Source organism: Dunckerocampus dactyliophorus, chromosome 8 (genome assembly GCF_027744805.1).
Source record: "Dunckerocampus dactyliophorus isolate RoL2022-P2 chromosome 8, RoL_Ddac_1.1, whole genome shotgun sequence".
Classification (NCBI taxonomy): domain Eukaryota; kingdom Metazoa; phylum Chordata; class Actinopteri; order Syngnathiformes; family Syngnathidae; genus Dunckerocampus; species Dunckerocampus dactyliophorus.
This window is the reverse complement of record NC_072826.1, coordinates 6,028,647-6,263,083: the sequence shown is the minus strand read 5'-3', so window position 1 is coordinate 6,263,083 and position 234,437 is coordinate 6,028,647. Positions and strand designations below refer to the sequence as shown.

Here is a 234,437-nt window from a genome sequence, read left to right as displayed (position 1 = left end):
AATTACAGCACACAGATTCCCACAATGCCATTCTTCTTAAAGGGCCAGGCTAGGCCCGTAACACTTGTGTAACATATTGAAGTAACATATATGATGTAAGGGCCGCACGGCCTGGTGGTTAGCATGTTAGCCACACAGTCAAGAAATCTTGAAGATCTGCGTTCGAATCTATGTCTGGAGTTTGCATGTTCTCCCGTGCATGAGTAGGTGCATGTTAGGTTAATCGGCCACACAGTCAGGAGATCGGGAAGATCTGGGCTCGAATCTTCAATACGATTGGTTGAGACATTAATCCAACATTATAAAATAAAGAAGCCAATCCAATAAAAGTGGCTTTCTTACAGTATTTTCAAATGTGTAAAAGAGCCCACCATATCACCAAGCATCCTGGAAGGCTGGGGTCCCTAACTGCCGGGCAAACTTTCAGGCGCAATGATTAAAAAAAACCTTCAAAAATAAGAATAATTTGCAAATAACTATATATAATTTGATGTAAATTTAAATCAATTTTGAAAATATGGGCCATTATTTTATTTAAAAAGATAATATACAGATAGGCACCCCAGTTTTGCATGTTTATTTAATTTGTCGAAAGCAGTTTGACAGTCCTTGAACGCACCATCTAACTTTCTCCCATGCTGCACTGACAGACTACTATACTGTAATTTTCCCATTTTTAATTTCACCTCATGTTTGGTCCCAAATGCTGATACAATGTGGGAATGCATAAAGGTAAGATTTGATGACATTACTGAGTGATAATGTGCACATTTTTTTTGTCGGATTTGTGCACAGCTTCAAGTTAATTCACGCTAGCAAACAGTGCCGTCTAATCTTCTTTCTGAAAAACAAAGTCCAGCTTGGAATGGTGGATGGTGGGTCTGTATTCACTTTGTTCTTTTGATGTTCTTTCTGTCTCCAGTTATGCATTACATAATAAGATAAATTAATGCTATAATGTACGCACTGCTACTATTTACATCCATTCTCTGCTTCGGTCACGGTAAGCTATGGCGCATGCACGGCATTCACGGCAATGGCCAAGAGCTACTCATTTTTGTAACATTTATTTTCAGAGCTTATTTTAAACCCAAACAAAGCGAATATGCTTGTTTTACCAGAACATGAACAAAATGCTGGTGTCCACAACTCACATTTGGTATTTCAGAATGCATTTCTTTCTACTGTTCTTTCATTATTAACTGAAAACCTGAATGAAAAGCAGGCTTGCGGGCACCTCATGTGGTCGTGGGGGGCTACCTGGTGCCCGTGGGCACCACGTTGGTGACCCCTGATGTAGATGCTTGTACCTTTCAGCTTCTTTCCCTGTTTCAGCAGTGCGGTTTTGAATTGCGTATTGTCAACTTAACGATAACGGCATGACATTTTGAACCCGGGTTTCCAGGACTGGTATTGTTTTGCTTTCTTTTTGCCATTGTTGCTCGACAAGCAGTCGGTTAGCTTGGCCTGCGAGCAGCTTTCAGCACTTGTAACTCGTTTATTTAAAAGAATCTGTACCAAAATAGTTCAAAACTGCAGTATCCACAGCATATATCTTGCTATGTATGTCCTTCCCAGTCCAAAAAAAATACAACAACAATAAAATACAAAAAACGAGACATATTTTTTTGCAATAATTTTTGTCAAAAAATGAATCCTATGAAAACCAGGGAACACGAAATGTACTATATATATCATTTTTAGACATACAGTATTTATCTATCAACTTTACTTATTTATTCCTGGTGAACAACAAAGCGGACAAGGTTTCCCCTCTTTTTGTCACGTTTATGCGTCCACCACGAGAACGCAGGCTGTTTCATATCAAACAGTCCAGAAGAAGCTACATTCAAGCTACATATTTTCCGTAAAACGTGATAAAAAGCGCCCCATCAGTCATTAATTCCACTGAGATTTTACAGACTTTGTTTTTTTAATTGTCACAGTGACGCAGGTTCTAAATATGGGACAATTCTGTTTTTCAAGGCACGGCTGGCAACCCTCCAGTCAAATGTGCTCATGTGAACACAGTGAGGCTCAGAAAAACACATTATCCATACCAAATTTAATTGTATTCACACCTTTTATCATCACTCAGCTCACTCAAGAGCACAATTCAGTCGGTCCCCTTTATTCGGCATTCAAGTGCAGTGTAATAGAATAGCGGTCATGTGCATCTATTGGCTTCAGCAGTAAGTAGAAGTGAAGGTGAAGGTGTGAGGATTAATTGCATTAGCTCCACTCTCTTACACCACACTGAATATGTGACAAAACACCACAACGCGGCCTATTAAAATTCGATGAAACCAAGCGCAAAAAAGAGAGAAAACAATCAAAAGTGCCGTTAATATTAATTTTGCAGGAGGCCTGCGACAGGCTGATATTGATGGTGGAGTGAAAAGGGATTCATTAACGTCTTCCTCCTAGCTGCTTCCTCTCACTGAGTCTCTCGCTGCTGTGTCGTCAAACTCACTTATCTCTCCCAAGCAATTAGCCACTGGAGGCTCTATTGACCGGAGTCTTTGTTAGACTAACTGGCTACATTAGCATGGCCGTAGCCTGGCAGTCTTGGCAATGCATGTGTCAGTGCCAATGTGAGCAGCGCTGATAAAGAGGAGCCCCGCAGTGCACGTGCACGTGTGTGTGCACGTGCATGCGTGTGTGGAGAATACAGGCGCTACACCGATGCATATTCACAAGTTTGCTATCGTTGTTTGGATTGGACACCGATATACGTATTCTAAATATCCTATGTGTGTATGTGTGGTGAAGGGGCGCTAAAAGAACTGCAAGCAATTCACGCAAATGTGTATACTCGTAAAAATTCAAGTGCTGAATGCACAGGAGCATGGATAACAGTCATGCATTACATTACAATATGCATGCACTCATCATGTAATGTATGGTATGTATGTGGTGTATGCGATTACACACAATCCCTCGACAATATTTGTGCTTGCAGCTGAGTCTGCTTCTCTCTGTGCTTCTTGTGCATACATATAAATATGTACACACAGTATATATGGACAAATAGCAAGAGCATTGTATGATGCATGTGGTAATCATAGTACAGCACACAATTGTCTAATTTGCATTCCCTTGAACGTCACACTGTGCTGGCACACAAACATAAATCAACATGTGACAGAACAAAATCACATAAATATACACATGAGAAAGATGTGGCGGAGCCTTGCACCTGTTGAAGCAATAACAGCTTAGACAAGATGCTGGAGTGTGTGTGTGTATGTGGGGGAGGATGTCCATTCATCCAGACGAACATTTGTGAATGCAGAGGTCACTGATGTTGGACAAGACATCCTGACTCAAAATCGCTGAATATAGTTCTAGTCCAAAGCTGTTCGATGGGTTTGACGTCAGGTCTTTGGCACTAAACTCATCCAAGCATGGCGTTGTTTACCTTGCTTTGTGCACCGGGGCACAGTCATTGTAGAAGAGAAAGGGACCATCCTACATGCACAGCACCTCTGCAGATTTGGTAAAAATCTGGTAAAAATCTATCTTATATTTTTGTTGTTGATATTGCCAGTCTGCCCACCATTCCTAGGACACACTGGAGAATAGAAAAATGTACTGCATGTCATATTTCATCTTTGGCCCATGCTACTGGAGAGCAGGGCATCTGCTTGCCCAGGCAACCAGATTCCAAGTCCACATGTAGTCAGACTTTAGACCAGACATCGACCCCCACAGTCCCTCCAGGTCTCTCTAACACTTCTCTCCTGCATCCGTCCTCAGCTATCAGGGCCGTCGGCCTCTGTGGTTGCCTTCTCGCCAGCCTGACAGATACCCCATCAGACAAGATGTGAACGGTGCTGAGGCGGCGGGGGATGATAGAATGGAGCTAAATCGTTCTGTAATCAACGTGTTGTGATGGGGGCTCAGCAGGCTTGCTAACAGTTACAATTGGCCAGGCAGTCCTTGTAAACAGGAATGGTTGTACAAAAGAGGCAGGCTGAATAATTGATGGGCTGTAAGAGGATCTGGCTTTGGGGGATTTTGGAGCATCGATTCTGGCTGAGAGGGAGTGAGAAAATGACTTTTTTGGCCCCATCCCTTGTAAATGCATTTTTCTTTAAGGCCCCACTTTGTCCAGCCCTAATGATTTCATGCTCACAGGTAAGGCATTTCCTGTCTGCCCTGATTCCTTCCTCAGTGTGTTTTCTTTTACTTTTATGGTCAGTGTTTGACGAGCTATCAAGCCAATACCAGTCAACAGCAGGGAAGTGAGACAACGCACTGCAAGAAACCGCAGTCCTTTTAGTCTATGGAAGAATATACAGTATATTAACGTGTGAATATTCTCATTCATCCAGGTCATTGTTCTCAGGGCATCCAATTGATCGCAACTGGTTTAGGTTGTCTCAGAAGACGCTTCGCCTCTCATCCGAGCAGGCTTCATCAATTCATTCTCAAAGACTAGGTGGGACACACACCAGTCAGACTAGAAGCCTGCTCGGATGAGAGGCGAAACATCTTCTAAGACAACCTGAACAGTCCAGTTGGGATCAACTGAATCAAAAGATGCACTGTTCTAACTCCCTCACACAAACATAACGTTCACGTACAGTAGACTTTGTGTACTTTCATCCTGGGCTCTTCTTCAATCTTTCTCATTGATGATAAGAGTAAAGCACTGCAACCAAATATATTGCTCTTATTTTTTAATACAGTTTGAAAACCTTTTAAATTGCGCAATTGTTGATTACTCCTCTGATAGCAATGTGGTCCCAAGAACCGTTAATAAAAGTTAAGGAAAAGAAATAGCTTTTACACATGCTACACAATCACATTGTGGCAGCAAATTGAGAGGCAACCGTACATATATTTATTCCACTGCACTTTGAAGAACAATGGATAAATCATGAAGAGGCGACGGTATTGATATGTAGCTTTTCTAGTGACCAGTGCGGGGTCACTCGTTAAAAAGCTGCAGTCTTGTTATTGTTGTGCAAACCTGCTCCATTCAAATGCAAATCTGTCTTTGAGGAGCCAACACAAACATGTCACCTGCACAATGTACGCTACAGCTGGAGAATAATCTCAGTTTCACACATTCATGAGTCCCTCCTCATTGCACTGGCTCCGGCTATTCAAAGTTGTGGGTTTGCCTTCGATATTGCTTTGGAATTAATTGATGGAGCTGTGGCTTTGCAAATACTTTCCTTTTTTTGCCAACTCTGTTTGGTTTCCTACTGAGCTTATGTTTTTGAACACAGATGAGAATTTTTTTTACTTTAAACTTGCGCTCGGATTTGCTTTTCTAAGGCTCATTTTGTGCCTGAAGTAAGGGAGAACAGTGGGTGGCCTTTCCCCGACAAGAGACATGTGTTTGTTTGGCATTGGGTGGGTGGGTTACATCATCTAGTTGTCCGCCTCATGGCTGTGCACTCCTTTGTGCTGACACGAGGACAACGCGCTAAGACCATCATCAGAGGAAATTAGCTCAGTAGCATTGAAAGCGCTCGCTTCTCATAATAGCCAGTGGCCATGCTAAATCATTAGCCCTTCACTTCGCTGGGATTGACTCCAATTATTCTCTCAATCCGCCTCCAAACCAAATTGCATTATTGCAATTATATCCATTGCATGACATATTGTCTATTGCATGAGACAGGCAAAGAAGGAGCGAGAACAAAAAATGTGTCAGATAGAAGGGGGATTCTTTTGGTGGCAATATCAAACCGTAGAGTTTTATCCTTGCTGTCTCTGTAAAATGGCATATTGATTGTTTTCTACTACAAATGTATTGCATCATTTTCTCCAGTCCACCCACTTGAATGATCTCACAACAGGCACAATACAGTCGTCCCTCATTTATTGCGGTTAATTGGTTCCAGCTCCTACCGTGATAGGTGAATTTCCGCAAAGTAGGATTTAGGGATGAGCCGAATACTCGTTGTCGTTATTCGTTACGGATCATGCATTTTTGCGAGCATGAAACGAGTACATCTCGTCATTATGCTTATCGTGATGAAGGAAAATTTTTTCCGCTCTGTGATTGGACAGGCACACACAACGACCGCCCCTCCCGAGACACACTGTGCAGGCTGGAGCTGAGCGGTGCCTCCTTCACGTACACAGTGCAATTGGCCAGTTGAAAATGGCTCGTGTGGCGTTGCCCCAGCTTTATTAGGTTTTCCTCAGCTCGCCTCTGTTTCGGTTTGTATCGAAAGTTACTTGGTAAACTTGTCTGGTAAAGTACGCGGTGCATTTGACAAGACAGCGCTGTGCAAGCTTGTGTTGCGTCAGTCACTCATGCAACTCAATTGGGGTAGCATGACCATTTATTTTTGCCTTATTCCATGAAGTCACCATAAAACGGGCGTGCTACCTACAATATATGAATTTTGTTCATTTTCAGTTGGAAGTACGCAGACAGTGGCAACAGTAACATGCACTGGCTGGACACAACACTAGGTACACCTGCACAGCTGCATCAAACATTCTGCCTGCATGGCTATCATACGACATTTTATACATAATCGTGGTCAAATATTACACGTCACAATCTTTAAACTTGTTTCGTAATGTATGCGGTGCATTTCACAAGACAGCTCGTGCATCCGTCTGCTTGCTTATAGTTTGGCTGGTGATATAAAGATGGAAAATGTTGCTTGTACTACTGAACGCGCTGATTTTGAGAAAGCTACAGTGAACGAGGCTGACCGATTATTTCTCTCTTTGCCCTCAATGGATGTTTGCATGAATCACCAACTTCATTACACTTCATAAAAAAAATAACTCAATAATAAAGTCTTAAAAATCACTTACACACATACTGTACACAGTACACACATAGCTGCATAATAAAAAATAAATATAGCAGCTTCTCATCAATCCATGTCAATTTCAGACTTAAAATAATGTACAGATTTAAGCCCCGCCCATTTCCGGTTTATGCCCCGCCCGCTCCGAGTACAGATGCGGATATGGATCAATTAGATGGGTGAACAGATACAGATACAGAGAGTGGTGTACTCGCTCATCCCTAGTAGGATTCAATATTAATAAATGGAATATTTTCATAGTTAGTGCATAGAAAACCTGTTTATGACCTTCTAAAAAGATTAGATTAATATTATTAGAGCCCTGTAGACACCCCTATAGTTACCTTTACGCTCGTATTACCTAATGTAGTAGACATGGTAAGCAATGACAAGACATAATAACTCACCGTTAGCATTGGGAAAGTTCCTTGTTGTTGTAGTATCTCAAACGTAATGTGGGTCCATCACATGGCATTAAAAAAAAGATCAGCCTATCGTCCATCGTCACTATGACGTTTGCCAACTGATTGATACAGTATACAGGACAGCCAATCTAACATTAATCTGCGATACAAAGATGCATCCTACAGCACTGCTAGCTTTGTTTACACCACATTGCGCACCACTTTTGCACAGGCTACGGGATCTCTGAAGCGACAAAACAGACGGCCGCCGCTTTAGCAATCTTCAATAGCAATTTACCAAGCTAAATAACTAGCCTCCAATTTATTTATTCTAAACTTAAGAAGAGGTTTGAAACTGAGTGGGGAAGAAGGACGTAGAAGTAAGAAGCCAAAAATGTACCACCTCCGAACTTTTTTTCAGTATGTCATGTCGAGCTGCAAGGATCCATGGCTGCAAGCTAAGGTACTGTAATGGAAAGAAACATGACTGACACCAAGTGAACAGAATACCACGTGTTTTTTGTCATTTTTCTGGACTAATAATAGGCCAAAGTGAACCACTAAACAGCGATCATACAGTCATGGGAAAAATTATGAGGCCACCCGTGTTTCTTCAGCTCAATTTTAATGCCTGGTACAACTAAAGGTACACTTGTTTGAACAAATATAATTATGATAACAAATCTAATTCATAAGAGTTTAATTTAAGAGCTGATATCTACCAACTTCCGTGGTTTTCTTGATGATAACCACAATCATTTAGGTTCTTACATGAATAACTATAGCATTGTACGGCCAAAAAATTTAACTCTTCCGAGCTATTTTTGTTGTCATTGTTATATTTGTACAAACAAAGGTACCTTTAGTTGTATCAGGCATTAAAATGAACAAGAAACTGAAGAAACAAGGGTGGTCTAATCATTTTTTCCATGACTGTATATTAATTAATACATTTTAGAAAAAGCGCAATGGAGCCAGGGTGTGTTGTTCGAACCGCGGTGTAGCAAGGGATGACTGTAATCCCTAATAAAAATCTCTCATAAAAACACAGGCTGCTGTTGCAGCCGTAACCCACGGCATGCTGAAATAGCAACACACACGAGTCTTGTTTACAGTATGTCTTAAATGGCTGACTTACTTACATGTAAAGATGACTATGAGGTGTTAGTTCATGTTTAGAGGGCTGTAATCATGTTAAAAACATATTTAGAAGGTTGTAAAAAGGTTTTTGCTGCTCTAACTACAAAAATATTCTATTTATAAATAAGGAACTTCAGTCGGGTCTGGAACCAGTTAACCACGATAAACAAGTAGTTACTGTAATGGGTTTTAACCTGACTTTTGTATGCTTCCACTACACTACCAATTTACGCTTTTGGGTCTATTAGTCTCCACAAGTCATTTTCCTGTCGGCCAGTCTTTCTTTCCCAGTCCCTCGCCATGGCTTTCGCTGTCACAGCACTCATGTCAACAGGCTGTCAGCACTTACTGGGACATGCTACTGCTTATCAACTGTGCATCAGATCATTTTCCAGGCATTCCTCTCTGATGAAGTCCAAGGTATAAAGCAGCCAAGTCCTGTCAAAGCCACTGGCTGTTTCCACACCAGCACCTGCTCGACCTGATAGATCTGACTTCCTGCTAAGAGAGTCAGCACTGCCGCTGGGATGTAAGAGCATCACACTGAGATGTTCATCAGTCACAGCAGCAGGCTTCATTGTGCTATATTTCGACCTGCTGCTTGATCCAGGTTAGGTACGTTACATATGCTGTCATTTGCAAGGCTGAGAAAGTGCATCATTCATAACTGGAACATGACACTAATTGCCTCATTACCAGTCACCATGATACTACCTTAGGTGTACATTTACATGACACTGACCTTGTAAGATTAGTAGCTGGTGAAAACAAAACAAAAAAAACATTACAACGCTTACTAGCTACACCAGCCGCTTAACCTCACGGCTCTTAAAGGGTCCCTGACATGATTCATCAACTTTGCTTAAATATGTTATATTTTGTTTGTAATTATGTTTCGTGTCGTCAAACCAATGTGAGCTTTTCCCTTTTAAGAGTTAATAGTAATAACTAGTTTTAATACAATTGTATTAAAGGTGACTTTTTTTTTCTATATTTTTGGTGCCTCCCAGAATCCTCCTCCTTAGAATCTGCCTATATTGCCTAATGGGCCAGCTGGCTTTGCACTGTTGTGTAAACAGAACTGAGATGTCTTTATTTTTATTTTTAACAAACAGTCTTTTAACATACACTATTTTAACATTCAGTACTGTCGTCAATTTTTATACGGTGGAGCATTTGCATTGCCGCCCTGTTATTTACACTGAGAAACAATGTGTGCTTATTTGCAAGTATGCCCTTGTGTATGCACTAAAGAGCCTGTCTGAAGTGAGACCTTGGACCCAATTAGACTTGGTAATGATGTGGCCTGTTTACAGCTTAAGCCCTCCGCTAATGATGAATGCAGTTGACGTATGCGGTGGTCCAGGGAACAGTTCAAAAAGAGATTTTGGGCCTTACTTCATGTCAGCTTGTCAGCCAGAATGATGTATCTTTCATTTAGAACTCAACAAATGCTTTTACAACTGAGTAATCACTTTCAAGGCTTGACTTTGGTAAAGCACCTGTCTTAATGATTTGTCTTTAAGACATGCATTCACAGCTGTTGCTCCCGTTTGGTGCATTGGACTTACCTTTTGGTATCTAACATGAATACATACTTTTTTTTTTTTTTTTTTAAAGGTACCAGCTTTATTAATGTCTGCTGTCACAGAGAAAATAATAAATAAGAATGGGGGATATCCAGCATTTAGTTCTTTCTTCTTGGTATATTGTTTTATGTTTTGAGAAGAAAGCAGGCTTTTTTATTTAAAATTGTTTTTTACATTTTTGCATTCTCTTTTGTCATGCTGACCAATCTGCAGCGTGTCCAGCTTCATCCTTTTGGTTCTTTGACGTGACACAGTGGTTGATACCCCAATCGGAAGGGTAGAAAAATGACAACAAAAAGTTCTTCAATGAGGGGCACCGTTCACTCTGACAGACAATCAACCAGCACGTTTGCAAAGAGATCCTGCAGCGTGTTCTTCATTGAATTCGCGAGAAAAGGTGAGAGCGGTGGCAGCATAACTTGTGGCTGCTTCACCATGACAACGCGTCTTCTCGCAATGCCCTGAGCATGCGACGGTTCCTGGCCAAGAAGACCCTCGCTGTGCTGGAGCAACCTCCCTACTCACTGGACCTGGCTCCGTGTGATTTTTTTTCTCTCTTTCCTAAGCTCAAAGGAATCATCAAGGGGACCCGTTTAGAAGACGTGGACGACATCAAGATGGCCGTGACAACAGCGCTGTGGAGGATCCTGGAAGAATACTTTCAGGAGTGCATGAAGGCGTGACGGAGAAGGCTGGTTTTTTTCATGCTAAGACATGAAATACACAACTTTACCAGACACGTTAGGTGCATTTGCGCAAAGTATCGCCATTGCCGATACCAGCCTGAATCTTACTGAGTATCGGATCGGAAATGAAATCAGTGGCATCACACATCACTAACGTTTACACTTCTGTTAACGCGTTAATAACTAAAATAATAACTAAACTGAAATACATTTGTTGACGCACAATTAACGTGCGCACGTCCTGTTGAAGCCTCTGCCCACACCTTATTTTGAGGAATCGCAGCGGCGGAGCGGTGGACTGTGGAGCCAGAAATTGACGAAGAAAAGGCTATTTTGATTGGTAAATTTAGCTTCAAAGCCCTGGCACATGGCTCTCGCAACAAGACCAAAGTCATGTGTATTTACTGTCGCTGTGATTTGAGTTGTCACGGAGTACGTCGCCTGCCAGAGAGAAGCGAGAAGTTACTGAAGCACTCCTGGTATTTTTTGAATTGTCATTTATGCAGTGGTACCTTGGCATGCGAGTGTCCCAACTAACGAGTGTTTTTTAGTTGCCGTCTCTCGGCTGATTTTTTGCTTTGAACTGCGAGCTAAAATTTGGGTTACTACTTACTGGCAGGCATAGCCGAGGCAGCTATTTGGGGGCTTTTGTGACCATGTGACAATGTGACCACGGCTGAAGGTGAGAATGGATGTAAATAGCATTAGCAACGCTAGCATCAGCAGCGCACTAGCTCGCCACCGGGAAAGATTTTCAACAAATCAGCAAAACATACGTACATTATAGCGATCTGATGTATCTTATTCGTATGTGTTGTGTAAAGCTATGACAGGAACAACATCAAATTAAAAGGACAAGAGAGAAATGTGAGAACATGTTCATGCTTGTCTGAGAAAAGTGTATCAAATTTATGTTGAGGGCTTTTACAGCCTTAAAACATATATAATCATTGTTGAAAAAAAAAAAAGTTGGCCACTTTGCGGATTTCACTTATTGCGGGCTATTCTGGGCAAGTATCCCCCGCAATAAACAAGGGAACACTGTTCCATTCATTGAACTCTGGCATGTGTAATTTAACAGGTCATTTTGTTGCCTTTTTCAGTGTACAGTATATCGCCATATAAGAAATGTGTGACTAGCATGAGATAATGTGCCTTCAGGACTATGTGTGGGGAGCGCATGTCCTTGTGCACATGTGAAATAGCTGCTCTGGCCCCCTCCAGGGGGTGAGATGATGGCGTGATTGGGGCTAGTTGCACGGCTATTGTGACAGTGCTCAGAGCCAAGCCGGTACAGTTGCTGCAGCTCCATCTGTGGCCCTTCTGTTCCTGTACTACCTGACCTTTGACTGTCTTTAGGTGTTACATGACAAGGATATCTGAGTCAAGGCCCTACAGGGCAGTTACTGCTGCAGAGGTTAGTCTTCCGCATCCCGAGAAGGCACCGGAATAATATCACATCGCAGAACACAGAACGAGTTGGCTGTAGATGTGATGCAGGGGGATTTTGTGGAAGTATTTGTCAGCTGGACCCTGCTAATGAAGTAAAACAACATAGCTGCCCCCCATATGCTCTAATTTAGGTGTAATATCCCAGACAGTGAAAGCACAGACGAGTGAATAAAGAAAAAAACAAAGCATCTTTTGCAGTTCCCGAAGTGACTGTTGCCAGTCTTATTAAGAACGCTCATAAAGCCCGACTGGAAGCAGCGCAGGTAGCTTAGCATTTGGCCCGCATCCCAGTCACCTCCATTTTTTGAGTCAAGGAATAAGATTGACACATTTCAAGGTTAATCAAACCAAGACAGTGACTGGGAAAAACAACCACATTAACTTGAAATAACTCAACGGAACATCAGAGATTTCCCAGCCATTGCTCCTGCCGTATGCTCACCGTGTCTGGGAGCATCCCTCATTACCATCGATGGTCATCATGGGAAGCTCCAAGGTTAGCTGCCTATCGAGATGTTTCACTGCTTGGCAACATTTGGATCTGTGAATTTGACACACTAAAGTTAGCATGTAGTCACTGAGTGAGGCGGTTCATAGCCACATGGCCACATTTTCACTACGGAAGGACATTATAAGGCACTATTCCTGATAGCCTAATTTCATCCACAACAATGCTGCACTGAAACAACTGAGAAGCCAAGTATAGAACCGCTATTGTACTGTTCCGACAAGCCATTCCCAAACTTTGTTACTTTCGGTACTGGGTTGCTTTTTATTGGGTTTCAGTTTGTTTCAATATATCTTGTCTGTTCTGGGCGTCGCCATTGATTTCAGTGTACATGTTGGTGTCATGGTACGATAGACAAAAGAACCTTCACATGCCAAAGGCCCATCAGTCGAACAATTCAAACAAGAATGTGACTATGATGAAAGATTTTTGGCTAGTTTCTTTTTACATTTGTTTGACAAGAATGTAAAAAAAAATGAAATAATGTGTGATGCACATCGTCATTGTTTTACGCCTTTGTCATTCAATCAGAATGCTAAGACTTGAGGGTGTTATGGTTTTTCCTTGATATTAGCAGTGGCTAACTTACTTTTACACTTGTATGACAGAGGTTCCACTGTAATTTAGTACGTTTTGGTCATGAGGTGGGGCTAAATTTGAGCTTTGGGAGTTTAGAAAACTGGTTTATTTGGTGTTTAAGTGAACCCAATGAACTCGTTGGTGAGTGAAGCCAACATACATACATAAAAAAATAAATATCACAAGAAAAATTACATGCTGGCTTTACTTGGAATGGTTATGTCAAATGGTTCCATGCCATTGGGTTCATTAGTGACACAAAAAGTTAGAAAACATGAATCATGAAACACATTTTTTTTTTTTTTTTACACAATGTATCACTACGTTCAATCAGTAGAAGCTTTCACGTTTTTATAACCTGCAGTTATTTCATGAATTATGTATGGAATACAACCAAATCAGCCTAATTTATAACATTGGCATCTTTGGCATGCCAACATTTTTGGCCATGACTGTATTAGTCATGTAGTTGCATGCTAACATATAATACACTTAATAAAACTAACATATATACATCTTTTTCACCATGTTTCTGCTTTCTTATTATTACTTATTACTCTTGTAGGATACAATAGTATAGTTGTAAATCAGGGTACTTGTTTGGCCTGCTGAAGAAACAGAGGCACAAGGCCAGGCACAGGGACCAGAAAGTGAGTTCATTCAGTCTAGTCAGGTTATTGCAGAAAGCGTTTCAACGAGAAAATGCCAGATGCCAAGGACGAGGTCCAGACACAACCCAAAACAGGCCGTGATGCCGTGGGAACCCGAGCCAAATGGGGAGATCAAAGGAAGACTCCCACCTCTCCAACGTGGCAAGAACTATATCTGTTGGCTCGCACCAGAGCTTTTTGTGCATACCTGGAGGCTGCTACTCTGAGAAAGTCTCCTTTCTGTCTTCTTGAGATCGTATTTTCACTCCTTTGCTTCAATCAGATTGTTAAATAAATCTAAGACAGTGAATCTGAAATTGACATCACTTTCAGGATTGTTTTCACTCCTTTCAGGATCACCTAAATCTGATACGGACTGCCAATTTGTTTCGATTTTGAATCAGTTTTTCCTCTAGGAACTAATTTAAATAGTATGAATCAACTCTTACCATAATAAAGTATTTTTACAGACAAATTTGGAGACAAACATTTACCTTTGTTACCAATAAATATAATTATACAGTCATTCCGCATATATAGCGGTTACTTGGTACCAGACCCGACCGCAAGATTCATTGTTAATACATTGAATATTTCCATAGTTATAGCATAGAAAACCTGTTCATGACTTTCTAAATACAGTTTTTAACATTATTAGAGCCCTGCAGACATGAAATAACACACCTATAGTTACCTTTAGACTCCTATTATTCTTTGTTTACACCACATTGCAACCCTGGTGCTGCAGGGACTCGAGACAGCCACTAGCTAGCAAGCTAGCGAGCTAACCAGTTAGCCTTGGATTTATTCTTCTAAACTTAAAGGAAAGCTGCACTGTTTTGAAAATGTTGCCCATCATCCAAAATCCTTACGTGAGAGATGAACACACGTCTTTCTATTTTCTGTGCGTTCTAAAGTTATAAAAATAGATAAAAAGAGACAGCTAATTACTGCACGTAATGGGACACACCTATGCCGCCTACAAAGAACCGCTATTAAAACACCCCCAAAAACCTCCAACACGGTTTTATGGTTTTATATAAATGCTATAACTACGTACTAACAGGTACATTCATGTAATATTTACAATATTTTGCCGTATTTTGGTCCTTTTAAGCATTACCGGAACTTCCTTCCTGGGCACATTGATTTCACATAGCAACATAGAAACTTTTCCAAACTCAAAAATAAAAACACAACAGCAGCGGCGGCAGCTCCAATATGTAGCCTTACGTTTTTTGGTAGTGGTTTGAGGCTTGTGAGCGCGACGCTGACGCGCTGCGGGCGAGTGCGTGGTAAAGCCAGTCGCTAGTCGGCTAGTAGCCATCCAGTGTGGTGTGGCAAAGTATCAATACGCCAGTAACGTAGTTCAAGTAGTTTTTTTTCCAGAAGGCTTTACAAGCGGAATAAGTGTTTCTATTTCGAGCATTCTTAGCAGCGTCTTTTTAGCTGTTTTTATATCTTTAGAACGTACAGAAAAGAGAAAGACATACAGTATGTCTCATATATGTCTCACATAAGGATTGTGGATGATAGGGAAAAATAAAAAAAAAAAAAGTTTTCCTTTAAGAAGCCTAAACTTACCACTTCCACATGGAATGGGAGAATAATTTTTTTTCAGTCTATCATGTTGGACATGCTATGGCTGACTTAATGACTTCTTGCAGTGTTAAGGTAATGCAATGCAAGGTAATGTCTCATCCATATTTTGTGTCATTACTGCCGCCTAGTAACCAAAATACTACATATCTCTTGTATTTCAATATGTTTTGACTAATAATAGACCGTAGCCTACACTCTGACACTTTGCACATTACTTATTTTTATGTTCTTAAATGTCCCAAAGTAAAACATAAAAACAATACAACACAAAATGACGACAAGCGTGGTCCTGCTTTGAAAGCTTTCATGCTGAAGTCCGCTGATATGTCGAGTAAGGTCTTCAAGCATGCTTGTGCCAGGATGACACAGGATATTACCGATTCGGATTTCTCTTTTCAAGTATTAATCACTCGTGTCAACATTGTCATTGCAGTCCTTCTCCTTGAAATCAGTCACACAGCTATCTATCCAGAGACCTGTTTAATTTTACAGCTTCACGTGGATTGCAAGGGGATGTTTGTTCCTCCGGACCTCCACTCTTCATGTTTTATTAATGTCATATGCTGTCGAGTTGGACTCTCCTAACTGACTTAGCAAGTCATCCGTTTTTTCCTTGTCACAAATCAAATTAACCCAGGCTGTGATTAATCATCAGAAGGGGCACCCTGTGAAAGGGGTCTGACACCTTATTAATTTCCTTAATTACATCTTGTATGAGGTTTCAAAATCGTGCCGTCTAATTATGCACCCTTTGACTCTCAACTCTTTCAACCTGGCTACACAAATTATTTGTGCAACCGGGGGTGTTTAAATGGGTTTTATTTAGTATCATCAATTGTGATTAATGCAATACAGCCCGAGGTGGGCATTCAGGTAAGCTTGTATACCGACTGAGTTTTAGCTGCACACCTCCGTTAAAAGACACTAATATTATACATCAGCTTGGTTAGGATTCAGTTTGAGCTGATTCATTGGGTGTAATTAAAAACTAACCTGTTGTCCTAATACTTTTTCTCTCTTTAAAGAGATGCAGCAGAGCCCCTCATGAACAACCCTCATGGCCACTGCTGTCAAGGAAGTATTTTGTTAAGCAAGAAAGCTTGAACTGAACCAAGGCTCAGTGTGGGGTGATAGTCTGCTTCTGGTTGCACTGATTCAAAAGTTTTGTTGATTGGAGAATGAGGGAGTGGAATAAATGGAAAAAGCACACTGCAGCGTCAGGATACATGTTTAGGAATACAGTAATCCCTCGTTGATCGCGGTTAATTGGTTCCAGACTGTGATCATTTCCGTGACGTAGGATACCATATTTATAAATGAAATATTTTAGAAAACCTGTTCACGACCTTCTAAATACGTTTTTTTAAACATTATTAGAGCCCTCTAGACATTAAGTAATACCCCTATAGCTGCCTTTACAGTTGTCCCTCGTTTATTGCGGTGAATTGGTTCCAGACCCGACTGCGGTAAGGGAATTCCCGCGGTAAGGATTCAATATTAATAAATTGATTATTTTTGTAGTTAGAGCATCGAAAACCTGTTCAAGACTTTCTAAATAAGTTTGTTACCATTATTAGAGCCATGTAGACATGAAATAACACCCTTACAGTCACCTTTACACTCCTATTGTTCTTTGTTTACACCACATTGCTCATGCGCAGGCTACGGGATCACTGCAGGATCATGAGACAGCCAAGGCTGCATAGCAGGCTAGCGAGCTAAGCCTCCAATTTATTTATTCTAAACTTAAAAAAGGGTTTCAAACAGCGTGGGGAAGAAAGAAAAAGGTCTGAGGCTTGTAAGCGCAAGAGTGTGGTGAAGCTAGTTGCTAGCCAGCTAGTAGCTAGCAAGGTGTCAATATGCCAGTAACGTAGTTTGAATCAATGTTAATAATAAAAAATAATAATAATGTCGCTGTAGCCAGAATACTAGTGGCCAGAATACTACACATAACTTGTGTTTCAATATTTTTGGACTAATAATAGGCCATAGTCAACCACGAAACAAGCAATCATTTATTAATTAATACATTTTTGAAAAACTACGATACTCAAATCGCGATGTGGCGAGGGACGACTCATGTTACCCAATATAGTTTACATAATAAGAGTAAATAAGTCATAAAGACATAAATAAGACTCATACTGTGTTGCTAGAAATATGTTCCCTCGCGGAGCAGAGTGGCGGGTGGACAGGAAGTGACGTCGGGGTTCAGAGTTGAGTTTTATCTTGACATGGATTACTGCCTCAACAGTAGTTTGTGTTTTTATTAGGGATCATTGTGCCTGTTGTGAGATCATTCGAAACCTGCAATAAAAGCGGCTGTTGTTGTGGTGATCTGTCTGATGCTTGTGTGCCTCACCAAACATTACAGTAACATTACTGACACCTAGTGTCCAGTGTAGAATACTACACATCACAGCGTCTTCGAATGCGTCCTCTGCATGCCTTATATTTGTATTTTTGTTTATTTAGACATTTTTATGCTTGAAAATGCTTAATTTAGGGAAATAATACATAACATTTGCCTAAATATGCAATTTTATTGACAAATAATGAAACAGCATGATTTATTAATTAATATATTTTTGAAAAACCTTGATATAGTGAAGCCATTAAGGGATAACCATGCAAACATCATGAATATATTTTTAAACAGTGACTGCACCCCTGAGCTGAGGTTTGGTTCGGTCACCAGCATCTCTCAAACAACTAGTTTCAGTTTCTTCTTCAGCAGGATTCAATTGTCTGGTCTGGCTCAAGTCCTTACAGACTGAAATGCTGGCACCGCAAAAAGTTCATGAATCTGCTGGGTTTTTTTTTTTATAATTTGCTAAAAATCACAACTTTTATGCAGCTTTATGGTTTTCAAAGCTGTGTGGTTTTTGCAGTTAGCGTTATATGATTCATTGACATGAACAAACAAAGGGAGTGGGTGGATGCTTATGTTTAACTTTGGGTCGTAATAACTTCCCAACTACAGAGTTGCAACGCGTCCTCCTCCCCTACCACTTCACACGCTTCTCCTCTATACTTGCTTCGTCCACTTTCATGCCCGTAGCCAATGATGAGGTCTCTGAGGCAATTGTTTTACTTCCCCGACAAATGTTTGGAATGACTCAAAACTTTAAGGAAAAAGACATGGGTCCACAAGTTATGGTAAGAAATACTCGACTGGCAACTCACGCTACGCTGCTGGGTGACGTCTTGTTCACCAATGGCCACCGTGCTACATGATGTTTAAGGCTGATTGTTAATGTTGAGTTTTGGAGCAGGAGAGAGGGTTTGTTTGATCCCTCTTTGGTGCAATCGCCTTCCAACTTTTCCATCCGAGCTTGTGGACACACTGAAAGACTCATTATACAGCACGTATGTTTTGTGAAGGCAATTCTGTAGGTGCTGAAATGAAAGAGATAGATTATGTGGCTGAGTGCACGCACCCTGCTTATGAATCATAGAAGAAGGTCTCTGCTGTTTAATCGATGACACAGTCCAGACATTCATTTACTAGGGGTTTCACATGAAGAGTGAGTTTAAATAGTTTTGCTGTGAGCACTTGAGGAAAATGCACTGCCAGTGTTTTGTGAAATGAGAGCAGTGGCAGGGGACCTGTCCCCTGCATGAGTCTGCTGCTGGTTGTATTGGAGCGTCACAATTTCTTACTTCGAGAACCTTTCAAATAAAAGCCTTTCTATTTCAAATTCATCCGATACCCCGCACAAAGAACTGCTTTCAAGCGTACTACATGGCTTTATCAAATATAGTTGTTCAATGTTCCACTGCAGGTGCATTTTATATTTTATATGCACACCCTGAGGGGTGTTTGTATTCATACAAAAATATGGAGTTACTCAGTCAGAGTTGAAAGATATACACTGACCTTTACTGAAATTGACAGTGTGCAACTTTTATGTGACATATACAAAGCACACAATGTTACACTATGCAAGTGTATGACTCAAGTCCAGAAACCTCATTCAGATGTTGGATTGACGTCAAGAAATATGTAATCAGTGAATGTTGGACATACTTAACCCGAGTTACCATATTTTCCGGATGAGTTGCTCCAGAATATAAGTTGCATCAGTCAAAAAATGGAAAACGAAAAAAACATATACAGTCATCCTGCGTTTATTTCCGTGAATTGGTTCCAGAACCAACGTGAATTTCCGCAAAGTAGGATTCAATATTAATAAATGGAACATTTTCATAGTTAGATCATAGCAAGCCTGTTCATAACTTCTAAGTTTAAGTTTTACCATTATTAAAACCCTGTATACGTGAAATAGCACCCCCTATAGTCACATTCACACTCCTATTATTCTTTGTTTACACCACAACTGTTTGAAAAATCGCGATAGAGTGAGGGAGCAATAATTGAACCGTGATTTCGCGAGAGACGACTGTAGTCACATTTACCAATGTGTCATAGTGCTACAAGAGAAGAAGATGCAGCCAGAGGGAGGGGACAAAGTTTACACAAACAAGGAGATGACGTAAAGCTACAGAAGCTGAAGTAAGCCAATTTTATAAGTATATGGATATAATAAGAACATACCTGTTTAATAAATGTCATGTCGGTCATGTTTTCGAAGAAGACACTTTTAATACGTGACAGGATGCATGGACGCATCCTGTATTGTAACACCAAAACTTAATTTTTGTATGCACTAATGAATAAAAATAGACTGAAAGTTATACGTGTGTATTTAGTTCGTCTGTGGCTGACACAGCAGCTACAGTCCCAAAGCTAGACATAATTAGTGTCCTAATTAACTCATTCAATCCCAGCCATTCTTCAAAAGACAACCCCTTCAGTACCTGCCATTTTAGACCATTTTGACTGATCTTTCAAGGCACACAGAATATTGTGTTCTATGGCTACATAAGCATGGAACACCTACCAAAAGAAAGATTAGATTTCTGTCTTTCATCAGAAAAAAAGTTTGTTTCTACCTTTTTCCGTTCTTTTGTACTCAGCAGTACAACATAGGTAAGTTTCAGGAAAATATCACCTCCCGACTAGAAAAGGGAGAAAACCTTTTGTGAAAAGATACATTTCAAGCATAACTTTCACTTTGACACAAATATTTTTGCTTTTGTGACAGCTCAAATAAAAACAACTTTACCACAACATAAACAACACAAAATGAGTTTTCTTTTTCTTTTTTTTTTTTTTTACACCAAAATAATGTATTTAGAAATATAACACCATAAACTATTTACAGTTTTCACATTTGGAACTGAACTATGTGACTTGGAACTGAACTATGTGAGTGCACGTGCGTGCGCATGGGTTAAAATTTCCTTACAATGCGTAACCTTCCCCACACTACAGTCCTCCACACTCTCCCACTTCCTCCTTCCTGTCATGTGTGTTTCTTCCGTCCTATCAAGATCAAGTGAACTTCTGCCATCTTGTGGACGCTTTTATGGCATTAAAATTGCTCTGAAGCCTAATCCATTGGTGGGGAGTTGCATCATCACCTTCTTTAGCCTCTCACTCAAAAAAACTTAAAAGACGTATAAATACGTTGTTGGGATTGGGCGTTCTGGTTTATAAAAACGTATAACTACGTCTTTGGTGTTGAATGACTTAAACAACACTATTGTCTAATATACCACATTTCTCAATACACACTAGCATCATATATTTATAGTTGCACATTACTTACATAGGTCAAAGCATATCAGAAAGTATTCTATTACAAAAAGCATTCGTATGCTCTCTGTCATTCAATTTGTGTGTCAAACTGTCTCACAAGGTCAACTCAGTGAATTACTGTGGCCACTAGGTGTCGCCAAAAATCACCCACCACCCCACTTTACTTAAAGGTAGTTCATGTAAAATTATATAGACAGTATATTTTTATATAGAAGTCACACTTGACTATAAGTCGTAAGACCAGACAAACTATGAAAACAAGTGTGATTTATGCTCTGGAAATCAGATATTTTTGAAATAAATAGGGTTCCTCTCATCTTTGAACGTTTGAGGACAATTAGTGGAGAACTGGTACAGCACTGATAATTGTTGAGATATTAAAATTTTGGTTGGAAATTAAAACTTTCAGAGGACTTCTGGGTTCTGGGTAGTGGTGATCTAAGACTCTTGAATAATACTGTATGAAATGAAAACACATTTAAATACACAAATGACATTGGAACTTGCCTTGGAGAGAATCTAGGCCATGTGTCATAACTAACACAACTTGAACCGTTCGTGTCATCCTCCTGTTTGGGGGCATTGTGTGTTGGTGTGCCATGACAAATAAATACATTGTGTTGATGGCTCAGGCAGAAGTATCTCACTGCCAATGTGAATCAATGAGCAACGTCTTGAGAAAGAGACACCATTCTATTGGGATAATAGCTTTGGGAAAAACAAGGTGAGGAAGGTAATACAAAACAGAAATGCTCTGGACAGTCATACCCTGGTGCTGTCGTGGGAATAACATCTAAATTGGTTTCTGCTCTGTGGTCATGTTGACATTGTATTCTAGCAGCAGGGATGACTGCACCACCTACTGAGATAAAGGAATGTTTTCTGCCCTTTTGTGTGCATCTGTGCTTGTTGCTACTCTATGGTGATTTGTTAACCAAACACGATTGTACTTTAGGACCTGTGTGGCAGATTATGGTAATCTGTATAAAATATCACTTTGACGGTCTCAACATGATTCAGCCCGGTACACCTGTGAGTGTTTTTGGCACAGTGGCGAGGTCAAGCACGGAACTTAGATTTCAACTGTCTTGGTCAAGCAATGGTGCTGAATCCAGATGAGATTTGCTTTCTATGGCTCTGGCTCCTCAGATTTCTTACGTCTTCTCCTGGTCCAAAGATGTCAGCCTTCATGAATGCTGTTGTCCTTGCAACTCTCGTATGGACCAAGAAAAAAAGAAAGAGAAAAAGCCAGACAGGGGTTGCACGTCTGCCTGACAGTCAGGGATTCTGGGTTTGAATCTAAGTTGGAACATCTCTGTGTGGAGTTTGCATGTTCTGCCTGTGCTTGTGTGAGTTTTCTCCAGGTACTCAGGCATCTTACCATATCCCAAAAGCGTAACTCACATAACTCAACATGTGACAGAACCCACCCACAGCAGAGGGCACACTCTTGGTTTGGTCATTACTGAGGGTGTTGCTATTTGAAATGTGAATGCTGTGGATGTTGCTTTGTCTGCTCACTTTTATATTTTCTTTAACCTGTCTGTTACACCCAAACCAGCAGTTGATTCTACAGTTGTTCAGGAAAGACTCATTAATAACAGCACAAGGACGCAGTTTATAGCAAGGATTAGGTGAGCCGAACGAAAATGACGCAAGTCAAAGCTCGAGATTCATTATGCGGTTAACAAAGAAAAGGTATGTGTTTTCAACCAAACCTTGCGTAGAGCATGGGAAAATTATTTTTCTGAAATCATCTCCAACTGTGGTAACAACTCTCGTGTACTGTTCGCTACATTGAACAAATTAACAAACCCGCCAGTTTCACTGCCCTTACAACTCATTTCTATATCTAAGTGCAACGAGTTTGCAACATTCTTTCATGTCTGAGTTCAAGGTATAAAAAATGTAATCATTTCCACAACACAAATACTGTAACTATTCTGCAGCCAGCTAGACATCTTGAGCTGACACATTTCACACCTGTCATTGACAAAACAGTCAGAGAGATCATCTGCAGTCTGGGTCCATCAACGTGCTGCCTTGATGAGTTACCCACTAGAGTTCTGAAGTCTGTGCTAGGCAGTTTGCTACCACAACTCACGCATCTACAGTAGTTAACATCTCACTTCAGACTGGAACATTTCCAAAGGCCCTAAAAACTGCTGTAATTAAGCCTCTTCTGAAGAAGACCAGTCTTGATGCCACAGTACTGAACAACTATCGGCCCATATCAAATCTGCCATTCTTGGGAAAAGTCTTACAAAAGGTTGTATACCAACAGCTTACTAACGTTCTCCTCTCTAACAATGTGTTTGATACTTTCCAATCAGGAAAGGCCCACCACGGGACTGAAACAGCTCTGATCAAGGTGACAAATGATATCCGTCTGAACACAGATGCAGGCAAAGTCTCATTTTTATTTCTGCTGCACCTGAGGGCTGCCTTTGACACAGTTGACCATGTGATCTTATTACAGAGGCTAGAAAACTGGGTGGGAATCTCTGGTACTGATCTAGACTGGTTCAAGTCCTATCTGGAGGACAGGAAGTACTTTGTTGGAATTGGTAACTGTGTCTCAGACCAAATGGCTCTGACCTCTATTGTTCAAGCTGTACACAGTTCCTTTAGGCCAGCTAATAGGCAGCTGCAATGTGTCTTACACAACTATGCAGACAACACCCAGATCTACGTGTCACTGTACGGCCGGTGAACATGGTCCTGCAGATTTACTTTGTCACTGCATCAAACAGATCAGCGTGTGGATGCAAAACAACTTTCTGCAGCTAAACTCAGACAAAACTGATATTCATTGTCTTTGGCCCACAGAAACAAATATAAAGTGTTATCAGTCACCTTGGGACTCCTTCTCTAAAACCTAATCATCAGGTAAGAAATCTGGGGGTAATAATGGACTCAGACATGAATTTTAACAGCCACATTAAATCAATAACATCCTGAGCTTTTTACCACCTAAAAAACATTGCCAAAATCAAGGGAATAGTGTCTAAGACAAAGTGACTAATCCATGCCTTTGTCACCAGCAGGCTGGACTACTTTAACAGCCTTCTAGCGGGCTCTCTAAATGAGCAGTAAAACAGTTGCAGCACAACCAGAATGCTGCTGCTCGAGTCCTGACTAGAACCAGGAAATACGACCATATTAGTCCAGTACTTAGGTCTCTGCACTGGCTTCCTGTTGCTCAGAGAATACACTTTAAAACAGCTCTGCTTGTGTACAAGTCTATTCATGTTGTTGCACCAAAGTACATCTCTGACATGTTAGAGCCACATAAACCATCTCAAGCTCTGAGAAGCTCAGAGAGTGATCACCCGCAGACTTAAACACGGTGAGGCTGCGTTTCAATTTTATGCTGGCAAAATGTGGAACAATCTTCCAGAAGATGTGCGACAATCCTCAACTTTGGTAATGTTCAAATCCAGGCTGAAAACACTTCTATTCAACTTTGCATTTGACAACTGAAAGTATTTGATCTGCACTCTTCATTTTTTATCTTTTTTGTTTTATGGAATTATTTTTGGAATTTTATGTAATGATTTTAAAATGATTTTATGTTTTTATGGAATGATTTTATGAAGTGATTTTTCCCTTCATTTCTGTAAAGCACTTTGAATTACCTTGTAGGAATTGTGCTCTATCAATAAATTTGCCTTGCCTATTTTGGGAACCTATACCCTACGATAAACGAGGGAGCACTGTCAACTTTAAACCCTGCGGCTTATACAGCGGTGTGGCTAATTTATGTTCTAATTTCATGACATCTCTTTTACTTCAGAATTACGACTAATCATTTAAATACTGTGCCGCTCGTGAGTCAATGGGAAAACGACAGCTCTTTTGTTGGCATGAGCCAATCACGGGCAATAAGAAAAATGACTCAACATAACAGTCTGACTCACGTTGTCATATTTACAAAGAACGCTAAACTCATCACACAGCAACTTAACACTCAAAAGAAGTTGGAGGCCAGAGACTGCTCTGGCTGGTGGACAGAGGCAGCTGAATGAATTAGCGTTGGATTTGCTGGGATGAAATGAAATTGTTTTTATTTGAATTTTTTTATATTTATATTTATTGATATTACATATTGCAAACAAGTGCTTGAAACATTTTAAAATGAAGATGCCGAGAGTAGCAGTATTGAGAAAAAGTAAAGAAAAGTAAGTTTCAAAGTTGAATTTTGTTTAAAAGGGTTATTATTGAATTGCATAGAAAGGAAAATAAGTTAAATGGCCAAATCTCATAAACCCAGTCCTATGATAAAAACTTGCAGTTAGTGCGTAGGCAAGGCCAGTGCTTTTTTGTACATTGTCAAAACTTTCGTTTGACAATATGTTTACTGTGGCATGGTGTGTGGGCGGGTTCGACTGACATCAGTCTGCAGAAAGCCTGAAGGTCAGCCCGTTGTTGTGGACTTTTCATGCAAACTTGGCTCAGCAACACATATGCAATGTTCTGACCTCCACGCAAAGCACAAAGTCTCTGTATTTTGTACTTGACATTCCAAGGTATCCAGGCTGTACACTAAATTAGAACATGTAGGACTTGTAATGAAGATTGATAAGAACAGAAATGAGCAGAAAGACACAGCCACATAGACAGTATATTTGGTCATATACAGTATATGTAGTGTCAGTTTGTGGGACAACAAACATTTCAAAACGCACGTAAATAGAAAAGTGTGCTTGTCCAGTCATTTTCTTCACTTTACTTAAAATTTATGTTAAAATCTCTTCCCGTTGTTGTGGACCAAATGCCGTGCATCGTCTCGTCCCATGAATTGGGTGTCTGGTGACACCCCGAGTATCAAAACTGTGCAGTCTTGTATGACATTTTCATCCCAAGCAGTCCTCTGTCGCAGGGTAATCAATCATCGCCTCCAATGCGCCTACTGCGGATATGATCAATTCATCATTTTGTTATCACTACCTTTAAAATACTTCAGAAGATCCATTCATTTTCTATGCCGCTTGTCCTCACTAGGGTATGCTGGAACCTATCCCAGCTGACTTTGGGCGAGAGGCGGGTTACACCCAATCGCAGAGCACATGTAGTCAAACAGTCATTCACACTCACATTCATACCTATGGACAATTTAGAGTCGCCAATTAGCCTCACCTGCATGTTTTTTGGGAATGTGGGAGGAAGCCGGAGTACCCGGAGAAAACCCACGTGCACACGGGGAGAACATGCAAACTCCACACAGAAATGCCCAAGGGAGAATTGAACCCAGGTCTTCCCGATCTCCAGGCTGTTCCTGTGTTGGCCAACATGCTAACCACTAGCCCACCGTGCAGCCTCCTCCTACTATAAATAGAGAAAATATATATACAGTATTTACTGACCAGTCCAGGGTGTACCGATATCCAAGAAATGAAAATGGTTATGCAAAAGACAATGCAGCCGAAGTCAAAGCAACATATTAAAAAGGTTTCAGCAATGGGAACATTTTCCATTTGATCATGAAATAATAGTTTAAGAAGCGGACATGTAGAAAACACTGATTTCTGTAGTGGAGTACAGGACACGGAGCAAAGCCATCAAACGATACACTAAACCACGCAGGGAGAACATGCAAACGCCCAAATTGAGATTCGAACCCATATTTGAATCTTTTCTGATCTTTTCTGATCTCCTGACTGTGTGTCCAACATGCTAACTACTAGGCCATCGTGTGACCTACTTCAGAAGATGTATAAGAAATAGCAGAGTATGACTATAATAATAATATTCATCTAGATGGATGGATGGATGGATGGATGGATGGATGGATGGATAGATGGATAGATAGATAGATAGATAGATAGATAGATAGATAGATAGATAGATAGATAGATAGATAGATAGATAGAAAAAACTTTACTGTGCATCCATTTCTGTTGTTGTCATGGCGATGACAGGAGTTCAGTCTGCATGGACGTATTGATGCCAGGAGACCAAGGGTTGGAATCTTCGTTTGAGCTTCTCTGAGTAGAGTTTATGTGTTCTCTCCGTGTGTGCGTGGGTTTTCTCCGGGTACACCAACTTCCTCCCACATTCCAAAAATACATGTGAGGTTAATTGCAGACTCTAAAACAGGGGTCTCCAAGCTTTTTCTTTTTTTTTACGAAATGAAAATGGCACAGTTACTCCTTTTTTTGTTACATTTGTTTTCATCGCCTATTTCAACTCGAACATACTGAATTAGCTTGTTTTGCCAGAACATTAACAAAATGTTGGTATCCACCACTCACATTTTGTCGGAAAACATCAACAAAAACTTCCTTCTAAATTGTCCGCAGGTGTGAATGTGAGTGTGAATGATTGTTGTCTGTATGTGCCCTATGATTGGCTGGTGACCAGTCCTAGGTGTGCCCCGCCCCTCGCCCGAAGTCAGACAAGAGGTATAGAAAATGGATGGATGGAATGATAAGAATAAAAATAAAAATTAAAGCAAATATCAAAATGGTTGAATGAAGGAACACATTTGTATAATAACTGGTTGCACAATACTCATCATGCAGCGATAATGGGTATAAAAAATGGGAACTCTCCATGTAACAGCATGTAATAATAGCCTTAGAGAAAAATGTTGTCTTTGTGAGACGATTTTAGCAGCCACAGTTACCTTCCATGCATTTCCACAGTGTGGTTGTAAGGTATTGGTCTAACTAATCTGACTGTACCCCACTAAAATGTAACCAAGACAACCATTACTCCACCTAAAGCTTTGTGCACATCTTCAAACTCCAGACTACAACACACACTGACAACTATTATAACACAAAGACTTTCAATCATTTTGTTTTGCCATGGAAGTGCAATATTTTTCCATAATTATTGCATGATTAGCATATTTTGATAAGATTCATAAATAAGATAAGAGAACATTTGTATGTGATGGTGCTACTCGTGAGTACAGGCCTGTTGTTCTGCTCAGATTGAGAGTTTTCAATTGGCCTGAGGAAGGGATGCAGAATTGGAGTGGGTCGAAATGAGATTACTTGTTCCAAGACAAGATTTCACAGCTGAGTAGCTTGAACTTAAAATGAAGAGTTAGCTTTGTGTATTTGACATGAAGTTAAAGTGCAACAATATTTAATGAATGTTGGAACACTCAGTGGAATGACTACTGTGACTCTACTGTGGCTCTTTGGAATTTCGGCTCTTTTAAGGGAGCTGGGTCATTTGGCTTGGCTCCCTAAAAAGAGTCGGCTCTTTTGACTACCATGGGGCTCCTCAGATTTTGTTCGTGCTTTATTGATTTCTAACCAAAATAAGGTGTACAATGAATTCTAATGTACAAATATAATTACATCAAATGTTTATGGTTTATATGGCTTCATTTACCGCAATTTTCATTGTATAATCCATTACTTTTCCTTAAACTCTGAACCCTGCGTCTTATTCAGTGGTGCGGTTAATTTATGGCCATGTTTTAATCTTGTGACATCTCCCATACAGTAGTTGTTGCTTTTTTACTTTTAGTTGGTGCTTTTTATATTTTTTTTATTATGTATTGGTGCTTGTCTTGTATATTTCTTAAGTACATTTTGAGTGTTAAGTTGCTGTGTGATGAATTTAGCCCTCTATCTAAGATGACACCGTGAGTTAGACTGTTATATTGAGTGATGACCTGCAATTTCCGATGGGTTGATAAGCTCCTTGTGAGTTTGATTGGCTCCTGTCAAATAAAGAGCTGCCTGGTCCTCACGGACTCATGCGCATCACAATATGTCTTTTTATGACGCTGACATGTGCGGCTTATAGTCCGGTGCGGCTTATGTGTGTACAAATCAATTTTTCTCTCTAAATTTAGTGGGTGCAACTTAAATGCCAGTGCATCTTATACACCGGAAATTACGGTGTATGCTCAACATGGAACAGATTGCACGGAGCAGACTGCGGATCGATACTGAAATATCGATACCTCTGATACCAGATCTCAAATCAAAATATATAGACACTTTGGTAATTTGAGGTCATGTGTATCACTAACAGGAAGACAGCGGAGAGTAATGAAATTGAGATTTTGTCTAAATGATATGCGGTTGGTAGGAACTACTTTTTCTACCGCCAGGGTAAGTGCGTGTGTAAGCGCAGCAACACACTGCTCGGACAGTCAGTCTCAGTCTATTGAAACGATGGCTGATTGTAAATGGAGCCGTGTGTGAATTGTGAATTAGCTGTCACTTATAGTAGTTCGGAATAATAAATAATATATTTTGATGTTTTTATTATTTTACTTATTTTCTTTTTTATTTATTTATTTTTTCTGTTGATGGATATTAGCTTGGCTATATTGTATATCACAGCACCACCTCAATACACATCAGAGTTCAAAATGATAAATACATGACTCTAATATCTTGTATTATTTAATGTTAGGACTTGAAACTACTTTTAAAAATATACCAGACACATGAGGCATATTTGCACAAAGTATCGGTCTTGGATCGGTATCGCTGATACCAGCCTGAATTTTACTCAGTATCAGATCAAAGAGAAAATCTTAGGTATCATACGTCACTAAAGATCAGCATTCAGAAAAACTAGTGGCTCAGCTTTTGTTTCCTGCTCCTCATTTTCCTCTCATCTTTCCAGCTAGCTTGTGTGTGTAACTCCTTTCCTCTGCCCGACACTTTAAAGAGTCAGCTTTAAGAGCCGTTTGTTTGCAGTTAAGCCCATAATGATTCATACGTGGGCCAGTTTGCCACAAAGCCAGGTGGTTCTGGGTTCAAATCTTGGCTAAGATTGCTTGCGTGGGCTCACTCCTTGTACTCCGGCTACTAAAGACAGCATCTTAGTTTAAATTGCCCATAGGTGAGTGAGGAATGTGTGTGAATGGTTGTTTATTTATGTGTCCTGCTATTGACAGGCAACCAGGCCAGGGTGCATCCTGCCTCTCACCCCAACGTAAACTGGAATCGGTACCAGTTCACCTGTGACCCTGTCCAAAATAATGGTAGTGACCAAATGTGACTAAAGAGTGACTAGGAAATCATATGGCTTAAAAGTATATTCATATTTGGTGAGTGATGTGACATCAAAGTAAAATTATGGCGTTATTATGGAGTCAGTGTGTCCATATTTTAGGGTATTTGTAGTCCGGTACTCTGATCTGCACCAAAGATGAAAAAAAGATACTGTAAGTGCACTCTAGTGGGCTATTTTTGTCAGTGGACCAAAAAATGCTTAGTTAAGCATTTGCATAAAGTTGGACCTTGTGATGTGTACATTCTCCCATGGAACTCATGCATCCAACACAATGTGACAACTTCTGGGTTCCATATGCTTGTAGGACTTTTTTTTTTCCCTATGGGGCAATTTTTACCAGCTGAAATGCAACAAAGAGGATATAAATTGCATAAACATGTCAAAAAGGTTCCCGCAGATGTGCTGTAAAGAGACAGCTTTCCGACAACTTTACCAAACTGTAATGAACAACATGACCCCTTTGTTGACATCATTTCAGGTGTTTTGCTGTGTTGATGCTGTCGGCGTTTACACTTGCCTCACCCAGTACTAGAATCCAATTGCAAGAGGACTGTGGCCAATCTCTCAGGCGGTCTGAGTCCGCCTGTTTGGTCGACTGCGTTCACGCTTGACCAAATGAACCGGCAGACGAATAAAGTTGATTTGTGTGCGAATGCACCCTGACTGTAACTAGTAAAGTATAAAGTTTAAAAACTTAACAGTAGTGGCGTTAATGAAGAACAAGCCATGAACAGTACATTTGGCCTTGATTACATTAAACTTAAAACTTAAACTGTTATTAAATGACATAGCCGAAGGTTCTCAAGTAATAATCTAAATTACTATCATTGAGAACATATTTGCTGTCATTAATAGAGATGATTTGCCTCGCCAGGTCGTGCAAATGTTCTTTATAAAAGCACAGTGACTCGTGCCCATAATGACTGTAATTACGGAGCAGCACATCGCCAACGGTGTGCTCCCATAAATTACAGGTACGTGAAATGATTAAGAAATATGAACAAGATAACAAAGTGCAGGCAAGAAGAGTGGTCAAAGAGCAGGCCACTAAAATCTCCTAAAGCCAACCAGGCATTTAATATCTGCATGGGACAAGATTTACTTGAGATGCCCTTGAAAGTTAGGAACACAACAATCAACACACTTTGGGATCTTCATGCTAAAAGGGTCGTCCTTGCTGTCAGTCGCTGATTAGCCATCCAGAGAGATGAGGACACAGATGCCTCAGTGGGAGGTCAGTGGGCCTTGATGGATGTCTCTCTTTTGAGATTGCTCTGCAGTGTACAGAGATGCAGGAGGAGCCAGCTACTGTTATCTATTCATGCTGTGTTCCTGTCGTCTCTACCTAAAATGGAAAAGGACCTCCCTACACAGCAGGACTCCATCACTCGTGCATCCAGCTTAGAAGCGCATTAAGGAGAATTTACAAAAGACACCCTATTCCACCTTTTAAGCAAAAAACTCTCTACAGTAGTATTCCTTACAGTGAGACCCATTATGCCACATTACGTCAACCGGTCGATTGGAAGGTAGTGTGGGTCGATCGAATGTGTTGCCCACGTCATAAACGTCAATTTGGAGATGTCATATGACATCGGTTAGCTGACATTTAGCTCCCCTTTTGGTTCGCTATTGCTCCTCCGCAGCAAAGATTAAGTGGTGAACAGAGAGGCGGCACACCGAAATGCAACTTTCATCTTTATTATTCTGATTATGGATCAACTAACTCAGCGGTAAGATGCCTATATCCATAACGAAAGTCATCTGTTCACTTGCAGCATGTACAAAAAAAGTGTTTGATGGCTCTGCTACACTATAGAAATGCGCGTTTTCTACACTTTTGCTTGTTACGTTATTATTTCACGATTGTCTTGACTTTGGCTGCATTGTCTTTTGCATAATCCTTTTCATTTCTTGTATATCTGGAATGTTTGATAGCGAATACTAACTGGACATAATGCATGAGCTGTCTGTATAATGAACACTACGTAGCTAACTGAGAATCTGAAACAAATGATTAGTATTTAGTATAATAGTTACAAATTTTACCGGTTAGATTTGTTATATGTTACATCTTTTCCTGTTTTATAGTAAGAGGTAGATCATTTTGACTTGTAACGTGAGCACCTTTGATATACATGTACAATGTATATAAGTACTCATATTTACAAATGGACTGTCAAATGATTACAATTTTTAAACAGATTAATTACGGTTTTCAAATTAATTAATCATAATTAATCACCATTTGCAACTATGTCTGAAATATGTCCATTTTTACAGTATTTTATTGAAAGAAAGATAAATGACAGGGCAGATTACATATAGTTGTATATATTAACAGCTCTAAATTACCATAGTTTCCGGTGTATAAACCAGTACTTTTTTCTTAAACTTTGAGCCCTGCGGCTTATACAGTGGTGCGGATAATTTATGGATACTGTAAGTTCTAATCTGGTGACATCTCCTTTACTTCAAACAGGAGCTCTCTGTTTGGCAGGAGTCAATCACGAGCTATCAGTGAATTCATGACAAGCTTGTCAACCCACTGGAAATCGCAGAAGGTCATTACTCAATATAACAGTCTGACTCATCATCTTACAAAGAAGGCTTAACTCATCACACAGCAACTTAAAAACTCAAAAGGTAAACCTAAGAAATATACAATATAAGTACCAATACGAGTTTAACATTTTAAAAAACTGTTTTAACATTTCCCCATAATGCATTGCGTCCAAGCAAAGCATTAACTGGTTCCTGCCTGGGTGTTGCAATGGCGTTAGCGTCCCTCTGGGCTCTGGGATCCTCTGGCTCCCTCTGGTGGACATGGGCAGAATTGCAGTGCCATCCATCCATCCATCCATCCATCCATTTATCCATCCATCCATCCATCCATCCATCCATCCATCCATCCATCCATCCATCCATCCATCCATCCATCCATCCATCCATCCATCCATCCATCCATCCATTTTCTATGCCACTTGTCCTCCAATGAATTCTTTTCTTGGATGCAATGTATTAAACGTTAAAATTATTTTTTACATTTTAAACTTGTATTGGTACTATATGTATATATTTCTTAGGTATACCTTTTGAGCGTTAAGTTGCTGTGTGATGAATTTAGCGTTCTTTGTGAGTGGGCATCGTGAGTCAGACTGTTATCTTGATGTGGCTTATACACAATTTACGGTAACTAAACATTTTAATCAAGGCAAAAAGATAGCACACATGTCTGAAAATGTATTTACCTAACACGAGTTTCTTTAACAGTAACAGAACATTTGAACCGCACTTTAACACACGCGTTATTATGAGCAACGAAGAGGCGCGTTATGATGAGCAATTGTCTTCAAAGACACCACGTCATTTAAGTTGAATTCATGAATTAAGTGTATTTTCAGGGATTTACGAGCATACTTAAATGCAGCAAATTGTACTTCCACATTAAAAGTTATTGGAGTGATATTCGCTTGTGTTTTTTTTCTTTTGTATTTCTGTTCAGACCACACACACACGCATAATAAATACGTTGTTGTGATGTTCGGAGGGTCCGTGAATGCATCTCGTGGTCGGCTACTGACGATAAGGACTGGACATGTGTTTGTGAGTTGGAGATACACACAGTATATGGTGTTGGAGTCAGTTCCGAATAAAGTTATAAAAGAGTGTCAGACTCTGTGTGACTCTGTGGTGATGCTACACCGTTCCTCCGTCTGTCGTAATAACAGAGAGGCGTGGCTTGCCATGATGAGTATGTGTTGAAATGTAAAAAAAAAACCATAATTAATTAAATAAATGAGTTACCATTGTTAGCTCATTTTTTTTGACAGCCCTAATTTATGAATATACTAAATCTATTTATTCTCAATGTTTACAGTAGGAGGTAGGTCTTTGGGACTTGATCATTTAAAATGTAGCTTGCAGGCTGAAAAAGTGTGGGCACCCCGTGGTAGTCCATACTCACACGTTGTTTGCACACAGATTATTATGCATGCTGTTATGAGTCTTTCTGCGGAGAACACAAAGAACAAAAAGCACTTTTTGCATATTTACTCATAATTTTGGCAGGTCCATAGTGCAACTGATGCATCTGTCTTTTGCATAGCTTCTACAACTGTTTATTGTGGCTCTGCACTCCATGAAACTTGACAATTTCTGCAATGAAAAATGTATACAAGCTCATCCCCTGGGAATCCCAAATGAGCTGAGAAGAGCTTGATATTGAAAATCATCTCAATGTTGGCCCGGCACAATATTGGAAACCTTTATTCTAATTGCCCGAATGAATTAAATGTGCTGTCCTGATAAATCCAGCCTACCACCAAGGGACTAGTATAAATGAAGCATTGCTGAATCGTTTGTGTGTTTACTACATGTGTTTGTTTGCCTGGAAGTCACATTTCATATTCGCCTTGTGTTGTTCTTGATTGCCTATTCACTCAAGCAAAAAGTCTCTTCACAATGTTAAGTGACAAGATTGTGTGGCAAGATATTACAACACATCAACTAGTCATTTTCTACCAAAAGAAGGAACTGCAGGCAGCAAATCAGTATAGAAAACCACTTTTATTTCTCATAAGGCTCTGCTGTAATGTACTTATATCTACTTGGGGGATAACAGTATTTTTGTTCACTTTGCCAATATTTAGTGTTTTCCAATATGTATCCTAAATATTCACTGTTTGGTTTATGAAAAGTACATCTGTTCAACAAACAGTCAAATGGTTTCTCAAGACCACTTTCTGCAGCAGAGACAGAGAATAAGGGCGTACTCACAGTAAACCAATCTCACTGTGTGAGTGCTATGATCCTTGCTCAAGTTTGGCACACTTCCCCGCCTTTGGCACACTTGAAATAGGTGGGTGCAGGCACGGCGCAACTGCATGCACGCATGCAATGTAGCCGATCGCGACCGTTCGTTGCAAGTTCTTAATGATAACCGTCACAATTCATAATACAAATAAAATACAAACACTCAAAATAATCCAACCCATGGCACTCACCAGTGAATTCAATTGTGTCTGGAATAACGACTCTGGCAAGTAATAAATAACAGCCGCCACCTTTCACAATAGAAATAATCAGAACAACTGAAGACTTGGAATAAGCCACAATGTCAGGAAACAGAGCAGGTCGTACAGCAGTATAGAAGCGATGGGAGAAGCAAACGGCCCGAAGCACGAATGTTTAGTGAGAGCACAGGCAAGTGGGGGCCAGAAGAGGGAGTGGGAATCTCGCCCAAGTCCAGCACAGTACGAATGGCCTAGTGTGAGTACGCCCTATGTTTTCCTGCGTTCGTTTAGCAACAGTGGACAATCTGAGTGGAAACCTCAGGCATTGTTGGTTTATGAGGCAGTCCTATACAGTGTTTTTCCTCATCTTGACAAGCATGTTCTGGCTCTACCAGCAACACTGCAGAATGACCAAGGTGACAGATACTTATTGTTACAGTTATCAAGTAAAGCAGTCCTTTACACAACAAAGCTGGGCTCTGCACAAGTATGAATCGCACTTTTACTCAGAGGAGGAAAAAAAACAATATTCCACTGTGGGGGTTAAGCTCCTAGGAGAGTCTTAAATATACTTTGCAGCTTTTTGGTTCTGCCGTTGTATATGTCTTTTATTTATATAATTATATACACACAGGTGGTCTTACATGGAAAGAAACATAGCACTGCTGAATGTACATGCCTTTGAGGTCAAGAAGTCAAATTAAATGTTCATTATTGACCACAAAGGTGAGGCCATAAGGGATGACCTTCAAGCCTCACAAAAAAAAAAAAAAATCTTGATTATCTCCTTAAAAAGGGCTCAATTTTTCTCACTCCCACGTAGTCCTTGCAAAGCCATCTTGTAATCTTGTAACACAAAGGCAGCAAGCCACACAGAAATAAAAGGATATCAGGCCAATTCCCCGCTTTTATGCTCTTCGTTCCATGTTCAGGTCCTCTTCAGTGGCTTTACCTTTTGGACTGGCAGGGTGAAGATCTTCACAAAATGTTCAAATGACCTCAAAATGCCCCCTACTGTGCTGCTTCTGTTTTTGAGGGACACACCGAGTGAGGGCAGACTGGGAGAGAGTTGGACGGAAACTGGCCACGGTTGTGTGGAAGAGATCACCAACATCCAACATCCTTGATCAAACAGGGGATTAGTGTGGTTTTAAATCCTTGGCACCACACGAGCAAAGCTGTTTTATCTAGGTGGATATCCTTTCCGTGGTCCCAGGTAATCCAGTCAGCAGCCGTGGATGTAATAGTTTTACACCGTTCATTGGGAAGGGAAAGGGTAGATGAGGGGAAGAGGCCCGCGTGAGGCTGGTCCTGTGATGAGAGCTCGCTGTTAGGTCCTGGGATTAATCTGTAACACAGAGGAGGAAGAGGAAAGGACAGAAAACACACATGTGGTTAGACAGAACAAAAGAGATATAAGTGTACACGGATTAGACCCAGAGGAATTGCTCGGTATGTGAGTCTCAAAAACACTAGGAGTCTTTTGAACTGTTTTGTTCTTACGGCAGGCCTATTTCACCTCCTAGATCCTGCTGTTACTAAAAACAGACAGCTTAGACAAGGAGAAACAATGCCGTCGGAAAACACACCTCCACTTTCAGCCAGAGCTATACCATGTGATCTATTCTCACCAATCTTCGTGTCTCCATGTGGGGTACTGTACTGAAAATTTGCAACATCAAAGCAAAGATAATGTTTTAATATATAGCACAAGGCGTTCATTTTGACCCTACCTTAACTTGCTTGCCCAGTAACAAACCACCCAATCTCAGCTAAGGATTTTCTCCAATCCGGTAAAACGACTTTGGATTTACTAAATGGGATCAATGCCTCTGCTGTGGAATCTGAGCTGTCTGTCCATGACTCTGGTTCAGGGACTCTTATTCAGCCCAGATTGCAGACTCGGACACATTTCAATGGTATATTGTGAAACCTTCAGGCTGCTATTGAAGGGTCTGCTTTCTAGCATCTCCCTCAAGCCACAGCTCAGTTTAAACTGAGTGGATGTTGTCTAGTGCAGCTGAGGTTTTTGACTTGCTTTGCTGTCTAATGAACATCTATGCTGAGATCAGAATGGCAATACAATGGAACCTCTAAAGTTGAAGACAAAATTAAAGTTTGGGGACAGCTAGGATTTGTTTGGTTTTTGAAACGTCTTCCTATAGAAAGTATCACAGCTACAAACTAGAAATGCATGCTTATAACTAGGAATGTGCACAGGAACTCTGCTTCATAATGGCGGTAGAAACCGGACCGTGCCTCATTTCGGTGCTAAATTAATGCAGACTCAGCCACCTGCAACAAGTGCTTGAAGATGATATTGGTAAAGTAACATCTTGGAAGTAATGTAGCATCCTGACAGACGCACACAAGAATCTGACTCAATTTTTCAACTTTACCGCTGACCTTAACACGCCAACATCAGTGCTCAGTTCCAACACCGCATACACATTTTTCCGTCGCTGTCTAAAACAGCAACACAACATTATCTACCAATCACGGACAACATAATTCTGAACATCAACATAAGCAAGTCATTTTTTTCACACATTCTATGTATTTTGTATTGATGCTGTGAAAGTTATGAAAATTTGTTGTGGATTTTATTTTATATTGGATAATGTATTAGTTATTAATGTAAATTCCGGACTAGAAGACTCTATAAGACTTTTTTCACACTTTTTTTTAACTCTGTGGCTTAAACAATGATGCGGTTAATTCATGACTAAAAGAACTACTAAGTTCCCAGGAAATTTAGAGTACAGATTCAGGAAGTAGTGAAATGGAGTAACGAAGTGGACCCTAATATCACATTTTGAAGTCTTCGTTTGGAAGCGATAGTGTTTTGATCTGACAAATCTTAATGAAGTTTGATCCAGTGTAGAATTATTACAGTCTCTGCTTGGACCACAGCAGCTGTTGAACTCCGATGAAAAAAAGCGTCTCTCATCGCATCGGCTCTAACGAGTGGTGTGTAGGTAGGATTACAAGGTTTATAGTGTGTCTTTCTCTGCTGTGTCTTATATTCAGTTGCGCTCCATAGTCTGGAATTTATGGTGTTATTGTTTTATTCATATCATTGAAGTATATAAATTACTTCTGTTCAACTTGCATGTTGCAACTTGCAACGGTTGGGCACTATTTAAGCACTGCGTTAGAATCATATTCTTAATTTTTGTGCTCTTAAATTGAACTGTTATAAATGACAACCTAATTGAGGAACTAAGTGATGATAACTGATTGGTTATGAGTCCAAACATTGCGTTTATTATATTCATGACATGACATTTTCTTAGGTTAATCATGAATTATACAGTAATAACCATATACTAATCACAGCTAGGGTGAAACTAGATCATTTTAATAGTTTTGTTGCAATGGAAAAACCAAGTTGTTAATAGGAAGACTGCGGAGGTATCAAACAGGAACACCATGAACTCACTTAGATACACATCCTGGATACAACATCCACACAATGTTTATTACAGTATAACATCAAGCCCTTTGTCAACAGGATGGAGTTAGCAGAGACTTTTATGGCACATTACATGTAAGTTTTAGGTCCATCCGACTTTGTAGGAGAAGATCTTGCATCTGTATTTGTAAATTGAGACTAGTGCTATTAGCCTTCTATGTGACATTGGTCAGTAAATTCTGTAAACTGTATCATCGCCTCATCACCTGTGCCTTGGAGCTGTTCAACCAAAACTATCGGGCCACAACAGAATATTGGGTCACAGCAGAACCACCCTCTTTCAACTGGCAGCGTTTCAAAACTACCAATTTGGCACCAGTATCAGATAATATGTAAACGATACCCAACCTAAATTGTAACTGCATTGTATCTCACCTGGCGTCCTCCCATTGTTTACGATGTATACGTATGGTAAATGTCCCATAGTGGTTGTTCAACAAAACAATGAGGTTAACTGTTGCTGACATTATTATTACTATCCATTCATCAATTCACGGGTGAGCTGGAGCCTATCCCAGCTGACTTTTGGCAAGAAGCAGGGTACACGCTAGACTGATTGCCAGCCAATCACAGAGCACAGACAGAACAGACAAACAACCATTCACATTCACATTCACACCTCTGGACAATTTAGTGTCTCCAGTTAAGACTGCATGTTTTTGGAATGTGAACTCATGCAAATTCCACACGAGATGCCCAAACGGAAATTCAAACCTCAAATCTCCTGACTTTGAGGCCAACATACTAACCTCTGCGCTACCGTGCAGCCTGATTTCATTGTTTAGTTTTTGCTTTCATTTTATATATACAGTACATGGACTGGCCACAACGACACCTAAGCTATCTAATACTGAGTGAGTTGCATTGTTGTACTGTTGCTGCTACTAAAGAACTTGAATGTGATCAAAATGTGATGTTGTGACATTACGGACTGACGGCTACTTCTCCTGTATTTCCATTCTTCTATTCTTACTGTAACACCTCTTTGCTGAGGCTGTTCCTTCTGACAGAGTAAAACACAAAGAACATTTTTGTCAAATTCCAAAATTGTATGACCTCTGTGGCGTTTGACTTGAAAGGTTCCACTGTTTCCACTACTTTTTTCTCATTAACCAGGTATTTTACATTTAGATTGTATTATGAACACACCTGGGGCCCAAGCAAACAAACTGAACCACTTAGAAATCCCATAATCCTGATCAGCAACAATACAGCTGTGACATTTTGAGCAGGCTTGGCAGGTGTTTGGACCTGATTGTGAGAGGTGATATTTGGCATATTGGGCTGTATCACGTTGCGAGTCACACTTACTAAATACCATACTGCCAGTTTATATTCAGGGGGAGATTCAATACCTGAAAAACTACACTTGTACATACATGACACACCACAACACATTCTATTTGAGGAACGAGCTTATTTCTTTTACATACATGACTCACTTTGCTGCTAATCTTGTGGAGTGGGTAAATATACAACTACCTTAGGAGGTTGCCTACAGACACAGCTGCTAGTGGCAGTTGTTAAGGACACCATGCTACTTAGAGACCATCCAGCCATCTTCTTCCACTTATCCAAGGTCGCGTCGCGGGGGCAGTGGCCTAAGCAGGAAAGCCCAGACCTTGCTACTTCATCCAGCTCTCCCCGGTGGATCCCGAGGCATTCTCAGGCCAGTTGAGAAACATAGTCTTACCAACGTGTCTCCCGAGGCTTCCCACTGTTACCTGAATACCTCCACAGGGAGGCATCCTAACCAGATGCCTACTCCGACTTTCTCCCGGATGACTGCTTCTCACCCTAACTCTAAGGGAGAGCCCAGTAGCACTATGGAGAAAACTCATTTCGGCCGCTTGTACCCACCATCTTGTCCTTTCGGTCGCTACCCAAAGCTCATGACCATAGGTGAGGGTAGGAACGTAGATCGACCTGTAAATTGAGAGCTTTGCCTTTCGGCTCAGCTCCCTCTTCACCACAACGGACCGATGCACAGTCTGCATCACTGCAGACGCAGCACCAATCAGTGTGTCAATCACACGTTCTATCCTTCCCGCACTCGTGAACAAGACCCGAAGGTACTTTAACGCCTCCACTTGGGGCAGGATCTCATCCCCGACCCTGATCCCGAGGCATTCCCAGTGCAGTTGAGAGACATAGTCAGTCCAATGTGTCCTGGGTCTTCCCCGAGGCCTCCTACCGGTCGGGCGTGACCCGAAAACCTCCCCGGGGAGGTGCCCAGGAGACATCCTGGCCAGATGCCCGAGCCACCTCATCTGGCTGTTCTCAATGTGGAGAAGCAGCGGTTCTACTCCGAGCTTCTCCCGGATGACAGTGCTTCTCACCCTATCTCTAAGGGAGAGCCCAGCCACCCTACAGAGAAAACTTATTTCGGCTGCTTGTACCCACAATTTTGTCCTTTCAGCCACTACCCAAAACTCATGACCGTAGGTGAGGGTAGGAACGTAGATCGACCTGTAAATTGAGAGCTTTGTCTTTCGGCTCAGCTCCCTCTTCACCACAACGGACCAATGCAGAGTCCGCATCACTGCAGATGCCACACCAATCCACCTGTCCGTCTCATGTTCCATCCTTCCCTCACTTGTGAACAAAACCCCGAGGTACTTAAACTCTTCCACTTGGGGCGGGAGCTCACTCCCGCCTGATGGCACTCCACCCTTTTCCGGGCGAGAACCATGGACTCGTACTTGGAGGTGCTGATTCTCATTGCAGCTGCTTCACATTCAGCTGTTGAAGGTCACAATGAAGAGAGACCACTTAGTGACCACCACGGTTATTTTCTATTGACTATTGGAGACTCACAATTAACTGAATGGAGGTGTTATTTTGAGCATTTACAGTACATACTTACATACATTCAACATTTACTGCTGTACATTTATTGTTATTATATATTGTATATTTTTGAAGAAAACTATTTCAGCTGCAGAACACCCTCAATACCACATTTGTCACATCCCTTACTGGTTCTTTAAAGACCTTGTTTCTTTTCTAAGTCTTGTCACATTTGCTGTCTGTACAATTTGCTCATCTCTCCAATGACCGCTTAATAAGCAGTCTTGTGAGCTTGTGTGTTCAACATTTGCATCAAAAGGTTGTATTGGAAAATGACCTCTGCCGGAACAGTAGTTGTAACACGTTGGGTGTTACAGCTCAGTTTCCACGTCAGATATGATACACCAGAGGTTTGTTAGCATAGAAGAGTTTATATGCTAATGCTGTCACTTCAACGTACAAGCACAAGGGTGTGTGTGCGTATGTGTGTTTGACAAAGGTGTCCTTTGTTCCTTTTTGTCATCTGCCTCTTTAAATGAGCCATTTCCACCATATCCCATCCTTGCTAAGAGCAAAGCTGAATGTATTCTAATTTGGCAGATGCATTAAATTGCAATTTACTCAGGTTTGAGTTTGTGAGGAGCTGGGCACAATTACCTCAACAAAAGATTTTAAAGCAAACACTGACGTGCCCTCGCCGTCATTGTTGTTTAACAAATCAGTCCATCCACCTGCCATCAGCACCCTTTAAAAATACTGTAGAAGACTCCTTGCAACAATATGCATTAAGGTCCATTTAATGGGATTTTATGTAAAATGTGAAAAAAAGCAGCAATGAATTTCACACCAGAAAAGAAATATCATGACGATGCCTTGTACAGCATTTGAAAATGTACACCTTCATATTTTTTTATTATATATTTATTGTTTTAAGTCTCAAACTTGATTTGTTTATGTTTTGATAGATGGTTGCTTTGTGGAATGAGGTGCGCTCCCAATTTGACAAACTATATCAGCCATCCCCAAGTGGCGGACCTCGGCCCGGACACGGACCCAGTGATGGCCTTTACAGACCCATGACCAATCAAATTGAATGGGATCTATAATATAATAATATTAACATATAATCATGCTAGCAGATCGATCGCAGCAGCATAATGTGAAGTTCAGTTATTCAGTTACGTGACGGCAAACGCAGTGACATCACTCAAAATGAACCAATGAAATTGATTGTGTACTTGACAAGAAGTGAATGACAGAACCATGGCTTGCTTCAAAGTAACACAAGTTGACAGAGAAGACCAATGTTCATTCTCCAGAATCTAAATATGTTTTTTAACATTATTAGAGCCCTGTAGACATGAAACAACACCCCTATTGTGACCATTACACTCCTATAATTCATTGTTTACACTGGACTGCACAACTGTTATGCTACAGGGACTCTAGACAGCCACTAGCTAGCAAGCTAGCGAGCTAACCAGTTAGCCTTGAATTTATTTCTTCTAAACTTAAAGGGTTTCAAACGGAGTGGGGAAAAAAGGACAACATAAGAAGCCAGAAACTTACCACACAGAACGGGAGAACCTTTTTCACTCTGCATCCACGGCTGGCTACATCGAGTGCAAGGTAGGGTAATATAATAATGGAAGTCTCATCCATGTAACATTACTGCTGCCTAGTGGCCAGAATATTACATATAATTTGCATTTCAATGTGACTTGACTAATAGTAGACCATGGTCTGCCACAAAACAGCATTTTAATTAATAAAATAATTAATTCATTTCTGAAAAAACGCAATGTAGCGAGGAAGTGATAATCGACACTGTGATATTGTGAGGACGACTGTATGGGAAATTTCCAGGAAAAATAGGAGAAAATAAGAGATTTTCATTCCCTTCCGGGGGCGGAAGTAGTAAAATGGACTGCCAACCCAACCAACGATGTCAACATGCCATGTCAGTCGATATGACTGAATCACATGACATGCGACTGTCGCTAGTCCCGCCCCCCGTGTCACCATTGTTCCGTCGATGTTTACAGGCTGTCGCCGAAGCCGAGGCAAGCAGACCGGAAGCTGTGCTGCTCCAGCTGTCGGCAGGACCAGAGAGATTTTTTTTTTCATGGAAGGTAAAAATTTGGGCAAAGGACGACAAACATATGGGAGGAGTCATGTGGTGGCGCACGCATCTGCCGCTATTATTATTCGAAGCTTAGTAATAACTGAACAGTTAATAGAAACTTCTGTTGAGCCAAACCTAGAAAGTAGAAAACTACCTTACAGAAGCAGCCTTTTTGCATGAGAATTTGATGGCACTAGTTGATTATTAAATCTCTCACTCCATCATAGGAACGTTCCTTTTTCTATGTCATTCCATCTCTGTTAAGGTGTATAATTGTTTGGAAGCACAAGGAATTGACTGATCTGTTTAGCCAGTGAAGCGGATAATGCAGATCTATAGTGGGCAATAATTTTGGAAGGTGGTCCCCAACGTTTCTGTGACTTGCACTAAACAAACGGGTCTGCTGCTACAGAAAAATGTAGCCCCTCTCTGAAAGACATAAAGAAAAGAAGCATGGATGTCAGGCAATGTCTTTGCGCAGTTTCTTAGTATCCATGCCAATTTCTTTGAGACACGAAGTGGGTGCGAACACGTGTATGTGCGTGCCAGCAGCATTGTGCTTTTTCTGAGCAAAATGCAAACCTGCTGGTATTTTTTTCTTTTTAAACAAACAAATGTGGTGTTGTGGGCTTTTGAGCTTATTATGAAGGAACAAATACAAAACATGAAGCAATTTGGCCCGAGAAGAGGGTGAATGAGGAATGCTGATCAAAGGAGAGCAGAGTGCAGGATAAAAGGCCTTTCATGGAGCCAGCGGCCTATGTTGTGTGCTGATAGCTGCTTCAACAAGACCTGCAGAGGACGATCGGGATATCAAGTGGCCTTTAACAAAAGCCAGAAAGCTAAAAGTAAAGATGCATGTCTGGTGATCTTGTGCACGCATTTTGCGCATACATGCCCATCAAACAGGAGTGTGTCTCCATAACCAGGAGTACACACAGTGAACAGTAAGTAGCATGTCACAGATTAGTGCCAAATAGGATTGGCACAGCAGTGCGAGGAACTGTTAGTGGACCTGCACAGCAGCCAAAAACAAGAACAGGACATGGAACAAAAGGGAAAATAAATAACCGTTGTATGACACACTCAAGAGAGTGAAAGCAGGCGTTTCTGCAATGAGGTTTTGCGGTGTGTGTTTCAAATGCTCATACAGCTGCGTCCATGCATTCACTTTCCTTCGATCCACTGCTGGTGCTCAGTGATAAATATTTACTGTGGGTGGTGGCGCATTCAGCATTTGTGTCACGCCTGCCTAATCATGCGCAGCATGTAAACACACACTTGATTATTTTGCACTGAGTATTTGGGTTAATGAGACATTATTGAACATGACTCGGTCCCACTTCTGCTGCCTGACGCTGCTCACGTGACAGCGACCGGAAAAACAAAAAGGAAGAACAGCTGGAGAAAGACTAACCTTTACAGAAGCAAGAATGCAGCTCAATTTCGGTTGACGTTTCCTCTGCATTTTGCTTCCGGAAGCTAAAAAGGGGAGTATGGCTGGGTGTTCTGCAAAGAGAGGGTCAAGAGAAAAGTACATGTGTGTATTGGATAGAAAAGCAGCCTCATGCGTCACTAATTTGAGGATTTGATTGACCCATAGAATTTTGAATGATGCAAAGGGGAGTTGAGATTAAGATGCATTCTTTGGAGAGAACAAAGCACTGCACCTACCGTACATGCTGAAAAGACCCCAGTGTGGCGGCCTGCTAAAAGTCTACATTCTGCTGTATAAATCTGAAGGACAACCTTGGCTAGCCCCATGTGGTCTAACCTTCACTGGGTACCCCCCTACCGTCACATTAGGCTCTACTTCTATTCAAAGTCATTGTCGCCGAGCATTAAGAAAAGACGCTGATCGAGCTTAGGTGGGGGGTGAGTCAGTTAAACGAATACAAATCGGGTGATCAACCTGTCACGGTGTACTGAACTGCTGGCTTGGTGGACTTAACTGCCTTCATTATTTTTGTATGCGGCGCTCAGCGTCAGCTTAGAGAGCCGAAGGGCAGTGGAGAGGAAGAGTGGCTGTTAACTTTATCTGAGTGAGGAGTGTGGTCAGAGGCACTGCCCACTCTTCCTTGCCTGCTTTATGATTGTTTTTTTTACTGCAATGGCCTCTTAGATAGGTTGCGTACACTGAGTAGAGTCCGCCTTGTTATGAATAAGACCACAGATGTGCTGTGGTTTAAGTTAGGGATGTCCCGATCCACATTTTTGGGCTTTCTCACTTTTTTTATACTCTTGCCGATCCCATCCGGTACTGATTTTTTTTTTTTTTTTTAATACTAAGCGTTTGTTACAAACATTAATTTGTGGAATCGAATATGGTTATGAAAATGGCTCTTCAAAGCATTCAGAATAATACAACCAAAGCTTTGCTGAATTTAGTTTTTATTACACAGCATGACCATCACTATTGTTTGGCTTTTGTAACAAACCCCTGTGAGTCAGCTCCCTAATCCAATAAAAGATCCAATAAAAGTCCATCCAATAAAAGATTCAATTGTAAAAAATGGGTGTGCAAAAATACTTTTAGGGTGGGACTAATCAGTGGACAATTTCTACCGTGATTTAGAATATATATGACATTTTTTTTAACAAACTCATGTAAGCTATTTTTTGTGCCCCCCCCTATTTTGTACCCCCTGCAGGATGTGCTGTTATTTTGAAGGCCAAAAGTGTTGTGTGTGTTGAGGTCACTAGACGGGAGTCAGTGGAGAGACGAGTGGGCTAAGAATAAAGTGCCTCCTGCAGCTCCGGCTCCTGTCCTTTTGTTCATTCAGCACTCCCACAACATTAGAGGGAACCCTCACCCGCTCAGTTACGCTCTCTTTGACGTTCAATAGTACAAACAATCAGTGGCTAGAGCAGCACTTTCCGTACGAGCTCCCTGCACATTGACACAGCAGTTTGGGCACAGTGATGGGGAAGTACCGCTGTAGCTACGGTGCCGAATATCCAACGTCCAAAGTGACACTAGCTTCATCACGGTACACCGCAAACATGTCTGCATGGTGGTGTTGCGTTTTCTCGTTCTCGCGGGTGGCGGGAGTCGAGTGGCAACCAGCTTTGAGACGCATTACCGCACCGACCATGTTGGAGTGTGGCCCAGTGTTACGAACGTGATACGGCAACCGGACAGGCCCGATCTCGTGGCGGAAGCCGATTTTTTCCAATTTTCAAAATACAGCGGATCGGCAGCCGATCACGATCCTGAAGATTGCTTCGGGACATCCCTAGTTTAAGTGCATTCTTGGTGAGGAATGTATGCATTCTTACATGCTTCCTTTATACCTTTAAAATAGCCATTGTCATTTGGAGAAAATATACTATAGTTTAGGCCAAAATGATTCATACACTGCCCACAGCTAAAGTAAATTTATATTTGCTGAATTTCTTTAGCTGGTGGGGAAAGATTACAGGATATTTTGTTGTAGACTAAAGGCACATTTGTGTACGATGTGTATGCACACAGCTGTGAATTGTGCGATCTTGTGCAGAGACACGTTTGCGTGAGGTCTCACCCTCGTGGTCTTGACTTTATTTCCAGAGGAGCACATCCATCCAGAATTGTCAGGCAGAGTCTTGCACTCTTCCCCCTCCAGACATGGCTCCATCTCACACCACCATTTCCCAATTACGATGGATGCTGGGGAAGGTGAGCAAAGACATAAAAGAGCAGGTTAGATCATAAACAGCAACGGGAACATTTAACAACATAAGGCGTGTCTTGAGACAGTGTTTGAAAGGGACGATTATTCCAGCAATAGTGGAGAAAGTCATTGAAAGAGTGATATACAGGCGTCCTTTGCCACATTGCAGTTTGAATTTCTCGGCTTCACTCGATCACAGTTTTTCAAAAATAGATTAATAAATTACATTATTTCGTGGTTGAATATGGCCAGTAAACAAAAAGTGCAAATGTTATGTATGTTTGTTGCCTAAAATAAGCATTTTCAAGCATAAAAATGGCTAAATGAGCTCAAATACAGATACATATTTGTATATTAGTTGATGATATGTAGTATTTGGTACTGTTCACTAGGTGTCTGTGGTGTCAGTAATGTTACTGTAATCTTCGGTGAGACACACAAACACGAGACCTGATCGCCAGAACAACAGGCTTTTATTGCAAGTTTGACTTATCTCACAACAGGCACAATAATAACGACATAATACTCGTAATAATAATAACAACACAGTCTACTGCTGTGACCGTAATCCAGCTGTGAACCCCCAACGTTATTTCGGGTCCTCCACATGTCTGGAACACATTTATTTCAACATACACGAGCGTGAGTCTTATTTATGTCTTAAATGGCTTATTTTCTGTGATTATATCTACTATATTAGGTAACACAAGCAAAGGTGACTACAGGGTGTCGTTTCATGTCTAGAGGGCTCTACTAATGTTAAAAAGTGTATTATGAAGGCTGTAAACAGGTTAGGTTTTCTATGCTGTAGCTACGAAAATATTTAAAATAAGGATTCTTGCTTAGCGAAAATTGACTTATCATGGACAGGTCTGGAACCAATTAATTGTGATAAGTGAGGGATCACTGTACTTTAAGATTAAGAAAGAAAAGAAAGAAAAATAATACCACAAACGCTTATAACCCATAGTTCGTCTAACATTTGGGAGACTCATCAGAAAATGCTGAGAATCGCACTGCCGGACAAACTGCATATTCTGATATGTAAATATGTTTCCAGTAGGGGTGCGCCGATAGATCGGCCACCGATCGGTACCGGAGGATTTCCGTGAAAAAGCACGGTATCTGCATATCCCGATACTTGCTTTTAAATGCTCTGCCCCCATTGCTGCAGCCAGCCTATAGGGACCATCTCTCGCCTACTTTCCCTTCACAAAGCCAAAACAGGTGTGGGACTTCCTGTTGCTGTGAGAGGGAAAGAAGTTTTTGCACACTGCAAAACACGCCTTAAAAAAAGCTTTAGTTTGGCGCGACATTTGGGGGCGGGCACTTGGCAGGGTGTGATGAGTTTTCACGGCTCGCGATGTGATCGTCGGTCGGGCGCCGGCTAATTAGCCAAAACGCACACGTGAAAGCCCGAACAGCGGTTAGACTCGTCGGGCTTCGGCGGCGGCGGAGGAAACCGGGTTTGCCGACTGCCTGGGGTCCTGCTGGATGCTCTTGCATCCAAAGTCTCCTTAAAGAAGGCGCCTGATCCTCTAAGTTTCACCAGTGATTTTGAAAAAGTAAGTGAAATATGTCAAAATTTTATGGTTGCCCTTTCATATACAAGTAATAGCCCACGAGCACGAGGCGCCTGCAAGGCTGCTTTTCATTCAGGTTTGCAGTCAATACTGTGACAATACGAGAAAGAAATACATTCTGAAATACACAATGTGAGTTGAGGATACCAGCGTTTTGTTAATGTTCTGGTAAAACAAACATATTTCCTTTGCTCGCGTTGAAATAAGTTATGAAAATAAATGCTTTTTTAAAATGTTTGTTATTTAAAAATTAGGGTAAAACTTTACAATAAGGTACACAAAATTCGGTAGTTAATGAGGAAGGAACCTACCTAACCTCAACCCTAACCACTACTCATTAGTTCCTCAGTAATTAATTCTTCATTAGTTCCTCAGTAACTAGTCTAAATTTATCTGGCTTAGTAATTAGTTCCTCATTAGTTCTGCATTAATTCCTCAGTAACTACTGTACTTTTGTGTACCTTATTGTAAAGCATGACCAAAATTTGCACTTCATCTATGTGATTGGCATTGGACGATTTCACTTGTGGATGATCTGTATCAGCAGCTTAAAAACCTGATCAAAGCATCCTTAGTTTCTAGTCATTCAGTTCCTGCTGTTTCTTTTATCCATAGAATTAATCATTTAGTTTTGGGGCTTGGGGATGGGCAGTCAAATTTTTTATGTAATCTAATTGCTTTTTGTTGACATCAACATCTACTTCCTCTGGCCATTTGATGAGAAAATATTTGTTTTCATCTTCAGATCACAATTTTGCACTTCCGTCCTCTCTGTGGGTGTGTTTGTGTGTGATGTATTCAAGTACAACACTAATTTCTTGTGCTTGGTATGGGCGGCGTGTTCTCTTTATTTTCTTCAGGCTATGTATGTGAAGGTCACACGACTAGATGGAAGCCATGACATTCATTTTCTCATTTGTAGAAGCCTTTCACAAAATGTACAGTATATCCCCTCAATGTTGCTCACCTTACAAGTTACAATTCAATCAACCTTGGGGAATGAGGAAACATGCTGCCAGCAGCCATGATGTAAAAGTACAGTTCCATACAACCCATTTTCCTTCCCTGAGTGCGAGAAGATATTTGATGGCAAAACAAGAGTTTCCACTAAATAGATGTGAATGAGACCCCAAGGATGTTTATCTTATTCACTGCTTACCACATGTTGGCAATAGACTTAACTGACCTAATGCACCTTTTAATACCACCACTATCACGTCGCAATTATACAAACCATCAATAATATACAAAAATACAATATTACAAGGCACGGCATTACAGAGAAAGAAACATTAAGCATCTCGTATTATTACTAAAGCACTGTAGTGTCTGCTTCGTTCAGCTAAGCAGATGACTTCCATGTCCTGGTCATTCAGATTTTACAGTGTCAGCTCATGACGGGTTGGTATAGCCTGAGGTCCAGTTTCTGTAATGCACGCACACACATGTAACTATAGGTTAGGCCATATAGGATGATCCCAAAGGACAATGGAAAAGCCCTTTGGGATGAGTAGGAGAACAAGGTAATGTCTTCTACTGTATTTAGGAACATTCACCTATAAAGTCTCCCAAAATGTTGAAACTGAATGGCATCAGTAGCATGTGAGAGCTTAACTTTTGGGGACACATGGTGGAGAGAATAGCGTGGCTCTAAGGTTTGACTAAAAAACTGGGAATTGGGCTGCTGATTCGATTCGGGCTTCTCACAGGGCAGCTGGCCCGTTACGATGCTTGCTGGTTGTCATAAAGTTCGCTTTGTTCAACTGGTCTGCCTCATCGGATCTGCTTCGTCATGTCAACATCTCCATCCTCTCACTTGGGAAGATGGAAGGCCTGAATACACCTCAGCACAAAACCCCGTTAACCCTTTATCCTTGAATACATCATCGCCGATACGCCTGACTTACATTTCTGCAAGCATTATGTAAAATCGTAGCGGCTATAACATTTGGCACTTGGCCAAATGTAACACACGTTAGACAGCTCCAAACCTCTACACTGCAACATCATCTGGAACAATTCAGAATCATACTGAGAGAGCGTTTGCTATCACTAATCATGGCAGACTTTGTGACAGCCGACAGCTATTACTTTTTACTTTTACTCCCCCCAGGCAGAGAATAATGTTGCTAGTTGCTCTATAATGAAACACTAAGCCATGCTCATAGCGTTAGCATGTAGCACTAGTGCTAAAAGATCCACTGACAAAATAAAACAATAATGAAACAGTCACTTACAAGGTCCTCTCTCACTGGGATGCCCACTGATGGGATGGCTGTATCTTTCAGCACAAGACTTGTGCGCCCCATTGAGCAAATTCAAGTAAATTGAGCAAATTGGTAAATTCAAGTCACACTCACAAACTCTGAAGGCCCTGGGCAGATTAGATGGCAACATGGCAACACAGAGACACTGAAATCTGATGGGACAAACAAATCTGTCATACATACCGACCTACTGGAAGCAGTGCAGCCAAGACACACACTACAAAATGAAGACAATAGACTGTTGGGAATGTAGTACCGGCAATGGAATTTCATGGAACAAATACTTGAATTCAAGCTGCAAATGTAGGTAAGTGCTTCTGATCGTGTTTTTGCTGTCCTGGTGGCACAACACCAGACAGCAGTACTCATTCACCTGTTTAGGTGCTGCAAAAAAAAAAAAAAATAGAAAGCACCATATGCAATCTGAAAACAAAATAGAACAAGGCTTGAGCAGAAGTGTTCCATCAGGTGCATCAACTGATGGTGATACAGTGAATTTGGGCGCTGCTCCAGAGAGAACATGAGCACAGGGAACTTTGTTAGTCATTATACCACCAAGTGCGAAGGCTTTGTATTCAAAAACGTGAATGCTTAGTCGACTTGAAATTGAAAAGAGCTCTAACAGCTGCAAATATCATTTTCCTCACATGGCACCGAGGCAAAACAAGGAAGCAGATATGAAGCAGGGGACTGTGAGTGTGCCTCATTTGAGCTTCTAAAACAGAGTTACTCTCCATAAAAATGTAATTATGTTACAGGGTTTCATAAGGCTTAATTCAACTCATAATAAGTCCCATGAAAAGCGTGTGAAATACAACTGATAAAAGAGTGACTGCTCAAAATCATACATGCGTCATCATACACTGTATGGCGTGAATTTACGTGATAGAGTTATTTGAAATTTGCCAATTAGACGTGGGACGACGACAGCCTCTAATTCATCAAATTTGCACTCACATTGTTGACTTGACACTCAGCAATGTCACTTTCCTGTGGTAAGTTAATCGTATTTTAGTTACTATCTTAATTGAAATCTGTAATTACAGTAGGCTCCGATTAATGGGAGTTCGAGGACGGTTTACCGAATCAACATGTTGTTAAAACATTGCTCGCCACTGAATTAATCTGTGCGATGCGGAGTCACTATTATCCGGCCTGAGTGAATAAGACATTTATGATGGCCAATTAGTAAATGGATTATGAACTCTTATTTGTTTTGCAATTGACTGAGTCTTTAATTATATATACTGACATTTAAAGGTATTGTCTGCCTCGGTTAGGGACTGCATGGGCTTTTTCTATATTCCGCCCTCCCTTTTCCTGCCCCGTCCTTGCAAGCCAATAATTATTTTTATTTGGCCAAGTTTAGCTACTAACGCTAGCTATCGTTGACTTTATAGCCTACCATAACCACAGAATGACTTTCTGCTTTGTGAAGTGCACTTCACATGTATGTGAGTACCAGACTGCCATCACTGCCATCATTTTATTACGGTCCAAAAAATTGTGACCATTACAGACATTTATTTGTTCAGTCTGTTCTTTTCAACCACTACTGGTAACATCTGCTAGCCGGTGGTGGTGTTCTTATATTTTTTGGTTGAAAAAAATAATAGTTTAGTGTAGCACCTTTAATACATGTGTCACAAAGATCGATTGGCCTGCAGAAAGTACACAAAGCTTTATTGACTATAAGACTTTTACATGACTGAGTTGTTATCAGGGTCGCACGGTGGCCAAGTGGTTAGCAGGTAAGCCTCACAGTCAGGGGATTGACAGGAGATCCGGTACTCTGACTTCCTCCCACATTCTAAAAACATGAATATTTGGTTAATTGGAGACTCCAAATGTGCGTGTATATGTTGCCCCTGCAAATGATTGGTGACCAGTTGCCCAAAGTCAGCTGGAATAGGATCCAGCTCACTCGGTGACCCTAATGAGCACAAGCGGCATAGAAAATGATTACTTTGCTTGAAATTAATCATGATAGCAACTTCTTAAAGATTCTTGTCTCCTTCACTGGGATAAAATACTGTATATGTTTTGCAGTTGTCCTCCCATCAGGAGTCCTCCCCCGTCACCCGCTGGTCCTGGCTCTACCTCTGACACCCTTGGCACATCTGGTGGAATCAAAATAATTGTCTCAACTAGCTGTAACTGGCTGGGGGTGTCACAGCTAGGACGAAATATATCTGGAGCTGACGGGATCATGCATTATTTCCCCTGACACAGTAGTGCACAAACAAGATGCACGGGCTTAAAATAAACAGATTAAAAAAGCAAACAAATAACTGGATGACAGTTTGATTCAGATCTTAGTCATGTAGCAGGCTGCTTTGATGGACAAACAAGCAAGAGTTGGACTGGAATTGATTGAAAAACATGAAGCGCCATGAACCTTTTACAAGTGCATCTGTCAGATCACCGGTGAGAGAACTCTGTGATGGATTGAAGTCACTCACACGTCCCTGCCAGGTAGCAGAATGTTTGAACATCTTGATGTACAACGGGGAGAATTGATTTCTGTCTGTGTCAAAATGGGAAGACGTGACCATGGGTTTAATGAATAGTTAATGTCTTTTAACTTAGCAAACTGCAGAGAGCATGGTTGACTTCCTTAAAATAAGAGGCTGCAAAAAACAACATTTGAAGATGGGATATTTTCTATGTCTTCATTCGCATTAATTGTTTACTTAGCGTCAAGACCTACACATGTTAAAGAAATTAAGCAATTTCTTATGTTGTTCTGTGTTGTTCATTTACAGTTTGCAAGCATTGTATTTATGCCGGTGGAGTATATTGTGGGTTGCCTGCACCTTGTGTTAGTGATGTGCGGATCCCTACTGAAATATGAATACTTCCGATGCCAGTGCTTAGACCTCTAAAAATCAAAATCAAAATGTTGATACACTAAGTCCCCAACTTACGAACATCCGACTAGCGAACATTCGGAGATACAAACACAAGCTGACTGATCTATATTTTCATGTGTTTTGCCTTATAAGTCCATATTTATTTCTATTTACTGTAAGTCCATATTTCACATGCTTGGCCAGTAGAGGGCACTGTGACACCGCTAATGGGGCCAACAGGCATGAAGACCAGGGGATGAGACGTGAAGAAAAGCTAAGTTGTAGCTGTACATGCAACCCCGCACAGCTTGTGATTCAAATTTATGAAGAGTTAATAGGCCTGCTTAATTCTACACCACCCACAGAACACTACCTCTTTTAGAAGAGTCTAACGACGACAACCATTTGTCCTTTTTTTTAATATCTCCTCCTCCTCCTACACCAACGACGTATGCTCGACCACTCCTCTTCAAAGGTAAATAACATTTATCATTACGTATTATTATATCATTTTTATTATTGTTTTTTTCATTAATTATCCTTGTTTAATATTACTACTGCATCCAAACTCTATTTACATACATACGCATATACTGTATATGTACACATGTACATGTAGTACCTATATCATTGGTAATATTACCTTTTCACCTACTTAAGAACAATTCCACTTAAGAACGGTCGTCTGGAACCAATTGTGTTCGTTAGTTGGGGTCTTAGTGTACTTTTGATACTTCAGTCTTTTGAGGTAATATTTGTCTGAAATGTTTGTCTTGTTGAAAGGATGACCGATTCTAAACAGGGCCATGTGTGAATTGTGAATAATGTTTTTACTCTTAGCAGTAGTTCTTCATATTTAGTCATTTATTTTAATGGTTTTATATTTTTACTTCTTTTCTTTTTTTTTATTATCTTTTTTAAATACCTTTATCACATATTTTGTATGATTTATACTTCATTGTTTTGAATAAATAAAAAACTTAAAATTAATTATTAAATTATTAATATACTTTAAATAATATAATACTATAATAATAATACAAATTTACACTAATAATAATTTATAATAAAACATATATTATTTATAATAATAATAATAATAATAATAATAATAATAATAATAATAATAATAATAATAATAATTTACTTCAAAAATAATAATTTACTTCAAAAATAATAATTTACTATAATAATTTATTTTACTCTAATAATTTAATACTTTACTTTACTCTACATTAATAAATACATTTAATATGTTGTATTTCTTATGCTATAATGTGAAATACACTACTTTTTCAAATTTACCAGACAGGTGATTTGCAGTATCGCTATCGGATCGCTATCAGCCTGAATTTTATTCAGCATCGGATTGGAAACTATATCAGTGACATCGCACATCTACCTTGGGTGAGTCAAACAATTTGCACCCACCGCTACTTATAAAATGCTTTTGGGATCGTTCCTTCTCTAATGTTTCCCCCGGTGAGGTTGGGATTGCCAGTTTAACCACAGACATTAAGAAATGTGGGCGGATAACTGGGCTAGAAAACAAGGAATACCCGATTACGTTTTATCACGTTATCATATTCTCAAAAATCTATAAGGGTTCAATAAATTCCCCTTCATAGATACTTTTAGAAAGGGTTTAAATTCCTCTTAATTAGTATATATATACAGTATATATTAAAAAAAAAAAACACATCTTAAAGTGGCAAAACATATAGCGGCATATTCTCAAGATAGTTGAATAGGAAATAATATCAATCAAGCAGAATGTGCAGGTTTTCTTTTAATTACAGTTAATTGATTTCACCACTTTTGGTGTCAGTTTTTGCCTGCATGCATGTGCTTCATACATTACATCTTTGTTTGAATTCCCTGTGGCTATTCCACCAATTTCAGTCGTTCAAATGAGAGAGCTGTGCCTTGTTTCAGTGTTCCACATATTTCAATATTTGGAAGAGCTCAGTCATTATCTCCTACTTTCCAAAATACATCTTGTGAGACCCAGAAGGATTCAGTGCGTGTGTTGACATGCGTGTGTGTTTAGCAGAAAAGTGAATGAAGCCATTATTTTCATTGGAACGGCATAATGGGCTCATTCTGTTCCCTCCACAGGCTGCTGTATCTGCAGCAGATTTGGATCAACAATAAATGTAGAAAAAATATATAGTGGAACCTCGTTTTTTTGTCATTAATACGTTCGAAAAGGTCAGACAAAAAAAACAAATACATTTTTCCCATAAGAAAAATTCAAAATTTCAATGTATCTGTTCCAGACACCCGGAAATATTAACACAAAACACATTTAATGGAGAATAATTATAGTTTAACATGCAGAAAACAAAGCAAAATACATATACGGAAAATGACAAGTGTAATGAATAAATGAACATTTAACATAACCTTAAACTTTACTGAAGGCTAGCAAACATAAAGATGAGTGGCGCCGGAGGAGGGGATAAGTGACGGAAGAGCCATGCTTTAAAGAGTGGATGGTTAGAGCTGTATGCTCACTTGAACTTTACCGTAAACTTCAAGACCAGGTACAATCACCACTACACACATTGGCTGTGCTCGCTGTCTGTGTTATGTGTCTCCCTTAAACCAGTCCCCCTACAACCTGTGGTAACTAAGGAACCTTTACATTACATGGTACAACATGAATTCTGAATTCAAGAGTGGTTTTACGTACTTGCAACTTTTTTTGCAGCCGTCCTAAATTAAAACGCACAGATTCCTCTAACACTCCAAAATGGGCAGTTTGCTTGAACGTCTCATTAGCGCATGGCACTGTGCTTGAAAGGAAGAAGTAAGGAGGCAGATACAGAGCTGTTCATCAATCTGTGTGCGTTCCCTGAACAAATAAACCACCCACACACACGTAATAAAGATGATTAGAGGATTCCCAGGCCAAAATCAATCTGCATTTAGTGTCCCAGCTCTAAAGAAACATTTTCCATTCTTCACCTAGGCTAAAGAATGGGGCGTACAAAATCAGAGGATCCGCTGTACTTAGACGCTGAGCTGTGACGTTCAGTCCTTTTCACTGTGTTTTCAGGTGGCATCGTGTAAACGCAAGCGAGTACAACATTTATTAAGAATTAAACGTCTAGAATGAGATTGTCGACAAGTAAATCCTCAGTCTGACAAATTGATTCAACTGACTGGGATGCAACTTCGCTGAAATAAGGTAAAAGTTCCATGAAGGCTTTACCAGGGCATCACATTACAAGCAATCCTTTCACCATCTGCTTGACCTGCAATGCAACTTTTGCAGCATTTTGCTTCCGTTCACTTAATGTCCATGTGTCTTCCCCCTGGATGTATCTCAAATGTACCATGACAACCTGTCATGCTCGGCTTTATGCACCCGCGGCCAAACAGAAGGGTTCATTCCCCATCAGTGATCATGGGAATCTGCATGCGTTTCTTGTTGGGAGAGTTTACTGCTGCAGCGGCTCCATGACAACACCACGTCGTAGCATGTGTGCCTATGAGGACATCATGTGTGCAAGCCATTTCCTGCTTTTTGAGGATGTCCAAACTATGGCTGAGGGTTTACATTTCAGAGACACTGGGATAAGCGCTGTGATGAGCACCTAATCTGAGTGCATGTGATTGGCCCAGCGCGGCTGGAGAGATAAGAGCGTTTGACTTGTTAAAAGGGATGTTCTTCACTAAGAGCCTCGTTGGCTGTGACATAACTGGGACATAGTTCTCCTTGTCAAAGCTAATAATCAATTCCCACTACAGGGATAATCTGACAGCAGACCCCGACTGAGCGTGACGCCTCCCCACACACACTGTCGCCACATCTCTGTATCTTCAGCCAAAACATCTTCCAATAGCAACTGAAAAAACATTGTGCTGGAATCGGAATGCTGGGCAATGATGCTGCCAATCTAATGTGCCAAAGAAAGAAACTGAGGCCGATGACTATGATTTTTCACATCATAACAATTCACAGATAACGTGCAAAAATGCCCCCATCAGAGCTGTGAGCAGTGAGAATGCTTAAACGTCATTGACAAATAACTGCTTTGATTTTATAGGTACCCAACATTTTACTTGCTACTACTTGCTTTTTAATCAGGGATGATCTGATCAATCAATTTCTGTGAAAAATCATGTGATCGGCATATGCCGATAAATGCCTTTCAACGCCGATCCCAAAAGCCGATCGCCTATTACAGCCCGCATCGATCCCTGCATGCATGTACTGTCTTGCCCTAACTATCGTCTTGGGCAGCGTCCTCCTCTCACTTTCTTTCACACTGCACAGACGTGACAAAAGAAAAACAACCACGTCTGCCGTGTGGAAGCTAACTGCCAAAACATGCCACGAAAACTATCTCGCGGGGGGTAGCACGGTAAAAAGCTTTAATTTAATACGGCAGTTGAAGAACAAACACTTGACGGAGTATGGTGAGTTTTCGAGGCTCACCATGTGATCATCAGTCAAACGGCAGCTAACGCAGCCATGTGGACAACAGTCGCCTGTATGTACGTGGCAGTCAGAAGGCTAATTAATAATTAAATTGATCGGACGAGATGACCGGCCTTTCTCAGCGGTGGAAGACACTGGCTTCGCCGATTGCTCTCTCACGTACCTGGAAGTCCTGCTAGAGATCCACCAATGTACTCTCACCTCCAAAGTCTCCTTAAAGAAGGCGTCGCATCCTCTGTAAGTTTCACCAGTGATATACGTTCTCTTCAAAAACTACCGTCCACTGGTAAGAAGCAAAAAATCGGTGTGCGGTTTATACACGATGACATGTCTGTGACCGGACACAGAAATTGACGAAAATTCCATTTTAGAGTAGCCGTCTGTGGGTCAGACAGTTGCTTTGACTTTAGCGCCCTCTGCTGTACAGTTGCTGAAAATGCTTGTGTATGCAACTAACTTATCTGTCTGTATTTTCACACAGTGAAACGATCTCTATATACACTGAAGCTAACCTAAGCTTCCAATGTAAAATACAGTACAACGTTGGAGTTTATTCAAATTCACACTGAAGCAATGCAATAAAATAATAGAGAAAAAGAGAAGCAGTGAAAGATAAGATATCAAAACATCTCTGAAAATTGCAAATTTCTTTATTTTGATTTTTTAAAATTATTATTATTATTATTATTATTATTATTATTACTATTATTATTATTATTATTATTATTATTATTATTATAAGCCATAATATTAAAGATCTAGATGCCGAAGTTGAGATTTCTCCTTTATTCTTCTTTTTAAAATTGCTTAGTACCTTTACGCATGTTGATTTGAGATGAAAGAGTTGGCAAGCATTTATGAACAAAATTTTTTTTTTTCCCCGCTGTGAGCCTGAAAATGGGGGTGCGGTTAATACACGGGTGCGGTTTATACACGGTGCTTTACGGTAAGTAAAATATGTTTTTGTCGAAATTAAGGTGATTTTATGCTACCTTTTTTTATATCATATAGCCACTAGCAGGGGTGCAGCCAGGAATTCTGGGTTCCATGAAAAAAAATCACGTCTTTGTTGATACCACACTGACCTGAATATAAGATGCATTTTTTCCGAGAAAAATTAGTCATATATTCGGGTCGTTACGGTATTCCCCTTTTTCAGGGATGCATTTCGGTTGAGAAATGGAGATACAGTTAAAACATGAGGCATGTTCCTATTGATTAATTCATTTTCTACCGCTGATCATGATCATGCGATGCGCTCATCCTGTCTCAGCTGACTTTGGAAGACAGGCGGTGTACTTCCTCGACGGGTCGCCAGTGAATCACAGCGCACACATACACACTCACATGCATTTAGCACAGGTGTGGACGCGAGTCACACGATTGTCAATTTTGATGACTTTGGACTTGACTTGACAATGTCATTAAAGACTCGCACCTTGACTTCGACTTTAGTTTGATGACTTGACAATGTTTGAGATTTTCAGTGAGTGTGTTGAGTAAAATGTGTCCCCATTCAAAGTATTCCACTGATACGGTCGTTATTGTGTCATTTCCAGCAAGAAAACACATTTTCCCACAGAATCTGCCTCACTGAATGCATCTGTTAACGTCCAGTCAGGTTTAAGAACAAACAATGAGGGTGAGGTTTACATTTCTCTGCGCTGACTAAATCCTGTATGCTATGTCAGCACTCTTTTTCTGAGAGTTAAAATAAGTGACTTGGACTTGTACATCTTTACTTGAGACTTAACTTGACATTAAAGACTTGAGGCTTACTTGAAGCTTGCAAAACAGTAACTTTCTTCCCCCTCTGCAATTTAATGTCTCCAATTAGCCTAACATTTTGGACCGTGTGAGGAAATTACCGGAATGGGGAGAACATACAACCACCACACAGACAGGCGTGTGCAGAAAGTTCCAGAACCCAAACCAACTTGAATGTGCAGCACATAGTTTGGGTGCACAACAGGACTACTTCATTCTTAGCATTCACACAATGAGCCCATGAGGGTTATATTGACAGGCGTCCAACATCACACTAAACAATAGAATCTCTCTTCACTGTGTGCATCCATGTTGGACTTTGATGCTAATAACTGATAATACACCTGATCAGGGAGACTGCAAATTTGTCCAAAGATCAAACAAAGATCAGAAAGATAGAACACTCTCCACGATGCTCAAATGACCTCTGAAAATAGTCTATTTGACTGAAATAACACTGACATTTTGGGGGAATTGTTGATCTTTATGGGCACATAACCTTTGTATAGTACAGTGGTTGCAGGTGTCCCCTGGCGGGGTGATGAGATGAACTGTGCTGCGGCATCATTCTTCAGCTGAACGGAACATTAAAAATGTACGGGACTTGGGGAGAAAGTTACATCCGGGACGGTTCACAGCCTCCAAACGTCTGAGTCCTTATTGATGGCAACAGCTTTCTGTGACCGATCAAGACTGTTTATTCATTCATTCTCCACCACTTATCCTGTTCAGGGTCACCTGTGAGCTTGAGGCTACAGGCAGGGTACACCCCCCTATGGGCCTCTGGTCTATTGCAGTTAAATGCTGTCCTTACAAAGTGTGTTTAATGACTGATCTTAAAAGTGATCAGTGTTATGTCATTTTTGTATGATAAAATCATACCAGTGATTCACCTTGATGAAGAAATAGCCTTTAGTGGGTGTGCAGGTCATCTTGTCGGAGGCGCAGTTGTGCTCAATACTGCTGTCTTTCTTGTTTGTATCACCACTTTACCTATAAGTGTCCGTTAATCGATCCAGATTTTCTTGCCTTGGGACCCCGATCCACTTAGGCGTTAAGTGCTAGCAACATTTTCTTCTTCTCCTTCTTTGTGTCTGAATCTTTCCGAGGTCCTCTTTGATTTGGCTGATTGTACGCAACACTTGTAACTTTTCTCATGACGCAGTGAAAAAACTGCCTCACTCTGCAGTTGCAGTCACCAATTCTTGCTATATTCAGCGAGCATGTCTATGATCATCAGCGCTGAGGCAGTTTTTCCAGACAGTCTGTGTGACGGTATCGTTTTGGGGGAATTTTACTCTTGGTAAACGGCTGTGATGTACATCTGGGGAAAGTCGCACCTCGGTTTGTTTGCACGCATGATTGTGTGAAGCGCTCTCGCTCAGCATGCTTGTGCCCGTGAGAGTGAAATGACAAAACAGACACTGTGCTGTTTTCATCATCTTCCACTAGATGTCAAAAACTTACAAAATGGGATCATTTACTGAATTTTACACCGTTGGGATCAAATTCAAGTCAAGCTGTTACCAGGTCAGTGAAACGAAGGCTTTTTTTCTGCAACATGGGCATAAAAGTCAGTCTGCTAACATGCTGCCGCACTCCTTCGTCAACCAAAGTGCAACCCCACAGTTTCAATTTGCTACCAGACTCAAGATTCTCCGCAAATCTAAAGGACCAAAAATATGGAAATAATAACTGCTTGTTCGCCTATTATGACGCATGTGCTCCACGTACTGTTGCTAGCTGGAGGCACAAGAAAGTCCAAGGCATACTTCAAATATTAAAAGAAGTTATATTTGGGTTTTTCAAAAGACATCGCAGTCGAGAAGCCGGTCTGATGTCTGTCTCTATGTACAAGGTCGACTCTGTTAAAGAGAATTTTCATTTACACCTCATGACCACAACTCTGTAAATGTTCCCTGCAGGTGTTTCAATCTAAACAGCAGAACATCTCAAGGACCAAGAACTCATCAACCAAGGGGAGGTTTTTTGTGCGTTATGCCTCTCTCATGTTTAATTCACATTGCTTTATCATATTAAGCGTCAGCGGGCTCACCGACCCTGTGGAGTCCATGGAGTGGGCCTGTCTGGCACGTCAGGTAACAGCGCTAATAATGAGGATTTTTTGCGTCATTTGTTTTTTTTGCACATCGGCAGACGGGGTGAACACTTTGATCTCTTACAAAGGTGGAGGTGAAAAGAAAAAGAACCCGTTGGTGTAAAGAGGGCTTTGCAGTTCTGTCACAGTAGGTTTGTCACTTCCTGTCTGCTTTTTTTTTTTCTCCATGAATGTGCCTGAGCCTGATTGTTTTCCTCAGCTGAAGTAATTCAGGTGCTAGCCTGGAGCTTCCCTGACTTGTATTTATTAGTTATTCATTTCCATCAGCCTGATCTGCCTTGGGCAAAGTGATCTGCAACACGCTCCTTGCTCAGGTGTTCACAAGCTCTGGATCATCCTCTTGATGCCCAGCACTACAGGACTAACGCCTGCCTGATGCTTGAATGCATTTTATTCTAAGCGCGAGTAAAAGAGAGGAAAAAGATGAGTTTATTGGGTATGTGTAACTTATTGTATTGTACATACACTGTGGCAGAGTGAACCAGAAAAAAATCCCTATTTTATAGGTTAAAACTCTACTATTAATAACTAGATTCGTGCCTTTTTGTTTGAGGTATTGTTTAAACAAACTTAAATGTGCGGTGCATCACTTTTTATGATAAACCGTCAAGCAACACAATTCATTTAAAAGACAAAGTGATCGATTCTGAAGCATTCGGAACGGAGGTGCCGCACTTCTCGCACATTTTTTTCCATTCATGAGAGCACTCGATAAATAATGCTGAGCTATATTTCCTCACCGTCCACACAAGAAGGTTTGTTGCGTGTTGTTCCGGCCACTTTGCCTGGTAAACAGGAGCACTTGACGGTCTGAGAGCGCTCTTCAATACGATTCTTGTTACAGCATCTGTGGGCCGCAATCACCTCACACGTACCCCCCTCTGTGGACACAAGACATACAAAGTCATCACCAGAGACATTAGAATTCATATATAAATAGAATCAAAATGAAAGGTCTGCATGGAAACATTAGGCTTAGAAAAAGGCGCTTTTTGCATTTTGCATTCTGATGATTGGACACTCACTCAGGAAATACAGCGTGTGTAACAAATTGTAACTCAGGGCACCTCATTTAGTACACCTAATTGCATCTTACTCTGTAGTAGCAGGTCCTCGCAATTCAATCCTAATCAAAATCTCATAAAATGCTCAAATTGTTCTAATGAGGCCGTCGTTCCATTTTCCTCCCGTATGTCGCCAGTGTGATTAAACTGACACACGGTCGACACATTGTGGTTGAAGTTTGCGGTGTCATTACGGCACCATTCCACACTGAAAAAAGATCTCTCTTTTGGATACCTTATTTAAAAATATTAGCGACAAAATGCAAAAATCTTGCAGAAGCCTTCCATGGCAATTCACATGAGATGATTGTAATTATTGGAATGTATGGGATTTATTGAGATTGAACTGGTCTGCTGCAAACATTTGGATTTCTATGCAAGAGGGTAATGGGGAACAACCTCTTATGTCATAATCTTGTATCATAATAAAAGATTTGATTCAAATTCAGTCTGATTTCTATCCTGCACTGTGCAGACCTGTAAACACAGCACGCAAATTATTGCAAGGCTATTTGGCCTTTTGCAAAATCCTCCATCACATACAAATTTTTTGTTGTTCAATAAAAGAACCATTTCTAGAGTCTTAAACAAATAAAGGTTTAAAAATATGTAAAATCCTCATTTAGACCTCCAATGGCAATACCACTTTGTATCCTATCTAGACTACTGAAATCTACAACTACAATAATAAACAATTTTAATTTAATTCTCTGACAGTGTCAATCAAACATTTTAATCCATTTTGACTGTCCTTTCTTAGTAAGGAGGATTACCCAAAAACGACATCATAGAGTTTCCTGAAACTTTGTGCCACATGGCCCGAAGAAGAGCCGAAGAGTTCATTCGATCGCCAACCACAGGCGAATAAAACGGTGTTGGCAGAGAAACAGCTTCGTGAAAACAAGCCCAGCATACATTTATGATTACATTTTGCATATACGACAGCAAAAATATAATAAACTGTTAAAAACTTTGATTATCTTAAAAATGAAGTTATTGAATGTTTTTATTAAGAATAATTACACATTTGAAGCTGTGATTGATGTATGACATGCTACGTAAATGGCTATTTTTAGCTCATTTATTTGTGTCACTGTTTTTTGGTGCCGTGAAACCCATGTCAGACAGGTGCTATTTTTTATACTAGTTCTAGTTATGTTGTTTATACACACATTTTTTTTATGTCGTGTGGGAAATTTTACAGTAAAGTTGTTTTGCATGGAAGTTTTCTGTAGCTTGCATAGTTTTGTTGGTGAAGAAAATTTCAAAATAGTGATTATAATTTAGTTTCTAACTTTATTTATTCATTGGTTTGAATTAGTCTGATCCAAATCTTACTTACTAGAAGTGCTGCCAGATTGCTTCCTTAATGAAAACGTGTTATCACAGATTGACTTCTAAAAAGTACGTACTGTAATAACATAATAAACCAGTCTTTTGGATGGCTCTTTGCCATGTGCCTCACCATGTAAGGGGGGTGTGGAAAAGGGACAAACTACCTCATGCACTCACGGAGCTGTGCGGAAATCAAACTCAACTCACAAAATTTGCAAGCGCCAAGCCCAAAGTCGCTTACAACAGACGGAACTGGCAACGCTGGAGTTAAGGTGCAGATTGAGGAATTCATTTTCACTTTTTACTGTAAGGTCAGCTTGCATCTGGGCCAAGAGCAGCACTCATGCACTTGCAGATAGAATAACATGTGTATAACTGTGTGTACCATTCATTTTGTAATGCACATCACCGCCACCTTCATGACTGCAGTCAGACTGGTTGATCAGGCTTTTTTCAGTCAAATATGTTGCATGATAACTTGGCATTGGCAGAGGTCTGCCCTCTGCTTGGTGCCATTCCAGTTATCTAGCGTGCATCTCTTGTATTTGATGTCTTTGGACTGTACAAGTGTACCTAATAAAGTGCCCGGTGGGTGTACTTTTGTCTTGAATTATTAGGTGCAACCTGTGATTCATAACACTAGAATGGCTGAGACCTCTGAGCTGCCATCCGGGCTACACCGCACTAAAACATTAACTCCAAGGTATGTATGACATCACTCAGTTTGAAGGCAGTACAATAGCTGTATGTATGGCTGACAAAGGAGGATGTCAGGAAAATACTTTTGAAAAGAAAAGGTGATATGTTCAGATGGAGCTACTGGGTCAAAATAACAATAAAGAGCATCGCCCAGGGGAGGGGCCGATGGAGCCGAGGGACATCCTGGAATAAGTGAGACAGCAAGAGAGAGCGCTAGAGGACGAGGTGTGTCTGGTTGCCAGGGAGCGGCCATGCCAGTGAGTAATGAGGGAGCCACTGGAAGTGCCCCCTTCACACAATTATAAAGCGACGGGCTAATGCAGCCAGTGGAGCTGCAGCAGAGAGGCCCTCCATCACTCCACTCCCCTTTCCTTGTGCCCCGGGAAAAACTCTTTATCTTTTCTTGACAGGCACCGCAACAGACACCTGCGTCTAACAATTAAAGTGGAACTCATCCCAGGACAAAGGAGAAAAAAGGGAAGAATAACAGGGGGTTGCATTTATCCTCTCAGCTCCGCCGACTATGTGAAGCGCGCTCAGACTGGAAAAGGCGACCAAATGGCACATTCCATAGTTGCGTGTCTTTCACTTCTCAGCGAGCTCTACAGGGAACACTCTTGCGCTGAAAAGACCCATTTACTCCCACTGACAACAACCAGTGTGTTTTTCTTTGACTGGAATGGCTCTTCAAATGAATTACAGAACTGTTCTTCCAGCAGCTCACATAAATGTGTTGTGTTTGCCTCTCCTGTTTCCATCAGCATCTGCTGTGGTCACACCAAAGGCCACCCAGTCCTGGATTAAGAGGTAAACATTTGCAGTCCTGCTGGACCGCTCAGTCATGCACTATTAATGTACCTCTCTCAACACTTGTTAGGGATGAGGAACAACACACTCTAAAAGTAGCAGTAAAAATATCCCTTGAGTGTGTTAAAGCCCCAAACCCCACTATGTGTTGGCTTGTTGAATATTTTACCGGTGACCTTCTGACCTGCACTTGCTTTCCAGTGCAAGCTGAGCGAAGAGTTTACAGTATATTGCATCGCACTCACTGCAAAAACTCACAACCTCCGCCCAACCTTCGAGAAATGCTTTGCTGATGAATAACACACGTGCGTAATCAGCAAACATTTGACAAGACAGAGGACAACAGAACACATCCCTTATTCCCTCATCAATTATATTCACATTACATTCTCCCTGTGATTGTTGGTGGCACATCCTGACCTGCAAATGTTCAACAAAGTCATACAAACACGTCTCTTGTTTATTAAAATGAGCTATATCTTGATGAAGCTTTGTTAGTTATCGGTTGCGCGGGCGGAACAATCCAAAAAAATCTAAGCAGCAACAAAACATCCATTGGGAGATTGAGCTCTCCCTAATACATGATAGAACAAATTGGAGATGTAAACAGGCTTTGGAATTAAAGAAATGAAAATAGTGGGGAAAGTCAATAGCACACCTTCAACCCTGGGGGGTTGGGTGGTTGAAGGAGTCCATTATTTATTATGAATTGGTTGTTAAACATCCACTTGTAATTTGGTGTGCTTTATGAAAACATTCACTTTCACATTTGAGAAACGTCCTGTTTTTTGTCTTATATTGTTGGATTTATTCATTGTTTTTATCTTGATTTTAACTATGCCAATTTTTTTTCTTCCGTTTTTAGACTGTATGTACATTTTGTGACTCTGTGAACACTCTGTCTATATACACTCGTCCCTCACCACTTTGCACTTCACTCTATCACGGGTTTTCAAAAATATATGAATCAAATAAACCATGCTTTTGTGTGGCTGAATACGGCCTATTGCTAGTTTCAAAATTCTATATTTGCATGCAAATTGTATGCATTTCTTGGCTTATTGAAGTATTTCCAAGCATAAAATTGTCCGAAATGAACTAAAACACAAATATAATGCATTCATAAGACTCATTCAAAGATGTAGTGAATGATATGTAGTGTTCTACACTGGTCACGAGGTGTCAGTAATTTTCGGTGAGACACCCAGGTGCCAGACTTTATCGCCACAACAACAGGCTTTTATTGCGGGTTTAAATTATTCACAACAGGCACCATAATCCCTAATAAAAATCCCTAATAAACACACAGACACGGGCTATCTATTATCTATTATATTGGGTAATAGGAGTGTAGGGCTCTTATTTCATGTCTCGAGGCCTCTAATAATGTTAAAAACTGTATTTAGAATGTCGTAAACAGGTTTTTAATGCTGTAACTTCGAACAAATTCCATTTAAAAAGAATGGATCCTACTTTGAAATTCACTTATCGCGGTCAGGTGTGGAACCAATGACTTGTGATAAATGAGGGATTACTGTAAAATGAAACAGCAATAAAAATGGAAGCATACAAGACCACTACTCTGCGTAATTTTTACTGTGGCTTTGAGAGGATCGGCAACCTACCAGTTATGTGTCCTGTTAAAAAGTTTTGTGATTTCCGACCATCTTTGAATGTGACATGAGTTATGACAGATGAGTTTGCTGATTTTGGTGTGGGTCAGCTGACACTGGCCTGTTTTGTTTATCCAATAAAGAGATTGTTGATCAAGCACCTCCTAGTTAACACCCGGGTAGATGGGGTCTTTGTCCTGAATGACGGTTGTGACAGTGCGCTGTTGAGGCGGTGTGGCTGCATGTGAGCCGCACATAGCGTATTCTTCCGTGGCTCACCCTGTTTTAACTTGTTCTCAAGCGCGCCTTGTGCTTACCGACCAAAATTAAGTTTTTAATGAATTTATGGGAGCGCGTACGTAACCACGAAATGTCAAAACCCGGAACACCATAAACCGAGGACCACCTGTACCCAATTTTTAAATTGCCCATGTGACAATGTCACTCAAAACTGAGAGGCAGCCACCCCCCCCCAACGTTGCGTCTGTCCCATCATCAGTGCCTAAATGTGTTTATGTGCGGTTGCTTTATTTATTTGACATGTTGGGGTGTTTCATTTGACGTGTTTTCCACTCAGGCGCCCAGCAGTAGCTTTACGCTCTTTATGGTGTCACCACATGAGTGTGGGCTTTGATGGATGCTGTCCTCTGAGCCTATGAGACAGTTAAAGGGGTTAAACCAACCTGCTAAGATGGAGTGGGTGGCTGTGCACTCCAGACTTTACTGAGGGGAGGTGAAGGGCATCGATGGGGCCATTGACTGGTCATTTTTCTCTCAGTGGCCCACAGTGACAGCAGCCATTGAATGACTGGATGAGGTGATTATGTTTAAGGAGATCAATGCCTCATTGTTTTCAGCTTAGTCCAACGGCCAATTAAAAGCTTTTAATGAGAAAACGTTGTACATCTTGGGGGTGGATGTGGGAGAAGATGACTCATTCATCATATCACGGGTTCCCTGAATTGAAAATTTGTAGTGAACTTTGGGGCAGTGAAAATGTGGTTAGCATGTCACAGCATGTCTCTGTGCGGAGTCCGCAGGTTCCCACCATGCAAGTAGTATGGTTTTTACCCACAGTCCAAAAACACGCATGCTAGTCCACCCTGCCTCTCAAAGAAAGCCTCGATTACGAGGATGGGTACTCACATTCGAACATACTGCAAGCTGTTTATCCAACTTGCTTCCCGTTTTGAGTGCGTAAGCTATGCTCGATGTAAACACATGCGCAAGCGCTAGTTATGTTGCGCTAATGATAGCGATTTGACAACATTTAGCTACTGAAGTTATCCATCATTGAATGTATAGCCTCATAACAGAGGTATGCCATACAAGTACAGTACATCAAAATGTTGGTCCTGTATCTATGGCCATCATCAGACTTTTGATCGTTGCTATCACTGGTACGCCACAAAACAAAGCGAAAAAAACAAACAAGAAAACAACGAATCCAAGGACAAATCTGTACAATTAATCCTTTCGATGCTCACTGAACTGATAACTGATCACTGAAAGACATGCTTTCTAAAGTTTTGTAAGATTTGTAGGGTGTAAGACAGGACAGGATGACTGAGCTATAAAAGGGGGAGAGGAAAGGGAAGAACAAGAGGGGAGGGGAGGAGAGAAAAAAGTATTCCAAACTATGCTCCGATGGAGGAGTACAGTGTGGGACAGGCAAAAAACCTTAGCAACATAGGCACAAATAAGCACACTTTACAACATAAGAACTCGAAAACTTGCACCAGGGGACGGGGGGAAGTGGAGGTGTTCCAGCGCAGGCCGGCAGCCAGCCGCAGCATCTTGGATGCGTGTGTGTGTAGGCCTGGAGAAGTCACTCTGCAGCATGTCATTGCGATAACACAGCAGTTGCCACGGAGACGACCGTCAATGGAGCGTCTCACTTCAGCAATCTCCTGGAGGCGTTATTCTGTTACGACTGAATCCCCAAGATGGAAGAATATAATTTTACGCTATTTAAATAATCTCATTCCCACAACTCCACATTAGGTGGAGAAACTGCACGTAAGGAGATTATTCAGTGTCAGTGAAAGGTTTCACGTCCAAAAACGTCTAAATTATTTGCATCTGCCGAGTGACAAAGACGCACGGTGTTGGCCACACAGTCAGGAGATCGGGAAGATCTGGGGTCAAATCTCCGTTGGGCATCTCTGTGTAAAGTTTGCATGGTCTCCCCGTGCGTGTGTGGGTTTTCTCCGGGTACTCCGGTGTCCTCCCACATTCCAAAAACATGCATGTTAGGTTGGACACTCTAAATTGTCCATAGGTATGAATGTGAGTGTGAATGGTTGTTTGTCTATATGTGCCCTGCAATTGACTGGCGAGCAGTCCAGAGTGTACCCCGCCCCAGCCCGGAGTCAGCTGGGATAGACTCCAGCATACCCGCGACCCGAGATGAGCGGCATAGAAGATGGATGGATGGACGGATGGATGGCTGGATGGATGGAGTGACAAAGCATGTTCCAAATAAGTCACTGTCTTCTGGTGTAATGTTTATATGTTTGTCAAAATGCAGCAGGTCGTTGCTGCAAAAAAGCCTTACCATCAATGTGTTGTCTATGCAGAGGCCAAGGGCGCTGCCAGTTAGCATTTTTCTACCTTTTTTGCTCTCTTACAGCGTTTTTTACTCAACGACCAAGTATTAACATGTGGCTAAGGGAATAAACAAATCAGTGTGGAAAACTTGAGACCCCCAAGAAGTCATTTTAACAACGTAATTGGTGTGCGCTCAAGTGAAAATAGAAAAAATTGCACCTGCAAGCTAGCATGTTGGTTTTGTTTTTCAACCAAGCAGCTGCTACTTCAGCCACCAAGATTGTCTATTTACATGAGTGGGTTTGCTGTGCACGTGTATCTCCACCGTAATAGCTCATATTGATAAACACAATACATGTTATAGGTGCTTTTGCAAAAAATAAATGTGGGTGTGCTGAGCCTCAAGCCGGTTCTACACATATGTTCACTACTTTGTGCCAACCGCAGACAGTTGAAAACGTGTAAAAACATGTTGCACTGAATGGGAAAGGGTACAAATGTTGTGATACATGCTGGCTCCGTGTTTGTGCATCGTTTTGCTGCCAATGTGCATGAGTCAATGTTACAAAGGAACTCATCACGATGAGTGCACGTGCTGTTGGTATTGCGCTAAAAGCTCACATTTTTTTGTTTTTTGCTTTTACTTCATTTATAAACATGATTGAATTAATTTTAATGTATTTTAATGATGGTAATCAAATTATTTATTGCGAAACCACCATGTTCAATTTGCAAGTGCGCCTCATGAGTGTAAAGGTTGAACTAAGGGCAGGCTACGTGCTGCATTCACAATTATTCTGAAAATAACGCGCTGACAATCAAGGGTCCCTGAACGCAAGTGAAAGAGGATACTTTGAATTGTGTGCCAGAAAAAGAAAAGCACCTTGTTTCTCCGACGTGAATTCATGCATTATGGACTGTAATATTTTATTTATTTACAACTTTTTGTAAAGAATAAAACATATCTGTTTAAAAATGGTCAACCATGTCACGCGCCACTCAGAAATATACTGTACCGTTTGCCCCAATTTTGTTTTATGTTTTTCAAATAACTGAAAAGAAAAGTTATTAATGAGAAAAATGCATCAGAGTGGCTTTGTGACAGCTGTCCCATTGCATATATGTTTGATGAGGCTCATCAGAATTTCATCACTTGGTTGGAACTTCAACAACACTCCCCCCCGATTACTTAGGATAATGTTTAAACATGCTACAAAGCATCGTTGAGCGGATTCCAAATGAGGGCCTTGCAGGCAGAGCCAGAAAACAACTTTTCATGTCCCTCCTCTTGGCAGCTAATACCAATGTATATTTTATCACGAATTACACAATCATCATTTAGGGATGCCGACTTGCGTAACAGCACCAAAATGGTTTGTGTGGGAAGATAAATCCCTGGGAGGAGTAGAAATAGACCATACTGGATCATTTTAGTTCATCTTCAGTGCTGTGCTGCTATAATGTCTTAATAAGCTGTCACAATAATTCCAGTGACATACAGTAATAATCGCGAGAAAAGAGGGACGTGACAGAAAGTATATGGCAAGTCACTGTATAGACGACACGCGTGCTCTATTTTTACGTTCTAGTAGCCCCTGATCGTAGCCCCTGACACAAATAATTACTTCACAAAGAGGTTGATTTCATTGTTTCATAATTAGGAGGATCACACAGAAAACATAAAACAAGTTTTCTCAAAAGAAGGAAGCACCCATTAATTATTAATGTGAATCCATATAATTGTACACAGCAAGGATCCCCCCCCATTTTTGTTAACATTTAATCCTCCGGTTGCTAATAAAGGTTTTTTCTATTCTGTTTTATTGAAGACAGGGAATTTAGTTTAATAGCCCGGTGAATAATACATGAATCTTAATAAAGCGTAACCATTTCCAGTACCGATAGCTTGGAAGGTGCTAATAAAAATTACGATTATTTAGCCTTGGTGGAGGTCTTCATTCGTGAGTGACATTTTGGTTTAATACAGTGCAACCAGAGTTCCAAAACAACCCTTTCCTGGACGTTGGTCGACCTTGGAAACAAATTTTCCAACAGGAAGTAACTATTATCCAGTCCAAGGTCATCATAAAAACTTTAACTGTACACTCACGCAAGTATGAAAATCAATTAAAGTTATTAGCGTAAAAGGTAAAAGCGATAAAAGGCTCCATTTGTAATGAGAAATGACATAACATGAGGGTGAGTCACATTGCAGATGTTGACACTCTGTAAAATACACTACATTAACTTTGATAACAAAGACGCTGAAGTCTGGCTGGTTTGAGTGTGAGTATGCTTACTTCACCTAACTGTGTGTGTGTAATCGTCCCTCGTCGTCCCTCGTCGTCCCTCGTCTGATTGGTTCCAGATGCGACTGGGATAAATGAATTTCCGCGATATAGGACTGAATGTTAATAAGTGAAATATTTTCGTATTTACAGCATAGAAAACCTGTTAATGACGTTCTTAATACGTTTTTTAACATTATTAGGCCCCTGTAGACATGAACTAACACGCCTATAGTCACCTTTATTGTTTACTCTTATGCTGCAGGGACTCGAGACGGCCACTAGCTAGCGAGCTAAGAAGCTAGCGAGCTACTGGGCAAACCAGTTAGCCTCAAATATCCAAACTTAAGAAGCCAAAATATTATCACTTTCACACGGAAGGGGAGGATAACTTTTTTCAGTGTATCAAGTCGGACATTCCACGGCTGACTTCATGCAGTGTTTAGGTAATCAAATGTAATGTCTCAGTCTTTTGTGTCATTACTGCGACCAGAATACTACACATCGCTTGTATTTCAATATGTTGTGACGAATAAATAAATAAATAAAACAGCGATCAGCTATAAATGAATTGCTTTCTGAAAAACCGTGATATACTGAGGGAGCGATAATTGAACCGTGATACTACGAGAGACGACTGTATTCCTCTTTTTCTCTTCCCATGTTCTCCGCTGAGGCAAATCCTTCTTTTGGAATACAGAGGAACCTTGGTTAACATCATTAATCCGTTCCAGAAGGTCCCACTCAAACCAAAACGTACTCCACCCAAAAAAAATTTTCTCATTAGAAATAATGCAAATCCAATTAATCCATTCTGGACACCCAAAAATGTTACCACAAAACATTTGTAAAGCATTAGTTTAACAATTATAGTTTTACATGCAGAAACCATTTGAAATGCATATAAATACATATAAATGAAGACCTGTGGCATAACTGTGTTAGCTAGCAAACAGCTACAGCGTCAACCGCAGGCGACGGAGCTGTGGGACAATGATTTGACCAGTTACGTTTCCCATGCTAGCACAATGCTAACAGGAACGTTTAGAGCTAAGAATACGTTACGAATACAGTTGGATTAATAGCACAAGACGTGCGCTATATTGTACACTAACCGGGAAATGTGGCAAAAAATCTGTGTACACTAACCAAGGTGCTCAGCACAAAATCCACCACAGAGCCAAAAAAACATAAAACGTAAAGTTAAGCAGTGATTTTCGCTTGAGCTCTCGTGCGCTTGTGCTGAGGTCAACTGTCGTGTGATGGAATGTGTGCAGTTCGAACTCTGACTCATCGAGTTAAAGTGGATCAGAGAACTTTTGAGAAAGTTTTCTATCAATCTACAGTGCATCTGCAGGTGCTCACGCATTTCCTGAGGCAGCAGGATCACCCACACTTGAAAAATAAATGGATTTAAGAATTAAAGTCACCCCAGTACGGGAACACAAACTCAACTGAGAAGAGGAGACAGGGAAGCAATGAAGAGAGGGCAGACAGACCATCCTGATCTCCAAGTGACTGACAGAAACCACTGACCCATCCGTATTCGAGTCACCCAGATCAATTTTGGGTTTTCCGTATTCGTTTGCGTGTTATGGCTCCTTGATTCGGTGATATACTCCACAAGATTGTTAAACGTCACGTTACTACAGTAAACCAACAACAAAGTTTGATGATATAATAGGGCGCAAGGGGAACAACATTTCAAAAATAGCTCAGAACTGTTTATTTTTAATCCACGGAGACATGAAAATGATCTCCACTTTACTGAGTAGACTAATGATTATGCAGCGGTGACACTGGAAGTAATAGTGTTGACATATTTAACAGGTGATTTTCATTAGGATGAATAAGAGATGCAAGGCCATGCTGGCCACAGCCCAGGTCGATTCTTAATCACCTGTATGGGCTTCCTCTCATGGACCTGTGTGACTCCAATGCGCACATCTTTATGGTTATTACAGTTAACGATTGCAGCGTGCCTCATTTACCAAGGCTCTATCAATATCAGTTCAGCACCATGAAATTACTCTAGTCCGGAGGGAACAGCGTGACAAAGCGGATTAAGAAGGCCTCTGTAATACTCTGGCATATATAATGCTCCATGTCATGGACTCATTTCGGGCCCATGGCAAGTGGACCCACTGCCAGGCTCAAGCCCTGTGAATGAAAGGTTGTGGGGGGTACTTATAGTTTAAATGTCAATTTGGGGTTTTATTACACTCATGGTTGTTCAGAAAAGCGATGGAGGCAAATAGCTGGCAGACATGAAAAAAAACAAAACAAACCCAAACACACTCTTTGGAGAAAACACATTAAAAGCCACCCCACACATGAATAGTAAAAGACGGTGATTATAGTTAATATATGCAGAATGTAACCTACTTCGATGGTCTTTCAGGTAAGGATAACTTTTTTGGATGTTATGAGCGAGGCAATTATTGTATATTACATGGGCAGGGCCCTCACTGCATGTTAAATGTGAGATCAGGTTAAAGCTACTGTAAAGGGAGAACGCTGTGGTGTCCTTTCACCTGCATAACACATTTCTTATTGCTGTGAGAGGTGGGCAGAGCCACAAATAGTGTACAGTAAGCCCTTGTTTATTGCGCTTAACTGGTTCCAGGCCTGACTGTGACAAGTAAAGTAAATAAGTACATAAGATAAGTACATTTCCGTGAAGTAGGATTCCTTATTTATAAATAATATGACCTTTTAAATATGGTTTTTAACATTAATAGAACCCTCTAGACAGGAACTAACACCCCTATAGTCATCTCGCATTACGCTCGCATTACCCAATAGACATAATAAGACTAAATACGCCATTTCAGACATGAATAAGATTTGTGCCTGTGTGTGGCTATAAATGTGTTCCCTACACAGACAGGGATTGACGTCGGGGGTGCAGAGTTGAGTTTTACAGTAGCCCGTGTTTTTATCAGGGATTTTTATTGGGGCTTATTGTGCCTGTTGTGAGATCATTCAAACCTGCAATAAAAGCCTGTTGTCCCCGCAATCAAGTCTGGTGCTTGTGTGTCTCACTGAACATTACAGTGACATTACTGACACCTAGTGACCAGTGTAAAATACTGCATATCATTCACGGTGTCTTTGAATGCATCTTCTGAATGTCTTATGTTTGTATTTTAGTTAATTAGGCCATTTTTATGCTTGAAAATGCTTAATTTAGGCAAAAAATATGTAACATTAGCTAATAATAGACTAATAATAGGCCGTATTCAACCACAAAACAGCATAATTTATCAATTCATTTATTTTTTTAAAAATGTGATAGAGTGAAGCCATGAAATTCGAACTGGTGAGGGACGACAGCAGTACTGCACCAGAAATATTATGATACCAATTTTGTCCGCACAAAAGGCTTTTGTGTCTTTACAATGCCACAAAAGCATCTGTATGTCAGGTCCACATCTCCTTGTGCTTTATTGCACCCTGTGGTTGGAATTCTATCCAATGTCCATATGACACAGGTCGCTACGCACTGCAAAAGAGATTGGGATTGGCGAAATAAGCAACTCAATTGTCCATTTGATATCACCAAAGCTGCCTGTCTGAATGACACCATTGAGCATGCTTTAAAAAGTGTCATTCTTTTGCAGAAAACATTTGAGTGCTGTGAGCCCTGCACGACGGCTACAATGCTTTATTTTTTTCCCCCTCCACCAAAAAGTGAATGAAGAAAAATGAAAGTCCAAAAAGTTTTCCAGAAGGCCTGAAAATAAAGTCCGAACAATATATGGGATATGTTGGTGTGATGCAGGCTTTTGTATTATCAGACATTTATGACGCCTGGTCTATGGGGAGTGTTTCCTTTTACGAATCAAGGCTGTGGTGACAGGGGACGCTGTAAAGTCCACCATGCAATCCACTGTAAATTTGTGATACTGGCCTGTAAAAATAAAATCTGACCTGACTTGAATATTTACTAAGATAGAAAAGCCACGATGAAGAAGTTTTGATACAGACCATGGTTGTTAGCTTTACAAGCTACCACCACTCTAACAGTACCTCTAAAACAATACATGTAGGTTCAGTCAAGGTGGATGACAGCATCCCTCATCTATTATGAAAAATGCATTAGCAGACATATGAAATCAAGTTAACGATGTATGAAAAGTCATTGTGTATGCACAGAATGACGATCACACTTTGCTTTACAAATAATATGCAGGAAGGTGGTGCATAATTGAAAGATACCAAACAGTGGATGTTAATATACTTGCATTGCTCTCACTGGCATGTGTGAATGTGTTTCTGTTTTTACTGCTGCAAAATGCTTGCAGGCAAAATGTACAAATGACTAACTATGTCACAGGGGCACTGCTGGGAGGGTGTCAGGGAAATCCTTGCAGATAACCAAGACAAGTACTGGACTGTATAACTACTCAAAGAAACAGACTCAACCACGCCAAGATTGTCTTACTCGCGAGGAGAAACGGAGGGACGCACCAGAGTTGTATCCCATACCGCTCTGGATACGCTCTCCGAAAAACCTCTCTCTTTATTTGCTATTGGGCGTTCCCTAGTTACAGGAGAGTTCAGCTTCTCAAGGAAGGGGCCTACTACAGCTGAACTCTGTGTCTCTAGCTATGTGTGTGCGTCAGTGGAGTGATATCATACATGTGTGGTTTAATTAATTTTCTAACATCACAGAATGTGAAAAGGAGCAAAAGACCTTGAGCACCTCAACCTCCTCCATGTCTCTGAGTTGACCCCTTTGATTCCCCTCACAGGGCCTGCTTACTCCCTTCTATACACAAGAGTACAACAATAATACATTTATAAAGTGGGTGATAACGTATATAGCTTTCTCTAACAAGGCTCTTGTTTGAACTGATGCTGCAAATTGCAGCTGCTCTCGTTCATGGTCACATCACATTCTCACACGTGAAAACGTGTGAGCGTTTAGTACATTTTCATAACAAAACCTTCACAGCAATAGAAACACATTCTTTCACAGAGGGTGACCTTATAAAGGTGTTTTACAACAAAATGTAAAAAAAATACATGCCTACATTGTACTTTAAGTAAAGACAATAGCATATTTCCAGAAGCTTTTTGAAGCAACAATGTAGTTACTCTTCAAACGCCGATAGCATGGCAGCCAGTGATCACCTGCTTTGACAGTTTTACAATATTGGCAGGTCGTCATCTATAAAAATGCACTACAATTAAATTTGATTTAGAAATAGACTTTTGAACTCCAACACATCATTTCAGTTAATGATATGTATATACATGTACAGGTATATACATAACTTTCATACTTCACCATTAAGTGCAGTAGGATGGCTGGATCACAACCTCAATTACTTTGCTGATTGGAAATTCCATCTGGAATTTCACCAACATTTTCCAAAATAAAACTGAGTCTGAAGTGTTTTATGGCATTCTTGTGATTCTTTTTTGGATTTCATTGCAGTACTTCATTCATTCATGATGGCCAATATCCGACCCTGCGAATGGATCAGAGAAAAACGTCACACGTTCCTTTATCATATTCCTTTATAAATGTTTCCCATAGGAGAACACTGGAAATCAAGATGGGGCATATGCTTGGAAGACAAGTCAACTTAAAATCATTAACTGTCATACACACAAAATGTTAACTGAAAGTCTCCAATATGTGACAGATGCTGCAACAAACTTGCAGGGAACGATTAGTGCTTATGCTTAGTGGCTTTTTTAAAATGTATTTTTATACTAAGACTCCATGACAGACACATTGGAAGACTACCAGCCTCACAGAATGGATTGTGTTTGACTTCCAGTGTTCCACTATACGTTGTTTCCTAACCTTTCCAACAACCAACAGCCTCCCTCCACTAAAATGTCCACCACAAAATGTTAAGACCAGTTGAAAAATGACAAGAAAATACATTTTGTGCTGTTGGATCTTAAGGTTATCAGTAGAGCTTCAAAATGCAAAAATAAGAAATGGAGTAAGCAATTTATTGCAAACAACCATTAAACTGACGTTCATCAGCTGATCAAACGTTTAAGACAATAGACAAAAAAAACAGAACAAACCCCCTTAAAATAGAAACACATTTTAAAAAAAAAAGACTTATGTGCAGCTGCACCATTCTTGTCAGTTACCTCAAAAATTGGTTTGGGCATGCTTGATGCCAGTGTTTCCAAGAGGCTAGTGGGAATGTTGCTCCACGTTGTGAAGATGGTTTCACAGTGGGCATCCACTGTTTGGAACTGATGTCCATTTTGGTACACTTCCCTTGGCATCCATCCCCAAGCGTTCTCAATTCGATTTAGATCAGGGGAAGACGCAGGATGGTCCAAAAGAGTGAGGTTTAGGCAAGGGCCGGTTACCGGTTTCTAGGTAAACCACAGTATGAAAGAGCCACGGTTTTAAAACCGCTAAAATAGTCTGCATACCGTCCTATGACGTGAGAGAAAGCGGAGGTCCAGCGCAGCCACTATGTAGAAATACTTTGTCATGTCATGTCCTGTGTTATTCCTCACAGTTGGAACTTGGCTTCGATGTGCTGAAGCCACGGACATGAGCTCCAAAAGCCGGCAACTTAACCATAGCGAACAGTGACACTAGCTGCCTCATTTGCAGCTATAAACACTTATTGACAACCCACGTTACAGCTTAAATGACAAAATACACTACCAAAGCAGCTCAGGACCAGTTGACAGTTTGAGTCTACTACTTGACTTTTTTGTTCCATAACAAAGAAGTTTTAAGAAGTTTAAAATGACTGTCTTACTGCGTCCAACCTCAGCAGCAATGGTGCGCTCCAAGAGACCTTGCTTATGCAACGAGAGAAGACATTTTTGCCTTTGTTGCCAAGAGATCAAGACAGTATGAATACCTGACGGAAAATGACATTGAATGCACATTTTTGCCAAGATTTTGGATTTTAAAGGCTGCGGTCTTAAACTTTTGATCAGCTGATGAACAGCCTATTTGAGTTGAATTGATTTTTTTTTGTCTCCCTGCCATTTCTTCTTTCTGCATTTTGAATTTGAAGCTCTACTGAGAACCTCCTTAAGATCCAACAATGCAAAATGTAAATTCTTGCAATATTTTTATCAGGAGTGTATCTGCACAGTTCAATGGCTTTCTCTCGATCTCTCCCTCTGTCTGTGTGAGTGCCTTACTGTGTAAATGGGGACAGGTGTGCAGAGCCACACTTGCTCCATTTGCACCTAATTACCATAATCAAGTTGTCTCCAAATCTGCCACTACCATTCTAGAATGTAGCCTCTTCTCACTTACTCTAGCCACATTTACAATTTGCTGTTTGGCTGCAGTTGGTTAGTTGTTACCACAATCCTGATCTTGGCTCAGCTCCAGCCTGCCCTTTCTTCCTGCCTTACACCATTCTCCCCCATCCTCAGTAGCGTCACTTCCACAATTCAAATAATAGTTATCTGTGAAACTACTTCATGCTCCTCAGTTCCCAGTGTTTGCACCCGATGCTTTCACTTGTTCAGAGGTGCTGCAGAACACACTGCTTTAACTCATAACTGCCAGTCCATTAGTTGTCTGGTCAAGCATGTATTAGGGACGCACCAATCCAGATTTTTTCACTTCTGATCGGATCCCGATACCTAAATTTGGATATCTGGAGATACAGATTCTATGCCAATACCAGAGCTCTCTTTGCTTTAATATTTATTATTATTATTATTATTATCATTACTCTTGATACTATATGAGGCAGTAATAAACTCTTCTGCGCTCCCTCACTAGGTTTAATAAAAAATAATAATCCCAAAACTGGTTCACTATGGCCTATTATTAGTCAAAAAAACATTGAAAGACAAGTTATATCTAGCATTCTGGTCACTAGACATCAGTAATGTTCTGAGACATGACGTTAGATTACATTACCTTTCATACTGCATAGAGACTGGCTACTGAGCCAGCAAAGTCGAGCTGACATGCCATGGCTGAGACTGACATGCCATGGCTGAGACTGACATGCCATGGCTGAGATCGAATGAAAAAAGGTTCTCCTCTCATTCCGTGTGGAAGTGGGAAGTTTTTGTCTTCTTTGTACTTTTTCCCCACTCCGTTTAAGAATAAGTAAATTAGAGAGGCTGAATAGCTCGTTAGCTTGCTATGCTAGCGGCAGCCAGCTGTTATGTCCCTGCATTGCTCCAATGTGTCAAGACTCTGAAAACTATTTACAAAAAGGTGACTTGTCATGCGCATGTTCTATCTTCCACTGCTTGTTCACTACATTTTTCACTTGCCAACTTATTAACATGGATATTGGCTTTTAAATGACGCATTCATGAGCTGATACGGCATCGATCACTTCACTGACAACTGACTTCCACAAGATCAGTCCAAGTGAGAGTGAAAAAGCAAGAAAAATCAATGTGCTAAACACGAAGATGCGATTTGGAAATTCAGAGTCCTGTCAAACGTGACATTTGGAGGCTGACCTTGCTCTCAGTTGCAGCAAGGACAGGAGAGTGCTGACTGCGGGGAAACGAGGCTCATGAAGCTGTCATGAATAGATGTAATTTCTTATGAGTGAAGGACACTATCGACTCAAGAATTATTTTATCAACTTGAATCATGTTTTCTTATTAGCTTGTTCCATGGACCAAAGGGCACAAGATGTATTTTTCAGAAGCCGTTTCAGCTGTATCACATCTCTCCATGGTGGGTGCATTTCCAGCAACATAGGGTGTGGTCTTTTGGAAAGGGTCTTTAAAAACATTTGTCAAATCTATATTTTCAGCCTCTAGGGGACAATTTTTTACTTTAAACCTAAGTAAGGTGCAATAGAATGCCACTAAACCGATGAGGTCTTAAAAAGAGGCAGTGGTAACACTCACCAATAACAATATCCAAAGAGATAGACACCAGAATGTCAGACATTAAATAAAAGACTAATATGTAAAAAGCCTCCCGAAAAATTATAGATTTGTTGTCAGCATACAGACAATATCCTGTTGCTTTCTGCAAAGTAGGATTAATCGTTATTGCAGTCATGAAACATGTTTTTTGATCACGTTTGATTTTGTTCAGAAGGGAAACTTCGCGGTTGGAGCTCATTACCTCCAAGGGGGACATGGAATACGGTATTCCAACTGCTTTAAGCAGAGGGGAGGCTAATAAGAGTTGATCAGTTGATCATAATTCCCTTTTGTTGCCTTAAAGCTTCTGAATGCCATCGCTTCAACCGGTTTTGTGCAACCATAAAATAAAAGACCACCACCACCAGTCATCTTGTTCAGCTCAGACAAGATGACTGCTCAAGGCTGTCTGAAATTGATGCACATGTAAACTGAAGGAAGCAAGTTAGCACAAAAAAACAAATTCATAAAATCTTGACTTTGGCAAAAATATCGGTTGATGACCCAACAGCTAAAACTACAAAGAAAATAAAACATCAATGTCCAATATGAATAGAACTGCAGCCATTGCCCCATTGTTAGAGATGATTATGCGCCACACAGAGTATCCCATATACCTTTCACAGACAATTCCCAAGTCTTGTTGGACACTTGAATAGAGACTATCGCGAGTACATCACACTATAGCAATGTACAGGAGATTAATTGTGGGCCAGTTGACATCAGACAATGATAATCTATTTTGATATTGCGTATCCCAGTGTCCTGAAATGGGTTTTTAACCAATTTCTCTACCTGTGGGAAAGAACCATGGCTATGACAAATGACTATAATAGAAATGAGGTAGGGCTGTGTTGGCACACAGTGTTACGGACTATGAATGGGTTATATTACAAAGATTTGAGCAAGGTTTAGAATCAGATCACTGAAACTGATATCCATCAAAACATAATTCAGTCAGTCAGTATCATTTGTGTCTGCTTGATAAGCTTTTAAGCTGGAGACAATATCTTGATGTGGTAACATAAGAGACTCCGTCTTGTCTTTTTTCCCACTGGGGCCACAACAGGGAAAAATGAGGCTGGCCCAGTGATTGTACCGTAACAATGTGGGAGACAATTCATTCAAGTGATGATTGATGACTGTATCATCACCAAGCCTCCATCTCACATCCCAAAAGGCGTGACAAAGACACAAACACAATAACATTTGCTCTCCACTGACATAACTTGTTTCTTCTGTATTTTGAAAGTTTGAATTTTACAGTCTTGTGTGTCATCTTAGCAAGCAAATATCTTCATGTTGGGATAAAAAGTGGTGGTTATTTAGATCCATATCTGTAAAAGTAAAGGCCCAAAGGGTGGCCCCAGCTCATAGTTAAATTTTTCCATCTGTCTCCATGTGCACAGTACTGCTTACAGCCCATAGTGCCAGGTGTTTCTTGCTCTGCCTCTTTCCCATTTCGCCAGTAGCTGTAAAATGATCTTAAATGTACAAATTAATGGATACTTGCAAAGAAAATCGATTGCTTCTCCTGCCCATGTTTCAATTTAAAAGCAAAAAAAAATATTTTAAAATGAATCCTAAACTCAACGGGTAGTGAAGGGAGGAACATGAGAGTGATCCTGGAAAGCTCAGAGCCAGCCTTCTCACCATGTCGCCATATGTCATATAAAGACTAACCAAGCGGCTGTCAATTTCAGATTCACTGTATTTGATTTATACAACAGTGTGATTGAAAATACAATCTCGAGAGGACAGACACTCTTGAGAAAGGTGACTTTCTCGGCGTAACAGCATTCTGTTATGCACAAGAAGGTCTGACTCCCTCAAGTTCTTTCTCCCTCTTATAATTCTTTCAACACTCTGACAGGTGGGGCTCTTCTTTTGATGCTTCGGGCAGCGTTGATGGACCGCATTCTCTGAATCAGGTATGTTTTGTTCGCAACGATCTGATTTTTCCAACTCTTCTCTGAAGATAACTAAACTATTTTGTGTGCATTCCTGGCAGGCGTGTTAGATTTCTAACTGATATGAGCGATGTATTATCTATTCCTTAAGAAATCAGGCAACTCCCTTTAAAATTATGCAATTGTATCTTACAAGTAATACTATATAATGTGCTTGTGTTGCCATGTGCCAGTTAAAAGATGAGCAGCAGTGGTTTGAACTCATCTCCGAGAGGTGGAGGACCCACTAACTCTTACATGAAGTGTGTTACAGTAATTCAGTCTAGAAGTAACACAAGCATGGATTACTGTTTCAAAGTGCTTAGTGGATGAGGTGTTATCTGAATGGGTTTTAACTTTGCTAGTTGCCTCAGATGAGCTTGAACTAGCCATTGCCCTGATCTAGCTGTCAAGTTTAAGATAGGATTCTATTTTAACTCCCAGATTGGTAACAGTAGACTTAACACACTCTATGATGCCTTTTGTAACCTGACGTCCATGGTGAATTTGAAAAAGCAAGAGTTGTCTGTTAAAAGTTCAGTGAAAGTGCTGGATTCACAAACACTCAGCCAAGTCTGACACACAGAGAAAGTCCAATTCCCAGGACACTAAGGAATTGTTCAGTATAAAGGTTTTGTTCGCTAACAACCTTGCATTGACCAGGCTGGCGGATCCGTGGTGTTCACTGGGCTGGTTCGCACTGCTCCAGCAGGGACAAAAAGAGCTGGAGCACCTCATCCGAGCCAACAACAGGCACCAGCCAGCTGTTGATAGGGATAGGGTCCATTGAGCACCAAGATATGCAGAAGCAAGGATATAAACCATACTTAATCTTAGAATTTATGGCATGATGCCCAAGACAGGTCTTCATCCTCAGAAGCCGGCCACTTCATCTGCTCCAGTGTCGGTGGTGGCAGAGATAGGGCAGAGGCGTGCCGAAGGTGAGATGGGATCCCCAATAAAAGTGGAAGCGAATTTTGTTCCCAGTAATATCTTCAACAAAAGCTCAAGTGTTGGCTTTTTTTAGCCATCTGGTGCCATTTTTTTGAAAGCACAACAACAAAGAGTGTAACCTCAGGGCTCAGTCGGATACTCGTCATTACCCGTACTTGTGCTGAAAGAAAATCCTCATTGGGTAACTACATATGTATTCACTCTTCACGCTCGTCCGCCCCTCCCTAGACAGACTTGCTGCAGGCTGCAGCCGGAGAGGAGCGGTGCCTCACTCGTTCACACACAAACAGTGGCTTGACTCCAGCTCACGTTGCTCGAATTAGTACTCCGTTTTCCTCAGCTCACCTGTATTTCGGTTTGTATATTTAAAGTTAGTTGGTACACCACTACCTGTTTCTGTATCTGTTTCTGTAACCCATCTAAATGATCTGTATCCGTATCTGTACTCGGAGTGGGTGAGGCATAAACCGGAAGTGGGCGTGGTTTAAAATGTGTGGGGCTTAACTCTGTACATTATTTTAAGTCTGAAATTGCCATGCATTGATCAGAAGCTGCTATATTTATTGTTTATTATTCAGCTATATGTGTACTGTGTATGTGTGTACGTGATCTGTAAGACTTTATTATTGAATTATTTATTTATGATCTGTGTGAAGTTGGTGATTCATGCAAACATCCAGTGGTGGCAAACAGGGAAAAAAATCTGTCAACCTTGTTCCCAAAAAAAGCACCGCATTCAGTACTACGAGCAAAGTTTCCCAATTGACTTCATATCACCAGCCAAATTACAAGCAAGCAGACGGGGAAAAAAAAAAAAAAAAATACACCGGCAGTGACTGATCTGGACGCTCGTTTTAGACGAGTATCCGGCTCATCCCTACATGTTGGGGTCATTGGAGTCTCTCAATCTCTAAACTGTTTGTCTATACAGCCTTGGCCAAAAATATTGTCATGCCAAAGATGCCGGAGCCAAGACTGTTTGTGTCCTGTGATTGACTGGTGACCAAACAAGGGTGTACCCGCCTCTCGACGAAAGTCAGCTGGGATTGTCTCCACCTCCTGCGTGACCCTAATTAGGATAGGCGGTATGGATGGATAATATGCAGTATTTTTTTTTATTTATATACATGTTGTGTATTTAAATATATATGTGTATTGAAATATATTTCAATTTGTGGGAACAAAGGTGAAACAAACGTGTAATCACCTACAAATGACCCCCCTGCCAGCACTTTCTGTTGAACTCTGCAGTAACTCACAGTTTAAACCTTCTGGTATTCATCATGGTAGTCACCTCATCATAGCGGCATGCATGCATGCAGCCCTCATAAAGGAAAAAGTGGAACTTACTTTGTTCTTTTTGATGAAGAGTGAGTAGTTCATTTTCATAGAGGAATCAATCAAGAACTGGAAGATGGCATCATTCCGTCACATGACATGAAACTATTGCCTATCTATTAGCTTTAATATCTATTCTAATGAGTGTCACAGGCTATTATGGCCATTAATTGCAATTATTGGAATCTTTACAGTACTTTTAACTGGTTCCCTTACTGATATTCAAGAAATTCTTACTTGAACCATAACGCAGTTTCAAATCAGCTTCAAACCCCTTTTATACAAAAGTATGACATAATAACAGAATTATAGAGCCTGAGCCCAATGGAATTAATATTGACAGTGTTTGTACTTCAGGCATTGTATTGTATTTTAACAGCGGAACCCTGAAGTTGGAATTAAATGAGAACCTGGGTCTTCTCATCAGTCTTGCCTCTACATACTTGTAAATTTAATCAATGCCACCAGGGTGGACTATGAAATCATGCGGCTGCACGTCAAAGTGGGGCTGAACTCGGTGTGAATACTAATGCAGAGCACAGCATCTGCCGAGTTCTGAGATGAAGCACAACAGACAAGGACAGGAGACCAAGAACATTCAAGTAAAATCCCCACACAATCGCTTGTTAATATTTAAAGTTTCAGGAAAAATAAAGCTCCATTTTCAAATGAAGCATAATGGTTTACTTTTCATTCAATGATTGTACTGCTATGGCGAAGCATCACATCCAAATAGCGTATCCATTTTGAAAGAGATACGATTGAGTTGATAAAGTGCCCAAAGCAGCAGATGCGGAATGTGTTCTTTTTATCAATACTGTTTGCTGCTTCATTTAACTGGTCATTGCTTATGTGCAATTGATGCTCCAAATTGTGATTGGGCGATAAGTGATTCTCCCCTGACAGTCAGATGAGCTGTCTAGACAGGGAATGAAGAAGAGATCTTCCTTTTCTCTACACTGCTTTCCTCCAAACATCCCAGCTAGCTGACCAGCCATCCATCCATCCATCCATCCATCCATCTATTCATCTCTCTCCAAGGTAGGTCAAAGAAAGATCCTGTTTGGCAGCTCATTCCTCACTGTGACGAAGCTGCTTGTTAGAGACTGATCATGTCTTCTGTGTGTCTCCCATGCACACACACAAAGTAACACCATCTTTCAGCCCAATACTTGTCTTAGAATGTCTCTTGGCCTCAGCTCTTGCTCTTTCTTTCATCACCTCTAACAGATCAATCTACAGACACCATCTTAAAATAGCAATTCACTGCCGTCACTGACCAAACTTCCTCCATACAGACACCCTTTTTTTTTTTAATAAATTAGAGTATAAGCCCACACCATTATTACACTGTCAAATAACCATTTTAAAGAATGTTGTGACAATTATTGCAACTAGGTTGTATACAGCACACCCTGGTGTTCCAGTGTGATAGCATTCCATTAGTTGTCCTGACACCTTTACCATTAATCCCATCACGGGGGTAATTTGTACATTACTGTTCACACTATTACACTAACATGTCACTTTAAACAGAATGAATTGCTGCGATGGTATTTGCAAGCTGTTTCATGCTCACATATCAAATCAGAGCGCATCTCTCATGGCTCAGCAACAGATGTCTGGTGATAAGAGTAAACCCCAAGTAGTTGTGTTTGACATTCTTAATCGGTGTCTCTGTTTACTCGTTTAGAAGAGTCATTTCCATTTGTATCTTCACAACAGACAGCAATCCATGCGATTGAAGACGTACTCGTTTAAATAAAACAGACCCATTCACCGTTGCTTCAAATGTACTCCTCTTCCAGAGTCATTGTTTCTGAGGCAGATTCCAACTCATTTCCACACAGAATTGCTTTCAAAGTTAATGATTCACCTTCAGGTTTGGCACTTTGCCGTTTAAGAATAATTTGTTGCTATCACAAGTGGCACTTGGCACAACCGGTTTGGCCTTTTGTTTGTCTGTCTGCTCTGATAAAGCGAATAAAAGAGGGTGAGAGAAAGAATGAACTTCACGGTGTAGCGTCGGACTGTGGAGGAGGGAATAATATGTTGTTTAGTCCAGTAAAGATCTTACTGCTCTTCGGTGTTCTGGTGGGTACAGTGTCGTAAACATACAGTACAGTGTTTTTTCAAAAAAACCACGAGGACTGGAAGTCTACAGATGCTCTGTCAGTTCTGTAAAGGAGTGGTCACACTTGCCGTGTTTGATTTGGTTAAAGCTAACTCTGGTGTGTTTGGCTATGATAGTCCACTACTAGTGTAAATGCAACCATCTGAATCCTGGTCCGCATAAAACAAGCAAACTGAGACCGCTTCAGTGATGGGTCTCAGTCCGCTTGCAGGTGAACTCTGGTGCTCTTGAGCTCAAATTTGAACTCTACTAGGACCAAAAACATGGACCACCGTTAAAAAAAAGCATGCGGCTAATACAAATACGAAAAGAAGCGCTGCCTTTCTGCCCCACTCGTTCCTTCTGTGTGTACTCAACCAATTAGACAGCATTTTGGATTGGAATATTTATCACGTAATACAGTGGAACTTTGGTAAGCATCCTTAATCCGTTACAAACGAACCGAAACATTCTCTAACCGAATACATTTTTTCTTAAAGTGCTTGTGACACCAAAACACACACTTTAATCTTAAAATAACATTCAAAGGCATATTCCCTGTGTTAGATGTGTACTCGAGTATTGAAATATTTACAAAAAAAATAAAAATCTGCAGTTCTTCTGGGTCTGGAGGAGGCAGACAAAGTGAAGTATACGCCAGATGGTCCAGAACTTCACCTTCACTCCAATGCTTTCTCAACAGTTACCGTCCAGTTCTGGATGAATTGTTATATATTTGTTATATATTTTTTTATGTTATGCCCGCTCGTTGTGTTGAAGGCGTTTGTTGGAACACGAGGAGACGGAGTAAGCTTGTTCACACCAAGACACCATTCGCCTTGTCAGATCGGCAAACTTCGTGAAACAAAGAGCGTGGAAAAGCGTGCCAAGGTGGCAGTAAGTCAATTCATATTTCTCCGGCTAATATGCTCCTTAGTATCTAGCCTAGTGCTGGCGGCAGTGCTAATTCCTAACTGACGCACTAGCTAGGCTAGTTGTAACAACTACTGCCAGTAAAACATATCAGATGCTTCACAACACAATATTATTCAATGTTATTGTTGTTGCGTGTATGTCATTTTCTTCACATGCGTTCATGGATGTGCTTGTTTGCACCTGGTTGCCCGTGTCAACCGTATGTGTTCTAGACCTGAATTGCTTGAAGTCTTTCTAGCCTATCTTGCGGTCGATATGTCAGTTTCAGTAAGGACATCTAGATCAGTTCTACGAATCTTAGAATAATACTATGGGGTTTCATTCCAGGGCTAACTGGTCTTTCATTTTCCAGTTGTCTGTGTCACATAGTGATAGTCAAAAAACATACTTGTGGCCACTTTTGTGCGCGTGTTTTATCGCAGTTCTCACAACACAATACCAGTGGATGTTATTATTGCGTTATTGTTGTGAATATGTCAGTTTCTTGGCTGTGCTGTGATTTCATGGCTGCATGTGTTTGAATCCGGTTCCCGGGACATAGTCTGGCAGTGACGTCACAACCAAGATGCCGTTGTGTTTTATTAAGTAAGTAATTTCATTTTGTTATTTTTTTTTCAAACTTTTTCTGGTGTCCCGAGCACTTTAAGAAATAATGCAAATCCAATTAATCCATTCTGGACACCCAAAATGTTACCATAAAACACTTTTTTAGTTCGTTTTAAATGTATAAAACAATTTGAAATGCATATAAATAACGAATGAAAGGGTTAAATGAACATTTAACATCACTTATACCTTGACTAAAGATGATTGTTGACAGACAGTGGCGAGGAACGACCACCACTTTTGTGTTTTGCTGAGTTATTTCTTGAATTCGGTATTGTTTCTCACCATCTTTGTCAAATGCCGGCACTTGCAAATTTCTTTAGCTCCGTTGTGGATTATTTTGCAGCCGTGAGTGATTAGAAAAAGAGAGACTTGTGGCTATTTAGCGAAAATCTACAGAGTCACCCTCTGATGACATCACAAATGGGCGACGGCGCTGGGGCCCTAAACTGGAAACTGGAGACTTCCAGTTTCGGGTATGCTAGAGCCTGCTAACAGGAACGTTTTGTGATGAAAACACGTTACAAACACAGTGGGACAAAGGCACGTGCCATATTGTATGCTAACACGGAAATCTACGTGGGCCGAGGCAAAATTTTGTCGAATTTTTTTACATAAACCTAAAAATACACTACGCTAACTGAGGTTCCACTGTACAGTAAGTCGCCAAAGCTTCCCGATTGTGCCCTGACTTGCATATGTTTTTACTACATTGTAACAAAAAATAGCAGCGTGAAGGTCAAGCCAACTGCATCGAAGTGAGTATTTTTGGTCTGGATCAGAGCACCAAACCACAAGTGTGAATGCGGCCTTAGAAACTGTATGTATTTCCTCCATCAGCTCGCTAAATAGGTATAAAATAGCAGCTGGAAATACAGATGGCATGGAAATATTTGCAGGTCTCATCATGTCTATGTCTATAATATTCATATAAAGTATATCAGTCTGGTACACCGTACATTTTTCCATCCTGTTTATTTAGTTTTCATGAAACCTTTTCTTCATTTTTATTGTAGGGTAAAATCACATGGTCAAAGTTGCCAAATAATCATTTTCCAATTATCAGTAGACGCAATGTTTTTATTATTTTTTCATCACTGAACATGAAATATGTTGTAAACGTATATTTTTAAAAAAAATCAATGGATCGCATGGTCCTTTGGAATCGTGTAAAACTAGGATGTTTTCACTGTGAGCATGACAACAGTGGAAAACATTCATAGTTTATACAATATGGTTTCCTTTTTTAAAAAAAAAAAATCGGACTGATTTTGATTGCCGTTTCATATTTTAGACGCCAAGCTAAGTGAAGTAATAAAAAGCTCCAGTTGTGGCCCTATGAGACGCTAGATAAAAAGGATGAAAAGAGACAGAGCAACAGGCGGTTAATAAAAAAGACGAATGAAACAGGTTGCCAGCCACTGAGTTTGACAAAATGTTGTTTCTTCGATTATAACACATCAGAGGGATTATCGTTTTTCTTTCTCTTATAAAGACTGAGACAGCTCACGACCTTTACAAAACCTGCACTATGTCCTTGTCTGGATTACACACATTTGTTTTTGATACTTCTCTTTTGAGAAACAAACTGCACAACACAGAGATCAGCCGTGCTGTTTGCTACAAGACCAGAAGATTTGTTATCACATTTTTTACCACGTTGTTCTCTTCTGTCAAAGAAAATGTCACTCAGAAAGTTACCGAAAAATGAAACTGGTGTAATTTGAAAGCACTGATGCTGAGCCCTGCAAAATGTTGCTCAATAAAAATGGCTTTATCAAAACAATGGAATCTCTGGGGAACAAAGCATAGTCTCTCTCAGCCAACACTGCACACTGTACAATACAAACATTGCTTGTTTTATTACCAGTCGGTATTGTTATTTGCATTCTTGTTGTTTTGAATTTCCATACAACAACTCAGTAATAATTTAAAAATTATACCTTTTGCAGGCCTGCCAATATGTATGCATTTGTTAGTACGCGACACATTTTGACCCTTGTGCTCGTACGCTTCTCAGTTCTCCAGGTACACATCTAGGTACACAGCTCTCAGTTTCAAGTTCAGTTTCTGTGCGATTGATTGGTCGGCTTGTCGTATGCTGGAGCGTTGGCTGGCGTCATTAATACGTTCCCTAAGGTCTGACTCTGACTCGCTAACCGAATCAACTTTTCCCATAAAAAATCATGTAAATCCAATTACAGTCATCCCTCGCAATATTGCGGTTCGATTATCGTTCCTTCGCTATATGTCTATATCTATATCTTTTTAGAAACTAATTAATTAATGATCATTGTTTCATGATAGACTATGGCCTATTATTATTCAAAAGATATTGAAATACAAGTGATATGTAGTTTTCTGGTCACTCGGTGGCAGTAACGATACAAAACATTGAGACATTGCTTAACATTATGTTACCTTAAGACTGCATGAAGTCATGACGTCAGCCATGGCATGGAAGTCCTCCTCCCATCGCATGTGCAAGTGATAATTTGCAAGTGGTAAGCCTAGCTAGCGGCTGTCTTGAGTCTCTACATCGTGATAATTGCACAACGTGTTGTAAACGATCAATAATAGGAGTGTAATGGTGACTATAGGCGTGTTATTTCATGTCTACAGGGCTCTAATAATGTTAAAAAACGTATTTAGAAAGTCATAAATAGCTTTCCTACGAGAACATCCCATTTAACATTGAATCCTATATCGCGGAAATTCATTTATCGCGGTCAAGTCTGGAACCTGTTAACAGCAATAAATGAGGGACGATTGTAATCTGTTCCAGAAAGCCAAAAATGTAAATTCAAAATGTTTTTAAAGTTTTACAATTATAGTTTTACATGCAGAAAACAATATTAAATGCATACAAATCAATATAAATGATAAATGAACATTTCAGGCTACTTTTACCGTCATTTAAGACGTGATTCTTGACATGACTGTTCACAAAGATACGATGTGGCAACACGGCGATGATTATTTCTTGAATTCGATGTTGATTCAATATTAATGATAAAGAAGGTGAGAAAGACTATTGAATTCAAGAAATGACTCATGGCAAAACACTAAGGTGGTGTCCGTGTTGATCTTGCTACCAATGAAGGTAAAAATCACCTTAAATGTTCATTTATCCCTTTCATTCGTCATTTATATGCATTTAGAATTGTTTTATGCATATAAAACTACACCTGTTTTGTGTTTTTTTTTGAGAGTCAACCGCTGATAACATCATAGATGAGCAACGGAGTTGGCTTCTGGTTCCGGTTTCCATGTAGTGGCAAGCCAGTAGGATGCTAACAAGGATGCTTTGTGATAAAGAATATATAAAGAACACAATTGGACTCAAAGTTTATTAATAAAACGTGCGCCATCTTGTACGCTAACCAGAGAATTTATGCAAACCAAGGCAGCCCTTTGTCACCGGTTCCGTTCATAATTTTCATGGACAGAATTTCTAGGCGCAGCCAAGGCATCGAGGGAGTCCAGTTTGAGGGCCTCAGGATCTTGTCTTTGCTTTTCGCAGATGATGTGGCTTCATCGGGCTGTGACCTTCAGCGTTTACTGGGGCAGTTTGCACCTGAGCGTGAAGCTTCTGGGATGAGACTCGGCACCTCCACATTCGAGGCCGTGGTTCTCAGGTCTCAGTTGAGGTCTTGCCCTAGGTGGAGGAGGTCAAGTATCTCGGGGTCTTGTTCACAAGTGGGGGAAGGTTGGTGCGTGAGGTCAAAAGGCAGATCAGTGTCGTGGTGAAGAGAGATCTGAGCTGGAAGGCTCATGGTCGTGACCAAAAGAATGAGATCGCGGATACAAGTGGCTGAAATGACTTTGCTCCGTAGGGTGTCTGGACTCACCCTAAGAGAGAGGGTGAGGAGCTCGGTCATCCGGGAGGGGCTCAGATTTAAAATGATTTTTTTTCCCATAATGCATTGCATCTGAGTAAAGCACTCATTGGTGCCTGCCGGGGCGCTGAAATGATGTCCGCCTCCCCCGGGCTCCTCTGGCACCTTCTGGTGGACAGAGGCAGCATTGCAGCATCATCTCTCCATCCATCCATTTTCTATGCTGCTTGTCCTCTAATGAAATGCTTTGCTCAGACAACGCATTATGAGAAAACTTTAAAATAGTTTTTTTTTTACTTGTATTGGTACTTGTTTTTATATTTCTCAGGTGCATCTTTTGAGTGTGAAGTTAATGTGTGATGAGTTTAGTGTTCTTTGTAATATGACACCATGTGTCAGACTGTTATATTGAGTAATGACCTCCTGTAGTTTCCAATGGGTTGACAGGCTAGTTGTGAATTTTTTCAAAGCTCATGATTGGCTCCTGTCAAATAAAGAGTTGCCTGGTCCTCACGGATTCGTGCGTGCCAGAATATGTCATGTTATTACGTGGACATGAGCGGCTTATAGTCCGGTACGGCTTACATATGTACAAATCTGTTTTTTTCCTCTAAACTTAGTAGGTGTGGCTTATACACCGGAATTTACGTTACTTCAATTTTTTTATTGTTTTTTTCAAACTTTTTTTCAAAGATGCAATCCAGCTCAGGTGCGGGGACATGCACTTTCTACATGTAGAGCGGAGGGTCGCTGCCACTAACCCTTGGCCGGTCAAAACACTGTTCCCTCCATGTTAATGAATCGATCAGTTTCTCCCTGATAAATCACACTGAACGCCTCGAAACAGCCAACTGTGACCAAGATGAATTTCTTCATTGCATGTAATAAGCTGGCTGGAAGTGATTTATCTGTGGTGCACAGGAGGCGCTCCATACAGTGGTGGACAGCGGTGAGAGACATCAAATGAAGTTTAATATTTCACATGCAGTCAGTAAATCAGGATGAGCTGTGGGGAAAACACATCAGTTCAAAATCCTGTTGCTATAAAAAGATTTGACTAAATCTCTGGTTAAAGCATTGTGAAGCTGTGGTGTGCAGTGTCTGGTCTCACACGGTATAGGTCCCCTGAGCTTCTGTGGGCTACACCACAATCCCAGCATCTCTGCATAGGGTACATGTGGCATTGAGTTATGCACTGAGCTCTTCCAAGGCCCCTGTCCTCCCAACTCCATGCATCACACAATGAGACAAAGATAAGTAGGAGGAAGAAGTACATTCTAAAGCTATTGATTGCCTTTTCCCTGTCCTCTGTCGGAGCCACGATTAAGAGATGTTTTTTTTCCATTCTTAAGGAATGAGACTTGATTTAAGGGTGAATTAACTACTAAACACTTGCTAATGAATGTACAGCTTTGACAAATTAAGTAATTTCAAGCATAAAATGGCTCAATGAAATAAAATACAAATATAAGGCATTCAAAAGACGCATTCAAAGACGTCCATAATATGTATGTGTATTGTGTATTCTACATTGGTCACTGGATGCCAGTGATGTCACTGTAATGTTACTGCACTGTAAAGACACACAAGCATGATCGCCGGAACAACAGGCTTTTATTTTTTTTAATTTGAAATCCAAACCATATTTTTAAATTTAGAAACACTGATGATTCCATTTGTTGAAAATAAAAAAAAGGATGATCACAATTTTGTCCCACATTTGATCTATGACTGGGTGGTAAACTATAATAGTAAAAGTGATGACAGGATTACTGCACAGCGAGATAATTGGACTTGTGACATTAAGTATAAAAGTGATTCCTGCTTTAATTTATTACATTATGAGCACATTGAAAGGGCAACACTGAAGTAACTTTAAATAATATGCTTCAACTCGTGTGGCGTGCAGAGATGCATGTGCATTTTAACTTAACCATGGGAAGAGTTTGGAGCTCCCAAGAAAACTGACTGGAACCACTGTGCCGCCCTTGATTGTTTCGATGTTGCCGTTTTACACATAAATTTGAGAAGAAAAAAATAAAAGTTACATGTCTTTCCTTGTAACTTCACAAACGAAGGCCCTTGAATTAGCCCCTGAAGAGCAGTTTTGCCTCCTCATTATTACCACCTTTATGGTGCTATCTGATAATTAATTAAAAATAAATGAGATAATCCCTGAACTTACGGGCTGGAGAAATCGAAAGGTGATGTTGGAGACTGGTCTTTAATGACTTAGGAAGGGTGATGATTAAAAGGCTGTCACGCTGTGCGTGTGTGTGTGTGTGTGTCTATGGGTGGGTGTGCATGTCAGTGTTTGAACTTGTATGGATAGACCCAAACCATACAATCTCTTAATATGCATCTGAGGTCTCATTTGAGTTCAAAGGTCAGCATTTAATTATACCGCAGCAAACACTTAATTATGATGGTGCAGGGCAGCTCACCTTGAAGAAGGACGACTCGGAGACATGCAGACGAAAACCTCTCTAACCTTTTCAGCGTTGTTGTTTTTTTTTAAAAAACACTGGAGTTTGCGAGTGTGCCTGATTTGCATGGCTAAGGCTTAATGAAGGTCTCGTGTTAGTGACCCTGGTTAGTTGTGACCTGTGGAATCTTTTTTTTTTTTTTTTTTAGCAGGGCAATTAGCAAACATTATTCTCAGGAAAACATCCCAACATGTGCTGTATATATTCCTCCTCACTGATGCATAAACACTCAAAAAAGACTAAGATGAAGTTGACACGCGGTGTAAAGTAAACAGGGTCACAACACAGCCGGGCAACTGTTGCGCAAGTCATTATTCAAAACATAATTTTCACTATGGGAGGGCTCCTGCTGCGTTGTACTGTAGCTGCTTTTCTATTAAAATGCCCAATGTTTCAAACACACAGCGACTGAAACGCACTTTTCACCTCAGTTCAGTCCGACGGCGAGCGTCCTATGCAGCAACACTATTGTCAGATGAGTTAAGAATGCAAAGCTCCATATGAAGTTAAGAAAAGTTCTTCAGTGCAAATGAAGTGAGCATTATGCAAAACTGCTCATTTTGTGTCACCTCAAATCGTCTCAGAGTGGCAGCCAATACACTTGCACTCGACAGGATGCTTTCCTCCGAGCAGTTGGCATCGCCGAGCTGGAGCAGCGGCGGCGTCTCCCAGCACAGTGTGTGATCAAATGGCTCACAAAGCAGGGCCGCTGCCTCGCTCACTTTCTCTCGATATGTTTAGTCCCTCGCTCTCCTGCTCTTGAATACTCAAAGTGTTCCTTGTTCTCAGCATGGAAGAGCATAGTCAGGTTGAAAGACATGTCTGTCCCTTCATCTCAGTGAACAATGAACCTGTTTTTGGCAGCAGGAGACATGGGCGTCTGTTACCGCCAGGGACGTGTCCCCTACACTTCAGTTATTTGAACTTAATAATGAATACGATTACACTTGTACGAATCATGGCAGAGAGAGACTCAACTTACAGTAGACGCCGGCCGCTAAATTGAAGCTGCTGTCGTTTTTGGAAGATGCATCAATGCAGCTTTAGTGCAGACAACCCAAGGGAGGGAACGGCACAGTGATTTCTCGGCAGGCCTCCTCATTTCTCTTAAGTTTGCCGGTCTCAATCGGAGTGGAAAAAAAATCTGATTTTTTTTTTCAGGGCTGCAAACTCTGCATCACAGCAACGGATGATCTACTGTGGCAAAAGCGTTGGCACCCTGGCTTTGGACCATTTGGCTACTGATGATTAGAGTGTACTCTAGCCATTCATACTATGTTAGACTTAGGTGTGCGCTGGCCTGCGCTGCACTGTGCAATTCAGCCACTTCCTGTTTGCTTGTCACTTCTATTCTGTCATGTAACTGCAATTTCTCTGACTTTGTGGAATATTTCCAGTCTTATTTGGAGTGGTTCTGATAATTGCCATTGTCATTCTCAGCTTGCGAGAGGGAAAATTGCATTAATTAAATGGCATGTTGTATTCAGCTGTGTCACTGCAATTTGTATGACTTTGTGGGATATTTCCAGTCTTATTTGGAGTCATTCTGAATATTTCAAGGTTGCCGTTGTCATTCATTGCTTGCGAGAGGGGAACTTGTATTAATTAAATGGTATGTTTTATTCTGCTGTGTCACTGCAATTTCTATGACTTTGTGGAGTATTTGCAGTCTTATCTGAAGTTGTTCTGGTTTCTTATTTTGTACAAGGTTTCTGCGGTTATTAATGACTTGCGAGAGGGGAAATCGCATTAATTAAATGACACGTTCTATTCTGCTGTTTTGCTGCAATTTCTATGACTTTGTGGAATATTTACAGTCTTATTTGGAATAATTCTGATTATTTATTTTGTACAATGTTGCTGCTGTGATTCATTTCTTGCAAGAGGGGAAACCGCATTAATTAAATGACAGGTTCTATTTTGCTGTATTACTGCAATTTCTATGACTTTGTGGAATATTTTAAGTCTTTAATCTAGAGTCATTCTGATTATATATTTTGTACAAGGTTACCGCTGTCATTATTTTCAAGAGAGGAAATTGCAATAATTAAACGGCACGTTCTATTCTGCTGTATTACTGCAGTTTCTATGGCTTTGTAGAGTTTTTCCAGTCTTATTCGGTGTATATATTTTGTGTAAAAGTGCAGCTGTTTGCAAAAGTAGCGATCGCATTAATTGACAAGTCTTTATTACGCACACAAATGTAGTCCTGGGTGAGCGTGCTGTGGGTTTCACTTTGACTTTTGGATCATTGTGAGTCTTTGTGTTTTATTTCTATTATGAATTGTGTCCGGTATCATTAAGAATCTGCATGGAGCGATAACATAACATTACAGTCATTCAATGCGCGTGTGCGTGTGCATGGAATCATGCAGGGAGCTAGACCGCCTCTTCCGGTCGTGACAAAAGAAGGGAAGCGTGCAGCGCCTGACACAAGTCATTGCGCTCACACTAGCCAAACGTGCCGTGCTTTCAAAAGACTTTATTTGACGTTGTAGTTTCTGATCTTGTGATGTTGTGTTTTTGACATTCTCAAAATCATTATAAAATGCCCATTATAGAAACGTCTGTATTTATGTCAAGGATTATGAATGAGAAACACACAAAGCCATGCCACTAAATATATGATGCTATGCTGTGTAAGAAGTGGAGAGTCGTAGAAGTGAAGTGTGCATTTGAGTTCAAGCAACAATAGATGACACAAACCAACAGATGCTCGCGCTTCCTCCAGCGGCCTGCTTCTTTCCATGCTTTCACTCCCAATCCCAGTTGTGCACAAAAATTGCTGATAGCTTTTTTCTTCTCTTGAATGTATGCATTGACAACTTCTACAAATACAGAACGGTTGCTGACACCTACAAATGTAAAGCATGTTTTGACAACACATTGGGAAATCAAATATAAAGTAATACAAGTGCTGACTAAAGTTCACAAAGAGGTTGACGCAGATGAACGGGGGGAGCTTGTCACATATGTAATTGGCTGACTCACTTTAGGAAATGCAACTGAAACATCAATGGGTCTGTGACTCCCATTGTTCACTCACAGCTACTGTACATCAATATCCAACTCAGATACCTCGCTTTTTGCTATTAATTCGGTCCACAAGGTCAGACAAAAACTGAAATGTGCAAAAACCAAAGCAATTTTTCCCATAGAAAATAATGTAAATCCGATAAATATATTCCAAAGACTCAAAATATATATACAAAAATACATTTTAGAGAGCGTAATTATAGTTTTAAGTGCAGAAGACACAACAAAAATGATTATAAATGACGAATGAAATGGATAAAGGAACATTTAACATCACTTTTACCTTTATTGAACCTTGTTGTTGTTTTATCTTGTTGGCAAAGCCCATCAACACGGCTTCCTTGATTTCTTATTTCTTTGCTCGGATTCAACTTGTTGGACTAGTTTGTTTAACATCCTGATTTGAGTTTGCCAACTGAATGAGCCTTACAGGACACCGTAGTATTGTGTAAACTAAGTATCACGAGATTTGGTGTTGGGCGTGTGATCCAAGATGGCTAAATAAAAAAAGCAATGCTTTATTCATACCTTTACCTTCATTAATACCACACGATTTAATGTACCAAAGTGTAAAATATTGTACGAACAAGAACTGGTTTTGGCAAACATTTTTCCTCAAAAACCAAATTATATGAAAACTACAGACTTTGAAAGCAAAGATTTGGCTGTACTTATAACTTATTTTTTCCATTCTAACCCTAGCTGCAGTTATAGATAAAAGAATACATAATCCCTTGCTCATCAAGGTTAATTGGCTCCCGACCCGACCACAGTAAGTGAATTTCCGCAAAGTAGGATACAATATTAATAAAACCCAATTGAGTAGACATACTAATAGAAAATAAGCCATCTTATACATAAATAAAACAGACTCACACGTTAGCATCGACTACTTACTTCCTGGTGGCTATTATCTCATCAAAGTAACATTACTAACCCCGAGAGACCAGTAGAATACTACTCTACTACCGCTGTTTGTGGTTCAGTAGAGACTCACGATGCACTTCGATCGCTTTATTAACAAGCAGACAACACATATGCAGTGAACATTCACACAAGAGCTGATGTCGGCCACTCTCTAAACTGCTAATTTGATGCTCGCACTCAGCTAACAGTCAACTCCTACGTAGCTGACGTCACACATGTCACTTGCCAGGCCCCAATTCTTAAAGGCCCACAGATACTGTCAAAAGTCACAGATACTGTAATAGATAGATAGCCAGACAGACAGACAACCAGACCGACAGATAGATACAGTGGATAGATAAATACATACAGTACATATATATACTTATATTTGTAACTTCTATTTGTATATATATATATTTTTTTTTACAAATAATAGACCATATTCAACCACGAAACAGCGATCATTTATTTATACATTTTTGAAAAGCCACAATAGAGTGAGGGCACAATGTTTGTAGTTCCTGCAAAACAGCATTTTTGCATCAGCCCCAAGTCTGACTAAAGGCGTGCACGAGATTATCATCACCCAAAATGTATTTCCACCACAGTCCATCAGTGTGTGTCTTTACTATGTCATTTACAGTTTCACAGGCTTGCACATTTTGCCGCAAGTTATACTGTAGATAATGCCTTTTTTGGGACCACAACCTTGTACAAACTGAAGAAAGGTATGAGCGCTCAGGCTGTCGGAAAATAGTAAAAAAGTCAACTGCGTTTATCAAACAACATGTAGAAAAACTTTAATTCTCTAGAGTAAAGCTGAAAAAGCGCTGTCAGCATGTTTTATGCATTTTAGCTACATTTGTCTCAACAGATGGAGAACAGGTGGAGAACAGTTACTCATCTGACTGAAAGATGTAAGAGTTACGCTACACACACAAGCTAATATTGTTCCACAACAAATCCAACTAAAACCATTTTTTCTACGCTTAAATTTAAATCTGGTTTGAACATTTAGAGTTTCCATCTGGAATACGACAGGCAGCCATAAGAATGTGTGATAAAACAGACTGCGTGTTCGGAATGTCCTCTTCTATGTTTGCAGAGGAGACCTGAAAGCGCTTCCTACTGGCTTGCAGCAGCAGGTTGTCCTCAGACAGTCCCGCAGCACATGAAAGGCATCCTTGAGTACGAAGCAGTCTGTCTGATATTTCTAATTTGAAACATAGGTGAGAGGGCACTGAGAAGTTAGTGAGTTTTGGCTGCAGTTGAACACTTGAGAACATCAAGATGTTCGCACATCCACTAAGGTTTGCACCTACACCGGGCTGTGCTTCCTGTCTGTGACTTCTTTTGAAGATGTACTCTCGGTGGCTGGCAAAGTCTCTGTTAGACTACCAATTGAAATGCACTATTTGATATAATAAAAAAGACGCAGTGCTACTACAGAAGAAAATAAGCGAGGGAATGTGGGAGAAGAGGAGGATTATTGTTTCTAATGGGTGGTCGGATCATCCTATGGTACTCCTGCTGTCTTATATTAATGTAGAGATTCTATAGCACAAGAGAGGTGGAAGGAACGTGTGTGAACAGTTGATGTGATACTTACTTTCTCTAAGCCAGGGGTCACCAACGTTTTTCCTTGTGAGCTACTTTTACAAAAAGAAAATGGCCAAGAGCTACTCATTTTTGTAACATTTATTTTCCGAGCTTATTTTAAACCCAAACAAAGCGAATATGCTTGTTTTACCAGAACATGAACAAAATGCTGGTGTCCACAACTCACATTTTGTATTTCAGAATGCATTTCTTTCTACTGTTCTTTCATTATTAACTGAAAACCTGAATGAAAAGCGGGCTTGCGGGCACCTCATGTGGTCGTGGGGGGCTACCACGTTAGTGACCCCTGCTCTAAGCAGAGTATTCTTGAAGTACAAACTTCGATGCTTATTTGCACTGGACTGTCCCGCAGTTGAAAACTGCTCAATTCCTTCTGCATACATACAACTATAATAAGACTAACAACAGTTGACTCTCTTGAGAATTTGCTTTCTATGATATAATCATCTATAATCATGTTGTTAGTTCCCGTGGATCCCCCCCATGGAACCTGAAGCCACATGAGTCCCAAAAGTACCATCAAGAAGAGCTCAAACGGGGTGGGCTAGGAGCTTCCTTTTATCTCATGCTTGGCTTCCACAGACCTGTGATTGAAAGCAGCACCACTCCTTGTTTTTAGACCACATACCTGAGTTATGAATGTTTCATTCGGAAAACTAAATATGAACTGACCGAGTAAAAGCCTCCCCAGGAGCGCTGGGGAACAGAGGAGCCGCGCATGCTAATAACTGGCATGGAGAGAGAGACTGCAACAGAGAGAAAACAGCTAATGACACAAAAGTCGAAGAAATGCAGTAACTTCGTTTAACTCTCTGACTGTGATACTTTCTCATGTCACTCTGTGGTCTGTTTCAACCGTGTTTGTTATCAGATATCAGGAGAGGTCAATAAAATGACCAAAAATTTAAGGGAGTCACATCCTACATTTACTTGTGGATCTGGCAAGAAATCGTGGATATTTTTGCTTTTGACATTTTTACATGATAAGTGTTTATATGTTTCCAATGTATGTTAAAAATAATACCCAAGTGTGTGTAGCATGCATACCAACTGGGTAGCTAGCAGTGTGTCTCAGCTATAAAATACCACAGTGCAACATTGCAGTCTTATGATGGCAAATGCACTTAGAATTGTGCCTGGATGGAAACGTGTGTTTTATACTCTGGGTGACCCTGGACTATAAAGCTTTACTGTTCCAGTCACTGTCGCAAGTCATGTTGGCACCATATGTGTTGACTTAAGCCCTTAAAAACAGTGTCAAATGTGGGATGAATCACTAAATACTTCCTGCTCTAATTGGCTCTACTGAGTGCCTCAGCCTCCCCGCTGTAAGGGCCAAATGCAGCTGTATCCTACATGATGGAGATGATTCAATCCCAGCCATTTTTCATTCATTTTAGACGATTTTGACTGATCTTTCAAGGCACACAGAATATTGAGTTCTATGGCTATATAAACCAAAAGAAAGATTAGACTCCCGTCTTTCATCAGGAAAAAAAGTTTGTTTCTACCTTTTTTCGTTTTCCTGTAATCATCAGTAGAACATAGGTAAGAGTCAGGAAAATATCATTAACTTTCACTTTGACACAAACATGTTTTTGCTTTTGTGACAGCTCAAATATCTAAACAACTATACCACAACATAAACAACACAAAAAGGGGTTGTTTTAAATCCAAATAACAATTTATTTACAAATACAACACCATGACCTATTTACAATTTTCACATTTGGAACTGAGCTGTGTGTGTGTGTGTGTGTGTGTGTGTGTGTGTGTGTGTGTAAAATTTCCCTACAATGCGTAACCTTCTGCACGCCACACACCTCCGCGCTCTCTCACTTCCTCCTTTCTGTCATGTGCGTTTTTTTCTATCCACATGATCGCTGCCGAGCTCTTATCAAATGCACTTCTGCCACCTCATGGCCGTTTTTAGGGCTTAAAAGTGCTGTGAAACGTCAATGCATTAGTGGAGAGTTGTGTCAAAACGTGAAAGACGTATAAATCCGTTGTTGGGATCGGGCATTTGGGTTTATAAAACCATAAAACTACGTATTTGGTATTGAATGAGTTCAAGGGCAGGCATGAAGTCATGTCATCAGCATCACTCAGACACACTAGCTTTTACGCAAAGGTATGGTCAATTAATAAACTGTTTGTCTCTGTGCATTACATTGGAAAAATATGCCTTATCTTTTGGGACAACAATGCACTGACAACATTCAAATATTCTTCAAAAACATTCATACTAGCTAAGAAATACTGACGTATCAATATTTTCATAGCTACAGCATAGAAAACCTATTTATGATTTTCTAAATAAGGGTTTTACCATTATTAGAGCCCTGTAGACACAAAAAACCCACCCAAATAGTCACTTTTACACTCCTATTATTCGTTATCACATTTCACAGGCTACAGGATCACTGCAGGGACATAACAGCTGCAACTTTCAATCCCAAGGTAGCGAGCTAAGTAGTTAGCCTCTCCAATTTACTTATTCGAAACTTAAGAAAGTGTTTCAAACGGAGTTGGGAAGAAGGATAAAGAAGCCAAAAAAAAGGTGATGTAATCTAACATCATGCCTCATAACACCGCTGATGCCTCGTAACCAGAATACTACATAAAACTTATTTTTTTAGTAATAATAGGCCATAGTCAACCACAAAACAGCGATCATTTAATATTTTTTTTAACCACAATATAGTGAGGGAGAGATATTTCAAACGCAATATAGCGAGGAATGACTGTATACAGAGTAAATCCACACAAGCATGGCAAGAACCCTAAAATCAAGTAACATCATTCGGCATTCATGAGTTGATTAGTGGTGCAAAATATTCACAAATAAAATAAACATTGTCATGTTTAATAATAGTCGCCATAACAACCCGTGTAGTCAAAGTGTCGTGTGTAGTGTTTTTGGAGTGCACATTAAAATGATGAACTATTAGCAGAGGTATTTATTAGCAGAGGCTATCACTTCTCACATGATGTCTTGTTGGAGTTCACGTCTTGTTGCCACCGCCTGTCATCATTTTTCAGCCTGGTCTTATATGTAACATACAACAGCACATTCTATTGTGTGACTCATATAGCAGATCATAACATTGATAAAGGTGTTTGCCTTGTTCCTTTTCTGGCTGTAACACATTGCAATGTGAATGTACCTGGAGCTGCAGCTTATTATAGTATACTTGTGCTCTTCATGGACATGTAGCATTCTCAGCCTGTTGTCCTCTGCATGAATACATGTTTCGTATGTTCAGTTCACACTCCTCAGCCAGAGTGCTGGCGAGAACCGTACCCCCGCTGCAGGAGATGCAATGCGGTTTACGTCCGAACTGGACCAGCTCTACGCCTTTTTTCGAGGGTACTGGAGAGTGCGTGAGAGCTTGCCCAACGTCTCCACATGTGCTTTGTGGACTTGGAAAAGGCATTTGATCATGTCCCTTGCGGTGCCCCGTGGAGGGTAGTCCAGGAGTATGGGGTTCCATTCGGTTCTTATACAACCGGAACAAAAGCCTGGTTTGCGTTGCCAAGCAGTAAGTCAAGCCTGCTCACAGTGAACGTTGGCCTAAGCCAAGGCACAGAATTGGTCCCTTTAAAGAAAAAAAAAGATTTTACTATTCTGTTTTTAATAAGTTCGGGCACCGTTTAAGTACTGTACCGTTTCAAAAGTACCAATTTGGCACCAGTGTTCGGATCCACACCGAAAGGACAAAAGCAGTTCCAGTTAGTTAATTCTATTGTCTCCACTGTCTGTCTATCAATCCTGTCTTGTTCAATCTGTATTTTTACCTCAGCTATTTTTAATCACTAAAACAGTGTGGGGGGTGTTCAGGTGAACAGTGATCCTGTGCGACCCTGTGTATTTTATTTTTCTGTGTTCTCTGTTTCTTCACACTTCCGCAATCTTGGCCTGAATTTATCAGTGCGTCAGTGCACTGACTGACAGGCATCTGAACAATTACGATTTAGGCTATTTATGCTAAAACTGGAACACCCTGGAAGAGACCCTACATCCTGCATTCCTTTTGAACAGGAAAAACAGATCATTGAGGGCATTTAATTACTTTCCGCCAATACAAAACCCCAACAGTGTTCACCGACACTACCGAAAACTGTTATTGGGTTAAGCCTAGGTCACAAACGAATGTAGGATTTTTTGGCCGTACGATTTTTGGTGTTTCCCAATCGCTCCACCTTTTTTTTTTTCTTGAAGATCGTAGTTTTGGCGACCATGAAAAAGTAGGATCTTTACACGCATGGAGGCCGTACGGAATATCTGAATGTGCGCTGGCCGCAATAATTATGTATGTGGGGTCCACGTGTGGTGCACGACACACATAGGAGTCCGCAAGTGCAACGTGTGAAAAAATGGACATTGTTTCTGTTGTTCTGTCACAATTGTTGTTGTTGCTGCTGTTGTCCTTGTCTCTTGTCTCTCTTTTTTTTGTTTTTGTCCCCCCCCCCCCCGTTTCCTTTTCTCTTCTTCTCTGTCCCCACCTGCTCTGGTCCGGTCGCTCCAAATTTGCTTTATAACAAGCATCAAGGTCGAATAAATTTTGTATGACAGGGGAAGTGTATATCACACTTCTCTCTGGCAGAGTAAATCTGTTGAGCACTTGACGGCATTTAGGTATACAATTCTATCTGCTTTAAAGGCTGGACAGGACAGGGGTAAAAAAAAAAAAAAAAAAAAAAAAAAAAATGGACATTTTGCCAAATCCTGACACCAGCAAAACGTATGAAAGACACATGTTGGCCATAAGGACCATGCACGACGACATTCGAAGTCCGTAAGTTTGTCTTGCAACCTGAAAAAAAGTGCCTCTGCAGTCAATCTGCGGCCAGTCTACGGCTCGAAAATCAGCACGTCAGACACGTGTCCTCTGTAAATGTTTTTTGCATGTTGACTGGCCATAGGAGCTCGTACGACTGGTTGTGACCTAGGCTTTACTGTTACAACACTGTTTAGTCTAACATTAGACTTCTGTCAAGTCGCAAAGCTCGCAATGATCAAAATCTATCCATTACAGAAATAACACTTGCTTAACATCAATAAGTGCCCAAAAGCCTTTTGGTACAGGTCAATCATTCTCGTCAGTTAATAGTCTCCAAATAACAGCGCAAATTCATCATAGAACCTAATCATATTGAGCAAGTCCACACCTTGCCTCAGAACAATATCCGGTAACAACATTAGCGAAAGGCTGGTAATATGATGTGATTTCCTGCTGTCACACAGAGGTGCTGATCGATGGCAAAGATGAGTGAGGCATAATTCACAGAAAGTCATTGTTGTCAAACACATGCAACGGACACCCCCTGGATACTTTCTAAAAAGTTTGGCACACCAGTATATAAAATGTGTGATAAAAAGAGATTTGCTTGGCTAAGCTTAGTTTAACTAAATCCCACCCTTGCAAAGCTATAATATGTTGGTAATTTTGCGCCTAACCAGAAGGGAGACTAATGTGTTTTTCTTGAGTGAAATAAATGTACGATGTATTTCAGGGTCAAGAGTTTCAATTAACCTTTACAAAGAAGTGAGATTAATTCAAAAGGGGGTCGGCAGCTGTTTTATATTGAATACCTACTCACACTATTATCACTGGCACACTTCCTTGCATATCAGCCAATACTTTTACGTACACTAAAAAAAAAAATCAAATTATTGCATGAATTTGGTTAAAAACAGTTTATATATATATATTTAAGAAAAATACGGTCCTGACAATTTGAGTATAGAGGCTAAACACTAATCGAACCATCCTACAAGCTGTAGAAACGTGCTACTAAACAAGCTGAAATGGTCACATCGCCCCCTAGCACTTCAGAGACATACAGCATTTGGCCAACAATCGAATTAGAGATGCATGTAAATGGGGAATTCACATAAATGCATTGACTGTGAAAGATATACTATTGCACATGCTTTGTTGATCTGTTTGGCAAATAATGGATGGGAAGTACCTACCCATATCAACTTTAAGGCTACTTTCACGTGAGCAACCTTTCATTCATTTTAAGTAAACTCTGGTACATTTTTCCACTTGGTATATTTCATTTAGTCAGGATTGAACTGAAACCAAACTCAGATGAGGACCAAATCAACTGGCCCTCTGTACGGTTACAAACTTGGTGTAGTTCATTTGTGGTGAGCACGCGATCGCAATGGGAACAGATAGCTTTAGCTTTCTAGCTATACAACACACCCACAGTAAAGCCAAAAACTACAGTGAAACCATAGACTGTTAAATATGGTTTAAATATGGCACATTAGAGGTGCATTTAAACTGCTAGATATTGTTATTACACCTATTCGGTCTGGTAGCTCAGTGAATTTTCAGTCTGGTGGCTTCTAACGGAGGACCTTCTTGGCGCACACATTCACGTAGCACAACTCAAGTTGCACAACACTCACAGATAACCCATGAAAAACGCTAGGAGACACACAATAGATGCATTGTGGTTGCTCACACAATCTTAACTCACTTCCACACAAACTTAAAGTTCACTTTCTAGAGGTTCATTGCTATATAGTCTCTGTGTACTTTCATTCATTTCATTGACTACTTCTCCAACGCGGTCCAAACAACCGGCAAGAAAGGAAAGAAAAAGCTTTAAGAAAACCTATGTGGAGGGGCCGCATGGTGGCATAGTGGTTAGCATGTTGGCCACACAGTCAGGAGATCTGGAAGATCTGTGTTTGAATCTCCTTTGGACACCTCTGTGTGGAGTTTGCATGTTCTCCCCGTGCGTGTGTGGGTTTTCTCCGAGTACTCCGTAATTGGCGACTCCAAATTGTATGCAAGTGTATGTATATACAGTATGTGTATACAGTATGTGTGCCCTGCGATTGGCTGGCGACCAGTCCAGGGTGTACCCCGCCTCCCACCCAGCATACCCCGCGACCCTTGTGAGGATTAAGCGGCATAAAAAATGAAGGAAAAACCTGGCAGTTTTATTAATTGTTTGATTTTTGTTTACTTTTGTGATGTGTAGGGATGCATACTGAAACTTGGTATCATAACGGCACCGGTGCTGACATAAACAGTAGTAATTGGACCGAAAAACGAAGTTGCTATCGGTGCCTCATTTCGATGCAAAATTAATGCAGACTCAGCCACCTGCAACAGGTGTTTGAAGGTGATATTGTGCAAGTACCATCACACATAGAGGTACACAGAGTCTGAAACTCTTTTTAAACTTTATTGCCAACCTTAACATGACCAACAGCAGCGCTCAGTTCACAGTGTGGGCTTAGCAACACACAAGACTTCCTCATTAACCACCAATTACATTCACAGTGAAGGAGGTCCATTCGCAAACAGCGGAATTCTGAACATCAACATTACAACACAAGCAGGCCTTCTGCATTGCTCCTGGTTTTGCTGTGCTATTTGTGACAATTTGTTGTGGATTTTATTTCACATTGGTGAATTTATTACTTAGTTCTCATTTTATTTATATTATTGAAGTATTTAAATTACTATTCTGTTCAACTTGCATGTCACAAAATTCAGTAAAAAAAATAAAAATGCATTGTTCTTTAATGTTCTTCTATTTTAAAGTACTGGTTAGGGCAGCGTTTCAAAACTAACGATTTGTCAGTGGTATCAGATAATATATAATATGTATGATAGCCAATAATATGTATGATACCCAACCCTAGAAACCCAACCCTTGTTATGTGCTGTCATTTATATTACCTGCATTCTGTTCACGTTTGGGTTTGGCAGGTGTTCAGTAAATGTGAACACAGTGATGTACAAATGGACTACTTTAAAATACATGTAAAAGGGGGAAAAAATGAAATTCTAACACTACACATTGGAAGAGGGCACTTAGACCTGCAGTGTAAATCCAGCCTAATCGCGTCTTAAGTCCTGAACTAAGCAATGATCACGTTACACTCTGTATTAGTCAGACTTCACCCTGCTGAGGTAAAAGCCACAATCTTGTTAAATGTGTAGTCCTGCCCTGAGCACTCACTGAGTGCTAATGTTTTTGGATGTCACATGGCTTTGAGCCCTGACTGCGCTCAGCACAGTGGCAGTCTGCTTGTGTTGTCACTTTGCTGGCAGGTGCACAGCAGTCCCTGAATTTTGTCTCCTGTGGGTCTTTCCCTTCTCACAAATACCACCAAGGTCTTCCTAGCAGTCAAGCCATCCATATTCACCACCCCCCTTTCATACTGGCATTCCTGTATGGACTTTGCTGCCCAGCTTCATTGTTTCTCATCTGAGATTTGGGTGTCCGGGCAAGCTGGGAAAAGGCAAGCACCAGAATAACAGCTACTCCATCTCCTACCGAGCAAGGCTGGCAGTCGGTTTGCAGACAATCTAACTGTGCCAAAGCACACAGACTCCTGAGAGACACAAGTGTGAAAACTGAGGAACAAAACATACTGCCATGAAAGGAAGGTCACACTGTACTGACAAAGAAAATAAATGGAAAATGTAATTCTCCGCTAACACTCTTAACAGCTATTATTGTCTGTGGCAGCATGCAATTATCACAGCATATAGTTATTCAGCAGAATGGGAAACATATCACAACACACTGGCACAACATACAACAACATAAACCATGAAATCCAGCCAGAAGCTCTTCAGCAAACCGTGACTGAAGGCAGACAGCACGGTCAGACCCACAAAAGCCAGTATGCTGCTTTCTGTCATTTGATTTTGTCCACTCATGGTTGGCCAAAGAGCCAAAGAGCATTGCTGGCTAGTTCTTATCTGCTGTTCTTCGACAGTCTGTGATTGGACATGTCACTATCCTGCCTACAGGCAATATTTGTCTTTAACTATACAGTATATAATTTCGATGACAGCAACTAGGAAAAGGGAGATAAGCTGTGGGTTGCCGTCTGCGGTTCGATGTCACCTTCCAAATTTAAATGAAAGTGTCATGTCAAACTCATAATAAGTCTTTGGCTATAATAGTAGGCTAAAAATATACCTGGTTATGGTCCTATTATACCATGATGCTGTCAGCCCTACTCCGGTTTTGTGCTTTGGGTCAGAGAGCTGTCAGCTCAAACCCGGTCAGCTGGTTGTGCTGGCAGCTAGCAGCGCAGCGGCGTGGAGGCCTAGTGCAGTCCACTAAAGGCACTGTCCATCTTTCCATCCTCAGCAGCGGCTTGCAAGGCTCAGGTGTAACAGAGAACCTGTCAAACCCCTGGTGAAAGGGCAGCCTTGATGGAGGATGCCCTGCGGCAGATGCTGCATGAGGATGGGCAAGGTTAATGTGTTACCTCTCGCCCGGTGTGCATCAGCTTGTCAAAAATTAACAGAGGACAGCTCGACAAAAACTTTACGCTTGCAGCATGGAGATACAGGATATACTGTACATAATACAGTATAGAATGACTTGAAAATACTATTTTCTTAAACACATGTTCCTCTACAAAGTTATCTGGCACTGGGATGTTCATATCTATTATTACTTTTGAATGTCGGTACATGACTGGAAGGTGAAGCCATAATTTTTATATACATCATTCTGATTGTATGTGTGACGTTTTTCTCTTTTCTGTGCATTGAAAATATATAAAAACAGATCAAAAGAGGCAGCTCCTTACTGCACATAATAGGACACACGTATGCTGCCTACAAAGACCACTATTAAACACCTCCAAAAACCTCGTAACCCTTGTGATGCAATGACACTGCTTCCCAGGACAATGGAAAACAGATCTGGTGTAGAGCCTGTTAACGACCAACACTTGTTCAACTCCAGCTCTGAATTAAATCTGCAGCAGCACCAAAGTTCGCTGCAGAGTGAACTAATAATTTCACTGTAATGTGCGTATCTTGAAAGATGTTCTATCAATCCCATCTATGATCACTATTTCTTAAAAAGTGTCACTAATGCAATCATTCAGTCAATTTTAGTTTATTTTGCATACAATACTGGATTACACCAGCTGTTAAGCTATTATTTTTCAGCTGTGCCCAATTGGTGCTCTCGTTTCACAAAACGATACGTTTGTTTTTTGTTTTTTTCCTTTTTTTTTGGTCAGTTTTGCAGATGTTCATCCAAAACTGTGACTATCGAAATAATTTCAAGCACACGTTACACGTTATGCTGTTGAAGAAAAACTATTAAAGTGGCAAAATGTCACAAGCAATGGAAGGCAAATACTGCAAAAGATGTCTGTTACACAGAGTGCTGAAATGGAGTGGTAAATATTGCAGCACCAAGTCAATGAAATGGATGTCACAGTGGGACTTGTGTTTCCATGGCTTGTGGCCTGAAGGTAAAACAGTGGAGTTCAACACCAAAGTCCCTCCACTGTTAAGTCCAGTCTGCTCTATATTAACACCATGTCAGTAAAATTCACTTAGACAGCTACATGTTTCTCTCTTTTTTTTCCTAGGGCTGTATCATACTCTCAGATCATTTATAAATGAGTTGCCGGGATGTGTGCATCACAAGACATGACCGTGTGTGGTGAGGGCACAATAATAACACAAATTCTGGCTCGCCGTCAGCTTTCTCTGGCAAAGTGGGTTATAGTGAGGCTGACTATGCGCAGTCACACATACAGCCATTAACATTTTTCTCCTTCTGCTGAGTCTTTGGCCCAATGTTTAGTGTGAAATGCAATGGCAGCTTTTCAAATTATGAGAAAGACTTAAGCTCACACACATGTGCTTGTGAATATTCTCATTCGTCCAGGTCTTTGTATTCTCAGGGCTTTGAATCATTCCCAATACTTGTCACCCAAGCAGGCTTCATCAGTTCATGCTCAAAGACTAGGTAGGACATCTCTAGTCTGACTAGATAGGACTGACTCTGACAGACTGGAGATGCCCTATCTAGTCAGACTAGAGCTGTCCTACCTGGTCTTTGAGCATGCACTGCTGACTAGAGCTGTCCTACCTAGTTCTTGAGCATGAACTAATGAAGCCTGCTCGGATGATAGGCAACATGTCTTCTGTCCTTGTCTGACTGATGAACCCAGTCCTATCTAGTCAGACTAGAGCTGTCCTACCTAGTCTATGAGCATGCACTGCTGACTAGAGCTGTCCTACCTAGTCTTTGAGCAGGAACTGATGAAAAGTGCATGGATGAGAGGCAAAACATCTGTCCTAGACTGACTGACTAGCGCTGTCCTATCTCGTCTTTGAGAATAAATTGCTGACTAGAGCTGTCCTACCAAATGATGAAGCCTGCTCGGTAGCACACATAAAAATAAAAACGTGCATATACGTCGGTACGGTAACTTAGCTCCTTGCTCGGTGGCTCACCTTAACTGCTCACGCCGACCAATCTCCCGAGCAACTTATAAACTCCACACCCTTGAGGTTGTGCAATTCGGAATATGACCAACATTTTGGGGGAAATACTCCAAAATAGAAAATCTATTCGAACCCTACTTACTTGCAAAAGGTATGAACTTGCACTAGCTTGTGATAAACTAACAAAACGGAAACTTAAAGAGCTTATGATAAGTGAATATGTTACCGTGGGTAAGATAAGATCAAAGGATTACCTCTTGCCTTTATCTGTGACAGCTTCAACCAGGGTGTTCAGAAAAGAACAAGAAGAAACACTACAAGTGACAAGTCACCTTGCACATCTCATGTCACCAAAATGAAAGCGAAGTCTTTTTTTGTTCTTCGTCTTTTTATTTTTAGCTTCTTTTTACACTTGTATGAATGTACTGTACTGTTCTAAAATGAAATGTGCGATGCAAGTTAACGTCACATTACACCTTTCTCATGTATTATTTAAGTAAATGTTTTCTTGTTAGTTACAGTACATTTTATTACCTGTGGTTCTTGGTACTTTTACACCAGTGTCACAGTTGAAAATGTTATTATGTCATTGCCTTTTGCAGGTAAAATATTGTATGACTGCCGCTGTTGGAATCAGTAACAAGTAATTCCTCTTATCATTGTGTTCTACAGGAAATGGATATATCAATTTATCGAACGATAAATAAAAAAAACAGGTCGATAACTATGAGCCCTCGATAAATTGACATTTACGTGTATGCGCGTCTGCTCCACCCGTTAGTCTCTCTGTGGTACACAGGCTGAATGACAAGAGGGTTCACTCTCCATGCGTCTCTGTTCATTGGCAGAAGAGGGCGAGCATCTTCTCAGCTAGCCTATTAAGCCTCTTTGTCCCAGTAGTGGAGGCTACGTACACGGAGTGCGAGCAGTTAGCTTGCAGACGCGATTATGAATGCACAAAAGTAATCGTTTCTAAGCCGGATGCCACAGTTCCAGCGTGGATGTGAAGCAAAGCCTTCTTCCCGACAGTCAACGCTTACTGAGGGGTTTGATCGGCGGAGTAAATATTAAAGGAAACATCGCAAAATGGTGCGCGTCGACAGTGTCGCTCGCGACATTGCAAAAAAAATGCAATCTTTCAATACGGTTAGCCAACATTTGAAAAGTCAACAGTAGGAATTGCCTGGGAGATATCAGCAACATTGCATTTTAGCTCTCTGTCTTGGCTGTTTTCATCCACCTATTGCGTTGCTGTGTGTAGTTCTTTTGACACCATGTGTAGGATTGGTTTGTGACGTCGTGAGTGTTCTCGTAGGCGGCTTCTGTGCCTCAGGTACAAGATGCTTGAGTGCCATCTAGTTGTGCAAATGTGACATGACAAAATGATCAGAGAATAATAATAAAACAAATGATAATATGGTTCACAAAAAAGGTAAAAATTATCGATTATCGTCGATAAATTTTAGCACAATAATCGAGCAGCAAAATCTGTTATCGTGACAGGCCTACTGACAGACATCAAAGTCAGTAAGGAATCATTCAAATGGTTGAACATAATATTTCATTTAATCAAGACTACTTTCTTGAACATGAGTATTGAGTGGTTGGGGCCATTATCTGTAAAAACAAAGCTTTTGTGAGCGTCTTCTTTTGTGGAAAATCGTATTAAATTCCTGTCAGAATAAGTTCCAAAGCAGAATTTTGGCACTTCCTTGCAACAAAAGGATCTTGACTGAGTGAAGGTTGTATGTGCCTGCCATTCTGTACCAAAGGTCATGCTTCAGGGTTTGGATGTGCACCTTCCCCTATCACCAACCTCCACCTGCGGGTCTTCTATACGACAGCTCTGACATTCAGTGTGTCAAGGGAGTTTCAAGCTTGTGTAGTCAGGTCTGTATTTCACATTTGAAATGGTCAGCATATCCAACAACGGGTCTCTGGAAACTGCAAAAAGAGAGGTCTACTTTTACTTTTTTTTTTTTTTTTCTGAAAATGCTGCTGGTCAGCTTGCACAGAGGAGGGTTGAGGACATGTGAATACATCTGGACATGCAGCTGCCATTGATGGCAGAGGGACATGGCAAGGGGCCAATGTGAAGGGCACATGAGTCCTCACGGGGCCGCCGAAGCTCTGACCCTGGACAACCATGTCAGCAAATTGGGGTGGAGTGGGGGAAAAAAAAGGTTGCTGGAGAGTGAAAGTGAATTCAACATGGATAAGTTGTAATTCTGAATGCAAAAAAAAATTAACAGGATTTAAAAATAGCAGCAAAGTGATGTAAGCCTCAATCCGCTGTTCTGTACGAGCAGAATAAAAGCGTTAAGAAAAGTGAAACAGTTGCATAACAGCTGATCATACGAATTGGGGGTGGACGCAGTGGCTTTGCCTCCCCTAGCACTGACGGGGGGCCCATGGGCCGCCCAGGGCCACGCTACATTATTTCTGGTCTTAGTTTCCTTTCATCTCCATTATTTATAGAGTTTAGAGCAAAGGGACAATCTCCCTCGCGGCAGCTCGTTGGGCTTATGTCTCTATTACCGTTGCATTACACCGGACTTTATTTACACAGAACATCACTCGTTAAGCATTGGCCTCACTGGAACAAGGCTGTTAGCTCTTCTGCTTCTATATAATCCACACCACTTCCCTTCTAGTATTACTGAAAAATCATATTTATAAACAAAGTAATAGTCGTAAATTAGTTTTAAATCCACTAACCTGGTATTAACTCCACTCGCCCGTCATCTGTTTTCTTCTATTCCTTCTATTCCTTATATTTTATATATATTTCCTTATATGAATGCAATCTAAATAACATATTTACAGCACATTTAACTGGTTATTTACAGAATGATTTTGCTGTAGTTGTGATTTAGCAATGGTGTTTTTGATGGCCGTGCATGCTTATAAGTCATCAGTTGACGTGTATATCCTATCTGTCCATTTATGCTGCAGTCACTCTTTGATATTTAAAAAATCAAATGTCATGGGTTTTTTTTTTTTTCTTTCTTTTTTTGCTACCATAACCAATATCCAACCGAACTACTAAAAAAATTGAAATTGTGACACCGTCCAAGCATCCATTTTCTCTACCGTTTGTCCTCAGTAGGGTCATGGGGAAGCTGGAGCCGATCCCAGCAGACTTCGGGCGAGAGGCCAGGTACACCCTGGATTCATTCATTTAGAGTCTCCAATTAACTTAATCCTGCATATTTTTTAACCATTTTACCATGCATACTTTTGGAATGTGGGAGCTGGAGTACCCAGAGGCACACATACTCCACACAGACATGTTCCAACGGAGATACGAACCCAGATCTCCTGACCGCGCGGCCTATTTTTGTGTAATTGTGAGCCATGCAGTGTAAATCCAATCAAAGTGACAAATTCCGGGCCAACAATTGCTCACCACAGCTTTTCCGTAAAGGCCAGCCCTGGTGACCCTGGGCAATAGCGCTTCTACTTTGAATAATCAGGTAAAGTTGTGTGATGTATTGCTTGTCAACTTAATTCCATTTGACTGTGTACGTCTGCAGGAGCACCCCAGTGCCTCCATATTGTATGTGTCAGTGGAGCAATGTGTTAAACTACGTATGAAAGTAATTACTTCCCAAGAATGAACAGTGTAAAAAAAATCTTGAGAATGCAATTATGCCCCTATTGAATAACTCATCCTTTCTGGCAAGAGCTAATTGCATTAAAATGGATTGCGTACAGTCCTGTAGCATGAACCATTAAGATTAACGCCAGGAGAGTTAATAGTGTGTCATTGCCTGAGCCGCCGAACCCTCTACACCCCAAGCATCCACCCCCTACCCATACATCTAACATGAAATTAGAAGTAGGCAGAAACAGCGAGTGCAGAAGGATAGAAACGAGTGTTCTGTTTCTCCTCTCAGCATCTGCTCACCCAGCTGGGAAAAGACCAAACCTATTCATCAGACTCCTCTCTGCTGTCTGCATGTGTTCTACTCACTCAAAGGTCACACAGCTAGAGCACCAATCTGAAATCCTCTGGCCTGTTTTTAGAGTCAGTCGCTTCAACTATACCAATATTTTAGGACAAGCTTATTTACATACAACACAGACCTGTGTGGGTAAATTTATGCATTGCTGTATCATTTATCACCACTGTTAGGTGTCCTGGGGCCCTGATGAGAATATGCCTTCTCATGGTTATTAAAGATGACATACTTTACTTTATTGGCTGTAAGAAGGTGTTGTTTTTGGGCTTAACTGAACTTGGAAAACTTTGCAGAGGGGCAAAAGAAGAATTCAAGCCAAGAAGCGAATAATTATTGGTGTGGAGCGGTCAACATCCATTTATTTTTTTTGCCTTTGGCCAGGATCGCTACAGAGTGCAAACAAAATGGGTTCTTCCTTGTCCCATGCATACTCTGACACAATGTTTTGTGGAAATTGGTATTTTTGCATATCCTGCAAGCACAAACACAAAAACACACATTTCCATTATTTATCATTTTTTTTAGCTTTGGTAGGGGTGAAACCATGAATTTGCCAATTGGCCATTGGGAGCAGTGTGACTTTTCCTGGTGGACCGTGTAGCGTTTGGGGCAGCTCATCTGTACCAGCAGAGACTCAGTTCCAGGTTTTCTTACAGTCAGTACTTTGTTACACAAGTGCATTCATTGAAATGGGTGTTTTGTTCGTGTACCTTTTGTGCAAATGTCTATTTATTTAGCATTCTCAGGTCATTCGGTCGGTCGCAACTGTACTGTTCAGGTTGTCTTAGAAGACGTTTCGCCCCTCATCCCAGCAGGCTTCATCCGTTCATGCTCAAAGACTAGGTGGAACACACAAAGAAAAAGCAAAACCTAGTCACAGAATTAATCCGCTAATGCTTGCCGAGTTGAAGTCTCGTAAAATTGCGGATGTCATGTGTAATGGCGGTTCAAATGAACAACTTCTTGTGACTTTAGAGGGCACGTTTATCCTGAAAATATTGGTTTCCTATTTCCTATTTTTGAACGTTCTTCCTTTGGAATTCGTGTCTTTGGTTATAGATAGTATTTTCTAATATAGCAATTTTCTATCCACTCAGAGGAGGCATACTTTAAATGTATTTAAACTATAAGACTTCTTTGAGTAAACTTCCAGTATCATTTGAGTATCTCATTGACAGGCTGAGTGTCCTGGTTTTTGGCAATCAAAATATGGTCACTGTAGGTGAGGGTTTGTGTCAAGGTGTCAGCTTACATCCACATAGTGGCCTGATAAAAATGTGGATGTATTCAGTTGTAAACCCTCCAAATGGCTCAACGTGCCGTGTCATAGTTCCTTGTCAGGCCCTCAGCGCTCCACCAAGCAGCTAATGCCTTGAAGAAATGGGCTCCCGAGCTTAACATTAATCCCTACAGCATTTCCGTCCTCACTTCCCTCCTTCGTTCCTGTCAGCGCAAATGTAATGTGACACATACTCAGAAGAGCAAGGTCCCTTGTAATTGTTTATGCTCTGGTTGATCCCAAGTGTTCAAAATGGGGGTTATTCATGTGGATGTAATGCTGGCATACCAAAACTTCGAGCAACCAGGAACAAATCCCGACTAATGGCCGCTGAGTTATGTTGCAAAAGAGACATTCCCGGTTAAATGATGTGTAAAACAGGTCCCACACAGGGGATGTTGCCCTGAAGTTTCCCCTCACTGCTTGAGCAAAGGGCATCTTCCATGTTGATTTTACAAAGCATTTCCTCATCCATAAATACTGTATGTAATATGCAAAATGTATGCTGTGGGCAGCATTAAATTTAGGAATCAAAGCTCTCTGTGAAAATATGTATAGGGCTACTGGTTTTATACCAGAGGTTCATGAAATATTTATCAGGGAGGCGTTTTTGTGTCAGATACCGACACAGAGACTAAAATGATTAAATGTGTTGTCAAATATTGTGAAAGATTAAAATAAATTCTTGCAAAGTGCCTCGTGAAGGTGTTGGGCCACACACAATGAGCTGCCAGAAAAGCTTAAATGCAGTGCAAGAGGGATGAAAAATATTCCTCCAGAAGACATACTTTTCTTTGTGTTCTGGTGAGGGTGATGGAAAGCGCTGTCAAACACATCGAGCAGGTCTTCCACAAATTGGATCATTTCAGGCAAAGATGAATGATGAACATGCAGAAATTAAAAATGACAGACAATCATCACGTTCACTTTTTTTATGCTGTTCATGAAAATGTTACAGTACAGTTGTCCCTCACCACATCGCAAATCGAAATTCACAGCTTCACTCTGTTCGTAAGGGTCTTCCCTCTTCGTCTGGCCCATCACCGAGGACCTGAGCGTGAGTTCTATTTGTATCTTAAATAGCTTATTTTCTCTGATTATGTCTACTGTATTGGGAAATATGAGTGTGAAAGTGACTATATGGGTGTTATTTCATGTTTAGAGGGCTCTAATAATGTTAAAAACTACATAGCGGAACTTCACTTATCACGGCCAGGTCTGGAACCAATTAACTGCAATAAACAAGGGATTACTGTACAGTATATAACAATATACTGTAGATAGTGTTCTTCTTTACCTTTACCAAATGTTTATGCCTTGGTGGAGGTTTGCATTCTCAGAGTGCTGTTGGAGCCTTTGGAGCCTTAAATTGACTTCCAACTGCTCAAACTGAGGAAACACCAGTCAGTAAGGCTCTGCAAATCTAAAAAGGAGTGTCGCTTTTAATGAATTCTATAGCAGAAGCATGTCTGCTTGGTTAACATCTTCGAGTCTGTTTATTGCTGCCGACAGTGTGCGTCTTTGAAGTGGGGGAGTTAATACACGCAGAGCGAATACCTGACTTCCGATTCCTCTTGAGAGGGAATAGAGAAGCAACCAACCAGTTGTGTTATAAAAAACTAACATGAGAAATTAGAAAATTATTGCGGAGACAAACATATCCCAAGGCTGCCATTTTTTGGCTGCAGGATCAAATAAAAGCTACTGTAGGTATAGACATAGATTGTAAGGCACTGGTCTCATGGGCTCCGGTCTCACATTGGCCTGTCCTCACACTAGCATTTGTGCTCCAGCCTATTCGCTTGTGCCATAACTTATGCACCACTGCATTACCGCAATTCTCCTGACTTTGTAGAATATTTCAAGTCTTGCATCAAATTATTTCTACTGTGTCAGGTGGCGGCTGTCACTTACAACTTGCGGGACTTCAATTGACCTCATCAATTGAACATAACTACAATACGTCTGTACACCTGTTTTACGTGTGCAAATGTACTTGCAAGTGAGCAACCGAGTGTATTGTGGGCATTAGGTTTGTGGATTAACTGGAGTATTTCTGTTTATTTCTGTTATGAAAGGTGGAGGTTATGATTCATAACTCTCTGACTTGGCTATGTTGTAAGTGTGCATTTGCATGACCAATCGTGCCAAAGGAATGAATGAGTATGAATGAGTGCAAATCAGAGCACTCACACCAACCAAACGTGATGGACTTGGGGTGTTAAGTGAGCCCAAGCACAGGTCTAGTGTGAATACGCCCTGAGATACAACCGCCTCCCACTGAGACACAAAGCTTTATCTCTGCAAGCCTCAGATTTGTACAATGAGCACATTTTTCAAAACAACCAATTGTAGGGTTGCAATGGCAGCAGTGGTTTGAATAGTTTCCCCCAAAACACCAGTTCCTGCTGAAGGTTTCTTCGTCTAATCAGCTACAGTATATGACCCCTCCAAAGAAAGGCTCCTCCAAGTGGCATGTGAGTGGAACAATCAAAAGGGAATCGTCCAGCTAGCATTCTTATCAGATGCCTGAACTACCGCCACTGACTCCTATTGATGTGAAGCATCTCTCCTCAGGCTGCTTCTGAATGTCAGAGGCTAAATCACAGTGTGAAAAAAAGCAACAAAACCCCCCCCTAAAAACTATTTTTAGCGTTTGTATAATCCTGGGTTACATGTTCAGTATCAACCTTACAATGCATCAGAATCCAGCGTCATGTATTTTGTCAACAATATCAGAAACATATTGACACTTTTAAGTACAACTCAGTTCATTACAGTTCGGTCAAACTTCCAGCCAATTCATGCTCTAACATAGTGGTCACCAACCTTTTTGAGCCCAAGATGCCTGGTCTTGGCCGTGAACGTAGGCAAGATCTACCCCCCTGCCTGGTGTAAAAACATGAAGTTTGCTGTATAATTAGGGAATTTACAAAAGCGATCCACCGGGCAAGTCCCAAAGATCGACTGGCCGATCGGAATCAACGGGTTGGCGACCCCTGTTCTAACACATGTAGACGCATCCCTTCCAGTGACTCGCTATACAAGTAATGCACATTTTGCAATAAGGTATTCGCTCGAGTAACACTTTGCCCGCTTTTCATCAGCACTGCAAGTATTACCGACTAAGTAAATTAGATGTAGAATTACATTAGAGTAATAATCGGCTTATAAAATGGAAGAGAAAAATGCTTTGCTTTTTCCATGTGTTGATTTGAATGACCTGACAGGAGTCACGCCTAAACAGACACTGAGACAACAACTGCAGTATCTGCCGAGTGACATTGTGGTTTTGCAGCCCACGGCCTGCCACTTTCATGGCAATGAGGCAGAAGCCTGTGTGAAAGTACTTTGTGATTGGGATATCACAGCTCAGAACAGAATCTAGGCCTCATGTATTGATTTGCCACTTGATTCTCATGCAGTGGTTGCTTATTGACGTTGCTTTCGTGTAGAGGAAACACCTCGACGCTTCTGACTAGCAGCTGACAGAACATTCTGTGTGTCGTCCCAGTCAATTTCAGGTGAAGTTGCCTCGGTTGTGACCACTGTCTGCTCGTGTCACTAGACACATTTATGAATCATAAATTCATATTGACAAGGAAGCACTCTGATGAGCATGAACCAGCTGCAGGAAGTGTGGTTAAATGGAAGGTGGTTCATTCAGTCAATTCAGACTTCCAATGTTTTTATGTATATAGGGCAGGGGTGTCCAAAGGGTGGCTCGGGGGACCAAAAGAAAACTAAAAACAACAACAGCAAGCATTGACAAATTTGCAGTCATTTTACAAGAATAAAGTCAAAATATTAAGGGGAAAAAAGTCATAATTGAACAAGGAAAAGTTGGAATTTTACGAGAATAAATTCATAACATTATAAGGAAAAATAATTTAATTTTATCAGCTTAGAGTTGAAATATTTAAAAAAAATATGTTTTTTTTTAACCAAAAACAGAGCAATGTGGTCTATTCCATCCACTGTAAAGATGAGGAATGCAAAGAGCACTACATTGGGGAAACTAAGCAAATGCTCCAAAAAAGACTTTATCAACATCGCAGGGACAAATCTAGTGGTCCTCAATCAGCAGTACATCTACACCTTAAAGCAACCAATCACTCTTTTCAGGACAGCGATGTAAAGATTTTGGCCAAAGAAAACAGATGGTTTGAAAGAGGAGTAAAGGAAGCTATTTTTTATCAAACAACAGAACCCATCATTGAATCGGAATGGTGGTTTGAGGTTTAATTTGGATCCTGTGTTCAGCAGGTTACTGAGACCAAAACCCACAGCTCTTAGTCTTGCAAATGAGGTGAAGCCAGGGCCGAGTCAGAACAATAGATGCTAACGAGCCAGTATCAGAGTCGTTCATACCCAACTCAGGGAGCGACACTTCCCTTTTATCGGAGGTGCTAATAGCAGGAGAGGCTTATACCACTGCTCCGCCCATGCTTAGTGTAAGGAATCAATAGAAGGAGGGTGTTGGCACACCAATTCCGCCCACTCTTACTGTATTTAAGGCCTAGGCTACCAGCACTTATTAGTTCGCTGATGAAGCTCTTTGGATGAGGAGCGAAACGTCCAACACCTTCTTCACAGAAGTACAGATGACGTCTCAAGAAGCCTTTCCCTTGTTTTTTTTTTAAGTTGTAATATTATGAGAAACAAACAAAAGTCAATAAAGTTGTAACTTTTTGGAAAATAAGTTGGGGGAAAAAGTTAAAATACTATGAGAATAAAGTCATAATATCACAGAAAGATAATTTACAATTATTTAATTATGTATTAAGACAGACGTTGAAATATTAAAAAAAAAAAAAACAGAAAAAATGGGAGAAAAAAAGGCAAAGACCCAAGTTCATAGTTAATAATATGCTTGTTTACCTATACAGTCATCCCTCGATGGAGATATCGCTCCCTTGCTGTATCGCAGTTTTTCAGAAATGTATTAATTAATTAATGATCGCTGTTTCGTGGTAGAGTATGGTCTATTATCAGTAATGGCACAAAACATTGAGACATCACCTTACATTGGAACTTCATGTCATGATTTTAGAATGAATTTATGTTTTTATGGAATGATTTTATGAAGTGATGTTACCCTTCTTTTCTGTAAAGCACTTTGAATTACCTTGTGTATGAATTGTGCTCCATAAATAAACTTGCATTGCCTTACATTACATTACCTTAACACGGCATGATGGCATGAAGTCAGCCATGGCATGTCCGACATGACATAGTGAAAAAAATATAATCCTCCATCAGTGTGGAAGTGGTAAGTTTTTGGCTTCTCATGTGTAGAAGGAATACATTTGATTTTAACTGATTAGCTCGCTAGCTTGCTGGCAAGTGGACGTGCAGCATGTTATTTTGAATAATAAGAGTGTCAGGATGACTATAGGGGTGTTATTTCATGTCTACATGGCTCTAATAATGTTAAAAACTGTATTTAGAACGTCATAAACATGTTTTCTATGCTCTAACTAGGAAAATACTACATTTATTAACATTGAATCCTTTATCGTGGAAATTCATTCATCGCGGTCATGTGTGGAACCAATAAACCGCTTTAAACAAGGGACTGTATCACAAAGCTGAGATGCAGTTTTTTTCTTGAAATATATATAACTTCTTAGCATATCTACATGTGCTGCTTCACATAATATCAAAGTGGCTCTTGCATCCTTTCATTTTTCAGTATATGGCCCTCGCATACCCCTGGTTTAGGGCAATAACCCGAATTCATAAAAGGCACACATTAATCCAATTTGTGCACAGTTGGGACACTTAATAAATAATGCATCCAATCTGTTATTGCAAAGCAATGGCCATACAGTAACCCAAGGAACTGATTTGAGTGCTATTTGGAGGCAATATTTTCATTTTTTCCCACTCACTTCTGTTTTTCTTCACAAACGTGTGTTATATAACTTTTATTTAAGGCCAAGATACAAGTCCACAAAAGACCACAAAATGGTTATGTCCTTCTGCGTAACACAGAGATTTGTCCTCATCTGTATCCTGTTATCTCTTTGTCTAGTATGTGGGGAGCACAGGTTCAGCTCCAGCTGATTCACTCACATCTATTGCTGTTAATGAAGCTGATGGTTGTTACAACATAATTCACTTTTTTCTGTCTGTTATTTACAACAACAAACAACAATGGACCTCATTCACCAACACATTTGTTCGCTTCTTTTTTTATTATTAATTGCATTCTCTGTAATTCAAGCAGTCATTTTGCAAGACTACCATTGTTCCATCTGTCAGTCAATTTCTACTGCTTATCCTCTTCAGTGTCATAAGGAAGATGACGCCTGTCTCGGGATTCTAGACTGATTGCCAATCAGTTAAATGTATATGAGTGTCGTAAATTAAAACCATAACTTCAGCAATATGTGTTTCAGTCATCACAAATCGGTTTAGGTTTTTTCTATCTTTAAGGAAGTTTTTTTTTTTTCCGGCAAAAGTTTTTAAATAGTTTCTATTTTTTGGAATGGGTTGGTCACTGATAGTGGTGGCTCTCTTTACGATTTACAAAATGTACGATTTAATAGGTTATGATTAGGGATGTCCGATAATATCGGCCAACAGATATTATTTTATGCCCAATATTGGCATAAAAATGTAATATTGGTCAATATTGGTATCATTTTTATTACCTATAATGAAAGCCGATATAGCCCTCTAAGCGCCAAAGTCGCAAAACATTGCTGAATTTGCTGCCTCGTGTAGTTAATACACCAGGAGATGGGGGACATAGGTAACTTCCATCTGAGCATTTGTGGGCGTTTCTATCCAAAGTTTAGGAGTTTATAGACTTTGAGGCACATGTGCCTGCAAGCTGCTGCAGCAGCGAGTCCGCTCGACATACTGTAAAGTCCACACGCAGCACATACCTGTACTTGAGCCGATGCTTTGCTGAACCGTGGTCGGGGTGGCAGGACGTGATGGTTGTCAAAACACCGCTAATGTTGAGGAGGGTAGCGAGAATGTAACAAGGCAGACCACACTGTATCCATTAGCTTCACAACATACAGTATATGTGTTAAGATAGATAGATAGATAGATAGATAGATAGATAGATAGATAGATAGATAGATAGATAGATACTTCATTATTCACATTCTCTGCAAAAATGTCATCACGAACCTAATTACTTAATCACAAAATTGTCATGTTCTGTGATGTCGCTCTGCTGCCGCCTGTCTGCTCTGTGTTGTAGTGTGGTAGTGTAGTAGTGCACGCTATCCTGCAGAGGCGGAGATGACAGCACACACCTGTGGGCAATTACCGGCACCTTCATTAGCAGGTGGAAGGCAGCAGTTCAGCGCCAGTTTGTTCTCTCCTGCTCACTGACAGCCATTCCTGCTCTCGTTGTGCAATGCTTACTGGTCAATTGTTGTGCTTTGGTAATATCTTTTCCCTGCATGCGTACTCCGCAGTGGTTCTAGCTTCCTCTCGTGAAGGTTAGTACCTGCTTGGTTTTCAGCAGTTTCTTGAGTTACTTCTAGTGGGTTTTTTTCTCCTGCTCACTTTTCTTAGGCAGGGTTTTTTGTTCCTGTTTTTTGGCCTTCTTTTTGTTGTGCTTTGTGGACTATATTGTGTTCCTCCATGAGTGCTTTTAGGATTAAGTTATTTTTTGTTACTACGCAAGTGTCTCTCTCTGTATCTTGGGATCCAAACCACGGCCTCGGCCAAACGTGACAAAAATAAAACAACCAAGGCATGAGCGAGAGGAAAAATAAGAAAAGGATAAACAAATACGGAACATGGCTGTCAAAAATAGCTCGTTAACGGCGGTAACTAATATATTTCATCAATTACGTAAAATGTTTTAGCGGAAGTATACTTTGCTGAATTTAAGTGTGCTCGGAAATCCCAGAAAATTCACTCAAAACGTGAATCCATATTAAATGACGTGGCGTCTTTGAACTCCTCATTGCTCATAGCAACACAGTTAAAGTCCGATTCAAATATTCTGCTATTAAAGAAACAAGTGTTAGGTAAATAGATTTTCAGACGTGTGCCATCTCTTAACTTGATTTAAATTTTAAGATAATTTGGCGCGTTAATACATACAAATAAATATAATCCCGCCCTGTCCTTTATCTTTCTTTCAATCAAATACAGTCAAAACGAGCATATTTCAACATGATAATGGTAATAGTTTAATTTATTTGAGCATGCGTACAAGTTACATTGGAATACATCACATAGTACAATTTATTGTTCTACATGTCCAAAAAGGAGTAGGAGGAAGCAAAGTTTATTTAATCCTACCCCCCATCTGTTTCACATCAATTGCAATACATTTATTCACTTCCTGTATTCCAAATGTACTCTTTTCTAAAATGCATAGGAAAATGACAAGGTAATATTAGGTAACATAGTGTAACATGATTAATCTTGATTAATTAATTTGAAAATGTGATTAATCTGATTAATATTTTAGATTAATCTCTTGTATTGATTTGTCTCTCTTAACTCATTCACTTACCCCTGCTGCTGCTAGCATGCGCTCTGTGACGGGTGACTCAAGTGACTCGTGAACCTGACGCGGGCTCACGGGTTCAGTGGGTCGGGTAGGTGGACGTATTGCACATTTGCGTGTTTCTCAGGTGACGTAGGTGACGCGTTGAGCGCTGAATCATACGTCGACGTCACCGCCAGTTGGATGTGGCAAGAGAGAACGGGGAAGATGCCTAATTCATGTTCTGCATGGAATTGTGCCAACCGGTTTACAGTCCAAACAAGATCTCACGGGATTACCTGTCACAGGTAAGGCTGGAATTGTTTTTTGTTTTTTTTTTACATTTGTCCATTATAACACCATTTTACGAACACAATTTGTTGACCTTGTGGCATAATCCTGTGGATTCCCATGTTCAAACCAACCTCCAAATACCCGTAAATTGTTGGAAGCAGATCTGCCACATCCAAACATATCGCTGCAACCAGCCAACCATCTTAATGAGGTTGCGTAGTGAGTTTATGGGAGTTTACCTGTGCGGTTTGGTTTTTATTTGCACATGTGCACTGTGACACCCGACTAAAGAGAATCAAATACTTGAGTCACTTCAGTGAGTGACTCATAAAAACTCAATAAAATGACTCACTAGCAGGCAGCGAGTACACCACATCTATATTTGTATCTGTTCAGCCATCTGAATTATCTGTATCTGTGCGTACTCGGAGTGAGAGAGGCATAAAGAAGAAGTGGCCATGATTTAATCGGAAATGGGTGGGGCTTAAATCGGTACATTATAAGTCTGAAATTGGATTGATCAGAAGTTGCTATATTTATTGTTCATTATTCAGCTATATGTGTACTGTGGCCGCATGGTGGCCTAGTGGTTAGCATGTTGGTCACACAGTCAGGAGATCGGGAAGACCTGAGTTCGAATCTCCGTTGGGCATGTCTGTGTGGAGTTTGCATGTTCTCCCCGTGCAAGCGTGGGTTTTCTCCGGGTTTTCTCCGGGTACTCCGGTTTCCTCCCACATTCCAAAAACATGCACATTAGGTTAACTGCCGACTCTAAATTGTCCATAGGTATGAATGTGAGTGTGAATGGTTGTTTGTCAATATGTGCCCTGCGATTGCCTGCCAACCAGTCCAGCCTCGCCCGAAGTCAGCTGGGACAGGCTCCAGCATACCCCCGCAACCCTAATGAGGATAAGCGGCATAGACAATGGATAGATGGATGTGTATGTGTGTAAGTGACTTTATTATTTAATTATTTAATTATTTTAAAATTATTTTTCTAACTTCTATGTGAAGTTAGTGATCATCCATTGATGGCAAACAGGGAAATAATCTGTCTGCCTTGTTCAGTGTAGTTTTCTCAAAGGAGCAAAGTTTTCCAACTGACTATATCACCAGCCAAATTAGAAGCAAGCAGACAAAAACCAAAAAAACCCCGCCAGTAACGGATGCAACACGAGCCGTTTACAGCTCTGTCAGATGCACCACGTACGTAACAAAACAAGTTTACCAAATAACTTTAGATATGAGCAGATAAGAGCGGAGCGGAGACACTGACCATTGCGACACGAGCCGTTTTCTGTCTTGTCAACTGCACCGCGTACTCCTCTCTCGAGCGAGTCTGTCTAGGGATGCGTGTTCTCTGGGTGTGAATGGCCAATCACAGAGTGGATACATAAGTTGTTACCCAGTGAGGATTTTCCTTCATCACGATTACGACGAGCTGTACTCGTTTCATGCTCATACTCGGTAAAAATGCATTATCCGTAATGGATACATGTTTTAGATGAGTATCCGGCGTATCTGACAAGTATCTGGCTCATCCCTATTGGATACATTAATATATACATATACAGTCAAACCTGTCTTAGCGGCCACCTTTATAGAACGGCCACCTGCCTATAGCAGCCACTGAAAAATCCCCCCCAGCAAATTTACATGGTATAGACCCTGTGTATAGCAGTCACCTGTCCAACGCGGCCAGCGGCCACCCATTTTGTCTCCCTTGGTCAATATCTGACTGCCTATAGCGGCCAAATTACCAACTCAAGTAGAAGCTTCATGCACGAGAAAGTTTTGTTTTTCAATCAATGAAGGCATCGTGTGTAGACTTTAATTACTGAGTCCTAGCTCAGTCACAATCATTCACAAGATCCACACAAACTGTCAGTTGTTCCACATAAAAAGCCGTCTTCTTTTGAGCTTGCTATTTCCTGGTCAAACATGTAACTTTAAGAGCATTTGCACCAAAACATTACCGCAAATTAGGCTGGGAACAGGACGTGCTCCCAGCGACGCTACAATAAAAAAAAAAAAAAAAAAACATACGCCAGCATGCATGCGGCAGCGGAAGCAAAACTGAGTTCGGTTGTACTTAATTGAAGTATTTTAGAATGTACTCACGTTATTTTTCATCAATCCTCATCCACAAATCCATCAAAGTCCTCATCTTCTGTATTCGACACAAAAAAGCCGTCTTCTTTTCCGTTCGCTACTAGTCTGTTAACTTGTCAGTGTTATTCAGCTCCGAAGCAAAGAAGGAAACTTCTCCTGTTGCTTCTGCCAACTTTATTTATTGAACGCGGCCACCAGACAGCAGCTCAGAACACACACACATCTCTCAGCATCGTCTCTCCTTCCTGCTTGCCCACAAGGCAAAGGTTAAACAAGCCCCACTACATAGCTGTCCAGCCAATGCCTGTAAGAAATGACACCGTTTATTTCCTGGTGTGCACTGGTCAATACTGTAATGCCGCTTGTTGTGGGGAAGGAGAGACTCACATCACCGATGCACTTTAATGGCTTTATTAACAGCGGAGAACACTGCAGGACTTTACATCCACGCCAACATAAACACACTTCCCAACTCTCTCCAAACTCACAGATAGCACTGAGCCTAGCTCTCCTGCTCGGAACGCCCACCCTCACTTCCCGTCACTTCCTGATGAACTAAAGCTGTAATGACACGGCCGTATAAAAAGTAAAATATTAAAAACAAGCGTAAGACATTACTAGCACAGCTTTGTTCTGTGGGTCGTGGATATATTCTATCAGTTATTATTAAGCCTCTAGCTTCCTTTTAGGAAGTAAAAACCTTGGCTATGATTGCACTACATTGTCATGTAGACCTACAAAGTACACTTGGAAGAATAAGAGGTGAATAAATGTATTGCAACTGATGTGAAACTGATGAGGGGTAGGATTAAATAAGCTTTGCTTCTTCCTACTCCTTTTTGGACATGCAAAATTGTGAATTGTACTATGTGATGTGCTACTGTTTGACTCATGCATGTTCAGGATTAAAACCATGAACCATGATAATAACAAGCCTAATAGTGCTGTACAACTTTTATCCACAGTCCGCAGTGCCCTCTACTGGTCCACATTATTATTTTAAAAAAAAATTCCCCCTTTTAAAAATTTTTTTTCCTCTACTGGTCAACATTCAAACTGGACGCCAACCTGTCTATAGAGGCCACCTGTCTATAACGGCCACTTTTGCAGACTCCCTCTAGTGGCCGCTATAGACAAGTTTGACTGTATATATATATATATATATATAAAATATATTAACTTCCACTTTGTGTTTTGGCAATATTTGTGGTGCTTTACATTTTAATAAGTGAACAAAATATACAGCAATGCTTAGTGCAGCAGGGAGAGCTTTGGAACATTGTCAATGCACAGTGTGTTCTGATCAGTCATGTCAGCAGACCAATTGGAGCTGGCTATGGTTTTAAGAGGCAAAGCTTGAGACAATTTAGACATGGTTACAGTCAAACGGGGAATAGATGTTATGCACCAATGAATAGCATATTGAAATAATGTGTGACTCATCTTTAAAACACAAGGACTTATTGTACTAGACACTTCAAATAAAAGTGTGAGCATAGCAATAAGAGTCATATTGTGCCTTAACAAGTCCAGTTTGTGGCTGCTCACAAAAAGGAAAGCATATTTTTGTCTTTCACCTTAAAAAAGGAAAAAGAAAGACTATTTTCTGGCCTTCTGTCTCACACTACCTTTTAGAGACCCATTAAGCCCGAGGCAAATGGCTGATGGCACAGGAAGAACTCAATAATTCAGGAACTATTGTTTCCTCTGATGTGCACGGTGCTCCCAATTGACTTCTGCTCCTCTGCTGTTTTTCCTCCGCCAGCTTGATGGATCTCCTCACGAAGAAACAACTTGAAAAAGTCTCCAAAGACCTCAAGAATATAAATAAAAGCATAGCTGCAGGCCCCAATTGAGCAATCGAAGCTGCATTATATATGAAAACGTACACATATATATCAGAAAAATAAAGCAGACAGAAATGCTGGTGCACATGGACTGGACTTCTGCTTAAATCAATCCTATCTGCTTATCAGTGGCTTATCACTAGGAAACAACTTGAGAGAGTCCCCAAAGACTTCAATAATATAAATAAAATCATAGCTGCAGGCCCCAATTGAGCAATCGGGGCTGCATTATATATGAAAACATACACATATATATCAGCAAAAAAAAAAAAGACAGAAAACCTGGTGCACATGGACTGGACCTCTGCTTAAATCAATCCTATCTGCTTATCAATGGCCGCCAAGCCTCAGCCCCACAGCTTGAACTGTCACTTGGTGATAAATGAATTACTTGAGCCCTGCTAGTCTCACTTGCTATGGGCTAAATAGTGAACCTGTTAGCAAACACAAACGCACATGCTCAGGCAAAAATTTCAAAGTGCCGCGCTCCCAGCTGGAGAGTCGCAGTCAAGTCACTCTCTCAGCCATAAAGACCTTATTAAACTGCTGAATGTGCTTGTGTCTCTGGATGATGCTCACATCAATGAGATGATAAACACACCAAGAACAGAAGCCGGTGGATGTGTGAAACAAGGTCAAGCAGGGATATGCCCGTTCCAAACACTCACCAGAGGAATTTACTGTAAGAGGCGTGTAGCACTGTGAGTCAGGTTTAATACAACACAGGCAGGACTGCAGGTTAATCTATATTTAACCCGGTGTCGTGTGCACTTAATGTAACAAATCTGAAAAATGTCAATACTGATGACTTGTGAAGATGTCTGCTCTCTACTTGTCCTTCAAGTAATTTGTTTGTTATTTGCTTCAGCACTTGTACAATGATAGTGTTGTGCCATACCATGGGACTAATGTAATTACTGCTTTGACTAATTATTTCCCCCCGGTCGGCAAAAACTAATCCATCATATTGATAGTCCGGCTAGATCCCAAGGGGGATTCACATTGACTCAATATTTATACTGTAGTTGTGAATGCCATTTCCTAAGTCCTCCATTCAAATCGCGTGCAGTTCTTTTCCTCTGAGCTCGAGCAAAGTTTTCTTCACCAGCAGCTCAAGACAAAGCATTTTTCCCCTGTCTGTGTATGACTCATTGAAGTTTTGTTCAAGTATCCCAAAATCCACCATCTGGAAAAAAAAAAAAAAAAAAAGAATAACTACTTTTTTGTAACTTAATCCCACAGTTTTGGGACAGTACATTTGGGAATTATTCTAAGGATTATTCAAGCCTCCTCATAAACGTAATGCAATAGATGAAAGCAAACCAAAAGCTGCTGATGATCTGAGTGCGAAGATACTGCAGTCATACTTCTGCTCCTATCTATGCATAGCCAATAGGATTAGTTGAAGTAATGATAAACTAGTCAAGTGATGGGCTTTTTGCATCATGGCAGAATGCAGCGGGCAGATTAAAATAGAAGTGGAGTGAAAGGGGAAAAAAAGCCTTTTAGTCAGAGTTGCGAGCTATTCTTTTAGCGGCAGCAAGCCTGCACAAAACCACTTGGTTTACAATACATAATGTAAAGCTAGCAGGCTATATCATGGGGAGATGATGTATGATGGATGGAAATGCTAAATTACCCACAAAGCTGGCTCAGCCCAGCATATTATTCTTTTTTAAATTTCTTGCCACTGAAAAACAATCCTGTCGGAGACTGGAGAAGGAGGAAGTGGCGTCATTTCGAGACCGCCCCCCACCCCGCTCCCACACCCCAGCGCCCACCCCCGGACTATGCATGGAATACAGTTTTGTGGTGTTGTAATATATATTTTTATGTTACGCCCGCTCGTTGTGGGGCAGGCTTTAGCTTGAACACTTGAACCTGAACAGAGTAACCGTGTTCACATTTCCGAAAGATGCCATTCGCCGCGTCAGATTCTTATGGTTGGCACATTTCAAGGACAGTTGTTTTGATGCTATGCCTCAGAAAAAGGAAAGTTTGGAAATTAATGTGGATTACCGTCGGGCACATCTACCACCATCCGTCCCGACTATCTTTTCTTGACCCAGACCCAAAGACAAGCACTGATTGAAATAAACAAGAAGTCAGAAACCCAGTAGCTGTTCGACCGTTTAAAAGTGTGCCAAGGTGCTAGTAAGTAAGTCAGTCCACATTTTTACTACTATACTGTATATACTCAACAAATTACGGATGAGTCGGATACTCGTTTTAGACTCCCACTCTTTCTCACACAGACACAATACAGACAGTGACTCTCTGCTTGCTTGGCTCGACTCACACACATCGGCTCACATGCTCCATTTCGCTCTATTTCGGATTGTATGATATTTAAAGTTAGATGGTGGACTTGTTGCGTGACGTACGCGGTGCATCTGACAAGACAGAGCTGAAAACGACTCTTGTCACGTTGGTCACGGCCTCCACTCCGTACGATTTTTTTTTAGGTTTTCCTCAACTCAGCTCGTATCTAAAGTTACTTGGTAAACTTGTTTTGTTACTTACGCGGTGCATTTGACAAAACAGAGCTGTAAACGGCTCGTGTTGCGTCGGTCACCGCTGGTGTTTTGTTTGTTTTTTTTCGTCTGCTTGCCTCTAATTTGGCTAGTGATATAAAGTCAGTTGGAAAACTTTGCTCGTAGTACTGAACGCTGTGCTTTTAAGAAAAAAAGACAGTGAATAGGGCTGACAGATGATTTCCCCGTTTGCCATCACTGGATGTTTGCATGCACCAATTTCACACAGATGATTAAAAAAATAATGAAATATTAAAGTCTTACAGATCACTTGCAAACATACACAGTACACATATAGCTGAATAATAAACAATAAATATAGCAACTTCTGATTAATCCATGTCAACTTCAGACTTAAAATAATGTACAGATTTAAGCCACACCCATTTCTGGTTAAACCACCATGCCCCGCCCACTCCGAGTACGGATACGGATACAGATAATTTAGAAGGGTGTACAGATACAGATAGTGGTGTACTCGCTCATCCCTACTACGAATCTTACAATAATAATGGGTTTTTATGCCAAATTTCAAGGCTAGCTGAACAGGGACAAGCCTGTCAGGCACAGTGATGTGTTGGTCGCAAACAAAATGGCTCTTTCAGTCGGCTCTATTTGAATTGAACGAGCGTTGATTTTTTTTCTTGTTTTTTTTTCTTTTCAAGGCGCTGATTGGGCAAAATGTGTGGTGCCATATGTGTCGACACTAAGCAGAAGGGGGAGGGGGGACTTACACAAAAGCTAGACTGCTAGAAAGGTGAGGAAAGTGAGCAGTAGGAAACAAATCTGAGGCAAGTTGTGTTTCTGAAAGCCAATCATTACTAAAGACTAGCAAAACTGCTACCTGGATGCTGTTTTTTTGCACATTTTAATTCATATTTTGTTGTTAATGCATGATCACAGCATGTATATAAAACAATAAAATGTTGTTAGAGGTTTTTTTTTATGTTTTGTTGATGTGTACAGAAAAAAAAACAAACTGAGGTGTTTTTTCTATATTAAAATTTGTTGCATGTTGATCACAAAATAAAGCCATATAAATAATAAATATTTCATAATAATTATATTTTTAATTCATTCAATCCCAGCCATTTTTCAAAAGACAACCCTTTCAGTTTCGGCCATTTAAGACGATTTTGAGGCACACCAAATATTGTGTTCTATGCCTACATAAACATGGAACCAACCAAAAAAAAGATTAGACTCCCGTTTTTCATCAGAACAAAAACATTTGTTTCTACCTTTTCCGTTCTTTCGTCATCAGCAGCAGAACATAGGTAAGTTTAGGTAGGTTTTGGGAAAATAAAAAAAAATCAGACTACAAAAGGGAGAAAACCAGCTTTTTGTGAAACGATACATTTCAAGCACAACTTTCACTTTGACGCAAATATTTTTTTGATTTTGTAACAGCTCAAATACCTAAACAACTATACCACAACATGCACAACACAAAAAAAGGTGTTGTTTTACATCAAAATAACAATTTATTTACAAATATAACACCATCATTGTGTGGGCATGAGTGAGTACGTGTGCGTGTGCATGCGTTAAAATCTTCCTACAATGTGTGACCTTCTGCACGCTACACTCCTCCACGGTCTCTCGCGTTCTCCTTCCTGTCATGTATGTTTTGCACTTCTGCCACCTTGTGGCCGTTTTTATGTATTAAAATTGCTCTGAAGTGAAATCCATTAGTGTGGAGTTGCGTCACCACCTCTTTTTAACTCCTGCACAAAAAAACTAGTAAATACGTTGTTGGGATCGGGCGTTCGGGTTTACAAAAACGTATAAATGCGTCTTTGGTATTGAATGAGTTAAGTTAGAAATTAATTGCACACATACTTTGGTTTAAAAAAAATAATCAAAGCAACAAAAACAATCAGACGAGCCAGTGAACAGTGAGGAAAACTGCAACCATTAAGTTGCTGATAAAAGGCATGGACACATATGACCTTCTTATCCTCCTGCTACCACTGCAAGATTACAACAACTGATGAAAAGGACTTGTGTTCAATGGCTTTTACGTAATGATATAAATACTACAAATATAAAGGGTCAGTGCTCCGTAAACAAACAAAAAAAACCCATGCTGTTTTATAAAGTGGAGAAGAATAACTTCATCACCCACACATTTGCAAGCTGCATGCTTCATTACACACTGTTCTTGCCCAGTCTCCTTGTGTAAGTGGAAAGCCAGGGCGATAGAAATATGACTACACACCATTTTTACACAGACAGATCATATTAGGGGGCGTGCAATACAATCCAAAGAGTAATGCTAATGAAAGCTGACTGACATCATGAGAAATTAATGTTACACATCAACCGGGGGAGGGGAGCATCTCTTTTTCTCTTCGTTTATGGAGGTGATGGTGACTTGGCAATGTGTGAGGAAATGCAGGGATTTGTGAGCAACATTAGCGACTGGCATGCCAGTGGCCTTTGCGGATGAATTAGTACATCAAGACCATCAGGCTAATACCAAACTGTGCCCTCTTGGGCCACGTCTTTAATTAGGCAGGAGGGCTATATATTGTTTTAATTATTATTATTTTTATTGCAGTGTCAGCTTGCAAAGAGAACACACAAACTATCGAATCTGCCAAAGAATTTAACAACATGTGCTTAACGTGATCTTGCATGTGTTAATGTCCTCCATGAAATTTGAGTTAGATTACTCTGTTGTTCAGAATTGTCTTATTGATTACCACGTTACATTTTGGTTTGGCTATGAGCGTAAATGTGTGACTGTATCTTCCCATGTTCTTTGGACCGCGTTGCTATTGGAGAAGTAGTCAATGATCACACAATTTAAAAGGTTTTAAAATTGTATTAAAAAATAAGAGCAACATAATTGGTTACAGCGCTGGACTCTGTCATGAACGAGGTAGATTGAGCCCAGAATGAAAGTACACAAGAGTATATATAGCAGTTGCCGCGCCCCTTCAGAAAGTGAAGGTTAAGCTTGTGTAGAAGAGAGAGTTAAGCTCGTATGAGTCAGAAGGTGCTTAGGTAGAGGGTACATGACCACTTCCTGAATCAACGTACGGATTACTGGGATGCAGTCTTGATTCTGGTCTTGCAGCCAGAAGACAAGCAACCTTTCCATCTCAATAATAAGACCGCTACATTGTTTAGTTATCACTGTCGCTTTCATAGGACCAGATCCTTTTACATGGTCAAAGATACGATCTTTATCCTGAATGACAGACATCACAGTCGACCTGCTATGACCAAAAGTGCAGCCAATATTGGTGGGTGCGTCTCCTCTCTCAGAGCTTCTGATGATGTTTATTTTTGCTTTTCTTTTTCTCAGCACACTTCCACCAGAAGAGCCTGCATTATGCTAGGTAGGCATAATCAAATGCAAAAAGTTAATTAACATGCAACATCAGCTACACAGAGTGAATGAGACAACGACGTAACCTGAGGACCATCTGTAAATGTAATAAATAGACTGGACTTGGGATGGACCCCTGGGGGATGCCGCAGTTAAAGGGCGCTGTGTAAAGTGTATGGGGGTATCACGATTTTGTATGCAAGCATGGTTTTCCTTCAGAGTTAATTGCATGTTTTTCAGCACGGCAGCTGTTAAAACAAGAGGGCAGGGACTTGTATCTCTCTGTTTATTGTGTAGCTGTCTGTGTATTGTTTTGTAATCTGTTGTTTTTTCAAGCTATCTAGAGCAGGATGGGATGGTGGCAACAGGGGGAAGAAATGGGAGCGGTAGGCGGGATGAAAGCTGGTGGGACCATTTATCATTCTGTTTCGCCTTCGTCACGTCAAAACCCAAAGGCCGTTCATCTCCTCTTCATAGAGCAGTGGTAAGAACAGGCAAACAGTCGAGCCATTCTAATGTCTGTATTTCACACACTCTGGCTGGGGTTTGAACATTTCCCCCACAGCCCTTGACACAGCGAGCTGCCTGCCTTCTTATTTGGCACTTAGTAAGCACAAACACACCCAGAGACACACTCCGGGAGCTTTAACATGCCCCAGCAGAGATGCAGATAAACAGTTGAATAAAGAAGGCGGCAACGAGATGAAATGTAAAAACAATCTGACTTTGCACACACAGCACGGTACTGTTCTTCCCCTTCTGCCTCGGTAAAAGTAATCTGCTCTTTGCTATATGGTGAATGATGACTGACTACTCCACTGTAAAGTCATAGAAAATACAAAAAATGTGTTTTGGATTGTAAAGACTGAACAAATAATGCAAAGGGGCAGAGAACCCGACTGGACCCGACTGTGATAAGTGAATTTCCGCAAAGTGTGATTCGTGATTTATAAATATTTTCATAGTTAGTGCATAGAAAAACTATTTACGACCTTCTAAATACATTTTTAACATTATTAGAGCCCTCTAGACATGAAATAGGCAAAATATAGGTAAAAACTAAAAGAAAAACTGCACTTTTTTGGGAATTTTACCTAAGATCCACAATCCCTATGTGAAGCATGGACACACCTTTCCCTTTTCTATGCGTTCTAAGAGAGAAAACGAGTTTGCATGAGCCAGCTAAGAATGCATGTCATGGGAGGTACCTATTTTGACTATGAAGCCCTCTAAAAAAAACCTCTAACAACATTTTATTGTTTTATATACATGCTGTGATCATGCATTAACAAGAACATTGATGATAACTTGTAATACTTGTAATACTACAGTATCTTGGCGTATTTTGATGATTTAAAACATTACCGAAACTTCTTTCCTACGAGCATTGATTTGACATAGCTCGTAGGAGCTAACGTGACTTCCGTCAACAGTAGCAGCATAGACACAGCGTCAATATTTACAATGTCTTCTCTCATTGGGATGGCAGTGTCTTCCAGCACAAGACTTGTGCTCCAGTCCTCAGGTTAAAAATGTTGACAGCAAGCGAGTATCTTGTTGAGTCTTCGTAGCGAAATTGAGAGCCAGTAGTATCCAGAGACTAGCGGCTAGCGAGGCGTTGTGTTCCTCCGCCAGATAAATATATTTTTTGGTGTTAGCTGCTACAATAACAATATCGCTGTAGCTTGGTTAATGTACAGGTCAGTTATGTAAATGGAACACTGCTGGCATTTTTTTAGGGTTTTTTGTTCAGACTTTAGCGCCAGAATAGGTACCTCCAATGACGTGCATTGTTAGCTGGCTCATACTAACTCCTTTTCTCTTGTTAGAACGCACAGAAAAGGGAAAGAAATAAGTGTTCATGTTTCACATAAGGATTGCAAATGATTTGCAAAATAAAATTTTAAAAAATGCAGTTTTCCTTTAAATATGCATACTGTATGTTTTGACTATTAATAGGATGTCTCCAACCACAAAACAGCATGATTTATTGATTAATATACAGTATTTGTGAAAAACTGTGATAGAGTGAATCCGCAAAATTCCAAGTGTGTACATTTGTCCAGTGGACATTTTATTATCATTTTGTTTCCAAATTGTGGCAACTTTACGCAGTAACATATTGGCATTTGTGTGTGTTGTACCAACTTTTCTCCTGTCAAAATGTAGATATCAGGCTGACGGGAGGTGATAGTGTAAATAGCGTCATCACCCTCTTCAGATTGTGTCTTTATGAAAATACTGACTATTGTTGTCCCCTGCTTAACCTTTACCTTTAGGTTCTTATATGTTAAGAATCTGTCAGCACCAGGCCCTTAAAGTGTTTTTTTTTCCTTTTAATGTTCTGTACTTTCCTGGCTGCATGCAGACAACACTTTTCACTGCCTCAAGCAGTTTGGCGGGAGTTTGTCTTCATTCGCCAAAAATGAATACATAATGTGTTGAATGCATTTTTGCAAGCAGGGCATGAATAATTCATGCATTTGCAAGAGTATCCCTTCACTCACAAACTGAGGACAGCCGCCTACTGTGGTTTGTAACAATTGTTCTTTTTTTGTTTTTTTTTTAATACGTATTTGTCCATGCAATGATGTGTTGATTTTGGAGTTAAACGTCGGTTATAAACTTACATTAGTCGTTTCAGTTTACATTGCATTGTAACAAATTCAAGCAAATAGAAGCCTCTAGTTTTCTTCCTGTGCCCTCATACGATGTGGCCCTGGAGGAGCAACACAAATGGAGAGTCTTTTTGCATGATGAGGAAATGATGGCAATGGCATTAGTGTTGATGAAAAGAAATATGGAAAGCGGTGCCTAAAATTACCATCCCTGTGAGCATTGGATTGAGGGTGGCCGTGCTTCAGGCTTATGTTGCTTTTTGTGTGCAGTGGGATGAAACACTGGCAATGTTGTTCGACAACCATGTAAAGCTACAATTTCAGGATTTGCTTTCGTCACCAGAAGAATCAAACAGAGATGCTGCAGAGTGTCAAATGAATAAAAAAAGGGGTTATGAAGCATGCAATACTTCAATTTGCATTTCGATGATGGAGTTTTGGGAGCAGGGGGTGACGGTGAATTGCACACCTCCTAGGAGCAGGAGGTTGCGTCAGGAAACGACTTTCAAAAAACAAACTGCATCTCTACAGACTGGTATTTATAATGAAGGAAATGCAAATGCATACATCTAATTTGGTGCTGCTTTCACTGCATGACTAATAACTTCTTATGCAAACTGGGTTTCATGCGTAATTAAATCTCTTCATAAGTTGTGTGTGAATGCTGAGAGATTGCCAAGCCAAACGGACAAAAAAAAAAGCAGGGCTATGGCGTAGGTTTATACATCACAGCATATCATATCAGCATATATGCCTGTTAAACTATATGAAGGACAACCTGATATTTTGTTTGTATGTACGTTGAGGCGATACCATGATATTATAGTGGCAATACCCAGTAACATGCCATCATGAAATAAAAAAAAAGAATAAAGATAGCATAAAATATATTTTTTTTGTCCATTGAACTGTTAGAAATGTACAGTATTTTCTGTAATATGCAATTGTTTTAGTAGAATTGTTTTAATTGTACGTGTTTTAAGTAGAAATTGCTAAATTTGCACATTTCCTGATCAAATACAGGGCAGAAATGTAAGATGAGGCTGACCAGTATAATGTTTGCAGAAACGTGTATCGTACACCAGACAACATGGAAAAACACAAAGGTGGTGGTGGTTGAGCTCTCTGCCACATGGTGTCTTCAATGAAGGTAAAAGTAATGCCCCTTTCATTGATCATTTCTATGGATTTACAAGCATTTCAAATTGTTTTCTGTGTTTTGTGTTTACATGTGTGTTTTTTCGGAAGAGATTAATTGGATTTACATTATTATTACATTATGGGGAAAAATGTATCCAGTTAGCGTCCGTTTCAGTTGTTCAGTTGAGTCGGACCTTCTGTAACAAAGTCATGACGCAAACCAAGGTTCCACTGTAAATGAACTACTCTGTTGTGTTGTGTTGTTTGTGCTATGAGCTATCCTATGTTTTGAAATAAACATTTTTTTTCAAACTTACCAGACACATGAGGTGTATCAGATCGGTATCGCCAATTCCAGCCTGAATTTTATTCAGTATTGGGTCAAAAAGGAAATCAGTGGTATCACTACTGTTTTGTCCAAGATTGCCGTTCGTGTTCTTGGAGGCAAAAAAGTAAAGTGCTTAAAAAACAGTCAATATTTGGAATGACAATAATAAGAGCTCAATTATCTCGGGCCACAAGTCACAGATTTTGTCCTTTTAGTCCGTCTGTGTTGAAAATGATATTAGACATAATAAAGCAAAATAACAAGATGAAGAATAATGTTTCAGGATGCACAATAACACTAAAAGAAAACGATGTTATTATAAAATTATAAGATTGTCAATACAACCCATAAAGAGTGTTTTTTGTGCCCACTTTTGGATGTGAGTATGCCCATACTGTATGTTTATGTATCAGACCAATTGAAATAAAGCCAATGAGCCTGATTATAACTTCTACAAGTACAGGTGCTGTGTGGGTGCACCAAATGTGTGTTTTGAGACAAATTACAGTGTACACTCTGCAGGTATACTATTGGAGAGTCGACCGCTCAGTGGGGGGATAATGACTGTGAGGGAGAACAATGAACAGGGCTCATAAAAGGAAAATAACAGTGCAGAGGAAAGTGGGACTGGCTGTGGGACTGGCCTGACTATACAGAGAAAGTGCCCACTACATGGCTCGGGTGACCCAATTCAGATTGCCCCCTTTGTGGCCCAGTTTGGATGTGCTTCATGACAGTGTAAGATGAGAAAAAGTACATGTGGGGCATCAGATATCGTAAATAAATCAGTTATCTGCCAATTTCTTTGCAGCGTAAGTGGACAGATTGTTCTATTTTGTCATTGTGAGCAGGATGTCATGAAAGTAACAAATCAAAACAACAGCAAAACCTCGGTGAGAAAAGGCATGTCTGAAGTTTGCGTCCATTTGTAATGATTGTCGCTCCTTGTCACCTGCCATATTGTGCTTGTGCACATGCAGCTTGTTCATACTGGATAATGGATATGCATGTATAGGACACTTGGAAGTTGATGTAAATAGGATGAGCATCAAAGAACGTTCCCAGCCACTTAAAATCATGTACTAGTTTGACAGGTTTTTCAATAAAGCAAACACATTTCCTCCTATTTTGCAAGCCCTGTAGCACCCACCCTCATATAATTTCAAGGGAATTTGCATCCAAAAAACTAAGTAATTAAAATGTCAAATAACATTTCATTTATTATGTGAATAGTTTTTTTCTTACATGGACACACCAAGAATCAAACTGAATCAATTGGAATATATTTGTTTTTCTTACCAGTGGACCAAGAAGAGAACATTCCTCCAGGGGTGTTCACATGAGGTTCACTTCACACATTTTGTCTGTACACAACACTCCATGACACGGTCGTTCCTTTTCTTATTTAGAAACACTCTACAGTGCGTGCCTCTACTTCTCCGTGTCCCTGGCCTCTCCTTGCCCCCTATCTCTTCCTGTTTCCTTGAATCAGCTCCATTTTTGGCTCTCAGTGTTTGAGAGAGCTCCAGTTGTTCACCCGCCCTGGCCTGAGCCGAGGGATCGATGAAGGACCATAGCTCTCTTACTGTAATCACTGACCCATTCCCTTGCCACCATTCGGCCCCTGACCTCCTTTTCCTTTGCTCTGAACACAGTACTTCATTTCTTGCAACGCCTGGTTCAAAAGGTCGCAGTGATTCCAGATCACTGGGGTTAAAGCCCCTGAGCCTCCTCAGACTCACAGAAGTTGTGACGTATTTGTTTGCCATTGTCATCCGCTGATCTGACATCTGAGCCATGTTGGCCGAACTAAGACAACAGCAAAGGCAATATTTTTCACAGACATTATGTCGTCAAGATGTACACTCCTGATCAAAATTTTAAGACCAGTTGAAAAATTGCAAGAATTTACATTTTGCACAGTTGGATCTTATAGACGTTCTAAGTAGAACGTGCCCAATATTTTGAGCAAGCAATTTATTGCAAACAACCATTAAACTGAAATAGGCTGTTCATCAGACGACCAAAAGTTTAAGACCATAGTGCCAACAAACCCGAAACCCCCCTAAAATAGAAATAACATTTTCAAAAAATGACTCGGTAAAGAGTAGCCGCACCAATTTTGTTGATCACCTCAAAAATTAGTTTGACCATGCTTGATGCCAGTGTTTCGAGGAGGCTAGTGGGAACGTTTCTCCAGGTAGTAAAGATGGCTTCACAGAGGGCATCCACTGTCTGGAACTGATGTCCATTTTTGTAAACTTCCCTTGCTGTCCTCCACAAATATTCTCCATTGCATTTAGATCAGGGGAACACGCAGGATGGTCCAGAAGAGTGACGTTATTTTTCTGCAACATCTCCTTTTTTAAAATTTATTTATTTATCTATTTTCTATTACTATTTATTATTTTTTATTCTGCAACATCTCCACATAGTCATCTGCCATTTGACGCCCCTGCACAACCTGAAGCTCCATTGTTCCATTAAAGGAAAAAGCACCCCAGATCATGATGTTGCCCCCTCCCCTCCATGTGGAAAACATCTCAGGTGGGATCTCTTTGTCATGCCAGCAACATTGGAAGCCATCAGGACCATCAAGGTTACATTTTTTCTCATCAGCGAGTAAAGCTTTCTTCCACCTTTCAATGTCGGCGGGCAACAGGCAATTTTGTGGCACTGAAGGAGGTGAGGCCTTTGAAAACGTTATTTTGTTCTAAAAACCCTTTCCTCGCAGATGCCGTCTGCTGGTTATTGGACTGCACTCAGCACCAATAACCTTAATTGACGCCGGGAATCGTGCCATGTCTTGACGGACAGCGAATTTGATCCTCTGACTCAAGGCCAGTGACATTTTTGGGGTTTACCACTTGACTTTTGTTCCGTAATCCTCAGATTCTTTCAAGAAGTTTAAAATGACTGTCTTACTGTGTCCAACTTCAGCAGCAATGCGAGAGGTCTTGCTTATGCAGCCCAACAATACAACGGCATTCAAAGAGAACGCTTTTTTTCCTTTGCCATCAAGAGATCATGACACCGTGAATACCTGACAGAAAATGGCATTGAATCCACATTTTTGCCAGGATTTTGTCTTTTAAAGGCTGGGATCTTAAACCTTTGATAAGCTGATGAACAGCCTATTTCACTAGTATGCTTGTTTGTTTATATATATATATATATATATATATATATATATATATATATATATATATATATATATATATATATATATATATATAGTGTACACACAGTATATACACACACACACGTGTGTGTATAAAACTATGCAAGGAAGAACCTGTTAAAATGTGGTTTTGATATGTTTTCACATTTTCAATTCACATACTGTAAGTCAACATTGCCACATTTTTTTTTAACATTGCCATTCAAGGGTTGGTTCTAGATTGACAGCATACTGGTGTTCACGATTTCATTTGCAATCTAAGGACATTCCCCTTACAGATTAGATTAAGACCTTAATCGAGATTAATTAATTTACTTACATTATCGCATACGCGACGCACTTTGACTCAAAATCCCACACTTCTACTCACTGGTGCAGATTAGTGCTGAAACACAATCTAGCAGTAGACCCAACCTGATAAAGATGGATGACTCTAAACAACATATTGGTCCTCTTGATCAAGTTTTAGTAAAGAAAAAAAAAACAGATGGACCAATCGACTACCATAAAGTAGTCTGCACACTTTGGAGCAAGGTGTTGTTTTTCACCGAAGCACGTCCATTTTAAATGACCACATAAAAGCAAATCATAGATTAGTCTGAGATTACTCTGCAAGTGCTTTGGCGAGAACGATGCCCGGTTCCACCAAAACAATCGACAGCTTTAGCTTTAATAAAGGGTGTACGCCACACAGTTTAAGAAAAAATGACCCTGTGTCTGTTTTTCCAAGTTTTGACGACAGAATATACAAACTCAAATGCGTTTTGCATTACTGTTGCCGTCTAAACGTTGTAAAACATACAGTATCTTTTTGAAAACGGAGGACGTGCTCATGCATGAGTGTGCGTGCTACTCAAAATAATGAGCTTGATAACACTGACCAACAATATTTACAATATATACACCAAGTACTACAAATACATGTTTGTACAAGACTAGTAGGACAAGCAGTTATGGTATGGTATGCAAATTCCAGTGTGACAAATGTACCCTTACAATCCATCGCTCAATGCTTAAGCTTAGATTTCAGGTTCCTTAACATCCATCTTCACTGTATCTAGACAAGTGACATCGGGACTATGCGGTCAGGTTGAAAAAAATGAAAGAAAGTCTCCATGTTCCTCGCTGGATTTTCCTCTGCTGTGAGGTTGGCAGTTCATGTGGTTAATCATGGATCTTAGGGTGCTCGTGCGGTGTTTTCAATAGCCCAAGGGTGCTCTTCCACAACAATAACTGCTACCAAGCGCAACCTCATAATTGGAGAGACGCTGTTCAAAGTTTTAAGAACAGTTTTTTTGCATTATGCAGGCGGTTTAATCGCGTCATGAGCCGTAACAACAGCGCTCTCCTTGAGATGCTGACTACTGAACCTATCATCTCTGAATCCTCTGTGCCAAGTGAGGTTGCTTCTCAGTGCCTCCTGCTATAGACCCTCCACTGCGAGCATATATCCGTGACGACATGTTGATCTTCTCAATAGCACTCATGCTTTTTCCATGTTCAGTGAGTCATTAAATTACAGTGTAAAATGAAAGGCCTGCACAGATGTACGCAGTCAGATTGGTGTACTGTCTGCGAATCTCCTGTGGATTCTCATCTTGATTGGATGTTAAGCTAAGGATGAGCAACGCCTGAGTGTTCTCGAATGTATGGGCCTTTCATTTTACATGTTTGTTCATTAGCTGAGCAATTAATTCAGCTGGATCTTTAAAGATTAAGAAACAGGGGGCATATTTGTCATTATGCAATGCTTGAGTCACACAGAAAGAGACTGATTAACTGAACTCTGATGAAGTTATTTCTTTATTTTTGCTGTATATCACAGGCGTGTAGGGTTGCACTTGGTGCTTGTGAATGTTTAGTTATACTCTGTTTTCATAAATTCTGGTAAATAAATGCATTTCTGATCACTAAATAATTGTAGGTTCAAATAACTTACGAAGGTATGTTCCTGGGTTGGTTCTGTTCGATATTATTGTTACACGTATAGATTCAGTCTACCAGCTCAGTGCAAGCTTCTCACAGAGGCCTTCTTGACACACACACACTCACATAGCACAACTAGAGATGCACAACTCTCACAGATAACCCATGAAAAACACTAGGAGACTCACAATAGATGCATTGTTGTCACTCACCCAAGCTTAACTCTTACTTCTACACAAACTTAAGTTTTACTTTCTAGAGAGTGTCTCCGTGTACTTTCATTCTGTGCTCTTTCGCCATCTTCCTTGTCAATTTAGAGTAGTGTTTCCCAAACTTTTCCTCCAAAAGTAGAATGTAACACATGATTTTGTGCCACAGGTTACTGTCTCCTGGGGGAAACTAGTTGCAGCGCATTTTCTGGCTTAATATGAATTGACTGAGAATATTTATTTATCATTTTGGAAATATTTTGTAAAAATATACCTTGGGTATGTGGCAATATTTGTTAAAATATTGCCACATACCCCAGCAATTTACCCCAGCAATTTGCTTGCCGACATTGTCCAGCACTTCATTCCAGATACCGATACTGGCAGCAGCTTTTCCATCAAACTAATATCAGGACCCATCTTGAGCAACGAAAGAACACATTATGCTCCCGGATGCATTTCACAAATAAACAGAGTTTGTGCAAAATAAGACAAACACTGCAATATGCAATACAAGTTATAGAAAAAAATACCATATTTATTTTCAACATTTTGTCTGAACAAAAGTCATTAAAAAATTATGACTAATTACATGAAGATGCCTTACTTCCCTCTCTCATAACCGGTGCTTTCATTGAGATTTGAAGCAGTTTTTCCGAGATTCAGATTTTGTTAGATACCATTGGACAGGATGTAATGCGCAGCGTCTTTATTGTAAAGAACGGAAGTATGCATTTGAGCTTCATGCCTGCCATCCTTCCTTTGTGTTGAGCTTGCACTATGTCTTCTTAAGACCCTCAGTTACACATATTTACAATCGGAAGGCCAAAATTTGAAATCATTGCATGCTGATATCGTTACCGGCAGAAAAACCTACGATATAAACAAATACCTCATTTTTGTGCCCGTCTCTTTTCAATCCACTTCTGTTCGACATGCATATGAATACAACATAGGACAACTTACACAATGCTAATGCAAACACTGGATGGAGAAAGTAAAACCATCCTTGCTCTCTGGAGGCCCGCTTAGAGGTTGCATTCTGTGCTTTAAAAGAGTTTGTTTACGCCACTGCCGTTTTTACATAATATATAATGAATTCATGGATTTCTTTCTTATGAGGTCGTTTCCTTTGATGCAAGGTGGGCTTTTAAAAACTTTGGCACAGAGAATTTTCCAGGGGCTCCCTAATTACACTTCCAAGGCCTGACCGTCCAAAACATGTACGTTTCAACCATCACACGAGCGACAGTCTGCTCTCTGAGGCACACTCCTAAAATTAGACTAGGTAGATGGGGACGTGATGTGAGTTTAGCTTGTCAAAGTATTCAAGTAGTGTATATAACTGAGCACATGACTACCCAGGTTGAACAAAGTCAGAGTATTTAATTGTGAATGAAGAAGCGATAAATTGTAGGTCTATTGCGGAAAATATTTGCATATTTTTACATATTTTTACATACATTTACTCAGTGTTATTTTGTATTGGGCGATGGTGAGAAAATATTGGTTTCAGGCATTATAAAACTCAACAAACTACACAAGAGGCTGCTTGTCTTCACCAGGACTCATTTTTGGAATTCCCAGAACCTTTCGGCTTACTAAACAAATAGTTACTCATATGGGCGTCTTTTAGAGTGGGAAGATCATGAATATGGCTATTATAGAGCCTAACACATTGTGACATTCAGGCACAGCGTCCGGGCATTGGAGGAGATATGAATCTCAATAAGTAATCATCAGGCTGTTCCGGAGAAAAGAGCTCCATGAAACATCACACATTATACCTAAATTGTAGGAAGCAGGAACATCTTCAAGAATGGAATATACAAAGACAGTTATGGAGGTTTGCATGGAATATGTATGATAATAAGAGGGTGGAGGGATCAGATTCAATAACTGTAAATAATTATAATGTGACAATAATCTGTTGTAATTACATGCAGATGCGTGATCGCTTGTGCGTTTGCTTATGTCTTAGACAACAGCTTGTGATGCAAGAGACAGCAGCGTGTGTAATGAGCTGGGATTCACACACAGCTTTGCCAAATGAATGAGAACAAGTGTGAGGAAGCTGCATGACAAACCAGTAACTGGACGACTGCTTCGCAAGCTTTCAGTCAGAAGTATGTAGTATGAATATGCATGTGTTCATGGGATGACACATGAGGAGGATCACGCGAGAGCGCCCAGCATGTCCACTCAGTGGTAAATGAACCAGTAAATATCCTTGCATGAGCATGTCAATGTTAAGTGCTTCTCTTTGGCAGGAAAAGTTAACTTACACCTTCAGACTGAGACAAAGCTTTAGCGTCTTTAAAGGGGGGGAAATGTGAAATTTGTTAGGGTTCGAAATAGCGCCAGACATTTCAATAACGCTAAAACGCATTCTTGACTTTCTCTTGACATTGGCCAATTCTCATGTTGAGTCATGGTAATGTGCGTGTAGGAGTCTGGATGTGTTTAATGTCCCTGTAGTTAGAAACTAGTGGAAGAAACATGCAGCCCAGCGCCATCTGTTTCTTTATGATCCCTGCTTTTCATTGTTTCTAACTTACTACATCCAATCAATTCCTTCTAAATGACTGCTCTCAAGAGACAAATGTCAAACTGAGGTCTTACTTGTAAAGAACCATGTCCACGACACCATAAAAGGCTTAAACTATCTCTTTTGCAACCGGTTTGTTGGCTCAGCCCATAAGCATTCATTGATCAGCATGAGGGTGACACAGTGAGGCATCTTAGTTAGAAACCTTTTTGTGTCTGAAGTAGGGTTATTTAGAATTTATGAGAGTATGACTTGCTGCGACGGGACTTGAAGATATCATTTCCCACTACTATCTCTATATCTCCCTCCCTTGCCTGGCGGCCTATTTCTAATTTCTCTCACGATCTTCACAGATCCCCCAACCACCAAGATCCTCCTTGTTTAATCTATCATTTAAGGGAATTAGTTGGAGTGGGGCCTATTAAATTGAACTCACTTTCCCGATCCCCTCCCTTGCAAGTGTGTTTTTTTTACAAGAGGGATACAAGTCTGCTGTAATTTCTCGCTGATTCTGGAGGTGCAGGGTTAAGTACTGTAGGTTAGCAGTGATTTGATATGTTCCAATACAGAAACAGAATATTCACTGGCATACGGCAGGACTGGATTCCTTATTAATGAGCGCAAGACTTACAGCAGACAAGAAAGGAACCGACAAAGAACAGTTGAGAATGCGGCGTATTATTATAGCTAATAATATATAGTAACATATTATATGTATAACATGTTATATTATTATGAGATATAAACCATTAGTATATATATTGTGTTATTATGTAATTATATATTGTATTTATAATATACATAATATAATATATATATATATATATATATATTGTTTTATATATTACCGTAAACCAGGATACTCAAAGTTTACTCAAAGATGCCTTATATTTCAGTACATTAACCTATACACAGTACGTAACACCTCTTTATGGATAGAACATGTTTATATTACAAATGCGCTCTATAACCAAATACACAAATTCAGATAGGCTTCTCAGAGGTTACCCAACATGTTTTATTATACCTAAAATAATATCTCTTTGATAAGTTGGTGCGAAAATAACTTTAAGATCTCTGCAGTGAAATAACGATAGAAGTAATGTCTTTTATGTATTAGCAAATCCAGCTTTAAGGAAAATACCTCTGACAGACTTTTCAGTCTGGACATTTGGTCACCCTGGTTTTGTAGAGCCGTAAAAGAGGGTGCTAGCTAAAACTGTGTCATCGATCTGTTCGGGTATGAAATTGTTTTGCAGCATGCAAACACTTATAGCAGTGTTTATGAAACACAGTGGCTTTATTCTGTTGGGGTTTGTTTCTCTGCAGACTATTTATACATCTTTGAATGCAAGGTTTGGAAACAGTTTCTAATTATGTTCATTAATTTGACCTTGATCTTTTGTTGTAGAAGGTGCAACGAGGATACATTGCACAAAATGACACATAACTGGATCAGCAGGAGGCTTAAAATGACAATATTTAGCACATTTCTCCATCATGTTGCTCTCAGTAGCTCCTTTTATATTAGTTGCTCCAGTATGACCAAAGGAATCCATTAACTATTGACTGTCATCCAAAGTAGAATTATCTGGCTGGTCTTTGCTCTATTGAGTGCCATTCTATTCCTGCAGTTTGCGTTTGTGCATGTGCATGTGAGTCATGTCATTGTTTTAATCTCTGAAGGGTCTTAAAGCAGATCACATGTCTCGACCATGACGGACACGACCAAAGTGGTTTTCCCAACGTGCTGCCACTCCCGTCACATCAACATGAAATGTTGATAGTATGGCAATCGGGAAGTCGAAGCCTGTTTGGTTGGCGTGCTCCTTACAGGCAGCTCTGCTCATTGATTTTTGCTTGGGTTTTAAGGGTTTGAATTTCCTAACGATTCACCTGCGGTTCTTTTCCTCTTTGACCAGAAAGAGCGTACCCTCGGGATGTTACTGTACGCCATAACGGTCAATCTGCTCGGCCAGCCACTGCTGCAGCAAGGCCAACATCCCCCCGAGCGCTGTAAAACACAGCTCAGGCTGCACAAAGTATCCAAATAAAATCTAGTCAACAAGCACAATGTGCAAAAGCATTCTTTTGCACAACAATTTACTAAATACAGCGGTGGATAAAAATTAGACTAAAAAAGTATAGTGTAACATGAAGCGCTTTCTACAACAAGATGCCGTACATAAGCCAACGAGATGATAATGTGTTAAGTGGGAGGATAATGAGTGAGGGCATCAGAAGATCAGTGCTAACTTAGTATCATGAGTGCGTGTTTTTCTCAGCTGTTGTCACTCACTTATCCAGCCTCTTCACAGTCTCATACAAGCTCACAGAGGATTACTGACCTCAGCGTAATTAAAGTGGAGCATACACGTTATCATTGACTCTGAGCAGCCCCTTTTAGTTGACAAAACCATCAAAATCCAGGTAGGGTTTTGTTCTAATATAATACATTGCATGGGTGGTGCTCGGCTTCCAGTGCCCTGTTATTTGCAAGGTGCTCCGTCTAAGTGGCGAGAATGTAGTCAGTTTTAACGTTCCGTTAATAATCCCTTGTGTGGAACCCTGCTTCCGTGTGTGCGCAAACTGTAAATTCAAAAAGTGCTGAATGTTTTATAATTATTAAATAAACGGTCAATGACTTGTTGGCAATTAGTAGTGACGTGCGATACTACAGATTTAGATTAGTATAAAATTCAGGCTGGTATCAGCGATACCGATCCGATACTGATACACCAAATGTATCTGGTAAATATTAAAAAGTTGTCTATTTCATATCAAATCATAAAGTATAAAAAAAGCATGAAGCATATTTTATCAGTCACGGCTGCAAAATAACAATGGAGCCAAAGAAAGTTGCACATGTCAGCATTTTGATCAAGGTCAGAAACACTACCGAATTCGTCCGTGTGCATCTTCCTTCGCCTCCTCCCTCGTAGCTCGTCATCATGCTCCTTGTCAACAAATGTTTTCACTCAAGTTGACGTTAAATGTTCATTTATCCAATTCATTCATCATTGTTATGTATTGATATGTGTGTAAAACTGTTATTATTATATAGGAACATGTTTTGTATGAACATTTTTAGGTGTCTGGAACGGATTAATTGGATGCATGATTTCTTACGGGGAAAAAAATTCGGTTGGAATATGTTTTGGGTTTGGCAGACCTTTTGGAATGGATTAATGACGCTAACCGCTAACCATTTAAGCTTGACTTCAACTTCTTTAGGATTTGATATGAATGACGGTAATCAAAAACTCCAGACGTTCATTCCAACACAATCAGATGATTATTCTTGCACACTCTTTCATTGTGTTATTGTGTCAACTCTTGTTTATTGCTTGAAGTTCCACATTTTTACATGACTGTTTTTTTCCCAAATGTCCTCTCTCAATGTCCTGTAATCCAATAGTTAAAATTTAGCGTATCAGCTGCCAATTAGGCTTTCTCTTTGGCAGCCAATCATGATGCCCTCTTATGAAATGAAAGAGCTGTGCGTTATTGTCATCAAGAGAATTGTCGTGCGGTACACATATTACCATTTATATTCTAATCAGTATCTATAATAAAACCGTGAAATAAGCGGTTTGAGTTGCCAAAGCCTGCATCTGAGACCGAAGAGAGTTTTCCTTTTCCTCTGAGTTATTAGTTGAGTGTGATATGTCTGGTTTTGTAATGGCTTTCCGCCACAGGGACATAGGTTCCTTCACTGGAAATCTTAAACAAAGCAAAAGGTCTTTTGGCCCTGTCTGATTTGGGAGTGCTCGGAATGGGATTGGCTATTATCTTACGAGGGCTGCAGCTGAGGAGCATTGCGAGGCTGCAGTCAGACCCCAGGTGCACTGATGTACACAGAGGAAATTGAGCAAACAGGAGATAAGTGAGATGGAGGGCTGTCTCTGGCTATAGAACAGCATCACAAAACCATCCCTGGCTATTAACTTTACACTCCTCCATGCTCCTAACCTCGCTTTCCCCCAACCCTGATATCTTTAACATGAGGTAAAACATCAGTCTAGACTAAGTGCTTGGTGGTGAGGGAGGTCAGCGGGCCATTCGGAGACCCTCGGTGCTTTACTAAACGGAATTAACGTAATCAAACGCCAGCGCTCGTTATTATGCTGCACAGTTCATTCTATAAATATGACAAACCGGTATGAACGGAAGTGGGAGGCAGCAACAGGGCTGGAAGCAAAAGCATTTACAGTCTGAGCAGCCGCTTTAGCTGGAGCACCTTGAGGCAAATGTATAAAGAGACAAAGCGCAGACAAGAATCCATCAATGATTGTGTTGGCTTTGGCAGAGTGAAAGACAAGTCCCACCTGGTAGTCCGAACCCAGTGTCCCCTCAGCAAGAACATATAATCAACATATATACGTCAAGCTCCCTCGTTCTCTCTACAGATGGTGACGTCGCAATTATGGAATGGGCGATAGCCTGTGGTGGGCATCACTGCTTATGAGGCTTATGAGGCTGCCGGAATTGAGACGTGGTGGCAGGCTCCATATGTAAAAAAGGTCCGGGTGGCCTTGAGCACATGTCTGTACTCATCATAATATACCCCCACAGTGGGTGGATAGATGAAGAGGATGGGGAGGTGTTTGCTGCTGGCTGGAATACATCACTTGGATGAAGACGAAGGGAGATGATTGCATGCCTTCGAACACATTGTGTCTGATTCTAGGAAAAAAATGATGGCAACTGTGGGGGCAGTAAATGTCTCATGTGTTTTCTCTACTGTTCACTGGAGAGGGGGCAGGTGTGTGTGGGTTATGGCAAAAATGGGAATAGGAGGAGGAGAGTTGAAAGGAGAAGTAAGTTGGCAAGGAAGCAAGTTCCATCTCACAAAGTATGTTACAAAGAATCATTAAGTTATGAGTTTGAACAATTTTGTGTCAATGTTTACCCATTTTAAGATGGATGTTCTTCAACACTCATCAGAATTATTGTGAATTAACGAAAAAAGGGTGTAAAGTACGTGGGCGGCGGTGCAAAGACCCACAATTAATCCCATGCTCTTCATATCTTGATTCATATGTCCATTACATGTAGCAAGCGAGTACTTGTGCATTATATTCATGCTAGTTAACATGAGTCTGGAACAACATGGATTTTTTTTTTCCCCTCTGTGGCAGCCATGTTATGTTTTGTGTGTGTGTGGGTGATGTTAACCTGTCCCATATTACAATGACAGCCTGATGATGTTCCCATAATAGCACTAACATGCTCAAATACATTTATTTTCAAATTTGACTAATTTCCAACCACACTGCTCGTGTCATTATGCTTGCTATAACTAGGCCACGTCCTTTCTTATTTATTTTTCATTATGAAAACACAGACATAAATGTGCCATCTGCCCTCTTCCATTCTATCATCTTTTCTGCTAGTATCTCGCTTTGCATGACAACATTAGCCTGATTTATGTGCTTCTTTCAACCAGCATTGTTCTACCCATAGAACAGAGAATAAATCTTCATTAGACACTGGTCAGCTTCAGCTCAAGCAAGGGCCAAAACAGGCTCCTGTTACTGGCAGAGGTAAATATACAGGCTGTCTTCGACTAAGGATTTTTATAGTCAAATCTGATTTGTTGGATTTTGTTCACAGTCGACTAATAGTTGAATATATATATATCTCGGTGAAAATGAAGTTTCTTGCTGTGGGTGATGTGGAATCGTAAATCGTCCATTTTATTCACTGAAAACTGCACATTAGCAAGAAAAATTCTCAGTAAGGAGAGTCTGTGTGGTGAGCTAGCTTGGTGTTAGCTTGTATTCCCCCCGCGCCTTCCTCAACTTTGCTGCTTGCAAGCACCTCCGCCTGGCTGGGTGGTGTGTGTAGACTCTGGTACTGTGGAGCTCTCAGAGACGAGCGGAAGATTGGTGATAAAAACGTTGGCGCTGCGAAATTCAATGACCAAAAGCTCTTGTCAAGTGTAAGATGTTAAGCCAGACCCGATATTAACAAAATTATTACAAAAGAGTTGCGTGTACGCGCCCGCAGCCGTGGGTACCCCGGTGTGATCAGAATTGTACAGTCTTGATCACATGACATTTTTCTACGATTTGACGGCGAGATTGATTGTCGAATCACTCTCCTCCGAATCGAATTGTCAAAAAGTGGACTATTCTAAGACACCCATAGTAAACAGACTAGGCCGCTAATTTTATGGAGATGGGGAGATTGAGAAGTGACGAGACGTTGGTTAATGAAATATTTGCAGAAAAAACAACGGGCTGATTGCTCACTTGCTCTTTCTGTCCAAAAAGTGCAATTTGACTCCTTAGACTGAAGCAATGGACCACAAAGTAAGTTAGATTTAATACGGGCATCCACCTACATTGATGATTAATGTTCAATTAGTTTCTCTTTTGTGCAGGCAGGGTGGGTTCAATTCCCACTCACTGCATGAATGGGAGTGTAAATCAGTGACGTGCGGTGAGGTTCATGGCTGGTGACTCCTTTGGATTCTTTTTTTACGTTAATACTGGTGGCTCATAAAGAGGATAACAAGAAAAACAACAATTCCATTTTAATTCACTCTCCTTAAAAATTTTCTTTTCAAATACTTTTTAGTTTCATTTGGGATTACTTGTTTTATTTTTAATACGTGTAAATTGAAAAACATCTGTGTTCTTACCTGTTATTTGTATATGAAGTCCACGTGCACGTGCACTATCCTTCTCCAGGAGAAGCGCTGATACTTTGTTGTAAAAGTCTGATCACCTTCTGTTGATCCGCAGTCAAGTTCATTCATTCATTCAGAGCATAAAAATAACAGAGCATAAAAATATGGGTCATTCTCCTAAAAGGGGTACCAAAAGCGTGACATAGCAAGCAAAAACTGAAGTTGTTATTTTCTAACCAATTTGCATATTAAAATAATATATCACTTCTTCTATTTCAGTTTATGAAGAAACATGTGCAATGAAATATCACATTTTGGTATATTTTATGGCAGCAGGACACTGTTTGCGGAAATATTAATTGTAATATTTACATAAAAATGCTCTAATTTATTTACTTATTTATTTTTGGTAAATGCTATAAGTAAATAGATTAATTTTAAGTCAGGTTTTGATTTTTTTTTTTTACATTTTTACACGTGCATCAGAAATTTTCTGTGTGATGAGCAAGTGCCTCACCGTTTCTTTAGTTGTTCGGTGCATACACATAAAAAGTAATGGGAAATGATATTGCGCACCATTATTATTACAGGTGACGTAATGCGACGTAATTTGACGTAACACAGAGTTAGTGGATGGACCCCGCTTCAAACTCTGTGCAACACTCACCACTGTGTTCTTCAAAGCATCGTTAGTTCGCACAAGAGTAACACACTTTACCTTCCGCAGAAACATGATGTCAAACATTAGTTCCTTAGAGTGTATTAGAAAAAGTAAATCAATAGAAAATCGGGCGAAAATCACAAAATGGCGATGTGCAAACGGGCTGAAATGGACATCAGATCGTGTTGTATACACAACAGACAGTGAAAGTGTTTCCCCTGCTTATTCAGTGTGTTTGCAGTATATTTGAATATCGCTATTGCATTAAATGACTGTAGTCTGTGCGTCAAGCTCCTCGAAGTGAGATTCGGTGGTACCCCTTTCAGGAAAATCACCCATGTGTTTAGTGAACTTGACATGTTGCTGAATCTAGCTCTAGCTCAGCGGTAAACCTAACCTAGGCAAGAGCTATCCACTCCTCCGAACCAGCATTTTGAATCTCTACATACAACCTCCTAAAGATCCAACAGTATAAAATGTAAATTCTTGCAGTTTTTCAACTGGTCTTAACATTTTGATCAGGAGTGTATGTACTCTGTGATTGACTGGCGATCAGTCCATGACGTGGTCTGCCTTTTAGGCTCCAACTCATGACCATGACGGTGAACAAGATAAGCGGTAGCAAATGGATGGATAGGCGGATTGTAAAATATAGTGGAACCATATACAACTTTAAAGGTTGACCAGCATCAGAGAAGGGCTTGTGTTCAGTATGGCTACACATGTTATATATAACTGCTTTGGTCCTGGATTTGCTATGAACTTCTATGAACATGTCAAGTGCTGGCCTCATGTGAAGGATCTGATGAAGGTAATATGAATGAGTAAGTAAGCGTCCAGTTGCTAGGTCTGCAAACATACCTGCTGATATGATGCAGTAAGACAGAAAAAAGAAGGTGACTGTATCCCCCTTATGAATTGTGTCCTATCCTAATGTTAAGTTCCCATCATACTATTTGCACTTGATGTGCTGAGAGAAACAAACAAAGGAGGCTTTTTTTCCTTCCATGCAGTCCCCAGTGGTGTGATTTGGAGCTGGGTGATAAATGAATTTGTTTGTGTTAGATTGGCCCAAATTAGCAGGAGTCCTTGCCATATCTTAATGAGTGCAGAGAGAGCGAGAAATGTTCCTGAACCCTTTTCACTAATATTGGAGCATTTATTGCAGTAAGTAAACCAGTCTGTTGTTTCTTACTTTGGGCGGTGTCACTGTCAGTCTGCTGCAGCATTCAGGCAAAGCATCAGCTCAGTTCATGGTGTGGATGCTAAAACACTTTTCCCTGTGAGAGCATTTCTTCATGAATATGATTTGGTGATATTATGATCCCCCCCTCATGCTTGCATGAAGTCTGCTGAGATATGGGTAGAGTACATATCATGCTCCCACTACCATCATTTTTTTTTAAACCAAGCCAAAGGTCCAATTATGGAGTGGAAAGTAGCAAGGAGAAGCAGAATGGTGAGTATTGGAATGCAATTTATGAATCATTAAGAGAGAGTGGTATAAATATTTCATGACCTGTAGACCACCAACAAGTGTCAGAGTGGATTCAGCAAACAGGCATGTGCACCCTTACACACTATGAGAAGCATAGACTACATTCGTGCATGAATCCTTAGGCAAACACACCCTGCACCATAATGTAAGCACATATATGCAATGAGCCCGCTTTAAAATTCTTCTGGATGAATTTTAATTGGTAACACTATAGGGAATCTGACGTCAGTCCCCCTGGCATAGTCTTGCTCACCTTCATTCTCTCCCCAAATGGCTTTTCCTCAACCCTTAAGCGTAATTACCCCTTTATCTATAGACAGTGTATTGGTTTCCTCTAACTTAGAAGCAGTAGGCTCTTTGTTCCGCTATCACTCTAGACCTTAGTGAGTCACCTCTCCTGATCAGCCACTGAGAGCCTCGAGCGATAATCAAATGTATGTGTGTGTGTGCGCTTGCTTGTGTGTCTCTGTAGAGGTGTGTGTGAGAATTTGCCGGTGCATGTGAGCCTTGTTCTCATTTGCGTATGGGTGTGTGAGCACATATGCGTGTTTTCCTCCCTCACACACAGGGTATTGTGCGCTAGATCAAAGCCGCAAACCCCTGTAGGCTTGACACACTCTAGCAAGGCTGTTGCAGCAACGAAGAAGCACAGCAGTAATTCTGCTGATACAGTATGGTGTTATAAAAAAAATAATAAAGTTGAGTGGGGGGAGTGAGCTCTCTTTGCACGACGGGGGATCACAGAATATTCTCATTGTTCTGCGGAGGTGGTGCGTGTTGACAGAATACGGCAGAGGAAGTTAGGGAGAAGAAAGTAATATGTGTTCAGTTATAGAGAACCCCTTGCATGCTTTGCTGAAATATTCCCATGAGCAGTAAGAACACCAGGATTTCTCGAGAGGCTGAGTGGTTGTGGGTCACTGATTTGCGAGGGGTCAATGGTAAACAGGGGACTGGTGATGTACCCCAGGTCTAACCTGGGGTCTCCTCCCGCCTCGGCATGCCCGGACCACATGCCCTAGCCACCTCAATTGGCTCCTCTCGATGTGAAAGAACCGTGGCTCTACTCTAAGTTGAGCTCCTCACCCAATCTCTTAGGGTGAGTCCAGCCAGCCTGTAGAGGAAACTCATTTTGGCCGCTTGCATCCACGATCTTGTTCACGACTCAAAGCTCATGACCATAGGTGAAGGTGGAAACATAGATCGACCTGTAAATTGAGAGCGCATTACTGGAGATGCCGTGCCGATCTGCCTTCCCTCGCTCATGAACAAGACCCTGAGATACTTGAACTCCTCCACCAGGGGCAAGACCTCACTCCCAACCCGAAGTGTGTTTATCCACCCTTTTCCGGCTGAGAACCATGGCCACAAATTTGGAGGTGCTGGGTCTCATCCCAGAAGCTTTACACTCAGCTGCAAACTTCCCTACCAAACACTAAAGGTCACAGCCCAATTAGGCCATCAAGACCACATTGAGGCCTCCAAATTGGAGACCCTCAACGCCTGGGCTACATCTAGAAATTATGTCCATAAAAATCAACTTACCAGATGAGAATTACTGCATTAAAGTACAGTGATGTTGAGTGTACCTACAGCTATTGCTTAAAATCTCTTCCATTATTTATTTGATTCAGCCAATATTTTGGGAGTCCTGTACAGATCAAAGTAGAATACCCCTAAAATCGTGCCAAACATTACATTTTCTGCATAAAATATAAATATAAAGTCATACAAAAGTTGACAGGTTAAACGTCCATCATGTGTGACATCACACAAGGTATCGTTTCGTGCAAGACTTCAGCAAATCTTGCACAGTGAGCGTGTAAACAACTAACGCCACACGTTTATTTCCTTTTTAATTGCTTTTTTATTTTGGTGCTTTTGTAAATCAACCACATACTGTATGTGCCGCTGTGGCAGAAAAAGAGATACCAGAAATGGAAATTACTGCAATGTAAAAAAAAGTGGTGCGAAAATCTCATTCCTGATAACTCAGTACAATACGGTATGACTGGAGTGACAATAAGCCAACATCGTTGAATAAATCTACACTTCAAGGTAGGTCTGTGAAAATGTGAAAACACTCACCTCCCACTCACACATAGGAATCTCTCACGTTCCACGTTGTCCGCCGTGATTTTATCAACCCGTGTTTTAGTTACCTAACTTATGTGTACACTTCTGTGACAGTTAAGAATGTTAAAATATGCGACATCGTATGGACGATTAACGAAGGATTCATATTGTACTCTTGAACTGATTTGTTGAAACTATGTTGAAATTTTTGCAGTTCCACTTAGTATTAATTTGTGTTTGTCTTCAAATTCCATTTAACTTTTATTGGGGACGTGAGGATATTTTTGTGGGGACTCCATTGTCTTGGCAACAACTCCTGGCCTGTGATCATGGTACGTACTCGGGGAAAAGTCACTGCCATCAAGTATCAGAGCATGTTGAGGAAGAATAACAGGTTACATACCTACTGTACAGACAGGTGGTGATGCTGATAGCAGTGGCAACATCCCACAAAGGTAGTCTTTTAAAGACACAAGTCAGACCACACAAGAGGACGGCATGTGCCCTCTTGTTGCGTCTCCTTCTGTCTCTCCCTCTACTCATTGGGCCTTGATTATACACTTTAGTCACATCACATGAAAGCACTCTGTTCTACAATACGATACAATTCTTCTTTCAAGGCTCTGTGGCAAGAAAGAATGGAGAACCTCTTTAAAGTAATCTCTACATCTCTTTTCGTTCCTAACACTTGCCAGCTTAGGCACGGGTGACTTGATGAATAATGGAGGGAACCGTGTGACCTTTGCAGAGTGAGTTAAGGCCTTCTCTGGCTTTTTTTCTGATCTGATGAATGCTTTTGATTGTAACTACACTAGAACACTAGGGATCCGGAGTGGCCAAAAGCCTCTAATCGACTACCTTATATGCAATTTACCAAGCAAATTTATTCATTTGCCTCAAAGTGGATCCACAAAGAAAAAAACATGTTACTAATATAGTAATCCCTCATTTATTGCGGTTAATTGGTTTTATACCCGACCGTAGCAAGTGAATTTCCGTAGAGTAGGATTCTTTATTTGTAAATTGAACACTGTGTTTTCATATGTAGATTTGTTTACCACCTTCTGAATATGTTTTTTTTAACATTATTAGATCCCTCTAGACACGAAATAACATTCCTTTAGTCACCTTTACACTCATATTACACAATATAGTAGACTCACACATGTTAACAATGGGAAAACCGCATTACATTTCTGTACTTCCTGCAGTGGCTATTGTCTCGTCAATGAAAATGTATTGACACCGAGTGACCAATGTAAAATTAAATGCGTCTTCTGAATGCCTTATATTTTTTTATTTTAGTTCATTTAGTCATTTTTAGGCTTGAAAATGCTTAATTTTGGCCAGAAATACGTGAAGTTTGCACATTTGTAAGCAAGTATGCACATTTTTTTGCAGTCAACCATCAAACAGGGCTGACTTTTGAAATATTTTGAAAAACTGTGATAGAGCAAAGCCTCGAAATTTGCAACATGAAGTGGTGAGGGACGAGTTGAAAAGAAATTATTCGTGTGACAGCAAGCTGTGGTATTTTAAGTAAGATGTTACAGATGTATATTGTGTATTTCAACCGTAATTTTTTACTTTGAGGAATATAAAAATATGACATGATTTAAAAGAAAAAAAAACACAGAATGTGATATATGACAGTGATTTATGTTTCCGATAAACTCAAAGCTCTTCCTCTTTTCACACCACACGCTACCTGCCTATCTTGGCCCTTTCACAGGGAAGACTTAGGCCCCGTCCACACGGGAACGTTCCTGGGATTTAATTTTTGGGGGGTTGAAAAAAAATGTGCATCCACACTGTGCCGGATTAGTAAATAGTTGCATCCGGACGCGTGACACACCAAACTATAGAAGAAGAAAGAACGCATGTGCATAATGCCGTCGTCTTCCGGTTTCCAAGGCTTACCTAGACTTACAACGAAGTGGAATTACTTCTTCGAGTCATTTTGGAGAAAAATATCAGGTGAATGTCGACTGCGGTGAATCATGTCCGTCGAAATATTCATTTATTATGTTGGCTTGTCATCAAAGCTCACTTCTGGTCACATCACGGTGACGTTATTGTTTCTGAAAAACAGCGGTTCGGCTGTCTATATGAAAACGACAAGCCGGCGTCTGTCAGATTTTCCCACTCTGAAAGCCGTTTTCAAAAAACAACATTTCAGGACTCCCAGAATGCTGTTTCCGTGTGGATGAGAGGCTGAAACCATAAAATACTTTGCCATTGTGACCTGAAAACATTTCAGCGTGGATAGCCCTTTAAATGACACACTCTCACCTCGGGGGAAAACAAAGAGACAACGGGAAAAGTGCAAGAGAAAGGTGACAAAAAGAAATTGTCTCAGCATGCCACAAGTGAGAGAATGATATCCTTTTTAAAACACGATGTATAGTCTGGGAAAAACAGCGATCACACAAAACACTTACGTTGGGCTTGTGAGTGCCGGGATGTAAGGGTAAATTAAAAAATCATGAAAAGCCAGTCCTTGCTCTTATGTCAGCATAGTACGCCAATGGATGGAGAGAGGCCTTTAAGTGTTCCTGCCAAGTGAAGCATAAGGTAAGGTCAGGAGACACACATGCAATGGTGCGGGCAATAGAGGATTCCCTTGTTCTGGGATGAAGAGAGGCTGCATCACTTCTGGACTGACTACTGCAATAACCAGAACTCATGACTTGCCTGGTGTATTGTCACTATGGATAGGTGATAAACCAACCAATACAGTAACTGTGCCTGGGGTCATTTTAAATGTTTGCATTGTTCCCTATTCTGTACCTTTTTGTTGTAAAGCAGTAACGTGGTTTGCAATCTTAGTAGGACACATTATATTGAGTTTGTCAAGTGCTTAGTGATAAATCACCCATTGCGTCCCTTAAATTAGCAAGTACGTACTTAAATTAGGATGCCTTGCCAAATGTACGTGTTTTCAGCAATGTGTGTCATTACGGTAAGCAAAATGCATTTGTTTACCTCACAGCCAGTGGAGCTGAAAAAGTCACCTGACCCAGCTATGAAAGGCAGTATAACCTTTTCCAACACAGACAATGCCCAAATTTAGACAGAGCTATTTAGAAGTATATTGGACGTTCTCGAAACCTGCAGAGATCTGTACAAGTATCTTCTAATCTACGTATATTTTGAAATCCATTGGTTAAATGGAAATTCCATGGTTGTAATTGTTTACATTATTGAGGTACAGTGATGATGAAATTAATCTTGGCATTTTCTTGATTGATGATTATTCCTGGACATTGCGGGGGAGAAAAAGGGGCACAAAAACCTGACATGAACATCCTGGTTGCATTGAATGATACAAACTGTTATTGCGGCCTGTAAAATGATTTTCAGTGGAAGTCATTACTGATGTGCTGTTTGCAAAATATGCACACAATTTCTACTACTCAGATAATACATGACAAAGTACACGATCTTTGGAAATCAAATAACAATCGGTACCTTTCTTGTCCACCAACGTCACGCCTGTTAACTATCATGACCACCTTGAATGCCTTCTGTTTTGTGCTTCACACACCAGCTGCAAAGGAAGAAGCTAGGCTACAGTTATGGCACCAAACTACTTGTGATGTCCAGTCATCACTATTGTTATCACTGACATGTTTTGTTAGTGCAAGGTTTTATTTGCCACTATTTTTCGCGAACTTAACATTGTACAGTTATCTTTTTACATGTTTTTTTTATGATGTGGCGCTGATTAACACTGCAAAAAAAGTGATTTTTGATTGAACCTCAACATTAAATTTTGACTCTGTCAGGTTTTTAGTCAGCAGTTTCGGAGAACTTGTCATTGAGAACGGCCCAATTTAATACTTTCTTACTTTCGGCTTTTTTGAATGTTTTCTCAGTAAAAGTATCTGCATGTATGTATGCCAGTCCCTTTTGCTGCATGATGTCTCACCACAGGTGACCTTGTCACAGTCGAGACTGGGATGCAAAATCAACCTTGAGAAAGTACTGATGAGTCAATTTGCCACAGATGGGTTAATTCTCTCCTACTTCTACTTCCCATTTAAAAAATATAGAGAGGGACACAAAAGAAATAAAATAAGACAGTCTACCACCTGTGCCGTTCCTCTTGCCAAATCGTAATGGGTTGTAGTGGGAAAAAACGTCTGGGGAATGGTAATTTGACAGCTGGACAAAATGCAGACAAACTCAGCTGAAGTGTAAGTAAACACCATGAGGACAAAAGAGTTAAATGTGTTTCCTACAAACGTATTATACATTCAACATTCAGGCTAAGAAAAAATACGATTTTTTTCTAACTGGGAGATTGAGAGGAGTGGTCATGTTGCCGGCGATGCTGTTGAGTGAATAAGTGGCAATTAAACTGTTGTTATTATTGTTGTCCTCAGCCAAACCCTGTGAGCAGTGTAATTATGATAAAATGCAGAAAAATGGAGGTCTTCATGTGACTGACTTCTCATTCATTATTCCTCTCCTCACAATCAGCCACTGAACCTTACAAGCCTCTGAAAAATGTCATCAGAAAACATAGTTTCAGGTGCCTTTTACACAGTGTGCAGTGACATTCAGCTGCATAGCTGCATAGATTTTTTGGACTGTGTGCAAATTGTGCTTGCAATGCAGTGTGGTCAGATGCACAGTTTCGACACACTTCTTACGGACATTGTGTTTTTATGTTATTTTTTTTTTTTTTTGGTGAATTTGTATTTATATATATGGTGTTTTTTCATATATATATATATTTTTACTTTTTTACAGAAAGTTCCATTAATGAATGATAGATAGGCGGTGGTCTATTGTTAGTCAAAATATATTGAAATACAAGCGATATGTAGTATTCTGGTCACAAGGCAGCAGTAATGACAAATAACATTGAGACATTACCTGACATTACATTACCTGAACACTGCATGAAGACATGAAGTCAGCCATGGCATGTCTGATATGATAGAGTGAACAACAGTTCTCCTCCCATTCCGTGTGCAAGTTGTTATTTTTTGGCTTCTTAAGTTTAGCACAAATACATTTGAGGCTAACTGGTTAGCTCGCTAGCTTGCTAGTATGTAAGCGCACCAGCTTGCTAGCTAGCGGCCGTCTCGAGTTGCGTATTTGTGGTGTAAACCATGAATAATTGGAGTGCAAAGGTGACTATGGGGTGTTGTTTCATGTCTACAGGGCTATAATAATATTAAAAAACGTATTTACAAAGTCAGAAACAGGTTTTCTATGCTCTAACTATGAAAATATTTCATTTATTAACATTGAATCCTATATCACGGAAATTAATTTATCGCGGCCGGGTCTGGAATCAATTAACCACAATAAACCAGGGTTCCAAGTTCCTAGATTAGTTTAGAACGGTGCTAGGAAAGGATTTTATCGGCTCAAAATTGTCCCATAAAATCGGGTCTATAAGTAATTTTGTAAACATCAAATCAATGGAAATGACAGCTGTTTTTCATTAATATACTGTACTATTGGACCAATAGACTAGTTTATAAGGAGGATCTGAGCAGTCACACCGTCAACCCTCACCACCCAATATTTGCAAGTCTAACCCATCTCATGTCGCTTGTTCAAGGCAGAGATGTTGATCTGTTATTCCTCAGTGAGTGTTGTGCATAATACAGTGTGTATGAAAATAGATCTGGGGCACTGAACTGGCAAAGATGGTCACAGAGATTAATCAACAGCGCCGTGGAAAAGAGCTAAGATGCCGTGAGAGTGTCACACACTGATGCCATTGTGTTACATGTCACGCATCAGATTCTGGAATAGCATTATTCCCGTTTTGCTTAGTTTTGTATAAAATGAACAAAGCTGGCATGATGCGGAGTCTGCTTCATGGCACGACTGTAGAATTCTTGCGTCAAAGGCATCTCTGAGAATGTTGGTGGCTCGAATCACTTGTGCACAATAGCAACTCATCAGCATAGGCAAATGCTCAAGGCTATGCTTGCAATTGAAGCATTGCTATAAATTGCCTGCCAGCACAATGGTGTCTGCTTTAACATCATGACTGCGGTACCCGGGAGATGGACTCTCAAAGAAACATGTTCACAGATATTAAAGAAATAAAATGTGTTACCTTTGTGTTCTCGTTCATCCTAAAACAGAGTCTTGGTCTACATTTGAAAAGGAACAGCCACTACATGCAACCACAACAAGTCGTATAGTATAAACACGATATGTAGTAAAGCAAGAGAATTCTAGGTATTTTATTTAAATATGTAAACTAGACCAGTGGCCCTCAGTCGGTTTGGCCGAGGGACCCACCATCATCTTTGAATGACAAATTGTCTCAAATATTGTCTCAAATATTTTATATTTAATGAGAGGACACTGCAATTTGAATTTGAGGTAGGGCAGCACTTAACACAGTTAGTGAACATTTCAGGAACAATCATTTATTTTTATCCACAAACTCAAAATGATTTCATATTATTATTAGTATAATTTCAAATATATATTATTTTAAGATACAAAATTATTTCCCTGTAACGTTCATTGTAAATGAACAAATGCGCTAGCTCAATGCTAATTTACATTGAAAATCCCACATATGCTTTAGCAATTAGCATGGGTGACCTTACATGACCATTTTGGACACCTCCAAATATGAAGATTCGATAGATAATGACGATGCACATTCCATTTAAGCTGCTGATATACAATAACTATAAAACACCTTTTAGGGCTCAACAAGAGACAGAATGACACATTCAACATTTTAATGGCAGTAAAGGGCTAACAAACATTGTTGGTCTTCTATGACAGCAGGTTTCAAATAGCACTACAGAGTGTTGACGGCACCTATCGGAGTATTAACAGACAACACCCCCCTGCATTAAAAAATCCCCTACGGAATAAAAGAGCAAGATTAAGACCTGTGACCCACTGAAAAATGGTCTGCTACCTACTTATGGGCCGTGACCCACCAGTTGTGAATCACTAACCACTTTATTAGAATAAAATTAATCATCCACTAACTAATTCAGAGAGCCTCTGGTAAGCACTGACAAGTTAACAGGATTTGTCTCACGCTGATAGGCCCAAAGATTATGTTGCTTTTAAACCATTGCAACATGGTTTTGATCCCTGGTAGGCTGACATTGCAACTTTGCAAGTTGTGCAACTTTGCACGTTCATTGTTGGCAATGTGTTTGTATTTAGTGTCTCAGTAAAGTTGAAATTTTACGGTGGTCTCTTAAATGCCCAATATCAAAAAGCTGGCCCAGCAGAGCTGTCAGCCACTGCACAAGCACAGGCCCGATATCGCACACAGTGGATTAGTTTCTGTCTGTTGCTTGGAGAGAAATGTGTAATCTCCTATCTAAGTGGGAGGGAGACAAGGAGGGAATTCTTGCCTTTAATGTCTAACCTTTTAAAAATGGATTCGCAAGTGTGACGAGATAAAGGGTTGAATTGGATCTGCAAAAAACGTCCACCCTGTGACAAGACCCAGGGAGGAAAAGAAAGCAAGACAATGGCACTAAAAATAAAACAAGAGAGCTGTAATGCACTGTTCTTACTATCCTCTCATCCAAACATGAACAAGAGTATGAACGCTCTATACTTAGCAATTCAGATGATCAAAGTCAACAAATACAGCACAGAATGTGTTTATTTTATTACAAGTATATTGCATGAAACCATTGAAGTGTACGTTGACTTTTCCAGCAGAGACACATCACTCCTATAACTCAAACTGCCAACTCAAAAATTATTCACTCTAAATCTAATTTTGTGTTTCTCTTAGGCTGACGCACACACGAAGGCTACGACTTGGCATGCAACGCTCCAGCAGTAAATAATACAGGACAGAAACGAGCATAAAGTTTAGAATAAGGTGGAACCTTTAAATGATGATAGATGGTTGTCGAGTCATTGGACAAGGGACAAGAGATTGATGGCCCAAATTTTCTCACTGGTGAAACACTTTTCTCCTTCCTCTGTGAGAATCACGGTAAACCCAAATCCAATTGTCCTCGCTCAGTTATTTGGTCAAAAAGGATAGATTCCAGCATTTTGTCTGAATGAAAATTAGAGTCAAGCAAGAGCGAGTGAGTTGTTTTTGTTGCGCAATTCAAAGCCCCCGTTGCTCAAGAAAAGGAATATTTGTTTTATTGCTTCAGTGCTATACACAAGGAATCTATTTCGGATTCAGTGGCAAAGCCAGCTTCACTCCAACCGGGGACTTATGAGATGTGTACTGATCCTCTACCAGGTCACCTCAGGCTGACATGGCTTGTTCGAGAAAGCTCATAAGACTTTACGAGGGCATAGCATTCACCCTTCAATTAAACCAACTCCACCATCATTGGCACATGGCTTGAGGGGGACACAGAGGTTCCCTTTACTGCCTGATAATATTGGTTTGTCAGAAAGGATAAGGAAATCTCCATTGGTCATCGGTATCTAGCAATGGGCTAGTCTGTCTGAAAATTAGAGAGTATATCTCCATTTTGATACCGTGTTGTACAAAAAGTAACAAAATAACTTATCTTAAATGCTAATATGCATGAGTGAGTACTATAATATTTCACAAATAGTGCATACAAGCACATGCACAGCATACTAACGTACGATGGCTAGTGCAATTGATATTACCGTATAACTCAAACAGACATCTTCCCTAGAAAAAGACGAGTCATCTTTTATTCAATGTCTTGATATTTAAACATGTAAAGTCACATTTCTTCCTATCACACACACACGCACGCACACACACACACACACACACCAGTGGTGTCCAGAGCTGTATCTAAAACTCAAAGAGCTGCTAGGAAAAAGTGTTTCAAAGCTTGGACAAGTTAGCAAACAGCATGATGAATTATGCGTGATGCATTATTATGTTGATATTGTTATATTGATATTGAAAACACGATTTGAAGTGAAGTCTTTTTTTTTTGGTCTTAGATTTTGCCTTAGAAGAATATTTTTCCAAAAATGTGTCGTCTTATATTCGGGTCACTACGGTACCTTTACTTGTGTGTTTACACCTTGGATGTGCCTTGCTCATGGAATATATTTTCCACAAAAGGAGAAACTTAGTGAAAATTGTAAGCCTTTGGTGTCTTTGCTATTACAAGGCTAACCGCCTCATTCTTGCCCCTGGCAGTCTTAGAACCCATCGATTATCAACAAGCTTTTGGGACAACAGCAAAGTCTTCCCACACACACAGTACATCGCAGGATTTGATTACATTACGAGATGAAATACAATATTTATTAATTTCAGCTGATCCATTCCAGATCCGAATTCTTTAAATTGATCATTTACCTGTATGCTGACAAAACACAATCACTCACTATTCGTAGAACTAAAGATACAAATTTTGGCCTCTTAATGCTGCAGATAGAAAACCATCCAATCTCCTATAAATGATCATTTATTCCAATCCCTACAATCTTATCTTACATTGGCCTTCATTGAGCTTCATTGGTTTGTAAATGATATCCATGTTCCCCAAGTGCTTGCATAGATTTTCTCTGTTACTTTTTTCTCAACACATACTTGTGTGAAATCAGAGAGCATGGTTCCCAGCCGGTAAAGGGTGGATTGCACCCTTTGGATAGGGAGTGAGGTGGAGGAGTTCAAGTATCTCGGGAGCTTGTTCACAAGTGAGGAAAGACTGGAGCGTGTGATTGACAGGTGAATCGGCGCAGAGTCTACAATAATGCGGCTGCTGTACCGGACCGTATTGGTGAAGAGATTTACTATTTGATTTACTACTTAAAACGAGTTTCCTCTGTAGGGTGGCTTGACTCACCCTAAGAGAACTCGGTCATCCGGGAGGAGCTCAGAGTGTGCTCCTTTACATTGAGAGGAGCCAGTTGAGGTGGCATGTAGTCTGGATGCCTGGACACCTCCCTGGTGAGGTGTTCTGAGCAATGCCCAGGTGGGAAGAGTCCCTGGGGTAGGATTTATGTCTCGCAGCTGGAAACAGCTTGGTGTAGCACCAGTGGAACTGGAAAAGGTGTCCAGAGACCAGGAAGTCTGGCCTTCCCTACTGAGACTGCTGTCCTAGCAACCCTGTTTGTGTTGCTGTGTGTTTGGTTTCTATTTGTACTCTCACAAAAATATTACGCCAGGGTTGTCCAAAGAAAATATCTACAAGAAGAAAGTTGAAATGTTTGGAAAATTATACAAAAACTTTAAGAGCAGAAATTTGACCAGAGTAAAGTCCAAATATTAAGAGAAAACGAAATGTTTTCTAATGAGAAAAACGTTGCAGTTTCATGAGAATAAACTTGTAAAATGAGGAAAAATATCATTTTAGTAACAATGTTCAAATAAAGAAAAATACATTATTGTTATGGTATTAAGTTATGATTACGAGAAGAAAATTTACTAGAGGAAAGCGGAAATGGGAAAGAAACAGCAGAAATGGAAAAAAAACAACTGTAATGTTATGTAAATAAAGTCAAAATATTGAGAAAAAAAGTCATAATCGAACGAAGAACAAAAGTCACAATTTTAAACTCCTATTATTATGGAAAAAAATGTCTTTTCTAGTAGTATTTCACCTATGTCACAAAGGTGAAATGCAGTTTTTTCTTGAGCTACATATAGCTTCTTATCATATCTCTATGTGTTGGTTTACAAAATACCAAAGTGGCCCTTGCAACCTTTCACTTTTCACTATGTGGCCCCCGCTGGAAAAAGTTTGGACACCCCTGTATTACGCCATACAGGCCAAACAAATACAGAAAAAGTCATAACACGTATTAAATTGCAATTAGCAGCGTGGATGTCAAGATGTCAGGGAAAGAGTTAAACTGTCAGTAAAAGGCACAACGCTAGTTTACTTTTTTAAAGAGACAGCTTGGAGGACACACAACTTCATATCAGAAAATCCGAACTATCGCTTTTATGTCTCTATTGTTTTTGTTTCCATTTTTCCACAACTACCAACCACATTACAGCTGTGAAACAAACACACGGGTTTTTGAACATGTACCTCCTCAATTCTTTTGCAGCTGCAGGTGTGGGTGACAAATCTCATTTGCTGAGGAATGGAACTGCCCACTCATGCAAATCACCTTAAATTGGAATAACACTGCTGCAGCAACGTGCGGCTCTTCACAGCCACGGAGTGGCGGGATTTACCTGACACGAGAAAGGAGCTTTACGATGGAAGACATACACTTCCACGTGATTTCACCGAGAATGATGCTATGTCATGTGCAGAAAATGAGAATCCAGCACTTAACTATGTGAACATGTTCACAAAGCAATCCGACAGCTGATGCAAAGCTTAAGTGACTAAGTGTGTGAATGAGTAAAATTGGTGACTGTAGCTATTATTAGTGCTAAGAGAAGCCAGCTTTATCTCCTTCTGGCAGCTCGCCACCTGAAACGCAAGCTGTAATGTAGAGGGAAAAAGCTCCGCTGGGGTAGACAAACATACTGTACGGTAAGTGAAGCAGGGGTACTATTACTCGGCATTTTGTATCTGCCCGGAGTGATATTTGATCCTGATGAGGACAGCGACTCTTTGCAGACTTTTCATTTTACGCATACAGTATATACTCTCCACCAGTCATTTCCAAACTGGAGTACATCTGTCCCCAGGGCTACGCAAAGTAACCAACAGGCTATGCAAAATGAAAATCAAAATATGATTTGCAAGTAACCCGACTGCATTTTGAATCGGATCGCTCAACAAATGCTATGTTATTCTATAAATGTTTGGTAGATTATTTTTGTAAATAGTGACTGGGTTTTGTGTGTGTGTGCGCATGTGCGTGTGTGTTTTGGGTGCTGAATTGACAGATTTGTTCTCTGAAGAGCACAGTATTGGGGGGTTAATGGCTGGGGGTCAAATGTTTGGTGGGGGAGAGGGCTTTGGAAAGTTGGTGACTCTCCGGCTTTACATTAATAACACAGGCAGACAATAATGAAACTTCGAGAAAGTTCATGTGTACATTTTTTTTAAATGTTGACTGTTTGGTTGTCACAGTACAATTATACAAAAATACATTTATTAAGAAATAACCAATATGTTGGAAGAAAATGTGCTACTGTACATAACAGGGGTGACGTATACTCATCATCAGATTTTTTGGAAAAGAAACTTTTGATTTGGTACTGAGGCATACTGATTTCCCACACGGCACACGTTGAGATAGGGACAGGAAGTGTTTCTCACAACAGGCGTCCACTGGGTAGTGATGGGTCATTCGCGACCAAAACAGCTCTTAGAGCCAGTCCTTTGGTTCTTTGACGGAAGGTTGTTTTTTTCTCTTCTTTTTTTTAGTGAAAGTCGCACGTGATTGGTCAAAATGTGTGGTGGCGTGTGTGTTGACACTAACCAGAAGGGGTAGGGAGGGGTTACGCGCACAAGCATGCTGGGAAGGTGACAAAAATGAGCAGCAGGAAACCAAACCTGAGGCCCATTGTACTCCGGAATGCCAATCTTTACTAAAGACAAAAGACCAAAAAAACCTGCTACTGGGGTGCTGCTTTTTCTTTTAGTTTCACAAATTTTTATTTGTAGGTGGTTGTGTAAAGTTTGTTGATGTGTTGTTTCAGTGTAAATAGTTGACCTTTTTGTCTGATTGAGATGGGCCTGTTTTATAAAGTTTTGTGTCGTAATCTGTTCCATGTTGAGCACAGAGATGAAGCCATACATGAAGCAATACCTTTATATTAGAAAGCCATTTTATATGTATTTTGGAAATAGATCAATTTAAGCAACATAAAAAAATCTGAGGAGCTGTTTGGGACTCTTTTCAGGGAGTTGAGCCAAGAGAACCTGAGAACCTTTTAACACTCGAACTCCCAAGGCAGTCATTTTGACTGTTTTCAAAATTTGCAATGTCATAACTTAAAAAAAACCCTATGTACCCATAGGACCCTGACTTTTCCTAAATGTGTGTATATTTTATTCTAACATTGTTTTATCATTAAAATTTCAAAACACAAAAGAGATCTGAGTATTACTACCTCGAATGACCATAGCAGTCAAATTGACTGCCTGATTTTTACAGGGGGTGTCATATTTCACTATTTGCTACATTTTTCCCACCCTTCCTCCTGCTCTATTGGCTGTTTGTTTTTTATGCTCTGTGATGCTAAAACCTAGCTGTAGCTTCACTCTAAACCCAAGAGAGACAAAAATGACAAGTAGAAAGAAGGTGACAGCTATGGAGGCTGTAGCCTTGCTTCAGAGAAAATGGTCGCAGTTCGAGTTTGCATGTGTAATTGCAGAGAAGTTATGTTGTGTCAATTCAATCAAACACTCAATCACTATAGTTTTCATTTAGTGTCCTGATGTGTTTTTTACCTATTCCACCATATTATTTTTAGATCTTTTTAATGATAATCCAAATTATATACAAAGAGTCAAAATGACTGCCATGGTCATTCTAGTAGTTGCAGAATTCTAGTAGACCGAGTGTTAAAAGAGCTGAAAATCACATCACTACTTCTCAGTAAACAAATACAGTGCAGCCCTTTGGCTTAGCCCCTTGGCTAGTAGGAATCGTGACTAGTGATAGTGGTAAGGAGCAGTCAGAGCCTGGCTAATGTCTCGTGTTTAGGAACACATCGCCCTTTCGATGAAATAAGTAAAGAAAGACAGAATTATATTGATTGCAGAATAATCTGCCAGCCGTTTGCAGTTTTTTATATTGACTTTTTCAAATCATTACACATCATTACACAAAAGCTAAGAAGTTTTATGTTTTGCATTTTGTTCCCTACGGACGGAACATTGGGCCTAAAACCAAGATACGGACAGAATCGTGACTATGGCGCATACCGCTAGTGGAAAATGGTATCTACAATAGTTTAAGAAGGGAAAACTGGCTGGCAACTTCACAAATGAATTTGTCTGAAAGTCCTATAGATACCAAAGCTACGCTGCAAAATGATAACACGGTGTTCTTTACCGTCTGTCACAAGGGAGATACTGTATGAACTTAATAGACACTGATGTACAGTAGATTCGCTACCCTGTTGTCAGGAAAATAAATGTTTTTGATCAAATAATAGGTCCAGTTTTATTACACTTGATTTACAACACTATTTGGCATGCATATGTGCTGTTCATGCATGCCTCAGAGGACCCTCCGCACAGAGAGGGAAAAGATATTATAATGTGCAGATTGGAAGCTATTTCGCTCCTTCAGCTCTCAATAGTGTTTTGTTCAGATGCACTATCCTCACAATTCAGGGAATGGAATAAGCAGGTTTCATAGAGAAAGTGATAATACTGTACTTATTCACACGCCATGCACAGACTTAACAGAAGGCCTATTTGTTGAGAAAGCTTGAAAAAGCTGAAACCACTTTACCTGTGATGTCAGATGGCAATGAGAATAATCATGCATTCCTTGCAGGGCTAACTAAATGCGCACTTTCAACATTGCCAAAAAAACAAAAACAAAACTGAAGTAGTGTGTTCAGTCACATCGCTACGGCATGAAGATTTTGCATGGATTCTAACAAATCAGCTGCACATCTATTAGACAGAAAGGCAAGAAAGAAGATTCAAAAGGCATGAAGGAGAGGATGGAGGACAAGAGACAGGACTGCATGTGAGCGAGAGCATGCTCCTTTGGGTCATTACGCCACAGACAGACACATGCAGATGCCACCTCATTCTTCATTCGTTCTCTCTTGGCCAACAGGCACTGAGTGGTGAAGGTATAAGGGCATTGAGCCATGCTCAGTGAACCTGACATGTGCTGCAGATACTGTAGCAAATGAAGACACATTGCAGAGCTGTTGGATACTAATTGTCCTCCCACATTTTCTACAGTCTGTCACCATTGTGGCCAAGAACTGTACAAGTGACGGGCACATTTAATACCAGGTAAAACAGGTATATCGCGTATTTGTTCAAGTACTTGGCCGTGTCACTCTCACGTGTCTGAACCTTTTTAAAGTCGTGATGAACCCAACGTAAAAGACAGTATATGTCTGCCTCAGCACAGTAGGCATACAGATTCATCCCGGAAGATCAGACAAGACAAATAGACCAAAGCCAGTGCTGACAGAGCACCCCTCGTGGAGAATTTAGACGGACTTTCAATCACTCATTCGACAAGTGGAGATATGTGAGGGAGAGAGAATTTGTGTTTCCATAATTCCAAAGCCGGTAATCAATTTTTGCCCCACCAGGGTGCAAATGAATACTTCATGAGCGGAAGTCACCTTGGCAATAAATAGATTATACGTTGCTAAATTTGAATTTAATGAAAAGACATGAATGTACAGAGTGAAGACAGTCGTATCAAAAAGACACATCGCTAGCTAAATACTTAAACATGATTGTGGATCTGTCGGCGCACAATGTTCCAGGCTACATGCGGGTATTGACTTGTTGAGTCAACAAAGAGACAGAGTCAAAAGGTTTCAACGTCGATGAGAAATATAGTCAAGACAACCTAATTTGACTGAGTAAATGCGAAAGTAAGTCAGACAGAAACACTCGAACACTCAATGAGGCACATTTCTTCCCCCCAGAGTGGATTTAAATGATGCCATAACGTAACCTTGCTGCATCACAATTACCTGCTAGAATGTCTCCTTACTCTATTAACATAAGCAAGCTATTTCACTTGAAAAAAAAAAAAAGTGGGGGGGGACTTCTAAAGGGCTTGAGGGACATGGAGGTGAGCGAGAAAGTGAATATGTTATTGTATGAATAAAGATGGTTATGATCTATGACACTGTATGAAAATGAGATGAGGTGAGTTGGTATAAATAAGATTCTTCAGAAAAACACACGCGCAACTACTGAAACTAGAAAGTTAACATTTTATAAGGCACATGGGGAACTCACATGTTCACATATAACGTTAAAAATGTTCATTCTAGAGGGCAAAATTCTGAAAGATATTTTACTGGAAAAAGATGATTCAGTCCCACTGACATTACCGTGATAATGTGTTTACAATCCAAGTGGTCTCTCTAGTTGCAAATACAGTAATCCATCACGCTTAATTGGTTCCAAACCCAACCCTGATAAGTGAGTTTCTGTGAAGTAGGATTCCTTATTTATAATTTGAATATTTTCATAGTTAGAGCATAGAAAACCTGTTAACCTTCTGATCTTCTACAGTTTTTAACATTATTAGAGCCCTCTAGACATGAAATAACACCCCTATAGTGACCTTTACACTCATAATACCCAATGTAGCAGACAGCATAAGAATAAATAAGCCATTTAAGACATAAATAAGACTCGTGCTTATGTGCTGCTATAAATGTGTTCCCTAGAGGACCAGAGTGAGGGGCAGGCTGGAAGTGACATTGGGGTGCAGAGTTGAGTCTCAGCTTTGCGTGGGTAACAGCCGCAAAAGTAGCCCGTTTTTATTAGGAATTATTGTGCCTGTTGAGAGATAATTCAAACCTGCAATAAAAGCATGTTGTTCTGGCGATCAGGTCTTGTGCTTTTATCTCTCACTGAATATTACAGTAACGTTACAAACACCTAGTGACCAGTGTAGAATACTACATTTAATCAATGTCTTCTGAATGCCCTACATTTGTATTTTGGTTCATTTAGCCATTTTTTAAATGTTGGCAAAAAAAAATGTGCTTAAGTATGCATATTTTTTGACGAATGATAGGCGAAACAGTATTATTTATTAATGAATATATTTCTGAAAAACCGCGATAGAGCGAAACCGCTTGGCGAGGGACGACTGTAAATGCAAATATCGTATGTCGACTGGTTTCTGATTACTTGACTTGTCACACACAAATACACTCCTGTCATAGTCGTACAATCTATGATGTCTGCCAACTTTCTCGTTCATCCATATTGAATGGATGGCAACTGGACAGTTCTGCAAGTCATCCCCTCCGAAAGGAGTCAATAATTTAAAGACACAGCCACCTTCAGTTTCAGGTGCGTCCATGACCATTGTTACAATAAATACTAATGAGGGCGGTTCCACCCAAACAATTGTCATTGGCTGGCAGAGGCCTGTTAACGTCACTGTTAACTTGTTTTGTACCACAAAAGAGTGAAAGCATTCTTGTTTGGGACGTGCCTCTACTTTGGATCCTACACCGTCCCCTCAGAATAGAGCTGTCCTATCGAGTTGTCAGCATGAAGTGATGAAGCCTGCTCAGATGAGAGGTTTCAGCCCAGTTGCAATTGATTCAATGCCCTGAATATACATCTATGGTGGATACATACAGTGTTTTGTTTGATCTTGTTTCCAAATTCAGACCCATTGATGGACCTGATCTCTAAGTAAATGCCTGATTATGTGTGTGGGGGGGAGTGGAGAAATGGTCCGCAGGCCAAGAAAAGTGCCAATTCAACCTCTACTCCTCCTGCCGTCTTTCTAGCCATAAAACGCAGTGTAATAGGATTCCTGAGCTTTTCCAGTGACTGCTTCCACTATCACAGAGACATTTAAGTGCACTAATCCATGACAAATTGTCTCATCTGATCCATGACAAATCGTCTGAGGGGCTGATAGCAGCGGGGAGATGGAGGGAGGTTGCGGGGCGGCGAGGCCGGGTGCAAAGAGAGTGCTGTTTGGCACCTGAATGATCCGGCAGTTATTGCCTAGTTTTGTCTTGAAAGGCTGCTTTCATTACCACGAAGGGCATTTTGTGTGTCTGTGTGTGTGTGTGTGTGTGTGTGTGTGTGAGACAGAGAAAGAGAGATCACATGGTGCTGATTAGCTCTCAACCTAAATCCTCAGTTTGCCAAGCAAGTCTACTCTAGTGTGGAGGTAGATTATCGGATTGTGGTTTATCTGTTTTGAAAAAGACACAAACACTTACATGTGAAGTAGCTGGAAGCAGAGTGTATTGCTGCTCTTTTGAGGAAGCAGCCCTTGATAGCATAACATACAAACGCTTTCAAATCCGTAAAAATGTATGGTTGCAACAAATAAAAACAATGACAATAACACAGCTATGACTGAGAATGTGAGAGTGCTATTAACTTAATCATTTGTGTATTATTGTGGTTGGAGTTTGCACCGAATGATACTGATAAGGGTTTCTAATATTTTGCTCTTCCTTAACAACACTATAGCCCAGGGGTCACCAACCTGGTGCCCGCCCCCCACGACCACATGAGGTGCCGGCATTCAGGTTTTCAGTTAATGATGTGAGAACACTAGAAAGAAATGTATTCTGAAACATAAAATGTGAGTTGTGGATACCAGCATTTTGTGAATGTTTTGGTAAAACAAGCATATTTGATCTGTTTGGGTTGAAATAAGGTATGAAAATCATTTCTACAAAAATGAGTAGCTCGTGGCCATTTTCATTTTCTAAAAGTAGCTCTCGCAAGAAAAAACGTTGGTGACCCCTGCTTGTAGCCTCAGTAACAAACATATCCCATCCAACCATCCATCTTCTATGCCGCTTGGACAATTTTGAGTCGCCAATTAACGTAGCATTTTTGGAATGTGGGCAGGAAGCTGGGGTACCCGGAGAAAACCCACGCACGGGGAGAACATGCAAACTGCACACATAGATGTCCCACCGTGTGGTCAACATGCTAACCGCTAGGCCACCGTGCAGCCCTAAAAAAACATATTATTGCAGTCATTAAAAACTGACCATTTCTATCTTCTATGTTAACAACATCTATTTAAAAAAAACATACAGTAGAGCTGAGTGCTGAAACCAGCGAATGTCACTTTAACCACACATTCATTCAAGTGCCACATCCAGCCTGAAACACTTGATAATAGGCAAAAGGCACCCAAAATGAAAGATTACAAAACATGAATGAAAGACTTCAACATCCTATTGTGATACACACCAACGTTATTTTTCTTGTCTTTTTTATTTGGAATTGTAACTTTTTTTTTCTGAATAATACTATGTGTATATGAATAGGGATGCCAATTGCTTTCATAAGATTAGGGGTTTATGATGTTCTCTTTCCTAGCTGGCCTTTATCTTTGGTTTTCAAATTGTCGGAGGCTACGCACCATTTGATAAAATGGGCAAGCTCACCCATAACCATTAGAGGACTGAAAGAAGCTACCTTAATTCTTGTGTCAAAGGTGCACTCATCAAAAGAAGGACCGCCAGAAGAATATTTATATGGTAGCAAATGGAAAAAACATGTCGCTTCAGTATGTTGTGCATCCTGCTTATATTTGAATGTTTTTCCCGATGAACTCACAGTGCCTGACAAATCAAACATTTTCAGCAACATCATAAAAATATGACTACCACAGCATCTATTCACAAGGTTTAATTGAATTTTGTTTAGCCTTAAATTCCCCACACTAATTAGTCCCTACACTATAATGTGGATGCAAATTAAGCTGATTTAATGACTTAACAAAAGAACAGGCAGCTTATGTGGAAAGATGTTCTTGTGGGTAGTGTAGATGAATGAATTTCACAGAAGCTCCAACACCTCCACAGAAGAAGCTGCACAATTGCAAATTTAGACTATGTAGAAGTCCTGTATGTGTTCACTTGTGTGTTTCTTCTGCCAGCTCACAGCGGTTGTAATGAGGAGTCTACTTCAACTATGGAAATGAGCTCCAAGTTGAAAATGATTTCTTAACATTTCAAAACATTCTTTGACAATGCCAGGAAATCAGCTCAAAGTTTGAGTGTGTAGTTTCCATTTCCGTCCTCATTTGCCAAAACACAGCTACCCCCTAAAAAAAACTCAAGGTTTCACCGCTCAACACATCTTGGCAGAGTTTCATACTGCCAAAAACAATAGCAGCCCTTCAATTTAAAAATATATACCGTAAATTCTGGTATATAAGCAGCTACTTTTTTCTTAACCTTTGAAACCTGCGGCTTATACAGTGGTGCGGCTAAATTCTAATCTTGTGACATCCCCTTTACTTCAGAACTACAACTAAATGTTTAAATACTGTGCTTCTCGCAAGTCAAAGATGGAAACAGTAGCTCTTTCTTTGGCAGGAGCTATGAGTGCATTCACAATGAGCTTGTATAACAATAACACTAAACTCCTCACACAGTAACTTAACACTCAAAAGGTATACCTGATAAATATACAAACATGTACCAATATGAGTTTAAAATGGAAAAAAACAACTTAACTAAAGTTTTCCATGCATTGCATCATTGGGGTGCTGCATTGATGTCAGCATCCCCCGGGCTCTGGGCTCCGTGCTTCTCTGGGTCCCTTTGGTGGACAGAGACAGCATTGCAGCGCCTTCCACCATTTTCTACGCTGCTTGTCCTCCAATGGTTCCTGTCAAAGAGCTGTCTGGTCCTCACGGACTCGTGCGCACCACAAAATATATATATGTACAAATCTGTTTTTTCCTCTAAATTTAGTGGGTGCAGCTCATACACTGGAATTTACGGTACCTCATGTGTGATAGCTACATAAAGCCACATTTCAACGTTATAGTATTTGAAGAGGCTGTGATTAAAGTTCTTAAACTGTTCAAACACACTCTCGCACTCATAAAAAAGCTTTGTAATCATCCGTAACTTTTATAGTTCAATCATAAGCATCCTCTTTGTACCTTCGCCAAACATTTAGCATTTCCATTAGCACCCCAACACTTCAGTGAGTCACAACGTATATCACATCAGACTTTATTCACCTTCTTTCATATTCAACAGCAGGTCATTTATATAATAAGAGGGGAAGCCGGGCCTAAAGCTGTGTATTAAAAGGAATGACCACTAAGAAAATGGCGTTTGCTACATCCACACCACGCTGCTTTAAGAGTAACAGGCTAGTTTTACAGCTGCACTTGGACCAGGAATAAGGCTCGTCTATTAGATCAAAGGTTCTCATAAACTGCCCTGTCAGATTGGTAATAAAATAAAGCACCAGATAAAATGCCGTTATCTTTAGACTGCCCCTCTGGGTATTGGGGGATAATGAGTATGGCATCTGTATACATTTGTTAGCTTAATAATGCGTATTTTGTACATAATGACAATGTTATATCACACTTCATACAAGCAAATGAAGCTGGGGAATTCTTGTTTAGACATCTGTCGAAGCAACTGCTACAATTAATCCTGACAGCACTGAAGGATGTACAACACAGCTTGGTTACACTTTTACGGGCTTGTGATGGCGTTTAATACTACGTGCTGTCAAACGTGGCCTGGATTGTGCGGCATGTCTAGGCAGCGAGCAGTTGCGCTGCTTTGGCAGGTGTGGAAAGCGTAGGGGCCCGCCTTGTGGGTGTCATGTCACATTCAGCTCATCTGTCAATGAAGTGGATTATTTCTTGAGAGAGCAGAATTGGCTGCACAGAATCAGGCCGCCATCAATCTTCAGGCGCGCAAGCAGGACACGAGGGAGGCAAGAAGCTCGCCAGAACGAGAGCAGCGGCGCTTCCTGAACAGGTGACAAAGCAGTCAGGCGACTGGTTACTCAATCTCTGCCTCAGTGCACCCATTTGTCATGGAAACATTTGGGAGAGAGAGAAAAAAACTGATCTTGAACTCTATCTACACCTTTTTTGAGTATGTGGCATCAGCAATTTATTGCAGGAGGTAGATAAGTTGAATACTCAGACATTATTCAACAGGACTGATAGCATGTACGCTCAGCTCAACATGACCTTGACAACACGCCTCCGATATTATCATTGTCTTCCTTCTGCTGACGTTTTAGATTAATTAGAGACAATAGATTATTTTAATACAATAGATCACGTAACATTAAACACCACTGGGATTGGACAATTCACAATTCAACCAAAATTTGCTCAAAAGTACAATGGAACTTCGTTTAACGTCGAAAGCTCACGCCAACATTTTGCCTCGGTTTGTGTACATTTTCCCATTAATTAGTTACAATACGGCACACGTCTTGTCGTGTTATTAACACGCTCCGTGAGTCCGACTGTGTTCTTAATGTATTTTTATCTCGAACGTCCTTGTTTTGCGAACAAAATAGCAACTGGAACCAACACGTTATTATAGTTTTTCATGCATAAAAAATTCTAAATGCATTTCAGTGACACAAGAAAGGGATAAATGAACATTTAAGTTCCTTTTGCCTTCAATGAAGACGTGACTGTTCCCAAAGACACAATGTGGCAGCGAGACCACACGCGTTGTGTCTTTAATTCACTATCGTGTTTCTAAAGTTCTTCAAAATGCTTCAAAAAACTTTCTTTTGGGTTACAGTATTGAAGTGAGAAACACTGTTGAATTCAACAAATAACTCAAAACAGGAAGGTGGTGTCTGTGTGGTGTCTCGCTGCCACATCCGTGTCTTCGGAAACACTCACATAAGGAAACCACGTCTTCACTGAAGGTCAAAGGAAACTTAAATGGTCATTTATCCCTTTCATTCATCATTTATATGCATTTGCACGCATTTTGAATTGTTTGCAGGCAAAACTATACTTGTAAAACTATCAAAAATTTTAAAAAAAATACTGGTTTCATGTTAACATTTTTGTCTTTCGGGAACTAATTCATTGGATTTACATTGTTTCCTATGGGAAACATTTATTCAGTTAGCGTCCATAGAGTCGGCTCTTCTGCAACACATTCATTACGCTAACCAAGATTCCACTGTATACCGCTAATTCGAAACAGCATCATGGACGACGCCACTTGAATGACATGAATGCACCTCACGACACCCCAGTGCTGTGAGCATTCAATATAAACTCTGCTGCTGTGTTTTACTTTTTAGATGGCTTTTGGATTTAACATTCATCCCAAAAAGGAGATTCAGCAAAGGGAGTTAAGAGTAGGAATAGAACTTCAAAAGAGAAACAAAAACGGACGTATTATTCATTCATTTTATCATAAAAATCACATTTTCTGTGTTAACTGTTCGAATCACATTAATGAGACAATTAAGAGACAATTGTGGTTAGTGGTCATCTTTTGGCTTCTTACTTTGTCCTTCTTCCCCCACCGTTTGACCCTGGAATAGATTATTTCTATTTCCATTATTTCCCATGGAAAAATTGCTTCAAACTGCATTTGTTCATTTGTTCACAAGTGTCTTGGAAAAGGCTGCGTTCCACCCTAGAGGTTCCACCACACATTGTGTTTTGAAAAAACGTGCCCACCTGTTTAGAACAGTACCTTATTGGGCCACATTAGCCTGCATACTGTCGGAGAGGTACGTTATATTTAATTTGAACTGAAGAAGAAGAACTGAAGGTGAAACGTTTCAAGCAACAAGACGAAACCAGTTGCCTCAATTTAAAGGAAAACTGCACTTTTTTGGGAATTTGACCTATCATCCACAATCCTTATGTGAAGCATGAACACACCTTTCCCCTTACAGTATCTTGCCGTGTTTTCATGATTTCAAACATTACCGAAACTTCTTTCCTAGGCGCATTGATTTCACACAGCTCATAGGAGCTAACAGCAGCATAGAAACAGCGAGGACACTTACGATGTCTTCTCTCATTGGGATGGCAGTGTCTTCCAGCACAAGACTTGTTCTCCAGTCCTCGGGTAAAAAATGCCGACAGCAAACGAGCATCTTGTTGAGTCTTCGTAGCGGAATTGAAAGCCAGTAGTATCCACTCTTGCAGTGGCTTGAGGCGTTGTGGGTGACGCTGAGACGAGCGGCTTGCGAGGCGTCGTGTTACTCCGCCAGATAGTTTTTGGTGTTAGCTGCTACAATAACAATATCGCTGTAGCTTGGTTGATATACAGGTCAGTTATGTAAATGGAACACTGTTGCCGTTTTTTTGAGGGCTTTTATTTAGGTATAAATAGGTAACTCCCATGACGTGCATTGTTAGCCGGCTCACACTAACTCGTTTCCTCTTGTTAGAACGCACAGAAAGGGAAAGAAATATGAGTTCATGTTTCACATAAGGATTGTGAATGATGGGCAACATTCCCAAAAGAGTGCAGTTTTCTGGTAACCTTTAATAGACTACCACGGCCTGGATGACTGAGAATCTACACAGACAACACTTACAAAGATACCGAATCAATCAATTTACCACATGAAGAGCATGTAGGAATCCAAATCCAAAACAATTGTAAGTTATTCTTCACAAGACACCTTTTTAGTGAAAAAAGTCAAAAGCTGAATATACAATACACAGATTCCACGCAGCAGAAACAACATTAGGTACACCTACACGTGAAATCTACCATAAAATCAAGAGTTTCTACAAGAATCAATACAAGGGAGGCGTCATGCTGAGAGGCGTTTCTAATGTGTTGGTTACCATATTTAGCTACATGAGAGGGAGAACTCATTAGGAAACCTTACAATATGAAAAAACTACTGTAGCACAACACAACCACAATGATAAATGTCGTACATGTTTATGTTTCTTTCAGTTACCAGTATTACTAAGGCATTTTGTACCTCACTATATTGCAGAGGTGCACCTGATGAAGTTATCACACATGTATTCATCCTGGTTTTGGTAGAAAAATACATTATTTGACAGCAGAACAAAAAGTATCACAATATGACAGGCAATGTCTTTTACAAGAAGACATCTGTATTTGCCCTGTAGCAACATCTATTTATATCTGAGGCTACTGGACTCAGTGAAACCAGAGAGGCTCTCAAATGATAAAATCAATTCTAATTCAAATATTCATCATAGCATTTCAATTTTGAGAAAGCAGTTCTGGTTAGTGGCACTTAACGGCTGAGGAAGATTGATGTCAGCTTAATCCTCTTCAAAAGAAACACACGATACAGTAAGTCGTACAGCTGCTACGTTGTAGGGCAAAGGGAAAAAAAGAACATAGCAGGACATGTACAGTATCTCCACGCGTTATGATTAACCATGACGCCAGGAGATTAGGAATAAAATATCCATCCTGACATAATGATTGTCAGTACTATTTGTGGCGGTTGTCCACTGCAAGTGGCTAATTTTAAACCATTTGCAAGAGTTCTTTAATTGCAAACTCAAGGGTAAACTCAAGGGTGTCACAGTGAATGCAAACTCCTGGTGACAAGTCCCACCATCTAAATCAGATTCATTCATACATCTTCTATATCACGTGTCCTCATTTGGGTAACGGGTGGGCTGGAGCCTATCCCAGCTGACTTTGGCGTGATACACTCTAGACTGGCTGCCAGTCAATCACAGGGCACATCAAGGCAAACAACCATTCACACTCACATTCACACCTATGGAAAATTTAGAGCTGGAGTCTCAAACTCCTGGCAAGTTTCAAGTCGCTGGGAGTGCTTCCGGATTCCCAGCATGCTTTGCAGCCCCAGTTTTGTAAAAAGTTACATGTAAAGAGTTAATATAGATGTTATTTATTATTCTCCACTCGTAGTAGCAGTTGCCCTGTGTATGCGTTATCTAGCTGTGTGACGGTTATAGCGTTATTTTTTCACACCGTGAGTAATGACCTCCTGTTTGTTGACGAGTTAGTCACTTGGTTGAAATGTGATTCTGGACTGAATACTTGACGCGACACAGCCTCACCCAGTCTAGACTGCCCAGTTAACCTAACATGCTAATTTTTGGGGATATGGAAGGAAATCCAAAATCCAAATCCAAAAGTCCAAATCAGTCCTTAACAAGCTGGAGGTATAAATAATGAAAAGATGTCCTGAATCAAACTCAAGGATCCTTACGCACTCCATGAAAATGTCAAATGATGAGGTTCTCAGCAGGAAAATGCTCCGTAAATGTGCAAGCATGTACAGTACCATACATGTCTTCAGGTTTTGATGCACTTAATGAATCTGACGGGAAAACGTCCAGAGAGCTTTGAGACACAACACAATCCTGGATGACTCTTCCAAATCTACGCAGAGGTTGGCTGGTTGGAGAAGCAAGCCTATTTTTTTCTCCTTGGTCCCCTTTGGGACCACTGCATTATTCAAAAGACACTTACTGAGGCTTGCACGTACTTGTACATCTTTGGCACCAAACCCGAATTGCCAACCAGTCAGAAAAAAAAGAACGCCAGAAAGGGAAGCCAGCCTTTAAAAATTCATTCACATTTCACCATCGCCCATCCGTCACCCTCTTGTTCCAATTAACAGAGCAGGATACTTTGAGAACTTTCTATCATAGTTCGCGTTTTTATGTGTCAGCTGTTTCATAGCACAAGGAAGTCAAATTTCTTACATTCTGCTTAAAGCCCCAGAATTCCAACATAGGCATGGATTTTGGATGTCTTTCTCCTTTTTTTTTGCTGCACATCAAATGTAATGCATTGCGCAGGAAGAACTAAGTAGAAGAAGCGTCTTTCTAACAGGCGCTTGGCTCCTGGAGAGAGCTTCCGCTAATGTCTGAGGGTTCAGCAAGAGATGGGACACACGTTGTTAGAAGCTTAAAGAAAGCCTTTTTGCTTTCGACTAAAAAGCTCCCCTCGCCTGTAACGTGTTCTCTCTTACGCTATTACTAATGCTAGTAAGCTTTTTCATAATCAGAGAATTAAATCTGCCTCAACTGCTTCCCTCCCCGGTTGCCCCTGCAGTGGAAAAGGCGTCTGGCTTAATTGCCAAAGGTTTTCATTACAAAAGAGAGAAACATAATTGTCATTTCCATCCAAGGCACAGAGATCAAAGCTCCCTTGGCTACCAGCACATTAATGGCGGTCTTTGCCTCCAGCTTGTTGTAGTCATTTGCCAACAAGACTCAGGGTGGAATAGTCACCAATTTCTCACCCCACATGGAAATTGTGTGCTCGCCAACTAACTCTCAATGTTGTACATGCAGGAAGCAACACAGCGTCTAGTGTGCATCTTTTCCACAAATACCACAAAATGTATATGAACACTTGAGTATAACTAAATCTGAAGGAAATTAAAGACACATTTAGTCATCATTCCTCTTTGCTTATTGTGTATAGCTGCGAGCGTGGTGAATTATCACGTTACAGTACACAACTGTGGCAAATCATTCTGACATACTGCAGCAGTTGCTTTTGCACAGCCAAAGCTGAGAAGTGTGGCCCCCATGGAGGGAATCAGGCCTCACACCCCCAGTTCTGTGCTACGAAGCCAAATCGGACAAAAATGCACACTTACCCAGGGTGAGAATGTCAGTGCGACCGGGACGGGTGACATGGTGCTGCTGGATGGTCTGGTAGAGCGAGGCTTGGCACAGCAGCAGGAAGCTGAGGCTGACCCATATGGCCAACAACCAGGACATTCTGAGGCCGGGTCTGCAGGACAGCAAAGGGTGTGAGTCTAGGGAGCACAGCATAATTACTGCTGTGCATATTTACAACACATACTTTAAGGCGCTAAACAAAAACATTATGTATTATGTCACCTTGAATGCTTTCATTTAGAGGTATGCAAACTGGTAATTGCCTATTATTACATTATGAATAAAGACCATCAAGTGTGAAGGGTTTGCCCCTGCCTCTGGAGTCATCTACACACAGTTCTGTTTTAATTCCGTCATGCCAACCAAGCTAAAGCAGATGTGCTTTGTTTTTCTTTGCGCTATCAGTATCAAAACAGCATCTGCAGCATCGGTCTGTCATTTAATAATCATTCAGAATGTCATTAATGTCATTCAGAATCATTTTCATTCTATCATGTATTCCTTTTTGATCGTCTTTTTCATGACTTGTAGTGACCAAAAGGAAAAGATCGCAGGCACAAGCAGCCAAAATGAGACCCTATCCACACGGGAATGCTCCTAAGACTTTTTTTTTTACGGGTTGAAAAAAAATGTGCCCACACTGGGCCGGATTAGTAAATAGTTGCATGCAGACAGGAACTGATCACTGAGTGAAAATGATGTAATACACAAGGCACACCTATGTGTGGCGCTGTGAACAAACACACAGACGGAACCACGTGACACACCAAACCATAGAAGAAGAAAGAACACATGCGCGTAAGTTCATCATCTTCCGCTGTCCAAGGCTCAACTCGATATACGACGAAGTGGAATTACTTCTACGAGTTATTATGGAGTATAAGACGACAAAATATCAGGTGACGGCGACGGGGTGGCGTTGGGTCGGTGGCATCGTCATCTCGTAAAACGGCGGTGTCGGCTGTCTACACAAAACGACAAGCCAGCATTTTCAGATTTTCCCACTCTGGAAGCCGAATACTGTTTCAGGGCACCCGGAACGCCGTTTCTGTGTGGATGCGAGGCTGAATCGATAAAATACTTTACCGTTTTGACCTAAAAACGTTCCAATGTGAATAGCCCCTGAGTTTCTCCCGTAGGGTGCCTGGGCACTCTCGTAGGGATAAGTAGAGAAGCACTGTCAAACTCAGTGTAGAACCACTGCTCCGCATTGAGAGGAGCCTGGTGAGGTGGCTTGGGCATGTGGTCAGGATGCCAGCTGGACATCTTCCTGGAGAGGTGTTCAGGGCACGTCTGACCAGTCGGAGGCATCAAGGAAGACCCAGGACACATTGGAGAGACCATGTCTCTCAACTGGCTTCCCTGCTTAGGCCACTTTCCCTACGACCAGAAGATGGATGGATGGATTTTCATGAGCCTATCACAGCTGACACGAGGAGTGGTACACCCTGGATTGGTCGCCGTTCTAACCATTCACCATCATATTCATACCAATGAGAGTCTCCAATTAGCTCAGTGTGGGTTAAAACACATTACTTTTTATTTATCACTTTTTGCTGTTTCAGTTCGACATCCTGACTGAATTCCCAAATTCTTATTTTTCCTGGATTTTTAACAATATTTTCAAAAAAATAGCTTTCTGGATCATGGGGCGCATATGACGCGTTCTCTGAACCCGCTGACTAAAAACCTAACAAGGGAATCAAAATTTAAAGTTGAGGTGCACTCACAACTTGCTTATTTTTGATGTGTTCAATCACATCATAAAAACATGTAAAAAGATTGCTGTACAACGTTAAGTTAATGAAAATTAGAACACAAAACATTGACGTCAGTAATAACCGTGATAAGTGGGCACTGCATCATTTTTAGGTATCAATACATAATTAACATAATAAATGTTTTATTCACATGGAGTGACCCATAACTTTAGCCTAGCTTTTTGCTTTGGTGTGCGTTAGAAGCAAAAGACAAGGCGTTCAAGGCGCTTCCCACACGTGGACACGAAAGGTAACGATTGTTTTTGGATTTCCAAAGTTCCTGTACTTCATCAGTCTTATCTGTGCAGCAGCATATTTTGCAAACAGCGCATGAATAATGACTTCCACTGCAAATCATTTATAGGGTGCAATTACAGTTGATATCAGAGACACTCAATAAAACCATGATATTCACATCAGGTTCTTGTGTCCTTTTTTCCCCTGTAATATCCAGGATTAAATCATCAATCAAGAAAAGACCAAACGTTATCCATGGTTCATTTTATCATCACTATACCTCAATAATTTCGCAATTACAACCACGGAATTTCCATTTCCCCTACGACTAACAATTTCATAGAAAGAAGATCCTTGTAAAGTGTCATGTGCTTGTAGACATACAATGGTTCACATTCACACCTATGCACAATTTAGAGTCTAAAATTAACAAAAATACATATTCTTGGACTGTGGGAGGAAACGGGAGCAGGCCTCCCTGGAGTAAAGCCATGCAAGCACAATGATAACATGCAAACTCTGCGTTTGAGGTTTGAGCTGGATACAAACTCAGAAGCTCCTGGCTGTGAGGCAGATGTGCTAACATATCATATCAAAGCTTTCGGTTATCTTGGAGGAGCATGTGTGGCATTTCCTGGTCCAACTGGCAAATCGTTAGTGGGCGAAACGAAAGCTTTTTATTAGTAGGGGACATGGATCCTACCATGATCTTGGCAAGGCAGAGGAGTATTTTTCTTAAAGCTACTGGATGTCACAGATAGGCGGCTGCCTAGAGGGCGCTAACTTTTTTTATGCACTGCAAGCCTTATGTATATCCTGCCCACTTCCTGCTTTGAGGATGTAAACGCTGCCTGATGTAAAAGTCACACTAGTTATGTTTGTTTTCAGCAAATGATAGAAACTTAACATAATGCCTGCAAATAGTGGATGAACTATTCATGCCCATTTGTATGCAGTTTAACTCGTACTTGTGAAAAATAAACTTTTTTTTTGTTCAATCTGTTGTCTAAACCACTGTTGGTAATGTATGGTGGGGGTGTTCCTAAAAAAATTAGCTTGAGCAGGTGACATACAGCAGCTTTAATTTGACAGTGATATAGTTTCACGTTACAGGTAGATCCAACAGTGAAAAATGTAAATTCTTGCAGTTTTCCAATTGGTCTTAACATTTTGATCAGGAGTGCATACGGTGTGTTAAAGTTTGTAGTGGTTTATTGTGATGAACTGTGGTTTATCATGTCGGAGGGACCTGTCGAGGAGAATATTCACATTTAGGGGCTGAGGGCAGTTTGCACAGATCCATGATGTGTGATTTGCTGTGTCACTTTTTAAAATCTTTACCTTTTTCAATGTACCTCAAATAACACTGCAGCGTAAGGTAACAGACTATAAATCCAGGCTGCCCCCATTTCATCTCTGGACTCAGACTTTCAAGAAACACCGTAGAAGTGATGAAAACACAATCCTGAGACAACAATAACTGTCACATATTTCTTTGTATGTACAGTGTGACTGCATGGCTGCATCAGCATGATTTTTAAATTGGCTGATATAAACCCCACATTTGGCCTTGTCTCTGACAGTGAGCAGACTGGAGAGAGATGAAAATTGGCTGCCATGACAACAATCTCCAAAATTCTAGCAAGGTAAAGGAGACGATTTGCAAGTTCAGCAGGGAACAGCAGGAGCTCTCCACCTCCCCTCCAAATCAGTGGCTCTTGGTCGGAGAGGCATCTTCAATTGCCAGGTCTTTGGTGAAGACAAAGTAACAACCACCAGGGGCACTCCTAATAAGCATTTAGGTTTCCAAAGTGGGGTACGCATATCCTTAGGGGTACGCAGATTGCCGTAGGGGGTCCGTAGAATAACAATAAAAAACATCTTGACTACATTAGCACTGAATACTAAGATTTACGTAATGCACTCGAACGCCTCATGTGAACAGTCACAGCCGGTAGTACAGTGCAGTAGAGGGGTGACAGCATGAAGTTGTTCATTGTGCATTAGATGAACAAATGAGTAAGTTTGATGATGACGTTGTGCATGAAAAGTGTTTGATCTTGAAGATTTGTCAAGATTATTTATATTGTGAGCTAAATGAGAGCTGGTGCTCTTATGCTGTGACTAATTAGTGCGTTTTCTGAGCTCTATCGCTGTCATTTGTCCGTTGCCCGGATGCGCTGACGATGTTAGAAAGCCCCCAGTTTTGCACGTGAAAGTGCTGCCGTGCATAATCTCATGCTAAATGTGCTCATACAGCTTTCGGCTCAGCAATGCGGCTCGTATTGACTGAATTTCCAAATTGATTTCTGTATGTCGAACGTTCTGTTTACGTGTAACATTAGTTGCACTGATTATTTCCATGTTGTTGCAGACCAAAGCACAGCAAAAGAGCATAAAGATCACAGTTCACCACATCTTACCACAGCTTGTCACGAAAAATAAATTCACCAAACAGAAGACAAACCTGCCAGGAGATATCTTGTACCTCTAAAACCCACTCAGTTTTAAATTAGTAGCCTAAAAAATAAAAAAAAATAAAAAATACTAATAAAAAAAATTAAATTAGTAGCCTATGTGTGCAGTTGAAAAATAGGACACAAGGTTTTTTTAATATAATGTCATCATATATAATATATATTATAATATATCAAAGATGTTTCATTGTGCGGTTTATGTTTTTTAAGCGTGCAGGAGTAGGGAGTACATGACTTCCAGTCACATCTCTGAAGGGTACGTGACTGTGAAAAGTTTGGAACCACTGATTTAGGATATTAACAGCAAGTGATGGTCAATTGGTCTATTAACGACTAAGACACAATTTATCCTGACAGCTGCCTTCTCTGTGTGCTGCAATTCGTAAAATGCTGTCTGATGGACGGTACAAAGAGACCACAGTGCGGCTTATATCGATAGTCCGGCCACAATTTCAGGTTAGAGGTCATAGATTTATATACTGTGCATAGCTGTTTATTTATTTTCAGTTTGTTAGACTTTAACTACAATTTCTGATATGATATTATACATTGTCATCCCATTAAACTGGTCACAATCCACAACATCATTTTTAAAAATGATAAACTAAAGTTCAGCTAGTTTAAAGCTCATCTCTGTCAAGTCTTAGCCAATTTGGAATGGCATTTTCGATGTGTCTATTTATATATACTGTATATATACTGTATACTGTATATATATATTTGTTAAATTCAAAGCAGAGATAAAACTAGTTTTTCACTCTGGTATTTTTGTTACTTGCATTTAACACACACAAACTAGACACTTAAATGCACAAATGGATTCCATGGGAATGATCAAAAGCACCTCCAAAGTGCTCAGGAAGCATACTAGCATCCCTCCAGCAACAAGTCCAAGTTCCCATATTTTGGTCGACAGCACGCTACATTCAAACCTAGACCTTCCGGTCCACCCAATCCTCAAGGAGAGCGCCACATCCTGCCCCACATATGGCCCTGATGCCGGCTTTGCGGTATTTAAAGTGAACATGGTAACCATAACACCCCATTTTTAATGTGCTGCGCTTAAGTGGGTTTTTAATACCTACAATTATGTTAAGATGTTGTCACTCATGTAATAGTAAGGATACTAAAATATGGAAAACATCATTGAGCGTGACGATGCACCCACTGCATACGTGCAAGCGTTAATACTGTATATTAATAACACCTCCTTGTCAGTGTTAATCAGAACAAGATGGGAATGATTAACTTTCTCAAAGTAGATTTTTTAAACCACATTGTATTGAATCACATGTGCATGTATGCCTAATGTTGTGGCCGATGAGCGTATATTACAGCCAAATTGAGCAAAATCAACTTCACGTCTATGTATTTGTCTTCGCACAAAACAAAACATGATTGTAAGTTTTGTGTCGTGTGTTTCATTCCAAAAAAAAAAAGTGTGACTTCATTATGATTCGCTTACCTTTTCGTCTTAAACAGTAATTTATCTTGTAAGATCAAATCAACAATTTGAGGCTGTAAAATGCATTTCATTGAAATAATGGCAGCGATTATGAGAAATAAAAGCTCTCGATGAAATGTTGGATGTTTGCTTTGACATATGGAAACACTGTTGAGCTTGGATTTGATAGTGATTGCTATTTCCAGGTCGTACAAGTGTTTACAATCACACTTCCTTTCAACTAACCTGCGTTTGAATGAGGCTGTCAGTTTGAACGTCATATTAAAGCCTTTCACACTTGACCAGAAATGACATGTCGGCAAAATATTGCCAGGAAAGCCAACCTGATTTGGTAAACTATGCATATACTGTAGCCGACTGTACTAAATATGCAATTTATAAAATGCCGTGTTGTTTTGATGTGCAAGGATCCAATGCCATGCTGACATCTGATAGTTGAAAAAAGTTAGGATCATTAACAAAACTAATTGAACAATCAAATCTCCGTAAAAAAAAATAATAAAGACTTTTAAAGGCTTTTTGATCCAAAAGCACCTATACTCTCAGCTCCTCGTTTTCAGCGGAACACATCCATACAGAAAGCATCTCATTAAAGCTCTGATTAGGCATGAATAAATTACCAGCAGTGACCAAAGGTGCTGCAGACTTGAGAAAAAACATGCCTGCTATCAGAACAGTCAAGTAGAAAGTAAAACGTTTTTTTTTTTTTTTTAAAGAACAGAACAAACCCTCTCTTTCAAGATGCCTCAGCTAATCATCGTTTGTGTGAGACTGTGGGATAAAAGCGAACACAGTGGACACACCTGCACACGAAAGCTCCTGTGTGGATACAGTCGCACTCAGAAATCCCCCCCTGTCGTGTCACACGACAGCACTCAGTCTTAAAATGACTTCACAACTCTGCCTGTATAAACTTTAGAAAAATAGTTCAAGTACATCATATTAGGAGCACCTTTGCATGACGAAGAACATACCTCAGTGTCATATATTGTGACGTAGTGTTTTTAAATTCCAGGATTGTTTTACTTCCTGCAATCATGCTTAATTCTAAGAGCTGCATGTGAGAAAAATGCATCCCAAAGCAAAGTTTCAATGTGAACTACATTCAGCCTCACAATCACCAGCCCCCATTCCAAATCACAGAGGTGCCCCTCAAAGTGACCCACACCCTTACCTGAGCAATGACTTCAGGAAGACCAAGGATGGGTTAGAATGACTTCCTCCTCAGCAGACGTACTCCTCCTTTTTAAATGCATCCATACTGGAGAAACCTGGGATTCCTGCCTGAAATTCCAGATTAGCCAAAGCCAGCACAGAAGGGGATCTAAAATGTTCTTTTCTTTTCTGGATAGTCCCTCCTCTGGACCAGCGCTCCTCACTTCCTTTGAATTCCTTGACAACACAAAGAGTCACCAAACCCAGCACACCCTCAAGTCTCTGTCACCCACTGGTTTGAGGACTAAGAGGCTCATCATGTCACTGCTGTATCAGCGTCATATGTGGAGATCTCTTTTTCTCTTCTTTGCCTCAGCCGTTGCCTTGGTCTCCGTCAGTAGAACTCCTATTTTGTGGTGACAGGGAGCTTTTTTTTTTTTTTACATCCCCCACCTTCACACTCCTTGTCATGCGTGCAGCGGAAGGCTCCGGAGGAATGACTGCTCTGTCTGCTTTTGGCTGCGTCCCCTCATTGAGAAGCTGTGAGCCTCAGTCCTCTCTCCAAGCCACTAAGTAGAGAGTCTGTGTCAGAGAGGCAGAGCGCTTGTGTGAGTGAGCATGTGTGTATTACAACCTAGTCCAGCTGGGAAGAGAGAGAGTGGGGAGAGAGAGAGTTGAGGGAGTCGAATCACATGCCTTAAAGTAAGACTGCCCACTTATGCATCAAGACTTCATCAGCAAATGAAGCATGCTTTAACCCACCATTCTTTACATCCCCCTCTCCCGTCCACAATGACAGGAGGCATGCATTTATGTTTAGCCCTCAGCTCATTATAAACGTGTCTGAGTGTATCCATGTGTGAAAATATGTGTGCATGCGCCCAAGAGGGTGTGGACAGTGGATGAGTGAATATGCCCCTTCCCGTCATCACCCTCGAGCACTTCAGGCTTGAGAGTGAGATGTGTTCCAAGCACGGGACTTTTAATAGGCGTCAGAGTGCCTCATCAGAGCTTTGCAATCACCAAACGGCCAATTAGCAGCTGGCTACGCTCTTTCTACCAGTTTTTGCAGCGATGAGTGTGGATATGTGTTTTACGGCCAGTCCCCGTTGCATCTGCAGATAGAGCCAGAAAGAGAATGTGAGCATCCCTCAGTGACTTCCCTCTGAAGGAAAAAAAAACCCTCCACAGTTTTCTGTGTGGGTGAATGTGTCTTGTGTGTGTGCGGTGTGCACTGCAAATGCAAGCGATTGTGTGAAGTATGTCTTTCCAAAACACATTTCTCCCACATATGGAGACGCGTTCCATTAACACATTGCCTGTTAACCAGAGAACTGGAAAATATGCCATTGCCACACGGACGCCATGGCTGACTCACTCACAGTGTGATATTTCTGTGAGGCTAAACAAGACGGCAACACTGTTGATGCTTTTGGGAAAACACAGACCAGACAGATTTATTGTAAAGTGTGGCACCGTCACTATCCGATGAAAATTGGGCATTTTAAGCATCTCCATTCCCTACCAGAAGTGGCCTTTTAAAGTCAATCCCGTGGAACCTCGGTTTTCGAAGTCCCGTTTTCGTATGATTCAGCTGTACGATTTACACTCGGTAGTAGTACAACATTGCGGATAGCAAACTCGTACTTGTATTAACCGTTTGGTACGCTGAATCTTGTGAGATTAAGAAAGATGTGGACGGACTACTCCCAGCATTGCTTGTTTATTCAGCCATCTTGGATCACACGCCCAACACCAAATCTCACGATACTTAAGGCTCATTCGTTTAACAAACTCAAATGAGAATGTTACACAAGCTAGTCTATGTGCCCAGGGATCATTCCGCACACTCAAGTGTCCAAACAAAGAATGCCATGCGTTAGGGACTCAGTCGTCATGTTATTCAGACACGGTGTGAGCCCAACTCTGTTTGTAACGTGTCTTTGTTGCAAAACAGGCCCGTTATCAAGCTGTCGACTAAAAACCGGAAGCGGAAGTCCACCAAGAGCTCTGTTGCCCATCTCTGATGTCACCACCGGTTTACTCTGTAGTTCTTTGCTAACTATCACAGTTACTCCACAATTATCTGCTTTTCTTTATTGATCAGGGCTGCAAAATACCCCACAACGGTGCCAAGGAATGCCGCAAGTGTCAGAACCTTGATAAAGAAGGTGAGAAACACGATTGAAATCAAGAAATAACTCATAGCAGAACACCGAGGTGTCGTCCGTGTGGCTCTCTCCTCCCTTTGTCCCTTGCCGTTGCCTCATCATCTTCTTTGTCAACAAGATTCTTCAAACTAGTAAAAGTGACATTAAATGTTCATTTATCCATTTTATTTATCATTTAAATTCATTTATATGCATTTCAAATTGGTGACACTGTAGTTGTTTCTATATTAAAAGTGTGTTTGAGTGGGAACGAATTGATGGGATTCACATTGTTTTCCGATGGGAAAAATTTCCTATGAATCGGTTTTAGACGGACCCTTTGGAATGGATTAATCACAAAAATCGAGCTTCCACTGTGTATCCAACATGTATATTCTGTATCTAGTTGTTTCTTGAACAAACCATTAATAACGTGTCAACTTGAATGTTTAACGTGTAAAATCACTATAAAGAGTCCCATTGAGACGGATGAAGGCACTATTCCCACAAGCAACTCACAGAGGACAATTCAAATTGAAATTGTCCAGTTGCTCCATGGTCCTCTCAGCAATGTGTAATGCCCACATATGTCTTTCTGTTTTTATGTTGCTGATTGAATTTTTCTTTGAAAAGCATGCAGAATGAAAGAACGGACTGGGACAATATCATTGGATTGTTGTCCTGATTCTGCTCTTTCTCATTTCTTTTCCCTGAGGCATCCATCATTTCCAAACAGCTGTCGCGTCAGACTGTGCCAAAGCTTAACCACAAATGACCAATCACTGGCCAACTCCATGTTTGGACCATGGCAGTCCTGTTAAATACCAGTGTTTGCCAATGTCATTCTCTCTACTGGACTGTCTTATCCCTCTTTGTTTTGTGCTCTTCCACGCCTCCAGTATAGCCAACAAGCTTATGGACCTGATTCAAAGCAAATAAACAAATAAATCAAATGCTTTACCCTTTACAGTTAGCCGTTCTTTTTTATGAGGTGGTGTCACCAAAACACTTCTGCTATGAGTCAACAAAGCCGTGTGTTTGTCACCTACAACTGCAGATATACAGTAGGTAGAGTGAACCAGCGACAGAAGACAGGAAGAAGTTTACAGAAAAGATGACACAAGCGGCGGTACATTTTGAAAAGGTAAGCAGTGGAACCTTGCTCACTCATGGATGCTGGAAAAGAGAAGATGATTAATGAATACGAACATAAAAGAGCTATGGTTATAATTCATTTCCCATTTATCGGAGCATACTTTTGTGCAGTTTGTGCAGATGTGTTTTAAGTTCATGTATCACTTAAATACAGGACTAAAGTACAGCTGTAAAATGCTCTGCCATGGAAGTCCAGTTCGGCCATGTCCACACAAGCACGGATCTTTTCAACAACACACATTTGCCTCTCACCGCTGTCAAAAAAATCTCCATCCACACAGTTTAAAGCTATTCCTGTTCACATGAATACACATTCACATGCTGTCATGCGCATGCCAAAGCAATGGCGGTGTTGCAGCCATAGACTGTTCAGGCAATTTCTGATTTTTTTCAAATCAGAAGCGTCGATCACATCATTTCCGTAGACGAAAAATGAATTGCATATAGAACAAAAAATGTACACGCTGTGAAGTGCATTTCATCTAATAGGTCAAGGCGGAACTTGAGTTCATTGCTGGAAAGTTTTTGTGTGTCTAGCAAACTGTCCTTGTCCAGTTGCCTCCACGACAGTAGTTATGTAGCACAAAACAAGGATGTATAACAGGCAAGCTGTCATTGTGTGGGCCAAGCAGCTCATTCAAACACAATCTCAATGTCTTAAACCATTCTTCCAAAATAACAACATGCTTGTCAAAGTTGCCCCAACAGCGAGAGGTCCAATCGGGTCTTGTCCCAAATTTCTGTCATTGGTTGGCGTGTCGGAGCCATTTTAGAGAGCAACAGCCACAGTGGCAGCAGCATACTCTGAAGCCCATCATGCCGCCATTGTTCATCAATGTAATGCAAAAGTGGACGTATGTTTACTCTTAAACGCACAAAAAGTCATTTGATTACGCTTAAAAGCAGCAATGTATTGTTTGCACACATTAAATGATAGTTCTCTAGTGTGGAAATGATGCATAATAGTTATGTCATCTCTGGGCACCAAGCCAAAAGCTTCGTCTTTGCTGAAGGCGGAGTTTTGCGAAATCTTCACACTGGCCAAAGTTTTCCAAAAGTGAAACAAAAACGAAAAACTGTTTTTAAGGACGAAAACCTACGTTTGTGTGTGGACGAGAGGCCAAAAGGCACACATTTTTAAAAATCCAATTTTGTTTGGACATAGCCTTAGCAAACCACAAAATCTCCAATGTTGAATTTCTGAACGTCATACAATTTGCACATTAATCAATCTTTGGGAAAGAAAAAGTTTGCCGGAATTGAACAGCCTCACAATTCCTTCGTCAAACACTTTGTTGTGTTGTCGTCTCTCTCTTTTGTTGTCGCTCTGTGTCACTTTTGTCTTGAGGCAAATAGGTGATAGTGGATTTTTTTTACACGATTCCACACTGTCAGAATCCCCTGGCAGACTTGAGCAAAAGTTGCTAGATCGATCGCCTTTACCTTGAAAGCAGCGTCATATGCATTTCTTCATGTTTTCCATGATGAGGGTGTGTGCATGAAGTAGACACTATGTTGTGAGATTAGAACGCGATTAGAATGTGTATCGGTTCAAAGTGTAATTTCTTACCTCAGCGAAGAACCCTGAACTGAACCCAGGCTCCGTAGGATGGCCGTCCGTCTCGACCAGTTAGGTTGCGAAGACACACAGAGTAGAGGAAAAAATTGTAGAATAAATAAGAATAGTAAATCAGAAAAAGTGATGGAACAAAAACTGTCCAAGCATGTCTTCATCATTACCCCTTAACCCTTTAACGCAGGATGTCGCAAACGGCACCGCACCTGAGGGATGAATTACGCCAAGGAACGGAAGGGTGTGATTGATTTTGTCTGTACTAGTGACAATTTTATTTTCAAAAAATGCCATGAAATCAGCACTACTGAGAGTGTCCTTTATGTTGAGTTTCCTTCTCTAATTTTTGTGATCTATGTTGAAGGCTTCCTGAGAATGGCAACTGTCAATGTCCCAAAAAATATAGAAGGACTGGAACGAGATCAAGTGAAATTGGCTTGAAGGCATATCTTTTTCACAATATTTACTGGTTTCATAGTATAGGCCAGAAATAAACTACCATACTACCAAGAAAAAAATAAAGCAAACAGCATACATCTATTTACTTTGACAAAGAAACCTGTTTAGAGTTTGGAAACTATGAAGACAGCAAAAAAATGTGTGAAATACAGTACAGTAATCGAAGCCCCCAAGGTCTTCACTGCATTTATTATAATTCTTGCTTGTGTATGGAGAAACCAAACATGGTCAAAATATGTATTTCAATTTTGAACGCCATAAATTAATCAAACATTTCACCAGTTTGACATTTCAGTTTAATTGCAGAGAGCACACATTTTTCTTTAAAAAATAAATAGCTGCCTATTGCTACATTATGAACATAATGCAGATGGTGACCCCACTCAGAGGAGTGCAGCGACATCTGATTAATTAAAGTCTCAGCACAACTCAAGGAAACGAACATGACATGTAATACAGTTGCTACAAGCAGTCCAATTCACATTTCAAATAAATGGTTTTCTTCTTCCACTTTTTACTGTTGTGGTTAACAGCCGTGCCTCAACACATTTGAACTCCAAAGTCAGGCTACAACGCTGGACTTGGCACCAGTGGATCACACCGCACATGCTGTACAGTGCTGCTTGAAAGTACATGAACCTCATGAGCCTCTGCTCTCAATCAGGCTGCCTATTCTAACTTTGCCAGAGAGCACTTGGACAAACCAGAAGCCTTCTGGAAGTCAATCCTCTGGAAAGATGAGTCTAAAATCTAACAATTTGGTCACAATCGTTTGGAGAGACGACATATGGAGAAAAGAACAACCTCTCAAAAGTGAAGCATGGTGTTGGAAATGTTTTCTCCTTCTGTCCCTGGACAACTCATGTTAACCAAGGAACCATGAATTATCAGGCTTATCGACATTTTTTTTTGTCCAGAATCTCCTGCCTTCAGTCAGGGACTTGGACTTGGGATGAAAATGGATCATGCAACAAGAGAATGACCGTAACCATTCCAGCAAAACTACAAAGGAATAACTTCAGAGAAACATGGTTCCTACTCTGGATTGACACATTCAAAAGTCTGACCTTAAATTCAACTGAAAAGTTGTGGTGAGACCTGAAGACGTTGGTACGTGCCAATCCAGATGTCTCTCTAACTTCTCTCAACTGGCTGAGTTCTGCAGCGAGGAGCTGGCAAAAATGGTGAAGATGTTTGGTTGAGGTAATGGCTGCAAAGTCACAAGCTACTAATAAAAGGGTTCATATACTTTAGCACAGTGGTTCCCATACATTTTACAGTGGCGTACCCCTTCAGACATTTCACCTGTACCCCCTACTCCTGCACACTTCAAAAACATAAAGCTTTTTTATCTTAATTGACTTGAAATATTGAACATAATTGATTGGTTAATTAATTTATAGTAATTCCAGGTCAAAAATGTGTATTTTGCAAGGTCACATTTTGATAAGGTTTCACAGGAGCACTGCTAAATAGATAAGTAATCATCCTGCATACCTTTTGTTCCAGTCTGATGTTGGCAACCTTCTGTTTGAATGGGTTGAATTTCAACTTCATTTTTTTTTTTGTCCACTCACGGTGGCTTTGGTTTAAGTCTGTATATTCATTTAATAGCAAATGGAGCGGGGAAGTTTAACAATCATGATAAAGCAGTATCCCGAGTACAAATATACAACGATAAAGCCTCATTTTCGGGGGAATCCCCACTCACAGTGACTGCTGTGCTGTGCGGGGATTGGAGCAACAATATAAATGCAATCATCAAGATTAAACACTCTTAATGAACAAAATAATTATCAAACTTGCTTATTTGTTCATATAATACACACACAGCAAGGAACAACTTCATGCTCTGTCTCCTTTCTTCTCCGTTTTCCTTGCACCGTGAGGGGTTCAGACACACTCGTAATTGTAATTTTCATTTTTATCTACTTACCACATGTGGCAATTGGTGTACCCCTGGGGGTACGCGTACCCCACTTTGGGAACCTAGGCTTTAGCACAATTTCCAGTTTTTGAGAACTAAACCGCTTATATAACGCCGAGTGTTTCGTGAACTTTGATTTTTTTGGGAAGACATTCTTGTGATGCAAATGTGTTACTCTTTTGAACGCATATTGTTTTGAAAAGCCAAACTCTTTACTTAAATGTCTCCAGCAACTAAGTGGAACTATGTTCTTCATCACCACAATCCAACCAGAGCTGGACTTAGGAGCCCAAGTCGGGGGTAAGTCACTGTTAATGGACTACACTGCTGATGGGGATGTCATACAACTTCATAACAAAAAATCCAAATGATCCCTCCCCTGACTAGTTGGTATACAGTCTGGTATAAACAGACACACATTCACACTCACTTTCACACTGTCAGTGTAGGAAGTGAGCTCCTGCTGCACGCTCAGTGAAACTATCCATACTCACACATTAAAAATTAGATCCAATAAAGACGCTATAATATAAAACCTCCTTTAACACAGCAGTCTTTACTAAGACTGTCAAGGCATAATAATTCAAATATGAAATGGTTTGTGATTGGGTAAGGGTAAGAGTTATTTATAATGTACATTTACAGTGCTTAGCTGTCTTATAAACACCGCTCAATATGATGCAGTGCTGTTTTAATCAAACCCCTGTGATGCGCAAAATTAGTATCTGCTAAATATATTATAGTTGAATTTAAACTTAAATGGGCTGAATGTGATATGATGTTGTGTTCTTGCAGTAGAACAGACTGGATCCATCCCTGACCTGAGGACAGAAGCATGACTGATGACTAACATGAGTCACATGCTGGAGACATATTGAATTCTTCACATATGGTTGTAGACTATAGGCAAGAATACATTAAGATGAGGGGTTACAAACAAAGCCAGAAGATTGATCAGCTCATGATGGCATGTAACATCCGCACAAGAACCCAGAGTGAGGCATTCATCTGGCTTCTCCCTCCTGCTGCATTCAAGATACATGGAAAATTCATGTGTGATAAAGTAGTCTTGTGCTTCTCAGGGTAAGTGAGTGAATAGAGCAGTGCAATCTTGGCCTGATGCTGCTGAGGGACAAAGCCAATACACGCTGACCTTCCTCACGCCAGCTTTACTTCAGCAGGAGAGGAAGGTTTCATAAAGGGATTATTCTGTTCCATCACCTTTGACCTGGCTTGATGCTTTCCACTGTGGCTCAAGCAGCCTTCCCATCACTCAAAGAAAAGAAAGAGTGAGAGGGAGGAGAAAAGAGGGTTTCAAACTGTAGGTGGGGATTAAACCTTTGGCTGCCTTGCTGTGCTGGGATGGGATGATGTGGGGAGACAAGGGTTTCGACAACTGTACTGCTGACTCATGTAAGCGAGTCCTCGTAAGATGGGGGAACTGAAGTGACCTTTTCCATCAGTTCTGAGAGGAGGGTGTTGGACATTTTTCCCTCTAAAAGCAGAAGGGAAGCATTAAAGAAAAATTCAACTGTTGAGTGCCATAAAGGAATGAATTTTCAAAAGATTTTCCAACAAGTGGGTTGGAGGAACTTATTGCTCTTTTGTGCTCCTGAGACCACCCATTTGTTGGAATACATTTTTACTTTCAATAGGGTCCAAACAAATGCAGTCATATTCTAATGATGGGGAAAAAAAACACACACACAATTAATCATGCAGCTTTTTCTATCAGCGCACTCAGAGCTGTTTTCATGGTAGGTGATCCTGTGTTCTTTGAGGGCATGGAGGGGCAGGCTGACGTTTTGTTTATGCTGATGAGCCACTGAGCCGTAGAAGTAACCCCCTGCAAAATAAAATCTCCTAGAAATCTCACAGAAAAGCGCTGCAAGGAAGGCATCCAATTGTACTTTCCTTCCAGCAATTGGTGGCCATGGAAGCAGGAATGAAAGAATTTCAATTGAAAAAGCAAGAAAGAAAAAAGACTGGCTCATAGAGAGGATGAGAGAGAGAGCAATGGGGGAACACAGGTGAATAGCAAGAAAGAGTCAAAAATGAATGTATGAAGTGGTGTAATCACAACGATTTCCTCCTCTCCACTTTGGCCATTCCCCTTGACAATGTAGTGGTTATTTACTGTGGCCTCTCCTCTCCCCATGGTAATGGTCTCTTGACTATGCTTCCATACATCACCTACTGACAATAATGCTTGCACTTGGACAACGCTCCGATATGGTGTCGCCATCCATCCATTTTCCTCCGCTTATCCGGGTCTGGTTTGCGGGGGCAGCAGTCTCAGTAGGGAAGACTAGACTTCCTGGTCCCCGGCTACCTCCTCCAGCTCCACCGGGAGGACACCAAAGCGTTCCCAGGCCAGCTGTGAGACATAATACCTCCAACATGTCCTAGGTCTGCCCCAGGGCCATCTCCCGGCTGGGCATGCCTGGTACACCTCACCAGGGAGGCATCCGGGAGGCATCCGGACTAAATGTCTGAGCCACCTCAACTGGCTCCTCCCGTTGTGAAGGAGCAGCGGCTCTACTCTGAGCTCCTCCCGGATGACCGAGCTCCTCACTCTATCTCTTAAGGTGAGTCCAGTTACCCTACGGAGGAAACTCTTTCAGCCGCTTGATCTCATTCTTTCGGTCACAACCCAAAACTCATGACCATAGGTAAGGGTGGGAACATAGATCGATCGATAAATTGAGAGGTTTGCCTTCCGGCTCAGCTATCTCTTCACCACAACGGTCCAGTACAGCGACCATATTACTGCAGACGCTGCACCGATCCAATTCCTTATGTTTGAACATGGTGTTTGTGATGGACAAACTGAGGTTCTCACAGAAGTCCAACAACATCACACCGCACGGGTTCAGATCGAGGAGGCCGTTCCTCCCAATCACGCCCCTCCAGGTCACACTGTCATTGCCTGCATGGGCGTTGAAGTCTCCCAGTAAAACGACGGAGTCACCAGTTGGGGTGCTCTCCAGCAACCCTCTGATGGACTCCAAGAAGGCTGGGTACTCTGAACTGCCGTTCTAAGTGTTAGTGACAGTCAGGACCCTTTCCCCAACCAGAAGGCGTAGGTAAATTATCCTCTTGTTAACCAGGGATGACTCCAACACAGAGGCACCGAGCCAGGGGGCTATTAATAAACCCACACCAGCTCGCCGCCTCTCCGCCGCCTCTCCACTGCAGCACCTTTTCGAGGTGTTTGGTTCCAGAACCCAAACTGTGGGTCGAGGTGAGTCCAATTATATCTAGTCCGAATGTCTCAACCTCTTTCACAAGTTCGGGCTCCTTTCCCATCAGAGAAGTGACATTCCATGTCCCAAGAGCCAGATTTGGCCGCCGAAAACCAGTTCGCCCAGGCGTCTGCCTTCGACCGTCACCCAAAGGACAATGCAGTGCACCCTTATGCTTGCCCCCACAGGTGGTGGGTCTACCGTGGGGAGATCCCGTGTGGCTTGTTTGGGCTGGGCCCGGCCAGGCCCTCACCCAACCAGGTGCCCGCCTGCGAGCCCGTCCCGCAGGCCTGGCTCCAGGGTCCGGGCCACGTCCGGGCGAGGTGCGGTCCCTCCTCTTGTGTTTATTCATAAGGTCTTCTGAATCACTCTTGGTCTGGCTCGTCACGTACGACCTGTTTGCCTTGGGAGACCCTACTAGGGGCATATAGCCCCAGACAACAGTAGCCCCTAGGATCACTCGGGCACACAAACCCCTCCACCACGATAAAGTGGTGATCCGGGGTTGCCTTGATGATAAATTATTTATTGAGAATCAAAATAGTTTTGCAATTCATCGCAGTGTGTAAGCCATCAGCTTTATCTGTAATTTTTATTTTCCACAGAGGAGCACTTTATTGTTCAATAAATGTACAGTATTATTTTAGAGTCTGCAATTACCCAAAAATGCATGTTTTGGGGATGTGTGTAGAAGCCAGAGTACCTTGGTTACTCTAGGTACTTCAGTTACCTCCCCCAGTCTGAAAACGTGCAAGTTAGTTTCACTGAAGACTCTTAATTGCTTATAGATGTGAATGGGAATGTTTGTTTATATGTAACGTGCAGTGAGGTTCATGGCTGGTAGGGCACTGACTGCTTTGGAGGTTTTTTATGTTAATACATGTGTCTCATGTCTCATTTTATTTCTATAGTCCATGCACCCTTATTGCATTTGACTTGTTGCTAAACAGCTGCTTCGGGTGGAGCTGCTGTCAAAAAACGCTGGCTTTTCCTCTCTATGGAAGGACAGTAGGGTCAAGCATTTCACGCACGCCCCCGCCCCTTCAGGATGAGGTGGACTACTGCCGTACCGCCGCGTATGACGTTTCTCTGTATTTTATTGTCCAATTAGCAAAAAAATTATGTCATTCATTCATTCGTTTTTGATGCCGCTTGTCCTCGCTAGCGTCGCAAGTGGTATGCCTATCGCAGCTGACTTTGGTCGAGAGGAGGGGTACACCCTGGACTGGTTGCCAGCTAATTGCAGGGCACATATAGACAAACAACCACTCACATTCACACCAATGGGCAATTTAGAGTCTCCAGTTAACATGCATAATAGTGATGTCACACTTACATTAAAGACATTACACAGGCTGTAGAATGATGTTTAATAAATGTTTATCCAACATGATATTATTGGCAACATGCTGACAAACAGAAAAGGGTCACGTCACGTCGCGTCACGTCGCGTCACGTCACGTCACGTCACGTCACGTCACGTCACCCGACTGGTGACCAGTCCAGGGTGCATCCAGAGTTAGCTGGAATAGGCTTTAGCTCACCAACAACCCTGAAGAGGATATGCAAATTTAAAAAAAATTAATGAAAGAATTCCTGTGTCATTTTGTGGAGATAAAAATGAAATACGATGTTTTTCACAGCTGTATAATCTTTCCTGCTGTGTTTTTACTACTGCAACATAGGTCCGCAGCAGAATTTTGTTTCATGTGAAATAAAAATTCCATCAATAAAACACGACTGTAAATAACTTTATTTATACCACTGGATAGAGATGCTTGTGACTGGACTGCTCCCCACATCAAACCTCTTGATGCTTTTTATGTCATTTAAATGTAATAAGAATTTCATTGCGTGGAGTCGTATATCGTATATCATCGATAACTGCTGCTCCAAATAAAAGAGAGACGCTGCAACATATGCATCTTTAAAGCATTGCTTTACTTACAATTCAGCTGATATACGACTTCATTTTTGTGTTACAACTACTGCAATGAAGGAGAATATATAGTAAGCATTTAAATCACAAACCGTACTCTTGATATGAAGTCATTTTCAAACCATAAACATTTGGTGATGTATTCTACTGGCAGGAAGTTGCACATAAATGCAAAGAAACCGAGGCTATACTAATCTCCTCGACAGCGATAATGACTAATCACAAATGACTCTTTGAAGACACAGTCTCAGCTTGATTCTAAAAGGTGAAGTCACATTTCCGAGTACTTTTTCAGACTAGCCCAGCATGCCTCTGGTGTGTTTTATACTCAAGTGTTGCGTATCGCAAGGTAATGAGGCTCATGATCAAGTGTTTCTAAAAATGAAGCCGTTTGCACCTGTTGCCCACCGGGTGGATTAAGTTATCATCCATGCCGTGGAAAGAAAAGATTTAATTTTCTCCCCACTAAATCGGCCCACAAGTATTCACTCTCTAAGTATATGAGACATGACTGTAATATGAGGCAACCAAATAAATACCTTAATCTTGAAAGGTCAAAATATTAGGGATGTCAAATTAGTGCATTCATTGCGATTAATTAATTAAAGTCATATTTAGTGTGGTTTTTTTTCAATCGTGTTAATGTCATTTTTTATCTCTAACAATACAGTTTCTGCTTGAAGGTTGCCTTTTTATAAGAAGCAGTTTTTATGTGTTGGGTTTCTCGTGTTTAAGATGTTGGGGGTACACAACAATGGTCAGTCACACCCTGAAGTGGACGTGACTGTCTTTGTGTTTGGGCTTGTTCAGCATCAGCTGATAGGCTCCCATTGTAGTTGGGAGGGTACGGTGAGGAGCGGTGAGCAGTGGAGAGGAGATATGAAAATAAAGGAGCATGTGAGAGTTTGAGGTCTAATGGATGGGAAATTTACATTTCAAAAACGCCTCAGTGGCACCATTGCTAACGATAGGAGTGCTTCCTTTTAAAGCGCTTGTGTCCCACCGAAGCAGCTCAAGTTTACCCAACACATCAACACTATATGATATTATTATTATATTATTTCTTTTTATTGTATATATAGTGTTTGTTATTATATTTTAGTATATATTATATGATTATATAATAATAACAATATAGACATAATTGGAATAAACAGGAACCTGTGTCAGTTAGTTCCTTTCCAAATGACAAAAGAGAAAACATGTATATTGTCTCCATGTATCACAGCAAATACTGCATATCAGCACAACACCACTTGATGTTGCAGTGCACAACCTCCTCTGTGCTCATTTGTTCCCTCAAACTGGCTCAGTTTATGTCAAATCCACGCATACGAGAAACCAAATGCGGGGCTGATATAAAAGTTAGAAGAGAAAATTGAAAGTAGGAGCAAGTTGCATTGCTCAAGGATGATCACAGGGGATGAGGTGAAAACAGCAGAAAAAAAGATGGGGAGGCATGAAGACAGGAGAGAGAGGACTGATTGACAATTTGCATCCTCTTCACAAGGTATCACGGGACATGATTGAATCCAGTCAGGCTGAACCCATTAGGGGAGCACTGCTGTCAGAGGCCGAGCAAAAAGCCATTCAAAAGTAGCCAGTCTGTGCTCTTCACTATTCGCCATTTATATTCATGCTGTGGATAACTTATTGAGGAAAAAGCGAGAGGGAGAGAAGGAGCGACTGAAACAGTTCACATTCCACCACCCATTTGCTATTTGTGAGCTGTGTCGTTCTTGCCGAGATCACTCACTTAACCTGGGCACCACCGAGCCCATTTGCATGTGATTTTCATGGGTCAATATGTTCATTAAATTGGATTTAAATTGTAGACATTTAACATCTCAAACCACTTAGAAACACAAGGGAGACCCATTTAAAAGCTCTTTAGAACATTTGCATTTTAAGCTTGTCTTTTCCCAGCCGCCTTCCTTGACAACGCTGCTGAAAGTTGAAGCTCCTGGGTGCTGTTTGTCTCCTCTCACCTCACCCAAACAGCTGATCCAAAGCAGCCTTAGAGTTTGACTTGGTGACAAAGTAGGCGGAGTACAATGAAGTCTTCCATGTGTTGCTGTTTATCTCACAAATACAGAACGTACGCCCGAAGCGAAATTAATGCAGCAGCTACTGTAGCTGTGGGTAAAGGGCCCATGTTGGGAAAATCCTCTATCTATCTTCTATTTTTCTTCTTAATAAAATGATATTCTGTATCATGTACTGATGTTTAAAAGTAACATTTGTTTTAACCACTTGTGTGTTTTTCTTTCAACGTTTTCTCCTTTGTGTTAAAATTCAAGGTCAAGGTTCAAGTTCAAGATCTACTGTACGTCCGACGTCGTCTAATCTAATGTCTCCATCCAGCCACCATCAGTGACTCTTGCTATGTCAAAGCCTAATCTGTGCTAGACCACGTTATCATTCCCTTAAAGAGGAGAACATGCATATTTTCAAAGAAAGAAAAACTGGCACAAGTAAGTCATATTCATCGGCAAATGGAGGAACACCATCTGATCCAGGATCAAATGTAGATTTACCTTAACCAACAACTAAACAACACCATTGTACTTCAATTTCACTTTACAGTGAAACCTCGGTTAGCGTCATGAATCCGTTCCAGAGGGTCGCACGAAAAGAAGTACTCCAATCAACCCAAATCAATTTTCCCAATAAGAAATAATGCAAATCCAATTAATCTGTTCCAGACACCCAAAAATATTAACACAACACACATTATATAAAGAATAATTATAGTTTTACGTGCAGAAACATTTCCAAATGCAAATACATGATGGATGAAAGGAATAAATGCACTTTTAACGTCCCTTTTACCTTGATTGAGGACTATGATGCAGGGACGAGGAGAGCTCACACGGACACCACCTTCGTGTTTTGCTGTGAGTTATTTTTGAATCCAGTCATGTTTCTCGTCTTCTTTATCAAAGTGCTGGCATTTGCAACTTTCTCTGGCGCCCTTGTGGATTATTTTGCAGCCGTGATAATAAGAAAAGTAGAGACTTGTGGCATGACTTTGTCAGTTAGCAGAGAACTACAGAGTCAACCGCTGATGATGTCATAGGCTGGCCACAGAGCTGGGGGACATTGACTTCCGTTTCAGGTTTCCAGTTGAGAGCATGCCAACAAGCATGTTTTGTAAAAGAGTAAAAGACACGTTAAGAACACAGTTGGGCAGGTGTGTATTAACAACATTTTGCCATATTGTTCCACAACCGAAACAGAGGCAAAACCTTTGCGTGCATTTTTTAGGTAAACCAAAAAACACGTTGAGCATGGCATACGCTAAATGAGGTTCCACTGTATTCGTTGGATGTGTTATTTAAATAAACCATAAGGTAATGGCATTGGGTTGCTCGTTTCAGTATTGAGTTAACACTGCAAAGAACTCTGACCAGCAACGTTACACCTAGTATGATTTGAATACAGTACATCATACAGATACAGTTATACAGATACAGTTATCTCGGTTAATTGGTTCCAGACCCAACCATGATAAGTGAATTTCTGCGAAGTAGGATTCCTTATTCATAAATGGAATACTTTCATAGTTAGAGCATAGAAAACCTTATGTTTACCACCTTCTAAATATGTTTTTGTAACATTAATGGAGCCCTCTAGATATGAACTAACGCACCTATACTCACTTTAACATCTAATATAATAAACATAATAACAGAAAGTATAACATATACAATATAACTACATAAGACATAACATAGACTCACATGTTGGCATTGTTGGCGTTTTTTTCTGGACAGCGTACTTCCTGTGGTGGCTATTGCGACGGCAGCACAGTGTAGTCCCCCACAGAGTCTGACCCCCTTTTAAAACTTTAATTTACAGGTAACTTGAACACATCAACAGCGGTGTAATTCCAACAACACATATGTATTTCCAACTCACAAACGCACCTTTTGTCCCTTCGTCGTCGGAACAACACTTCCTCATTGTCATTACTCGGCCGCGAGATGCTTTCAGGGACTGCGAACATCGCAAGAAGGTCTTTATTATGCATCTAAATGAACAGAAATACAATAAGTGGATGTTCCTATCACTCACTTTGTAACTCTAAATGCGGAAGTACAATTTGCTGCATTTAAGTATGTTCGGAAACCCCAGAAAATACACTCAAAACGTGAATTCATCTTAAATGACGTGATGTGTTTGAACGCAGTCCCTCATTGCTCGTAATAACACGGTTAAAGTGTGAGTCAAGTGTTCTGCTACTATTAAAGAAACTAGTCTTAGGCACGTAATTCGTCCAGCTCCTCCAGCGGATCCTGATGCATTCCCAGGCCAGTTGAGAGACATAGTCTCTCCAACGTGTCCTGGGTCTTTCCTGAGGCCTCCTGCCGGTTGGACATGCCCTGAACACCTCCCCTGGGAGGCGTCTAGGGGGCATCCTGACCAGATGCCCAATCCACCTCTCGATGCGGAGGAGCAGCGGTTGTACTCCGAGCTACTCCCGGATGGCAGTGCTTCTCACCTTATCTCTAAGGGAGAGCCCAGCCACCCTACAGAGAAAACTCATTTGGCCCGCTAGTACCCCCAATCTTGTCCTTTCGGTCACTACCCAAAGCTCATGACCATAGGTGAGGGTAAGAACGTAGATATTATTGTTGTTCATTTAGGCCAATAATATGACATTTGCTTAGATACTGTATGAATATATTATTTTACTAATAACAGGCCTTAGTCAACCACAAAACAGCCTTAATTTATTAATGTATTTTGAAAAACCGTGATAGAGTGAAGCCACGAAATTCAACGTGATGTGGCGAGGGACGACTGTACAACTGTTTTAGACGATTCCCTGTTGCCATGACAATGACAAAGACACTGTTCTCCTTAACAAAATCATAAAAATATCAATTAACATATCTATATTGTGGAGTGATTCGACAAACACATTCGATACACAGTAGGACCATCAATCTGCGTACTGTACTCCGCCATTCTGTTTACTGGATGATCAAATTCAATCCTAATGTTGTTGTCAGTTTCAATTTTTTTGTGTGTCTGCTCGGTGTGCCTGCGTTGATTGGGTCCCCGAGGTTCAAGAGTCACAGAGAGATCATGTTCAAGTTATAAATGTGCCAATTAGCTGGAGGTGGAAGAGTGGGTCTCCAAAGTGGTACTCAAGTGACTTGTGCAAAAACATTGCTAGGCCATAGATTTTATTTAGGCCAGCTTAATGCAGGCTATTGACTTCTCAATGAGGACCAGGATTAGGTCAAATATACTTCACTCGCTAATGTACGCCTAATGGTTCTACTATAGATTTGCCATAAAAGTAGATGAGCATAAATATTGCTGGATTTTAAAACATTTATAAGTTAAATCCAATGCCCTGCTTTAAAAATTATAGGTGACTGTGCAATGTTGAAAGTGGGAAATCTTTGAGGTCAGCATAAGCGCCATCGTTCATATTTATCTACCAAATGCATTTTTGCTGCAGTGTTTTTGAATCGAGCTGGCATTTAACAAGGCAGGATAATGATGGAGCAGGAAAAAGGTCTCTGCATTTGTTACTCCTTTTTTTTTCCTGAACCTGTCCTGTTCAGCAGCTTAGTGATGCAGTATGAGTGAACTGTATGATTGCTTTGCCAGAACAGCTTTGCTTTACAACAGGTGAGTCTGATATACTCTTCCTGTTCCGATTCTGTGGCAGATTTATTGTTAAAACCCCCGAACAGAACATGGTTAGAGGGATGACAGACCCACGGAAACCCCGCCCCGGTGCAGCCCAGCACCCAGCCCACGAAGGCACCCACAGCGGAGAGCGACAATGTCTCCCCGCAAGGGCCACCGCAACCCCCTGATGGGGGACTAGCGATGCCGCAGAGCGTGACAACCAAGCAGGCCCCATCCAGCCCCCCCAGCGCAGGAAGGACCTATTTCTGTAAGACGGTAAATGTCAAGGGCCCAGTGGCGTATTGGTTAACCATTAGGCTACTTGTGTCAAAGCTTTAATTTGTAAAACATTCATTCATTCATTCATTCATTCATTCATTCATTCATTCATTCACTGCATGGTGGCCAAGTGCATGTTGGCCACACAGTCAGGAGATTGGGAAGATCTGGGTTCGAATCTCATCTTTTTGTGGAGTTTGCACGTTCTTCCCGTGCATGTGTGGGTTTTTTCCGGGTACTCCGGTTTCCTCCCACATTCCACAAACATGCATGTTAGGTTAACTGGAGACTCTAAAATGCCCAGAGGTGTGAATTCAATTGTGATTACTCTGAGTTTTTTAATTCGTTCTGCCTCATCTGCCTCCCCTGATGTACTTGAAGGCATATGATGCTGTTCTTGTTCTCCTTCCTCCTTCTTACTATTCCCTTCCCTGTAGTACACACTCAAAGGAGCACCTATGTATACGTCAGTGATAAAAACAAACAGTTTGTTTAAACCCGCGCTGCTCTTTTGTTAGCTGCGAATGGGGTCAGGAGGAGGTCGGCGGCAGATAAGTGCGTGTCCAATGGATCACTGGTCTGGAGTCAATTAACTGTGCTCTGTGCAAATGAACAGAACATGGTCGTAATCAGCTCCAATCTCCTGCTAAATCCTGCATCCGGACTCATCTATTAAAGCATGCAAGATAAATTGACTGCACCAGATGTAAATTGATGTGCTGGAGGTCTATGAGGGGCATGGCGGTAGCTTTTACGAAAACCTTTTTTTTACTTCTTTGAAACAGCATTAGCAGTAAGAGGTGCAGCAAGGTGCACTACGGGTTTTACAAAAAATATTTACCCTTAGTCATTCTGCACCATTGACCACAAATACAAATCCAGGAAGTCCAGGTTGACAATACTGTCAAAGATGTCTTCTCTGTCCCAATATTATATTACATATATTGTTTCTGGAAATAACAGAAGGAAATGTCATAAGCATTTGGATTGGTTTCCAAGTTATGTTTACCACTGATATTACTGGCCAATTTGTAGGAAACACTACAGTGTCTAACCTTTTTAGAATCCAAAATGGCTCAAGAGCATTGCCATTCATGTACTGTACTCGCATTGCAATCGTGTACATAATTACTTCCATCCATTCATCTTCAATGCCGCTTATCCTCACTAGGGTCGCAGATAATCACTTCTAATATACATTTCGCGCATTAAAATGAGATACAGTATACAGTCGTCCCTTGCAATATCACGGTTTGTCAGAAATGTATTAATAAATATTCACCGTTTCGTGGTAGACTATGTTCTATTATTAGTCAAAACATATTGAAATACAAGTGATATGTCGTATTCTGGTCACTAGGCAGCAGTAATGACACAAAACATTGATGGGACATTACCTTACTTTAAATTACCTTAACACTGCATGAAGTCAGCTATGGCACGTCCAAGTGAAAATAAGTTCTCCTCCCATTCCATATAGAAGTGGTGAATTTTTGTCTTGTTAAGTTTAGAAGAAATAAATTTGAGGGTAACTTGTTAGCTCGCTATCTTGCTAGCTTGTTATCTCGCTAGCTTGATAGCTAGCGGTCGTCTCAAGTCACTGCAGCGTAAGAGTTGTGCAGTGTGATGTAAATAATGAATAACAGGCATGTAAATGTGACTTTAGGGCTCTATATGGCTCTAATAATGTTTAAAAACCATATTTAGAAAGTCATAAGCATTTTTTATGCTCTAACTAGGAAAATATTTCATTTATTAACATTGACACCTATATCACGGGAATTTCTTTATCGCGGTCGGGTCTGGAACCAAGTAACTGCTATAAACGAGGGACGACTGGATTATATCGGTATTGTATTTTGTTAATGATATCGCACATGTCAAACTACGACTTAGCAACAAACTCACTAGCTCAGTATGCCTGCAGTCTGGAATTATTTCCAAAGTTCGCCTTCAGATTGTAACTATGCAATTTTCACAAACAGTAAAGCTTTGCGAGGCGGGAGTAAGGCATCTTTATCTTTAATATCAAACCTCAGGAAGAATCACTCGGAGTTATGCGCATCTAGCGTACCTGGTTAGCATGTTGGCCACACAGTCAGGCGATCTGGAAGATCTGGGTTCGTATCTGTTTGGGCATCTCAAGGAGTTTGCATGTTCTCCCTGTGAGTGCGTGGGTTTACTCTGGTTACTATGGCTTCCTCCCACATACCAAAAATATGCATGTTAGGTTAATTGAAGACTCTAAATCGTCCATAGGTATGAATGTGTGTGTGTCAATGGTTGTTTGTCTATATGTGCCCTGAGACTGGCCGGCGAAAAGTCCAAGGTGTACCCCGCCTCTCGCCCAAACTCAGCTGGGATAGGCTCCAGCATAGTCCCGAGACCCTAGTGAGGACAAGCGGCATAGAAAATGAATGAATGACTGAATTTTTACACCCCATAGAACTGATCAAAACAAATCTATTGACTTCTTTTTATCCATCAGCACCCAACCTTTTCATGACTATTGTCTACTTTTCTGCCCTAAGAAATTTAGCCTGTCCATTTATCTCATGAAACCGATCAACATAATTAGTTTAACCGTGTTTGTAAAAATAGAGGTCCAAAGCCAATGCCAATACAAGTTAACCGAGTATACAATGTGTGACATAAGAAGTGAAGTCTTTAAGAAAAACCTACTTGTTCCTCGTGCCTCCCTTATTTCATTTTGGTAGTGCTCTGATCAGAGAGCAGGATAATCAGAGTTTGAAAGCCTGAAAAAGAAACCTGCGGATCGGTCACTATGGTGAAAGGGGAAAGAAAGGCTACAGTCATCAGCAGCAGGTTGAAGCAGATCATAAGTTCCTTTTGTTGGAAGGTTTAGAGCGTCAGCTCCTCTCAGCCGGCACAATGGGGCTGAATCTGGGCTGTAGAATACACACGTTATTTCGGTGGGTTACCTCCTGAGTGCAGCGACATCAGAGATTCATCTGTAAGTAAAGCACATGGATGTCAAGTGAAACAACAGCACAGCATTTTCGGGAGGCATGTTTGCATATTACATATGTTCTCAGGAGAGCGCAGAGTCAGAGTGTGTTCGTAACAATGTTTAATACATTGTATGATGGGCAGAGGCTGAAGATGTACACTACCCCCAGCTTATTTGTGCAAAAAAATATGTAAAGTATGTGAACCCTTAGCGTCCCTATATCTTTTACACCAGCTCTGTGATGAGCCAATAAAAAAACGTCAAGACAAGCCACTGACAGCTCTGTGCCGCAAAGAGCACGGCTCAAAAAGACTACCTCCATTTTAATAGCCACATCTTATTGCATTATATTTCACACAGTGTGGCATGAATCTGTCCAGGTCCTGCAAAATTTAGGGCACTCAGTAGCCAACCTTTCCATGTAAAACCAGGACAAAGAGATCGCTTTGTGCTTACTTTGTACTCTATGTAGGTGAGATAATCATATGTAGGTTTTCACATGTCAACATCCAGTACCGGTTATGAGTTTGGAAACATTTGCTTTTGGGTGAGAATGTTTGTCCAAGCTTTATTGTTTGTAAAACATTCATTCAGTTTGCATGTTCTCCCCCGTGTGTGCGTGCAGTTTTCTCCAGCGTCCTCACGCATTCCAAAAACATGCATGTTAGGTTACCTGCAGACTCTAAATTGCCCATAGGTATGAATGTGAGTGTGAATGATTGTTTGTCTATACTGTATGTGCCCTGTGATTGGCTGGCAACCAGTCCAGGTTGTACCCTGCCTCTCGCCCCAAAGTCAGCTGGGATAGGCTCCAGCATACCCCTGTGACCCTAATGAGGATTGCACAACATAGAAAATGAATGAATGAATGAGTTTGTAAGACAACACCAGTAAAACGTCTTGTATGACTAAATTGTATGACTAGAATATCAATGACAAATATTAATATTTGTTCTTTGAACTGTGTTATAAATGTACTTTCTATATGGCACCAATCAAACAAATATTAATATTTGTCCTTTGAACTGTGTTATAAATGTACTTTCTGTATGGCACCAATTGTTTTAAACGTTTTCTTAAGGCAAAATTTCTGAATTTGCACATTTCCTGATCAAATACAGGGCAGAAACCAGTCTACCGGCTGAGTGCACTCCGTGAGTGCACTGAGTTGGTTCGTGGCGCCTGCCAGTTTGTGTTTGTCAGCACGTCGCCACTAAAATCAGGTTGCAGAAACATTTACTGTATTTACATTTACACCATTTATTATTCACACCATGACTTCCTACAGGTTGTGTATTGTCTTTCGTGGATGAACGGTTGGAAGCGTGCGTGAGCTGCCGTCCTTCCGTAGAGACGAAAATCCAGCATTTTATTTTGACAGCAGCAGCATCAGCTGGAAAGCAGCAAGTCAGATGCATTAAATATGTTTTATGCTGTGCTGAATGAATCAAAGAATTTGACCGCCAAGATGAAGACTTATATATCCACCAGAAGGTGATACTTTAACAACAAAGTATCAGAGCTTTTCCTGGAGAATGACAGGGTGCATGTAGCTAATATACAAATCAAAGGTAAGATTGTGTTAATATAAAAAAAAAAACCCTCCAAAGGAGCCGGTGTCTCACCAGTCATTAACCTCACTGCATGCCATTGGTTTATTAATACATCATTTAAGGTTTCATTATTTTAGGTTGAATGGTTCACTTGACTGACTTTCGTGCAGGGAGCCACAGTTCAGTTCCCACCAGTGTGAATGCAACGCCTGGCTGTGAAGAGACATGCTAACCACACACTCCACCATGTTTCCCTTACATTAAACCATATTATATGATATTGCGCAAATTACACACTACTGAGCCAGGAGTGAAGGAGGCGAAACTGATTTGATTTCTCACTGAGGCCAAAGAAAGACTACTTCAGAACTCCCTGGGGTGCCCCATATTCTTTTCTGTTCACCCTGCACTCTGCACACTTAATGGATTTTAATGGAATTTGTGCACTTTGTATTTCCGCTATCACTGGAGCCAAAATGTCAGAGGAGTAACACCGACGCTCTCCTCCTGACACAAGACTTAATTAAAGATCCTGAATCCCTCTATAAAGAGCGCACACAAACAACAGCGTGATGAAAATGTGTAGCTTCTATGATGACGGTGTGCACCCATGTCACATGGCCATTGTGCTTTCCAGACATAATAAGCCACTTTTGTGTTCCATCTGCCATTAATGATGTCTGCGAGCCACAGAGGTCACAATTTGTTTTGCTGTTCTTGTATATAAGTGATGAAACGTGACACAGAACATGAGCCATGTGCTTGTCTGGAGGACAGGAAGAATAATGCAACAGAGAAAACATCGTTATCCATACTATAGCTAAACAACTGCTACTAAATTAAATATGCACACCACATTTCTTTATCGCCTTATCGACATAATTGATCAATAGTACACTATTATTATTTGCAGACGTCCTCTTTTTTTTTTTCTTTTCTATCTATGACTTTTTTTCCCTGAGGTAGACTCTTTCTGAGCAAGTAGTTTGTTGTAAACTTAGAAAAGTTTTAAAGTACAGATGAGCAACATTACCAGCTTAGCTCTAACATGCACATATTGGTTTTCTCTGTTTTGTGTTGGCTGAACCGCTCCTCGACCTCGACTGCCGGGCAATGATCATGCAGAAAGGTTCCCTGAGGTTTGAATCAACATGCTTCGAGCTGAGGAATTCATAGCTACGTTGACAGCCTTCCACCCATAACACCAGAATACTGGAGCTCTTTTAGCATATTGTAGCAGACCAGAATAGTTCTGACCTACTTGAAACTTCAAATGTCTCCCTCTGGATTTTAGATTGTAGCTTTCTCTGTGTTTTCAGCTGAGTTTTGGCTGAAGTTAGAAGCAGTGGTTCAACCAAATGCTGTACATGTGAGAAATGTAGGTTTGTTATCAGTATGTTTCATGTGATTTCAGGTGCAGCGTGTGATGAATGATGAATTTAAGTAGGGAAATACTTTCCTATTCCTATAAAATCTCTGATGAATTTATGAATATACACTGCGTCCAAAATTATTAGGCAAGGCAACTATTAGTGTGCAGAATTATAAGGCAACTCAAAGAAAACGAAAAATATTCCCATCTCACGACTTTATTTTCATTTTTTAAAGTCAGAACGATAAACAAACACCACACACTTTACAAATAAATGTTTCTGACATTTCCAAAAATAAATCAGTGACCAATATAGCCACCCTTCATTTCAATAACACGGAAAAGCCTTTCATCCGTGAAGTCTGCCAGTTTCTTGATCATTTGACCATCAACTTTTTGTGCAGCAGCAACCAAAGCCTCCCAGACACTGTTCAGAGAGGTGTACTTTTTTTCTTCCCTGTAAATCTTACGTTTAAGGGCCCACAAGTACTCAATACGGTTTAGATCAGGTGAGCAAGGAGGTCATGCCATTATTTTTTAAGACCTTTTTAAGACTTTCACTAGCGAGCCACGCAGTGGAGTACTTAGATGCATAAAAACCATAGTCTTCTTGAAAGATGCACACTTTTTCCTGTACCACTTTTGGAAGAAAGTGGCAGTAGGTTTGGGAGTTGAATTGGAGTCAATCTTCAACCTAAAAAGGCCCAACAAGCTCATCTTTTAATAGTTCCATCCCATACCAGTACCCCACCTCCACCTTGCTGCCGTCTGAGTTGCAGTGGAGCTCGCTGCCCGTTGCTGATGCAGCCACGGGCCCGTCCCTCTGGTCCATCAAGAGTCACTCTCATCTCATCAAAACTTTTTAAAAATCTGTCTTCAGATATTTCTTGGCCAAGTCATAGCATTTCAACTTGTGTGGCTTGTTCAGTGGCGGTCAGGTTCCGTGCCTTTCTTACCTTGGCCATGTCTCCGAGCACTGAACACCATGTACTGTACTTCTGGACACTCCAGGTAGATTACAGTTCTGGTGTATGGCAGCACTGGAGGATAATGGCTTCCTGGGAGCGTCACGTTTGATTTTTCTCAAATATTTGGTCGTTAATTTGGCCGTGTTTTTCTCTCGACACCTTTCTTGCGACCCTTTTATGCACTTGCAACAAAACATTTAATGCTTCTGTGCTAATGCTTAGTTCTAGGCTTTTCAGAGTTTGTTAAATCTTTTTTCTGGCTCATTTTGTCGCCTAATAATTGTGCACACCTAATAAAGGGTGTTGATCTCCTAAGGCCACACCCTCCCTCAGTACACACATGCACATCACCTGGTATGCTTAAACCCAATAGGCATTCAAGTTTATTCAGCTTGGGGTAGGAAAATATGCACTAAAATGACAATAATGCCAAAATATTGACTTGCCTAACAATTGTGCACACGGTGTACAGTAGTCCCTCATTTATCGTTGTTAATTAGTTGCAGACCAAACCATGATAAGTTGATTTCCGCAAAGTAGGATTCCTTATTATCCTTATATATGAAGGAATATTTTCATCGTTGTGGTGAAAATGCGATTAGAATCAGGGAATATTGTTTGACTTTTAAAGGAATTGCCCTGCTGTTAATGTGTTCATGCCAAAATAAAGTTTTAAAAGAGTGTGACTCTGTGAGGACTCTGCACTGTGCCTCAGTGTGCCGTCGTAACAGAGAGGTATGGCTTGCCGTAATGCACACGTGTTAATTATAGGGGTGTCACGAGACACACAGTTCACAAGGCAAGACGACACACAAGATGAGGTCTACAAGACGAGGCAAGATTTTAACATTATTTTTAAGAAAAGTACCATAAAAAAAATATATATGACTGGACAAACGGACTTTTTAATTAATAAATAATTTTTGAAATTTGTATTGTCACCCAAATTATTATAGAAATGATTGTCAACATTATTTTGAGGCCAAATTAACCACCAATGTTATGATAATATATCATAATAATAATGAAATATATATGTGTGTGTGTGCGTGCTTGGCCGTGTGTACATATGTATATGTCAGTATGTACTGTACATATCATAGTAATGCAATATTTCCTTTAACATGTCATCTTTCAGTGTTGTAAAGTTGCGGAATTGCCGTTCATGACATATACTTTCTCATAGAAAATTCATACTGTCTGTCAAACATTTGCAGCATTTCTGACAATGCTGGCTTTTCAACTGTACTAAAAGAGCAGCATTTCTTTTGCCATGTAGCGAAGTACACTTTCTGTGAGCACACATTATTTTGTGCTGTTCCATATGTATTTACTTTGTTGACCAAACGTCTCAGTGAGCGTTGACTGTCGGGGCGAATTCTCTGCATCTCTGGGAAAACTGGGTCGGTGGTTATGTTTTCGGTGGGCATATTGACCCATCCATGTTTATGGGCTCACCTTGTTCATTTGGTTTGAAGCCGAAATATTCCCACACTAGGGCCGTGGCATTTGACTTTGCGAGCATCTTTTTCTCTTTCAATTTCTACTGTGTTGCCTTCAATTGCTCCTCACGAAGCAACGTTCTTCTGCTGTGTGTATGCTACCTCACAGAGACAGAGAGACTGTATGACTGACAAAAAGGCTCACTTTGTTCAAGCCATTGTTTTATGGAGCCAACGCACACAAAGAAGCACAGAGTGAACTTTCTTCTTGCCTGCTTGGAGACGAGAAAACAGGAAACACTTTCACATGGCAATATATATCGAGGTGGGCAAAATGATCAAGTTCATTTTCATTTATCGTGTAATTCATTTATTTCTTTATTGTTGCAAGATTATTGAAATCTCGTGAGATCTTGTGATATGAGATCTCCTGAAACCCCTAGTTAATTACGCAAAAAAATGTAACGCAATTAATGTAATAAATTAGTCACCGCTGTTTTTACAGTCTTGACTCAGTCTTAACTTGACTGAACCGCTTGAAATTCTAGTTGCTGTGTCCCATTGGTGAATTGTGTTGTGACAGGGCTCTACTCTTCTTATAGCCACTGAACCTTCAAATGCTGTATATTTTAAAGTATACATTATTATTAAAGCTCACTGCTATGTCGATGTACTTACTTGTTATTGCTTTCAGTTAGACAATAAGTAATAAGTAAAACATGCAAGTGGTACTGTCAGATATTGATCAGATTATCCCCTGCAGTTGAGGCTGTGTACCGACAAACAGCCTCTCCAAAAGTTTTGACAAACAGATATTAAAGGAAATACAGTAATCTATGCTGACCGCATTAAAAATGTCCATTTATACCCGTGAAGTCAGTCAATCATAGTTTGTATTCAAGTAAAAATAATATAAACAAGATGTTGTTTTGTCAGATTAATCTGTGAGCAATTTATTTATTGTCACTCTTAAAGTTCTGACCTTTTCAATTGTACGTAGATGTCTGATCCCTCTTCCTAAAACATAAACACATTTTTATAAATAGAATGAAATGTTCAGTGTAGCTACGTAGCTAGAAAATATCTGTGAGATTGCATACAAAATGACAGTTTCCCATTTTGCCTTTGAAAGACCTTATGTTCATGATTCAGCACCACGGACAGCACCAACTCGGCATACTTGAGTTGGTCTCGCAGTTATACAAGGAAACCTGATACATACTATAGGGTGGGCCATAGGTTGCCATACATAGGAAAATGTACAAGGTATATATTTTTTATGTTTCAGATCAGATCCCCAGATTTCTTCCTTCTTGATTTGTATGTATGGGGGCACTTGATGGCCATGGTGTATCAGGTGAAGATACGGGACATAAATCATCTGAAGGAAGGTATCACCAACGCCATTACAAGCATAACTTCAACTGTGCTAATGTGAGTGCATCAACAGTGGAAAACACCTCGGTGTTTTCACATTAATGGTAATCATACAGAGCACATTATAGAAATAAAACCAGTTGTCCAACATGAATCCTTATTTGTCCTATGTATTGGAACTTATGGCCCCCCCTGTAGTATGTGTCAGGTTTCCTTGTGTGACTGCTAGACTAACTCAAGGACTCTCACAGTATCGCAAGTAGCTAAGCTGGAACGCTTTAGCTTTACAGTATAATTATTCTTTAATTACCTTGTTTACTGTTGAATTGCTTCTTGCCTTGGGGAGCGTCTGAAAGCATTACAAGACAAAGCCTGATTGTAACGGGCCTATCCTTCCACATGTTAGTTCATCTTCCCTTCACAATACCATTCCTGTCTTATTGTGACTCGTCGCCTTCATTAATACAGTAAGCCATGCAAATATACACCCTGCCGGTGACGTCACTGCTGGCTTGTGACTGTGCCAGCACTGCAATTATTTGCAAATATTTTTTTCAACTCACTGGTTAGGCCTGAAAACCAAATGATGTATTCGCATGTTAGATTAATTAAAGATTCTAAAATTGCCAGTAGGTGCGAGTGTGAATGGTTGTCTGTCTCCATTTGTCAGCTCCGTAAATGGCAGGTTACCAGTCCAGAGCGCATTCCTCCTCTCAATCTAAGTCAGTTGGGATCGGCTCCAGTCTGGTGGGCATAACAGCTATGATTACTTTTTTTTAATGACCCAAGTGCAGACAACCTTGGTAATGTGCTCAGTTTATTATGGACAAAAAATATGTTCTCTGAACTGAGTGCGAATGATGCATGCATATTAAAAATGGGTGTCTAAATTAGCAAAATGATTAGACTTTGAATTATGCAGATTTAAAAGTAAATTATGAGTTTGGTACTTTGACCACATTGTGGTTATAGAGTCATCCCTCACCACGTTGCTGTTCGAATTTAGTGGCTTCACTCTGTCATGGTCCTTGAAAAATATATTCATTTACAAATCATGCTGTTTTGTGGTTGAATATGGCCTATTTTTGTCAAAAATATAAATATTGAATCAAATTTGACATATGTTTTGCCAAAATTAAGTGTTTTCAAGGATAAAAATGGCTATATTAACTAAAATTAAAATATAAGGCATTCAGAAGACGCATTCAAAGACGCTGTGAATGATATGTAGTGTTTCAGACTGGTCACTAGGTGTCAGTCATGTCACTATAATGTTCGGTGAGACACACAAACGCCAGACTTGATTGCTGGAACAACAGGCTTTTATTGCAGGTTTGAATCATCTCACAACAGAAACAATAATAAAACGCAGGCTACTGCAGCAACCCACGCCAAACTAATACTAATGAACTAAAACTCAACTCTGGATTAAAGACTTGAGTCTTATTTGAGACTTGCAAAACACTGACTGTCTCCCACCTCTGCAAAATATGGTGTGTTTTCTAACAGCAAAACCTGTGCTTTATTTCTGATTAATGTACACACACACACACACACACACACACACACGCACATACAAAACAACAAGGTCATCAGTAGAAAAGCTTGTGGTGTGTTTGTTGCAAAGCATCCAAGAGCTTGCGTTTGGGTGTGGATACCTCATGCAAATGAGCCATGCTGGATAGGTGAAAAGAGGTCCTAGAGTTGATATAAACCCCAAGCGTGATGCTTGCTGGACCGATAAGACCCTGTTTGTTTTCCCCTCCACTGTGGTAAGCTAAAATTGACTGCCACTATCTAAAGCTTCTTGAGATTAGCTGACATGCCGGAGAGTTCACGCTGCAAAGACTAATTAGGTTCATTAACCTGCACTCAAGATGAAAACATTTCCTTTCATGTAATTGAAATGCTGATTTTGCCCATCCTTCAGCTCACCCCCTACAGCTGTCTTGTCTCATTCTTCTCCAGATTTAATATTGTTAGCCTTTCCCTGGCCCTGCACCTGTTTAAGCTGTTCCACATAAGTCACTCTCTCTCTATTTTGATAATTGATTTTCAGTTCTTGATGTTGGAAATGTACAGAACAGCAAAGTTGCACATTGCACACAAGTGTGTCAGTGCTTCCTCTGACAGCTTACTATAGAGTAAGCCAATGTATTTTTATTTCATATTATTTTTAAATGTTTAAACAAGGTCAAGTTGTATCTGACTTTGCTCCCAACCATATTTCAGTATACCTGGACTATGCTGTACCTGTCCAAATCTCTAAGGATGTTCCTACACTAGGCCGGACTTGAGCATGAGTCCACCTTCCCTCTGGCCTGCTCTCACATTGAGGATTCGTGCGTTGACCTGTTTGCTTGTGGCTAAACATGCACAGCACTGCAATTTTTGTCATTTGTGGATTACTTCAAGGCTTTTTTGTCTTGGAATTATTTCAAGGCTTTTTTTTTTAAATTTGTGTTGTGCAAAGTGGTGGTTATAAATTGCCTTAATTAAATGGCGCATTTTTAATCCATGAGCGGGCATGCCATAGCATTTTGAGTGCTCTTGTTTGCTTCTATTATGGAATGTAGAGATTATCATGTAGAACTGGTGAGGAGATTTTGCAGTACAGTGTTCCCTCATTTATTGCGGGGGATAGGTTCCCAAAATAGCCCGCAAAAAGTGAAATCCATGAAGTAGCCAACTGTATGTATGTATGTTTTTATGTATGTTTTTAGGCTGTAAAACCCCTCACCGTACACTTTGTACACTTTTCTCAGACAGGCAACAGGCAACATTTTCTCACATTTCTCTTTCTCACACTCTTAAACACTCTCCAAAAAGTTCGTTTGAATTTCAATGATCAACTTGGACACAAGGAATTATACGTGACTCACGTGTATTTCACTCATCTGACTGTGCCTCTTCATCCCAGCGTCGTTCTGCTGTACTTTTGCGGTTTTGCATCTTTGTTAAAACATATTATTCCTGTCGTCGTATTTTCTTCCTCCTCGTCCTCCTCCTCGAAGCAAAGATGAATATATTCTGTAATGGCGCCCTACAGCCGCAACTTCTACCTTCCTTCAGAAGTCCAACTTTTTGTGCGATGGTTAGCATCCTCCTCTGCCTTTTGGGTGCGACCGCAGGTGCCTTCTATGGTGCAGAACGTTTCGTCGACATTGTGGGTGTTGTCGGGGATAAAACTTGCAAACATAGAGCACTTCAGGATCACACTGCTAGCGATCGAAGATTAATGCAAATTTGGCAAGCCGAACGCATTCTGTACTGCACAGGAAGGCACGTAGGAGGTTGATTGACAATGCTCCTTAGCCAATCAGGACACAGACACAACGCGTGGGTTCTCCCTTAGCCAGTCAGGACGCAGAACACAATGCACATTCATACGGTGTAAAAAAAAAAAAACCAAAAAAGCACAAAAAATTCCGCAAAACAGCAGAAGGTAATCCACAATGTAACAGGGGTAACACTGTACTTCAGTGACACATTTTTATTATGTGGGCAAATGTACTTGTGAACGAGCGGTGAATTGATTATTTTGAGTACAGCCGAACCCCGATTAGCGTGTTTTCCGGTTCAAGTTGAAAAAAGTTGCCTCGTTTTGCGTACATTTTTGGGTTCACGTACAATAAGGCTCGCATCTTGGGATGTTGTTAATACACTGCGTGAGTGCAACTGTGTTCTTAATGCATTTGTCATCACAAAACATCCTGTTAGCATCCTTAGCTTGCTAACAACCAGAACCAGAAGTCAGCTATGTCGCCCGTCTATGATGTCATCAGCGATTGCCTCTCGAAAACATGTTACTTTTACCTTCAAAGAAGACGTAATTGTTCCCGAAGACACAGTGTGGCAGCGAGATCAACTTCTTCCTCTTATATCGTTGTATAGTTTTATTTAGTTTTCCATGCCGGAAACAATTTGAAATGCATATACGATGTATGAAAGGGATAAATGAACGTCTGATGAATGAGAAATTAATGATAAACGAACAAAGACACGATGTGACAGCACGATCAACACCTTCCTCTTCACCACAACCTTCCTGTTTTGTTACGAGTTGTTTCTTGAATTTCTCACCTTCTTTACCAAAATGCTGGCACTTGCATCTTTCTTTGCCTCTATTTCGCTTTATTGAGGCGAGAAACACTATTGAATTCAAGAAATATCTCAAGGACAAAATGAGAAAGTGAAGTTGAAGAGGAAGGTGTTGATCTCGCTGTCACATTGCGTCTTTGTTCATTTGCCATTGATTTATCATGTATCCCTTTCACTCATCATTTATATGAATATACATTTCAAATTGTTTCCTGCATGTAACACCAACACAATTATACACTGTAAAACTATAAAAACACGCTTTGTTTTGACCTGTTTGGCTTCCAGGGGTGGATTAATTGGATTTACAGTATTTCTTATGCACCTAAATTGATTTGGTGAGGGTCCGTTTCGGTTAGAGTCGCACCTTCTGGAACAAATTAATGATGCCAACCAAAAGTTCCACTGTATTCTTATTTGTTTATGTTATGAAATTACGGTTTCCATTAAGAACCGGCACGGAGCGACCCCGTTACAGTCGTTGTATGACTCTCTACCTTGCGTCCATGTGTGTAGAACAAAAACGTGAAGTGAACTTTTGCACACACGCACACTAGACAGACCACATTTTATTTGTGAACTTGGAGAAAACATTGCTGTTCCACTGAATTTGGTGGGGTGCACCAGGAATAAGTGACCTTGAGTTTATTACTTTGGGCCACTGCACAATAGGAGACTGATGATCGATCCGCATCCATCAGGTTGGGAGGTTAACACTCTACCACCTTGCTGTCCCTGGTATCTCAGGGTCAGAAGGCAATGCTCTCAAGTTCCTACTCTCTGAATAGGCTAGGTAAATTTCCTCCACAAGATGTCTGGGCAAAAACTTCGAGATATCACAGAGAGGAGCTATATTTACAATCACAAATGACTCACCCAGTGCCTTTCCAGCATTTCCAAACTGTGCAAATCACCAAACAGCATCACTGTGGGCATCGTGACGATCAGCGACTGTGACCAGCAGCAGTAAAATTCATGTGGAAGTCGATGCTTAAAGCAATTCAATTACACTTTTGATTCACAAGGAAATGGAAATTTCAATAAAGGCATCAAACCATTAAGGCAGTTTCAAGATGTCATGTCGTAAGGATGTGCTTCGGTAGAAATGACTCAACGCAGCAGTCCAAGGCCCCTGCAAGCTGCCACAAACTCATTTTCTTACCGTCCTTAACAATGTTTTTCTCTCACCTCTGCTCTTTTGACGTTCTTATACATATAATTGCATTGTTACTCTAAGCCTCATGCCGTTTATTCTTGCTCAGCAGTCTTGCTTTACTGAGCATTTTCAAATCATAACGTGCTGTTGTATAATTTTAAGATCAATCTTTGGTATACAATCAAGCAACCCCCTCACTGCAATTGCTTTTTTTAGCCCACTGCCACTTATCTAAGAGGGAGATGTTGTTCACATGCGAAACAAGCACACTGAAACCAAGCATGCCCCTTCTCTACTCACTTTGCATCTGATTTTCCCTTTTCCCTTGCTCTTTAGTGCTCAGGGGCGCCATGTCTTTAACATGAAAATAAATTAGGGGTGATGTGATTCGCTTTGTTCGCTATTGTTAGGAAATGACAAACTCTGTGATTTGACAGAAAGGCACTGCAGGAACTGGTTCAGGCCTGTTTGCCCTGTGAAGAGATATCGGCGTTTCAACCAGAGGGGTCCACGCCCGTCATTAATGACCTTTTCAAACACAGAGGGTGAATACATTGCAGCAAGCCATCTATGGGCGCTTTGTTCTCTGAAGTGTTAGGACTGCATAAATCAAAGGTTTAAAGATTTTGATATGTGGCCTTTAGCGCAATAAAAATGCCCCATTGAATTAGGGGGAAAGCTAGCAACAGTTTTAGGTAGCTGTGCAAATAATGTTAGATCAACTTGCACACGATAAAACTACTTTATCAAAATTCTGCCCTTCAACAATTACAATAAAAATTATCATTTGGAATTACACTTCTTAGTATGCAGCAGTGCAGGTACAGCGATAATCAAACATCTTTTCCTCTTAAGGCAGAATTTTCAATACAGTCCTTGTATTGCCTGAGCAGTAGGGGTGGCGCAAGATCTCGTGTGAGATTAAAACGCGAGGATATTTCTCGTTCAGATAAAATCAGTGCTGCGGACAGGGCAGACCGAACTCATCAGACTGTGAACAATGATAATACATGTAATATGGAAGCGGCAGTGTGCAAGGCTGGATGGGAACCGCACATTAAGCTCTTTAAACACATTATTAACCTTGCAATCTTACCTGAACTCGGTGTTCCCAGCGTCACTCGCTCGTTTTTTTCCGCCGGAGTTCAACATCTGAGAGCAGTGTTAATAATCCAAGCAGAAGATGGAGTAATTCTACATTTATACCATCATCAAATATCATACATCAAAATTACTTAAGATTTGTCGGATCGAAACACGACTGCTGCATATGACTTCTTCCTCTTCAAAACATGATAGTAGAGACTAATTCGGATGTACTTCCTAAAAAGGCACTGCATCATTTAACTGTAGCTCTTCTTACGTAAACATAAAACTAATCTACAACAGTCTGCAGTCTATTTTAAATGGAAGTTTTGACAGTCTCAGATTCAGGCCAAAACTTCAGGACACATAAATTTACACAAATCTTTAGAGGTTGAATGCAGGGCTGCAACTCCATCCATCCATCCATCCATCCATCCATCCATCCATTGATGCTACAACAAAAGGGTGTCAGTGATGGCATAAAGGGTCAGATCCCTTAACGTAATCATGATTCAATAAAGCGACCTGGCAGTTTTGTGCATTTTAGTAGTGTTAAAAAGTTTTGTGATTTCGGACTGTCTGCGAACGTGACAGGCTGGGTCCTGACTGTGTGGGAGGTTGCGGGAGGAGGACAGTTGCAAGCAGATGGGATGGTAGAGTTTGCTGATGTTGTTTTGACTTGGTTGAGGCTGACAGTAGCCTGTTTTGTTTTTGTTTAACGACCATCTTGTCGTCATCCTTACAACCTCCGGGTGGACGTTACAATACGACCTTTATCCTTGATGATGGTCCGATGTTGAGAGTAGTGGGCCTGCGCATGAGCCACACATAGTCTTTTCTTCCACTCTAACTACTTCTCAAGCGAGTCTAGTGTTTACGGACCAAAATTAAATTTTACCTTTATTTATGGGAATGCTTTTGTGACCACAAAACGACATAACACGGAACGGTGTTGTAACCCCAAGACCCCGTGTCTTTCCTGATTCTAATTACAATCGCCATCCTTGAACAGACTGTGATAGATCTTAGGGTTTCCAATGAAATTGTAACTATGCATCATCAAAAACTTTGTTCTGACTAGACCACGTTGTAATTCTGTTATTAAATTGCTATGGAAAATGTCATCAAATCACTTTGACAACTGGAAAAAGTGCTTCGTTTAAGTGAAGTTGGAAAGTTGGGGAAAAAGTCAAATTTAGGAGATGAATGTGCTGAAAGAGACCACGTCCTTCGAATGATTATGGTTCATAGGGAGCGGTAAGAGGCAGTAGTAAATCATTGCATCGTTCCCAGACAAACTCACAGCCCGAGTCCACCTCTGAAGAATTACATTCTGAATTTCCATTTCAATCACCTGGATCTCATTGAAGGCACCAGGATACTTGGTAGGAGCGGCCAAGCCGCAGTTAGAAACAACCTGACGTCCGCTTCCACTGCTGGCTTCCCAGACAGCCATAGCTATCTATATTAAGTGGAACATAAGTGAACACCACAAGCTACACTCAGTGGATGTCTGTGCCTTGTTCGCTGTAACTCAGTCTCGGGTCATTTCAGTTGGTCATTACAAATGAGATTCTCTGCCCTTGGAAGTAGACATCCTATTTAGGGTGCACTCTTGCCATACACTCTAATGCGTGTAACAAGAGGCTGCAGTCCTCTGACCATTATGTCTGCCTTCATGCATGGAATGTGTGTAGTGTGCCCAGTTGTGCAGAGGAGTCAAAGCAGCACTTTGTATCCACAAGTGGGATGCACTGATGCTCACTGACATAAATAGGTCCTGCATATTTGGTAACACATTGCCTGCATTTACTGTACTGTATTTGGATGTGGTGCAATAAAACCTTTGCCTGTTTTTTCCCTTCTCACTGTGTTTTTCACAAAATACTGGCACACGTCCAATAGTTAGCACCTTTTGTGCAAATTAATTGTAAGTATCTCCATATTACTTACTGCTTTTGAAGAAGCACACAGCATCTTACACTTTTCTGTTCAGGGCTACCTTAATTCTTTGAGGCATACGATGCTTACGAACCATTGCTCGTAATAACATCACACAATTCCGTGTCAACATATCTGAAATGGTTTCTTAAATTTACAGCTGGTGAGCTAGTTTGCCATTTACATACACATCAGATGTCACATTTAAGAAACCGGTTTGATTTGACTGTAGCAGTTCAGCTTTATGGCACCTTATTTTGTGAGAAGCAGCTTGTCTGGTCGTGTGACTTACAGTCAGATGCAACTTTTATATATGAAAATATAAACGATGTATCATTTTACATGACCTGCCTTTGAGTTAAGCTGGGTGCTAGCTGTTTTTTTTGGTTACACTTAGTGACCGCAACAATTTATTGAGTCAGGCACACAAATGGAATGATACAGAGCATAGCGGACACTTTGTTAAGGAATACTTTCTAATACGCTTCTGCGCTGGAGAACATGTGTCTGTCAGTAATGTGCGAGTAGAATTATGTGACACCTGTGTGGACTGAGAAATGTCGTATTTTAGACAGCACTGTTTAATTAGGACACTAATTGTGTCCAGCTTGGAGATTGTAGCTGCTGTGTGAGCCACCGTCTAACTAATTACACACGTATGATTTTCAGTCTGTTTTAATTCATTTGTGAATACAAAAATGTTTTGGTGTTAAGATACGACTGTTTTTTGGAAATTGTGAAATCCAGTGCCCCTTTTTGTGTTGTTTTTGTTTTTGTTTGTGTCACAATGTGCTAGTGACTACCAATTGTTGTGGTTGTCACTGCGTGGTACCTGCCTTCTTCTGGCTTGTTTTTTCCTTTATTGTTGCAGTTACACCTTAAGCGGGCTGGAGGCGGGGACGCTGGGCACACCTGTGGCTAATTACCCTATACTCATTTAAGCAGACTACCCACAGCTGGCAGCCGCTGGTTCATTGTTTCGCCTCTGCTGGCAACACACCCGAGTGCTTCTGCTACCAGTCGTTGTTCCATGCCCATTTGGACCTGCCGCCTCCCTGCCGTCCAGCTAACCCCAGTGTTTGTACTTTTCTTCATGGTGTAACTTTCATTTGCCTTTTGTCTCTATTTTTGCCACAACACCATCGTTTTCTGTTTTTGGATCTACTCTCTCTTGCACTTTTTGTCATTAAAAATCCTGAATTACCACACGAACTCTAAGCCTCTGCATCTGGGGTCCTAACCACACCGAGAACCTGACAGAATGAACCAGCCAGCAATGGACCCCGCGGAGCCCGAGCCCATTAAATTGGCGCTGCGTCACCAGGCTCAACGCCTGGGCAGACAAGAGGAACAACTTAATGCTTTGGGTTCGTGCATTAAAAGCCTAGCTGACCAACAAGACGCTCGCATGCAGGCTCTGGAGACACAGCTCGGCGCGTTGGTCGCAACCCTACAGCAAGGATCTTCCACCACCACACCACCCGCTAACCCGGAAATACCCACAGAACATTCGCCCTCGTCAGACGCCATCTTACCTGCGCTCGGCTCAGTGCTGTCCAAACCCGAGAGGTTCTCCGGTGAGTCCGGTGAGGTACACACCTTCCTCACTCAATGCGAGCTCCACTTCGAGCTGCCGGCGGCTGCCTTCCGCTTCGAGCGGGCACGGATCGCCTTCATCATTTCCCATCTGACTGGCAAAGCAGGGGAGTGGGCCACGGCGGAATGGAGCCGCCGATCTCCCACTTGCTCGTCCTATTCCGCCTTCACCAGGGCGATGGAACAGGTATTCCAACGGACTCCTCCCGGGCGCGACGCAGCACGCGCCCTACTGCGAATAAGTCAGGGACGCCGCAGCGCCATCGACTACGCCGTCGAGTTCCGCGCACTTGCGGCAAAAAGTGATTGGAACGCCACGGCCCTACTGGATGCATTCTTTACTGGCCTGGCTGATCCCATCAAGGACCAGATGATTCCGCTGGAGACCCCGGCAACCCTCGACGACCTCATCGCCTTGGCTGTCCGCATCGAAAAGCGCCTCAGCGACCGCCAGGCGGACCGGGGACGCGGCACCCCCGGCTACAGCCGCGGCGATTACAAGTTCCAACTGACACCGCCCCGGCCATCCGCCTACATGGAATCCACTCCTGCACCTCGGCTCGACGAACCTATGCAGCTGGGAGGGAGTCGTCTCACTCCTGCGGAGAGGAATCGCCGCAAGCTCCTCCGCTTGTGCATCTACTGCGGCCAGGCAGGTCATTCCCTCTCCAGCTGTCCGGTCCGTCCCGACAGCCCACGCACCCAAGCTGCACATCCACGCTCTCCAAGCGCGTCCGGAGACACGCCCCCCCGGATGACGTCAGCGCCTGACGCGGCTGGTAGACTACAACTCCCAGGTACTCTCTCCTGGTCTACCAAACAATTAGACATTAACCCTTTCATTGACTCAGGGGCAGATGACAATTTTATTGATGAGGGGTTTGTCAAACAACATGGTGTTCCCGTGGTAAAACTATCTGATACTAAAGTTGTGCGTTCCCTTGATGGGCGTCACCTTGCTACTATCACGCACCAAACCACTCCAATTCTTCTCCGTATTTCTGGTAACCACTCGGAGACCATGAGTTTCTTAGTCATTCCTTCCCGTTCAGCACCCATCGTATTAGGGCTTACCTGGTTGCTCAAACATAACCCCCACATTGACTGGGCTAAATCCACCATTATTAATTGGAGCGTTTTTTGTCACACACACTGTCTCAAATCAGCATGTCCACGAACTCCGCCCGCCCAGATAGAATTGCCGGAAAGAATTGATCTCACCTCGGTACCCTCAGTTTACCACGACCTCCGTGAAGCATTCAGTAAAGAAAAAGCCCAGTCACTTCCTCCTCACAGACCATATGATTGTGCCATTGAGCTACTTCCCGGTGCTACCCTCCCATCCGCACGGCTATTTAACATTTCCAAACCTGAAAGGGAAGCGTTGGAGCAATATATCGCCACGTCTCTCGCAGCTGGCCTCATTCGTCCTTCATCGTCCCCATTAGCTGCTGGGTTTTTTTTCGTGGACAAAAAAGATAAGTCCCTCCGCCCTTGTGTAGACTACCGGGCTCTCAATGATATTACAGTAAAGAATAAATACCCATTACCGCTCATGGATTCCGCATTTAACTCCCTCCATTCCGCCAAGATATTCACTAAGCTTGACCTTCGTTCTGCCTACCATCTAGTTCGTGTCCGAGAGGGTGATGAATGGAAGACCGCGTTCAATACCCCTCTCGGACACTTTGAATATCTAGTCATGCCTTTCGGACTCACCAATGCTCCAGCCGTGTTCCAAAGCTTCATAAATGACGTCCTGCGAGACATGCTCGGCCGCTTTATTTTCGTTTATTTGGACGATATTCTAATTTTTTCATCCTCACTCGAGGAACACACCCAGCACGTTCGTCTGGTCCTCCAAAGGCTACTTGAGAACAAATTATTTGTTAAGGCAGAGAAATGTTCTTTCCACTCGTCGTCCGTTTCCTTTCTGGGGTTCATTGTGGAACAAGGCCAAGTTAGTCCCGACCCAGCCAAGATCCAGGCTGTGGTCGACTGGCCCGTTCCGACATCAAGGAAGCTTCTTCAAAGGTTCCTAGGCTTTGCCAATTTCTATCGCCGATTTATTAGGAATTTTAGCCGGGTCGCAGAACCAATGACGAAGCTCACATCTGTTAAAGTTCCTTTTAGGTGGACCCCAGAGGCAGACGCAGCATTTAGTAAGCTAAAATCTTTATTCACCTCGGTTCCTGTGCTCATTCACCCTAACCCCTCCTCTCAATTCATTGTCGAGGTTGATGCGTCAGACACCGGCGTAGGGGCCGTCCTCTCCCAGCGCTCGAGCGACGACCAGAAGCTCCACCCCTGTGCCTTCTTCTCCCGCCGCCTGACCCCGGCCGAACGCAACTACGACATTGGCAACAGAGAATTATTGGCACTCATCCTGGCGTTGCAAGAGTGGAGGCACTGGCTCGAGGGTGCTGAACTCCCGTTCATTGTTCACACTGACCACAAAAACCTGTCATACCTCCGCTCCGCTCAGCGGCTCAATCCCCGACAAGCACGATGGGCCCTTTTCCTCACTCGATTCAATTTCACCCTGACCTACCGCCCGGGCTCCCAAAACACCAAGCCCGACGCCCTCTCCCGACTACACGCACCGGCCCCGGAGCAACCCCGCCAGGAATACATCGTCCCCCAGTCCCGGATCCTGGGTGCCCTTCAGTGGGATATCGAGCGGCGGGTGGCCAACGCTGCTGAAGAAATCTCCACCCCTGAAGGTTGTCCGGCGGCACGGCTGTTTGTCGTCCCGGGACTCCGCTCCGAGGTCCTCCGGTGGGCCCATGAGTCCAAGGTAGCATGCCACCCCGGAGTCTCCCGCACCGCTTTCCTCCTGGCGCAACGGTTCTGGTGGCCGTCATTCCGAGCGGACGTCCAGAAGTTCGTGGCCGCCTGCCCAGTCTGCGCGCGGAACAAGCCATCTCATCTGGCTCCAGCGGGCTTCCTGCGACCGCTTCCCATCCCCTCCCGCCCATGGTCCCACATAGCACTGGACTTCGTGACAGGACTTCCACCATCTAACGGAAATACAGTCGTCCTCACCATAGTGGATCGCTTTTCGAAAATGGCTCACTTTATAGCACTCCCGAAGCTCCCCTCGGCCCTGGAGACGGCAGACTTACTAGTCTCTCACGCCTTGAGACTGCATGGAATCCCCCTGGATGTGGTCTCAGACAGGGGACCACAATTTACGTCTGCTGTCTGGAAGGCGTTCTGCAAAGCCCTCGGAGCATCACCCAGTCTGTCCTCGGGCTATCATCCACAGAGCAACGGTCAAACCGAGAGAGCCAATCAGGACCTGGAGGCGGCCATCCGCTGTGTTTGCCATCAACAGCCCGCCTCCTGGTCCCTCAACCTGCCGTGGATCGAGTATGCTC

At 40.8% G+C, this 234,437-nt stretch overlaps 1 protein-coding gene across 2 annotated transcripts; it reads right to left on the bottom strand.

Annotated features, from left to right (window-relative positions):
• Positions 1–34,600: 34,600 nt before the first annotated feature.
• Positions 34,601–193,708, bottom strand: LOC129185967 (chemokine-like protein TAFA-1). Of its 2 annotated transcripts, XR_008572180.1 has the most exons (6): positions 193,135–193,708; positions 185,997–186,133; positions 62,900–63,040; positions 46,993–47,117; positions 44,886–44,977; positions 34,601–36,426 (listed from the first exon to the last, which is right to left on the bottom strand). XR_008572180.1 is itself a non-coding variant. In XM_054783678.1 (5 exons), exons 2-5 carry the CDS (start codon positions 186,118–186,120, stop codon positions 36,409–36,411), a joined length of 408 nt encoding a protein of 135 aa, XP_054639653.1. In that variant the 5' UTR covers positions 186,121–186,133; positions 193,135–193,708; the 3' UTR covers positions 34,601–36,408. The 2 variants fall into 2 exon arrangements, 1 of the variants encoding a protein (XP_054639653.1); XM_054783678.1 differs by lacking the exon at positions 44,886–44,977.
• Positions 193,709–234,437: the final 40,729 nt, after the last annotated feature.

Coding starts and splice junctions, on each gene's coding strand:
- LOC129185967 (XM_054783678.1), bottom strand. CDS start 186,120: ATGTCCTGGTTGTTGGCCATATGGGTCAGCCTCAGCTTCCTGCTGCTG. Junction 63,041..185,996: donor CACTGACATTCTCACCCTGG/GTAAGTGTGCAT, acceptor TTGTGTCCACAG/AGGGGGGTACGTGTGAGGTG. Junction 47,118..62,899: donor CAAACCTTCTTGTGTGGACG/GTGAGGAAATAT, acceptor CACCTTCCCCAG/CATCCATCGTAATTGGGAAA.